Consider the following 288,358-nt stretch of genomic DNA (forward strand, 5'->3'; position numbering starts at 1 on the left):
AACTCACATTTACCTTCCTTATTTAATTTAATTCCCTTTCAGTACATTACCCCTTAACTTTTCCAGTCCTGAAATGAAAATCTCTTTTCCCCCATTTATATTTCAAGCTTCCACGACTTTTACGTGACTTTTATAGCAACTGTCTTTGAATCTGCTGGCTAGGACTTCTCTAAACTTAACTTCTAAGAGTCTAGCTGAACACAGACTTAGTTGTCTTTTCTAAACTCAGAGACATGCTCTTCAGTAAAAAAGTGATGCTGGGCAGTGACCTAGACAGTTCCTAGATACTACTGATGTCCCGCTCTTCTCTGTCTCCAAACAGAAAAATTAAGCAATGAAATATTCTCTTGGTTCATTTTTTAACAAAGAGAGATGATAGAACTCCTCTCTCCTTCAAAAACAATGGAATCCACCAGGTTTTGAATTAATCTTTTGAATATAGATTATATTTTCTTTTTTTAGTTGCTTAAACTGAATACCTCCCAACCATTCTAGTTTCTAAGAAGAAGCTCACGAGATACATTGAAGTCACTTTTATTCATTTTTAAAAGTAACTATTACATGTATTGGTCTAGTTGTTCATGTCCATTTCTACAGAAAGTTATAAATGTGTGTATACACATGCATGTATGTAGGTATATAAATGCATATTCTAAATAGGCATTTGTGTGTTTGAGATTCTGTTTTGCAATTCCGAGATTATTCAAGGAAGATGAAATATGAGCTTCCGTTGCAACCTGTAATAAAATACATTGTTAGCTTTAGATGATGTAGATTTCATTATTAGTCCAAAGTGGGGTTGGTGAACTGTTTTGCTCTTGGGCAGACAAAACACAAAAAAATAAAAAGAGTTTATAAGAAAAGATAAAAGTATCTATGGAACAATAGGGCATTCTATCTCAAACAACTTAAAATGCATCTTCTCTCACTAATCTTAGCCTTGAAATGGCCAGCTAGAAATATTACGTCTGCAAACGCTGACAGAGAAAACCAGAAAATATCTGTCTCAGGATGCTACTTACACTGTCCTGTTTAAATTTTGATACGTGCAAAAGTACCACATTTGATATTTATACAAATGTCCTTAATTTAAAGACTGCTACACTAACTGTGATCAATTTTGTTTCTGGATTTATAAACAACTTTCTCATGATAGCGTCTATAGTTGTTTCTTCTTTGTCTGGGAATTCAATGCCAGACTGCAATATGCTTATCCTGAAGCCTTTGACAGAATTCCAAATCATTTCAGAAAAACATCAGAGTTCCTTTCAGCAGAAGATGATATGGGGAAAAAAACATTGCTTTCAGAATTTACCCTTGATGTAGTGGCAAGTGATACAAGGATAAAACACTACATGGAACTTAGAGCTCTGGTTTTTCTTATGAACCAAGGATTGGAAAGTAAATGAAAATTTGCTGTTAGTGGTTTTTTTCCCACTAACAAGAATATTGCAAAATTGATAAAACGGTGACATATAAAATCACAATACTTATTTAAATCACAGAATATGCTGAGTTGGAAGGGATTCATTAGGATCATCGAGTCCAAGTCTTATCCCTGCATAGGACCATCCCCGTGAGTCACACCATGTGCCTGAGAGTATCATCCAGACACCTCTTCAACTCTGCCAGGTTTGGTGCTGTGACCACTTCCCTGCAGAGCCTGTTCCAGTGCCCAACTACCCTCTGGGTGAAGAATCTTTTTCTAATATCCAACCGAAATCTCCCCGGACACAACTTCAGGCCATTGCCTTGGGTCCAGTCACCGGTCATCATAAAGAAGAGATCAGTGCCTGCCCCTCCTCTTCCCCTCACAAGGAAGTTGTAGACTGCAATGAGATCTCTCCTCAGTCTCCTGTTCTCCAAGCTGAACAGATCAAGTGACCTCAGCCAATCCTCACACAGCTTCCCCTCAAGGCCCTTCACCATCTTTGGACACTCTCTAAGAGCTTAATATCTTTCCTATATTGTGGCGCCCAAAACTGCACACAATATTCAAGGTGAGGCCGCACCAGTGCAGAGCAGAGAGGGACAATCCCCTCCCTCGACTGGCTGGCGATGCTTTGCCTGATGCCCCCCAGGACACGGTTGGCCCTCCTGGCTACCAAGGCACTGCTGACTCACATTCAACTTGCTGTCAAAGAGGATTCCCAGGTCCCTTTCCATGGCACTGCTTTCCAGCATCTCATTCCCCAGTCCGTATATATATCCAGGGTTGCCCCATCTCAGGGGCAGAATCCAGCACTTCTCCTTTTTGAACTTCATATGGTTGGTGATTGCCCAGTCCTCTGATTTGTCAAGGTCTCTCTGCAGGGTCTTCCTGCCTTCCAAGGAGTCAGCAGCTTCTCCCAGTTTTGTATAATCTACAAACTTGCTTAGTATCCCTTCCAGTTCTGCATCCAAATGATTTATGAAGATGTGGAAGAGCACAGGGCCCAAGATAGAGCCCTGTGGAACCCCACTAGGGACAGGTCACCAGTCTGATGTTGCCCCATTCACTGTTACCCTCTGTGCTCCACCCATGAGCCAATTGTTCACCCACTGCATTATGTGTTTATCCATTGTCCATTCTGGACATTTTATCCAGAAGGATCCTGTGAGGGACAGTATTGAAAGTTTTCCTGAAATCCAAAAGGATTACATCAACTGGTTTCCCTTGAACAACTAGGTGGGTTACCTTGTCATAAAAGAAAATCAGGTTGGATAAGCAGGACTCTCCTCTCATGAAGTTGTGCTGGCTGTGATCAATGACTGCGTTGTCTTTCAGATGTTTTTCAACACCTCCCACAATAATCTTCTCCATAACTTTATAAGGCACTGAAGTGAGACTGATGAGTATGTAGATTCTGGGGTCCTCCATCCTGTCCTTCTTGAAAACTGGGACAATGTTCACCAGCTTCCAGTCAGCTGGATTCCCAAGACCACTCTAAAACCACCAAGAGAGGTTGTGTGATGACATCAGTCAGCTCTTTGAGGATTCTGGGATGAATCCCATCAGGCCCCACAGATTTGTAGGGATGCAGCTGGAGCAGCAGATCCTGCACAATTTCAAGGTTGACTGGGAGTTGATCATTCTCACAGTCATGGTCCTGGAGCTCAGGGCACTGAGACCCCCTTGGTCCATCATCCAAGTTGAAGACAGAGGCAAAGAATGCATTAAACACCCCTGTCTTGCCTCTGTCCCTGTTTGTGAGGTGATCATCTCCATCCTGTAACAGGCTGATGATATTTCTACACTGCCTATTGCCATTAATGTACTTGAAAAACCTCTTTTTATTGTTCCCCACAGTTCTGGCAGCTTCAACTCTAGCTGGGCTTTGGCAGCACAAATTTTCTCCCTACAGCAGAAAGCAGAATCTCTGAATTCTTCCCATGTCACTTGACCTTGTTTCCACTGGGCATGCACCTTCCGTTTTTGCCATATTTCCAAGAGAAGATCCCTGTTCAGCCAAGCCAGCCTTCTGCCTTGCCTGCTTCACTTCCAGCATTTCGGAACTGACGATTCCTGTGCCCTTAGGAGGTGATGTTTGAAAAGTTACCATCACTGATGGACCCCAGCATCTGCAAAAACACTTTACCAGGGGACCTTACTTACTAATTCTCTGAGCAGCCTGAAGTCTGCTCTCCTCACATCAAGAGTTGTGGTTTTGCTTGAAAGAATTTTATATATATACATATATATATATATATATGCTGTTAAATTTCTGCTTAGCTGGAGACTGCCCATCCCAAGCTTCCTTCTCTGACATCCACTGAAACTTCTGCTGGTGCTCACTATTAATATTGTTAATATTCTCATTTTTTATCCACTGGAGCCAAATGATAAGGAAAGAGCTAAAAGTAGGAGATTTTTTCCCTTCGTTGAAAGGCAATACATGGTATACTTTTCTCTGAATAGTTTAACTTTGGAAACTGAGTCCAGGAAGAGTAGACACTCTGTCTTTGAATCAGCCAAATCTCAAGGTTCTATAAACTCATGAACCATAGTTGTTCCAGGTTTTCTCAGTTGGCTGCTGTAGAGTGACAAACTGAAAGTCTTGGAAACACAAGCTGCGTCATATAAAAATTGGAGGCTAGCAGGATATCTTGGGAGTCTGTCTTTTAAAAAAAAAAAAAAATATCACAAGTTTAGAAACCAAGTCCCAAGCTGCCAGTTCATGGTTAGCATGTCAGCTGAACGAACAAAGCATGGGCCTGGAAACTGCTTGGAAACCAGATACCTGCTTGCAGAGTGGACTTTTATCTTCAACTTGAGTTCAGATACATTTTCGTTGTATGTTTTTTGTTTGTTTTGAGGTTCATTGTTTCAGACTCTGAGGTTGGATCTGAAATGATGTTGAGCTTTCATATGTTATATAATATGCTATTTAAAAATATGATCCTAGCTTTAGGTACCCAAAATCAGTGGAAAATATTGTTAATTTATTCAATTTCTATATTTTAATGGCATATTGTGAAATTAAACCCTTATGTTTAGAGACTACTTGGTATTGTAGAATCATAGAATCAGCTGGGTTGGAAAAGACCTCCGAGATCATCAAGTCCAACCCTTGATGCAACACCGCCAATAGTTACTAGACCGTTGCACTAAGTGCCACATCCAGTCTCATCCTGAAAACCTCCAGGGATGGTGAATTCACCACCTCCCCGGGCAGCCCATTCCAATGCCTCATTACTCTCTCTGTAAAGAATTTATTCCTAATATCCAACCTAAACCTCCCCTGGCACAGCTTGAGACCATTCCTTCTTATCCTACTGCTGGTTGCCTGGGAGAAGAGACCAATACCCACCTGGCTACAACCTCCTTTCAGGGAGTTGTAGAGAGTGATGAGGTCTCCCCTGATCCTCCTCTTCTCCAGGCTGAACAACCCCAGCTCCCTCAGCCTCTCCTCATAGGACTTGTGCTCAAGTCCCTTCACCAGCCTAGTTGCTCTTCTCTGGACCTGCTCCAGCATCTCAACATCCTTCCCGAACTGAGGGGCCCAGAGCTGGACACCGAACTCCAGGTGTGGCCTCACCAGCACTGAGTACAAGGGAAGAATCACTTGTTGGCCACACTGTTTCTGACACAGGCCAGGATGCCATTGGCCCTCTTGGCCACCTGGGCACACTGCTGGCTCATGTTCAGCTTCCTGGCAATCCAAACTCCCAGGTCCCTTTCTGTCTGGCCCCTCTCCAGCCACTCTGTGCCCAACCTGTAGCGCTGCAGGGGGTTGTTGTGACCAAAGTGCAGGACGCGGCACTTGGCCTTGTTGAACCTTATCCCGTTGGAATCAGACCATCTCTCCAACCTGTCCAGGTCCCTCTGCAGAGCCCTCCTGCCTTCTAGCAGATCAACACTTCCCCCCAACTTGGTGTCATATGCAAATTTGCTAATTGTGCACTCAATCCCCTCATCCAGATCATCAATAAAGATATTAAACAGAACTGGACCCAACACTGATCCTTGGGGGACACCACTAGTGACCAGCCGCCAACTGGATGCAGCACCATTCAACACCACTCTCTGGGCCCGGCCCTCCAGCCAGTTCCTAACCCAGCACAGAATGCCCCTGTCCAAGCCGTGGGCTGCCAGCTTTTTCAGGAGAATGCTGTGGGAGATGGTGTCAAAGGCTTTGCTGAAGTCCAGATAGACAATATCCATAGCCTTCCCCTCATCCACCAGGCGGGTCACCTGATCATAAAAGGAGATCAGGTTGGTCAGACAGGACCTGCCCCTCCTAAACCCATGCTGGCTGGGTCTGATCCCTTGTCCATCCTGTAGGTGCTGTGTGATTGCACATAGATCACTTATGTGATCTGCTCCATAACCTTGCCAGGCACTGAGGTCAGGCTGACAGGCCTGTAGTTTCCCGGGTCCTCCTTGCAGCTCTTTTTGTGGATCAGCGTGACATTCACCAACTTCCAGTCATCTGGGACCTCCCCAGTGAGCCAGGACTATTGGCAGAGGATGGAGTGGTGCTTGGTAAGCTCTTCCGCCAGATCCCTCATCACCCTAGGATGGACCCCATCTGGTCCCATAGGCTTGTGAGGATCCACGTGGCTCAGCAGATCACTGTTTCCTCCTGGATTACAGGGGGGATATTCAGCTTCCTGTCTCTGTCTATCAGTTCTGGAAGCCAGTTGTCTTGAGGACAACCTGTCTTACTGATGAAAACTGAGGCAAAGAAGGTGTTAAGTATCTCAGCCTTTTCCTCATCTTTGGTGACTATGTCCCCCGCCATGTCCAACAAGAAATGGAGGTTTTCCTTGCTCCTACTTTTCTATTGATGTATTTGTAGAAGCATTTCTGGTTATCCCTAACAGAAGTGGCTAGATGGAGTTCAAATTGTGCCTCTGTCTCTCTAATTTTCTTTTTACATGACCTAACTATATTCCTAAACTCTGCATGAGTAGCCACCCCTTTTTTCCATAGTCAGTAAGCTCTCTTTTTTTCCCCTAATTTCCTTTAAAATCTCCCTGTTCAGCCAGGCTGGTCGTCTTCCCCACCGGCTTGCCTTTCGGCAGACTGGGACAGCCTCCTCCTTCGCTTTCAAGACTTCCTTCTTGAAGCATGTCCATCCCTCCCAGACCCTTTTGCTTTCAAGGATTATTTCCCAGGGTACACTCTGAACCAGTCTTCTGAGTAGGCTGAAATCTGCTCTGTGGAAGTCCAGGGTAGAAGTTTTATTGACGGCCCTCTTTGCATCCCTGAGTATTGAAAACTCTACTATTTCATGGTCACTGCCCCAGATGGCCTCCAACCACCACATCTCCCACCAGCCCCTCTCTGTGAATAGCAAGTCTAGTGGGTCCCCATCCCTGGCAGGCTCATTTACCAGCTGGAGCAGGAAATTATCCTCCATACACTCTAGGAATCTCCTAGACTGCCTCTTCTCTGCTGCGTTGAGTTTCCAGCAGACATCTGGCAGGTTAAAGTTGCCCACACGAAAAATAGCTGGCAATCTTGAGACATCTGCCAGCTGCTTGTAGAATAATTCATCACTCCCTTCATCCTGGTTGGGTGGCCTGTAACAGACTCCTACCAGGATGTCAGTCTTGTTGGCCTTCCCCTTCATTCTGATCCACAGGTACTCAACCTTATTGTTACTGACTTCAAGTTCTACAGAGTCAAGAGACTCTCTAACATATAGAGGTGAGTACCACAAAAATATATATATAGGAAAAAATTAATTTTCATCTTCAGATTTTGTACAGAATGCTATAAATGAAGCCTGAAGCTCAATATTAAAACCTTTTAAAAGGCTACATAATGAAAATCTTGAATAACTCTTCCTTGAAGAAAAAGTATTCATTCTCTTTAGAGAGATCACATTACTGTGAAAAAATGTGATTTGTGTAACTAAAGAATATATTATTATGCAGTAATGCTAGTCAGCTGAACCGAGAAGGCAGAGGTTGAATTTCTTGACTTCAACATAGGCCGAATAAGCTTTAATAAATTTAAGCAAATGTTGTGCTATGGATGTATGTGGGAAGAAAGATAATCTACCGGTAACCAGGTTTAGAAAGTCATGCTTTTAGATGCTATCTAAAGCAATGTTCCATTAAATATTTTACTGAAAAAGATGCCCTTCTGCTCAGCAAACACATAGCAACATCAGACCTACTTGCTGAATATAAAGTTGCACTAAAGCAACAGAAAACAAAAAGTGTTTTCCCAGATAATTTGACTTTTCCAAGAGCACAATACAACATAAACTGAGTGTAAAAACTGTGACCCTGACAGATTATAAGAAAAAGTGCTTATGGAATTGTCAAGATGTCAGAATAAATATAAGAGCCTCAAATAAGAACTACACGATGTAGTAGTATCAGTAGCAACTTGTATTTGCAGAACATACAAATTAATATGTGGGTTGTTTTCCCTAGATTTAGTGCTAAGTGTACCCTTAATGGGAATTAGAGAGTTTCCAGAAATTTCTCGTAACTTAAATAAGCGCAGAATAGTAATGGAAAAATAGTCTAGGTGGTACTGAGTGACTCCCATAGGCTTAAACTGGAGGGCTGAACAGTTTGCCAGCAGATCAAAAATGACTAATTCTTTTGGCAATTTTAGGAAAACTGAGGGAGATGTGGTTATGGAATTCTTTCCTCAAGTGTTGAGACTGTGAAGTACTTTAATTCTTCTAAAACTTTCAGCCTGGGGAAAAAAAATATTGTAAAAAGGGAAACAGCTTATCAATGGAATAAAATAGCAATGTTTTAAAGCACTAGAGATTCCAGTTAGAATTTTTTTGTACTCAGGAAATCTGAGTGAATTTTAGAGAAGAACTCATATTGCTGGAAATATTGGTAAGGCTACTATTTCTCCTCTTTTTTTCCCACAGATATTTCCATACCTTTTAATATTGGTTGCTATGTCACTACTTCTGTTCACCCATTTCAAATTCTTTCCTGTATAAATAATGCATCGCCTTCTTACAACAAATGCTTTCCATGAACCATCATGTTTTTATCATTTTGCTACATTTTGAAGAACATACCATCACGTTTCCTGTTTATGCAGTAGTGCTTCAGGTGGCAGCAATTTTAGATAAGATGGGTTTACAGTCTTTATGCTAACTGAAGTTGCTTTGGCTTTTAGGTAAGACTAAACAGTACACGTAGCAGTCATTGAAGTCACATACAAGGATTTTGTTTGAGTGGCCATTGACTAAGACATGTAATGTTTACTTGTGTAGTATATCTTTAAGTAAAGAGGATAATGTAAAAAGTAGCAGTGTTGGACCAATTACAAGATCAAACTTAATTTCTAACTACCAGGTCTGTGTCATTATTACCTACTCTCTTTTCATCATTTATAAGATATTTCCAGATATGCTAACAGTCACTTTCAATTGCTTCATAACAAGCCTTAATTACAGGATACTTCCTTATAAATTTAGATCATGTTTTCTAGACATTGTGCTGTATTTAAATATCATACTTGCCAAGGTTGTTATATCCACATTTTTTATATATTTAATGGCACAAAAATGTTCATTTACATTTTAAAGCACTGGTTTCTGATCACTCTAATACTTCTATTGATTTGCTTCAAGGATAGCTTACAGATTTTATTGGCATTATGAAATCTTTCTCACTAATCCAGCCCTTGCTCAGAATGTTAATCTGAGAGTTTATGCTGCTAGCTGAAAACAAGACTATGATTAAATGCTCACCACTGACAGCCTGTAGCATTAGAAACTTTAAATGCGGTACCTCACAGTTATAACTGAGTACAGCATCATACTGACACACTTCCATACAGCAAAACTGGCAGCATAGCTGGCAAAACACCTGGTTTAGTAAACCAGTACCTTCCCTTCACAACTGAATGGTAGGAGTGAAATGAGTCTTTGATTCTAGAATATAAGACATCACATGAAATAAGGCAATGGGCTAGTAAATGAAGACAGCAAAATGAGAAGCCTAAGCATAATATTCAATACAATATATTTTATTTTCCCACTAAGAACTTCTTCCTTAGAAAGGCATTTTGTTGGGCCTCTGTTTGTCTCATTATTGTTTCCATGCATAAAATAGTATCTTAATTACAAATATTAAAGCTAGATTTGCTTCATACACCACGAACATTTTTGTCCTGAATGTTGTTCCATTAGCACCAATATTTCACTTGTAAAACATCATAAACAACTACAAAATCAAGGAGTGAAGGCTGTTTTCGTGAGTATCTAATACATATTCAATAAAATCTCCTTGTTCATATATCCAGAGACAGAGTTTAACACTACTCAGTGTTCCTTCTCCCTGGGACATTAACCAGTTATGATGTTTCAAGGAAAAGAAGACCACTCCATAATTTTTCTAGCATTAAATTAATATTGGAAAGTTGCTGTACCCGGCAGCACAGTTTGGGATTCCACAGAGATCATGTTCAACAAAAACTGTTAAATTAAAACACCTGTAAGTGGGGTCATCGCCCACTGTTTCTTAGGTAAAATTCCAAAGTCAAGTAAGGTTACTTAGACAAATAAGTGTGCAGACAGTCCCAGCTTCACTGGAGAAAGATTTGAAATGTCTAAGAAGCTAACAGTCCTTGCAGCTCAGCATCAAAATGGCACAAAACAGCTGAGCAAAAATATGGGAATAAATATTACATAAGCTCCAGTTACTCCTGGGAGCTTCATTCACTTTACAGATAATAATATCAACTCCCCTAGATCTGAAAAAGTCTATTTTTAAACTAAAGGCACTATTTATAAACCTGTCCTGAATCAAGAAGTCCACGTGTGCATTAAATTTGAATAGCGTGATGGGCCTGTGGGTTTTGCTTCTCATTAGCAAGTTTAACCTTATGTTGCAGACGGTGATGCAAAGAAATGGGAAGGGATTAAAGCCCACATTCAACCTTTTAGCTTTAAGCATATGTAGGAAAACCTCTCTCTTTCCTTTTAAGCTGATAAAAGACCTTGTATTACTTTGTTGTTTTCATAAAACCTCATTCAAGTGTACACTTCTGTCATATTATAGAAGGATTTTTCAGACCTTCTATCACCTCGTTTGGTCACTAATGAAACCAGCAGTGTAATTACAGATATGCCAACTGCCTACAGCTTTAATGATGTCAGGCAGACAACTTGTTAGCACTGAGGAGAGTATTAAATATTTGTGGTTTAAACTCATTTACAATCTTACTAAGGTAGAAATTCTTAATGTCATAGACAAGTTAAGATACTGAAATGAACCTAAGTAACCTCAACTTTTAATTGCAGTTAATAGAAATTCAGGGAGATGGATCTTATAAGGCTGGACAGCTGGAGAACTGCATAACAGTATATTTGAGAGATATTGAAGAATAGATTTGTTAAAGGGCATAATATCAGAATAATCCATATTGTAACACTTTATTTCACTGTGCTGAAAGTTGAAGAAAATTTTACATAATCAGCACGGCACAAATGAAAGATTACTGATGCACTCAGAAAACAAAATATTATACTGTATTTAGAATAATTATCACACAGAGTCTTACAGTGAAGCTGCAGCAACAATTAAACTTGAAATGCCTATGCCACCTTCTGGCCAAGAAAATCAGATGCATGAATGAGTAATTGGCAGAAAATGGCAGCGACAAATTATATAGTATTCAGGATAAAGGAATGGTTGGGTATCAGGTCTGAGTTGACTGTAACCAAACCGTATGCAGATGTGATGAAGTAGTTTTGCAGGTATGCCAAACAACATACAGTTTTCTGTATGTTGTGACTTTATCACCCACCATTTTTTCCTGCAGTCCCATGACACATGTGAGTGAAACAGCTATTGCTCTCCTTACAGTCTAAAAATAGTTGTCGGTGCTATTCTTGGTGGTTCAGTCATGAGAGGAAAGTGATGCAAGTTTACTGTCAGGCAGAGAAGGGAATTGAATCCATACCCTGGATGAGTGCTACAGACTTGGGGATGTACCTTGCCTGTGGCAGTTTTGTATGACATGCCAAGGCTGCTTTGAAAATGTCTCTTATATTGGACCTCTCACTTGATAGGAGTACTTAGTTTGTACTAGGCAGTGGATTTAATGGGTGCATGGGATATTGAATATCTCAATACTGGCAAGACTGAGGCGTTCCTCGGTATGCCAATAAGGATAGTGCTATCTGCTGGATGAATTTATGTGACATTAAATACAAAGCACCTGAGGCTTGTAGAGGTGAAAAGGCCTGGTGTACCATTGCCCACTTAGGCACCTAACGTAGGAGCAGACTGGAGTTGACTGAAGATCTTTTGTGAACCTGAACTTAAAAAATCTAGAGGGTGTCAAGGTCTGGGTCTTTTTTAATGACTTCTAAAAAAATGTCATTTTAAAAAGTACTTTAAATAGATCTCAGAGCTACAGTGCATCTCAGGATACACTCATCTTTCTGTTACGTTATGCAGTGGCAGGAAATATTTTGCTAGGAGATTCTACATAGTAGGTTCATGTCCAAGATATTTTGCTTTAGAATCAGCAGTAAACTGAACAAAACTTCTGTTCTTTAACAGAAATGTCTAAAATTTTATCACAGTAATATCTAGCTAATACATACTTACCTTGGAAGCAAGATTGTATTAAACTGGCACTGTCAAACAGTTTTATAGTTTAAAAACATAGAAATAAAAGATGAAAGTGACTCTTGTCAGCCAGCCAAGAGTGAACTAAGACACAACATAAAATATCATGAAGGCTTATAATGACATTGAAGTGAATCAACAAACCCTGCTGTCTTGCAGGTGAAAGTTAGAAACCAGGGCAGGCAGACGTACTGGTGGATATCTCGTTCTGTGACCCTGTTTTTGGCTCTGGTATCTTCCTGGACTGATCTTTCTACAGTTCACTGGGCAGGTGTGTTTTCAAGGTCAGGACATCTATCCCCTTTGAACATCAGCCTCTTCTCCCATAATGACAATATTTCAGAGATCAAATAGATTTGCCTGAATAACTTATCCACTTTTACAGAAGGGAATTATATTACCACTTCTGATTTGATCTTTTCTATCTCTAATTTCTATGATTCATTTGGGAGGAAAAAAAAAAGTCTGTGGACAACCTGTTCTCTAACAAGGTGTTGCCTAGATGTTACAGAACACTGAGGTTCAGCAAGCTGTATGAAACCGATTAGAATAACAATACTGCTGATGTCAGAGGATCATGCTACTAAACTGCATCACAGCAGAATCAGTGCAAGAGTACTTTCCCCCCTTCAACTGTATTTGCATTAGAGACTGGAAATAAATGGAAAGACAAAAATGATACTATCGCAGTAATATAAGAGCTCAGATAAATAAAACTAATAATACAGTTGAGAGACTAAAACAAATGAAAGGGAAAAAGCATAAAAAGGCAGAGAGGGATGCTTGTGAAATATAATTATGTTTTATATCTGTACAAAATCTCACAGATCTGTCAGGACTGGTGCCAGAAAATGTGAGGATACAGTATATTGCCTTTCAAGTTCTAATATATATTTTGAGAAAACAAGTAGGAGAAAACAGGAGAGTGGAGGTACAACCGCATTACTGACAGGAGATTTCTATACTAGTATAAAACATTGCAAACACAAAATTGCTTTCCTGAATGTCTTTGAAATTCACACTTTTATGTAACAGGATTTTGTGCCTGATTTGTCCATAGAATTATTCATGGGATGAAAAAGAAGTTAAAAAAATTCTCAAGAGGACAAAATAATCCATTTTCTTTCTGTTATGAGTAATAACAGTATAGGTGGTCATTTAGCCAATGTATTTAACTACAGAGTTCACAGTAGACAGCGAAGATAATGACATGAGTTCATAAAACAGTTTGCCCAGTTCTTTCTCCTAAAATCAGCAATGGTAGGATATCTGCCAAAACAATGGAAAATAGCACTACCAAAAATATCACTTATATATAGTTAAACGTGTTTACTCTCCCTTCCTCTATCCATTCTCTATTTTGCTATTCCTTTTCTTCCTTTTTTGTATATTCCATCTTTTCTCTCCGTAGTGCTTTACAACACAAAATCTTTTACGTTTCTGACAGAAGCCTTTTTTCTCCTTGCTTTCCCCTCCTTTTCTCTCTTCTTTTTTTGCCCCAAGTACCTTAAAAAAGGTGAGAAGACACAGATGAATATCATACTACACTCCCATCTTATCAGTTTGATGATTTTTAGAGTGTATTCCACTGCGTCATTATCAAAGAGCCAGGTGCCTACAGTTCTTCCCCCCTCCCTTTCAGATCTTCATTTCCTTTATTGCGCTACAGCAAAAATCAAGTTGAATGTTCCCAGACCAGAGGGGAGAAAGAGAAATGGGATTAAGTATCATGGAATTCACTAGAATTAATACTATTTTAATTCCAGTATTAGTGGGGTTTGTTTATAAAAGTAACTGATGGTATGGAGAATTCTTGCTCTTCTATAGCATCAGAAATGTATAGCACTGGAAACTAAAAGCAGGGCAAATAGGTGGAACTTCTATATGCATGGCAGCAGGGTGAAGGATCTTAATACCCATCTTCTCTACTATCTGTCTTTTCCTTGTTATGAGGAACAGAGAATTGAATTCAGGAAACAGGATATGGGAAAAACATATGGATTAAAAGAGAGTGAAGACCCCATGATGTGTAGATCTTTTCCTCCATAAAAAGGTTTAAAAACCTTGTGAAATTTGCTATTGGACCAAAATAGACTGTTCCAGTCCAACAGCAGAACACCTACACTATCTGCCTGTGTCTGTGTATATCCACAGCCTGCCAGGAGAATCCCTTTCTTAGCATATACTTTTGTAATTTGGTGGGCACCCACATCATCTGCAGGATTCTACACCTTCCACGCTGAGGTAAAAATATGGTAAGAAATACAAATTAAACCTAAACTGGTTACACTGAGTGTCAAGCAAATTCAAAATATGACAAAACAACAAATAAGGTTTCAGACAATTTTCTTAGAGCAGATTATCTGGATTGTTGCAGCAAGCAATTAAAATTATATAGCCCTGAAAATTTAAGTGTGTCAAAAGCTTAGAGGTATTAGTATATTTTCTCCCCTTATATTATTGAAAACAAAACTGATTTAGATATAGGATACTTTTATAAGAAATTAAGGAAGTAGGTAGTTTATTCTTTATTGCCCCAATTCATACAGGTAATAAACTATAAATTTTTAGCACCTGTATACTATAATTGACTCAGAAACAATGTTTGCTTATATTAGATGTGTATTTTAAAATAGTTTGTGGATAAAACCTACAATTGAAATGTTATATTAGACAAGAAAGAATGAAGACATTGCTCTACCTTAAGTAAAATCTGTATTTTAATTTGTATAAAAAAAGTTGCAGGAAATATGTACTTTATCTGCACCTAAACTCTTTTTTTTTCCTCTAAAGATCCTGAAATGAATGTTGACAAATAAAATTTTCAGTTTTCTAATGTTATCGTCATTGTTAGTAGCAATAGTTTATAGAGAACTTAAGACAAAATTTAACATTTGTGGCATTTGAATGACCACAAAAATATTTTCATTTATTTTAAGGCTTCCTAGGATTTTTATCTTTGTACAATTTAGTTTCGTCATTACAAAATCAATTGTCAATAAAAATAAAACAACAAGGACAAACTGCCTATAAAGAATTCATAGAACTTTAAAAAATATTCTTAACTCATCATTCCTTTAATTCTTCAGACAAATAAAGACATGACTTTTTTTTTTCCCAATATTTCTTCTGAACAGCCTAAAATAAACACTGTGACTTCACTGCAGGCAAAAAATTAAGGTATCCTAAATTTTTGCCAATACCTTTACAGTATACAATGATATGAGAAGTACTGATGCACATGTATATCATCTAGTTAATCCGCAACAGGATATACTATTATACTTGTAGATAATTAACATACCTCCACTAAAATTTTAACTGAATTATCTATTTTTTTGCTATCTGAATGATAAAACTTGCACAGATGTTGGCTCTGGTTTGACCAGGCTCTAGAAGTTATAATGAGAAGGAGAATTGATTTATTGCTTGTTGTTTCTTTCTTTTTTTTCCCCTGCATAATGGGATTTTTCATAGAGTACAGAATAAAATTTTCCAGCAGTAATTATTTCAGAGGAACTAGAAAAAGAAATAGTCAGGTATGATTGCCCTTTGACATCACAGAAGATTTCAGGTATTTCCACACTGTACCTCACAAAAGTGGGGTCAACCTCTTGAAGGATTTTTCTTCTCTTTAGCAACTACTGACATACAGCTCCAAATTTTTTCAATATCCTCTTGATTAGTTAATTAGAAAATTCATTACTTTTAAATTTAATGCTTGTTAGAAATAAAATGGGGTTTGGATTTGTGCCTTTTATCTTAGCAGTATTAAATGAAGATTTTACTAAGAGTTACCTTACATGGAGATGTAATTTAGCATACACATGAATTTGCCATGCAATTGTATCCTTAGAAGTGGGCTTTTGACTAGAAAAAGTTGGCTAAAATACTGACTTAGCTAACTCCACTGACAAGTTGAAGCAGTGTAAGTAAGCAAATAAGTGGCTCTGCATATTGAATATAACTCATAATTATATTTTTGAATTGTTACTCATCCTCATCTTGTTTTAGTTACTTGCCTGTTCTCGGGGTTTTACTTTCATAAAGAGTGGTGTGGAATTTTTCAGAAAGCATTTATTTTCTATTGCTTAAGACTGAACTGTTTGTTTATTACTGACTGTAGTCAAAGGACATGAGACTATGGCACTAGCTAATAGGAAAGAAATATATATACAAATGATGTTGATTTCAGTACCTACATAGGTCTTCAGATCTTATCACTCAGTGTTCTTACCTAACCTGTAGCACTAGACTGTCCAGTACAACGAAAGAAACTGCTGAAACCTACACTTGCTGTCAAAAGTATTGGATTTTGTATTATAGTAATTTCAGTGTGGTAGCATTTAAAAGCTCTGTTATGATATCTCATCTGAAGGATTTGTACCCATTGATTTTTGTTATGACTCAGAAATATCGTAACTGCTTACTTTGAGAAACCAAACACAATTTGTAAAATTAAGTTCAATACCTCCAGTGTAAAAAATATGAACCCTGTAACTGTGTGAAAACCAAACAGATTTGCAAAACTATATCATTATAATCTGAGTCTCACAATGTTATGTATATAATACCTTGGCTGTTGGAGCTCCTTTGCTTTTTTAGTGCCAATTTTTTCCTCTTATACTGCTTTTTATCTTTGTTTTAATGCTAGGGAAAATCTTACCAAAAAAAAAAAAAAGCTTTTAAGAAAGCTGAAAAGTTATATATAGATAGCTAAAGATAGTATCCTTTTAAATATTTAGTAAAAACTTTTCCAGTTCTCCCTCTGAACCTTCCTGCTCAGTTCTTCATCTTTTTTTAGGAACAGGGTTTTAGTGTGCCAACATACTTCATTATTTAACAAAACTTAACAAACCAGAAGTCAACACTACTACTTATGAAACTAAAAATAAAGAAGGCACCCAAAGAAAGGTGGTATAATTATCTCAATGAATATTAAAAAAAATGTATTTCTGTGTTGAAAGGATGCCAAAAAGAAGAGGTTCTGTACAATCAGTGGATGTCAAAGATGTTGTGTATTTATATTGTGTTACAAAACCTGACTTGAAGCTTATTGTGAAGAGGAATGAGCGGTAAGGAAGCCTTAGCTTCAGACTGAACAGTAATTTTGCATTTCTTTACTTTGTTCAATTAGGGAATAATCCTCTCATTTTTTAAACAATATCCTTGTAAAATATTCTACAGGTAATTGAATGCTGAAAAAAAAGTGTAGGGAGTGCGGGAAAAGTGTCTTTCACATCTCAGCTAAAACCTCCTGGATTTTCTTACTTTAGTTTCATAAAGATCTCTATTTAGCTTTGTATGTGAAAAGTTTCTTCAACATTTTTGAAAGACAGCTTGAGTTCCTCAGAGAGCCACTTTAGTTCTTTCCACGTATGAGCACAAAAACGTCCATTTCAGCACATTAGTGTATTTTTTAAAGTAACAGTAGAAGAGCTTCCCCTAAGATCTGAAAATTCTTCACTCAAGACTAACAGCCTTCATTTGTGTGGAGTAAAAATGGTCAGTTCACAATGCAGAAGTTAACTATTTTGGTAATACATAAAAAACCTCCTTCTAACTCTTTTATTGAAGTTGTGTGTGTCAGTTGCAATCATCGATGGGCAATAGCAGAATTTGTTGGCATTATAGTAATTTCCTGATAGACTTGAATTCATATTTTAGGGAAGTCCACGGGGATTTTTTGTTTATAAATTCCAATATCTGGAATAGTACAGTGCCAGTTCTTTACAGGATTTCTAGGTATATTTTATTAACAAGCTTGCTTCCTGTAAATTTTGTGTGGAAGATGTTGACCTGGTCAGAGCTTTCAAATAGATCAGTCAACCTTCTTACAGTGAGCTCAATCAATGAAGAAAATCATGTAAGACAGAGAACAATAAAAATAAACCAGTTTCTCCCTGCTTTGTACTTCAAGGCATATCCTTTCTTCCAGGACTGATTTCAGTCAGTTCAAGGACTATGATGGTCTCCTGTGGTCCTCTTTTCATTTCTTAGGCCTGATCTGTTTTCTGCTCTTCTTGGCCATCTCAGCTCCTGCTGTAGCTGCAAGCTTTCTTCTTCTTTATGCCTTCCTCTGCCTTGTCTTCCAGTTGGCTGGTACTTGCTTTTATTGACCCTGAGAGAGAGTCATTTCCCCTTTCTTCTGGGAGATAAATCTCACCCACATATGCCTTTACTAACAAAGTGTGGCATGCAGAGTGAGGAGAAAGGTAACAAATACCTTTAGTCAGACTTAAAGGAGAAAAGAATAGTACTTAAACTTTTCATCTTCAAGACAGCTCCTGAAAATCTTTCTTTTAAGTCTGCAAGGAATTAAAACCTATGCCAAACTACTAAGTACAACAAATGAACAAACACATCCAGCCTTTTTCTTCTAGAATAAGAAATTACTTAGTTATACTTACTTAGACAGTACTTAGAGATTCTCAGTAGAGGTATAAAGTCAGAAGAGGTACAAAGCAGAAGCAGTACCAAAGGATCAAAACAAGTATTGTTTAGCTTTTCCATCAGTGATTTGTACAAAGGGTACCTCCTTAGCCCTTGTGAGGCTGCATCTGGAGTGCTGTGTCCAGTTCTGGGCTCTTAAATACAAGCGAGACATGGAGCTCCTGAAGCAGGTCCAGTAAAGGCCAACAAAGTTGATTAAGGGACTGGATATCTCACTTATGAGGAAAGGCTGAGGGATCTGGGCTTGTTCAGCCTTGAGAAGAGACAACTCAGAGGGGACCTTATCAATGTCTGTAAATATCTGAAGACAGGGTTTCAAGAGGATGGATCCAGGCTCTTCTTGGTGGTGCCAAGCAATAGGACAAGAGGCAATGGGCAGAAACTAAGCCCCAGGAAGTTCCATCTGAATTGGAGGAAGAACTTCTTTACTGTGCAGGTGATTGAGCACTGGAACAGGTTGTCCAGAGAGGTCGTGGAGTCTCCCTCACTGGAGATATTCAAGAACCATCTGGACCCAATCTGTGCCATGTGCCCTAGGATGATCCTTATTGAGCAGGGAGGTTGGAGCGGATGACCCCACAGTGGTCCCTTCCAACTTTACACAATCTGTGATTCTGTGAAAATATCTACCTCAGCTTGGTCACAAAAGGTTTTCTCTGATGATGAATTACCTGAACATCAGGACGACCTAGTCAATATCACTGACAAGCAAGCACTGCTCAGAATAGGAACTTGCTAATCACCTAGGAATGATAAAATTCTGTCATCCTTAACAGACATAAAAATTATATTTCTCTGTTTATGGTAAAAATCAGGATTGCAATACTATTTAGTTGCATGAACATTCGTTCAACAACTGGTTCACTGTTGAGAAATGCTACAATCCAAGCATTAGAAGCTACAGTGAACCTAGCTGCTCTCATGTTTCACCTGTGAAGGGACTTTTTTTTTGGAAAATGAAGTTTCCTGGGGCAGAAGGGAAGTGGAGCAGGTCTCTCCCCATCCTCCTACTACAAATGGATCCAGGAGATAAAGCTCAGCATGGTTTAAAGTGTTTAACATGTTAAAATGATTGTTTTCTGTGAACCTGCACACACAGATTTAGATCTATATGTCTAGCTTGTATCAGTGGGCTTCCTAATGAATTGACAAACAATAATTGATATAGCTGAACAGATATATTCACATGTGATGAACAAATGTACTGAACAAATATGGGCCATATAAGGCTAGAAATAATGTTAACTATAGGTGGGAAAAAAGTAGGGACTGACATGCATTTGTGTCCCTATAAATAGGGAAGATTATTTGAAATCCCTGCTGCCTCTAGTTCATCATGAAAATTTAAATGTTGATGTAAATTTGATTACAGTCCATACAAGATTTAAGATTTAAAAATCATGCTATACATGAGTTCAAATTACAAACCAACCTCACATCTACTTCAGTTTATTGTACAAATATAGAGTATTGGGACTATGGTTTGTAGTATTAAATGACTGCATTAGTATTTTTTAATTTATAAGCCTATTGTTCATACATAAAACAATTCAGTGAAATGAGTTGTTATTATTATGGTGATTTTTTTAGTGTTCCCAACAGAACCTTGCTTATTAAGATTATTAATCTTCACAGAAACAAGGAGTCCCAATCCCCAAAAGAGTCAATGACAGAAGCCTAGTGAAATTCTCAAACCATCATGAATACATCCTGTATTTTACATTTCTCACTCATTATTATTGCACACAATCAAGCCCTTCAAGGAACACACCTGGATATTTACATTAGCAGTAATTACTGCATTTTATATAAGCAAATATGTAGATGATACAAAACTGGGAGAAGCTGTTGACTCCTTCGAGGGCACAGAGACCCTGCAGAGAGACCTCGACAAATCGGAGGACTGGGCAATCACCAACCGTATGAAGTTCAAAAAGAGGAAGTGCCGGATTCTGCCCCTGGGATGGGGCAACCCTGGATGTACGTACAGACTGGGGAATGAGATGCTGGAAAGAAGTGCTGTGGAAAGGGACCTTGTTGATGGCAAGCTGAATAGGAGTCAGCAGTGTCTCGGCAGCCGGGAGGCCCAACCGTGTCCTGGGGGCATCAGGCAAATCATCACCAGCCGGTCGAGGGAGGGGATTGTCCCGCTCTGCTCTGCACTGGGGCGGCCGCACCTTGAATATTGTGTGCAGTTTTGGGCACCACAATATAGGAAAGATATTAAGCTATTAGAGAGTGTCCAAAGGAGAGCAACAAAGATGGTGAAGGGCTTTGAGGGGAAGCTGTGTGAGGATCGGCTGAGGTCACTTGGTCTGTTCAGCCTGGAGAAGAGGAGAGTTGCAGTCTACAACTTCCTCACGAGGGGAAGAAACAGCACAGGCATTGATCTCTTCTCTGTGGTGAGCAGTGACAGGACCAAAGGCAATGGCCTGAAGTTGTATCCAGGAAGATTTAGGTTGGATATTAGAAAAAGATTCTTCCCCCAGAGCGTGGTTGGGCACCACAGGGAAGTGGTTACAGCACCAAGGCTGGCAGAGTTCAAGAGGTATCTGGATGATACTCTCAGGCACATGGTGTGACTCATGGGGATGGTCCTGTGCAGAGCTAAGGGTTGGACTCGATGATCCTTGTGGGCCCCTTCCACCTCAGCATATCCTGTGATTTTATTATTTTAGTCACTTCACCCCAAGAAAACATAACTAGAGTGTAGTGATTCCAAAGCAATGCTTTTCTAGAAGGAAATTCTGAGAAGCAATAGAATTAAAATACCTGCTGTTGGATATTTAAAATGTCATTATAGTCAAAGCTTCAGAATTATTTTTTTTTAAATCAAATTCAGAAAAAGTATTGACTTTAATAGCTCCGTTTTTTCTATTTCAACATAGTATCTTTTTACATTTCAATATATTAATTCATTATGATGCAGTTTCCAAAACAAAAAGATCAGGCATATCTTATTTCCTTGTAAAGTCAAATATTCTGAAAATTGAATTAATTTATTTGCATTCAAGTGTGTTTAAGAATAAATAAAAGTGCCAAAATTGATTCACCCACCTAACCTTCTGAACAAACTTTTAAAGTAATTCAAGGGTAAAAACCAGGTACCTCAAAGTTTTGTTTTTCATGACAAAGATAAAAGAAAATAAAATAACATTTTTTACAGAAAGCAGAAATATTTCCCTTTCTGAGCTGAGCTTTGTGTGCAGAAATACATTGAAATTCCGTGTAGAAAACACTTGTAAAGAACACCAGAGACATTTATGATGGAGACCTGTCCCTCACTCTGGAAGACATGTTTCATAAAAAAAATTGTTAATTAAGTGCTTATTTCAAACGTACTTTAGACACTATATACTGTTTGCTGATGGATGATGCTTTGTCTTGCTATACTGTATGATCAATGCTTGCTGTAGAACTTCACCTAGTTGTCACAGTTCATTTTCTGGGGAAAGGGATTATTTTTTTTAAAAAATCTCATTATTATGAGGCTGGATCAAAAGTTTAATTTAAAAAAACCTTAACATTTAGCCCAGCCAACTCTGTGTATTACGGATTTTGCTAAAAGATCTATTTTAAAAAGCATGGCTGCATTCATTAGGAAAAGGCCATAACAACTTCTGGGCTTACAATAATTTTAAGAGCTTCAGTGTGGTCATGCCTAGCCTGACCTGAGCCAGCAGAAGATATTGAAGATACGTCACTTCTACAGACAATAAATTGATGGATTGCATCCAAAATGATACTGGCTTTTTTTATTATTATTCTGTTTCATTCTCTGTTCTTTGATTTTTTTCCTCCCCTTCTTCAGGCAGTTTAAGGCCCAAGTAGCGGAGGATATGCTAGCACTAAATAATAAGCTCTGCTTCCAGAGCATGGATGCTCCAAAACCAAAAGGAATGAGGCATTTGGAGATACTTTAATCACATTAGGACCTACCCTTTTGCTTATTTTCTTATTAATAAAGATAAATTGATGTTGGATGGCATATGAGGAAAGACAGCATCTGAAGAAAAATAGTAGATATATGTCAGGATAGTCTAGTACATACATGAAAGGATATCTCAGTGTCCATCACTAAGAAATGGACAGCTTTTTGTCCTGAAGTTTTCATGCCATGAACTTAATAAAAAATTGGTGCCTTTGCCAATGGCATGTGTCAAACTGAAGTGAATTTGAATGTATTTCTCATACAGCTGCTGGAAATCTTCAGAAATTATAATATAAATACCCTATCCTGGTGACATTGACATTATAAACACATGGCAATGTCTCAAGGTTATACTAGAATTTCTAAAAAAATTTTTTATACTTATTATAATAATTAACTATTTGAAAGAGTGAAAAAAAAATCCATGTGTCCTCTAGCAAAACTTTACTATTAAACCTACTTGTAATCTTTTGGGGATTTTTTATTCTAACTGGCAAATACTTTTTATGTCATTAAATGTTGGTGCAGTCACTGAAGTTAACAAATCTGTCAAGTCTGACATTTTCACTTGCAAAGTTAACTGTTCTGGGAATATAATTGTTTTATTTTCCCTCAGTTGTGTTTAAGAATGAATACAAGTTACACAGGAGATTTAGTAGCCTGAGTGAATCTTCCAGTTATAGCCCTGTATTCCCTTGGCACAGGGCAGCTATAAAACAACAAGTGAAATAGCCAGTGCTTGTGCTAATATACATTCATCTTACCATTTCTAAAAAGGGCTCCATGCTAGAGAGGAATTGTAACTGTGATGATCATTGCAGGAAAAGTACTGCTATTGGATATGTATTCACCTTCTGTACATGGAAGACAAAGAGAAATGACTGTTACACGCCATTTCTGTGTATTTTCTTGCAATTGTATTGGAGGAAAACTTTCAGGTCCAAATATGTTTGCTTGAGTTAATCAACATAACTTTGAGGAAACCATACAGGGTTATAGGCATTGAAAATAGATGTGCTACCATTTTATTATATTGAAATCTATCCAATTATTTCAGCATAATGCCTTGGTAAAAATAAAAACTCTTACTAAAAATGATGTACATATTCTTGACAAGTTTATGGTTTTTTTTATTTAATGAACAAAATGAGCTTTAATATCAAACAGCAGGAATATTTTTAGATCTGTGCATGTCAGATATTAAGAAAGTGAAGAGAATATAAATAATCCACTGGTTCTATGTCCTGTTTCTCATCAGTATTGTTCTTTGTATGTGCATACACTAGGTGAGAACGTTCTTTAAATCACCTCATGCATCATGATACAAGATGTCCACATTTCTGGCATCTTGGCCATTAAGGAACAATATGGACAAACAAAAAAGAACTAAAAAATGAAGTATGTGTAATTCTCAATTCATAATGACAAGGCTACCTACTGTAATAAGTATAACCTCAGAAGTTACAGTGTTTCACCACAGGAACAACTTTCTATTCTATAACCTGAACAGATGTTCATTTTATGAAACATTGAGTTTTTAGAGGTCTATTTATTTCTGGAACTCACAAATCCCAAGCTATTGGAAGCTACAGCATTCAACATACATGAGATTTCTGGCTGGTTGTTTGAGCTACAGGTCTGTGAAATAATAATTTTTAATTATTTCCTACATATATAAAAATACTACAGTATTCCAGAGGATATTGTAATTGTCACCAGTTGGAAACATGTTCATTAGCAACATTTTATTGGCTCAGATCTTACTCTGTATATTTAAGTTAAAATAATTTTTCAAAAGACAGAGATAGTTTATAATGTAGGAAAAATCTTTTTTTCTTAGCTATTATTGTTAATCCTCAATACTTTTCTTGGTATATGACTGTGAACTCGAACAGAGTTAAACACTGAAAATAACAGTCCTTGTAGTCAGCTAAGTCAGAAGCACTCAGTGTAAGGAGCTCTGCATGGAAGGAAGAGGTAAGTCGTTTAGAGTCCTCAAAGCATGCCCAATATTTGATATAGACAGGGATAAAGGCTGGAGGAAATTTACTTAAGTTCCTAAACACTTTCCTTCTCCATTAAGATAGAAAGTGTACAGATAAAAGCTTTGATTCAGTCCAGATTTTATATATATGCAAAATATGACTCTGGAATTAGTCATATCCAAGGGAGACTAACTCTTCAGGATCCTCAGTTAGTTTTTCTAAGACAAAATTATCAAATCAATCTGAATTTGCATATTTGACAGCAAAATTCTGCCCACTGATTTTTTGAGAGCTACAATCATCCTACTTGTGAGAAACCCTGCAAAGAGCCAGCCAGAGACATCATTAGAAACATTTGTTTAATTCAAGGATGCCATTAATCCAGTGAATAATGTTACCAGAGAGAAGATTTCTCTTGTTTCATGAAGTTTAAATTTACATTTGAAATATGTTTTAAAAAATATTTTAGATAGCTTTCAAGTGTGGATTAAAATATAATGGGAAAACATTATTCTAGGCACTTCTTTTTTCATGCAATAACTTACACTTAGTATTTACGTGTCTGTCAAGCTCCACTAATTTCAAATGAGACTATTAATTATTCAATGTTCAAAGCAAATTCAATTATAAAGCAGTGATGACATGTCTAAAAAAAATTTCTTTTGAAAAACAGATGGGTGCCCAAGTTGAAGTCAAGAACCCTTTCTCAGCCAACAATCTGTAAATTTAGCATTTCATATGCATCCATGAATTAGTCCACAAAAAATACTTTAGTAAAGTATAACTTAATGACTTGAACACAGTGCAGCTCTCTCGTAATGCTTGCGTCTTTAGTTTAAATGCATTTCATCTTCAGAAGTTACTAAGTACTAGATGGACAATTATAATTGTTGCTTAGCTTCTGTTAGTTTAAAGTCTGGTGGACACCAGGCTCAATATGAGCAAACAGTTTGCTGCTGCAGTAGCGAAAGCCAACAGGAGGATGGGTCGCATCAGCGAGGGATACAGAAATCATTATCCCACTCTACTCAGTGCTTGTCAGGCCACACCTGGGATAGTGAGTTCAGTTTTGTCCCCACCGTGCAAAAAAAGATGTGGACAGGCTGGAGAGGGTCCAGGGAAGTGTCACGAAGATGACTAAAGCACTGGAAAGCCTGCTATGTGAGGAAAAGCTGAGGATTGGGTTTGTTTAGCCTTCAGAGAAGGCGGCTTAGGAGAAACCTTATCACTATGTTCCAGTACTTAAAGGATGGCTAAGACGAAGACGGAAACTCCCTTTTTACAAGGAATCACATGGAGAAGATATGTGATGGGTACAAGCTACTCCTGAGGAGATTCCAATTGGGCACAAGAGGAAGACTTTTGACAATGAGAACAATCTGCCACTGGAATAATTGGGATTCATCAACATTGGACAGTTTTTAAGATTCAGCTGTACAGGGTATTTAGACATCCTTGCCTAGTTTTATATGCTCTTGCTGAAAAAGGTTGGTCCAAATGATCCCTGAGGTCCCTTCCAACCTGGTATCTATGGAAAGATTGCAGTTGAGATGACTTGTGAATATGCAGAAGTAAGTAAATGGATGTTTTTGATTTCTTAGAAGAGGAATTATATCCTGGATATGAGTTGTTCAAGTAGTCACTAGTCTTCCCTTCCAAAAAAACCCAAAACCTTATGTACACCGTGCTTTTTAAAAAAAAAAAAAATCAATTACTATGGAAAACTCTTTAGTAATATTCCAAAACTGACCAAATAGGTTATACAAATCAGCAACCCAGTGTATGGCAGCACTGAATCTTTATTGTAACTTTTTTAAACTAAGGTATTATGAAAACTGCCTGTAATATTTTATAGAGGTCTGTTCTAAGGAGAAAGTAAATATGCCTCCTACCCTGTGAGCTGCAGTGGAAAGATGGTTGTACACATACAAAAGAAGTACTTCCCAACCTATTTTCTAGTCAGGACACAGACACCACTATGATTCTTACTGCTCTGTGGGGAACCAGCAGACCAGAGTCTGCAGTCAATTTAGCTGCATTTGAAATGGCCCTAACATACAACATAGACTTCAGAAAGGACCATCCAGCTGTGCTAGGAATATGCATAATGTATAGGCTTTAATTTTGTTCATACAGAACCAGTTGTGTAAGCTGGCTACACAGACAGTGCATGCCATTTGCAGAGTGGGTTTAATAATGATTTCACAGCACAGACAACAGGGATAAGAAGTTGCAGTAGATTCAGTCATAGCCTTTTTTAATACTTTTAGTTCAGGTGAAAGCTGCATATAATGTTTTGACTCACACTGTTTGTCAATTTTAAATGGAATTAGTACATTGGCCATGTAGTAGCTTGAAGTGGCTTTACAAATATTACCCACCAATTACTATTTTAATCTGCCAGTGGTTTGTGTCAAAATGTTCCAGTTGTTGTATTAGACACTATCCTGTATTTGCTGGGTTAGAACTAAAATGACAGTACACGAAAGAATAGAGGACAAAATATTTTCCCATTTGCATGAAGAATGGAAAATAGAACATTTCTGGATTTTTTTTTTTTCCTATTTTATACCTACCGATAATCTTTTGCCACACATACTGTGATGAAAAAACAAGATGAGGTAAAATTCATTGACAAATACATCTCCCAGCAGAAGGATCAATCTTGGGTTCAAGAAAAATGCTTTAAAGTCACTTCTAACTGGACGTACTCTTTTCCAGTGTTTGAAACTTTTCAATCAAATTTGAAAGAGGTTCTCTAGGACACTGCTGCAAATTTTCTACAAGTTGTGTGAAAAATTGTAGCTGGCTAAAGGAATGGGGTAGGCAAGCCAAGGGTCTGAGGTGATCGGAACAGAAGGGACACAGCAACCAACAAAGCAACAGAGTTAAGGGTAAACATTTTTATTATAGCCTGGTGAGGAAAGGTCTCAAGCATGTACTGGAAAATTAGCACACTTGGTTGCCTCTCTGAAATGCCTCTGTGCTGATGCACATAGCATGAAGAACAAACAGGGGGAGTGACCTTGTTGAGGTATTGTGACATGACAGGATCACGTGGTTGGAGTGCTGCAGTGGAGGTACACAGACTCTTTAGGAAAGGCAGGCTTGGAAGGCAAGGTGAGGAAGTTGACCTTTACGTGACAGCAAGCAGCTGGAATGCACAGAGCTCTGCCTTGAGATGAGTCAGGTGTCAGTTGAGAGCTTATGTTTAAGACTAGTGGGCAGACCAACGTGGTCTGCTGTTGTAGTCAGTATGCCACAGACCTACCTGTCAGGAAGGAGTAGGTGAGGTTTTGTTCAAATTAGGTGAGGTCTTCAGAGAATTGAAAGAAGCCTCACATTCACAGGACTTAGTTCTCATGGAAATCTTCAACCACTCTGATATCCACCAGACGGACAATATGGAAAGGCTTGAACAACATAGGTTTCTTGAGAGCAACTTCCTGGCACAGGCAGTTGAGGACCCAACAAGAAAGATGCTATACTGGACCTGGTACTTAGGAACAAGGAAGAACTTGAAAGGCGGAGGCAGCCCTGGCTGCAGTGAACTGCCATGGTGGAGTTCAGGATCCTAAGAGAAGTAGTTAAGCAAAAAGCAGGATCACAGCCCTACATTTCAACCTTTTAAGAGGATATGGCCCTTGAGAGCAGAGTGGCCCAGGAGAGTTGGCTGACATTTGAGGACCATGTCTTCCAAGCTCAAGAAAGTTATGTCCTGAGAATTAGGAAATCAAACAATGGTGACAGAGACCTGCACAGATAAGCAATGAACAACTATCTCAACCCAGAAATAAGAGGTAAACAAGATGTGGGAGCAGGGGCAGGTCATCCCGAATGACTATAAAGTTGCTGTCTGGTCATGGAGGGATAGGATTAGAAAAGCCAACTGAAGTTGAATCTGGATGTGAATGGCAACTAGGAATGTGAAAGGCAACTACAAAGTATCCTAGAAGTATATAAACAGTAAAAGGAAGGCCAGAAAAAACATGGGCCTGCTGGTATACTTCAGGTAGCACCGAGGTTTAAGTACCTTATTTGTAAGTGTCTTAAGAAAGTAAGATGAACATCCAAAAAAAAGATAAGGAGAAGAAAAATTAATAATATATAGAAGGGAAAGAAATCTTTCTTTGTTATGTTCTTAATTGTCAAAAATTCTGAGACAGCTTAAAGAATTATTTCTAAAAAATACTGGAAAAATACGCAAGAACTTCTAGGATCTTGGCAACTAAGTAGATTTGTGCCATGTCTACTCAAAGGTGAAACTTCCTTGGAAAAATGAGACGGACTAGGCTCAAAATAAACTTTCCCAAAATATCAAGAAACTGAAAAATTGACAGAGAAGAAATTGACATTTCTATATGTTACATTGTTGCATCAGAAAATAAAAGAACTCTGTAGAGGAAACCTGAAGAAACTAAGACTATGCCAGATCTTTCATTTCTGCTTTTATACTAATTCTCAGATACTGTACTGCTAATTTACTCTGTAACATTTTGTACCATTAAGGATTACCCGTAGTACTATGAAACAGGAGGCTTAATACTGAGTACAGCGGGCTAATTCAGCTTGAATTGCACTTAATGTTTATTAGTAGATTAGCAAAATATGTTTTCCTGTTTCTTCTAGATTACACATAATTGTTTGTAGAGATTAGGAACTGACACAGTTTAGAGCTCAATAACAACAGCTTTATTGGTTATGATTTCAATACTGGAAAAATACTGCATTTTCAGTTGCCAAAATCTCTAGGAAATAGGTGGAGACAAAAAAATAAAAATCACAACGCAAAATGAAGTTTTTTTCTGAATATATACAGTCTTTTTCCATAGGGACCCCTCTTTGTTCCCTTCTAGGCTAATGATTTTACAACTTCTATGTATAGTTATGCAATTGCAGGAGAAAAATCTAGTCTGTAATTATATACATATACAAAATAATGTTTATATACACATATATTGTATTATATACAGGTACATGATGCCAAATTGTCTCTAGTATAAATATAGAACAAGAGATAAAATGCAGGTAGCTGTGACAGATATGTCTGGAATATCAGAGAAGTTGAATTTCACATCAAGTTTATGGCAGAAGCCTGACTCTATTACAAACCAGGTTGAATTCTGTTAATTTTTTAGGTGCATTTATTTGATCACAACTCATAGTATAACCAAAGTTGTTGAATAATAATATTAGAAAACAATTTGATAGAATAGTACAAAATTAAACTATTTAACGTAATCAGAAATTTCAGTAACAAGTCTCATTCATTAGGGATATATTTTCCCCTTGTTGAACATACATCAGTTTAATTAATATTAGAAGGAGTAATTTAAACTTTTTTAAAACTGAAGATGACATTAATAACTGCATCACCAATTGCATGGACGTGTGTTCAGATAATCCAACTACTAATTTTTGGAAATCATTGTCTGGAAATTTTTTCAGCCTTGCTAAGAAGTCACATTTGCTACACATTACATATGAAGCTGTACAAAACATATGAAGCTGTACAATACATATGAAGTGCTCCCTTTTGTACATCAGTCCATTATAGATGTATCACTTTTACATATGTGTTGCTTTGGTTTATCAAATTAATTGCACATTTTGATTAATAATCAAGCCCTTTGCAAGAGGCACTGGAATTCTATTGCTAAGAGCACTTTCATAAAAATCTCTATAAAGTTATATTTGTAAAAGGATAAATAAAAGTATTAAATCTTCCCAGTTATTTAAATTAACTGTAGAGAATCTTCTGTGTTTGGCTGTCTCTATATAGAAAGATCTACTTCCAGATGACTAAACCAACTGATCTGTTTGTAGAGCTCTTTTCCATCATGTTTGGATATATTTAAACTTTAGAATATAACCTCATAAAAAATTTGGGGACTTCTAAAAAACAACAAACAAATCAAATACTTTTGGAGAAAGGTGTCAGTCTTTCATTTGTTATGATCATCTTCTTCTACCTCCTTGGCCCTCAAATGTACTTGCAGCCTTGTCTTCTCACCTACCAAATGAGTATCAAATAGAAGTTCATATTATTCTTTACTTGTCAATTCATCTTTTATCACCTAGTAGAACTAGCACAGCATCATTTCTCACTGTACTGTAGCACTCAGACAAGGGGTAAGCAATTATGTTGAGCAATTCTCCTGGCCGACATTTCTATTTGTCTTTCCTCCCTTTTACTCTGTTTCCTGCATCTATCAATATGAAAACAGATTAACATGCATCTCTGCCCTAGATAGAGTATTCCTACACCTTCTCCTGAAACTAACCCACTGGGATTCAGCAAACTAAGCAAAGAAATAAGGTCAGAGATGTCTTCATTGGAGAACACTCAGCTGAGGTTCTAAAATGAGCCTCAGGGACTTGGATGCCCAGACTTCACTCAAATTCAGTGGGAACCAGAAATCTAGGTTTTTTTGGGGCTTCTCTGAGAATCTCAATTACATTTGTCAGCAGTACAAACAGCAGGTTGTATTATAGAGTTGTAACAGAAACAACCTTAGAAAAAGAAAGCAGATAAACAACCCTCTGCTTTTAACACTGTCCTATAATGCCATATGCCTTGTAGTATTACAGACATTCCAATATCTAGGTTAGAATGTTTTTTGGCTTAGACTGAGGAGTGCACCTGCATGCAGCTGCTGTGCTACCTATTACCCATCCCTGTTACGCACTTCTGCTTTGTGTGCCTCTCTGGGAGAAAACACCACTGAATTTTCTAAAATCTGCCGATAATTTCAAGTAAAATGAATTTTCATATGTATTTAGATATTTATTCTCAAAGTATTTGGATTTTGAAAAGGTCTAAGTATGCCGAATTTCCATTTCTTTTTCTTTTTTTGGTGTGTGGAAAAGTAGACCATAGAGAGTATGGAGTTCAAGAAAAAAGCTGTTGGATTTGCTTTCAGAAAGACGATCACAAATATAAAAGAATTTATTGTGTTTGTGAAAATTAGGATATATTTCATAGCAAAGAAAACTGCATTTTCTGTGAACAAACATGCACCTATAAAATGTCCATGAGAACTTATCTGTAGATAGGAATTAAATGAACCAGATACCATCACCTGGACAAAGCCGTTTTTAATAGATTTTCAGATTCTGTAAGTATTAAATAATCAGAGTGTATCATATCTTGACACCAGCTAGCTGTTTAGTAAAGAGTACTGTTATGAATTCCATGTTCTCTCAGATCTGAGTTCTAATTCAATGAATCAATAGCAATATGAATACAGTATAATTAATCACTTCTTGCTACAACTAGAAAATCTATAACATATGTATTATAAGATAGTGTGTTCATATTCTGAGAAGTGATGCATAAAATAGAATACAGTATAGTTTGGTTTGCATCTTAACGGTCTAAAGACATGGAACATTTTTCCCCTCTAGTGTCTGGTAGTCAAAATGACAGTAAGTTGAAGACAATTTTTTTAATAATTACAATATTTTATTTAATTTATATATTTTTTCTTTCTTTTTTTTTAAATTATGAACATGTTAAAGTCTAAGTTAGTCATAATGGGTTATTTTGAAATTATTTTCTAATGAAGAATTAGTGTCAGACCCAACTCATAATAAAATCAAAGGAAGTTTTCCTGTTGATGTCAATGGGCTTTAAATTCCTTATTGAAATGAGAAAGTGGGGAAAAGATACATCATCAGAAATTTCAGATCAGTTAAAGTCACATCATAGTACTCAGTTAAAAGCAATTATAGCAAACATAGATTGAACTTTACTGATAATGTGGATCTTTAACTTTTGGAAAAGCTCTACATCTTCAGATGTATCAATATAATCTTTGCTACAAAGCAAAGGTTTCTGGGAATAGCAAACATCTGTCAACTTGCAATCAGAGCCTGATCTAACCCACCCAAGTTTGCCTCTATAGGCTTTATATATTTAATATTGTGGGACCAAAGAATGATCCTGGCACTTACTAGAGCAGCTAAATTCAAGAGATCAGAAGAGCAATTCAAGGTGACTGCTACCTGTACCATCATATGTGAGTCCTATAGAGTCAACAGAGAAAAGCAGGCATGTAGTCTAGGAATTTATAGTAGATGTTTTGCATGTGGCCTTTTCCTGTCTGTGTGGGGTGCTTTGGAGAACAGACAGTCAGAACTATTAATTGTTGCTTTGAATGTCACTATAGTGACCAGATTTTCTCATAGCCCTGAGTCTGTTCTCTGAACACACCCAGTAAGTGGTAAATATTAAATCAGACTAAATGATGGAATGTTTCTTATCTTCTGCATGGAGCACACATTCCTAGAGTTTACAATCTATTGTATAGTTATATTAAAATGAAAGTCTTTGAGTGTAAATGGGACTTAGCTGGAATTTGCTGCTTTTTGTCAGCTCTCACTAGAGGAGTCTACAATTGGAAGTTTGTCTGTTTTCTCCAGACATTATTTTAGTGAAATTTATTATCTCTGCACAAATTTGAACTCAGATAGCTAAATTTCTGTAACTTCTCCAAATTGTTTTTGATGGCATATTTTGAATATTGTTTCTTTTATTGAGTTTGTTGGAGTTTGGTTTGGGGTTTTTTTGGTTGGTTGGTTGGTTTCAATTTTTTTCTTAAAGATTTGCTGACTGTCAGAGAGAGCAAGCTCACTTTTGCATACCCAGACTACTCTCCAACTGACCTTTCTCAAGAAAGCAAAAGAAGAAACTTTAATGTTCATTTGTTCACAGAACCTGAGTACATATACCCCATTTCTTCCCTCTTCCCATTCTCAGGCTGGCAAATAGCATCTTTTTTGTCTATGCAGTAGTAAGCTAAAATGATGTGCAGGAGTTTGCACTCTTCCTTGATGAACTTCTGAGGCTCTGCCAATCTGCTTCTCTAGCTAGATTATCAAGAAACATGATTTTCTCTTATTGCTTCTCTCATTTTACTCTTCTGCTTTTAAGCAGAGGAAAAAATCACTATAAAATATAACTGATCATCAGTAAGGAGCAAAAAAAAAATGTAATCATATCATTTAAGAAGAAGTAATATTTATTTCATGTTATTTGAGAGGAACCTTGCCAGAACCAAAGTTTTATTTAAAAATATATATTCTATATATTTTATATTCTATATATTTTATTTAAAAATATATGTTTCTTTATAATGAAAGGCTTTGAAAATTCTTTATCCTGGACTCTAAAGTTTGCACCCAAAATTCCAGGCATGAAAAATAAGAATGACAGCTTCAATTATTTTATTTTTTAATCAATTAAAGGAAATAAAAAAGAGGTAAAGAGAAAAAAGAAGTTGTGTCTTTCTCTCCATTGTCCCTCTGTACGTCTGCTTCAATTTGTACAGATGTACATTCATTGTTAGACATACATTTGTTGTCTTGTCTTCTGGTGTCTTCATAATGATGTTCCATATTGCCATATATTTATTGAGAAAAATGAAACTTCATACCTTTCAATGAAACCTCTCACCTTCCTCCTTCTCTGTCACAATTAATAGGCCTTTGTCTTCCTCTCAGTGATTTAGGCACGCTGCATGTTTGTAATGAGTAGTAATCCCAGTAACAAAACTGAAAATCAGAAATAGTTACTAGGGGAATGGAGCAAATAGCAGCCAGATGTTCATTTAATGAGAAAATTATGGCTCTCAGAAAGTCATAATAGTGCTCATTCTTATCAACCATCTGTATGGCACTCTTATGAACCTTTGAAACTGTGCAAAAACATGATGGGGCATTCTGTCTCAGCTGCCCAGCTTTCTTGAGGAGTTTCCTGTGATTTTATAGATGCCTCTCATACTGTACTCCTAATTGAGGTACTTAGGTTGGTATTTTACAGCAGAAGACTTGAATGACACTCAAAAAAAGAGAGCAACTATGATTTAAAACATAAATATGTGAATATAAGAATGTCTAATACTACCTCATTTTTTTAAGAAGCAGAGCTATAACTTTTAAATTAATAATAAGCAAGCAAACAAACAAAACCAGTAAATAGAGTCTAAGATAAGATTTCTACACTGCTGTTTAATCTCCCAAACTTATTTTTCAAATTTCAAAAGTTTACAGCTGACGCAAATCTGTAGACTTTTTGATGTCTAGTCCTTTGATACAACTCTGTATTTTCCCTGATACAACACTGTATTTTCCCTGTTCAGGCAATTGTCGAAGTATTTTTGGCCTAGAAAATATTCATTGAGGTAGATACTCTCAGGAGAAAGAACTCCCGCATATGGCAAATTGCTTTATTATGACACTACTGTGAAGGCAACAAGAAAAGGTGAACAAATTTTAGAGGAATTTTATTCATAAACTTAAACACAATACTGAGGTCCATTGTCTTTTAAAGTGTTTAGCATTCAAGTATAAGAATGAAATCAAATAGCTCATTTTCAGTTAAAGAAGATGCTGGTAATCTTCATGGAGACATTCTTACAAAAGTACATTAGGCTTAACAAAAATGAAGAAACTATATTCCAAGAGAAAAAAGTTTCAATGCTCTGTAGCAATCTCAGAAAAATACTCTTTATGTGCATCAAGTAATTAATGTCCCTTATGGAACTTGCAAACTGAAAGATGCTGCAACTTATTACTTTTAGCGTACTTCAATGAAGATAATCTCCCATCAGGGAAAAAAAAAATCTAAAAACTTGATGCAATAACATGCAAGATTTTTATTGTAGTATCTACACACTGCCAAAATCATTGCTAACAAATTACTTTACTAGCAAAATCTCAAGAAGAAAAAGGTCTTACCAAGCTTGGGTGAGCTGTAAAAATCCAACATTTGTTGAACCTTTGGCTAAATAGTGCCAAAGGAAGTATAAATCAAATACTTTGCCTAAAATGGCTCTTTAACAAAATTCTTCAGAGTTTTCTGTAGATGAATTAACATGCCATTGGTTGCAGAGGGAGTTCTCTGTAGATGACAAGCTAATGAATTCTGACAGGTTGAATGGTGCAAAGATAATGGGCTGAGCTGTCCACTGACTGTAAAGCAGAAGCTGATTAAGGTTAAGACTTCAGGAAAACACCCCTAAAAAACTGGATCAAAAGGAGCAATTTATTTGATTTAGGGGTTGAACTGCAGAGGTTCAGTTTCTTTACTAACAATTGATGTGTTAGTCCAATTCAAGCATCTGAAGTTTTACACTGGTATCATGACTTGCTGCATAATTCATGATTTTTCTTATAATGTCATTCACTTTCTTTTCCAGATATGAAGGGTCAACCAACATTTACTCCATCATCTTAATATTGCCTTTGAAATAAATTCATATTCAATTAGACATAAAGAGTTATTATTTTATAATTTGTTAGAAAACTTTTTCAAAACAGAATACTTGCAGTCAGATTTCAGAATACGAAAACAAGATTAAATAATAGTAAGAGATATCTACCAAAGAACTGTTAAACAGTTTTTCTTCCAGAAGAACTGTCATTAAAATCATGACTGATGAAATGAGGACTTTATATAAGAAAGGTGACAAGACATATGCGAAAAATTAGATGACTTTTGTCAAGTCTAGAATCAGAAAAGAAATATGTAGGACTTGTTAGGTAAAAAAGAAAATTTTGCTTCTAGAGATATTAATTTGTTTAACTTGGGCATAAAACAGATTAATTAAATCTCTGAGAAATCAGCAACAGAAGAAACAACATTTTCTCTTTGTATCATCAGCAGAATGAAAAACAATTAAAGTATTTTTTTTCCCTTTTTTTCTGTTATTTTTTCAGATGTTGTCTGCAAAAAGTACACTGAACTGTTCTAAACAGTGACTTGTGTAATCATCCAAGGCTGGATCCTCTTATCAGTACTCAAGTATCAACAGACAAAGGTACTTTTCTTGGACATCGGTACATAGACTAAAAAAAATTCTACAAACCTAAACCAGGAAAAAGGAAACAGAATCTGAATCTGAAAGTGATTTTGGCAAGATATCAAACTTACTGAGCTTTTATAATTAGGCTATGAAAATTCTGATAGAGTAATGGATCATTAATATCAGTAGGGTGCTGGAAACAACTTTCAAGAGAAAAACCCCTCAAAACTTCAGCAAGACTTTTTTCAATGGACAAGTATGGAAACTCCAGGTTAAGCCATATTTTGCTGCTCTCAGACTGCAGAAAAGAAAACTTACTTTTTTTAAAAAAAAAAGATGTAATAATATTAAAGTATTTTTTCTTTTTTTTTGGCAAAATGTTAATCTATTTTGAAGCACAAAAATATAAAATGAAATTAACCATTTTGCCTTTAAAATCTGTAACATTCCAATATACGCAGGCATTTTTTGTCATAAAACTCAATAAGATGATTCACAGAACCCAAAGTAGCTTTCTAATTGGTCAAACACTTTTGAGAATTTTCTTTGTAAAGTCTTGGGTAAATGATAAAGGGCAAGTGATTATTTCTCATATTATGTTATTGGAAAAAGGATTATGTATTTTTAATTTTTTTACATGACAAAGATGGGCTCCTCAGAGATGGATGCTGATACTTTTGAGCTTTCTTCATCAATTCCACATGTCATTAGAAGAAGGAAGAGGAACAAAAAGAGAATGAGAAAGTAGTTACTATATGCATAGGTGTAAAGTCAGTTTTCCCTCCATAATTTTACTGCACAGAAATAAGATGGAAGATTCTGAAATCCAGTAATGAATTAGCCTAGGAGATGCTTTTTCAGGGTCATGTTGGTAGAGCTGATCCTGTGCTAGGCAGGATGAGGTACACTGGATGACTCCTTGAAATTTTTACAACAGCTATTTGCTCTCATCCCTATGGAATTTGACATATCCAGTATTTTCAGAGATACTAATGCTTCATTCTGAGTTCCCCAAAGACTTAAGTAGTTGAAGGGAGATAGAGTGGAACAGACCAAAATTTCCAACTACAAAAAGAAGTGTTGATATATATATTGTAAGTACCCGACCACCTTAAATTATCTTTTTAAGGTCATGTTTATGCATTCCATTCAGTATTCAAGAGCCATTATAATGTCATGGATCATTTTTTAGCCAGTGCTATCTGCCAGGCAGAAATCAGACAGCAATCACTGTGGCTATGTAGTTTCCAAACTGTTGGAAATACTGCTGTGAGACATTTTTCCATTCTGGATAACTACAATACAGATGGAGTCTAAAGAGACTTTCTGCTTTGTGCAGGTGTTAATGATATTGTTCACAAAGCATATACATCAGGCAGATTTGGCTTGACAGTCCATGAGGTAGTAACCTCATCTCATTTCTGAAGAGAAATGATGTTCCCTTATAACAGTCACGCTTTTAGAAATTTTGGGAGAAAAAAGTCTGCGAAAACTGTCATTTAGCTTAAAAGATATAATTAGGGAAAGGAATCACTGACACAAAACAGTCAAGTCATTTGCTTGCTGGAAATGGTCAAATTTGTCATTTGCAAACCATCCATTTGCCTTCAGAAACCAGAAAAACCCCTGGCTGCTTAACAACACTCGTAAGAGCTCTCATGAAAAACATTGAAAGATGGAGTAAAACAGGTACTAAAGATGTGGAATAAAACCACTTAGAAATCAACTTTAAAACAACAGACAAATAAACCCCATAAAATTTAGCTGACAGGTGAAAGTTCCTTCTGAACTTTGGATTGTGATTCATGTGCAGAGCTTTGGCCTGTCAGTACTCAAAAAACAGCACCAGAAAACTTATTTTGATGAAAAGCAGCTGCCTTTATTAATATGAGTTTTGTGACAATTCAAGCAGCTACGGATAAGCCAAAGGGGAATGCAGTGTGTTGGAACTGATTTTGATTTTAGATAAATCCATGTATTTGAGTGACTGGAACACTGGCATACTAGGCACGTAGACACAGTGACATAAGACATCTTCCAGTCACTATTGCTAAAAAACATGTCTTGGGAACTTCATTTTGAATACTTTGTTTACCAGAAGAAGAGTCGAGTCATTTGAGTAGAAAATGCCTTGAGTATCTGGACAGAAAATAAAATACATCTGCCTCTTCCTCTCAAGTATAACTGACATTGAACCTATTTTTCCCCCCCAAGATGTTTAGTACACCAATCATGCTCTGCTTTTGTGGACTTTTTGCAATAAGATGAAGAACTATCTCACGTAACCATTCTTGGGACTTGTTACAAATTTAGTGGCAGCACTCTGTGTATTTACATTTCAATCTTAAATTCAGTTTAAACATGAAAAATAAAAAGGAAGACAAAAACATGTTTATGTTTCTTTTCCATACATTCTTTCACTTCCAGACATTCCAATAGTGGGCCCCAGATCTGCAAAGCATTTCAACATTAGTCAGCTTCAGGGATAAGCAGTGTTTGACTGGGGCATTCATATCCTTAAAATGTTTGTGTTGAAATGCAACTGCACTGAAAAAGAACACTGTCTGAAAAAAAAAAAAACCCAACCAAAAAACCCATCAGTGACCACCTTCCCCCTTTTTCACTTTACAAAAACAGTCACATAAAAAAGAATAAGGAACTTCATCTGAGTCCTTTGTGAGGTGACTGTATTTGAAAGACAGTGGGAACTGAATTTTTAAAAAGGGTCCTTAGCAAAATGTAAAGCCTCGCCTACCCATCCAGGTTTTCCCAAAGTGGACAGAACAGGTTGCTCCCCAGCCAGTAATTCCCAAAATACAACAAACCCCTCCATCTCAAGGAGAGAAAAAGAAGACACTAATAATTACAGATCTTCAGAATTCTATGCATGCCCATAACAGTACAGGAGATAACACTGTTCACTCTTCAGCTGGGAAGCTTATCTCAAGAATGTTCTTGTGTGCCCAACTTTTCTCCTGTTCTCTCTAGTCCACAGTTGAGGTAGAGAAGCTGATACTCACTTTCCACCTCTCAGTTCTTCTGAACTGCAGAGTCTTGGTTTGTCAAGAACTTTGACCTGGGGAGAAGCACTTGGGGCTGTTGGCTGATAACAAGCTCAACATGAGTCAGCAATGTGCACTCACAGCCCAGAAAGCCAATTGCAGCTTGGGCTGCATCAAATGAATCGCAGCCAGCAGGTCTAGGGAGGTGATTCTGCCCCTCTGCTCTGGTGAGACCCCACCTACAGTGCTGCATCCAGCTCTGAGGTCCCCAACATAAGAAAAATGAGGACCTGTTGGAACAGGTCCAGAGCAGGGCCACAAAGCTGGTCAGGGGTCTAGAGTCCCTCTCCTATGCAGACAGGCCGAGAGAGTTGGGGTTGTTCAGCATGGAGAATGCTCTGGGGAGACCTTATAGCAGCATTCCAGTGCCCAAAGGGGGCCAACAAGAACGCTGGAGAGGGCATGTAGTGATGGGACAAGGTGGAATGGCTTTAAACTGAAAGAGAGTAGGTTTAGATCACATATTAGGAAGCAATTCTTTACTGGGAGAGTGGTGAAACAATGGAACAAGCTAGCCAGGGAAGCTATGGATGCCCCATCCCTGGACGTGTTCAAGGGCAGGTTGGATGGGGCTTTGAGCAATCTGTTCTAGTAGAAGACATCCCTGCCCACAGCAGAGGTGTTGGAATTAGATGATCTTTAAGATCCCTTTCAACACAAATTATTCTTTGATGAAATGATTCTTGACTTGAAATTGAATTTAATTGGGCAAAAATCATTACAGGAGGTGTGTAATATCAGCTGCACTGACTGCCACAGATGTAGAAGTTAAGAACATTAACAGCAGTTAAGGATGTGTTTGCTGGATTTAAAGCAAATTAAGAGGAAAACTACCAAACTCTGTAGTGGCACAGAGACCCCACTTTCATTCAACAAAATGTGGACAATACCACTGTTGTTAAAATCCACTCTGAAAATCTCAATTCAATGTAAAAAATCTACATAACTGAATTCAATGGGGTAAATGGCTTGATTTTCATTCAGTAGATGAAATATGTCACCAACGTGAAAAGAACAGTTTGAGATAGTCCATTTGAAATCAGGTTTGAAGTCAAATCTATCGGTAGATGTATTTTCACATACTGAGAGGGCAGAAAATCTGCAGCCAAAGGTATGCAGGTGTTATTTAAGAATTAAATTATTACTGTAAGGGGTGCTGCCCTTGGCAATAAATGAGATGTCATGTACAAGGGATTATATTTCCCATAATATATATGCATAGCAAATAAACACCAAACAGTCTTTCAGTCTGTCATGTCTTGCCCAGTTGTAATAAAAGTTATAGCTCCGGCACACATCTGGAATGAACGATCAGCAGAGAACACCAGCATACTGATTTAATCAGACTTCAAACAACAATTGCACAAACCCAATTCCCAATTACTTGATTGCCGTCCCTTTAATAAGGACCTCTTTTTTGGTGCGTTTGCAGTTTTTACTACATAGAAGCTCAATCCATGGTAGGCAATATAGAAAAGCATGAAATTGGTAATATTATTCCTATTGATATGTAATTTAATTTCTGTTTTCATAAACATAAGTCTGTTTCATATTTTTCGTATGATTTAAAAAAATACTTTTTCAAAATTGTAGATAAGGCTTGTGGAAATGAAAACAAGACCGTTTCCAAATTTGTGCTTTCCCCTTTCACTGGTCATGATAGTTTCAATATTTAATCACTGCATTATCAACAGATGAACGACTCCAGTGCTTTTCAGAAATCTCTGTTTACAATTTACAGCTGTGTTAACAAATCTCTGAGTTATGCTAGCAGCTTGATTTGTGGTTTACTCTGCGACCTCAGCTTTGCTATTTATTTTCTTCAGGGACATGATTTTTCAGGAGTCTTTCTGATTTACTGTAGCTTTTATGAGAGAGAGTATTTGGCTGCTAGTCCCAGACTAATGTTTTAATGGAAAAGCTTGTTAATTCTATTATGACAATACTTCTAAGCAAAGTCACTCATTATCTCTTAAGATTAACATTAATGTGATAAACATCAGCATCAGCAAAAAAGAAACTTTCTAGAAAGTTCTGATGTCCACAGTTTAAGTAGCAAAGACCATAGCTGTAGTAGTAAAGAATATTACCTGTTCTTGTAGTGATTTTAAAGCTATGCCACGCCTGTATTTCTGACTACTCTGTCTGTAGAACTTTCACACATGCATAGTACTGTTGACTGTTATTTCAACTTGTTTACAAGGACATGAACAATTTTATTAGAAGTTTAAAAATTCACAAGCTAAAGGAGACCTGTAAAACTTACTGTAAATCTGTTCACAGATAACCTGCAGTCTTCTCAACATGGTCATTAGACATGCTGGTCTAAGGAGAAAACAGGCAAAGCTGTCTGTAAATAACCAGCACTATAAGCTTTCCCAGCAAGTATAGTAGAGTGTGGTTTGGACAAACACTATAAAACAATGTTAGCAATCTAACAAGGAGAAAAATGCAACTCAAGGCCATCTCCCACTTTCAGCAGAGTCCAGTATCTTCTGCGAAGTTTCTGATTTCAACAGTATGGAAAGTTATAGAAGTGTGGTGGAAGAGATGACAACACTTACTTCACCATTTTACTTCACCTGGTAAAATGAAGATTTTAGGTCCAGCTCTGTGAAAAACATCACAGAATTTAGGTACTGATGCAAAAACTGAGAAAAAATGCATTCTAGGACATATTAGACCTTATTTGAACTATCATTTGAGTGAAAGCATCCAAAAGCTCTATTTTCACTGAGGCTAGGCAATATGAAGCAGAAAAGTCAATTAAACAGCATGACTAAAGGGGCTGATAGAAAGCTAAAAGAATTCACACAAGCTTTTGAACTTTGTATCACGAGGGAATTATCTTCATGATGTACCTAGATCAAAAGAGAGGTAAATTTAGATAAGAGTTTTAAACAGCATTATAGGAAGACCCAGGAAATAAAGACTTTTTAAAGGGAGGCCACTCAATCTACCCCATAGTATCCAATAGCTGTAATCCAGTAACAAATGTTTAGTTAACAGCTGTACTGAAAATACCATCCTGTAGTTGAACCAAGCCGATCAGCTGAATCACAGTCTCATGAAATCCACTAGCTTTGCCATCCAACTGATGCCTTTCAAAATGGTAAGTTTTGGAATATTCCCAGAGAAAAATAATGCAAACATCCTCTAATGTTTATCTTCATTGTGTCACCTCATCATAAAACAGCTGTGCAACTTGAGTAGGAAATTGCGTCAGTACAAGAACATCTAATTACACAGTTCATTTCAAGGTAATTTGTTGAAGGTGTATTGGACGTATTCTTTGGGTAAAACACTTTTGTGAACAAAAGGAATTTATAATAAAGGATATTTGGAGAAAAGTGTTTTAAAGTGATTCATGCATCATGCAAGGCACATTTTCAGATTTTACATGCTGCATAGAAATGGTTTTAAAAATGTTTGGGAAGATCAAGACTGACAGACTCACAGACAACTCACAAAAGACCAGGGAGAGTACAACACGTGAAAGTCAAAAATTAATATAAGTTTGTCATATTCAAAATACTTACCCAAAATATAAATTCAAAAATTTCTGCCTCAGCTCTGAAATACTACAGAATAAATAACATATAAAGCTTGGAATTCAGAGAAATTTAGTATGCATTGTATTTAGAGAATCTCTCAAGATTTTTAGAGGGACTGAAGTCAATATATTGCATTATTATAGATACCCCCTCTATAGAGATAATAGGTCTCACTCAGACAAGGTAGTCCAACATCATGCTTTAAGATGTGAAAGGATCCAAAAAGCCCAAGATGAAGTGACTGTACTGGTAGCAACAGTTCAGAATAAGGGTATTTCTTAATATTTTCTCTTGGAAACTTTCAGTGCCATTGAAGCTGAAAAGCTTTCTTTTTACTAAGCCTAAATATGCCAAAGTAGGTATCGTCTGAACAAATGCATCCATCATTGAAATAAATATAATTGCGCAGCATCTGAAATTCTTTGAGGGGCTACAGGCATTCCTGAGCATTGTACATTTGTCATGATTCATGTAAATCCTTTAAAATGACAGTGCTAAGGCACCCTCCCAACTACAATTTGTAGTGATCTGAGTTCAGATTTTTCTAATACTGGAATTTTGAAAAATGTAATATACTTGAATTTTTTGTTCCATACTTAGAAAGGCCTTATTCTTATTATTTTATTATGTACTTCTGTCACTGTTTTTTGTGTCAGTTTGCATAACGTATACACTATTACTGCTCAAAGGGCTTTACAGTGTATCAGAGAAAACAGTTAAGACCCAAATAATAGTTAGTTGTATCAGTAAAAGTCATTAGTCATTACTGACAGAAAAATCATGCAGCGATTTTTTTTTCCCACACAACTAGCAAATGGGAATTTCAAGTTCTTGTGAATATCAGGTTCAAAATTATTCTACCAGTTTCTCCACTTCACTGAAACTAGTACACCATGAAATTTTGAAGGCCTTGATGATTCATTAAAATATGCCATCTGTCTGGACAATTAATAAAGCACTGGGTACTGCTTTAAACAGCTTAACTCCAAGCAGACTGTTTTGTCCAGTGGCCATAATCCAAACAAGGACTTGAACAGCAAGAAGCCAAAAACATTTGTTAGTAACACTTTCTAAGACATTTGCAGAGTAATGCTACATTTTTTTCTCTACTTACTATAAAATTCTTATCTTTTGAAATTGCTTTACCTGAAGTTACGTCCTTGCTGCACTTTCTTCCAGATACTACTAGCAGTAGTTAGTAACTGGAATGCTATCAAGACTATCTATTTATGCAGAAAAGACTTCACAGCTGAATATTCCTGGTATTTCTCAATGATTTGTAAACTAAAGGGATATGATGTAGAGGCAGAATAAAGTGCTGAAGTGCAATTTTTCAAGTAATTGTTTCCTAAGCATAGTCATAGTTTAAAATGAAGCAGGGTTTCACTAAGAACACATGTGTAGAAAAAATTGCCTAGGGACTGCAAAAGCAGTAGAAGCCAATGGATTTAGCTATTGTCTACACTGATAGCCTTAAAGTCATGACATAAAGCAAGATCTATGAGAGGATCAAATGAAATGTAATGAATTATAAGCTTCGTCTGGGAACAAATATAGAAGGAAATTCATGACAGATAGGACAAAAATAGAAAAGGACAGTCCTAAAAGCAAAAGTCTCAAGGAGAACAAGAAATAGAGGTCACATTTATGCAAGTGCTCAAAAATTCAGTATTATGAATATGGACACAGATTGACAAAAAAGGTCACATCAGAATTCTGAGTATGGATATGGAGTCAATGAAGTCTACAGAGGGCTGGGAAGATGGTTCTGGAAGACAACAAGGAAAAGGGCAACTGATGCCCTTTCATTAGAACTTCAATAGAAGATTTTTAAGTCTGCTCTTCTGAAGAAGCAAAAATAGCAGCATTGGAGAGATTGCTGCCATTTGTTTTTGAAGAGCTGGAAAAACAACCTAAAGCTGCTTGAAACCCCAGAGAAATAAAGGGCAAGAGAAAGTGACAAAATTAACTATGCCCACTTGCATTTATTATTCAGTACTTTAGAGCATGCTGGATAACACGCTCTTTTTAGTTATGAGCAACAAAATGTTTCATTATCCTTGTCAGATAATGAACAGGTACAAGAACTGAATCAAATGCATTCCCTTAATAGAGCAATCTAAAATGATCAGAAACCTGGTGGAAATAAGATGTCCTGAACAAAAGAGAAGGCCCTTCCGGAAAGCCTCTTTGTAACAAGGCTTATGATGTGGTCTAGTACCATGTATATCCATCTCATGGATGGTGCAGAGGTATTCTTGAAGCAGATGTACCATTCTGCATGGCAGCTGAGGAGTCTTCCAAGTTGGAGCTAAAAACTAAATCGAATAATTAATTTCAGGGCAAATAAGACAGAGTACTTAGCAAAATCATATACTTATCAAATGACACTAACTGCAAAAAAAAACTCTACCTGAAATATTCTGGGCTCTGAAGGGTCCAATTTCTTTTCCAGAAGCAAGAGAAATTAAAGGAAGCAAGAAAGTGTGACAAAGAACAGCATTGTTTTGAGGCTGCTAACTGAATGACACTGAACTAAAATCACCTTGAATGAATGAAAGTTTGCACAAAGGCCCTTTCTGTCCACCATGAGTACAGTGACTGCTGCAGCTGTAATCACTGGGTGAAGGGTGAAGCTTTTAATCCTGAGAGCGGTCTCAGGTAGGACAGACAGACCCTAACCCTAAGTAGTTATGCAAGTACACATGCAAAGAAAGCAGTAGCTTACTTGTAACAACTAACTCCATACTTACACCTGTGAGATGAAGGTTGGTTTTAGGATTACAGACCAATTAGTGACCTACTTTAGATGAAATATTAACCTAATTTTTACAGTTATGCTGCATTCCTAATTTGTCAGCTAATCTGACCCTTTCCTCACTTTGGTAGAGGCTGAGATTTTCTTAATATAGAAGACACAACATAATTTTAATTTACAGATGAACATTAGACAATCCTTTATGTCCAGTGTACTAAAAATGTCAATTTTTTGTGTTTCTAGAAAAAGTATTTAGTCACATACATTTTTACTTATCACATGAATACACAGAAGTGTTCCTACAAAATAAAGCCTTAAAATAATGTTAGTAAATGTCTTCAGAATGGGTTTTGGCTTAAATGAAACATATACTGGAGGTGGCCCATAGTGTTACTACTGGACATTTCATTTACTTCATTATAATACCTGTATAAGAGTAGACCAAAAAATTACATAAGCAAATTCATGATTTGGAGATTTATTTGCAAGACAAGCAAGTTTCATGTTTTTGAGTAAAATAAGCAAACATTCTGTCTAGTCATCACAAAGAATGGTCAGCAATAACAAAGCCAGAAACAGATGAAATCTCTGTGAAAATTGAATCTGATCAAGAAAGTTTTGTGAGTAAATATGGGGACAGGAGATAATACGAATACCTGAATATAAGCAAAAGATCTTAGAAATCAATTTACTGCTTTGGTGCTAGTCTATGAAGTTACATCTCCACTAGAAAGATGTGCTCAGGCATGTATACTGCAGGAAGAATTCTGGCAGCAAAGCCCTATCACTGCAATAGCTTGAGAAAAGTAAAAGAGAAAACCCATTTGAAAAGCTTGCAATGAAGGAATGCATCACTATTGTGACAAACAGGATACCCCAGTACAAAACAAGCACCAATAACAAGCAGATTGCAAATTCTACGCCCATTAGGTTGCTTAAACTTATCTTGTTGCTTCATTTTTTTTCCATTTGTATTTCTGCATGTACATGCTTTTCACATTCAGTCACATCTTTAGGTCACATTGCAGATAATGTTTGCTGCAAGTAGTATTAACAAGGTGTAAGTGCAAGCTTTGCACAATTGTATAATTTCACCTAGATTGTTACCAAGTACACATTAGAAATTCTTACCAGGAATAATTACAAAAGCAGCAATCAATCTCCTTTTAAAATGCTAGTGTTCATAATGGCCCTAAGAACAGTGCAGCATCTCAGCATTAGCAAGTGAATAAAAAAACAGTCTTCACAGAATGTGCAATGGATCCAATAAGGGAGAGACCCAAGTCAATAACAACTCTTAAACGAGAGCCTTTTAGACAAAACCTGACAGATGTAGATGGAACATCTACATTTCCACCCTCAGTGGAAAAATTTAAGGAAAAAACCAAACCAAACCAAACCAAAAAATTCAGCAACAAACAATTTAGAAAGGATAGTGCAAAGTTACTGTTCAATACAGGAGTGGTCATCTTCATGCCATCATGCCCAATGGGTATGGATTGTCCAAAGGAAAAGAAAAATTATAGGATGAGCAGAAGCCCAACAAATTCCTAGAAACATCCAAAAAAGTATTTGAAGAAAAGTGGGTATGTTATGTAAATAAGAGTGTCTATGAACAAGACAAGTATTATGCCATAAAAAACATGAAAATCAAGGCAGTTTTCCACCAACCAACAAAACGTTCATAGCTGACAGTATTACCAGGCACTGCAGACATTCCCAGTAGTGGCATGCACCAAATGGACAAGAGAAAAAGGAATCAGAAGAGCTGCAAAAACCAGGAGTAGTATGTAGACAAAAACCTTTGCTGCAAGTGCAAGAAAATCTGACTGCATTTTGAGCTCTACATTAGGTATTTAATATATGCTGTGACACAAGTGCTGTCTTCTCCATACTTACCAATATATAGAGGACATGAAAAGCTCTTTTACCCTGCTTGATGAAGATTACTATGTTATCTCTGTAGTCCTGAACACTTGCATCCTAAATAGTTAGAATGAGTTTGGCCAATGAAAATTATGTTTACATGACATCGATACAAAGATCCCTCTGGCAGTTGTCTCATAAGCACGGGTTACAAAACCACTGAAACTGTTCTAATTTAGCCTAAGAACTAAAGCCACCACCTCTGCGTAGGTGGAGGAAAGGTAGGGAAAGCTTACTGTACTTCCTTCCCATCAGGCATGCTGAATATTGTTCTCCTCCAGATGAGAGATCCTAATTTCAAGAGAATGTGTATATTCACAATCAATATACAAAAGTATGAGTTACAAGTGCCAGTGGATGCTGTATTAGAAGAAAAAAAGTTAAATGAAAAGGTGTAATCTGCAAAAATACACAGAGGAAATGTTTCTGGATGTATCTGTATCTGTAAATTCATGAAACCAAACTATATACAAATGAAACAACCTTTGGTTTGAATAATTTCTGCAACATGGTAAAAACCAGTAGGATTTACACATGCTTTAATATAAACTGTTTCTGTACATATTCAAAACAAGACACAGCCAGTGCTAAGAAAATCCTTAGCAACAGGTGTTGGAATGTGGTACATCATCAGGAATGGAGAATAAGATGGATTTATAAGCACTGCAGTGATTCTCAACAGTACAGTTCTTTAGACAAGAAAAAAAGAAAAAACAAACAACAAAAGGAGAGTTGAAAAATTAGAAAAATCCAACAGATAGCCAGATTGATAAGAGAAATTTCCAAAGGAAATTCATACATATATATGATCATGTAATTTGCAATAGAACCACCAGACAATCTGTACAATGAGGCTACAGCAGCAAAACCCCAATTCTGATTTTTTTCTTTTTTGCTTAATGGACATATTAAAGAACTGCGAGTTCCTAGAAAGAAGAAGAGGACAAAATTACCAAAGATATATTTATGTGATCTGACCAAACAACTCTAGTACAAGCAAACTGTCCTTGACCTAAGTAACATAATTTTCATTTGTAACCCCGGAAAGGACAGCATTGCAGTAACAATCATCGATGGTCTCCTGTGTTTTCTTTATTCCCAGGTGTGTTCTTGAAGCAATTTTCAGAAGAAATAGCTTGCATACCTCCTACACATGAAATTCTAAGTGGCTTCTCATGATGCACCCATCTCACGATATACAGGTCAGGCATTTATGATCCTGATCTGTAATCAGCTTTATTGCAAGGATATCAGTGATTCAACAAAAATCCTGTCCTGTCTCCAGAGTTATGGTAGATTTCTCTACTTACCACACTTTGGGTTTAAGGCTGTTAGCAGTAGAGCAGCCTTCTTACTCAGTGGCAAGTACTGAAGGCAGAAAAAGTGAAGGGAGATAGGCACTGACCTTGGTAAGAGATTTGCTATTGATTTCAGTAAAACCACAATTTTGCTTTTAGGGAAGATGTTTCCAGAGATCAAGCATACTTCTGGACGTGGTTGTTCTTTTGCAAAAGGGGAAAGGTTATTGCGTAAAAAGACTAACAGATTTTGCTGTCAACCTTTCTTTGACTAGGAAAACGATGACCAAGAGGTGATGTTTTTATTCTCATTACAAGAACAGAGAGCTGTTAAGTAATGCTATGTAATATTGGTACAACAGCAAACGCACATAAAACTGACAGAAAATACATTTAGGCAATGAGAACCATAGCATAGTTTGAGTTGGAAGGGACCTTAAAGCTCACCTAGTTCCAACCCCCTCCCATGGGCACGGACACCTTCCACTACACCAGGTTGTTCAAAGCCCCATCCAACTCAACCTTGAACACTTCCAGAGATGGGCCATCCACAACCTTGCTGAGCAGCCTGTTCCAGTGTCTCAACAATCTTATTCAGTTGGAATAAAGAGAAAGGCAATTCTGAAAGGATTTCTACGACACCTACAACACCTAGATATTCAATTTAATGACTGAAAAGGTCCTTTTCAATCCTGTGTTCTAAGTTAGAATTAATTCAGTGACAGACATTTAGGGAAGGTTCAGAGATGTAATATGGAATAATGGGAATTTGGGGAAGAACCTAAGTTTTGAAAAGTAACTTAAAATTATGTGAACCGGCATGTTAGTCACAGGCATTACAGTACATTGCAATACTCAAATTACAGAATGTAGACCTCAGCATTACACAGTCAGAAATAATCTGGAGACATATCTTTAATGCAAATAATTACTATAATTAAGGCAGAGCACATTAATGTAAAATACACAAACATTTTTTTTTATTTAGAGACCATTAATTCTTTATCCAAAATGAAACAAAAACACAATTGGAAGTAAATGATTCATTTGCCTTTATGGAAGCTGATTCTTTGCAATATCCAAATCCCATATTTTCAACAATATCCAATCTCAAAATAAGACTGTGGATGATGTTACCTAAAAAATACCTGAAGAGTGCTGAAGGAGAATAAAAAGGCATTGCAATTCTTCATTTTATAAGTGATTTTGTGATGTTTAATTGAAGCGGCAAATAGTGGCTGTTAACGAGGAAAATTCATGTAAAATTCCCTTCAGTAACCCTAACACAAAAATGTCACACCCTAACTGTATCGGCCTAAGAATACTCTTTCGCCTACAAAAATGAAAACATTTCTTTTGTCCCAAACACAGACCAGGAGATGAGTGCATCCTTAAAAATCAAGTAAGACTGAGGAGTAGAAAACTGTTTATCACTTAGTCTGAAAAACAGAAACATAAAATAAGTCCTATAGCCACTATTGAGGGAAAAGGATATTCATGATTTTTCTCCAGAACACAGACAAAGATAGGTACCTGGTTGTAAGTTCTGCATGCTGTGATTGGGTACCAATTTTCAAAGCTGATCCCTGTACTTGTGCCCGTTCCATCACTTTGGTCCAATGCTATGGAGTTGGCAATCTTGGCTGGCTAAATAACATAGCGTAGTTCTGACAGCTGTACTATAACCGCAGTAGGTTCATACTTGAGTGCAGCTGAAATGGCTGACTAAAAAAGTAGTGTTACTGATTCACCTCAAACAATACCAAGCATGGAGCTGACCTCTCAGAGTACCTCTGCTTGGTAACCTCTCCATTTTGCTAACCTTGCATCTGCATCCCAAAAAAAAAAAAAAAAAAGTACACATTCTGCTCAACTTCCACAACAAAGGTACTAAACAGGCAGTTTAAGGTGTGGCCACATAAAATATGATTAGTCTGAAATGATTCCAGCTGCTTAGTACATATTTCAATAGAGAATTTCAGTGCTTGGTCACACAGAAGGGTTTGAAATCAGCTGCTTGTTTTCTCTCTTATTTTAGAGAATAGGGGTCCTTAGGAGTTAAGGTAGAGAAGTGAAGCATTGAAGGACGTTCTTGGAACACGAGCATTGGAAAAAATAAGAAGTCCTCCACAATCAAGAAAACCCAACCCATCACCCTGCCCAAAAGCCAGGCAACCGAGTTCAAGTCCCAAACTCAAGGACAGACTCTGAGATAACCTAGAGTTGCAGTTTTATGATCATCAGTAATCTGATACCTCTTCTCCAAAAACCATATATAACTATATGACCTGCTACTATACTAGATCATTTGTAAAATGAAAAGAATGAGTTGAGTCTTTTACTTCTGGTGCAAGGAAGGGGTATAAGTTTGCCTCCTCTTTACAGATAAATGTCATTAAAAAAAGAACTGCAGAATATGAAACTTTTTACACATAGTGGTCAGTTATCACCACAAAGCTATTTAGAAGTTACTATCTAAATGTTGTAAATAGATTTATTGATTACCCTCAGTTTCTGCTCTACTTGAAAAAAGAAGACAGTAAGAAGGTTGCAGCATGTTTGTCATCTGAATTTAAGGGCACTTGTAAGGTTTTCTTTGTATGTTTGATCCAATCTTAAAAAGATAAGATAATCAGACCTTTATTCTGTCATTTAGGTATGAACCTTGATTATCCTACTGAACTGTAATATTGTCCATCTGTGTGACTTCAGGAGGGCTAGATTTCTAAAGAACACTTGTTTAGTAGTAGCATTTGTATTACAGTCCCAAGCATTACTTAACTACTAACATGTTAAATACATGTTTATTTGTTCATTGAGTAAGCTTTGTTAAAAAATTGTGTTCTCTTGTCCTGAAGAATTTGAGTTATCCTTGTCCTTCTGAAACAGAGGTTGGTAATTTTTTCTCAGGAGTGGAAAATGTGGGATTTAAGGCAGCATACAGATGTGACTAGAAGAAAAACTGCCAACAGCAAGGGTGACAAGTTACTATTGAGGTTGCAAAACTAAACTGTGATGCATAGCATTGAATTGACACTGCAATGTTTTTATTGCCCTAGGAAAGCAAGCCTTACTGTAGAAAGAGAACAGACATTGTCACATCAGCACTGGATGCCTATTCTTGGTAGTATTTTCCATCACTAACCTAGACTTGCTGATGATGTCTTACCCTAGAAAGACATGAAGTATCTATATTATAACATGACAGAAAAGTGGATAGTGTAAAAAGAAATAGAAAAAGGAGGTAAGAGTAGAAGCAGATCAGAAACTGCTAATGAAAAGATTAAAGATGCAAAAAAAACTTAATGAGAAAAGGGAGAGCCCCTCAAAAACATAACCTAAAAGAGACAGCAAATAGCAGAACATATCAGTACCACTGCCCACTGGCAGCAGACAACTAGAAAAAGCAATGCCTCTAAATACTTCAAAATGCAGAAAGAATCAATATCTGAGTTTGACAGACACATTAGTAAGAACAAATTATTAATTATTTGAAATACTCATCTCTACATTTGCTCACCAGCACAGCACCATTTACAAAGTCTTTGAAGTAAACCTTTGATTCAGTAAAGTATTCAATCAAAACCAATCTGTGGAATGACTTTATTGAAACTGTACTTTTATGCTCAGTTCTTTTCAACAATGGGCAAAGTTCAGCATCTCCACTAGACATTTTCCCTTCTCCCAAACAGCTTACCATTTTTAATACTGGAAGTTATTAATTTCTGAAATAATGTTCATTGCCATCAACATCTCAGTTTTTATCAGAACCCTGAATTTGTGCTACCGCTTGATCTTCTACAAGTTCTTCTCCTTGAGTCAAGTATTTGTCGGGCTACCCAGTCTCTCAGGGCACAAAAATGAAGTCCAAGGATCACCTGTGACAAAAAGAATGACTCCATTAGTCTGAATTCACAACAGGAGTTTTATTTATTAGATAAAACAATCTTTACTACAGCATTTAACATTATAATTTTAAAATTAAAAAACAAAACGTCATCAAGAACAACACTTTTCTGAAAAGGCTTATGATATCTCCAATCTGACTATCAAAAGATAGTTCCAATTTACATTCTAGAAAGTGCACTAAGAGAGGAACACTCTTCAACTAGATTCTTACACTGCTCAAACTGAAACCCAGGACCTGTTTGAAAAGCCTCCAAAATGGAATTCTTACTGATAGATTCTCATCCTCAATTCTGCAATGACTGTTTTATTTAGCAAAGACTGAATTAAAAAAAAAAAATTGTAAGTAGCTGTGTTCCTTAGTTCTTTCAAAAGTAACTTCACTGATCTTGGAGATTACTCTTGAGTTTATTATTCTTGTTTGCACTCATAGAGCTGTCTTCACAGAACTCTTGGACCTAAAAGAGGTGAGCATACAAACATTGGGGTTTTTCCCTTTTTCATTGCCATCTCATTCAGAAAAGTAGTTACCACACATACGTAGGTTTAAGCATGTGTGCAGTCCTAGTGAAGTTAACTGCATCTTGCTGCTCCAGGGGCCTGAGGCCTCAGCAATATCGAGCTTCCTCTCTGCTTTCCTTACTATCAACAAAACAAAGAGCTTTAGCAACAAAACATTTGGGCCAAGGACATGGAGAACTGGGAAAAAGTATAGAACCCCAAATACACCTAGCACAGAACAGAGATAGGTGAGAAGGGTGAATGCAGCTTTCTGCCCTGATGTGGTAGGTGCTAGTTACCAGCTTGGCACCAGTCCCTGTATTATCCCAACCCCTGTCAGATGTTAGCAGATAGAACAGGCAAAGAAGAGCAAGGGTGAGACTGCTGGGACTCTTCTTGCCTGCTGGAGGCTCCCTTCTCACACAGGGCTCTGTTGGAGGGGTACTCAGGGAACCTCTGGACCTCAACACATAAAGTGCCCAGGAAAAAGCAACCCACCAGGCCAAGATAACAGTTTCAAAAGGAAGAGAAAGAAGAGCAAGAGGTGTGATAGGACTCAAGAAAGCTTTTTTCATTGACCTTAAGAATGGTCCAGTTCTGCAATCATTACCCAAATCCACCATCACCAAAATGACAGGTGCATTCTAACTGACATTTTAATGTCACAACTCATAAACTAATCTCCATAGTCAAAGACAGAACTGCTCCCTCACCTTGTTCTTGATGCATTGTTTTTCTTGCTGTGGGTAACAAAAAAGGCATAAGGATACCAGCAATCACCAAATTTGTGTGTATCACATAAATCACTTTATATGATCTCTTTGGTTTTCTGAGGTGCTTTAATTAAATGTAGATAGTTTCAAGTAAAAACTACACTTATTGCTAAAAGTACCAGCAGTTCTTTAATCCACCTTCCCTAATGCTAGTTACTGCATCATTTCAGGGTGAAAATGTTGAATGACCTTATTTCTGATGTATGAATATTAGTAATGGAAAACAAGACACCTTAGGATGATTTACGCAAAACTTTTTTAAAGTGAGCTATTCTCATTCTTTTAAGAAATTAATTATTAAAGAAAGCACATCAGTTTAAAGTTCAAGATGTATGAATGTGCTATCAAGATATAGTCATTAAAATCCTTATGCCTTGAATGTTTCCCTCGAACTTTGTGCCAAAGTTAAAAGATCACAGACATCATAAACCAAATTCAGTCTTTGTGTAGGTCAGCATTAAATTGCAGCTGTTCCCATTAGGACTGAATTGGTGTCAGGCACCTCTTAGATTACAAAGCCACCATAAAATTAAAAACAGACCAGAACTATGCAACTTATTACAAGTCAAGTACATTAAATAAAAGAGGATCCTACCAGTTGCATCATCAGCTTCTGTGTCTAGAAGAGCATCTACTGAAGCCATGCTTGTGCCTATGAAGGAGTCTGTAGTATCAGACACTCCTCGCTTGCTGAGACAAACTTCGAGTTACTGACTTCTCTGCTTTGATCAGTGTCTTTTACTAACCTTCTGACTGTCAGGAAGGTTACATCACTTGTTGAGAAGGTTTTTCTAGGCCTTCCTACTATTCCCCAATGCACTTTTAAAATCATAAGTCCACAGGTTCAATTTGCAGTTATCTTCCAAAAAATATTTATATAATAGAGAGTAGGACAGAGATGCAAGATGTTTTCCCCCACCAAATCCACCTTTTAGGTAAAGTGTTAAAATACTCTTTATTTCTGTTAGTCCTCTCTTGCAAAGAGGGAAGAAAATCTTCAGTGAGATACATTTTCTTCAGGAGGCATCTTCTGTTCCTCCCTGACCTTTTTCCGCTGGAATTTTCATCCTGTGTCCTTTTTCCTCAATAAATATGCCAGCCATACTTATTAATATAAGTTGTTGCAAAACCAGAATTTCCTTTCTTATTACATCTCTCTAGAAAGTCATAACTGTCTTTGACATCACCAAGTTACAAGCTAGTTGTATGTATAAAGCAGATTATTTTCAATATAATCCCTTCCTGAATAATCTGAATTAGTGTAAACAAGATTTAGGAGACTTTAGTCTTCAGATTTACAAATATTAGGCCAGAGTTTTCTAAACACTTATCCCCTGTCTTAAGTTTACTTGCTTGAGTAATCCTTTCTTAACTGAAGGTCAAATTTAATAGTGGTGCTCACATAAGTAAAGTTATGTCCAGGCATAGGACTTTGCAGGATTAATCAAAAACAATTAGCACACCTTTTTGAATCTTATCAATTATGTTATTTCCAAAGTTTCCCTTTATCCATGTACTAAAACGCCCATATTTTAAAGAAAGAAAAACCTACAAAAAACTTAACAATAAAAGCTTGCTATTTTTTTGTTAAAAAGAACTATAAACTATCTACCATATAGCACAAAGTATCTACTTGTTTTTATTAATCCTTAATTTCAGAGGGTAAATCATTATCTAGTTCACGTTCCAGTCTCAAATAGTTTATGTTCAGAAGAATGCTCTATTCCCCTGGCTGTAGGAGATTACTGTTGCCAGTTTGCTGCAGTTCTTAACAGCCACTATGACAGAAAAGGCAAGAACAAGAAATGCAGTAAGAGTGAGCAAGTGAGCACGTGTTGAGTTTCAAGAGGGATTACATGAGATGTACAGCAGAGAGTATGCACACACATAGAGCCCAATGATTCAGTTGTTTCCAAAAAACAGGCACCACGTTTATTTCAGACTTACTACCAGACACGTTTGTATTGCAACTCCCCACAGAAGTGTTGAATAGATAGTAAATCGATTTACTAATTGAGGAGGAGAAGAATATCACCCTTTCCCCTGGTGTAGCCCCAGTAATATGCCTGACTCAACCCTCTCTTCCCCCCATCTGAAAATATCCCAGGGAACAAGAGTAGTCAAGTGCTGACTTGGACTTCCGGAGTTTGAGTCTCCTCTCAATTACACACTATTGCAGTGTGTAACCCTGCCAGCTCCAGTGAATGAGATTTCTGTGAATGAAAGCAGGAAGCAAATATAGCTTTTAGAATTTACATCAGCGGCAACCACAGGGAGAAAAAAAATAAAATTTGTTACTCTTCGTTTTGATCTTGTGTGTGGCATTCCACTGTGGCTGAATAAAACTGAAATGTACAATACATTTGAATTACCTGAATTAACCTTAGAAAGTTTAGCATGCCACTGTTTGCCAGAGTCCAATAGCTATAGCTATCTTAGGCTAGCTCACAGCAAAGCCTGGGCTCAAGTTCCACCTCAGATGAATTTTAAACCACTAGGTAATGAACTTAGTGGAGTAATAATAAAGACCCTGAGAGCTGAGTTGTGAAAAAAATAAAAGCAGCTTCCCAGTTGTCAGGGAGTGAAATTCTGCTTTCATTAACAGTGTGGCTCTCTTCCCAAGCTCCCGTATTTTTTCAATGAAAGATGCACAGGATTTAGAGTGCACAGATTTGGTACACGTGCGCAGCAGCTGGTCTGACATGATAAAGCAGAATGAATCTGAAGAAGTTCCTGCCTGTCTGACCAATAATCCACGAACTAAGAGGGATTTACTCAATAGGCCAGCACGGATTCTATCCTGTCAAAATTAGAGTTTTACTTTTTTAAAAAACGTGCCTAAAGCTGTTTTCTGTTAGATGTTTCCCATTCCCCAAAGACCTAGACAGCAAGTAGGAGGTGAACAAAGCAGGGTGAGGGAATTGCCTGAATCCTGCAACGTTTATAATTTCGTATTTCCTTAATTTGAAGCTCCAACCATAGCATTTGTTACTGGAGACATTTCTGTAACTCAAAGAAAATCAATCAGAAGAATAGCATCCAGCATGCACAGACACACACTGTATGCCACAGCAGCATCCCCAGTATGGTGACTACATTTCATTCTTAAGTACGGCTTACTTGCTTACTTGTCTTTTGCTAGGTGGGAACTGCCGAGAGCTAAAAATAGCACCACGACTCGGTGGCGGGAGCTAAAAATACCCTTTCCCGCTCGATTACCGACTCGACAAGGAAGACGAAGCCCTTAGCATCTGTCACAGCCTATAACCGCCAGCTGAGGATGCGAGCAGAGCCCAGCCCTGGAGTTGCGCGCCCGGGGAAAGTTTTACGGACAGACGAAGCGGCCACAGCTCCGCGACCCGGGACCGCGGACCTCCCCCACCCCAGCCCGGGCGGCGCCCCCGGGCCTTCCCATCGCCCCTTACCCGCGTTTCGCAGCTTCTTATTGCGGTAGACCGAAAGAACGACCAGGAGGTTGCCCAGCAGGTCTACCACGATGGTGAAGATGAGGATGGCGGCCAAAGTGGAGGTCACCCAGGGCTGGCGGCGCGGGGCACCCTCGGCCGGCGGGTCCCGCGGGAGGACAGAGCTGTTCAGCTCGCTCCCGTTTAGTCTCATCCTGCCGCTGCCCCCCAGGGCAAAGCCGAGTACGGGTGAAGCGGGGTCGCTCGCTGGCGCTGCTCCCCGGTAGGGCAAGTCGAGGCGGGGGGCCCGGCCACAGCCGCCCTCCGCCGCGGGGCTGCCCGCCCTAAGGCGGAGCGGGGCTGGCGGGAGCGCCTCCCATGGCCACCGCCGCCACTCGAGCTGGGAAGTTTCCCCAAAGTGTACATGTGCCGCGGCGGGACACTTTTATAGGCTCCCCCGCCCGCCGCCCCGCCCCGCCCGCCGCCACCGCTGCCGCCAGGTGACACCGACCGCCCCCGCGCCGGCACGTGCGCCGCCGGGGGCTCCGGCTGCGCCCGCGGCCCCGCAGCGCCCCCGCCCGGCCCCGCCCCGCCACCGCCGGCGCCGCTCCCCATTCATGCTCCCGGCCGCTCCATTCAGCGCCGGCCGCTCCATTCAGCGGCGGAGGCGCGAGAGGGACCGACGGGGGTTGCTGTCTGCGGTTGGGTGGTTTGCAGCGCTCGCCGCTATTTTTAGCCCTCCTGGTTAACGCCGGCGCTTAATTAGGCGCTCGCTGGACTCCCTTCCCCTCCTCCCCCTCCTTCGTTTAACATCGCACCCGCACGGTAACGTGAGCGCGGCGAGAAACCTCCCATCGGGGAGCGTGTCGGGGCTGCTATAAAAAGCTCCTCGCGAAGCCGAGCTGGCTGGGCGGAGGGGGGATGGGGGGCGTTTGAGGACCCGCGTCCCAGGAGCACCACGTGCTGTTACAGCAAGCGGGGCGGCGGGGGGGACACACACCCCCGCACCCCCTCCTTCCTTCCCTGTAGCGCTTTCTCCCCTGTCCCTTCGGCCTTCGGCAGCGGGGACGAGTTGCACCGGGAAGACAGAGAGCAAGGTAGCGGGGATGCCCTTTGCCACCCCTACGAGCCCGGTGAGGTCTGGCTCCACTGTTCCCCAAAAGCAGCGCGGAGGGAACAGGGAACCATTGCCCAGCCGTGACGAGTACCCAGTTCAGTGAATGGAGTATCCCTTCATCTCCTCGTGCGGTGGGCGCTGCGGTAAAAAAAATAAAATAAAATAAAATTAAGGCATTTGCTTGTGGCCGATTCTTCTCGCTTACGTGGTATAGAGCTATTGAAAATCTCTGAGCAAGCTGGGCGTGGGAATTACTCTCCCATTCAGGATAATGGGCTGCGAGCACGGATGGCAGTGCGCGCTGTCCTCCGCGGAGTGCAGGCTTGGGAGCGGCGCTGGCGGCCAGGGGCGACCCCGCGCACCGCCATCCCGGACAGAGCGCTTATGGGGGGGCTGCGACTGGGAGTACCCTGAACCGCGGAGGGAAAGGAGGGAGTCCGCGGCAAGAAAGGGGGGAGAACGCAGCGGGAAATGGGGGAGTCTGTTGTGGGAGCGCGGGGCTCCTCCTGAGGCGGCGCAGCCTCCACGGGGTGCTGCACAGGCAGTGTCCCTGCGGGATCTGCGCGGGGCAGGAGGGGCCCCTGCGGCCGCAGCCTGCGCTCAGCCGCCCAGCGGTCACGGTGCTGTATCCAGCGGCAGTCCGAGGTTAGGGATAACCAAAGTGTGACCAATAGTTACGTAAGGGCGGCGGGTGTGGCAAGCAGCCGCGGGAGCAGCCGGTCCGCAGCCGCGGAGAGGCGCGGAAAAGGCAGGGCGGCGGCAGCAGCAGCAGCAGAAGCAGAGACGCTCCCGCCCCGGCAGGCGCCGCAGTCCCGGCCCACACGGCTGGGCTGCGCTGGGCTGCGGAGGTGGTGGGTGGCAGGGAAACCCCGAGCTTCCCATTCATCCAGGGTTTTCTTTCACCACCGTGGGCGGTGGAGCACGGAAACAGCGGCTCAGACTCCCGCTGGCGAACGAGACCGGTTTTGTTCCGTGGAGGAGCGATGATTATTTGATCACTTACTGACTTATTAAGTGCTCAATATTCCGGTAGCGTTTTTTCCCCCCGCCCCGATAAACAGCGGATTCGGGGAGATGTGTCAGCACTGCAGAGCATTCCTTCCAACTGCTTCCCGAGGAGAGCAGAGCCCATCACTGGAGATGGACAGCAGCAGCCCGAGTACAGGGGAGGTTGCAGGAGGAAACCCCCCACGCCCCCCCCCCGCCCCCAGCGCGGTGCCGCAGCTCTTGGGCAGAGGGTGATTGAGCACACCCTGACACCTACATCCACCTGCCGCCCCCCCACAACCCCCTCTTGCAGGTCGGCGCATGTGTCCGTGTGGGTGCATAACAAGTAAGTTATCAAGCTGTGGGAGAAGATTACATATACGAAGAGCCAGTATCAGGGTGCCATCAGATCAAGGGCAGGCACACGTGGAGATAGGCAGAACTGTCTGGTCCTCAGTAAACCTCAGCAGGTGTTTTGCTGGACAGGGAGGGGCTGGCTGCCCGGGGAGAACTGTGAAGTTTCACAAGGTCAGGTATTTTTAACCAGAATTTAGAGCAATGATGAGGATCAGCCTGGGATTTTGCTTCAGAAAAAAAAAGGATTCTGGTCCTCACAGGGACTGCTGTCATTTGTCTCATTCCTGAGATGTTCAATGACATGTTTGCAACTTAGGCCCACAGGGGACTGGAGACTTCACTCCATCTATCCCATCTTAGGCCCACAGGGGACTGGAGACATCACTCTGTCTATCCCATTTTAGTCTTGTGACAAAACCAAAGAAAGGTTACTTGTGCTGGTGAGAGCAATGCTCAGGGAGGGGAATGCCTCCTGAAAAGGGAACTGAAGAGGTTCTGTCAGAAAACCTATCAGAGCTAAGGCTGACCCAAGCACCAACAAGGGCCATGATACATTGAGAAGTCTTGCGCTATTGCTCCATGTGCTGACTTCTTTTCCTGGAGAGTGGGAGATGAGCATCAGAATGTGGGTCAGGCTCCAGCAAGAACCACCTTCCCATTCCCATCAGGGAATGGGACAACCTTCTCTTTCCTCCCTCTCACCTTGACAGAGACACCTCATGCTAGAAAATGCTGACCTTTAAGGTTTTACAATTGTTTACTCACATTTTGGAGAGTTAGAGACTTTTAGATGCCACTCAAAACAAGCTGTGAAAACTGCAGAGGAGCAGATCTAAAAACATCAGTCTATTTCACACCAATCAACATTCAGAGTCAGTCAGACAGTCTTAGAGGCAGTTTGGTACTGTCTGTTACATCCTCTGGGGATGGTCTCTCTGCTCTCACATTTTCTACACTTTTTCTACATATTTATTTTTAAAGTATAACTAACTGAAAGCAGTGTAAGATAAGATCAAGGCATAAGAACAAACAAATCATTAGGGCCAGTCACCCCATATTATAATTATTTAAATCAGGATTGAATTCACTGTAATCAGAAAAGTTAGTAGAGATCTTATTACATGCAGACACACAGAACTTGTCTGATCTGTCATAGAAGAGGCCTCATTTGTCGTTGTTTGAATTAGGTTTGAAGTGTGACTGCTACCTGTTTTGTCTCCAGCCAAGTTTCCTGAAAGACCTTGAACTGATGTTGTAGTCTTGGTTTTGGTCCTGTTTCCTGCTAATGCATCCTGGGCTCTCTGGTTGGGTGCTGGGCCTGAGTCTTCTTTTTGTTCTATCTAGGGCTGTCAACTGAGCCTGCTGTCAGCATCTGGCTCTGCCTGCTGCTCTTAGGTCTTGTGAGACTGTACTCTGGTTGGTGTGGACAATGCCTGGGCTATGATTTTCCTTGGCTCCAGGTTTGCCTTTCCTGTGGAGAAGCTCTTACCCAGCAAGGGATATTAGATGAGCACCATCTGTCTGAAAAAGTAAGTGAAAATGTAGAAAGCGTGAGAAGAAATTATCAATTCAGCTGGTTCTCTGAATAAGAGAATGGCAGGTGGGACTGAAATGGTCAGTAACGAGAGCAAGTACTGAGAGCATGCTGGTAGTGGTGTGTGGCAGAGAAGGGAATATAAGGGTAAAAGATATAACACTTAACTCCATCTGAAGAAGTTCTTACCATGGTACTGTGTAGTTTTCATCCATCAGACAGAATAGCTGTAGAAGCTGATGACAGATAGTGTATCTTGGAGGGGGTTGACTTGGATACAGATATGGGAGTACTGGAACAAGGAAATAGGTAAGTTCTGGTGCCTGTGGCAGTGAAGCAGGAGCTTTTGATATCTTTTATGCTCTGGTGCCTTTCTTTCCTTCAGAGAAGCCGAGGAGCTGCATGAATACATAAATGCAGACTTTATTCTGCTCAATCACAATAGGTATTTCTGTAGTGACAATATGAAACTATCTTAAGAGTTAAGGTGGAAAGGCATGAGGTAAATGAAGTGGCAGTGTGTTTCTGTGGCAAGCAGTAACGTGGAGAGTAGAAGCAGCTGCTCATTTGAATGCTCATCATTAAATTAGGTGGGTGTGGATTCTCTCTGATGCTGTTCATTATTTTGAGTTCTTCATTACTTAAGAGTTCCCCTGTTATGCTGAAGAACAGTTACTATGCTGACGGTTCTTGGGCACTCTAGGAGAGACGGGAAACTTATAGCTCCTCTTCAGTGCTCTGAGACATTTTCACCATTACATGTCAGCCTCGGGCTGCTCTCTCAGCACACTGACAGAGTCATTTGGCTTTCCCCACCAACTTGCCTTGACAGCTGATGTTTAGTACACAACTCTTGCTGATACACCGATGGTGCAATTCCACATCCTCAAAAGTAAAACTGGTGTGGCAGCAGGTTTGTTGCAGCTCATTCCACGGTAGAAGATATCTGCTCTTCATTACATCAGACCACTGGTTGTGATGCTGCTCTACATATGAACTTGGCTGTTGGTAAATTTTTTGTCAGTGCTACTGATGCCTCAAGAATCGCTAAGAAAGTTCACTACGTAGCACTGAGCTCTCTTAGTGTAGGGACTGCCAGATCTTTTGATATTTAAAATTTTATAAAGAGTAAACCAAAGAAACAGTGGAAACAGAGTTGTAATTTGAATGAGTGACTCATAAAATCCTTGGCACAGTTTTGGATTCTTTTATTGATGTTGCCTGTTGTGTGATTACAGATATATTGAGAGTAACAGAAAATAAAATGCAGTTCACAGTGTTTTTTCTTATTTCATTGATTTTTGTCATCTATAATTTTTTTCAAATAAAAATTCCTTTCCAAATTTAGCTGTCACTCTTTCAGTTGTTAGTAGAATTGTTTTCAGGTGTGTCTCTCCCATTGTCATGCTTTTCCTTACAGACAGATAAAACTGTGGGCAGTAGCAGAAGGAGAACATTTTTCTTTAAATATTCTTGAATCTGGAAGCCTGAGTTAAGTGTAATCTGTTTCCAACCTAGTGAAGTCTGCATGCAAAATAGCAACAAATCTGATGGAATTGATCACTACATCACAGTAATGGGGCTAAAACATGGGTGGCTCTTAAGGGAGAGAGCAGAGACATTTTCCCCCACCATGTTCTTCCCCATATGGTTTTTGCAGCAGTGGCAATCACTAATGTAAGGTGCATTTCTACCATGCAGCACAGGAACAGGAAATGGAAAACTCTTGAGAAAACAATGAGGGCAAAATTGTTAGACTTTCCTCACAGGCATACCTGCTACTGGTGAGCCCAGAGGGAGTCTGTGCCTTATATCTCTCTGTGCATAGAAGAGACAACCTAGATTTAGAGCACTGCGTAGCAAAGTCATGAGTATATTTTTCCAGTATTGTTAGGCATGTTCCAATGTGTGATCAAATTCCATGCTTGAAAATAAGTTTTTGTCTTGTTTTGTTTTGTTTCATTTTGGGTTTTTTTGGTTTTGTTTTGGCTTGTTTTTTGTTTGTTTGTTTGTGTTTGTTGTTGTTTTTTTTTTTAATTGAGTCGCCAGCTGTTTAAAGTCTCTTTTCTGTGTGATTTTGTTCAGTTCAGCCTATATGTGCATGACCATGTCGGCATATATGTGGAATTGCCTTTAATGAGCATGCACTGTGAGCTGTAGTTGCACAACACTGGCCTATTTCAGAGACAAATTGGAGGAAGCAACCCAGAAAATATGTTGTCATTGAAGTGCAAGGTGGACTTCAGTACAGTGGAATCAAAATGCATAATGAGGGTGATAATACATATTTCCAGTCTCTTGAAAAAATAAGGAATACATACATATTGTCTGCAATGGAAATTACAAAAGGCCAGGGGAGGAAGAGATTTTTATTGTTTTGTGTATGTTTGCTTTCTCCAAACTCCATTCTGAATTTAGACAATAAGAACACAGTGTGCAACTGAGATTTGGATGTATATGTAGACTAGCAAGCAGAAGGGAACCCTGGCCTTGTGCAGAGCAGGGTGTAGACCCTGGTGTAGTTCAGAGATCAGAGTAAGAGGAGTTACTGACCCCTGCAGATACAACAAGCTTGCATCAAGCACAGACAACACAGAGACCCTGCGCTGCCAGGTCATTGTAAAGCCTGGTGCCTTCCCCTGTTAATAGGGAAAATTTTGTTTATGGAGCTTCATAGGGGAGCTGTAGGATTGCATGGGAACTCTGAGACCCTGAACTCCACAACCATATCCTGGCTGTGTTAGGTGACACAGAGCCCACATTGAAGCAAAATTTGGCATCCCTATCCTAGGAAAGAACATCTGAGTTCAGTGTCAAAGTTTCTTGAGGAATGCATGTTTTGTTCTTAAGTGAAATTTTGGGTGAAAGTAAAGAACATGTATTTCTAGATGCTTTGCTTGTGCTTCTAGGCAAGGTCTGTTCTAGATCGAGATGGCAGAGCCTGGGAGTTTTGCTTGAGTCTTCTCATTTTTCTGTATGGAGTTGGGGGACATGAGAAATAGCCCTATCAAGGTAAGTTGACCTTTTAAGATCCTTTCTGCTTGTCTGAAGTCTGTTGGGAATGACAGGTTGAAAAATATGGAAAAGCTTCCTTCTCACGTCTGTCCCATTGTCATATGTCTTGTGTTTACATTTGAAATCACTTTGACATATAATAATTTTCTTTCGAGAAACAAATACTCTTTTCAAAGGGGTATGGAAAGGATGGTGCTCAATAATATAATAAAAACTTCTTTGTCATTGGTTGGAAAAGATCCAGCTCTTTCTTCCTTTCCTCTTTTACCCCTTTCTGACTACTGCAGCCTCTTCAGATTTGCCAGTTGTGGTGCATGTTCCTGTTTTGTTTGAATGAGTGTAAAGCTATACTCAGTAAAGGCCAGTACAAACAAAAAAAGAAAAAGTAAGATGGCTTAGGTGACTGGACTTTAGGGTGACTTTCCTGTGAACACTACTACTCTAAAGGGACAGGAGGCAGATCTGCTCTCAAAATGTGGAATTCCTGTCATGCTCTAAGGCGTAAGATCTTCTTGGACCGGAAAGGTGTCAGAGACACTGGCACAGCTCCATCAGGAGATCAGTTGTCCTGAAGTCAGTACTGCAAGGGAAGTCATGCGGTGAGGTAGAAGAGGAAAGATAAGTCCTGGATAGATGTCATGTCCTCTTTGATCTTTCTACCTTTTCTGTTGTATTATTCCTAACACCTGTCCTGCTGCTTTAGCTAGTAGCAGATGAAGTAATGGTGCAATTAATAGCTAATCTGTGTGGTAATTCGTGGCTTTAATAGAAATAAAATGTTCTTGTTACTGGTCTGAGAGAGTTGTTATGGCTCTTCCTTAGTAAGCTAGTTATGTTCTGATTTTGACTATAATGAAGGATTTTTGAAATGGAATTTAAATATGTGGCATTTCGATACACTGGGAACATGGATCTTACAATCCTCTCCTCTAAACTCCCTCTTGCACCCTGGGAACTGAAAAACAAAGAGGTAGATAGCTGAGTTGGAAAACAAAAACCTATGCAGTGTGAGAGGCAGTTTAAATAACAGAGACATTTATGCATCTCACTTTGGACAGCTATTGTATTGATGAATTTTTTAAGTAAGAGAAACAACTAGATGAATCAAGGAAAATTGCTTTCTGCTTAAACCAAGTAAACAGCTGAACCAGGGAGATAAACCCTAGTATAAAAATATATTTAATGATTAAGAAAGGCATTTTCCATCTCTTTATTACCCTGTATGTTATTAGCTTTGCATTTTCCTCCAGGGCTCTGGAAGAAATTTCAAAGTACACCAGATGAACCTTGAAGCTTGGATCAATACGCAAAACAGAACGCTTAAGAGAAATCTTTAAACTAAGCCTTAACCTTGTTATGACATGTACTAGAGGACATTCTGCTTCTGTTGGAGAGGTTGTTTATGTACTTGTCTTGAACCTTTTTTTGTGTAATATGGTGTATGCTGCTATAGGCTGCCTGTTAACATGCATACTTAGAGGTCATGTGTGTATTATCGAAATGGACTAGACCAGTACATTTTATTTGCAGTTTGCTTCCAGAACAAATGCACTTTGAACATTTATGAGTGGCAGCTTGTAGTTATAAGTGTTCATATAGACAAATAACATGCATCACCTTATTTTTTTTCTATCCTATTATCAAGGAAATAAGGTTTTATTCTCTGCTAAATACACTTGCTACATAATAATTAGTTCTCAGAAAAAAAACCCCACACCATAAATATTTATAGAACATTATGAAATATTTAATTTATTTTGTAAAACACAAATTTTCCTCTGATGCTTTTCAGAACTCGTAGCTCACTGCAAAGCAAATGTAAGCCAATGTGAATTCTCAATGAGAGGTGTTAATGTGCAGATAGCAAGTGATAGTGAGACTTAATTGGGAAGGGTATCCAGGTTAAGTGCCTCTCTGTGAGGAGTGTCAAATGCAGTAAATACACACCAGAACCATCTTGGGTTGATGCTGTTATTGTATACAGGTTACGTCCAGAGTGGCATAATGTCTTACTATAGTTAAATTTCTGTGTTAATGGGGCCTCCTGTCATAGGACAGGCACCTATTATCTTGCAAAGGGCAGGTACAGTCTGATTTGACTATGGTGAAGCAAGTTGTTTGCAGACGTGTTTAAGGAGAAAGATATCTTCCTCCACAGTAGAAGAATGTGACCTCTCACGAGTTAAAAGTTAGGAGAAATGAGTGCTTGAAATAAGATAGATGTGGGGTGGAGAAGAGAATATATCTTTTCTGATCACATACTTGTGAAAGGTAGGAAAACACAAAATGCTTCACTGCTTTAGTAGAGAGTGCTACAAACACAATATTGTTCCTCATAAGGAAAAATGGGAATTAACTTTTTGCTGTCTAATCACCCTTGTTCTTTTAGCTCTGTCTGTTCTTCCACAGATAAGTAGCAAACTGTCTTGGGAAATGGAGACTTGCTTTTGGTCAGTAAGTTAATCACTATCTCACATGGACTCCTTGGTTTGGTTCATTGCAATTCTGCAGGCCGTACAAGCACAAGGCAGCGGAGTGCTGGGGAGCTGGATTCATCAGTGGGAGGTGGGGGAACGGGCAAGCCAGTGCTTGCTGAGACTGACTGTGGTACTCCAGCATAGTGCACTGAGTATATTTGGTGGCAGGAGGTCTCTCATGTTCTTGATTACATTGTCTGGCCACATCCAGAGCTGTATTTTTCTTTTGTTTGTTGGGTTTTTTTTGTTTGTTTGATTTTGGGTTTTATTTCTGTGTGGTTCTTGTGGGTTTGCTTGTTTGTTTGTTGTTTTTTTTTTGTCAGTTATAGGATTTTTTTAGCATTGAGGTATCCCTGAAAATGTAGCATCCATGAATTTTGCAAGACTGTCTCCTAGCATTGCTCTGTATCCTTTCTTATAGAGTAAGCCAGTTGGGCACAACTCAACTGTAAAGTTACATAATAGCCAAAAGCTTGAAAAAACTTATGTTTTTCCCTGCATGATGTAGTTGTCCCTTGCAACTACATGTTAGCAAGTGTTGGTACTCTAGAAACTTGACCCATTTTTCTGTCCTTCTCTATTGATTTAACTTTCTTTTTAGTGGACTGTCTTTTATTACTGTAGCCTTTCCTCCACCTCCGTATTTGTATTTGCTTTTCAAAGTAATTTTCTCTCTCTCTCTAAATACGTATTCACGGTGCACCCTTAAGGGTGCTGTTACAATACAGTAAACAGATGCCTTTCATGGTGGAATAGAGTATTAGCAATTACAGCAATTACAGCAAAGAGCCAAAGAAAACCTGAGGTACCTCTCACTGAGCAATGCAGCATGTTTAAAAAATAATATAGACAAACAAACTATTTACAGACCAAAGAAATGTCATCATACAGCCCCCCCAAAAATATGCAAGGGGAAGAAAAAACTTCTAGAAATATTTTTGTGTAATATTTTGTCTTCTAAATAAAGGAACAGCTTCAGAACATACTATACAAATACTATGTTGTTTACGACTATCAGTTTGCTATTTCAGGAAAACTGTTCTGCATTTGGCATCATGTGCAACTGTACAACATATCTGGTGTGAAAGCAAATGTCCTGTTAAAACCAATGAACTGTATGTTTTAGAAGCTGAATTGGTCACAAGAGAATTGATGTTAAGATTTTAGAGGTTTATTTGCTGGCTGAAAGAATTGGAAAATTGTGAACTTTCAACCTGATTGTAAGAGTCAGTATGTATGGTGATGAGTAAACAAAGACAAAGGTGAACAATTTAAGAAAGGGAACTCTAAACAAAAAAATATGTTCATTAAAAAATGTTGTTATTGCTGACACAAATTTATCTGAAGTAAATATAGGAAGAGAATTTCTTTAACAAGCTAGATGAAGGAGATTTACCGGGGGGTAAAAATCTTCAAGGATAATGTGGTTTTGCTTATTGTTCTGTGAAGACTGCAAATACAGAGTGGCAAGAAAGAAGTGTTCAAGCTGGAGATTAGCCAGGGTGTGAATTTGAACAGTGGGGTTGTGGTTGAAGGAAATGCATGGAGGCCTTATGCAAGTTGCAGTGTATATATTTGGAAGGGAATTAGTTTATGTCATTCCGACATCAGCTTCTCTCTGTTTAGATGACTTATAAAGCAAAGGGCTACACTTTTAGCTTACAGTTGCTTCTGAGCTGCTTGTGCACAATCTTAATGGTTTAGGATTGGCCTGGTATTTCTTTCCTTTGTAATTGAAACCACAACCCCCTGAAATCCTGTTTGCCTTTCCTGGCACTCCCCACCCCCCATCCAGATTGTCATGCGGATTTTCTTCAGATCCTTGCTGAAAACTTACTCTTATGAAGCTTTGCATTAAATACTGTGTGTTAATATGAAGGGGTTAATAAGAGTGTATGTCCTCAGTGCCCTGCATTCCACCTGAGGTATGGGTAGGATTAAGGCTGGGAGATGGGAACGTTGGCACAGCCTTCATTTGGGAACAGGCAGAGGGGAGAATGTTTGCTGGGAGTAATGCCTCCAGCAGAAGTGAGCTGCAAGAGGGCTGCTTGTCTGGCTGGAGCTGTGTGGGAATAGGGAATCCTGCAAGAGCTGAGCTGCTTTGGGGGCTGACTTGAATGGAGGTGAGCCTGAATGAGAGGCCAGACTGACCAAGGAGTAAAATCTCTATGTTCTAATTGAGTTTTCTGAAATGGAAATGGAGAAGATGTGTGTAAGCATGATGAAGGAATGGATATTAGTCCACGTCTCTCTGTGATTTCCTTATGTTGGTTTTATTACCGTCCTGGAGAAGTTATGTCATCAAGTTTTTCAATATTGTTTGATGAAGCAGAAGCTGGACTGACTATTTCTCCTTCTAATGCCCACCTCCAGTCAGTTTGAACAGCAGTCAGGACTCTGTGGGGCAATTTTATGACAAGTCTTTATTAATTTGCTTTTCAGTTTAGATCCTTGTTACCTTGGAGGAATAATGTGGTCACTTTTTTCAGCCTTACTGATGCCTGATTCTCTAAAATGGGAGGAGGGAACCCTCTCTGCAGCTGTACCAGAATTTATTGGTATGTGAACAGCAACATGCATTGAAGTTCAAACTGAACAATGTTCTGTAATCCTAGTTCTTGTGAGTACTTTCTTGCGTATTTCTTCTACCCAAGTAACACTGAGCACCAGACATGTAGACCAAAAGGCTGGGTGCAGGCTCCTTCAGCCTGAGAAGCTGACAATTCATTTGGGGAAGTTCCGAAGCTGATCATAAAACCAGAATTAGTAGAGATGTCTTTGAACTAATCCTTGAACTAGGCTGGTGTTGTGACCACAAGTTAAAAAGAAATTGTGGTAATTTTGAAATTCATTTATATTTTAAATTCTTACTAGGAAAAATACTTTTTAGATGCTTCCAACTGCAATTCACTTACTATCTTGCTGTTTTGATAATAAAAATAAACATGAAGCTACCTTTAGCATTGCTCTAGGTGTGTCAGACCAGAGGATGAGCTCTCAGCTGTGCAGTCTGATGCCATGCTTAGATCTGAAGTACAGTGGTGCCTTGGGTGTCTTTCATCTGTCCAGTGTCATTCAGCATCAGATCCTGTGTTTTGGCTATAACTGCAGCTTGCACACACATTACCTTTAAGTCTTTATGCGCTTGTTTTTCCCAGGGAATAGTTTTCCCCAGGGAATAGTTTTCCCTGATAATTTGTATACTGGGCTACCATGACAATATCCAGTTTCACTAATTCAGGCTGGCATGCCATCTACACTATCTAAAGGGCAGTTCAAGTGTTACTTGTAATTCTATGGCTTCTTAATAAGCAGCACAGTAGTGATACTGGTTCTATTCCCTGAAAACAGTAGCAATAATCCGAATCCTGTAACAACAAACAAACCAAACCACAAATAAAAACAAAACCAAAAAAAACCCAAGCCATCTGGATCCCTTTCCCCACCCACAACGTGGGGGAGCCCAGTTCTAGTTCCATCTCCATCTGAAGAACCATTCCGACGTCTTGAGGGATGGGGAAAGGGAACTCCAGAAACAGGGTTTTTCAGGCCCCGAGCCTGGAGGGGAGAGGTGCCCCCCTCCCCCCACGCACGTGGTCCCATGGCAGGCACAGAGACAGCACACCGTCGTGGAGAGGAGGCAAGAGAGTGTTTATTGTTGGGGATGTTACATTTATACGGTTTAGGAGGATTCACAGAGTAACCAATTAGAAGTCTCAAGGGGCTTACAGGAACACCCAATCACAGGATGGGGTTAACAAGGACCAATGGGGACACCTCAGGACACCTTTCCCAGGACATTCCTACATGGGAGATAACAGTTGTCGTGGGGGGTGTTGGGAAGAAGAAACATGTGTTTGCAAAGAGACCACAAAGAGCCATTTTAAGACATGTTTAAACAACAGTTTTTCCCATATAATGCAGGTTTAGTGCCACAAAGCCAAACAAAAAAAAAATACCATCTCTGCCTGGAAGAAACCTCTATGTCTTCTAGCTCAGGAGAGGCTCATGCATTTCTGAACACTCAATTTAATTGCTCTGAGAACAGTTAACAGCTAACAGCGGCCTCTTGTGACTATAAGAAGAGTTTTTGGCACTCAGGGTCTCCCTATAGGCAGCGCTGGCTAAACAGGCTCCCAAGCTGCAGCAGGATAAACTCTGGGAGATGGCTTTTCTTACTACCTTCAAGGTCCACAGCTGCGTTAGGGGCAGCAGCGTGAGTCAGAGGGAACAGCATACGGAAAGAAAGAACGATAGAGGGAATCTCAGAAATATGTCTGGCTGCAATGCCAGACCACTGACTGCTCCTGCCGTGCTGAGCTCCTGCCAAGACGTAGTCTGGGCAAGAGCCTTGAGGTAGAGTTAGGGAAGTAAAGCACCTAAATGAGAAACAGAACTGGAGTTCGGGAAGGAAGAAATGTGAGCAGAAGTATCATAGAACGTTTGTTTTGAAAGTGACCTTAAAGATCATCTACTTTTAACCTCCCTGCCATAGGCAGGAACACCTTCCACTAGACCAGTTTCCACAGAGCCCCACCCAGCCTGTTCTTGAACATCTCCAGGGAACACTCTGGGCAACATGTTCCAGTGCCTCACCACACTTACAGTAAAGACTTTCTTCCTAATATCTAATCTAAACTGACCGTCCTTCAGATTCACCTCCTAACGTTATCTAGTCTCATAAAGAGAAATGTTTTGGAATACAGTGACTGGCCAGCAGCAAGTGCTGCTTTGGGGCTCTGACCCTTCCAAGAGTGTGCACAGTTAGTGTCACAACTAGAACTGAACCCTTGAAAAATCTCCAAGATTCCTCTTGGGTTTGTTGGGGTTGTTTTTTTTTTGGTAGTTTTACTGGTCCAGTAGTGTACTTTGAAGGAGGGCCACATTGTAGTGCTTTCTTATCAAAGGAAGATGATACTGGGGAAGCGTTGCATCTTACCAAGTGTAATAAGTATTTCTCCACATACTGTGAATGTTGTCAACTCCACAACCTGTGTGTTTTGTGCTGTATGAGATGCTTCTGAAATTTTCAGGAGGAAGCAGTAGCAACAATCATGAAATAACTGGAATTTGGAAAGTTAGGAGGGTCTTTGAGCTTGAGTGCCAATGTCAGAGTTGCTAGTGGTTTCCAGACCTGTAGTGTCAGTACTGCTGCATTGCCCTGTGCAGCTGTTGGGTGTTGGTCTGTATTTATCACATTGTTCCTTTGATTGAACATGAAGCTGAAATATAAAAATGTTGTTGGATAAAATCTTATTGGGTCATAAGTGAATCTAACATACTAGTTATTTATTATTAGCTGAATAGAAGGTAGGTTAGAGTTTTTGTAAATCCCAGTGAAAAGACACTTCACAGAGTTTGGATGATTTCTATTATGCAGAAATACAAGTACTTATAAGAAATATTAGGAGGAAGAAAACAGTTCTTTTCATCTATCATGTTCCCTGAAAGGGGAAACAAACATAATTCAGTTTTATTTTACGCATTCTCATAGTCTATCTGCTTTTGAGAGACTGCATTACTAACTTCAGGCCGTGGAGTTTGATATCAACTTTACCTGTTTTATTGGCCTTCTTAATGTTTTGTATTTAAAGTTAGATGAAAGAGGGATAACAGAAAGGATGATTAGAACTAATACCTGAAGTAGTAGCAGAGGTTTTAAATTACAGCTAATACTTTGCTGCTTGCGACTTCCTTTTAGGGTTTGACACTGCAAATCAACATATTGACAAAACAATGCAAGACTGCTCCTGTAGCAGTTATTTCTGCAAAGTTTGCTTCTTCTGGATTAAATAACGTTTCTTCAGTGTTGTGTTGCCTTAGAAAAGTGTAGAAGGAACTTTATTGTATGACACAGCTGACAGCATTGCCATACAGTAACAGAGATGAAAAGCAATTTCAGAAACAGGGCAGTAAAAATAACTTCTTTTTTCAGACACCAAACTGAAAACTTGATTCAGTACAGCTGTATGAAAGTGCCTGTATCTTGCTGAAATGAACACTGAAAAAAACCAACCCAAAACACCATTGGGTCAAATGAACTTTTAGTCCCTCTTGAAAGCATCTTGTTTAGTTTATTTAACAAAACAGTGGAGTAGAAATAATTCACAAAAATTGGGAGAAGGCACTAATACAACTCCCCTACACCTTTATTTAGTGCTCCAAACAGCTAAACCAGTTTTTCTTTTTGTGAGAAACTTTGGTAAAAACTCTGCTTTATATAAAAGAGACTTTTTTTTTTCCTTTCCTTTTTTTTCCCAGTTTTTCACTTTCAAAGTCAGAGCTGACTCCTATGTAAACCCGTCTTTCAGAAAATACTCTACTGGTTATGTTCAGGTAGTAATTTAAACCTAATGTTTTTACTTGAACCTGAATTTCTTTCCCTGTTCCATAGCTGTCTGGTTGACAGCAGAAATGTGTAGCTTTTGTCCTTTGTTGATTATATCCCTAATGTCACAGGAGATCTGTTTTTGTTAGATAAGACCAAGCTGTTTGGATGAATGTTTTTGATAATGGTCACGTTGGTGGATGCTCTTCTGCCTTTTATGTGTTGGAATAAAGAAAACATGAAAAGATTGTACGGAGAATCCATGAATGCCCAAACTGGTGCCATGTGATTTGATTCAGTTCTCATTTTACAAGCAGTGGACCAGATTGTTGAACCTCAAATCTAAATTTGTCCATTTTCTGCTGCTTCTGCTATTAGTGTTTGCATTCTTTCTTAAATGCTGCATCCGTGAGAAGCTGGTACCTGGTTCATCTTGCTGGTATCCTGTCTCCATCAGTGGTTTTAGCTGGCTATGCCCCAGAAGACCTGGGCCTCTGACTCTTTAGTGATCTAAAATTGTTGAGCCAATGCCATATTGTCTTTGATACTCTTTATTCTCATTCACTTATATCCTATTATTGTATGATTTTCATGTTAAAGCATTGAAAAGCAGTGAAACATCTCAACTTTTCTCACAGAGGACACGGATGCAGCAGGAAGAACATCTATTAGTGTGGAATTCCCTGAAGTTCCTGTTAGACCTTGATCTTCCACTAGTTTTATATTTATAGTTTCTCTGGCAGAACTTTCTGCCTTTAATGTATTTTAAAATAAACTTTCATTTTTGATGTCTGCAAATTGGTCCTCAAACACTTCTGGATAAACTTACTCTGCACTGTACTTGCCAGAGTTTGTTCCTTCTTTTTCTCACATTTGTATGATTTCAACCTCCTGGAGTTCATAGCCTTCCTTGCTTTCCTGTTGTAGTGAGCCATTCTTCTTTTTGTCTTTCAAATCTTGCTGAAATAAATGCTACAGGCTTGCCAATATGATATCTCTGTACAATCTGTGCTCCATTCTAAGAATTGCCTTTTGAGCTGCCTTTCTTTGCTCTCTTTAAAAAGCTGTTCACTTCTGTGTTGTTTGGATGGTTTTGATCATGGCAGTTAGTAGTTTTGGCTTTTGATGCTCCTACAAAGCTTCATTTTCAAACTCTTTTGTTAAATACTATGCCTTCAGCAGGATTGGTACTCATTGGGTACTGTGTACAGCAAAGGACAAGTAGAAGAGCTGATTTGGCTCTTAGGGACTCATGGCATGTTTTATGCAGTGAAGGAGTCACTGACAGGGCCGAGGCTGAAAGATGTTGTACATCTCATGGGTGTGCATGAAATACCCACGCAAGTGGGAACTGGAGAGAAGATAATTACCTCACTGATCTTGAGGCAAGGTACTGTAGTACATTGCTTGTGGTAAAAGAACACTACATGGGAAACATGGAGAAATTTAATCATTAATTATGAATTACCCTGAAATGATCTGTTCAGAGGATTCCTTCTTAACCTTTCTCACTTTCTTTGAGACTTTGCAGGTATTTGCTATCAATGGATGTCAATGTATCTAGCTATTCTTAATGGCAAAGCCTACTTAAACACAGTATAGGAATTAAATGTTTTTCAACCTTGTACTCTAGTCCCTGGACGTGGATGGAACTGTTCAATATACGCTCCATACTTAAAGCACCTTTTTCTACTAACTCTGTAGAGAGATAGAAAAAACTTGTTTGTAACAAACTTTCCTTAAGACTTTAACTCTGTTGTGAGAGGTTAGCCAAGCTGGACACTCGTGAATCTTTTACTTGAAGACCATTCTTTTCTGTATAGGATCCTAAAATGGTTTGAGTTGAACAAATTTTTGGCAGAGTGGTTAAATCAAAATGAATATGGTGGAAGATATTTCTACCTCTTCTCAAGAAAATGGACTAGTTATAGCCAAAAAAAACCCTCAAACAAAACCACCAAAAAAAGCCAACAAAAAATCCCAAACAAACACCCTAAAGATCAGGGGTACTTAAAATAACACTCTTCGCTCCAGATACAGGGAAATAATCTCTGGCATTTAAAGTATAGCATAACTGTACATTTTCCTGTTTAAGAGGTGGCTCGATAATATCTGACTTCAGATACAGTCAGAGCTGAATGTCAGTCCCTTAATGCAAGACTTTTTCTCCAGGGCAAAGTGGCTCTAGACTGTTCAACAGGACTTTGGCAATGGGATTTATTAACCTCAACTGGAACTGAAGAAGTGATAGAGAAATGACCTGCTGCCCCATGAGACTGAGGAGGCTTGATTTTGAGTCTGCCTCATCCCTTCATAGTGTTAAAATATTGATTGTGGTATTTTTAGGGTGGCCAATAGAAAAGTCATGGCAGCAATAATGATGCATGTGGATTCTAGTAGCCCTGTTAAGAAGGAAAATATTTTCCTCTTAGGAAGGCTATTGAGGATAGCCTATGAAGGCTCACTATCTTCCAAATGAGATGGGACTTTAACTTGAGGAACACAGCTCCACATCTAGCTCTCAGAAAAGCTTCCACATTGAGCAAGAATAAGCCCAACTAAATCAAAGGAAGCCTATAGGCTATGAATTTAAGTGTCTAAAATACTTAAGACACAGCCTACTAAAAGACTTTGATACTGTTATTAGGATATAATTTCTTGAGCTTAAAGCAAAACCTCTCTGCCTCAACCACTCTCTACTTTTAGTAGCCATCTTCCTCTGCTTTTCGAAATTCCTCACTTTTTGCACAGTTTGCTTCTATGCATGTCTGGCTCTGAGCTGATAAGTTGCTGTTGTTGTGGGTTGTGTGTTTCTGTGGTTTCAGTGTGGTTTTGGTTTCTTTTTTTCTGTAGTTGTTTTGTTGCTCTTGTTTTCATGGGACACCAGGTGCATCTTTTGTCTTTATCTTTTCCTGTTGCCCAGGTTAGATGGCTTTCTGGCTTCCTCAGCCTTCTCCAGCTCTTGAGGTGGGCAATCAGTGAAAGATGTGGATTTAAACACTTTAAGTGTCTAATACGACTCAGACAAAGTGAACTTTGTTCTCTTGATTTCTCAGTGTTTATGAACACCTAAACTGAATTTTTGGAGGTGAGTTCTCTGAAATTTTAGGGGGCAAAACAGTGTCTGGCTTTAAAACAAAAAAAGCTTAATACATACACAGGCTCCAGTTGTCAGGTTAATTATGTTGTTAGCCTTTTTCTCTGTGAGTTGAGGTATTTTGTCCCCCATTGAAACTCAAAGCAGAAGTTCTGGTTATCTATATGGCCATTGTGAGGTATTGGTTGTTTAAACAGGAGGCCTTTCAACTTTCATGTTATAAATTACTGTCAGTGCTTCAAGTTCTCTAGAAAAAGATGAAATTAGAAAATGAACTTTTTGATGCAGCAGCACCACAATCTTTCTCTATGTATTTCTTCAAAGTTAAATGCAACCTCTGAAAGCAATTCATCTTGCTTAGCATGTTTTCCAATTGGGACCCTGGGGATTAACGATAGAATGACTCATTCACATAATTGGGCTTCTCAGTGCTTTTCCTCACATTGAAAGTTTCAACTCCAAGCATATAAGAAAATAAGAAACTGAGAAATGACCATCTGCAGTAAAAAGTCTAGAAAGGCATGTGGCTCAGCTTTGATAATGCTAAATGAGACTATTTGCTCTTGTTCTAATGGTAACAATGTCATGTTCTTGCTGATAGCCTTGACTCCTGGGTGACTGCTTCCAATGTCTAACTTGTTTGTGTGTGAAATTTTAGATGTCTGTTATGATCAGAATGCTTCTGTGGGTCAGATTTAGCAATGGATGTTGGGCATTGGTAATTAATAACTTTTGATTATCATCAATCTTCCCCTTTACATGAAAAGAAATAATTCTAATTATCTTTCTATTAAGCTTTTCCCCTAAGATCAAAGCAAAGATCTCATTTTACTGCTTTGCAGCTGTACTGGATATTGCACTGTGCTTCTCTGATTTTTATTCTCCCCCACGGCAGCTGTGGAAGAATGAGTTATGCTGTCAAAATTTATGTCTGCTTCAGCATGCTTGGTTTAATGGGGCCTTCATCTTTTTAGTATTTTTATGGAGGCTTGTGTAGGCTTGAAAGCTGTTTAATGATAAAAATTGTCAAGAGCTATGAAAAGAAATCAAGACAGTCTCCTCTTCGTTGTCTGACTTTTGTGTGGGGAATGTGTGCAGGGCTTTCAGTGAAATGAGAAGACTCCTTGTGTGGAGGCTGCAGGTACCTTGGTGTGGCAGTTCACAGCTACTGTTGGTGTGCAGAGCTGTGAACTAGACAGAACTTATGAATCATATGGTTTGAGCTGGAAGGACCTTAAAGATCATCTAGTTCCAATCCTACTGCCCTTGGCAGGGGTACCTTTCGCCAGACCAGGTTGCTCAGAGCTCCATTGAGCCTGGCCTTGAACACTTCCAGAGGTGGGGCATTGTAATGGTTTTAAGGACAGGCATCCACAACTTCTTTGGCCAGTTGTTCCAGTGCCTCACCACCCTGACAGTAAAGGATTTCTTCCTAATATTCAATCTAAACCTACTCTCTTTCATTTTGAAGCCATTCCCCCTTGACCTGTTGCTACATGTTCTTGAAAATAGTCTCTCTCCATCTGTCTAGTAGGCTCCTCAGGTACTGAAAGCCACAGTGAGGTCACCCTAAAGCCTTCTTTTTTCCAGGCTGAACAATCCCAACTCTCTCAGTTTTTCCTCATAGGAGAGGTGCTGCATCCCTGTAATTAATCATCTTGGTGACCCTCCTCTGGACTCACTCTAACAGGCTGATGATGTCCTTCCTATGCTGAGGGTGTGAGAGCTGGATGCAGTACTCCAAGTGGGGTCTCAGAAAAGAGGAGTAGAGCAGCAGAATTGCCTCCCCCAGCCTGCTGGCTGTACTGCTTTTGAGGGAGCCCAGGACACAATTGGCTTTTTGGGCTGTGAGTGCACATTGCTGGCTCATGTCCAGCCTCTTGTACTCGAGCACCCCCAAGGTCATGGCAGTCAGGTGAAGTCTCAGGTGACTGGAAAAAGGGAAACCCTTTGAAAAGGGTAGGAGGGAGGACGGTGAGAACTACCAACCTGTCAGCCTCACCTCTGTGCCTGGGAGTGTCATAGAACAGGTCCTCCTGGAAGCTATGCTTAAGGCACAGGAAGGACAGGAAAGTGATTCAAGACATTTAGCATGGTTTCTCCAAGGGGAAGGCTGAGCTGGGAGTTGTCCGAGGCACTTTGGTGAACTGCACTTATTCAGCACTGGTCTCTTCTGCAGACAGGTGTCAGCCATGATCCCTGACAGAACATAGACTAATCCCTGCAGCTGTCTTCCTTCAAGAGTTTTACAGACAGATACAGGATGGGAGTAGTGTATTCCTTCTTACCCTTTTACTTCAATAAAAAGTGGATCTTGTGGTTAAGCGACTGATTTCATACCTTCTTTGGCTTGAGTGGATTCAGATTTTTATCTTCTGGGCAGTGCAGGAACTCTCCTTAGATGTGGTTGCTTGGGACAGTACTTGTTTCAGGGAGGCAATGGGTAGAACAGGGAACAATGGAAAAACATTCTAAGTAAATATCCTTGGAGGAGAAGTCAAAACCTGGTAGCCTAGTCATGTTCCTTCTTCTAAGTGTATATACCTCAATCCCAGAGTTCTCAGCCCAGGCATGGGTGTTAAATATTGACTGAATGAAATTTTATAGGATTGTCTGTCGTTGTTTCTGCCTCAATTACTCCTAATCAGGTGGAATTGCAGTTTTTTCTCTGCTTCAAGGCAAAGTGACATTTCATACACTCCAAATAAAATACAGAATGGGCAAAACAGCAATGAACTTGACTCAAATCTGTTCAATAAAGCTTTAAATTCTACTAGCTCAGAAGTATTTTAAAATAGAAAAAATTACTTCAACAGGACAGTTAACTACAGCAAAGGGCCAGTAGGATGATAAAGAGACTGGAGCCTCTTTCATATGAGAGGCTGAGAGAACTGACTGTTCAGTCTGGGCATAAAAGAAGCCTCAGTGGGGAACTTATTACGTTTATAAATACCTGATGTGAGGATGTAGACAGAGATGGGCTCTTGTCAGTGGTGCCCTATGGCAGGATAAGAAGCAATGGGCACAAGCTGAAACACATGAAACTACATCTGAACATAAACCTCTTGCTGTGAGGAGAGATGAACACTGGAACAGTGGATGTGTAAATTCACTGAAATTCCCTATGTTAAAATGTTTGACTTATAAATTAAATCACCTGGCCACTGCTTTTGAATGTCTTGGATTACTAGAGTCAAACAGCAATGCTCTGCTGTATCAGTTTGAATTGGGTTTAAAATGTCACCAGCTTGGTTTGGTGTATTGCTGTAGGTCTGTGTGGGAAAACAGGTTTAATCACACTTACTGGACCTGAATTAGGTGATAAAATCTCCCTACAAAGGGCGCATTTGTCTAACATGGTCTTGCTTTACTCACCAACTGCAAAGCTGTTCTGGAGTTGAAAATACCTGCTATTTCTGTAAGCAACTCTTATGATGCCGCTTTGTCTTCTGCTGTGGAGTATAACCTGGGTGTTGCATGTTGCCTAGCAGCACAGTTCTTGTGAAGATGAAAAAAAAAAGGATATTCTGATACTTTCAACAAAATGTTTCCTTATGCTGACTTGGAATTTCATTATACAGTAATGAGACATTGTTCTTTTTCAGCATGATCTAAGTTAGCCTTCAGTTCACAGTACTATGAATAAAAGTACATTTAAGTACTGATATTGCTGTCCTTCACACTTATAAATTTTAAAAATCTGTTTTCAGGCTTTTTTTCTGTAAATGAGTAACTTTAGAAAATGTATATGTAAGGCAGGCTTTCATCTTTACTGAGAAACCTTATCAATTGAGAAATGACGAAAATCTGTGCAGTATTTTCCTCTTGCTGACTTCCTAAGGCTCATTCCTACTGGGAAGTAGGTATTAAGGAATCTTGAGCAGAACTGCCACTAAGCTTAACCTTCATAGCTTAAGAAGTGATCTGAATTACTAGTGTGTGATACCCTCTATTCACAGTTCTATAAGATTCTTCTAAAGCTATTCAATAAGAAAATACTAACACTCAAACCGATGTACAAAGAGATCTTATCAGGATGAATATTGCAGCACAAAGCCAGAATGTGTTTTCAATTTTTAACCCGTTGATTTTTTAGCCTTTTTACATAAATAATGAGACTGTTATCTGCATATAGGCAAGTTACCACTGAGGAATGTCTGTGCCGGGCTCTTTGGCTCTGTCCTATAATCCATCCATTTCCATTATACAGCTGCCAAGCTGAGAGTTGTTCCATTTTGTACATAAATAGCATTCCAAATACAAATCCAGTACCCTGTTCTGCTAGATGGTGGAAGGCTGAGGCTTAGCTCTCAGGACTGAGAGAATCTAATATTGTACCTTTCAGGCTACAGAATGTTATGATAAAATGGAGATGGGGCTGAAAGGATTCCAGGCTATATTAAAAATGTACTAATGTGCCAGGAAATCTATTTGAACTTAAAAAGCATCCCTCAAGCACGAGGCAGAGGACACAGCTATTATTACTTTAGCTTACCATCAGGGCAAATTTATGCCAGAGAACTCTATTAAAGGCTTTGTTCTTTTCTAGTCAGAAAAGCAGCAGGATACAGGCAAACCATATCCTGTCTTGACTTCTTCAAGGTAAATTTCTAGCTTCATGTAAGAAACTGCAATTGAAATACAATTGCATAAAAACACCACTGTATTTAGAACAAAAGACATTGGCACAGACATTTCAGCATGCAGGTGCACAGTCAAGGGACAACTAGTCATGACAATAACTATTCAGGTGATAAAGCAGGGGAGAAACTGATTTAAAGAGCTTCTGGAATTTTTTGTAAATGTTTGGGACTTCATAAAAAATACTCAGTAATTTACATAGTTGATATTATGTATTTAAAGAAAAATGCAAACTACCGAGAAGGCTACTGCAGGTTGATACCCATCAATCTTTATTCAGACTGGCCCGATTACTTTTAAAAACACCATTAAGCAGACACACACTGCCATCTCGTGAGCATCTCTAACACAGCTGCAGGCTGATTTCAGAGGAAAGGAAAGCGAGTTGCTTGGAGCAAGTAACTTAATACAGTACAAAACATATACAGATTTAAAAAATGCTGCACTGAATGCTTTGTCAATGGTATATTATATAACAGAGATACACAGAGAAAAGCTAAAGTATTTCATTAATAATTTATTGTCAGTAAGAAAGACTGGCTAATGGTAATTTTCAGTAAAAACCTTTACAAGACCATTGGATCACAAATATACAGACACTATAAAAACTGTGTCATGGTGGTTTTGGTTCTAAACTGGTATGTAGAGGGTCCCCAACACACTTTCCAAGAAGGGAAAAAAATGTTTACAGTTCTAAAATACAGCAACCCATTTAAGACATTTCCATATAGCTGACCCAGAAAAATATCAGACCTAACATATGTACAAATGAAATTGTGTGAATATGTTGAATGTTTTAGAATGAAATGTCAAACCTTGTGTTTTGGGGGAATACATAGAGTGATGCCCTGATTATAAGTCAGGGTGCTCATTTTTAATGGCACACTAACACCACTAGTTTCAGTGGAAAACAAATTCACAAAATATCTACAAAATCTAGTTAAAACTATTAAAATCAAAACTGTACATAAAATTTACAAAAAGTAGGAGAAAATTAATTGCATTAGAACTATATAAATATATGCATCATGCTAACATGGAGAAATGGTATGTGATTTTTTTAAACGTACACAATTGAAGTACAAAAAGGATGTTCAGAAATGGCACAGCCAATGGAAATCTTGGGACTGTCCAATTATAATAGGTTAGGAAATTGAAAGAGGCTGATTTAGTGAAATGAATTGCATGATCCAATGCTGCCATGCCAGTTTAGCTCGCTGAAACAAAAGCATTCACTGTGGTTGGGAAAAAACCAGAAAAATAAAAAAGCTCTTGAAAATTGTTCTGGATTTGATAAAGTTTGTTAAAGTCCAGGCACTTTTGTTGGGTGTGTCAGACTTCTGTATGTTGCTGGGAATCAAGTGGAGGAATTTTCACATCTTCAAAATGACTGTCATCTCCACTCTCATAGTCACTCATCATGACTTCAGACTCCATTTCACAGCATGCTGACACATCCGAGCAGGAAGCTGTGGAAGCATACACAGACATGGACATGTTGTCTACAGTGGGTGCTTCAAAGTCTCGATTGTACCCTAATGTGTAAGGAGCGTAAGGTTCTCTGTAACTGCCACTGATGCCACTGGTTGTGGTCTGAGGTTCTGACATGTCTGCAGGGTAGTGATGGGGAAGGTACTGATTAAGGTTAAACCTCTGCCTGCTTCTCGTAGAAGAACCCGAGCTACCTACGGCTGGCATGTCTCTGGGTGGCTGTATTGACTCAAATTGGTCGCTGTATTCAGGTGGTAACGGTGGAAGCTCATCAGGTGCAGGGAAGTCATCAGGTGGAGGCGGGAAATCACTTTCTATGTCATAACCACCAGGGTAATAGTCTGTATCGATGGCATTTGGATCTGTGTAGAGGGGAGCTGACTCCTCAACCACTTCATAATTTGGATACTCTTGGATACCTGGCAACTGAACACTTGGCATCCAGTCTGATGTATCCCAGTGGTAACCTGAAAAGTTAATTTAGAAAAAAGAAAACTAGTATTACTATCTTGTATTCCAGTCAGTCTGAACTGAGAATACACTGAATACATGTATTAAGACAAGGCAACCAGTGTGATTAGGACACTACTTGTTAATCAGAGAGCAGTTTGCCCTGGTTCCACAAAAAACATTCAACACAACACAACTTTATATTATGCCATGCATTAGACAGTGCATCATTCACACTTGAACTTTTACATTTTCTCAGACATTGCACCTAACATGGGAAGAGCTGCAGTCATCTATGGAATGTGCTGTCACAATGGTTCACTGGATAGCAAAGAATCAACAGCCTCCCTACTGCAGCTAAATTCTTTATCAATTGTTGAGTAATTAGTTAGGGTGAAAACAACAGCCTGTTTTTCTTAGGAATATATTTGGTATATATAACCCATGATATTTTTAAATAAAAGAAGTAATTTCTAATTAGTAAACTATTCAGACCATTAAAACTGACTTTACCTCTTGAGTGAATTATATAGTTAATTTTACAAAATGCTGTTAGCTCTACAGCAACTGTTACACCTCTGATAAAAATCTCTTACTATTAGTAAAGACATTCCACATTCAAATACAAGAACAAAATAGGAAAATCAAGCTTAATCATGCATAAATGACTGAACTTGATCCTCTCTTGCAAACTGCCCTTGAATAAGTTTGTATTCGTCTACTGGAAACTAGATGTAAGCCTAATCTCATAAAAAACCAATCATTTCTCTCATCTGAACACCAGCAAAGAAAATAATACACAATTGTAATATAGTGCAAATCTAGTAAAGAGTAATCACTGCGGACAAATGCACAGCAAGCAACTGATAGTAAGTCTGTGTTAAAATCAAATATTAAAAGAAATATTTTGGTGAACATCAATGAACTGCATGCAGAAGTCACCTCTTGAATTGCTGAGGTCAGGAACAGCAAAAGATTCTTTAGAATGAGAAGAAAAAGGAGAAAACATCTGTAGTTAGGAATCAAATAGTAGAACCAATATGAATGACAAACAATGACTGTCACTATAATGTTCATGCTGGTTTTGTCCAGTTTACTTAGCAAAACTAAAGTTGGCTTTTGTTTTTTCCTCCTGGACTCCTTATTTAAGACTTGAACTGCAGGACAGCTACTGAGTTCATGTACAGCCCAGCTGGGACACGGCTGTGTGGTGGCAAAATGTGCAGTCTGTAGTTTGCTGAAATCCTCATATCAGTAGAATTAGGACTCCTACTACAAAGGGTAACAAGCCTTGATCTGATTTTTTTCTTCCCTTGTATCACCCTTGTTTTTTGATACAGGGCTGCATCGAAGGACTTATACTTGCAAGTATCTCATGCAAAGAAAGTAACTCTCCCATTAGTGTCTAGCTTCCATACACAAAGCACTGGGAAACCTGCCTCCCTTTGTACAACAATTCCAACAATTCATGCTCAGCAGAGAACTGTCCTGTGTTATCTGACGAATTTTAAACCTTTCTCTCTTCAGGAATCTTTATTTCCTATTCAAATCTGTAAGGATGAGCAATGCCTATCCTAATAGCAGAATCTTCTCCTAAGAATTCATACTTTCATCTGTTCTTGGAAGACATCTATTCTTGGACAGAGGTTGACTCTTCAGTGGGGAGTTCCTCTTTTTTTAAGCTTGCCTAGCCCAGACTAATGGAGATATCAGTCTGAAATCTGAGACTCTTAAAGCATCTTCAGCCTCATCTCCAGGAGAAGGTTCTGACCACTAGTCTCCTTAGAAGACTAGAAGACTCCTTTATTTTTCCAGGAAAACTGACTGCAAAACTAAACCCATGTGGTGGTTTGGAAAAAATCTTTCCCCCTGGGGCTGGTGATAGTCTGCCCCAGAGGTGGTGTTTTTGATACTGAACCAATTAAAAACTTAGTGCGCCCTGTGGAAATTACATACTCACAGAACGGGAAGAGAAGAGGTTAATTTTAATTGCATAGCTAGAAGCAGAAGCAGCCATGCCTTGAAATGCCACATGTTATAGGGGGGCTGGGGGGCCTTTGCCCCCCCCGGCGAGGAGCAGCACAGCCACTGAGTGAAGCCCCCTTTCCCTGAAGCTGGTGACCAAGGAGGACCCCGAAAAATTGGGAAGACCCCCTGGGTTGCATTTTCTTCCCCACATCACAGTGGGGGGAAAGAAAAGCAGTGGCAAAAGTAGCACAACAGAGAGCTGTGGCCGTGAGCCAAGATGAGCTCCTGGCCAAAAGACTGTGCAAAGGAATTACAGGAGCAAGAGAAAGTAGCAGACAAGCAGCAAATATAGCATGGACCAGACCGAGAGATGCAGGGACGTTCGACGGAAAGACAGAGAGAGTGAGTCGGTTGGAATCAGTTCTAGGGTAAGGACTAAACTAAAAGCCCTTAGAACTCTTTGACCCCGGAGAGGAGGGGTGGAAATCCCCAAAGAAGTCTCCTGAGAGCTCATCCCCCAGGGGCCAGAACCTTCACCCAGAACCTTCACGGAGCAAGAGCAGGGGATAAAGACTTTAAACTTTAACCCCTTGCACTTCGTGCTGCAGACGTGGTGACACGGGTGTTCCCTTGAAATCCACAGTAATACCCTCAGACAAGGTGGCCGAGGAGTGAGAAGTGGGGGCAGACCCCCCTTCCCCCCTTAGAAGAAAGAAGAAGTCTAGCTATGACAAATGAAAACTGCTGCTTTAAAGATAAGAGACACTTCCAAGCACCGCAGAAATTAATTTGGAAGAGCTGTGGCCTGAAAGCGAAAAGAAGACCTCTTCTTTATTTCTGGACTTTTTTTGAAGGAAAGGAGAGAAGGTATATATATTGTTTCACCATAGAAGAGATAGTTAAAATTGTTATATATATGTATATATATCTATTATAGTATTTATTGTGTAAGTAACAAATTGTAATATAATTCCCTTCCCCCACACTGAGTTGTGCCTGTCTGAAAACTTCTCTACACACATTAGAACAAATTGTAGAAAAACTTTTGAAATTAGCTTTTTGAAATTTTTTTTTCCAAACCACCACAACCCAATAGGCACACTTTGGTCTTAGGATTTAAAGCACTTTTACCAAGAATGGGGAGCTCTTGGTTTTCCTCTTCTTATAAACAAGATATTGATGTGCCCTTCTTTCTAGGTAACAATCTGCTAGACTAGAGCTATATTTTCTCTTGCACTCCGTATTGCTAATTTGCATTGAGCTACAGTCTGAGGAGCAGTGCAGAGAATGCCAGCCTAAAACTATTCTAGGATGAGATTCATGCTTCCAGGATACCTCTTGGACAGAAACACTCGGGGAGACTAAAGGTAAAGACCATCTGCCCCAGAACTTGACCTTGCTGAAGGCTTGAGCAAGGATCTTTGCTGCTCGAACCGGCACCCTCCTGAGGGTGCTCAAAAGCAGAACTCTTTACCTAAGATACTTTAAAAGAAGAAATGCTTATTAAAAGTAGAAACTTTAAAGTGTTAAGAAGCAGCTGAGCAGGATATATTTAATGTCTCTATGACTACAATGCATAAAGCCTTCGTATTTATCTTACAGTGATGCTAAACCACCAAGTAGTACTTTCAACTTTGATTTGAAAATCCAGAATTTTTAATTTTTACCAATTAAAATCTTGAAGAAAATCTGAATAAATTATTAAATATTTCCACTGATAGATTTTGCCTCTTCTAGTCTTGGAGTTTTTCCTTTCCCAAGTACTGTGCATTGCAATTTTTTAGCACTGAGGACTACAGCCTATAGGTAAACAGTAATGAAATACTCTCATGTAATTAGAAGTCTTTGCATTTGTCTACTTTTTTGTGTTTCTGCATAAATTAAATGTAGGATGTACTTCAGATAACAAACCAAAGAGAATCTTTAGCTACTACAATCAATTTTATGTTCTTAAAATGGCTTCATTTTAAATAGGACTTAGTAACAAATGTTAGGTTTCCTAGTCTGTATCAAGAAATAGGAAGCACACACTGTAGATGTTATTCAGAAGTAACCTCTGCAAACTCATGGTCACGGAGTGAATTACTTGCCTATCACTGGAACTTAAACTATTATATGTCAATTAAGTCAATAGTTAGCATTTGTACAGACTCACTAGTACTTCTATTACTACTATTATTTTGTGAAGAGTTTGTGTTTTCCAGAATGGTTAGTTCTTAGCAGAAATGAAATAAAAGTCCATTGAAAATGTCTGCTTTGCCTGTTTCTAACTTCGAAATGCATACTACACACACACAAATAAATGCATGTGTACATACATACACCCAAACATACCTTTTAGGTACTGTTGTAAGGCTGGATAGTAACAAAGTACTTAAACTGACAGGGATGTGCATGCCTATATAAACCAGCTGCATACTAGAAATCAACGTTTTCTGCTTAAGAGACAGATTGATCTGAAGACCAGGGAAGTAAGTACTGATACCAGACTACTCCGATTCTGCTCAGCTGGACAAGGTAACAACAGATGTGGGTGGGAGAAGAAAAGGAAGAGAAGGCTGCTGCTTTTTCATCTACAGTACTGTATGTATTTGCCTTCGATGCTGTCTCAATTCTGCTGGGAGACTTAGCGTGAATATTTTCAAAAGAGAGTAAGCACCAAGATCTTTTTATGTCAATACTTTTTTTTGCAAGAAATCACACCTTGAAACCGTTTCACAGGGCAGCTGCAGCATACACAAGAAAATACTAACAGATATACAATATAAATATATTACATGCTAAAACTTATCAGAAAGTCTAAGTATTTATAATTCACATCTGCTAGGGGTACTTTACTAGAAGACAAACGTGCATTATTCTGCCAAAGCAGTAAATAAATATGAAAACATATATATACCTTCTTTTTCCACCGAGTCAACAACAGCATTGACAAGGTGTATTACAGTCACTATGGAAGCTTGTAAAAGGTATAAAAGGAGCAAATTAAAACAAACCTAGAGTTAATATCACTTTAAACAGCATACAGATACACAAATAACACACTGAAAATTGCAGTCCATTACTATTTTAGAAAGCACGATTATCTAGAAAGCAGTTGCATATAATAAATAAAATACATCTCTAAATCTCCATTTTGTTCTTGCTAAACATGCAGAAGCACTTGTAACTACTTCTGAAGCAAACTTTGCATAGGCAAAGCTGCTTTGCAAAGTTGCTTTAGTTGTGTTAGAATTTCTGAAATGTTGCCTAAACATATTTGTTTGCGTAATACTTCATCTACATAGCAACAAACTAGACTTTTCTAAAGGCTTGAGTTGGGTAAATTAAGGAGTATTGCATTAGACTTCCCCTTTAAAAATGAAAATTACATTCCCTTCCCCCACAATGAAAGTTAAAGGAAAGAAATTTTCACTGAAATGAATTAAAAGTTGAGAATATGAAAAATATCTACTCAAAATTTCTGTTGCTGACCTTAAGTTGTGTGTGAACTGTGATATCACAGTAGGAATACCAAATTCAGGGTGCTACATTGTTATTTAAAAACAACAAAAATGAATGTATTTTTATGTCTTCCCTTTCCCAAGATATTTTTGGTAGGGAAAAGGATTTACTGTTACAGGATAGGATGAAGTAAGCACATGCAATTTGTTTGCATGGCTCAGGAATTAAATTTGAAGCTAATAAATTCTGAATCTACCAAAACAGAAGGAAGCAACAGTATCTATGATGCTACAGCTATTTCTCTTAAAATGATGTATTAATGAGTAATCAATACATGACAAGAAATGGGAGCAAGAATATATGAAATATATGTGATGGAGAGGAGTGGAAAAGAACATGTACAATACAACACTTAAAACCACAGGAAAAAGGTTGAAAGTTGGTATCAGGTCTATTGATAAAATGATGAGGACTGTAAGCATACCATTTTACTTTCACCAATCATTAACACAGATTTTTTTTATGCTGTAAATAACAAATCACTCTACTTCACTGAGAAGCAGAATGTTCTTTATTCCTAAGCTAAAAGAATTTCAAGTTCTTTTTACCACACAGAGACAAAAGCAGAAATTGGAATAAAGAGTCAAAACGCCTTAACTTAGTGAATTAAGTTATGAGACAACTGTGGCTTTGTCCAATCAGCATGAAGTGTTTCTGAATACATAGATGCATTCATATCAACTGTAAAAGCATCTGTCATCACAATTGAAAAATAAAAGACTTCCAATTAATAATAATCAAACCCACAAATATGTATGTTGATTATATTTTGATGGACTGGAGTTGTGATCAAAATAATTTTATTTTTATATTGGCTTATTTATTGTATGAAATGTTTTTGTTCATTCATTTTAATCATGGTGAAAGCCAAATATACTGTTCTATTATAACAAAATTCCTTTTTGTGCAGCTTCCTTCATTACTAAAGTAATCAAACTTACAAGTAGTCCCTTAAACTCTGCTCTCACTCAGAACTGATCTGATCCATATGGGAGCTGAGGTCGCAGCAAGAAAAAGAGAAGGAAACAGATGAAACTGTAACACCAGAAAGCTTTTTACTGAGAGCTGAACGGCAAAGCGAAAGTTATATTTGTGCAAAGGCCATTGTTTAAATTCACTGTATTCTTGCATAAGGTGATAACTAATGATAACCTAGAAGAGTTTCTCAAATTTTACCACCTTTTAAACACAAGGCTCTGAACACCCTGGGCTGCATTTTCACTGTAATATTCCAACAACAGAATGATTATATATAATTTTAAGGTAAAATACTTAACACAAAGTGTAAGAGAGGTAAAATACTTCAAAAAAATTAACAAATCTGGGTATTAACATAAGTAAATACAGATATATATTAAATAAGCTACTATTTAATATATATTCAATATATGTAAGTCTTATTGACACTAAGAGATATAGATGCAAAGACAGAACAAATGAACTTAAGTGGCAGTACAGAATGATTGCATTTTACGTACCATTGTCATCACACGATTCAGACTGGAAGGAGCTGAGAGACTGGACCTCAGACATGCTTTCTCTAGCACTGTAAGGATGGGAGTTCTTTTCATCCAGAGGCTTTTTAGAAAGGCAGGGGTCAAGATCTACTACTTTAGCTGAAAGAAAAAAGTTTCAAGTGAGACAATTAATAGATTGTAGACTAAAGAGTCAATAAAATTTAACGCTGAGATCTACGCATTTTTAGAAAACTTAATAGAACATGAAGCCTGATCACATTCATAACCCAGTAAAGTCATAATGTTTTCATACCCTAACAGACACAGACAGTGTTTGCACTAATATTAAAATTATACCAGCACATGCATTTAGCAGAAAAGAAAAAATAAAAACATTTCTTACTATCATAGTCAAAATCCCAGCTGGGTTTCTGTATTGAATCACTGTCTGAAGGCGAGTTGGAGGGAGGTGGAGGTGGCAAATTTGGTGCTACACTGCAAACAGCTACAGCTTTTCGGTGACCATGTACAGAATCTGGGTTAAAAGTACTAAACTCTGGGTGCTCAGGGATAGCAGACCCCTCAAAAGAATTCCTGTCAAGGTTGTTCCTGGAGTCGCTTGGAATGCTTGGAGTGTATGAAATGGGACGAACAGGAACCTGTGGTGGGATGTCAGAATAGATGTTCTTATTCAATTTTGCATCAAAATACGGTCGTTGCAAGAAGGCTGTTGTAGCTCCCAGTTGCTTGTCTTCAGGTTCTGGCTGGTGCTTCTTCTTTCTACTAACTACTTTGCGGCAAACAACAAAAATCACAACTAACAAGAAGATTCCTGCGATGAAAACAATAATCCCAATCACTTCAGCTAAGCTAATGTTCCAAGATGTTGAAACGTATTTATTAAGAACTATGTCTGTGCAGTGTTTTCCTCCAAATCCATGACTACAGTTGCAGTGATATGAACCGTAAGTATTCTCACAAAGGGCACCATTAAGACATGGGTTTTCTATGCATTCATCAACATCAGTCAGGCACCTATTGGAAACAGAGAAGAACAATGATGTTTGGTTTACATCAGCAGTCTTTGTTGTAATCTCCTTGTTCTCAACAATTCTGGATATATGTAATATAGAGTACTGTGCACTATCAGGCAACATCTGAGATTTCAACCAGTTTGAACTGTTATGTAATGCTATTAAAACTCAGAATGTGGAACACTACCTACCTTTCTCCACGAAAGCCTGCTTCACACTCACAAACAGGTCCATCCAAACTGTCAATACATTTGCCACTGTTTTTACATGGATTGTCTTTGCAATATGGACCCAGCTGGCACCTGCAAAGCCAAAACAAACAAACAAAAGTGCATGAATGAACCATTACCTTACTGCAAGTGAGTATATAGTGTGGGATTCAGGCTGTAATATACGAGCTATCATTAACTTCAACTAACTCCAGGGGGTCTCAACGTCTCAACTTTCAGTAGGAAACAGATAAAAAAGGAAACAGAAACAGTGTTACATTTGTAGCCTGTTCTCTAAGGGGTTCATTGATACAAAAAAACCATACAAACATACCTTTGACCTGTGTATTGTCCTCGGCACTGGCAGATAAAATCATCACTGACCGGGATGCAAGTCCCACCATAAAGGCAGGGGTTGGAAGAACATGGGTTGACACTTACATCGCAGTGAGTTCCCATAAACAAAGGTAAACACTTGCAGTAGTAACCTGAAATCAAATACAGTCTTTTTGAAAGACGCACATGGCTTTACTGAATTTGAGATAAAATCCTCCCTGCCCACCTACCTGTTCAAAGAAATAGAGGATGGGAAAAAATAGAAATATTTTTTTTGAAAGATGAAGGAAAGTCTAACAGTAAGGTTTATCTTGAACATGATAGATGGACAACTTTCATTTCTCTCACAAAACTCAAGTTGTCACAATTATTTCAGAATTTTTAAAGGAAGACTCTAAAGTAGGCAGTTAAAAGGACGGACATCAGGTCATGATACCGAAGATTAAATCTCCACTTTTCCAGATGGACTTTGTTTACTTCATATCCCAAGGAATTGAATTTAGAACACAGGCAGACAAGAGCCTTCCTAGCTGCTCAACAATCAGCTTTCTACGTCTCTCTGGGAAAGCATGAATTATGCATAAAGTTGTTTTGTCCTTCAAAGCAGGGAAGCTGAAAAGCAGTTTTGAAAACTAAAAGCAGAAGAATATAGCACAGCTTACCTCCATTTGACAGTGCATTGCAGATGCCTCCATTCTGACATGGGCTGCTTGAACAACCATCTGTGGTAGTCAGTAAGCATCCAGGAGTGACATCTACAGATTCTTCCATGTGTGCATAATTTCGTGGCTTGCTGTTTAGGGGCAGCTCTTGTCCATTAAGTACAACAGAGTCCATACAGCCTCTGAAACCATTGCTAACCTGAGGACTTCTACCGTGTCTTGTACCTTGCTGACGAATATGACCGCCAAAAAACACATGATTATCTAGGTTTAGAGTCCTAAGCGTACCAGGAGCAGTACCAGATGCAGTATGCACCCTATCCAGAACAAGTCGTGCATAGTTTCCGTCCACTTCAAGAGATACTGAATGCCACTGGCCATCATTTATCTGAATGCTCTGAACAGAGACAATCCCAGGTCCGCTGCCACAATCAAATTTATATTGCAGTCTTCCATGGTGAATCTACAGAGGAAAGCCACAACATCAATAAATGGTCTGCATACTTAAGAGTATAGAATATTGATGCCTATAAAATTTATGTTTGTTGAAAAGACAGGATGATAGTGGTATTCATAAAAGGCAACTTAATAACATTGTTTTCCAAACAGTCACAGCAACTGTGATTCATTCAATATAGTTTTTAATTAAAACCTACACTTGGTACATTTTTTTCCTCTAGTAAAGAAGTCACAGATCATAATGAAAAAATTACAATACTTCAATATCTTTCATCTTATGCCTTAAGTGACTTATTTTGTATGGACTTCAGTATTATAAGCAAAAAGTTTAAAGTTGTTGCTTAAAAAAGGTGATTAGTGAAGATTTTTTTGTTTGTTTTACTTTTAAAACATTAAAGAAAACAAATTCCTTTTACTCATTTACAAAATTCTGTACAAGTTTATCACCTAGATGTATAACACACCCTACCTTCAAGACAATTACCAATTATAACAATTCTACAGAGATATTATGACTCAATTTTTTAATCTGGCACAAAAAATGGTAAGAAGAAAAGAGGAAATATGCACTAGGAGATTTTAGCATACCTCTAAGATACTGTAGTCTGTTCCTCGAGCATACATAACAACTGCATGAGCAGAGTAAGTTCTAAGTCTCATTGTCAGCTTCATTTCCTCTTTGTTCTCAGTTTCCATGAGACGGTATTTTACATAGCTGCTCCCAGTAAATGTCACAGCAGAGCCAGCTGGTGCTTAGCAATACAGAAAAGTGTAAAATGTATTAGCACTTGACTGGAATCAAATTTATATTTGGAAAATAATACAGGTTTTTTAGAGTTAATTCCTTACCAGGACACTGTCTAGCTTTGCTGTCTTGGCAAACACAGGTGTATTTTCCTTCCTTTGGATCTCCTAAACATTCAGTACCTTCAGGGCATGGGTTTCCTTCACACACACTATTCACCAGGGGGCACTTCCCTTCTGTAAAACAAAATCCATTATTTCTTTTCTGTTGGTGGTAATACTGTTTTGTGAAAAGGGACTCTTAAGTACAGTAGCTGAAAGTAACCCAAATAATATTCCTAACTATCAGACGTGAAAGTGAAGTAACAGTTACAGGACACGACTGGCACAGATTAGACAAATGGCATATAGAATGGCTGATGTTCATCCTTATCTTGACTACTCAATTTAATTGGTAAAAGTGGGAAACTGGTGTTGTGGTTTAAGGTTTACCATTACTGTCATTCACCATAAAACCCAACATGTCGATATTAAACATGGACAGAGTGAGTTGGGGGGAGCAGGAGAAAAGCATGTCTGTATTTGAGACAGAAGAGGAATGGGCTTTAAATATTTACTTCATATGTGCAAGTTCACCCAGCAACGTTAAGTCTTGATTTTAAAAAGCAATGTTGTTTTCATCTTAGCTAAAGACAAATGATTATTCTGCTATAAATCTGTATGCTTATATGTATTTTAGTAAATATTAATTTCCCACATCACCCTGTCATTCCCAGCCAAGTTTGGAAGCTGTGTGGGTCACTTCCCTAAGCAGAAACAAGGAAGTATTCAAGGAACTTTTCAAGAACTTACCTCTGTGCGCACAAGACTGAAAATGGCCATCAATATAGAATAGGGAACAACAAAAAAATTAACTTCTATCATAAAATGGAAAACAAAGGTGTAGCCATAAAAAAAATAAAAATCCACTCCCATAAGCTTATATTATGTAAGCTCTTAAAATGAGGTAATGAAATAAGAATTACTCTTTACTCTTAAAAAAATTAGGCAAATGTTGCGGCAAGGATTACAGAACATTTTTAATCTTGTCCTGTAATGTAAATTTCCACCCGTGGATTATAGCTTTTTAAAACCAGAATAATCTTTTCAAGGATATGGTTCTCCTTACCTTTACAAAGACAAACTGCTGTTCTGTGATGTCGGGGAGTGACAAAACTCAACCTGGCTGTGCTGTGCGTTGACATGATGTTCTCATCCACTGTTACTTTTTCTTCACAAAATTTCAAAGGACAATCTAGGCCTGCGCAGAGCTTATGAAACACATCAATTATCCGGACACCTAAAATCTCCTCTAGGTCAGGCACAGAAGAGTTTATCTTGTGGAGCAAAATTCTCGTTGGGTGGTGAGAGCTACCAGATTTTTCAATATTCAGGAGGACATCAAGATTTGAAGGAGGATCAGAAGGCTGCAAACTAACAATCTGGATGTCATTTCTCCTCACGCCCAAGATGTTTCTTAATGCTCTCTGGAAATTGCGCCAGTAATCGCCAATAAATTCTTCAGGGGACAGGTTTGCAAAGCGTATTGCAATACTGTGATTTAGTAAATCTTGTGTGATTTGTCTGATGTGTACAGTAATATCAGCTGCAGTTGTAAATTTTCCATCTGTAACAGTGACATTTAGGAGGTACTGTCCTACATCTAACCTTTTATGTGCTATTAGTTTGCCACCAGTACTGGAGACGGAGAACAAGGATTCCATTTTGGGGTCCAGACTGTATGTCAAAGTATCGTAAACATCTTGGTCGGTTGCATGAATTTTTCCAATGACACCACCTGAATACTCTTCCCCAAAGGCTGTGATAAAGATTTCTAGAGGTAGAATTGCTGGAGAGTAAATGCTTTCCTCAATAACTCTAATATCAATGTAAGTCAAAGATGACAGTGGTGGTTTTCCATTATCTGCCACCTAAAGGAAAAATGAGGACAGATTGACATTTTTGCTTTATCTCAAATTCTACTGTAGATATTAGAGCTGTATTTTTCTATCAAAAAAAAATAATACTGCAAATTTAAAAAGCTTATATAAACAGGCACAGACAAACATGTTTTCACTTCTCCGAAGATTAAAAGGCTACAGTGCTCTTATTACCTAAAAACGCCAGGAAGCTACTAACGCTAGTAGGAAATACAGAGGAAATGTACAGTAGCTGATTTCAGACAGCAGATGGTGCTTGAAGCTTTTTTATATCAAGCATGGAAACACTACAAACTTGAAATGAGTCATGCACTAGAAATGTACAGCATGCTTCATCACAGTTAGGAGGTGGTCTGGAAGACAAACTAAATGTGGTATGCCAAACAATACTTCAAAAGGAAAACAATACATGCAGAAAGTTACAACTAATTATGTTGTCTTTCATGATTTTTGATCATGGAGAGGGAAAAAACCCACCCGTAGTGCTTTTTGCTTCAGACAATTAAAGTAATTATCTTTAACAGAATCAGCCTAATTCAATTTTAAAGCCTTTTTGAATACCCTATTCTCCACCCCTTTTGGACAAAAATATACACTGTTGTTTTATAAAGATGAGACAAAAAAAGAGTAGAAAAGTGAGAAAAGAGCATTTCTTTGGGTTCACTTGCTTTCTGTTTCTCAGCTCTTGTTTCCAATCTACCTTTTTTCCCAGAGTTTTTTCCCACTTATTGAAAGCGACACAGAAGAAATAGGTAAAGAAGAACTGGAGAGATGTGAAAGTACAGTGGGGATACACAGGGCTCAGAAGGTAGAAGATATTCTGCATTGTTCAAAAGATTTTGCAATAATTTTATGGAGACTACACGTACACTTTGAAGATCTATGCAGAGAAGCTGCTTTTGATTTTTCATACAGATTTAAGCAAAAAAGGAGTAACTCCAGGCACAAGATTATCTGTGGATGTGTACATAATCATGGCATTTCTAAAAGGTAATGCATATATCAGAAAACTACACGTCTTCATCTGTTAACTCCAAAAGACAGGCATGGCTAGAAACTTGCTCTCTTAGTTACTGAAACATAAATAACGAGAGAAAGAGAGGGAGAGAGAGAGAGAGCACTCAAGTTGGCAAAGTTTTGTTCTGCCTAGATTTCTGCCTGGAAACAAGACAAGGCAGGCAGTTTAGCTACAGGAGAAATGCCCAAGGGAAACAAGAAAAGGCTCAAAACAAACAGACAAGCAAAATTATAACAAATGGACAGCAAATAGGAAAGAAGAACCCCAGGAGAAATGATTTTTCAACAGTGCAGATATTTAAAAAACTGTTTTGATTGTAAACTAAAGACTTCAGAGTGTGGCACAAAGGACTGCATGACTCATAGCTGAAGATTTCGCACACTAGCGCTGTGAGACATTTGTTAATGGATAATCTATTTCCTTTGGAGAGAGGGCAGGCAAATGTGAGTGGCATGCACATGTAAGTTGACCGTTGGGGAAAAAAAACCCTCAACCTTATTTCTATTAAAACCACAAAAGTAAAGTAATGCTCATATTAAGTAAAGTCTTCTGAAGGTACTGGGTGTGTAGAGTGCATATGGGAGGAGTTGTTTGTGGTTTTATTGTTTTTTTTTTTCATTTGTTTGGAGTTTTTTTCTAATTAATTACATGCCTGTAACTTAAGACCATCACTGCCTCAACAATCCATTCAGAAAGCAACTAAGGTGATAGATGTCAATACTGGAAAGCGGTGAAGGTCAGCTAAAAAATGAAAAAAGGGTATCAAGAGATCATAAACAGCTATTAACTTGTGATCTGTAAGATGAAAGTGCAGAAATTAAATAGAGTGCAAACTTGAGAAAATGCTTCCTACAACCTTTGAAAAATCTTTGTTTTAAACGAACAGGGGAAGAATATTTTCCCACAAAAGTCATGACTCTGGTTTTGTGTGTATCATTGGAACTGAAGTCTTGTGATATGGAAATGCTAGTTCTAGTCTTAGATACCTTCATACTCATTTTTCATAGGATAATAGCAGATAATAGCAGCGTTTCCATTGAAAAAAAGGTAGCATAGTGTGAAATGACAAACGGCAATTAAAAGATGGTGACATCCTGCCAGAATCCAGTTGGGAAACTTGTAAATCAACAGATTAGACAAGTCCAAAATACTGAGATGGAATAGTACAGCACACAAAAAATGCACATTAGTACAGTCTGCTCTAATGATTTACAGTCTCTGAGAAGTCTTTGTTCTAAATGAGTACACTTGTTTTAAGACACTTTTTTAGCTGCTGGATGCCATTAAAATAGCCCTTATTCATTCCTTAATAAAAAGGCACTTTTCAAGTGCTGTGCTAAAGACAAGATAGCTGAAGTACTGACAGGCTGTTTGCAAGCAGCCTAGAGTCCAGGAAGTAGCTTAGAAATGAAAGAATTGCATGATTCCACCCAGAGGAAGATGTTAGATAGGCATCTCACATTTAAGAAAAGCCAGGAACATTAGGAAGGGCCAAAGGTGCAGTTAAATCATGAAAAGTGACAAAGTCAGTAAAACAGTCTACATAGAACAGGCATAACTGCCTATGAGTGCATTTATAAGGATATGTTTTAGAGGTGAAATAAATAGAAATTAGTTACTGCTTAGAGAAGATTTAAAATGAAACATATGAATCTTGTTCTACACTAATTCCACATATAGGAAAAACATTGCTGGTTCTTCTTCCATAAACAAAAAGGTGCCTTTGAGGGAATAGGCATATCACTACTGAGGAAAAAATGGCTAACAGAGGAATGATACACCTGCCCCCTTTTGCATCTCAACTCTTAAACTTTAAATGAAATTATATCAGTTCTTATACCGATGGCTCCAGGTAACATATTTTAGTGACTCAACCAGCAAATTACAGTATCTGTGGGAATTTCTTCTTCTTTCCCCAAAGAAAACAGACTATGTATAAATATGTCACAATTATCCCAATGTGGACAGAATTTAGTATACACTGTTGCTTTAAAACTCTGCAAGTGCATGTTTACTCAGAAATTATCTGTAATAGTATGTATAGGAATAATTTGGAGATTGAAAGAAATTCTTCATGTAAAAATAAAGGTAAGAATTTTTATTAAAATATGATTCTGGAAACGAAGTTTAAGAACTAAGACTAGCTATTTTTAGCCTGCCAATTTTAAGTCCTCTGTTCACAGCTGCTTAACTTATAACTGAATTAAAAAGATTAAAAATTGGTTTGAACTTTTCTTACATTAGGTTACAAAAAGCATTTGAGAGAACTTCGCTAGGTTAATGTAACCTTGTACGTGGTCTGGTCTTTTTGCACAACAGTGGCAAATGTAGTACATAGTATATATAGCATTTCAGGTAATTTTTTGGGGTTTATGCTGTGTTTTCCACTGCAAGATCCTTAGATCTCAAACTACTGCAAGTTTCAATGCTATGACAAAGGTGCACTGACTTGCTTTTCCAAACTTAAAAAAACATGTTTTCAATTGCCATTGGAAAAAGAATGTGGCACTACAGAAAAATTTGTTATATTGTGCAACTTTCAATATCCCTGTTTCTGTCATATGAGTGTAGTCCAGCACACAGCTTCCAGGGTCAAAGCGACAGTGGCAAGAGGAATTCTGCAGTCAATAGTGGGTGGCTGTAGGGATCTGTTCCCTGCTGGCTTTTCCAGCATCTGAATCCCGGAAGGCAGAGGGCTTATCAAGACCACTTACCCAGTTAATATCTTACTTACAACTTACTCCTACTGTTAGTTTAATTAAACTTCCTGTGTAGATTTCCATTTAAACCAACAAACTTTGTCTCTGAAGAAGTTACCTCAAGGGATATGCCTCAAATGACTACTTGGCACGTCAGTATCTTGTAACAGAAAGACAAGTAGTGGACTGGGAACGAGTGGGAAAAGTTTACTAAATGCTTACAACACAAAACAGCTAGAGGAGGCACATCCTACCTTAACATGAAGTAAATAGTGATCCCTCACTTTGCGATTCAGTGTAGCACTTGTGGTCAGAATTCCCTGCTGGTTAATCTGAAAAGTGTTCTCTTCATTTCCACTCAGGATGGTAAAGAGAAACGGAGGGCCGTTGTGAGAAGAATCCTTGTCTGTCACCACTAGTTGCAGCACACTAAACCCAATAGGCTTATTTTCCTATAAATACATAATACACATTGCTTTTGTTAAATTGAGGATATAGTCTGACGCTGATTTCTTCTTCATAACAGAAAAAAACCCCAAATTATTGTCAAACCAGTTAATTGGTATTACGAGAAATCAGAATGACCACACTGTTTAAGAAAAACTACTACCCTCTAAGAATAAAAATAAAAAACAGTAAAAGGAGAAAGGCAGTACATTTTTAAACTTCGTATTATATTTTTAAAGGTAGTTCTGCCTTGATACTTTACATTTCCCACTTCTGGTCTGAATTAATATTACTGTAGCCTAATTATCAAGTCATCAAAGATTTCAAATTTAGCTAAAACACCTGTTAAGAATAATCCAATGCCTTTGCTGAGAGGATTAAAAAAATACACTCCTCCATCTGACCCCTTGTGCCCCTAATTAGTGTTCTGACTATAACTGAGGCTGCTACAGCCACAGTCCAACTAAAATATGAAATCCTGGCTTTAAAATTTGCATCATAAAACCCCTTCAAGTTTTCATCATGTGGAGGCCTGAGGTTTCACAGACACTTATCACAGGCTTATCATATATCTTACACACACATACAACCTTATCTAACACTTTTAACACCTCTTCCAGAATACTCGTGCTATACAGTATTGACTAGATTTTTAAATATAATACATATTTTAAAAGCAAAAAAAAGGAGAGACATTATTTTGAAGTACAACAATAACAAAATGCTATTCTTTCACTGTTGTCAAAACTTCTAATGACAAGCATACTCTTTGTTCCTGAAAGAATAAGTCAATTTAGTTATCAGACATTGCAGCTGAAGTTTTTTTTGCCTTTCATCAAAACAGACAAGGACTACCATTTTAAAATACAAATATTTACATTTGGACATCTAAAGCAATTTGATTTTATTAATAGCTAAGCACATTTCTAACTGTGTCCAAATATATCCATCTTCGATACATTAGGAAATGCACACCAGCATTCTTGGGCAACTCCTTCAGCTTCTTCCGTGCTACCTTCATACTAGGACAGGCTTATATGACTGAACTATAAAACAAGAGGTCATCCTTTTAAATTGAGTAAGGGAAATATTACAAAGAGTGGCTACATAATCTGCAGTTTTAGGAGATACATTAATTAACATTTATTTCAAGGAAGACTAACTGGGGAAAAGAAAATCCATTTGACAGCACATAAACATACAAATCTTGAGGGGTTTATGTTGTTTTGGGTTGGTTTTCTTTTGTTTTGTTTTGGGATTTTTGGTTGGTTGGTTTGTTCTTTGTTGTTGTTGTTAGTTTGTTTTTTAAAGCAAGATCCAGGACATCTTACTTGCTACTCTATGTATATTGGATAGAAATTAATCACTTTGTCTTATTTCAGAAAGCTACCTTTACAGATCATGTACATCATCTCAAACAGAACTGGTATGTTAGGATGACACAGTGCACCAGAGAACATTGCCTGATCCTCACTGATCTATTGTACTAGACCAGGCACCAGCAACAGCAAAAGGACCCAAAGGATTGAGCTCATTTACAGTAGATAAAGGTCTTAATATAATTCCTTTGTTGCCTTTCATTTATTCTCTATTGAATTCAGGAAGACAAGAAGTACAGACACTGCCCCTCGCTGTCTTTGCTTTAGTAGAGTTTTTTGAATCAGACAAGTACACGCCAGACACTTGAGAATATGGCCCACTGCTACCCTCCTAAGATGCAAAATTAGTCAAAGGATTGGTATGCAGCATTATGCAATACTACTCCTGTTCTAAATGCTTCTGATCCCAGAGACGGCCAACAGAAATTGTCTTAACCTATGTACCATAGTGCACAACATTAGCTTCACAGTAATAGGTACCTAAAAGATCTTTTTTGTAAGAAGTAACTCTTAAGATTAAAAAGAAATAGTGAAATAATTACATATTTTAATATCCCTGTATGATGCTAAGAATGTTATAAACATAAATGCTATGTATAATAGGTACATATACAAGGAATATGAAAAAGTACCCAGAAAGGTTGTAGTCTCCCTCACTGGGGATGTTCAAGAACATCTGGATGCAATTCTCTGCAGTGTACTCTAGGATGGCCCTGATTGAGCAGGGAGGTTGGACCACATGACCCACTGGTCCCTTCCAACCTGACCCACTCTGTGATTCTGCGAACTTGCAGTGCAAGTTTCTAAATAATCTGCACAATAGGAACTTTGTAATCCTTAACACTTATTTGGTAAGCAGTCTCACTGGCGACCTTAAATAATTAAAAATACAGAAAAATAGAACTAAAGCATTAGATTTATTGTATCTTGCAACATTTTTCAAGTCACAATAGTTCAATAATATTATGATTTGACTACTTCATTATCTGTATTTACCTGGATGATAACGCTATAGTTTCCTTTTGAGAATACTGGAGGATTATCATTTACATCAGAAACATCAATATTAACTGTGGTTGTATTAAGTCTAGGTGGACTTCCATTATCTGAAGCTTGAACTGTCAAGGTATATCCTGATATCTAAAAAACAATTAAAAAAAATTTCAAACATTCACTAAAGAGAAAAACATAACAAACTCAGCTTTTGTTTTATATCGTTAAATTAATCTCAATAGCTCAAAAAGCATGAACAATTTACCTTTTCTCTGTCTAGAAGCTTAGTCACTTTTATTTCACCCCTGGTAGGGTCAATTGTAAAAGGATTTCCTTGATTGCCATCTATAATTGTGTAGTGAATGCGGTTGTTAGAAGATCCATCAGCATCATCTGCCATAACCTAAGGGACATTATAGTTTCATTTAAAACAGGTTGAAATAGACTCTAGCATCTTTCAAGCGAACTCATCCTGAAGATGAGCTGTTTTGGTTTTAACACATTTCATGGTTTTAAGAGAAATATCATCCAAATAGAACATACCAACATCACTTAATTTCCTGAATTTCTTCTGAAAATGAAGTCATATTCTCATGAGGAGAACATAAATATATCACAAAACATCATCTACTTTCCCACAGCATCTGAAGTCCCTGGTTCTGAAACTTTTTCAAAGTAAATTTTCAATTCACTCAGTGGCAAACATCTGTTCATTTATGTTCACCTTCAAATCAACACTTATTCCTTTAAGATGGAAGCACGATCATCATGACAGAGTATTTTTCAGAAAAACAATACGTACTGTAATAACTGATTGTTCAAGCACAGCGTCTTCACTGATTACTGCAGTGTAAGTGTCTTGGCTAAACACTGGAGTGTTGTCATTGATATCTGTGACATTAATATTCACTGTTACAACATCACTTAATGAAGGTGTGCCTCCATCTGTAGCTTCCACTGTCAAGTAGTACTCATGAGAACTTTCATAATCCAAGCTCTCAATGATAAAAATAGCTCCTAGGGAAGAAGAAGACAAAGAAAGCCTCACACAAACTCTGCTATTGCTGTAGTATCATGTATTGCAACTTTTTATTTTGGCCTGACAAATACTCAGTTTTTTCAGGGCTTGGATTTGTCACTGTGGAGTTACACAGTGAAATGATCACACTTTACATGTGTAAGTAAAAAGATAAGTTCCTGCCATTACCACAAAAGACTCACACTTTAAAAACACCTGGCTTACATTTTGTAATGTGAGTTTTTAACTGACTAGTTAAGATAGTGGAGTCCCTAACATACACATTGATTTGCTTCTGGAAGAGTTTTTCCTACTTTCAAATATATGAAGTTTATCTGGCAAAGTACTTCTATACTATAGTACCAGCATGCACACTGAGAAAAGCAGCTGGAAGAATTATAATTTCAATTACAGTAATACAATTAACTACTACGAACTTCTGGGTAAAAATCTTATTAAAAACAAACAAACAAACCCAACAAACTTTACCAGAAATTAGCTGTAGAAAAATAACTGTATAAGAAAACAAAACTAGAACTGAGGTGTATATTGATTTTTAACAAAGAATTGTCATTAATAAGCAAAAATTCTCTACAGAACCTAAATAGTTTCTGAGATTAAATCTAACTATCATGCAAGCCTAAAATCTCTACTGTCATAGAGTATGGGTATATGGTTGAACAGAATATTCCAACCTCTTTAATGTTTTTTCAAACTTCTTTAAGATTACTGTCTTTGTGGACCAATAACTAGTTTTCCCAATCAATTTAATTTCTGATCGCTCTTTTACCAAGTCTGGCCATTCATTCTGATTATATGATTATATTTTCTTTTGTGAAAAGACTATTATACTTCTATCACTACAGATCTATGTTTTTTCACCCCCTCTGCCCCCAGGGTGGGGGGTATTCCAGTTAGGAAACCCTTACTCCTGCCACATAAATGAATCTTATCCAAGCAGCAAAAAATCAAGTTCCTATTCTCTATTCTATGGTACTCCTCTAGTAAGCATACTGGCAAAATGGTGAAAAGACAGTAGCAGCGACTTTACAGCCAGGATGATGTACACAAATTATACATAACCTATTTGGTTGAACTAATGCAGAACACAGTATTGTGCTTGATTAGCCTAAAGTATATTCACAGTTGTAATCTGTTACCTGTTGTTGAATCGATGCTGAATTTTCCATGTTCATTCCCACTGACTATCGAGTATGTGATTTCAGCATTGGCTTCAATGTCCCTGCTTGCAGCGTAAATCTGGAGAACTTCAGTTCCAACCAAAATGTCCTCTGATACACTTGCACTATATTCCCTATGCTCAAATACAGGTGGATTATCATTTATATCCAAAACAGAAACTATAAGACTACTTGTTGAAGACAGTCTTCTAGGTAAACCTTCATCTGTAGCCTTTAAAGTTAGCGTGTACACAGCCTGTAATTCCCGATCCAAAGGCTTCTCCAAATGAATGATTCCAGAGAATTCATCAATAGAGAACTGCCCCTCTGCCGAGTTCACCAGTGAATAAAGGATTTTACGGTTCAACCCTGCATTTTGAAAACAATTTTCAAGTACAAAGCAGCTGTTAAAATATACCAGCATAATAATTGTTCTGATAGCTATAGAAATAAAAACATGCATGCTAAATATTATCATTCATGTTAAAAGTAAATTTTAGCAAGAGTTAAAGGCTCTTGTGAAGGGTAGAATAATTCCCCCCCCCAAAAATTAAGCTAACACTTCATTGCACTGATTTTCTGTCATAGAGAAAACATGAAGCATGGTTATGCTTCAGTCACAGTACTAGCTACTATGAAACAATTACTAATATAAATCTAATTATAACTTAGAACAACAGCATCTGCTTAGCAGGCTTGAAATAACAGAGGAGGATATGGGAGAGTTAGATTGCATCAAATAACTAGACTCAATACCAGTAAGTTTATCTAAGAACCATGCCCCAAAATTACCAGGAACATAATTTCTGGCAACCTTTCTGTATAAAACAAACAAACAAGCAAATTATAGGTTTTGGGACAAAGTATTTCAGTCCTCCTGAAAGCCTCAAAGACTAGTAAAGTGTGAAAACATCTGCCTGTTACCTTCCAAATGAGCAATGTAGCTTTATCATAGCTCAAAGCAAGTTGGTTGTTTCATAGGACTGAGGCAACTATTCATTAACATCACTTGATTAATAAACTGATGATATATGGAAGTCATACACTGGTAAAAATATTTTATGCTGTTGTATTCCTTACAAGAAAGCCTATGAACAAACTCTATAATGTCGTTTTCAGTTCATGTTCACTTAAATACTTGTAACTGAACAATGAAGATAAAGAGACAGCAAAAATCTTAAAACAGTGTCATACACAGAAAGCTACAACTGACCAGGGTTCTCTTTATGGTGTGATTGTCAATGGCTAGCCAGAGAAGTACACATTGAAAAATCTATGAATGCATATTTACATGAACAGACTTGATAGTCCTTTTACTTACATCAGGAGAAAAAGGATGAACCTAATCCATCATAATATTAATATATTACCACACTAAAAATATCTTAAATTTTGTCTCTCTCCCCTCTCCTCTTTTTTGCAGACACACAAAAGGGATGTCTTCCAAGCTACTCACACATGGAAGTCAGGTGCTACATGATTTAGTAGACCTAAATATATCTTTCAGGAGTCTAATTATGAGTGGTATTGAACATCTGTCAGTTCTACTGAAATACTTGACACATCTCAGGATAAGACTAAATAAACATTACTATAACTTTGAGACCATGACAAAAGTATCGGTCAAAGAATGCATACCTGCATCTGCATCTGTTGCCTGGACTCTTGTCAAAAGGGTTTTAGGCTCTGTGTTTTCAAATACTGTAATGGAGTACGTATCAGTTGTAAACTCTGGGGCATTATCATTCACATCTTCCAGAGTCAGAATAATATTAGCTTGGCAGAATCTTCCTCCTCCATCTGTGGCTTTCACTAGAAGATGATAAACTGCTTGCTGCTCACGATCAAGTGCCATTAATGTTTTCAGTTCACCTATAAACAGAAAAACACATGTAAGTTGAAGTAAGTTGCAAGACTTCAAGTATCTCTAACATGTTTTTCCCTACAATCAGAAAAATGAAACAACAATTTTCTTCTTTACAGTAATTTCATCAGTGCCTAAGTCAATAGCTGTACTGCACTAATGAGCTCCACTTTGGCCAAAGCATGTAAGTGCTTTTCAATTTGAAAAGATTAAACACTAAAATTCTCTTTTTTCTTTATCCCCAATGCTGCTCTTGAAACAAAAATTAGCTAAAGTAAAACTATCTGATGGTGCAAAAAGAGAAAAATGTTTATGCACGCACAAATCCACATGTATTTGTGCAACGACAATGAAAATATTAAAACTCTGTCTTTAAAAAGTGCAAGGTTAAATCCATGCCTGGTTTTTCTGGGTTATTTAGTTGTATTCCTTCCACAGCTATTGATGTTTCCTCCTCTGACATTCACTGAATAAACAGAGCTATTCACACTATCAGATATAACCTGCTACTACAGACAAACATGTAGAAGTCTTAACACATACTTTCTTTCCAAAGTGACAGAAAAAAATGAGAAGCACTATGTGTAGTCATTGTCTCCTTTTAACCAATTCAAAAAAGTATTATGAAATACTGTTTAAGAGTATTCTAGCCCTATTAATTCTGAATTTATGTAACAATATACTAGCACATCACACAAGTGACATTTAAAGTAAAAAAAAATACCAAACCCACAAAGTAAGGTCCTTCTCTTTATTTTGTCACTGAAGTATTCTAATCTCTGTATTTCCATTACATGTTTGTATTTATCTTATTTCATTTTTTCTATATTGTTTACTACTCCCTTCCTACTGCTTGTCTCCTGCAGGCCGCACAGCACAGGATTTTGGCTTTAGCTGTGACCTATACTATAATCCAGAACACACAAATGCCATGAAAACCAAAATCAAGCAAGTTAAAAGTTAATTTTATTTATATAATGCTTCCAATAAAACTGGAGGTGCTTTTGGTGTTTACTATGAAAAGAAAATTTGTTGCTCCTCAAATTTAATATATCTCATCCCATTTAATATACCAAAACAATTGATGGCAAAGATATTTTCAGTAATAAACCATTATTACTACTACTGCTACGATGAATATAAAAAGAACAAACTTTATAGCCTACTTTTACTCCAGTCACTTCAGCATGGAAATTTCTGGCTTCGAGGCAATTACCCTGTTTACTCTTTAGTTTCTCATCTATTAAAATACTTGCCTTTTGCTTGACTTCTATTCAATATGTTATTAGTATTTGTGTAGTAGAAACTCACATTTTAAACAGTTGTACAATAAAGCAACTCTTAGAAGAAAGTTTAAGTACTGACATTTATGTATGTCTTACTGTAATAGTAAAACATTTTATAAAATGAGGTGATGACTGGCATCTTGTATAGTGTATAAAGTATTATTACCTGTGTCTGGAGTGAGTCTGAATTTTTCTGCTCCTGTGCCATGCAGTGTGTAAGTAATTTCTGCATTGGAACGAATATCTGCATCTGTAGCAGATACCTGCATTATCAGTTTGCCAGGAAGGGCGTCCTCAGGAACGGAATCAGTGTATAAAGTCTGCAAGATTTAAAGTTACATTGAAAGATTAAACACATGCAGCAAGCAGAGCTTGGAAAGGTGAGGGGAAGAAGAAATGACAGAGGAAATAATATTCTGTTTGAATGTTTGGTAACATATGAAGTGAATCAGAGGATGAAATAGCTGAAAATTAAAAGAACTTATGATTTTCTAATTAATTAATTCCCATTTATTAGATTATTCAGAAAGGTATTTAATACTGCAACTAGAGGGACTCTTGAACATCACTGCATTGCTAAGAACACTTGTAAATGACTAACTAATAATCAAATGTATTCCCAAAATAGCAGTTATAAATTTTTCTTAATTTCATTTTTTCCTCTTTTGGTGGATCATCTTTTCTAGGCCTGTCTCAATCTGCAAGAAATTGATATCTACCTTTCTAATGACACAAAAGCTTATACATAAAATAAAAAAATAGGAAAAAGGATTTAGAATTTAAAGGCACCAAGCACCCCTGCAGCTCAACCATCTCATGAATGTATGTTAAATTAGAAGTACTGAATCTTATAACACCAATATTAACAAAGGGAAAAAGAAGAAAAAAAAGCTAAAAACCCTGACTTGGCAGTCTGTATATAACCAACATAAACATCAACTAAGAAAAGAAACATAATGTTGGTTCTATACTTGCCCTTCCTAGTCCAAGGTAAGATTTCCACCTGGTAATATCAAATATGTGTTCAACTATGAAAAGTCCAAATGTGCTAAAGCAAACAAACAAACAAACAAACACAACCCCCCCCCCAAAAAGCTAGGTTTCCTCATAAGGCAATTACACATCTTGCAAGGGCTACCTTTCTGGATTTTTCCATTTCTAATTTTTCATGTCCATTTTTGCAGACTATCAAATCTGGTAAGATAGACAGCTTTGAAACAAGAAAATATTTATGGATTACAGATTTTTGGTGCTGCTGAATGCAACTGCAAGATAATCTTCCAGTTTCTTCAGCTCTTATCACAGGAAATACACACATGTATCAACTAAGTGATGTTATACAGCCTTCTTTGAGACCTTGCCTCTTTCATAAAATAAAGCATATAAACTATCATGGTTGCATCTTAAAACAATTCCTTCTGGGAAAGCATGCATTAACAGAGAAGAAATGTACTACAATTTTCCTTATATTCTTCAAATACCCATTGAGTGTCAAAATTCCATCAATTGGAATTTGGATGTTTAAAAAACATGCCCATGAAGTATCTTTTTTTTGACGGCATTCTATCTTAATAGTTCAACTTTTTGTTACTGGTTTAAAAGGAATAGCTATTTGTCAGTCTCCTGAGAAGCAATTTCAGAGGAAATGTAGATTTTATGTATGAAAACAGTTGGACACAGAAGGCAAGACTCTGCCTACCTTTTCACAAACAGGGCTATTATCATTAGCATCAAGGACTTTAACCTCCACTACAGCTTTTGTTGCAAAGGTCCCATCAGTAGCTGTGATATTTAGAAGATAATTATCCTTTTCTTCCCTGTCCAGAGGCTTTTTGACATAGACCTTCCATTCATTCTGTATATTTTCAATAGCAAACTGTCCCAAAGGATCACCTCCTGAAATATGAAAAGAAATATTTATTGCTACTGTAACATTATCAAAATTAAGGTATAGTCAAAAAGAAAAAAAAGTAAATGCAAATAAGCACCCACTCTCTATGGTTTTACAAGAGAAATAGCTTCATTTCCCAGATAAAAATTGTCAGTAGATGCTCATACAACAAATTTAACTATGGCCAACAGAATCCATAAAAATCAATATAGAAATTCATGTAGCATTATAGAAAACATCATATCAAGACAATAAAATGCTCCATTGGAAATTAATAGCCTATTATTTTGTGAAAATTCTTTCATTTGTTCTTTAACTACATCACTAGTCTAAGTACATTTTTAAAATAAAATTTGAGATATAAGCAAACAATAAACATAGGAAAGCATTTTAAGCAAGGCATACATGAAACAAAGCCGAGACCTGCTTTCTAAACCTAATTTTTCCAATGAAGTTTTTAATATGCGTACTAAGACAAACATTCCCCCTTTGCAGCTCTATGGTTTCAAACACTTGCAAATCATTTCAAAGATTAAGTTATATCACACATCATTCCAAGACCACTCAAATGATTGTTCTGACATTACCCCAAAAGATTTACCTGTAATGTAATAAAAGACTTGTCTATTGGTTTCTTCTGTGTCAGCGTCAGTTGTACTCAGTATGGCAATTACCCCACCAGGAGGGTCATCCTCACTGACTGTTCCTTTATATATCTCTGCAGTAAATCGTGGAGGATTGTCATTCACATCTGTAACAGTAACTTCAACTACAGCCATCGAAGACAGTTGAATTTTTTCACCCCGGTCAGATGCAACCACTGTGATTTTGTATTTGTCTCGTATCTCATGATCGAGTTCTTTAAGAGTGGTAATCCAGCCAGTCTCCATGTTTATGGCAAAAGACTCTATAATGTCTACCTCTTGAGAAGGGTCCAAGCTGTAAGTAACCTGCCCATTGAGTCCTGAATCTAAGTCAGTTCCTTTAACCTGTATGACTCTTGTTCCAGCTGGTGCGTTTTCTACGATGAATGCTTCATATGGATTGGACTCCAAAATGGGTTTGTTATCATTTGCATCTTTTATCTGAATGCTTACCTCTACTGAGGAAACAACATTATAATCTTCATTTGGATACTGTGCTCGAACTGAGAACTGGTACCATTTAGTTGTTTCATGATCAAGATTCTTCTCAAGTTTCAACTCTCCAGTCTGTCGGTCAATCACAAAAAAGTCATCTCTGTTGCTTTCAGGAGTGTTCCCTTTAATCAGACTATACACTAAAGTCTGATTATGCTCTGCTTTGATAACATCTATCACAGTCCCAATTGGAATGTCTTCAGAAACTGCATAAGAATAAAATGGTTCTGAAAATTTTGGAGGAGGCACTTCTGGTGGGAGTATTCTAGCATAGACAGGAACAACTGACTCTCTCTGGGGGGATCCACCATCAATTGCTCTCACAAGGAAAGTAAGAAACTCATTTTCCAAACCAATTAAGCTTTCTTTTGTAGTAATTATACCAGACAATGAATCGATTTCTAAATTCTCCCTTACATTTTCAGACTCTGCTTCAATACCGTATGTGATGTCTGCATTTGTACCCTCATCAGCATCAGATGCCCAGACTTTAATGACAGAAGTACCTCGTGGAACATCAGACCCAATATTTACTTTATACTCTGTGGCTCGGAATTGAGGAGCATTATCATTGTCATCTGTAAGTATTACGTTAACAGTACAGAAAGCAACTTTTCCTCCTGAATCTTTGGCCATTAAACTAATGGCAATTACTTTTTCCGCTTGTGTTTCACGGTCAAGCTTTTCAGAGGTAAATATCTGCCCTCTCTGATTTGTATAAAATCTGTCTTTGGCAAAGTCATTCACAATGTGGTAAGTGATGTGGCCATGTGTACCAGAATCTTCATCTGTTGCTTTAACTTCAGTCACCAAAGTATGCAATGGAGCATTTTCAGCTAGTTCAACCTCATATTCATTCTGGCTGAAAACAGGACTGTGCATATTGGCACTGGTTACAGTTATATGGACTTGGGCTGAGCTTCTGAAGACCCCATCAGAAACAGACGCATTAAGATTATAATGTGACTTTAGTGTCTGTCTGCGTAGGTTTGAGATGGTGATAATGCCAGTTTTACTATTAATTACAAAATTCTTCTCATCGTTGCCTGTCAGAATGGAGTACTCCAGTTTGTCAACATCTGAACTATCTGCATCTGAGGCTTGCACACATGTCACAAAATGCCCTCGAGGAGCCAGTTCACTAATTTTAGCTTCATAAACCAATTGGCTAAAAAGAGGGGGGTTATCATTGAGATCGATTACATCAACAGTTACCATGACATCAGTACTCAAGGGCAGCATGCCACCATCTATGGCCCTTATTAGTAACTTGTGTTGTTTGAGTTGTTCATAATCCAAAGTTCTTGCTGTAAGAATGAGTCCAGTGCTGCTGTCTATGTGAAAGTAGTCATGACTTTCACTATTATCCTCAACCAAGTGATAGGAAATCCCCCTATTGTTTCCAGAATCGGCGTCTGTAGCGCTCACTTTTACAACAGATGTTCCAACAACAGATGCTTCAGAAAGTGCTGCAGTGTAAGACTGCTCCGTAAACACAGGAGGGTTATCATTGATGTCTTCCAGTATTATGTCTACAAACACATCAGCATGTGCTCCAGTTAGGGAGTCTGTTGCTCGAACACTCAGTTTATAGGCTGGATGAGACTCAAAATCAAGTGGGGCAACAACATTTATAACTCCAGTGTTGAAGTTGATAGTGAACTGACTGAAAGGATCTCCACCTGTGATGCTGTAAAACACCTTAAGTCCTTCTGGGCTGTTCGCTTGTACATGTACCACAGGACTATGGAGCTGAATGTTTTCTGGTATCTCTGCACTGTAGAAAGGCTTTTCAAACACTGGCATAGCTTTACTCATAACTGTAATTGGGACTATAACTTCAGCAGAGAAAGCAGGCTCTCCTCCATCTTTTGCCACTACTGTGACCAGATACTCTTTATTTAGTGTGTCTGGTTCAAACTTCTTCTTCAGTGAGATTTCACCAGCGGGATCAATTTGGAAATGTTCATGATGTTCTTTGAGATAGTAATGCACCTCTCCATTTCTGCCTGTATCTTTATCTACTGCAGTGACACGTTGAATAACATGGCCTGCTTCAGAATCTACTTTAACAACAGCATAATACGGAAGATTGACAAAAAATGGAGCGTTATCATTTACATCTTCCACTGTGACTTTGACTACAATGTGTGCAACAACTGATGGTTTATTTTCCCCTGTCACTTCTATGACCACATCAAAAGATTCTTGCTGTTCACGATCAAATGGTATTCCTGTTGTTGAAAGGACTCCTGAAGTTGGGCTTACTTTAAATCTGCTGTCTGGATTTAGAATATGGTAAAACAAAGGCTCATTTATTTGATTCCCTATAGCAGTAACAACAGCTATTGTTTTTGCCTCTGTGGAATTCTCCTGCACTGTTGCAGAGTAAGAACTCTGTGTGAACTTCAGCTGGCTTGCTTTGCTTTCTTTCACATTAATTTTTACAGATGCAGTGCTTGCAAATCTGCCATCAGATGCTCTCGCTGTTAATTCATATCTGCTTCTTAACTGAGTTGTATTTTGTACTGTTATATCTCCAGTCTTAGGGTTTATTGAAAATTTTTCTCCAATGTTGCCTTCAATAATGGAATAAATTAATTGTGAAAAAATGCCTGAATCAGCATCAGTGGCATTTACACTGATGACTTTCACGCCTTTATAGGTTGGAACCAGAATGGATGTCTCATATAACTCTCTCGAAAACACAGGAGGGCAATCATTGATGTCAATTACATAAATAGTAACATTAGCTGCATATTCTGCATATAGACGTGGTGTCCCCATATCATGTACTTGCACTGAGAAGTGGAAAATATTTGTCTCCTCATAGTCCAGACTCATTACTGTCCGAATGGCACCAGTGCTGGAATCAATGGCAAAATACTTGCGGACAGATGGTTCAACAATTTGATAAACAAGCAAAGCATTAGATTCTTTATCAGCATCTGTAGCTTGAATTACTAATGGGATATTCTTGTCAGTCAGAACTACACTGTTAATTGAAGCTGATTCACTGATGAGTCCTGTATATTCAACTTGCATAAAAATTGGTGCATTGTCATTCTCATCCTGAAGATGTATCAAAACCGTTGCATTAGTGGACAAGCCAGCCATGTTTGTTCCTTGCACAGTTAGAGCGTAAAAAGGCAAAGTTTCAAAATCAAGTATCTTCTGAGAAACAATGACACCTGAGTTCGGGTTGATAGCAAAGGCATCATCTGTATTACCATCTTTTATTTCATAAACTACAGAAGACTGACTGTATGCTGTAACCATTCCAACAAAACTACCAATGCTGGCACTTTCACTGATTTCTGTAGAATATTCTTTGGCTGTAAATTTTGGAGAGGCGTTATCAGAAACCGTAACAAAGATGTGCACAGAGGTTACTTCACTCATTGGAGGATCTCCTCTGTCTGTAGCTTTTACCATCAGGTTGTATTCTTCCTGGTTACTACGATCTAATTCCTTTGCAATTTTAATCATGCCGAAAATGGGATCAATAAGGAAGGAATTTCCAATATTCCCTGTGAAGAAAGAGAAAAGCAATTAAGAAAGAGGTGTACAGAATTTAAAGGATGACTTTTTATTTAGCTCTATAGCTCAAAGAGACACAGATAGAACATAGAGTTTTTTGGACAAACATTTGTTAGCCTCTCTGGAAAGTTTTCTGTAATTGAGAGTTAGCAGTAATTCTAAGTTTACTTGTGGAAATATTGCATAAAATATAGTTAGCAAAGCCTTGAAAATAAATGCTAAAATTTTGGTTTAGCTATCTTAAGTATCTACTGTAGCTGAAAGAAACTTCCATTCAGAAGTTAACATCAGTGGAATAAAAGTTACATTTTATAATCTAAAACTATACTGTTTTGAAAAAAAAAAGAAGGGTTTTAATGAATAAACACTTGTGAATCTTAATTGTTTATGCAAGTATTGTTTAAATCACTACTTCAAAAATAATCTTTTTGAATTGGACCGATAGTTATCTCTCAACTTGCTATTGATACACAGCCAACTTATTTGCTGTGATAGTATTAGAAGAAAAATAATACCTGCTGAGAAAAACTAGCTGCCATTTGATATACACTTGTTTGCTTCATATTTTCAAATATATAGATGAACTGCATATAATAATTGGCTCATGTACTAAATATGACAAGATTTAACATTTTACTTTCCTAAAAAATCACATTACTAAAGCCACTTTCTCAGCATAGAAAAAATTCATTAAGAACTTCTGAGTTATGCACATGAGTAGGCAAGAGGGATTTTTTGTGGTTTTTTGTTTTTTTAGTGGAGACTCTTAAACACAGTGGCATTCTTAGAATATCCCATTACAAATCTAGGCAGCTATTACAAGCATTTAAGGAATGCTCCTTCCATATGCTTAGAACATAGTAAATGTCATATTTCTAGAAATAACAGAAAACAAACATGTATTTTAAGCAACTTATGAGACACTTAAATACATTTAACAGAGCTTTCTTTTAATACAATGTTAAAGTATGTTTTCATACCAAAACAACACTTTGGGGAAGAAAAGGAAAATATTTACACTAAACAATTCCTATCCTTTACAAAGCATTTGTGCATATCACTTTGCATGCAACAGTAACTGAATAACTTTTTACCTATTCTCTTTTATATACAGTTTCTTATGCTTGTTACTGGGATTTTTATTTTAAATTACTTTTTACCTTTAAAGTAGTACCGCACACACACGTAATGAAATATAAATTTTTTCCCAGTCATAGTGTCTACATAGCTCAGGACCTTGGCAATGGCAAACTTGTATCCAGATTTAATGGACTGAACCAAAACACACTTCCCTCTGGTAAGTGAACTCAATGAATGTCAATCCTGTTTTCATATTATTCAAAATTGCCATCATTTGAATCACATTGTTCTAGACAAGTTCAGGAAGATACTCTGAGGTTAAAAATAAGCAGCCATACCTAATGCTCTTTTCTGGCCTGCAATAAAGGAGTCTTAATGCCAAATTGACCAGAATAGCAGTCCCATTACCTAAAATCAGCCAGTGGGAACCATGGAAAGCAACCCCTTCCTTGATACATGTACCAGAAAGATTAATTTAAAACCTGGCATTATCTAGGGATTAATTATATGGATATTTTAAAGTTATTTTTGAGCTCCTTACTTTCACATTATACTAAACATAAAAGCACTTGTCTTAGGCTCTTACTCTTTTCATCAAATCCTTCCTTTGCCTATGTCACAAAGAATATGACTTAACATTAGCAAAATAGAATGCATTTTTTAGACCTGAATTTAATGCTTCTGTCATTTCTAAAGACCACACCCCTTTTAAGGGTTAAAAGATACCTTTTTCTTCTCCTACTACTACAATGTTCCAAATACATCTACGGGGTAACATAAAGAGCTAAGGGATTGAGATGAATATTTGTAGTTTTCTTTTAAATGCTCTGAGGCTGTATTTTCAATAAATTTCTCAGAATATGACACTTAAACCTGCACTATCCCCTTTTTTTTTTTACAGCCATGTTTTTAGGTGTCTACCGTTGAAACAAAGTATCAGCAGGCACTGTTTCAAAATAAACTGAAGATGTAAGAAAGTCAATATACCTGATTCAATAGAGTATATAATTTCTGCATTTTTCCCTTTGTCCTTATCTAATGCTGTAACCTGGAGTACTGCTGATCCAACAGCTGCTGACTCATACACCCGTCCTTCATAGGCAGAGCTGGTGAACCATGGAGCGTGATCATTTGTATCACTAACATTAATGACGATCCTGGCGTAGTTGCGCTTCACAGGAACATCTTGATCTCGAACCTGCAACAGTTAGCATATTACTAGTAATTGGTACTGTTATTTCAGTAGTTCATTAAATATGAGTAACAATTCAAGGTTCAATCTGTTCCAGTCACAGGGTCAAAGGCTGCATACAAATTAAACGTACCAATAAATGTTTGAATTATGGGGACAAAAGACATTAAAAAGTATCTCTTTGTCATTGACAACAGAAGAAATCTTGTGTTTATTTACCATTATTGTAAGAATATGCTGGTTCATGGTCTCATGATCCAGTTTTTCTGATGTATAAAGAGAGCCAGTTGCAGGGTCCAGACGAAACTTTTTAAGACTGACGGGATCAGTGCTGCCCTGCATCGTATAAATCAGTTTATTCTTCTCATCTCTGTCTGTGGCACTGACTTGCAGAATTTCTGTCTCTGGTATGGTATCTTCAGGTATAACAACTTCATATTTTGAAGCAGAAAACTGAGGCCTGTGATTATTCGTGTCTATAACTTTAATGTACACCTGAAATAATATAATGGGAAGGGGAAAGCATATATGGTAAACAGAGATGAAAGGAGGATACTTCATTAAAAATCAGACCATAATTATGAAATAATTCTACCACAAGACAATTTTATTTTTCTGGGAGCAGGAAAGATCCAAGAGGTATAGAGAAGACTCTTACTAAATCCAAATCTGCCTCACTTTCCCCAAAGCCAAACCAGAAAACTCTACGACCAGAAATGTCCTAGGTTAGATACGTTTAAGGGAATGATTTTAATCTAAAGCAAGACAAAAAGCAATTCCTTGGTAACTTTGGCATTAAAAAAAGTTAAAAATTCTCAATATAAATCCTAGAGTGGGTAAAAATCCTTTTTTTGGTGCAAATTTAGAATTTTAAGCAACATATTTTCAAGGCAGTGGATGCATAATACTCCTCCTTGCCCTCATGCAAAAACAATCCTCTTTCAGCTCCTTACATTTCCAAGCCTAGGCAAGAACAGAAAAGTGGTGGAATTCCCACAAAAGTATCTTATTTCAAAGAACTGCAGGTATTGCTTACTCTTCTCCAGCAATGGAGCACAATCTCAGCATAGCTCACTGATCATCAACAAAATTTCCCTGAAGGTACAGTTAAATTAGCTTGGATGCTTTAAATTGCTTTTTTCTGCAGAAGTTTAGCTGGCTTCACCTATGTGCAATGCTGGCAACACTTTCTTTGTCTGAATAATAATGTTCAACCAACACAAGATGCCTGCACACCCATTTGCCTTTCACAGCATCAAATTTTTGTATAAAAAGGGTAAGACAGTCAGCCACCATCCTGTTCCTTTAACAGTGATAACATCAGATGAATAACTGATGTAATGCAGAGGAGTGGGAAAGTAGACAGCAAAGCTCCAACAACACACAGCGAAATCCCAGTTCTTTATGTGCTGCATATACAGCCATGCTTTTAACCATCCAGAGGTTAGGTGTCTTGTATAAATTTATTAAGGACTATCAACAGGTATTTATGATATCATAAGTGGGTTAAATTTGTCTTTGAAGATACTTATTGCTTTCCATTGGTAACTGGTGGAGTCTACAGATGTAATTTAGACAAGGTACCAAACTGCATGCAGTAGAAAACTAGATGAGATGAATCCTTATGGTGGTAAATAATTAGGAAAAGCCATACCTCTTGCTATAGGAAGAGGAAACTATACCCTTATAAAACTGGTGTCTTATATTAAAACTTGTACTAAGAAAAAACAGGTGTTAAGATTATCAACAGGAGTCATACAAATTCCTAAAATATTTATTTCAGATGTGGGGCTATTAGCTCAGGTTGTAACTACTACTCTAAGCTCCAAAACAACAAGTTTGTCCTAATGGTGAATTTTAATACAGGCTGAAAACATTTAAATAACTTCCAGAGAGGCATAGGCAGTCCTTGAATATATCCTACAAATCCTACCAACAATAGAGGAAACTGTTGGAAGGATTTAATTCTAAGTAACAACAAAAAGACTTCTGCAACTAAGTAATGAAGTCCTGTATCACCAGGCAGACTGATTAATGGAAGTGAGAGTCAAGAAACACAACGGGATGTGAAATTCTTCAGATAACTTTGTATTATAAGATAGGAAAGTCCTTCCAAAAACTGGGATTTGCCAACTCTGATAGCTGAAGAAAATGTCACCAGAAAGACTGTTTTCACTGAGAATTTCACTTGGATAATAAAAAAAGAACAAACAAGCATATAGAAGGGAATAGAAATGAAGATGGCAAAGGTGGAATCTCAAGAGTCAGAAGCCAGATATGGAATAAGGCAGGTAAGGAATAATAAGAGCTTTAAATTTATTTGAAACTGTCAAACAATCTGTGGGTAAGCAAGACCATAAGGAAATATAAAGAACAATGAAGGAGGAGGAGAGCCTGTTCCAGATTACAATTTTGCCTCAGTCTTATTCATCAAGAACAATAGGGTGCATGACACTGCATGAAATAAAATAAAAAATGAGACTCTGGCAAAGCAGTGGTGCTGCAATAAGCTACTACATAGAAACAAGTCACCAAGACAAGATGGAAATCACCCTCATGTTCTGCTTGAAAGACAGAGAGGTGATAATACTCCTAATGTGAGACTTGCTGTTAATAATACAGGGCTCCACCTCCAGACCACGAGTCAGGGTGGAGAAGGGGGCATGCGCGTGTACGTGCATCCATAGTCTTTAAAAGCTTTTTAGTAGATGTAGCGTAAGGTTACTATGCATAATCCACAAAACAGTACATTTAGGGAAACATTCATAAACATAGGTAGTTTTTCAGTGTTTTAAGCAGCCTGTTAGGATAAATACAGACTATCACCACACAGGAAAATAATGCCTCCCACAATCTACTAGATTTCTCAGAAAACTGAAGAAGTACGAAAAAAACAAATCATTTGGCAGAGTGATAAAATCCCTTGCAAGATGTTGCTATGGAGACTAAGGAGTTTGTTTTTGTCATGAAATAGATATCAATTAAAGAAAGGAAACAAAGAGCTGGAATAGATATTGACTTTCAGTGGGGGAAAAAAAATAATGGTAGGTGACCCAGGATGCATATTAGGACAAGTTTTTAAATACATTTACTACCAAATTCAACTGGACAATGAAAAGCAAGAATGAATATTATCTTTAAAATGTGATCTTTTTATATTGTCATGATTAGAGAGGAGCAATAAAGCAACACAAGCACAATTGTTGGTTTATTTTTAAGTTTTGTATAAATAAAATAGATTTTAATGCCTCTTGGAAGAAGTAAGACAGAAGGGTCCAACACAGTCACTTACAAAGCATTTGAGTAAAAGCACCTGCTCACTGAACATCGGTGGCTCAGGAAAATGAAAAATGACAACAATGAAGATGACCAACAAATTAAAAAACAAACAAACAAACCAGCAGAAAAACCTGACACCAAATACAAATCAAACTATAAAAGTATTTTTTATAAGTAAAAGGTTTAAAGGCCATATACAATTACAACACTTCATTAATGGATATTATGTTTTCAAAATGAACTCAAAGCAATTTTTTTATTAAACTACCACCCCCAAGCGATTAAGTTCAAACCCAGAAAAACAGCAAGTGAAAGGACAGAGTATAAAATTTATGAATTTAAATTAAAATTTCTATTTAAATTCATGTCTATTTTCACCCCCAGATTAGGAAATACAGAAACTTAGGTCAAAATTGGAGGTGAGAGGGTATGTAACTCCAGAGCAACTGCGTTAGATCAATCTTCTGCTCTGAAGACATGTCCACCTGTGCTGCTGGTACTACACAAAATGAAAACAGTAAAACAGCATTTCTAGAATGGAGCACCACAAAAAACATGCAAAGTACTAAGTTAAATGCCAGGAACGTAGTGACTGTGAAACCAGCATTAGTACCTGTGGGACTAACCACATATCCAACGAAATAGCTTAACTGAAAAGTGATCTGTTGATCATAACATCACGATTTAGCATCAACTCTCTCTGATATTAGCTAGTGAAGCAGTTAAAATGACCCATAAGGAGACACTCTCCAAAAAGGTACTGTTGGACTGAACAGATTAGGAGATAGCTCCTAAAAATGTACAGCACTATTAAATATGAATGATTAATAAAAATATTTTTGCTAAGGAATAAACATGACAGTCACTACAAATGGTTTGCTCAGGTATTCTATCACTTCTCAAATTACTTGCTGAGGCATGCAGTTTTTCTCCACACTGGTAAACACAACTAGAAATATGCAATTTGTTATATAAATGCAATAATTTTAAATATACCCAAAACCTTAGATTCAAGTGAAAGGTGTTTAAGTTACTTTACGATTGATTTCTCACTCACTAATGTTACTTTATGCCACTGCACAGATTCCAGTGGACAAGCATAACGTGAGCTGATGGGCAACCTTTGGGTAACTTCTCTAACTGCACGCTGGACTGCTTTAATAAGGGGAGCAGCAGATAGGGGAAAAGAAAGTACCCCCTTCTATTTGACACTCACTGGTGGGAATGTAGATCCACTAGAGTTTTAGGCCCTGCAATTCAAGAGAGATCTTGACAAAATGAAACTAATCCGCTGAAAGGCCATTAAAATCATGGGGATCGAAAAGCTCTCAGTTCCCTGTGTAAAGGGAAGGCTGCAGGAAAGAGAGCAAGACTCTTCTCAGAGAGGTATAGTAAAAGGACAGGAGGTGACACTCACAAGCTCCAATAAGAGGAACTACGATTAGATATAAGAAAAAAATTTTCAAGCAGAGTTGTTAAACACCAATATAAAAGCAAGTCCAAAGAAGTGAGACACTGGATTGTTATATTAATTATTGGCTTGGACCAATTCAGTGGTGTGTGTATGTGGAGAGAAAGGGACAGGTCGAATTTCACCCAGGTGAGGTAATGTCCTGTCCCATACCCCACCCTCTGTGAGTCTCCCTGGGTAACCGCGGGGCACTGTCAGTCAAAAGCAGCCTGGGAGCACTGCCCCACACCACACCTTGGAGCCCCTGAGTCAGTCCCAAATTGGCTGGCACACCAGAAGTCCCTCCCAGGGGTTGTGGGTGTGGCCCTGGGGGGCCAAAGCAAATAAAAGCAACATGTGCTCTCCATGTTTGTTGACCCTGCCATCTTTCTGGACTCCGGTAGGTGGTTGCATGCCGGATCTAGGGGTGGTAGCTATAATTCCCTCTTTTTCTCTCTCTTTCTTCACTCCTTCTTCCCCTAATCTCCTTTCTTTTGGGTAGCTTGAGACTGGATGGGTTGGATTTTGCTAAGTTGTATGGGCTAGCATGTGCTAAATCAATGCTTTGTTGAATGCTTCGATTTGGTTGAATGTTGCCCTTCAAACTTTCGCCAAGTTCCCTTATTTACTAAAAGTTTACCAGTAAAAGTACCTCCCAAGAAAACGTGCAGCTTTTCTCCTTTGCACTCTCTCTTATGGTTTTAAAAGAGCTGAAGGCTCTTCTAATAAAATTTTGTGAAGCCTTGTATATTTTTAAAGTATAAGCCCTTTAGTGAGCTTGTAGCTTGGAGCCTGGGGTCTTACACCCTGTCATCTCAGGCACTTAGAATCTGATGAGTCCCTGAACAACTTCATCAACTTTACAGCTTGCTCTGCTTTGAGCAGGACTTCTAACTACATGAACTCCAGCGGCTCCTTCCAGTCTAAACTACTGAAAAAAATTACTAAGGAAACCCTACTTTCAAGTCAGGAATTTTTACTGAGGCTAAGTGACAGGTACTAGATGTGCAGTTTCCTTTTAAATGTAAAAGGACAAAATTTTCATGTAAACTGTTAAGGCCTTCAAATTAAATGAAAAGCAATTGAAGTAATAATTGGGAGTGCAATTTTAAAGACCCACACAGAAAAATATGGTTTAGGGTGCCTGAGAACAAAACACATTAATAACTTGTGTTATTCTTATAATAACATGCATAATAAAAGCACCTATGGGACATTTCTCAATGAAATTATAAGATTAAATTCAAATGAAATATGCTAATATTATCTCTTTAGAAAGTGTTGCTCATTTAAGATGCACAGTATAGAAAAAACTAGACATTAACAGACCATAATGTGATCGTTGAAATAAAATGCTCTGGAACTAAAGAAACTTCACTCATTTTGCAAGGATATACAAGGGCTGTGTTGCACAACTGCCCCTCTGCTCACAGTTCTCACTGAGAGCAACGCACACTGGTCATACAGAGAACTAAGCAGCCCAGGATTACTTTGAGGAAGGACTTCAAATCTATTAATAATTTGGCAGGTGAAACCTAAATCTGCAAAGAAATGCATTTATTACTAGTAATATGCAGAGGAGATATGTGCCATTGACAAAACATACTCAGTTAGCAATATTTAAACACAATGTTCCTTTGGATCGTTTTAATATTTTTTATGTATTGATTCTATATAGAGTTTAAATTCTACTCCTCTCCCATAATTACATTATAGTTACACTGACATGTTTATAATAAATTTATAAACAAAAAGTTTTATTATCCAGAGATAATATAACTGCATTCCAGTTCTCAAATGTCTCTGTGGAGCAGAATGGTGATTGCAAGCAAAAATGCATATTTAATAAATGAAGAATATTCTATACTTCATTCCCAAAGTATAATATCAATATAAATTTTGCATAAAGCAAGATTAATATTCTGAAATAGCACAGCAATAGGTAAAATGCTCCAATTGGCTTTAAACCATCTTAAGTATTACTTTCAGTGAAAAAAAAATGATAGACAGCTATGACTACAAGTGGCAATAGCTAGAAATAGGATTTTTTTTCTTTCTCTTTTCCCCCCAAACAAATTCAGTAGTTCATATATTGCTACTTACAGCTTGTGAATAACCTGTTCTATTTCAGCACGTAAGTACGTTGTGTTTTTTAATTATTTAATTTTTGTATTTTTTAATTATTGTTTTATTTTTAATGATATTTTTTCCTAGTGTGACACTAGTCGTCTCTAACACCACTAGGTGTTGTAGGCCTGGAATTTGTTTGTCCTTGTTTTGCATCATGCATTTGGCATTTTAGATGCATGCAAAATTCTAATAGCCTCCCCGCCTACTACTGATTTTTCGCAAAAGCTATTTAACTCAAGTCCTGAAAGAGTAAAATGCGCTACAGATGTTAATGGCCTGAGGCCAGCAAATGCCTTCCAGTTTAAAGTCAGATACAATACACTGCTTTTACACAATAAGATTTTCATTTCTTGTGCCCCTCTTCAATTTCTTGCAAATGTCATTTTCAAATCAAATGTAAAATGACTTAATCTGCTGTTAATCAAGGTCTGTTAAATTGTTTACTGTACATGCAGTGTTTACAGCAATTACTTTGTAAGCTAAAAGCTGTGTGCAGCATATTGTCATTCCTCATGTATGCACTCAGAATTCAGAACTTCTTTTGCCTGTCACTCCATTTTAACTGTTAATCAGCTCTTAGAAGAATCCAACAGCATGTCAACACTCAACCTTTAATCACCATTATTTCAGCAATGAGTAAGGGAATTTACACACTGGCAGCCATAAATCATACCTTCAACTTTGATTTCATATCAACATTTCATATCTGAAATGTATCCTTTGAATGATAGTCCTGAGGGTTATCTTTACAGATTAGTCCATTTGGGTGGGCCAGGAGTTATGGGGGAGATAAGAGAATCAGTTAAAATCAGGAATCTGTTCATGCAGCAACAGTTGCAGAGTTTGAACCAGTCTGCACTCGTCAATCTGTACACCACAGTAATGTGAGACTCCAGCAGCAACAGCAAAGCTTGTGCTTATCCCACAAGCAGGACAAATGCAAGACAATGCAAAGGAAGCCTTTGTGCTTGTTTGTAAGAGAAACCACAATCTCTGATCCTGCCAACTCTAACAGAGAGGAAAGATATGAAAGAAAATCATAGAAAAAGCCTTCACAGAGATGACAAATTTAAGACTACTACTCCAGTTCTTCTGGAGAAGAGTGCTGTGGTAAATTTTCATTATGCTCACTCAGCTTTACAAAATGCTAAAATAACAAATGAATTTAAAGAAATTGGACAAAAGTTACACTGTGCATTTCCAAGAAGAACTGAATGAATCACATAACCCAGAGGAAGAGAAGGGGTGAGGGTTAAAGTACTTTTATGACCTTCCAGTCCTTGGTTGTTCTAAAAGACAAAGCAGATTATGGTTCAACTGTGACAGCTGAGGATGTCTGCATAAATTCAGCTACATAAGCATCAGCAGTGGAGAGAATATCTGCAGTCATCAAGACCACATAGTAAGCCTTTAGTAGTCCCCAGACTACCCCAACACATTGCATAGCAGCATTTTTGACTGCATTTTTGGTAGAGGGGGAAGAGTGTGTGGAAAGCCTCTTGCTGTCTTTTTGACTTTTCTGGCAAAAGGAATTATCTTTTAGCTGGATTTGTGTTTCTTCTATTTTTTTTTTCCAAAGTAATTCATGCCTTCTATCCAGCATTCTGTAATCACAAGTGAATTTGCTCAATATTTTTACTACAAGTAGGCAATAAATTTATAGCAGGATTCTTCAAACCTCTTATGGTGTTCATCAGCACCAGAAGCAGCAGCACCATAGCTATGATAGCAGCAAGTTCCTACTGGGGAACATGTTGCTGTGTTTGAAGATTCATGGTCTAGAATCACTCTAGTATCACTCACAATTGTCATCATTAAAGGAAAAGGCAGTTCTCATAGGAAACTGCTAAACTTCCAATTTTCTCCTATTGAATTTAGTCTATTTGAACTATTGAGCCTCCAGACATGCAGTCTGCTCAATAAAGATTGTGTTTAAAATCCAAAACATTGACAAGAAACATCTTTTCCTCTGGCTAAAAGTAGGAAGACAACATTTAAGACATTAGAAAAGATAACAGAAAAACATATGTGCTGCATAGAAGGTGAACAACAAAAAATTGCATTTGTGAGACAGATTTCTATTTACAGAAAAGACAGCAGCAACCCACTTATTGCTCTTTGAGCTCCTGAGGGGTAGGTCAATGATAGGGATATGTAACACAGACACATTACTGTCCCAATCCAACAGTCTTTATCTTGTAAATAAATCCTTTCCCTTCTATTTGGAAGAAAAGTGGAGCTCCTCTATGTTAATGGCTCTATTCACAGCAACCTCAGCTAGACTTTACTTTCAAATATATTCAGGTTCTGGGCTGGGGAAAGAAACTAGATGGGAAAAACAGAAGGGATATACATTATAACCTACTTTACTATGAGTTATTTCCAGTAGTGCCACAAAAGGCTTCTGTACCTTAAAGTGAATTTAGTAGTCCAACTGCAAAGAATTGCCACCATCATAGAGCCTTAGTAGAGAGGTAATTTTAAAAAAATGGTTTGTCTGAGATTGCCAAACAATCTCCAAAAAGCAGCAATCTCTACCTCCACCAAAGCTAAAATAAAGTACTTAGGAAGATACGAAGAGATGTTATCATCTAAACCTTGTTTCTATATGTACACTATGCAGAAGGAGCAGTTCAGTTTCATAAAACATTACTTGGATGCTGTACAACTGGTCATCCACATCTTGCAGGGGGATTGTAACCACAAAACTTTACAATGGTTGTCTCTAAATTTCAAGTACAGTAATCAAATTAGTGATTTTGGGGGAGCTGGAGGAGTAACTCATATAAGTAGTATTAATCCTTTTCTTGAGAGAAGATTATGCATGCAAGAGCTTAGTTTCTGTTTTCATTTATTTAGCTGTAGGAACATGATATAACTTAAAAGTTGTTGGTTCAAACTACAGCAGCATAACATACAACCTTCCACCTAAACCACCAAACAACATGGCTATATGAATATCAGAATCCACTTCTCTTTTAGACAGAGTCCCTAATTTAGATAAACCATGGTCATTGTCCAGGATGAAAAAAAGGGTAAAACACAACACTCTCCCCACCCTCCAGCTACACATTCCTTCTTCTATAAATGCTTAATTAGAAAGTCCATTACCTGAGTGCTGATAGATCTGTTTCCATCTGTTGCCTCTACTGTCAAGTTGTAATTTGATTTCTGTTCTGCATCAAGAGGCCTTGCGACAATGATAGTTCCAGTGCCCTTATCCACATCAAAGCGACTGTCATAGTTGCCACCTTGTTCAGGAAATTAGGAGAGGGATAAATTAATAAAATGCATTATTGTTTCATTATTTTCATGTATGATCATGTTCTGTCTTCAGATGCTTAATGAAGGTGAAACTGTATATACACAGACTGATACATACATTTATTTTAAACGCTTTGGGTTTTTTTCCTGGCAGTGTGATATACTGCTACTTGTACATATTTAAAACTGAGTAGTTTTGGACAAAGCTGATTTGTCTGGCTCATGGAAAGTCTGCAGGTAAATTCTTATTTGCAGGATTCTCTACTCTTTTTTTTTTTTTTAAAAGGAATTTAATGATTCCAGATAGGAGGAAATTGAGAATTACTGGATAAAATGTGACAGTTAATTTTGTGCAGATTGGGCTAATTAGTGAAAAAGATACTTTGTATCAAAATACAATAAAATTCTTAATCAGACATAAGTCAAATTTGTGTCTTTTGAAGCAGAGTACAAATTACTATATTCGTATACAACTATAGGTAAGGTAGAAAAAGCAACGGTACCTCTGAAGAGTCCTCATCTCAGTATTGACTATCTAAAGAATTCACTATCTCACGCATTCTGAGATAGGCAGGATTCAGATGAGTGTTAAATGTTTAAATGCCCAATGTTTAAATATGGCCAAGTTCCTTCTCTGAAGCAAATTATCTTAATTTCCCTTGTGAAGCATTCAGATTACTCTTTGAGCTGTAGTTAAATGACTGTGTAGATCAATAGCTACACTCAGTCATTTAAACATTTAATTGATCATCATCATCATGCCACCCAGAGCAGACTGTCCTGAGAGTACAATGTCCATTAGGTCTAAATATTGTTAGCAATAATAAATACTGCCATTTAACTACAATTGCTTTAGCCCTCTCAATGAACTGCCTAAAACAGAAGAATCAATTTTTATTTTGGTCAAGCAAGTGTGGAATATGGTGAACCAATTTCTCCTAATTACGTGCATGTGTTTTTCTAATTATATTTTACAAAGATAGCAGATAGCATTCAGATATCATCTGAGTGCCTTTTTTTTTCCTTTAACAAGTTTTTACATGCTAAGCTTTGTAGATCACTAAATGCCTTTTATAAAAAGCCAAGGCTAGAACTGAGAGGGTAAAGTTTCAAAGATTGCAAATTTGTACTTAATCCAAGAAAAAAACAGGAAATACTGAAATGAGCCCCCATTCACATGTAAAAAGGATTTCACCTTTAGAAGGTTCCATTGTATGACAAACATACCAGTTTAGGAAAGATGGGCTGGATTCTGCTTCACCGGATTTGAGATATTTGATAATGGCCAACATTATGTAATTTTTCAAGTTTAACTGAAAGACAGCTCCTCTTACTGGCCCAGCAGCAGTTTCTGATTTACTCAAATAGACAGAAACTGGACAGCATGAAAGGCAGCAGCTTTTTCTTTTCTTAACAGGTGTACATTATCTTTTTAATGGGCTTTGTGCAATATGTCAGCTTTAGAAAGTGAATCTAGCTTTTCCTTTTATAATTGGCAGGCAAAACCATTTTCTCGGATGTCTCAATGAAGTCATCTACATTTTAAGGGAAGAATAGAGCGAATGGGTATGAGTCTGCTTAACCACTTTTCTTGACAAAAAGACAGGATCTCTAATCAAGTTTTTTTCCTTCCTTATCAAGAGAATCACAAAGGCCTTGCCTAACTTTTGTAGTAGTGGTGATATTTGGTGATCTGCTGAAGCAGAACTCAACCCAAACTTCTGCACCTGGTACACTGAACGTGTAACAGCAACAGTTTTAGCCAAAGCCAAAACTGGATGCTCAGAATTGACGCTGTATAAATGTAATGATGACAAAACAAAACAAAAACGAACCTGTCACAAATGCAACCGTGAGCACTTTGATTTCCGAAGGGTTAATAAAATAAATAGTTTATAAATGTACGCTTTCATTTCAGATCTCATAATCTGGTAATAAATTATGTGATCTCAGCAGATACCTTCTGCTGTACAGTTCAGGTCACAAGCCATCTGAAAGATGTAAAATACTTCACTAGCAAGCTTGTCTCCTGGCTCAGCCAAAAAGAAAGAAAGCATGGAAAGCAAGCACAGAACACAAAGGAAAGCTGTCAATCAAATTCATTCATGCTATTAGAAACAGTAAAAGAGGGCAGTAAAGTGACCACCTGTAAGAGCAGCTGATAACTTCACAACATAATCACATATCAGACTTTCCAGTACACTTTTACTAAGAACATAGTCAAAATAAAAGGGTTTATTTTGGAACATTCAGACAAGTTCTGCTCTTTCCCCTTGAAGTTTTCTGTATATGTCTTTCTAAAAAGAGCAGGAAAAGATCATCTATTTTCTGCATTAAGCATACAATAAAAAATATGTAAATGTCCAAACTGTGCTGCATGCTTAGAAGGAGCAAATCAAAACAGTGCTATCATCAGAATTCCATTCAGACGTACACACTGTTCAGAGGCCATAGCAGTTGACGCACACAAAGAACAACAATAGAAAAGTACTTCCCCAACCTAATTAACAAATTTTGCTAATAAAAGACACCAGAAAACATCACTGCTGTACTAAACTGAAACTCCCAAAACCTCTGAGGCCTCTTCTATCTACTCGCACCCCCATGAACTGCTCACTTTTTTCTGGGAATGTCACTTTCTTAACCCTTCCTTTAATGGATGCCCATTGGTCTATAGACGTTTCTGTTTGCTGTTGACTGGATAACCCTAATTTGAATACACAAAACCTTCTCATCTTTCCTGCTCACTTATTTTCATATTTTCTGCTTGCTTTTCTACTCCCATGTCTATGTGCTTGTATGTGTTTGGGAGAAAAATGAAAGAGCCACCTCAGTCCCAAAATACCTCTAATGCAGAAAGCTTTTCCCCTATGAGAATGCAAGCAAGCATCCTGAACTCTTTACTACCTCTACACAGTTGTACAGATCCATAAGCCCTTGGTTTGTCTAAACACAAACATTTTTTATTCAACTATGAGCTATTTGGACAGGAACTTTGCCCCCATCCTCCCAAGAACACATTTAAAAGAATTATTTAAAAAATTCTATGTAAATATTTAATGAATTAGCAATGATTATCAATATGATCACAGGCTGTTCACACATGAAGCATGATTTTAGGAGCGAATTGTGTATGTTCTCATGTGCTTGAAAATTTTTTGAGGACACCCTCAAATATTTGACATTTATATATTCCTGCTACATGTGCCTATTTCAGAAACTTTACTTTTAACCAATGCTGTTTTCAGAATTCCTTGGAAATACATACCAGCAAAACAGACATTCAAAATACTTAAACATTTAAGAAAGAATTAAAAATATGCTCTCCCTAACAACTTAACACCATAATCATGGCTCAAATTTTCAGTAGTAACCAAGGTGAAAAAGATCCTTCTCTCTCTCTTTTATGAACGTGGTGGAAAAAGCAGTCTGATAGGGTTACCTTAAGACCAGAGACAGTTTGTTACAGTTCAGCATCTCTCCTGAAATAAGGCTATGCCATTCTCCTCGATTCCAAAGCACTTAACACACAACAGAACTTGGTTTTACTACCAGCCATACAGTGAATACTCTGTGTATTACTGGTGCTCATAGGTCTAATGACTAAATCTAAACTTTAAAAGTACTATTCATTTTGTCACCATGACATCAACATATTATGTCATATTACTAGTTAGAATTCCCCTTTCAATGGTAGAAGCTAAGTTATGATATAGTAGAAAGAATATGTACAGGAAGAAGTTTGCTGGGGTTAGGAACATTGCATGCTTTCCTTTTAATACTGAATCAAGGGACAGCAAACTGAAAAGCAGCCCAGGAGAAAAAAATCAACATGAACAGTACAATCGCTCTTTGAGTGTACTATCCAGATTTGCAGAAAACTAGCATTTTATTTCTTTTCCTATCCTACAGTCTGTGAGATTAATTATTATTTGATTAGTTTTCAGTGACACAATATTAAGTCATTTTCAAAACTGCAACACAACAGATATTTTGCAACTTAATTTTAATCTTATAGAGTGTCATTGATAAAAATTAAATAATTTTGATTTACAACAAAATAAGGGGGAAAATCCACATCTGCAGCTAAAAAATTCCAAACCCTCGCATTACTTAGAAGAGCGATTAAAACCAAGCTGTAATGAGCCCTCCAGTATCTCAGACTCCATGCACTTGTTTCTAATAATAAAGGCCCTTAAGGCATCCTTACCCGTTATGTCAAACCAAAGTGGTGTTCTAGGAGGTTCAACAGCTATTACACCAATCATGTGAGCAACTGGGTCACTTTCCATCACCGTAAAAGAAAAAAATGACTCCTCAAAATAAATAGGCTCTGTGGGTGGGTCGGGCTTTGGAATCCATTCTATGTGAAGCCGTGTAGTTGAAGATTTTTGTGGACGACCATTATCTACAGCTTTAATCTGTGAAACAGACACACAGGATCACATAAATCATTATGTCACATAAACAGAAAGTAGTAATAAGCTCCAAGCATATTTGCTTGTGTGAGATATATCCGAAAAGGTTAAGTGTCTCTCAAAGTGCCACTTGCCCTTCATTATCTGGGCAGCAAATGGAGAAAAAGTGTGCAGCACCTGATAGCAGCACAAACTGTTACCATAAATTCACTTTTATTTTGCTTTTCTCCTGAAGGTGAGTCAAACTGATTGTTCATGTTCCCTCATCACATACATTACCTGTCAAGTTCTGGAAAAGAACAGAAGTTTCTTGATTAACAATACAAACATCTGAAATCATCCTTTAACAAAAAGCAAACCAAAAAACCAAAGAAACCCACAAAACAATGCTTCTGGATTTGTTGAAGCTTTCTTCCTTCAGATACTGCACTCATCTGCCAGCTGCGGAATAAGAAATGAACAGATAAAAGAACACTTTACATATTCATGATATACGAGACTTTGACTCACTGAAAGGATATCGTAGTCCCTTGCTGCAGAAACTTTCTTTGATGAAACCACTCCAGTTTTCGGTTCAATAAAGAACTTGCCATGTTCATCACCATCTTCAATGCTGTAGGAGATCTCTGCATTGGGGCCTTCATCTTTATCTGCAGCAATAACTCGATAGATTGGCTCTCTCCTAGCAGTTCTCTCTCGCTCTGGCTTACCACGCACTGGAAGCTGAATTTTGTAGAACTTTTGCAAGAATTGAGGCTTATTGTCATTCTCATCTAAGACCTTCACAATCACTCGTGCAATTGTTGATTTTGCAGGAGTACCATTGTCTGTCACTGTTACCTGTTTTTATTAAAAAGGATACAGTTAGTGCTCAATTCAAACATAGTCCTTCCAACAATGCTCTTCCTAAATCAGATTTTCCTACAACTGCCTATGACAACTGTAAAGTTCTCCCTTAACTTCAGTTAAAGACAATTGCATAAAGCTATTAGTTGAATATTTACAAAAGGCACTAAAAAAGCTTATTCAGCTACTATCTTAATATTTTGACACATGAAATGCAAATATTCATGCTCATCTCTAACAGATGGCATGATTTCCACATAAATGAGTATCTTTTCCCTTTAGTGCTTGTAATGGAACACCAGTACATACCTTTCAGTTCACAAAAAAACCCAACCAAGCTCAACCAAAAAAACAAAGCACATTCCAAATAAGGAAATCAAAAGGGGTATGCAATAACATGTCCGTTAACATAAAATTAGCACTGCCCTGAGCCAAGCAGAAGACAAATGCAAATTGAGAAAAATCTCTTTGAATTGAAGGCAACATCAGTTTTGAAGGCATTACTGACATTAACAAAGAGAACACTAAGACATGAGAAAACAACTTGAAGGTAGTCTAAAATAACTGCATAAGAAAGTGCCAATTGGCACTCGGAAAACAGTTACAAATTGGGAATAAAAAAATGGGGCATATTAGTTACTATTATGTAAGCAGAACTGCAGTCAAGGATCAAATTCAATAGCAAACAAGGAATAAACCCACCAATCCATCTGGTCAACATTTCAATGCTCAATTAATTAGCCAGATGCTCAGCACTTGGCTCATAATACTGCCCACCATTCTGTGCATTTCTAGGTTTCTTTTCAACCTATTTTCAAAGTTGTAAGCATAAAACTAACACATGGGAAAACTGCTACTTTGGGCCATGCTATCTGTCAGTATTGCTCTGTACTCAAGAGTTCTTCCATCAGATATTTCACATATTTTTAGTTAAAACTTAACAACCAGCTGGAATTCAAAATGCAGAAAGAATGAAGGATTATAAATTACACCAACAGGCAATAACCCATGTTCCAAACTAAAGAGCAACCAGCTTAAATTGCTATTTTATAGGGAATGATGAAACCAAGAGGATCTATGTACCATTACATGACATTGCAATCTTAAACTTTCTGAGTTCTGTACATGTTCCCTTGAGGTTATAAACTTAAGGTTAAATCAGCACGACTGCTATCAGACAACTGCCCATAACATTATACTGTGAGTGGGATCTCTGGCACCAGTTTTGGCCCAGAACAAGTAGCACAAAAACACACTGTCTGGCTGCAGCCTGAGAATTCACACAATTCAGACACCATTCTCAACAGGCAACTTGAACATGGTCAACCTGTTCCAGGGATAAGATGTAAGCAATCAAAGCCATACTGTGCCAGGTGGTTTCAGGGTCAGAAAATAATCCACAGCTCATTTTATTTACTGTATAAATCTAATACAAAAGTCAGTATAATATGTGTAGAGGTAAAAGTCATGATATACCAATTTTACAACCAATATACATAGCAGTGGTCAAGAAATAAGATAAAACTGACATGAAGTGCTTTGGGAAACTGATGCAACCAGATTTAATGAGACAATCTGAAAAGACAATAATATAATGACTTTACAATTTACAGAAATAACGTGCCTAGTACTAAATCAGATTTGCAATTAACTTTGTTACTATTACTACTACAAACTCACTGCAGAGGATATTCTGCCTTATTGCTACTTAGGTGTAAAGAGTTCTTTTCAAAGCTGATATAGAAACAAAAATAATGATAAAAAATTGGTCCAACAGCTGCATTAATCCAGCTTGCAATGCACCAAAGGGATATAAATGGTCCAGGAAGACTGCATGTATACTGCAATTGGGCAAAAGGATAGTTTGTGCTAACAGGGAATACATTCATCTCCAAGTCTATGCAGTCATTGCATTCCTACTAGAACAGCTTTCTAAGGATTTCACAAGTTTTGAATAAGTCTAGACTTGCTTCTCTGGCTTTAATGTTAGTTTTGCCAACTCCAGTTGCAGCCAACTCCTTTTATCTATCATCCAGGAGGAAAGGCATAATAAAGGTTCCAGATAAATCTTAGTACATAAGGATCACTGTGAATATTAATTCTTCATTACAAGTGAAGTACCATGCTGTTACACTGCTTGACAACATTGTGAAACTGGATGACTTAAATCTGTCTTCTTTTCATGTTGTTTGACAGAGAATGAAAAAGCTATTACATAAATTCAAGGCAATCAATTAAATGTAGCTAAATAAAAGCATTATGTCACAAATGTCGCGCTCTTGGACTCTGGTTTTATAATGCATGTTTTGCAACTCGTGCGATTGGTAAACATGTTACACAGAAAATAGGGCTACTCACATATAATCAGTTTGTATCCTCAGTGTTAGAAAAAACATTCTGCACTTCTTTTCCAGAAGCCTATATTCAGTGAAAGTTAGGCTGAAATAGCTATTCCAATAATTACACAGGAAAATTTAAAAAGGAATCACACTCGTTTTAACAACTGTGCCTTTGTACTGTTTGAAAGAAAATCCTGGTTTACAGATAGAAAACCAAAAAATTGCATTCAATTTGTGCCTTTACTCTTTTCTTATGAGAAAGCCCCAAGACACTGTTTTTATAAGTAGTTTTATGGTAGTTCTCTGCATTGTAAAATAATGAACATAGAAGGAAGTTGCTTCTAAAATCCAGTTCTTTAAATTCTTCATATAATAATCAAGCCTGGTAAAGTTAACTCTGTAAAAGACCAATGAACTTATAGTCACTGTTTTTCAGAGAACTAAAGAAATTATTTACCTCCAGTATGTGTTCTCCCTGCTGCTCTCGATCTAGTTTTCTGGATGTGGTTGTAATTAGCCCTGTAAATATAAGAGAATAATTAATCAAATCCTTCAAGAAAATAATTGAATGAAAGTTAGGTTTAATCAGCAGTTACTGATATCCTCAATCTCAATTTCTTCTTAGGCAGTCTCCTATTTTTACAGAATTTACGCTTTCATTAAGGGAAGGGATGAGGGGTTTCCAATCCTTAAAAGCCATGAAAATATTCTTTGCAATCTGAAAACTAAACTGTTATAACCCTGACAACAAACACATTTCAGTGTTCCAGCACATCCGTGCCTGTTATGTTTCTGACAGAAGTAATGTATGTAATTCTCTTCACGAAGTCTTGTTTTCAGAGGGTGTTCATATGCCTTTTTCAAAGGGTGCTTACAGATATTTGCTGAATAATTTCCAATCTCTTCAAGAGAAACATCTATTTGTATTTTTAGTGATAATGACCAAAAAAGGATGACTTGAAGAGATGCAGTAGTGGTGGAAACCAGAGCAATCTGTCTGTGTTGGCTTGATTTGGCAATGACAAGGAGTCAAACGGTTGCTGTTGACAATAGCAGCGAATGACCACAAGTTTAAGAATGTGATATGCCCTTGACGCAAGATTAGAAAGGTGTGATGGGTTTTGCTTTAACTGATGAAAGTCGAACAGTCAGAGGTGAAAAAAGACAGTGAAAATTAAATACAAAATAACCTCATTTGAATTAATTCTTCCTAACAGTGAGTTCAAAATTTTAACTATTGAGTTTAATGAAAAGTCAACTTGGTCAACTCTCAGTTAGAGTGGAATGGCTTGCTATGGTGTGTCATGGATGCAGACGCAAGAGATAACTCAGTTTCTTTGCTGCATGAAAGCCATTAATCTGTTCGCAGGTACAACTTGGCCCCACAAACACCACTGCTTTGTTCACATGGCACCGAACCTATGCTAGTATATCCTGCTAGATTCAACTTGGCTTTTCATGAACCAAACACCAAGACTTGTATTTGCCTGGCTTAAGCCACTAGCATCCCATACTGTCTGAAGCAGGAATCCAGCATACGTTAACTACAGAGAACACTGCAACGTCGTGAAATATTTTATCCAACTATCCCAGCTTTTTACAGTGACAGGGAAGCATTGCCATCTTGATCCTTAATTGTCAAACTGAAAAACAGGGAAGCAATTACCCAATTAAGGATAAAATAAGAGATCAAGACACAGGCAGTATACTTCACATTCCTTTTTCCAACTGTAGTGTAAACTTTTTATTAATAAGACCTCATATAAGCAAAATTAAAAGTTTTATAGAAACTTATAAAGTTTTCAACATTGGTCTGCTCCAGTAAAAAAAGCCTTCAATTTTGTCTCACAGCTGGTAAAAAGCAGAGCATGTAAGAAAAGCAATAAAGATTTCAATTTCACTTAAAAGAGAAAGGCCAACAGAAACAGAATTGTGTACCACAGATGCATACCTACTCAATGCTTCTGTCAAAATACAGCTGTAGTCTACATATACCAACAAAATAGACAGCCTGTACTAAATAATATGAACAAAACCTATATAAGGCAATATTAAAGCTGTCAAATGTTCAAGCAACTATTCTCCAAAAGCACAGACAGTGCAAATAATGGTTGTTTCAATTATGGTCAAATCTTCCCTTGTTTTTCCAGCAATTTGGTTTTCCATCGTATCAAATCCATCATACATCTAGTATTCTAGACAATGATGTATCATCTTATCCTGCTTTATAATTTTATGCTTTTACAGGCCATAGAAGATATGTATACTATTGTTAAGATACATCAGTTCGTAAGTTAGAAAGAATGGAGGGATGAAAATTAAAACAAACAAAAAACCCAAACTGAAAACAAATAGCAAGGAAAAAAGTCACATTATTACTGTGAATTTGGGAAGGGGGGGAAGAGAGAGAAAAAAAAGGATGTGACAATTCTCTATTAACCTTCTTTGCATGGAGATTACAGAGCTGTGAACAATGACAGTTGAAAATATTTATTGTCACATATTCTAAACAAAGCTTTAATTTCCCAGCTAAGTCTGGTCAAGCCACACATTTTCTTTTCACAGGCTCTACTGGAAACAGCACAGGACTATTAATTGGACGTGAATAAGTGGCAGAGTTGATGCCTCATCTGCTTCCCTCCAGCAAAGGGCCTTGTAGTGCCTTAAAGAAACAGAAGTTCTCCTAAATACCACTTTCTATTGAGTACCTCCAGAGAAAGCCAGCACTAGCCCTCCTCTGAAGCATTTAATCTCAAGACTCACCAGAGTCGCAAGGAAAAAGGGTAGATTTTAGCATAGTCACTGAAGGAGTTGGCTGTTGAATGGCTGGGTTGAGGATGGAGAAAATCTCAAAAAGCATAGGAAAAATACAGTAATCCTAGCAGAAATATCTCATGATGCTTGCATTTCTCTGAATATTCTGAATATTTTTTCTGAATAGTCTGCATCCTCTGACAAGAGTCCATCTCTCACAGCAGCATCAATTACATGTAAGAGCAGAAAGACTGCACCTTTCAACAGTTTCCTATCCACTTTTTCCTCATGAAGAGCCATTAAGACTGGAGTCACCACTAGTAAATGACAATTAACACTGGAGAAAAAAGAAAACAAAAAAAACCAAAAACAAACAAACAAAAAAACCTCAAAAGTTTTTGCTGCAAGCAGTCAAGACAAAATTCTATCATATACCACTACTCTACATAAGTTTGTTAAAGAAAGTCTAATTCCAGATAAAATTCCTATTAATGAAGTTGGTCAATACAACTAAAATAGGTAAGCAGAAAAATATCCAGTAAGAACAAAATATATATGCCTTGATCTGTTAAAACCTCCACTCTTTTCAACCAAGCATGCCACACTTCTGTTAAAACACTTCAGACCACTAACAGAAGGGCTTAGTCTTCACCATATATATCCTGTATGTTCAGCAGAAACTAATGCCAACAAAGGAAATGTAACACTTCTGGATTTAGAATCACATACACATGCATGACATTCTTTTTATTTAACTCTTTACTGCTAGACACTTTCCTAAGTGCAAATTTAGCTTCAGAGAAGTGTTTCACTTCAGCTTAAGATCGTAAAAGGTTTGGTTATGGTATCACTACAACTTTCCCTTTTTCCCAGTTTTTTTATATTATAAAATGTTTAATGCTGCACCGACAGATTTCATCCATTGTTGAACAGCTTTTCTGAACTATGGCCATAATAATAATGTCGAGTATTCCTATGCAGTGTGGCTTTTAGGACTCCCTGTTAAGAGGGTTGGGGAGAATCTTTGGACCTAATATAAGTCAGCTCTGCAAAAAGAGCCACCACTCTGCTCTTTCTACTGAAAACAAAAGTTTTCACGTTTTTTAGATTGAGCTCCTTCTCCTTTCTGTGACACTTTGGAGATCTCCTTGCTGTGCCCCTCCCTCTAGACAAATAAATGCATGACTACACTTTTGCATACAGCACATCCCCACAGGAGTGGCAAGTAAAAGATGATTTCACTTAAGCTCTGAAGAAGTCTGTAAAACAATCAGTTTTGAAATCCTCATTATGAGATGGGGAGAATTTGTTTATTGCTGAATGAAATGACAGCATGTGTGAGAAACCTGTCACTGTGACAAACCATTCAATTTTGAAGCAAAACTGACTCAGAGCAACTACAACACTTTTTATCAGTAACTTCAACAGATACAAGACATAAACTAAATATAAGGAAGGCTGTATTTGGTCACTGAGGTTTTTGTCCTCTGTGCTAAATGCAAACCATAACCAGTCAGCAGAAATGGTTTCTCTGGACTGCATCAGTCAATTCCCATTTAAGCTCTCATCAGTCATGATTACTGCAACTCAGTCAATTATTATTTAAGCTCTTGTTCCCCCACTGGAATCTCAAAACTGAAAAATTACAAATGAATTTTTAAGGGTTTTTTTTAACATTTTGTTATATATTAAGATCTGTTTAAAAGTCTTAATATATAAACCAGTCTAAGAGTTGAAGGACGTATGGATTTTAAATTCAGATGTGGCTGTAATGAAAATCTAGTTTAACTAATGCATAACACAACCCAAAAGTACTGAGCAAATTATAGCACACATTCTGTAAGTTGAAGACCAATTATGTCTCCAAGTGATCAACATAGTGTCTCACCTCAAGGCAGGATTTCCTTCATTCTCATTTAAGAAATGGTGTATTATATACAATTCAAGACAGCTTTTGCTTCTAGACAGAGAAATATATCTTTCTTTTGTGTGATCGGCTAAGAAGTCCATTGGAATCAGCAGTTTCCTCCTCATGCAAGTACTAGGTGTGATCAAGTCATGTCTTAGACATCTCTCATAATACAGTGAGCATCAAGTGTCACTGTCTGAAAGTTCTCTTATGACATTTTTTAAATTGCTTCCAATATCTCAATACTTCCTGAAATATGGACAGAGTGGCTGGTAACATAATAATCTATGACTGTTTCATCACTGCCACTGAAAGACAACAATTTTGTTTTCATTCTTCTTTCAGCTGGTTTCAAGTTGACAATGTTTTACACCTAACTTACCTTACAATCAATGACCATCAGAAAAGGCCCACATTTCCTTTCTAAAGGTGTTCATATAAGGTTTTTGGCAAGATTGTACTCAAATCTTGTCTTCTATGTAAGCCAAAACAAGGCTACTCAACCAAAATAAATAAACAGGTTAATAAAAACAGGTCAATGAAAATTAACAGCAGAGGGATTAAAGAACAGATTTCAGCTCTCCAGCTGCCAAAAAATAAATTCCATGTCTTACTAGCCACGTACAGATGATGACTGTAAGCTAGACAGCATGCCACTGTAATATATCACCATGAAGGCAGGCTGCTGAGTTAAAAAAGAAAAAAATAGTCCTAACAAGCTATCATACTGGAGTAAGCATATCGAAAAAGAACTGAACAGCTTGGTTCACATGGTCCTAAAGATAGTTTCTCAGCAATTTCACTTGCTTTTCATTCCTAATTCTTCCTGGTTCTAAGCACCTTAATAACTCTCAATAAAACCAGCAACAGAATTGTCACCAGTAATTTTCAAGTGCTGAAATATAATTGTAAATATAAAGTCCCCAAAAGAATTAGCAATATAATTTACAAGCACATTAAATGGCTGCAAATACCTCTTCTGCTCAAGTCCAACACTTAAAAGCAATAATTATTGTTCTTTCATTTAAGACTGCAAAACTGGTACTACTTTTCAAGAGAAATTGAGTGCCCAGGTTCTTCTTTCAACTCTCCTATCCGTATACTCTCTCCATTGGTTATGCTGTTGCTTGCTTGTTCTCTCTGGCCTCTTGAATTTCACTTTTTTTTTTGCTATACAGTTGTTTAGGTAGAACAAAGACTGATTCTGCCTAGCACAGCTCATAGTCTGTGGCTTAACAGACTTTTCTGGGTAGTTTAAATCCACATTTGGGGCTAAAGGAGTCATTTTCCACTTCATATATAAACTTAATGATCAGGGTAATTTACACAAATGAGATACACTACCCTTTAGATAGTTTTAGAAAAATTTAAATGGAGACCTACTGCAGCACACTGTGTTGAAATCATTGTCCCCTTTTTTTTAGTATAGCATGATTGTACTCAACTAGTGCACGCTTTCACAGTTTTGGTGTCTTTCCCCCTTCAATTCCCATATGCAGCAGTTCAAGCAAAAGCGAATAGAACATTCCCATAGCATACAATAAACTCCTGGCTGAAAGGTCTAAAATACATTTAAGAACTACACACTCTATTTGCTCTTCAGATCATCTTTTCTTAGGCACTTCCTAATTTGTCTTTCAGATGCTGGTGCATATGCTTTAGATTTCATCCACAAAAAAACTCTGTTGGTACGTTTGTTCCAAATGAATACGTCTTGCCCTTTGAATGGTACTCCATGAAAAGTCAAGCAATAATTGAGATCTGAGTCCTACCCAAGTCAGGATTGCATCAAACAAGGGATAACACCCTGTCCATAAGGGCGTATTTGTGTAGCATATTTATTGAGGTACAGTAATATCAGTGTTTATTAGTTTGTTTCTTGTTACCAAGACAGACTTTAAGCCTTGTATATAGGATCAAAAAGTAGGTTACTTATTCCTATGGCTAATATTTCATACCAACAGGCGCCAGGTTTATCTTTAACCAGGCAATTTAACTACTCAGTTTTACTACTACCCAATAAAAGTGCAAGGTGTATATCTGAAGCTGAGTCACTTTCCTAAACTATTTCAACAGCATCCTGGAATTTGCTGATTATTAGTAATTTTTGTGATTTTAGAATGGAGTCGACAAGCTCCATTAATAATCCCACCAAGGATTATTAATGTACAGCATAAGGAGGAAAATATACTTTACATACTAAGTCATCCAATTCAACAAACATTGTAGAGCTTCAATTTCACTTAGATTTCAAATGAAGTATAAAATCTGTGTTTAGTGATCATATAATGACAGAAAACTGTATCCAACAAAAGCTAACCATGTAGTTTTGTATACTCTAATTAGTCACTGAGTACATTATTTTTAGTCTGGATTTACTAAGACAGCAGCATTAATTTCTGCAGTAATTTTTTTACGAGTAGAATTAATTTGGGAAATAATGAAAATAACGATATAAATAATCACAAACACCCAAATAGCTATATTAGAAAACTAAATCTATGATCCTGCATTCTGAGTGCTTGAAAACATTTTGGATGTGTCTAGTTTCATCGTCAATCATATTCTTTTGGTAGTTCGTTTCTCTTATACAAAAGATAAAAACTGCAAGTGTATGTCATAAGCAGTATAAGATGAAATCACAAAAAATTATACTTAATAAATAATAAAAAGTAGCTAAAATAATTTTGAATGAAAAATAAAATAAAACAAAATCCAAGCATGATTATTGAAAAGAAACCAGGAAGTGACAATAAATTTCCTCTAAAATGAACTTTGATCTTACTATCAACAGAACACTATAAATTTTTCTCTTTACTTACTTTGTGAAAATACTCTTGCCTTCAAAAACCACATCAATTCAAAGTTCGAATGCCTTCAGTAATTAAGCTACCTGATCTTCATTTTTATAATCTCATTTTGAGATACACTATCTTTGATACTTAAGGACAGAATGATTACCATAAAATCACACATCATCTTGAAACATCTTTTCAAACCTGACATAATCTTACTGTATTTATAGTGCTTCAACAGAGAAACAAACACCACACTCCTTTCCAAATTTGCCTTTTGTTTGTTTGGGCTTTTTTCCCCCTAAACAAAAGAAAGAAAATGCATTTTCCAGCTTATAGTAGTCAGCACTGAGGAATCTAAAGGTTTTTTTTTTAAATCATTATCAGTTGAAAGAAGTAATTAAGAACAGAGAAAGTTGTTCAAATGACACTAAGAATATAAGGATATTTCCAGCACCATTACAGGCTTTCTTTAGAGGCCCCCAAGCTCCCTATACATCTAAACCCTAAAATATTAGTTTCTAAGTAAAAATTTGGAGATTTGGCTTTAATTGCATGTTATTTCCTACATTTACAACACAGAATGTACTAAAATAAGTCTGGAATAGACTGCAGGCCTAGCTACTGATTTAAAGTGAACTGCTTTTGTAACTGACCCATATACATAAAGAACTCCATGCAACACTCGTAACAGAGATGATAATGTAAAGTGCTGTCAAAGGTCTTGTTTCAGCTCTCAGGAAAACTGAGGAACAATTTTACAGGTCACTTCTAGTTAGCCTTTGAACTGTGACTCCACTGTGAATTTTTCAGATAGAAAAATAATATTACTTCATATAGAATTAAATTTTTGCTGGGGTTGAGCTTTTATTTTCATTTATTTAAAAAAATAAAAAAATCATGCCAAGCTAGATGTGAAGCAGGGCATTACTTCTGAGTAATCTTCTCTTAATAGGAAATTAATCAATACTAATGTTACAGTGTTGTTATATACACAAACTTCTTTAAGTTATACTATTCCGAGAGCCTACCAAGGAACAACTGATATTCTTGAAAGAATGTGTGAAGGTGGTACTTGGCTCATAACAGTATCTGATCACTGTCTCTTCCATGGCTAGAATTATAATTTTGCACATTATATACTCCAGCTCAAAAGAACATACGATATAGAGGCAGTCTGGCTCCACCCTCAGCAAGCCTGCAGATGACATGAAGCTGAGCGGCGTAGATGACACAAGAGAAAGATGGGGTCTTATCCACAGAGACCTGGACAAACCTGAGAGGTAGACCCACAAGAACCTCATGAAGTTCAGCAAGTCCAAGTGCAAGGTGCTACACCTGGTTTGGGGCACATCCAGACTAAGATGAACTCATTGGGAGCAGCCCTGCAGAGAAAGACTTGCATGTTCTTATGGATGAAGCCTGGACATGAGCCAACACTGTCCACCTGCAGCCCAAAAGGCCAGCCACATCCTGGACTGCATCAAAAGCAGCATGGCCAGCAGGTCAAGGGATTCTGATTCTACCCTTCTACTCTGCTCTTGTGAGACCCCATCTGGAGTACTTTGTTCAGCTCTGGGGATGGTCGTCAGCACAAGAAAGACATGGACCTGTTAGAGCTGGTCCAGAGGAAGGCCAAAAGAATCATCAGAGAGCTGGAGCATCTTATAGGAAAACTAGTTGAGAGAATTGGATTGCTCAGCGTGAAGAAGGAGAAGGTTCTGGGAAGCAGAGCCTTCCAGTACCTAAAGGGGGATTATAAAAGAGGAGATCGACTTTTACACAGGCAGGTAGTGACAGGACAAAGGGAAATGGTTTTAAATTAAAAGAGGAGAGATTTAGATTAGATGTTAAGAAGAAATTCTGTCAGAGGGGGGTGAGGCACTGGTACAGGCTGCCCACAGAAGCTGTGGATGCCCCATCCCTGGGAGTGTTCAAGGCCACACTGAATGGGGCCCTGAGCAATCTGATCTAGTGGGTGGCATCCCAGCCCATGGCAGGGGGGTTGGAACCAGATGAGCTTTAAGGTCTCTTTCAACTCAAGGTTTTCTATGATTTCATGAGTGCTGCATCAGAATATGGTAAAATTGAAAGAAAACCTCACTTTCTTTCAAACTCTTGGTTTATAACACAGATCATGCTGAGCATGACCTGCAGTTTTTATGTATTTCTAGGGACAAGTAAAGCAGAAGGAAAGGATGGCTGTGCTTCTCACTTATTTTCCCAGCTCCTACCATTTCTCTTTTTCCAAAAAGATGTAAGAGAACAAATAAAATAAATTTTTAAAAGCTCCAATTCCACCACCTAAAATTTAAAAGTGATCTCTACATAAATGCTTGCAAGTAACTTTTAAAATAGTTGCCTCTATTATAGGAAAAATTCTGTCTTTTCAAATGCAAAATCCCTAAATATTGTAGTGAGCGGATACAAAGATATTGCTAGAAATTTCACAGATACGAACTTGTTTTACCAGTTACAAAAAAAGACCAGGTTGAAAACCACTACTCTAGTAGCACTTCAGTGCTTTAAACAATATTTAAAAATAAAAATAGCTTTTTGCAGAATTAAACTCTCCAATTGTATGTATATATACACTTTCATCTACTCATGTAGCAGTCTGTGGCTGCAGGAGTTTAAAAAACATTTGGATTAATTTTGGTCACATTTTCAGTAAAGCTAAAGAAAAAAAATCTGTTTTAGAGACAGTGTAATCAAATACTTCACTTTCTCTGCATGTGAGAGGTAAACAGCTGGGCACATGGAAGCTGCTACATATGCTTTGAGCTGTGTGACATGAGTGAACAATAATTGAGCCTGGCATTGTTTGCCAGCTACAGAAGTTACAAGAACAATTTCAGCATTTGGAACTTTATTTAACTTTAAATCACATAAGCTTGCAATGTAGTAATACTGGTTTTATTCAAGTTCCAAAATATTACGTCAGTTGGGATTAAAACCCACAAGTAGTTAAACAACAAAGATTTCCTTTGTTAAAATGAAGCCAATACTACTGTGTGGTCACTGGCCCTTCATTTCCTTACTAAGTAATTCTCCAGTGTTAACGGAAACCCGTGGAAGTTGTTTGCAGCTGTGCCCATTTCCTATTTCACTTCAGTCTCCAAATCAGACAGATACACACACACACAGAGACACACACAGATGCTGCTTTAAAGGTTACTGAGCAAAATGCACAAGATAGAGTTATGTACTGACATGCGCTATCACTCAAAGCTTCTGCTGAAATGCCCTATTCTAACATCCTTATCTAAATGGACTAACTCCTATACCACAGGAATGTCAAAGGAATGTCCATAGCATTCTCATAATACCAAAGTGCTTCATATACAAATTAAGGCATCTTTACAGCACTCCCAAGCAATTAGATCATGCAATTATTTCTGGCTTACACCTGCAAAGCCTAAGTATGGGAAAATTAACAACTCAAAATTCATTTTGCTGCTCTCCTGTCCAGGTTGTGAACCCAAGCCTAGTTTTCAGAAGGACACATCATTTTCATTCCAAGTTTCATTAAAAGCATAGAAAGCATATGCAACAAGCATTTCTGCAAAGCTGACTCAAAATTGTTATATGGAGCAATACCAAGTACCTCCCTTCCTCACTTGCTATTATTGTTTTAAATTTCTAAAATAAGGCATGACTTCTCGAGCAAGTGTTTTTTACTATCCAACCCTGATTCCCTTGCCAAGCCAAATCTGATTGGTACAATAAATATAACAGAAGTCCTGGGGAAGTAGAAAGAAGCATACCAATTAGGCAAAAAGATGAAATTATTTCTAGCCCAAATATATGGGCAAGGCAATCCAAAAAGAGTACAAGGGTCTTCCCCGGCCCTGTATGAATACCTGTTTAGGATTCCATTTTCTTGCTCAGTAAGAATAACGAGAGCTGGAACTCTGCACTATACAAGTGCAGATTTTCCCATTCCAATGCTCACACTGCCATTTGCAAGTCAGTATAAGCTTCTTTCAGCCATCTTAACTCAGCAATCTTTGAGATATTAATCATACAAAGCCTGTATCTTTAAGTAGCAGCCATACTTTAAAAACATGGCATGGCAAAACTATTACATCCATATGGACACTGATACAGAGTCTCGGGGAATTGCTGTCCTTTTGTTTAGAGAGAGTTCAGCCTAATGGCTCTAGTTCTGCAGCAATGTTCTATTTCCATGTTTTATGACTTTATATGACTTGTTGAGTTGTTATTGTTGGTCAGTTAAAGGTGAATACCTTTCCTTTAATTTCACATGATGTTTTCGCCATGATCTATAGAATAAAGATAGAAGAAAAGTACAGAACAGAAAACAATGATAGGAAAAGAATTTGGTTGACAATGTCATTCTGGAGAATTTTAAGTATACATTTTAAATTGGGGAGCTAGTTTGCATACTACTCTTACAGTTCTTACTGGGTGAACAAAAACCTCATATTTAACGCGTGCCCCACTCTCCTGTCTCAGACAGAGAGATTACATGTTTTGATTAGAAGCTTTTAGTAAAAGGAATACAATAACTGCCTCTTAAATTGACACGAACAGATCCATTTCTAAATGGTTAATCCAAATAGATTAGAAATTATATAATTATAATTCATAAACTCATAAATGTACACTTATATACAATGGTATTATCAGCTATTACCAGTAAGGACCTGTTACACTTTCTCAAAGAATTACTGCAATCCTGCTGTCAACTGTCATGCTTCCAATACTCCTCAAAAGCAAAAAAGCAAATTAAGATATTATATAATATGAAAGAATAAAAGGTGGGAAAAAAATAAATTTGTCTACTTAGTATGACTGTGTACATGTAAAACAGAAATATTCAGTACTTTAATCTAAACATTATCATATTCAATTGTATTTTGTAAAGACAACCATGGAATTTACACCAGTGATATGTAAAACTTTTCAGTCCCACAATTAGATTGGAGTTGAATCAGTAACTTTTAAGTGAAACAGCTCATTACTTGTTCCTTAAAGCATGCATTTTTTTTGTTCATTTCATTGCTTTCTCAGACAAAATATATCCAAATGCATCCAATGAACTATGGAAACTAGCAACTATGAGTATTTTGATAATTAAGATTCAGTGTCTTTGATCATGTTACAAGGTAATTACAAAAGAAAAATACCGTAATAGCTCACAAGCAAATAAACCACACCCACAAGCAACAGAAATACTACTACTTTCTATTACATGTACCAGAAAAAGCACTGTACACTGTGAGCTCCAAATCACAAAACCCAGAACTTGTTTACTGTTATATAAACCTTTGCTTTACATGAGTGTTGCTAAATTTGCAATCCTTTTCTGAGCCTCAGTGAAATAGCTCTAGTGTTAAGTGCTGGGATTAACCACAGAGTCCCAGGATACGTTCAGAATAGCTGTCCAATTGTGTTCATCTCCTTCTACCTAAACATATCAACATGAATTGAAACTTTTCTGTTTTGTCAATTACTTCTGTATTTAATTACAATCTATTTGGCAAGAAGTTATACACATATAAAGTAGTTACCATAATTTAAATGTTTGTCTACAGTTGGGTTTAGATAGAGCATGAAAGTTGTGTGATCAGTCTTTGTTCTAATTCTTTCCTGCAAACAATATAATAACTGTTTTAATTCTACCTGAACAGCTCATATGTACAGTCATTTCTTTTCACTACATGGAAACTCCAAACCTAAAGTAAATGGTATTTCATTTGCTTTAATGAAAGGTCGAGTATATGTGAAAAGATTACAAAATGTCCTGTGATGTACTGTGTTATATATCCTGCTCGAAGAAGTGAAACACCATGCAAAGAAAAACTAGCAGTGTTTCTTGAACTAAGTTATTTTATAATTATTTAAAATATAAAAGATGTTTTGAAGTGTCATTGAAGATTTACTGAAGGTGATACTTGGAAACTGATTGCTGTAAGAAGCACGCAGATACTACTTCAGCTTAAAAATTCAGTATTATTGTACAAAGTATTATTGTACACACACATCTTAGTTTGGAGACTATAAAATTCTAGAATGAATTAGCTACTTCAGGAGAACAGAATGCAGTGTTTCACTTGACACACGTTACATGTATGTTGTTGCTATTTATAATCTGTATTACTACTATGAGTAGGTTCCAGCCATGGACCATTACTTTAAACTTTATAAAGAGAAAGAAAATGATGGATCCTTGAGATGGAGAAGAGACAATAACACATTACCATCTAATACATATTTTTAACATTCACCACATATTTTAACACTACCTTTTACTTGACTCAGATGCCATTTCAGTGGCAATTTGCCTTTGGGGATGCACAGCAACACATGCTTTTAAATCTTACTGCCACGTTCAATGTTACAATGGGATACAGTGAAAGACTTGATTCATATTCCAGCCCTATCTCCCCCGGGGTTGGAAGGGAAATCTGGGGCCATGTGAAGGTTTCTCTTCCTTTTACAAACACCTTACAATACAATAACCTCACAAGGTCCAACAATGGTAACATACTCACATAAGCAAACAAGAAGGAATTTGATCTCTCCAATTCTAGTCAAATGTACTCTTCAGCTGAGCTCTATTTTAATTAATCAAGGGAGATAAAATACATAACTACAGTGATAACTAGTGTCTTTTAAAGTGTTTTTTTCAACTCCTTAACTTGTCAATCCTAGTGAAAGCACTTTCACTCCAAAAAAGACCTATTCAGGTTAAATGTATTTTATTTCCAATAGACAGAAGAGAGACTTGAGAAGTTACAAACCTGATAACGTCAGTCAAAACTCATCTTAACCACTATGTTAGTGCCCACTGCAGACTGACAGTTGCAAACTGAGCATGTACAGCAAAAACAGCCCATTAGACTGCACAAAATTCCGGGTCCTATTTAATGGGAAGACTATTTATTGAACTTATTTGACTGCACTCTGGGAATACAACAGAAGCCACTCAAAGAGGATTCCCTTCTCTGCACTGCCCATCTTTTCTCTTTCCCTCCTGCCTATGTTTAATATCTCTATCTAGCATTACAACTGTAGCTGTAGTAGACACCAATGAAGGGTGGCAATGAAGGGTAATATGAATGGCGCATGATAGGTGAATACCTGCCCCTGTGACTTTAATTATATTGGGGAGGGGAAATTCGACAGCTGAATATAAATCAGAGGGAGATTCTTTTCTTCTCAGTGCTTGTGTCCCGAAATATAATTAGTTCATTATTTTCAGTTATCCTTTTTTGGTTTTAATACTGAGCTGAGAAGGACTGCTCGCTTCTACGGTATGCATGCTACAACAAAGTCAGGTAAGAAACTCTTGACAGAAAATCTTTATTACTTTTCTATTAAGTGTTCCTTTTCACGTCACCTTCTAGTGTGTTGGGCTCCCTCAAGGTCCCTTTCTATCATAAATGAGATTGGCAGTAAGCTACTGACATGGAAAACTACAAACTCTGTCTGAAGACAAGTCACAATCTCCCAATGCCCTAATTCTTCCATCCATTAAATAGGAATAAAGATGTTTCTTTATCTCAAAACTTCAGCAAGGGAGGCACGCAAGTGCCTTTTTCCAAATCACATTTTGGAAAATGCTGCATAATGATACAGAAAGCTGAAAAGGATAGGAAAGAACCAGAAAAAAAGAAGATGATAAAACGAGCTACAGGAAAATTAAGGACAGAGCAACCAAAAATAGCTGGCCAATTATATACAATAAAGAATAAATGAATGTAGGTAGTGTTTATGTTCACTTGCAATTTGAATACTGCAGTCACTTAGTTCTTCCCAGGCAACTCAAAGGCAATTTTATTCCTATCTTTATCAGTATTAGCAATGGAGACAACAAGAAAGATCAAAGTAGCAGACAAAAAATCTTTACAAAATCCTTTCAAAATCAGACATGGTGAGGAAGTAGACAGAAAAGATTTTTTTTTTTCCTTTTACATCATGTAAAATGAGAGAAAACAGAGATACAGAGAAAAACAAATAAAAAATAAAGCACACAGTTTAGACTGCAGTTGAATTTTTATCGTTTTATTTCTCCGGCTGCCTTTTTCATAAAACCAACACTCTGTCAGTTTAGTATTTAGATTCAGGCTTTAACTATGCTAAAGATCTTCTGTTGCTATAGCCATTTCATATGTCTCTCTTGGCAGTACCTTCACAAGTAGATGCAGCACATGTTGACAAAGAAGTTATTGTCAGAAATAACCCAAATAACATACCTGTGTTTGCCCTCAGAGCTTTGCTGACACAGCAATTACAGCTGATAGAGCACATAAGTCTCTCATACCCTGAGTCGACATAACTACGAAACAGAATGAAGGCCATAATGTCAACCCACCAGCCTTCAAAACATACTTTTCACTCTATTTTTGCTCCTTTGAATCCCCCTAAGTTCCCTCCATGAAAGAGCAAGAGTTAAATTAATACGGCTCCCTTTTACTTACTGGGTTTATTACAGATTAAGGTCACTCTCTACACCTTTACAGCACCTCTAATCTAAAAATCTCTGAATTGCGAGAAAAAAAATCTGGCTGAGTGAATCAGAAGCATCTCTCATAATTTTTTCTGTGAAATAATACCTAAACACAACATATGAAAAGCTAAGCTGTGCCCAAATCAGCAAAATATTATTCAAATAAAACAAAGCTCTTCCTTACTCTTAAAAAAGATCTGTGGGAAAATCATCCAGTATATGTATTACTTTTTCTACACTCATTCAGAAGCAAGGGATTGTAGGAAACTCTTACAATGTTTTCAAAATTGCTGTGTAGCTTCAGTTAAGACTGATTATTTTATTTGTTTCCTGTATCTCTCCGCTACACACATTTCATTATTCACAATTCAGGTACTAAAAGGTTATTTAGTTCTTATATTTGTACTCTCCTGTTAAAACCTCGGTGTGTTTTTTCTGAAGCTTTCCAAACAACCACTAAACCACTCTTTCTTTTCATTACATAACAACCACTTCTGAAAATTATCTTACAGATTTTGATTTTCTTACACCAGCAACAGTTTCTTAAGAAGTAAGTCCCTTTTGACTGTGGGACAAGTGAGTTTGATGCTAATAAATGGCTTATTTTGCTTAGACTAAGACTACCTCACCCCCACCAAAAAAAAAAGAAAAAAAGCCTGACAAAAAAACTCTACATGAAGCTTTGAAAACTGAGACTGCTAAAACCAATGTGGATGAAACTAAGCTAAAATATGTATTTTTACTGTATATTTACTGCACTACAAAAGCAAATGGACATTGACCAGTCTAGAGTGGAGCTACTCGGAACCAAGCCTTCACAAAACATGCATGATGTTGATGTCAAGTACTTTGAACCAAGTGCTTCACCCTCAAATCCTCTTCCACATGTTTGTATAACTTACTAATATTGGCACAGCCCAAGATACCAGGTTAACTCTAACTATTGTGAAAGCTTGTTTACAATGTTAAATCAAAGATCTCGATTTTATCTGATTTATGTATTTATGCAAATACACTAATTTATTAATACATAAAATAAAACACTGTATTGTACTTACCAGTTTTGGGGTTTATTGAGAAGAATCCTTGTGGATTTCCACTTGTAATCTTGTAGGTTAATTTTTCACTTGAGCTAGAATCTGGATCAAATGCTTCAATCTGAATAACAGATACATCTTTAGGGGAATTTTCCATGACTTCTGGGTAATAAACTGGCTCTGTGGTCTGTGGAGCATTATCATTAACATCCCCAACTTCTATGTAGACTTCAATGAAAGATGATAAAGGCACAACACCTTGGTCTGTTGCATAAACAGTTAACCAGTAATGTGAAGTAGTCTCACGATCCAGGCGATCTGCAGTCTCAATAATACCTGTTTAATAGGAAGAAAGAGAAGTAGAAAATGCCCAATAAATATGCAGAAATGTATAAAAATAGAGTAAGCAACAAGTTTAAATAAATGAATAAATAAAAATGAATACAAGTTCAAAATAACCACCATTGATTCTAAAATATGTGTTAATATACACAGACAAACACACTAAGGCTAACCCAAAGCTAAAAGAAATAAAATATCAATTCTCAGCAATTATGCATTACATATTAAATCAATAAATTACTTGATTTCCTTTCCAAAATCCTTTGAAATTTATCAGACTAGTTAACACTATTCATAAAAGTTATTTTGCCTAAAAGATTAAATCTAATGTGTAATTCACAACCTTTTGGGACCTGAATGACCCTCTTTACTCATCAGTGAATATAGTAAATTTTGTATCATATTAAACTACCTGATTTAGATGCCAAATTCTTGAACTGTTTACCATTATACATATTAATGAGCAAATACTTAAATGTGAAAAATTATTATGTATGTGCGCAAGTGAATTATTCAACTGAACCTTCTTAGTGTGTTGATTTACGTTCACTCAAACTTCACAGAAAAGAAAATAAAAATTAACCTTTGTAGCATTAGGACTAACCAATGGCTGCCATTACTTTGGCAATGGAAAGCAGCAAAAAAGAGCAAAAATCTGCTCAATCTTACACACATAAAATTAACTACAAATTAAGGAACAGCTACACAATTCACAAACCTAATAAAAAATCTGTCTGCTGAGCCTATAGAATCACAGAATCATAGAATCAGCTGGGTTGGAAGGGACCTCTGAGATCATCAAGTCCAACCCTTGATCCAACATTGCTGCGTTTGCTAGACCATGGAACTAAGTGCCACATCCAGTCTCATCTTAAAAACCTCCAGGGACGGAGAATCCACTACTTCCCTGGGCAGCCCATTCCAATGTCTGATTACCCTCTCTGTAAAGAAATTCTTTCTAATATCTAACCTAAACCACCCCTGGCACAGTTTAAGACTACGCCCTCTTGTCCTACTGATAGCTGCCTGGGAGAAGAAACCAACCCCCACCTGGCTACAACCTCCTTTCAGGGAGTTGTAGAGAGGGATGAGGTCTCCCCTCAGCCTCCTCTTCTGCAGGCTGAACAGCCCTAGCTCCCTCAGCCTCTCTTCATAGGACTTGTGCTTGAGTCCCTTCACCAGCCTAGTTGCTCTCCTCTGGACCTGCTCCAGGACCTCAATATCCTCCCCTAACTGAGGGGCCCAGAACTGGACACAGTACTCCAGGTGTGGCCTCACCAGTGCTGAGTACAGGAGATTATCTAAGCCAGAACTCACTGAAGAATTTATCCACTGTGAGGAAATACAACTTTATTTTTATAAGCAGCTTACTCTACAGGTACAGCCATAACATGCACATGTCAAAAAGGTACATAACGTGGTGTAATTGCTATGATGGGGGGGAAGAATGGATTCATTGAGCTATGGCACAAAAAACTGATCCAGTCTCTTCTACAGGTTGTCTTGGTTTAAGATATTTTTTAAACAGAACTTAAAAGCAACCTGATACATGCCAGGATGAGGAACAGAGCAAGCCCTTGCAATCACTTCAGTGGAAATTTCGAAGGGCTTTGTCACGGCTCTTACTGTTTGTTATACTGACATACAGGCCTAATCGGGATTGTAGCCAAGATGAGTCAAACTATCACCATGACAGCCAGTTCTGGACTCTGGATAAAGCCACATAAAGTGACTATGCATGATGTGGCACTTCTTCTGAGCTCATTTACTTCACACAGATATCTATCTATATATATATATGTATACTCCCCTTCAGTAAAACAGGACCTCAACAAAACTATGCCACTGTGTTTCCATAGGAGTTCTTCAGGAGAGGAATTAACTAAGTATTGTGTTCTTCACATACTACAGACATGTTTTTTTAATGCATTATACTGGCTGAGCAAACTATTAAGCAATTACTCATTTATTCATTACTTTTTTGCCTTGTGGGAAGCTGCATAAAGATCTGATAAGGATAGTTTAAAATTTTAAGATGTCAATAAGATCACTTTAGAAGGGCTGGAGGGAATAGAATCTAATGCTTAGACCTGCAAAATACTCATATATAGCATTTCAAGCAAGATAGCATTACAGAACTACCACCAGATGTCAGTGTGGAAATTGGTTTAATATAGTATCAAAGGCTACAGAACTGGAATAAAAAGGAGGGGCAAAGCATTTTCAAAATATACATGCATTACATGCAGTCTACAAAGTTTTCCTGAAAGCAAACTAGCAGCTTTGTAATTTCCATTTTTATTTTTTGCAGAACAACATCAGCAGCAACTAAGCTCTGGTTAATATTGATATTTTACATTTCCAGTCTCTCTGCCTCGGTATGTATATTTTGTTTGATGGCAGTTTTACTATTAAAACAAACAAACAAACAAATCCTATCCAGTAGTCACTGGATTTGTGCTGTGGTTACCTGCACAGTTTCTGCATAAATTTGCCCTTAAAAATGGACACTCAGCCTTGAGCACCCAGTTACCTGGATTCTACTTTTGTAACTCATGTTACACCTTTTGCACCTTTCTAGTTCAGCCAAGAGACTTGCTTAAGAGTAAATAAATTTGTTACTTACTGTGGCCTCACTTCTAAACCTAAATGCTGGATGTGGCATACAAGTAGTTCATCTTAAATCTGGGTGGATTCCATGCATGCCTTGGAAAATTCTGTAAAACCTTCATGTCCTACCAAACACAAGACTAGACTGTAATTACCTTTTAGCAAGGCTGCCAGCAATGCTGCTCTATTGCTTGTGCAGAAAAGAGTGGGCAGGCTTATGTGCCAAACAGAGCAACTGTTTTCATTTTACACGTCCTGCTTTCTTAACAGTAGCAGCATCAGAAGTGGCAGATTAATTTTAAGATAGCCCTGACTGATTTTAAAGAAAGATAAAAAGAGACTCTTGTGGAAATGAAGCTCTCCTCCTGCAATCGGCTCACCTAACATTTACAAATTCTACCTCCTTAGTTATCAAAGCCTATCTCAAGGAAAAAGAAGTCTGAAGCTATTTTGCTTTTGTAGAGTGTAAGTTCTCAAGTGTCCATTCTCTTAAGTCACATACTTCAAAAGGGATAAAGGGGGAAAAAGTACCATACCAAAAATAACGGTATCTCAGAAAGAAATATCTGAAAAGACTATAGGGATAGTGACTAACAGCATGATACAGCACACATGAGCAACTTTATCTTCTGGTTTCTTTTTAATTTTAAATTAGATCTGCATATATAATGTTATTTCTGTATATTTTAAATTGGCTTTTGCAGGAATGTCCAATGAAATGGTCTGACGGACCAATGAATGGTCTGATCATCTGACCACTGAAAAAATTACGCAACACAACTCTTTATCCAGCTTTGGTTTTCAGAATGTCTCAGATTTTCTACAGGGTCATTCACACTTTAAGCATGCATTAGTCAAAGTAACATGAAATCTCATTATTTTTTCATTTTTCTCACATCTCTCACCCAACAGGTCCTGAACTGTTGGATGAAAATTTTTACTCGATGTGCTCTTTATAATTCCAAACTGAAATAGAAAGCATCCAGGAGAACAATTTTATGATCAGTCAGCTATGCAAAAATGTCTACCTAACAAACTGTTTAACACTAATCAACAGATTAATTCTTGAATGAACTTTTCTTAGAGGCATAAAGGGTACTTAAAAAAACAGTTTAAAATAGATGGAAGTAGACAGGTATGTGTATGCAAGTTTGGAAACTCATATTTGTGGACGGCCCTTCCCTGGCCATCAAGTCTGGCTTTCTTTGAGCAACCCGATGTAGCAGAAGGTGCCCCTGCCCATGGGTGGGGTGTGGAAGTAGATGATCATTAAGGTTCCTTCCAACTCAAACCATTCTATAATTCTATCACAGATAAGTGGATTACTTAGACAATATCAAAAATGGAGACTCAAAATAGCATTCCTGAATTATAAAAGCTATGCAAAGGGAATGGGAAGATAGGGAGAAAAAGCTTGCCTTCACCCCTCACACACTGAGGGGGGTGGAGGAGAGGCCACCACACCTAGTTCTCCTTCATCGCTCAAAGCTGCAGGAATGGCGAGGGAAGTCATGAATGGTCTATTAATATGACTCAGCTTTCTTCCTGTTGTTTCCACCCAGCAATAAAATGGAATAGATAACAATCCAGTACATGCATCTAGGGGTGGGGGAAAGCTCTGACTACCAAAACTCGAATTTCTTCTGGTTCTACATCAGCATTTATGTTACAAAACACAATCAAAACTAAATGCACATAACTGTATGGAGTACTTAGGAGTACTGTCCCCTTTAGTGCTACTTTACAACCTGACCTTACATCAGTAATTACAAAATATCATCCTATTGTCATTACTCTAGTTGAAATTGCTCCTGCTTCTGCAAGTTTAACACTAAATTTTTCCTAATTTTCCTTATGAGAACACTAATAACTTCATCTTTAAATTCTATGCAACAGTAATGAATATAAATGCATGGAAACTTCAGTTGTCTACTATACCTTCTAAGGAACATAATCTCAGAATGTAACTGATTCCTTTTTTTTTTTAAACAAAGATAATGATCATTCTCCTACCAAACCACAAGTCTAGAACCAGTCATTGCTTGGTGTGTCAATTTTCTGCTTTTGCAAATGCTGACTATAGTGGCCTATTTTACATGTATGCGCAGTGTAAGACTGTACGCTGTCTGAAAGCCAGCACTCAGCGCTCACGGAGTTTATAAATTCGAACAAAAATAACAGAACAGTTTTAAGTAAGAGTTAATTTGTTTTAATCTTGCAGTCATCTAGATCCATTAAAATGTTGATCCATATCATCAGTTTCAACAACATATTTTGGCCCCTAGAAAACATTTTCTTGTTTTTCTTCCAGTGGCGCAAAGCACATTCAGGGAGTACAGCTTAAATGCCTCTATTATATCTTCTATGCTGTAAAAGCTCAGTTTCTGCTCCAATTCTTCACCCATTCACAGAAAATTTTTAATCATCCAATTTCCCATCCATGCCCTAACACTGAAGCAATCTGGTAATTTTAACTTTTACAAACCATTTGCTTTTTATGAGGCAAGATAAGTAGAGAAATCTTATACCAGAGAATCTTTAGCATGTATGGTAATCCCAAAGACTTGTAAAAATTATTGTTCAAAAAATACAGTGAAGTGAGGATTTCAAAAACATTCTTCACTTGACTGGATATGCAATCTTGAAGCCCTTCAGGTAGTCAGGATAAAAAGAAATTCAAATTCAGTCGCTAACCGCCAGAGGGGAGTGCAAAAGTTGCAATGTTTCTGAGTCATCTGCAAGGGGTCATCAGAGCTGATTTCATAATATTCATGTCTGACATTTTAGGCTACATATTGTTTCCTCTAGATGCAATAAGACTTTTCTACCAATCTCATTAAAAAGAAGGCAAAATTTCTAAGTGAACACTATAGAATAGAATTTGGACAGAACTTAATGTGGAGGAACAGGATGGTTTTTGAATACAGAAAATGAGGAAAAAATCAAAACATTAACCCCACTGTCAAAAAGAATCAACATTTCTTCCAATTTAAATTGACAACCCAAGTCACTACAACCAAAATCACTCTTAAAAACAGAAATAAAACACAAAAATCCACCTCAAATCTGACAGTCTTATGTATGCCAATTCTATCTAATTAACAAATGCTCAAACTATAATACTCCCAATTCCCAGGGATGATCCTCCTTAAGTGTGATTATCCATGAGAACTCTAATTAACAATATTAATGATTCTGTAATGGAAATCAAAATCAGCAATCATTTCTCAGCAAAGCATGAAAATGCACTTTAGCAGAATTTGCCCTGAGAGTGACATTTGAAACAAACTAAAAGAAATCCCTGGTCTGGAACATGATGCTTGAAATCTGATTACAAAGTCAATTAATCTAACTTTTAATAAGCTTGGCAAATCAAAAAGCTTCTTCAGCTGCTTTAAAAGCAATTGGGGGAGAAGGAAAGGCAGTATTTTAAGAATTTCATGAACAAAAGTTTTGATCAAATATGACCTTCAATGAACAACCAATTCAAATCAAAGTTCTAAAAGCCAGTGGATTAAACCTGTTATAAACACAGAGGTCTGTTGTCCCTCAATGGCATAAGTCTGCCAACACACCAATCCAGACTGCAACTTTGTCCTGAATTCTAAACAAACAGTAAGTCTCTGCAGGGTAAACTATCACTAAGGCCTCCACAACCTTTTGAATTAAAGATAAAATTGGGGGAAATGCTCAGCACACACTGCAGTTTACTACGAGAATCTCTGCTACCTCTAGATAAGCAGCATGTATTTTCCATGAAGTTCTTAATATTTATGAAATTATCTTTTTATGTGAACAAGGGCCAAAGAACCCCAGCTCCCAGAAGTTTACAGTTCTTCTAGACAAATTTCTGCTTTACATTTTGTGAACCTTTCCTTAGTTGTTGTTAAAACAAGGAAAGAATCACATCAGCCTTGTTGATTAGAGGTTTGGCTGTTTGCTTTTTTAAGTAAATTCTTATTTAACATAATACTGTCATACTTTGGCTTCTAATGTTAAACAAGTCAGAACAGACAGTTTTCAGGTTGTTACTAAAATCTCCACACTTGCACAGCCAGAATAGGCCAGAAAAACAAAGACTATTTACAAAGCTAGTGTTTTCCACTTCATTTTTATTTCTGCTCATCTTATTTAAAATAGTATCTATTCTAACCAATACTTTGCCTCTTAGTGCAAGTTAGTGACAGTGCATTTCTTCAGCACTATCCAGATCAAACACAGATGAACACAGAGGACTTCCTTGGCGGACTTCTTGTTCCTATTCATCTCTTCTTATATGCTCTGTTTTTCTTAGATTTTTTTCTTAGATTACTACCTACCATGACATGATAAGTATTTTTCTGAGCTGTATGAATACAGAGGCTATAGTGGACCTGACAGGATTAAAAAAAACAAAAACACCACTCAAAAAACCCCAACAAACCAGGAAAGAGCATCTAGCATAGGAAAAGATGCAGTGCTTGTCTGCTTCTCAGCAGTCCTCAAAGGCCTTAAACACAAACATATCCATACTCTTTTGTCCTCCTTTTCCCCCTGAGTAACTTCTAGAGGCACAGTCAAATCAGGACAGTTGGCAAGTGCAACACACTGTGTTCCTGTGTGTTACGCATGGGGTTTCGGGGCGTTTTTTCTCCACTTTATAATTCTTGTCAGAAATGCTAAGAAAAAGCAATGTAACTTGAAAAAAAGAGTTAATTTATTAATAATTATGGCATCCAGACTCACAACATAAAACAGACTACAGCAGACTGGAGTGCACTATTTACAAGTACTACACCGATCTGTAGTACTAGTAAAAACTGTGATTCTAGTACTAATTGTGGCTGGTATCATAGCTCAGATTTCTTCCACTTTTACAGCAACTGAAAAAAAATATTTCTATCTGTGTTTCTGTTAACTTCTCAACTTTCTGATAACTTCTAGCTATCACTATAGTCTTGAAGCAGCAGCCAAGTACAGTTACAATCCTACATGCCTTTTTATAAATTGAAGGTTTTGAAACATGTAACTCTATGGAACTTTGAAGAAAAAAATTACTTTTCCCCTGAGGCTGCTGAGCTACTGTAACTCAGGCCTCTACCAAACACCAGCGTGTACAAGACAACTAAGCCTTAAGCTCACTGTTCTTCTAAAGTAGCATCCCATGCTAATGTCAACAAAATTTAATATTATTTGATCAGTCAGGTAATAACCACTTAGTAAAACCAAAATGAAGACAGCACAATATCACACCAGACTTAATTCTACACAAAACAACTATTCTTAAGCACTGAAAATTTCATGTATGTCCTGCCACAGAGACAATGAACTATTCAGTACTTAAATTATTGGTGGAAAAGACCAAAATCTCCATCCTGTGAACTCCTTGAAACAAACTCCTAAAGAAGGAATGGAATTCCTTTTGCAGAAGCGATATGTCAGCTTGTCCATTCTATAAACATGTCAGAATGCCAAGAGAAGCACTGCACTCTTAAAATACTAAAGACATGTGGCAGGCAGTGTGAACTTTTAAAAAGCACATACAATCTCTTTTTTAAGAAAAGCAATATTTTTGACAAATAAACTGAGCTGGAAAAGTGCTAGCCGCACTTTGAACAGGAAGCATTATGTGATTATGACTCTGGAACAAAGTGAAAAAGCCAGCCAGAGAAATATGATTTGCTCTTCAGCTGCATAGCAACTTAAAGCTTATCACTGACAATGCAAGCTACTCACATATCAGACTTCTCATATCTCAAGATTCACAGACTAAACTATACTGTTTCAGAATATAAATAATCCTTGGTTGCAGCCCTGAAGGAGAGCAGAAAGTTTTAGCAACTATTGCTTGCCACTTAATCATACATGAACAAGAGGTGTTCACCGCTTTGCTCTCTCTCCTCTTCTCCAGGAGCATTAATTAGGCACAGCTAGAAAGACTGTAACCGGGCAACAAACCATTGATATTGTGCTTTGCATACCTCAAAGAATTCGGGTGACTTGTTTGCAAACATGTCTGAGGAATATGAATGAATCAGTTATGCACAATTTAGTTTGAAATAGTTTCATTTTTTCTTTTTAACCATTCAGTGATTCTTCTGTTTTGCCTAATCTGAATCTTGAATTAACACATTCTGATTTATTTTTTAAATAATTTGGTGGCTTTACCTTTTACATGCATCCTGGTTAACTGTACTTTAATATTAGAAACAAAACAAACAAACAAAAATAAACTAAACCACACCCCATACAAACCAGCCTTGAAAGAGTCAGTAACAAATTATATTTGCGGCTACAGAGTTAAGATTTTCATATACACCCCAAGAGTCTTTCAGTAATATCATCTAAAATATGTCATCAATATAAATGTTCCTTCTAATAGTTACAGCGAGTCACATATATTTTACAGCTTTTACACATTTAACATTCAGTAAGCTTCTACACAGTGCTTTTAATGCACATATATATATATATACATATATATATATATACATAACATTTTTTCTTTATAACAAAGGCAATGAAAAGCTTAATCTTTACAATTTTGGGTTCACAGAATGCACAGGAAAAATTTAACTCAGGAAAAGCTATAAAAAAAAGTACTTAAAATAAGCCAAAAGGCAGATTCTGGAAAATTTAAATAAATTTTATTTATAGCACTTTGAAATAGAAAGCTACACACATTTCAAGTTGTGTCTTGTACTACCAGCTGAGAAATCATACTTAGCTGGGGCTGTTAAATAGAAAGCAACTCTTGTTGCTATTTCAAGGACAAATTGCTCCTTTTCTAACAAGTCAAGGCTTAGAAAGTTTCAAGTAAAATCATTATCAGTATCAGCAAGTTGATGAAACTGTAGCAGTTGCAAGACCTTCAAACATGTAAAGTCCATCATTGCTTGCCCTCTTTTCAGGGACCAGTTCTGGGAGGGGGAAGGGAAAGAACATCGCTGCAGACCATATCCGGTTTCTAGAGCACATAGAAACCACCCTTAACAGAGTATAGGAACCATCATCAGCAAAACAGATTTGAAATTTTAACTAAACAAAACCAAACTGAACAAAGCAAAACCTCAATAATAATAAAATAATTACGTGTTTTATTTGTCAAATTTAACTTCACTGAACTGTCTGGATGTAGTGAAGTATATAGCCAAATCTGATTTTGCAGCAATATCTAAGTAAATCTGATATTAGCACAAGCTTTCAAAACTTCCCAAATTCCATTTAAAAACCTACTGTACTTCAATTTAAGCAATTTCTGTATATGACACCAATGGAACAACCACACAAGTAGTTAGTGAAACAATCAGATACTAGCAGTGTCCAGTCAAATCTGTCTCACTTCTGTAAATGCACAGAAAGTTATTGATGCATTTTCTGTAAAACACTTTTTGGGGACAAAAACTTGGGATCCAGAGAGCCCAGCATGTGTTCAAATCCAAACTTTGACATGCATCACTTCCGTGCTATGAACATACGGCAGTAATTTGAATTATGTTCAAGTGGAGGGAGAGAGGGTCACTATTGATCTCTGCTACATGCAGTTTATATGCCAGGTAGGTACAGAGAGATTTGAAGAAATACAGAATATTCAACAGTTAAGAGTAGTTTTGCCTTAAATAAACGTCTAGAGATAGCACAAAGACTTAGAAGCAAAGACATGCATAGTTAAAGCTCTACACCAAAGACTGTATTTTAAAAAACTGAGAAAACACCTTCTTCACATCTTAGTTAAAAGGGGGAAGTAGAATAAAAAATGAGGGGAAAAAAAAGAATTGTAAATAATTAGATGCAGTAACACTTCAACTTCCAGTTGCTACCACATTGCTTTCTGCACATTTGTAAAAAAAAAAAAAAAAAAAGCACATTTGTAAAAAAAAAAAAAAAAAGTCAAGTGAATAGAAAACACAATATTTAGACCATATATAAAATGAAAAAGTTCTGAAAATGTGTTCTTAAAATTGTCTACATAAAATATTATGTCCAGAAATTATGATTCAGTACTAGATAGTCTAGGCTACAAGCAATAAATCTGCTGAGGTCCACAAACATTGTTAACTTCCTTTCAGGAAGCCGAGGGGTTGGCAAGGGGGAATTTTCCCAATTAGAAGATCCCTGATGGGGTTACCTTAGAATGCAACTGATTACTTCCAGTTCAAAAAATCTTTTGGGACAATGGCAGAGAGCTCCCATTGTCAGCCTCATTTATGGTTATTTTAATCGCTCCAGCTTATTTTTGTCAGCTAGGCTGCTTGTATGTCAAGCTTTTGGACAGGCAATATAATTGCTATACAGAGGAACAGTACCATGTTGCTAAAACTCAGGATGGAGACATAAAAACCCCCTGATGAGTACACATTAGAGAAATGAAATGTTAACTCCTATGCCAATATGAAAAATTATTGTAATACAACCACATATGATCTATGTTTCTTTGAAGAGAGAGCAAGTAAAGCAAGCTTTGCTGTTAACGTGAGCAGTCATTCATGATTTGAGAGAAAGCTTGCTAAAAAAAACATGACTGAACTACTACATCAACACTACAGCAGGTTTATAAAATATTAGTGAAAATGGAACAAACTGCCAGCAGGTTCTCAGCTAAGCATGTGGGATCTCAGTACCCACAAAAGCTTCTCTTACTGTGTTACATGAGCAAGGTTTGCAGGATCTGATGCAAGTCATTGCTCTGGTCACTCATCTCCCTTATTCAGGACAGATTTTGTCTTCAGGTAAAGACAAAACGGGTTACTATGTCCCAAGAAACACAATTACACGGTATTATAAAATCAAAATAAGAAACCATGTTTAAGCAAAATACTTTGGGATAATAATGTTATGCTATTCAGTTACCTTCATGACCAACAGAGAATTACTACTGAAATGTAAGTAATTCAGTAACAAGTGAATTCTACAGGTCTACTGTTTGTTTACTTATGAACATCAAAGACAAAGAAAAATGTATTTAATCAAATTTTTAGAATGAATGCGTACTTGCTTCTGCATAAGAAAGGCAAAGGATCAATTTCTATGTTCTTTGGTAAAGTTTATAAGCATTTCTTACATAAATACACAAACACACACATATATGCTCTTCGGAACTCTGGCTTCACCCTGCAAAATCCCTTCACTATCAGTCTTCTTAACACTGAGTAACTGTTGACAATGAATGTGGTAATATTACCACTCCAACAATTTAACTGGGAAATGGGGAGGAAATTCCTGAAGGGGAAATTCCTCTGCAAATGGCCCCAGGAATTTCAAAACTAACTGGAGTTGACAGATTAACCTAGGAACCCCTTAGGCAGAAGAAGAGGCTACAAGGAAAATAATGAGACGCATGGGAAGCCAATTATGCACAAGAGCAACACATTTAATTGTTCAGAAACTGGTTTGTTGATCCAGAAGGATCAAGCTGTTTAGACCTCTGTAAACTATTAAAAGCTGGACAGTTCTGCAACAAGTATACTTTTTAAACCTTACAGTTCATAGGTTTTGTCTGTAAATTTCAAGGTTTAATAACCATCTTAAATAAGGAAAATTGCTCCATGTACCCCAAGAATTTTTTTCCTGCATTCACAGGATGTCTCTCAGATTCCCTTTTCGATGGCAATTTGAATAACTGCAGCTTACCTTGAATTACTCCCACAAAAGTGGCACTGAAGGCCCAGCGAGTCCAACACAGCAGTCCTACCCTGCAGTAAGAAGCAGTTACAGCTGTGTTCCACAGCAACACTGGCTCACGACTAACCAATATGCAAAAAATTATCATTTAGCACAGGTGTGTTATTTACTCCTGTTTGTGCTTTGCAGTGCTGCAATTTTGCTTCCAGCTTTCAGTCTTCAAACAATTTTCAGCCGCAGAAACTGCTGGTTAACAATGAGAATTTCCAGACCAGCTCTGAGCAAGAAAAGATACTGATACTTATCAAAAGGCAGGTAGCGTGTTGAGCAACAGTGGAAATCAAGCTATCACTGCCGTTCACGTTACTACACCAGGTAGCTATATACACAATGGTACTTAATTCCTGTCAACAGAAATGCTGCTTCCAAGCAGATTTTTGTGTACAAAGAGGAGATGGTATACCTGTGGGCATGCAAGCAAATCAACAAAGTCATGAGATTAAAGCATCTGGGATCCAGTGCCATCAAAAGACATTTTCATCCTTGTTCTGACAAAGATTTATTAACTTACAAAGTATTCATTTATTTATTCAGACTTTACTTCTACTCACATATCCAGAGGGGATTCTACACTGAGCAGTACCTATCATATTAATTTTTTTATTTGCCTTATTTGCCTTTACATATGAATCAAATTAAACACAAGGCCATACACAGAAATATTTCTGAACCTATCTGGTTTTGAGTAAAAAGTTCAAGGTAGGGGAATCGTGAAATCAAATAATTTTGGTATTATAAAATTATGTGCATTCTCTTTAGTTATGATTATTGTATCAAGTAAATGAGAAATCCTCCATTTGTAACCAAATTCTTGCATGCACACTGAAGAATCCATACCCAACATCTAAAAAGGAAACTTGTAACTAGAAAACTGGAAATGACTTAGCAGATGCCAAAGTATATTTATTTGTAAGGGCCTTGGATGCTTGTTGGGAAATCTGTTCAGTCTTTGTCACAGAAATAATGGATAACTGCCTGCACAGTTTTAATCAACACTCTCCAGAAAAAAAAAAAATTACTAAAGGTAGCAGAAATGAATGCAAGTTAACAGTTAAAAAAAATAAAACTCTGTAAATTTAATTCATTTTATATTTATTGCTTACTAGTAGAACCTGCAAGCATTTGGACAAACAGACCACGGAGTCTCTCTGATAGAATTTCCATTGGAAAAGCTCTTAATTAATCTCCACAGAAACATTTTTTGCTGAAGATAACTGCACCCTTCGTAACAATACCAAGGAGAATGAGTGATGAAATAACTCTCCATACAACAATCATTTGTTATAGAGCCATAATAAATGTAGATGAACTCTGTCTACACTAGTACACTTAGTGTAAATGAAAGAACAATACTATATTGTAGGTAAGTAGTAGACCATTTAGGCACAAAATGCAAATTGCTCCCAAACCACTTAAGATTTTTCCCTTGTTTAAGAAATTCACAGAATCTGCAGTGAATCTCCATATCTGTGCACAACTGATGTCAACAAAATATTTTCAAATGCTGGCCATTCTTGTGTTTGACTAGACTGAATGACTCCGTTTCCAAAGGATTTTTATCACCTCTTGAATTACAGACTTGGCATGGCATGTATTTCTTACTCCATTTCCTCCTATCATCACATGCTGGATCAATATTCACTGAAACATTTAATCCACATAATCTGCAGTAATCTTGCTGTCACTCTAATCATCACTCCCTTACCTTTTTATTAAACAATGCACATCAAAACTGATGTGTCACTTGAGTCAATGACAACTTGACAACTCATATTTCACTAACAGTTTTGAACCTTCTCACGCTTACCTGCTCTACCTGATCTGTATCTGGAAAGACTAAAGTCAGTCCAAAATTTCACCACAAAATTTCATCATGCGGTATGAACATTTTTAAGCAAGCAAAAAGGTAATTGAGAGATTTTTTTTTTTTAATATTTGCAAGCACAGTTCCTCATCTGTGGGTTTCTGTACTTTAAAGACAAGTCTCCATTCAGAAGTCTGATCAGGAACGGTGTGAAATAGTTGGGATTATGAACTGCTTAGATTTTTATCCCTTTTTTTCCTGAGCTATGTTTTGCCTATATCCATATACAAAGTGATCCATTTATTAACAAATTACTATCTCCTCTTGCATCTTTTTTTACATTAAAATGCTCTGGACAAACACAGGCAACCTAAATATTACTGTACTAGCCAGGAGCACAGGTAAAAAGCACATTCATATAATCAAACATCAAAGAAAGGCACAGGCCATTTTTCCATTTCTGATAAATCTGCTAAAATTGGTACTGTAATATTCAAACTACCTTCAAAGTGAACTATCATACCAGACTTCTTATGCAAAGGCATAGTCATCTTTCCTTCCCCCCTCCCAAAGTAATTAACATTCCTTGCACAGGCAGCTGGACATTTGTTAATCATTAACTGTTTGTGAAATAAAGACAGGGAGAGAAACTCTCATCCATTCCTCACAAGGCTACACAAAGAAATTCTGTTAGAAAGAAGATACAGCGAATACTGTAAAATTCCTCACAGTAACAAAAAGATGTTGTATTATCATAGCACAATCAATATGTTGCTGACAATATTTGTTTTTGTAAGCAAGACTTTCCAGGTTTAAACCTAAGTAATTAACTCAGGAATTTAAGCACTAAAAAACGAGCACTTTCAACCAAAACAGAAGGAAGGAGGTATCTTTTAAGATGATGAACTATGCTGTTAATCTCTTGGATAGTAAAATAACACATACAACCAGAATCGCAACAGCAAATATAATAGAGGCATAACCAACGCACACATTCCAATCTTATCTAGAATCACTTTGATTCCCTCTACCTTGCTTTCATTACAGGAAGGGCACAGCAAGGGCACTCCTCTCAGATCAAACAGAAAATTCCACAGACAGAAGTTTCCACATGTCTGATTCGTTGCAGATTAAACCCTTATCATTAGACAGCAATCTCTGATTTTCATAAAGACAGGATATACCCTGTCATGACAAATCTACAGGCAAAGGGGGGAGAGGGATTAAAAAATATAAATATAAAACCCCTGTAGAATGAAGATGTTTTCCCTAGGAAAGAGCTACGGGTGTCACTCTCACAGCTTTGGAGAAATGGAGGGGACAAGGCATCAACCAACATGAAAGATCACATACATAATTCCATAATCCATAATTCCATTATAAACTTCTTTGCACTGAAAGTCTTTCAAGCTGAACTACCAAACTCCCTCTCCCTCATAAATACAACGAGGACTACAGGCAATGTGTATGAGAAGTCTGTATTCATTTTTATCACCTTATTCATTCCCTCTGTATTCATTTTTAGCACAGTATGTTACATATCTTCATGTTTTTTAACCACATGACTGAAGTGGTTCTGTAATGCTCATGTACATTACCAGTACCACTAAAATCAGAAGACTATTCTGTAATTACACTTCTTGCATTTTGAAATTTTAACATAATAATCTTTTCATCCTTAAGTCCCGTACAAAATACAAATAAGCGTGCTATGATCAGCAACTTCAAAACCAAAATGCAGGATCACTTTCTTGTGTATAGAGGTCATTTCAAGCTCTTTGCATCAGCAAAACAGAAAATTGCCTTTTGTATAAACACCCAAAATGATTGATTTAAGAAACATGCAGATTTTGGAAGCAAATCATGTCAGTGGGGATTCTTCTAGGCAGAAGATTAGGCAACAGGTAGAAGAAAAGCAATTACTGAATTTTCTGTATGTAACCTTCCCCATCATATAGGCAGATATTCAGTTCTGGTATCAGTGATACCACCACAGACAAGTCTGCAAAGACACAGAACTCTGAGCTGAAAGAGCTATTAACGACCACTTATAAGAACCATGAAGATAGTGATTGTCCTTTACTACAAATACTTTAAAATTAAATTGAAGCAGCTATTAGAAGCATGGATAGAACACAAGAAATTTGGGGAAACCTCATTTCTGAATAAAGAAATTATCTGTTGCAGTTGTGTTGCTAGGTTCTTCAGACAGTTCTGTTTTCAAAAAAATTCCTCTCTGATGGCACCAGAATGCTAGAGATTTTCTTTTCTTGAGCCAAATGGAGAGTGATGAATTGAAAATTCATTTTTGGTCACGTTCAGATGTCCAGCATAATAAAGTCACAGATGTAATAAGAATGATACACAGATTATAAAATGGACCTGCAAAACATAGTTTCAGCAAAGCCCAAAGTATTTTTAAATCCAAGTTCTAAAGCTGCAACTACTGCATGTAATAAATTGTGGAAGTTTGCCAAATACTCATGTAGGTTTGTCCTCTGTTAAATATGTCCAAACGCTGTATGAATAAAGTCTAAAATCTTCAAAGAAAAGAATAAACATTATGCAATCATTTCAAGCGCCCCTCCTTTGACCTTAATATGTACTTCAAAAGCTCAGCAGATGCTTAGTAGGAAATAAATCCCCAATTCAACAGATGTACCAACAGTGATATAGCAAGATGCACCTTCCAAAGCTTTTGGCAACCCTTCCCTTTTATTATTCCTCTGCTCACAAGTACTTTTCAAGTCAAAGAGAGACCCAAGCAAGTTAATAGGCCCTTAATACGTATTCCATTGCCTGAACTGATTGCTGTTTATAAGGTAATCTTTCAGACCGCATGTGGCTCAGCTCAGTTCATTTCCTACAGAGACACAACCCCCAGGCAGCTCCGTTTTCATCAAACCAAGTTGTAACCCAATCAACACCTTTCACAACAAAACAATCCCCTACTTTCAGCATGCCTGCAACAGAGGAGAGGAGCCCCAGCTTTTGAATGGCATCTCTACTTGGCAGCTAAGGTGATGCTTTACTCAGCAGGATACCTAAGAAAACTCTAAAACTACTTTGGAAGATCCCCCTGCCAACAGAAAACATAAGATGATGTTTGTCTAAAACTAATTCACCTTTTTTTCAAAAGACACATTCTAAAAGCTACATTAACAACCTAATAGCACTTTGGAAGTTACCACCATCACAAATGCAAATTACATAGTTTCCTTCTAGCCTAAGAAAGAAAAATAATTCCCTAGCTCCAGGCTGCTCAGGACCTTGGTCCAAACCCAGGCCTCCTTAACCTCTGCCAAACTGAAACCCAACATTAGTTCTAAATGCCAGGCTTAGTTTGATGCACCCGAAAAGAAACATGAATGTAACAGCATCATACCACAGGTTAAGCCAGTGGCACCATTAATTCCAGACCTCGGACTGAATATAATCACGCTCTCAGTACAGTAGTACAAAGCTGCAAACTGCAGTCAAGACCAGATGGTCCCTGCCAGGTTAACCAGGTAACCTCTTCTGAACTCAAGTACTCACATGCACTTGACTAAATTCAGGTAATGGTACCAGCAATCAAGCAAAATAACTCACACCCAAAAGTTAGTTATTTCCTAGGAAAATGCTTTCTGGATTGCTTTCTGTGGATAGCAGCAAATTTAGGACTTGTCCTCAGTCAGATGGATAGTGGGTGCCTGGCTCTGCCTTCATTTCTTTAAACAGACACAACTTGTGCTAAACTGGGTCTATAATGCTTAAAAAAAAAAGTTTTTAAACCTCTCCTAATACTACAGAAGATCTAGGAAAATAAGAGTCATTATTAGTATGCTGCTATTACAACTATTTGTACTGTCTCCTAAAAGAGAGCCTATGTGCCAAATGCCTCATTTTTAAAACCATAACAAATTGGTGGAAAATATATTTTAGTTGCATGAAATTTTACACAAATGTTTTTTAAACCCAAAATACTACTCCATTTAGGCACAGTTACTTTTTTTAAAACATAACTAATTTTTTATTGCACAATGGCATGAGTTTGCCTTTATGCCACTGAAGAAAATCACCATAAAACCAGAATGAAACCATAGAGATCATCATCTCAGTCAACTTCACTCTGCTTTTCAACGTCATACTGAACACATGGAAACCCACTGGATACCCTTAACTAGAAAGCAGAAAATAATATCCTATTTTACAAATAGTCTACTCAAGGTTTTTAATATCTGTAATTAACAACCACAAATATGCCTCCTCAATGTGATAAACAAAGTCTCGAGTTTCTATAAGTTTTGAATAATAGTTTATTATATGGTAAAAGCAAGCAGCCGGCTGGGTGACAGAAATAGGACCAGTTTCCCAAATCTGCACACCTCTACTACAGGGGGGTATTTATCTTAGCTACTTCATGCATATTCATTATATCATATACATATACTTTCTACAGGTTTTTGCTAAGTATTTAATATATGGGTTTTCTTACAGCTAAAGCTAAAAGGGTTATCTCTACAACCAGTTATAATTCACGTATTCTTGGACGAACAGGCGCCTAAAGATTTAAAGTTCTACTATATTTTATTCTTAGGATAGTAAGGAGGTTTTAGGCCTAGTAAGGGTCTGTTTTATTTCTTTATGAGGGTGTAATTAAGTTTTACAATCAGTTTGTTTTATTTTGATGTAACCACCCATTTGTTTCACGAATCACAGTTATTTATATATCACACTCAATTTAAGTGTCCCACACAGATACAGCTTTCTTTTCCATCTTGCAGACTAAGCTAGTATTTCAGCTGTGCTCCACGTATTGCATGCTTGACTATCACTGAAAATTATGGTTGGGAAGAGAAGTCATAAAAACACGGGATAAATGCTTTAAAAAACAGGTTACTGCGTTTGGTTGGACATGGTACTGTAAGTGGCTTCACTATTTATTGTCTCAACAAAACCTTTCTTCTGGTGGCACTGGAGAAGCTTGATAAGGACTCTTCCCCAAAGGTTTCACAAGAGTGTCAGTGGGAGAGTTGAAATGTGTAGATCTTATCTCCCAGTCAAGTGAAGTTGTTCTCATGCTGCTCACCTTTCTCAATTCAACACCCAAAGGAGGGAATGCCCAGGCAAAGTACAAAATAAATATACCACCAGAAAAAATACTTAACATATATCAGCATTAAAATATCTTTCCAGAGCACCTAACTACCTAAGTAATCTTTACTTGTCCCTCCACCTCCTTTTTTTTAAATACTGTATTATTTTCACTAAGCTCTTCTCACAGAAAAAGCTAGGGGAATAATACTTCTTCTGCATCTCTGACCTAAAATACTTCATGTTTCCAGAATAAAAACAGCTGTATTTTTTAATATTATTTAGCACAGATAACTAAAATTTCTTGAACAGATATGTTTCCAACATTTCTTAAAACACACAAAAAACCCCCCACCCCAACATACACTTTTATCCTGATACACACAAAAAAATGCCTCTCAAACTTGGAAAGCATTACTTCAATTTTTTCAAGAGCTTGAATTATACAACATGCAAACAAATAGCCCCTGTATTATTTCCCAAAGAAATAGTGAGTTTAACAGTTTGTGTTTGAATTCCAGGTTTTGACCTGAAATTCTATTCCAGATGTCTGTGTATCAGTGTGACAACTGACCAGACAATGCCAGAATCCCAAAATAATCTGCGTAAGTCCTTTGGTTAAGAAAAAACTGTCTGCTGACTAGAACGTCATTCAAATCTCCAGCATATATTAGAATCAGGTTTTAGCTCTCAACTGCTAACTGAACTACTGACACAATCCCTCATTTAAACGATTAACCTTCCAAATTAACATTTACAGGCTTAAGAATTTAACTCCAACTTGGAATTTATAGAACGTAACAATCCTTGTGAGGGCTTTTATTTTCATTTTGGATTTTTTGCTCAGGTTCTTTTTTTTGTTTTGAGATTGCTAATTTTGGGGGGGGGGTTTTGGTTTTATGGGTTTTGTTTTGGTTTGTTTGTTTGTTTGTTTTTTTAGTTTGGGTTGGGGTTTTTTGGTTTGTTTTTTTTTCAAACCATATCAGAATAATCTTAAATTCTTACTCTAGCACTTTTATGCTTCAGCCACTGAAAGAAGTTAGCTGCTATAGCTATATGGCAAATCATTAACTTCAGTACAATGTAATGCAGCAGTACAGAATTCAGGGTAGGATGAAAAAAATCTTGCCTGAAAAGCTAATTAGACACCTGGAAGATTAGTCTGTGCTCTGATCTTCACTCATGACTGTACCTGAACTAGCTAGGGAAAAAAATTATTGTGCAAAAAGCAGCAACCATTTAGTATTCTGCAGAAATAGAGAACCTCCTAATCCATCTCTCTCTTTTCAAAAGTAGTGGGAAGGACTACTGTGTTTTGCAAGAATAAAATCCTATGAGAAGACCCTGTTCTATGAAGGTTTTCTTCCTATTTACTTCTCATTTTTAATTGGTCAAAATACCCAAATAAAGAATTTTAATTGCAAAACCTACATGGCAATGTGACTGCATCTCTAGACAGAAGCCAAGCAGGAAATGTCATTGTCACGACTTCTGTAAACAACCTTAGATGCTGACGTGAAGGTACTCTAAGATTTAATCAATCATATTAAACCCACCTGGAATATTCTTTCCTGACTACCTGATTACAGTTTTTAATTTAATGTTTAATAGCTTTCTTACAAAAAGATTTGCTCAACATTTCCTTTCTGTTAATAGTTTTCAGTGACCTATAACCTATCTGATGGATCTGCAAGGACTCAGAATATACACAGCACTAAGTCAACATGTAACATGGACACTGTATAGGAGTAAAACAGAAATTATTAAGAACTTCTTGGTGGTTTTTTTCTTTTTTTTTTTTTTTTTATTTTAAACTGAGAGAAACTAAGTTTTTTTATACTCTGGTGTTTATATCCATGACTTATATAAAAAGGCTAACAAAGTATATGGAAGGAGCAACTTTAAGATGCATCATTCACTGAAAAAGTGTAAAGAAAGTCCCATATTTGTAGGCTGCTTAACTACAATTAACTTAAAACCAAATCATACTCATTTCAGTTTTGATTAAAAATGCCTCCCCTATCTTCAAGTGGTTTATGACTGTATCTGTACAACAAACAGAGAGACAGAAAACGTTCCTGGGCATTGGAACTTGATTCTGTATACTGTTAAACTGCTTTTGGCTCGTGCCAGCAACCACTTTTTCAAAGAACACCGGGGCACAGGTAGGAGTCAAATTGCAGCAGACAGCATTCCCAACAATCTTGGTGCTGCCACCCTGCCTAAAGGTATGAGGCTTTTTGGCAGAGATGCAGGCCAGTTAGTTTCTGTTCCAGACAACAGTGCTGGTTTTATAGCTATCCAGTTAAATGTTCTACTCCACTGACAATTATAGTATTTAAACTTTGCTGATGCCTGTCTTCATATTAAAACTCAAGAACTCCGAGTGGTGGAATGATTTGAAAAGCTCAAAAGCCAAAGGTCACTGAAGAAACAGAACCTGAACCTATCACTCATATGTTAATCATATCCTGCGTTTAAATTAATGTAATTACACGAACACTACAAAGAAATGTTAACATACTTATTTTATGTTAGCCATGCTCTGTTCCTCTTAAGAGTATAATTCAGTACTTTGCTTTATATAGTTAAAATCCTATTCATTCTCCTTAATGAATTACTATCTTCCCAGTTGGAAATAGTTCTGATAACATTAAAAATAGCACCTTATAGCCATTAAGTTTTATTGACAGTATTTTATGCACACAGAGATAGTGCAATAAAATTAATTTTCTTCCACATGCCTCCATTAACATTTTTTACATGCTCCTTTAACATTCTTTACCAAAACAAATCATCTTTCCTTATCACAGTAGCAAGGTTACACTTGAAAATTACGTTTCAAGGGGAGACTACACAAGAAAGATAAATGTGCTAAATGTTACAAACCTCATGCGACTCAAAAACTCCCCAAACAGAAAATAACCAGAAACTGAGAAAGTGTTAGAAGGAAGTATGTGTGTACCCTGCCTATGCTACTGGAGACAGCATATCAGTCTAGACAGATCTTTTGTTGTAATAAAAGTATAGTCATACTTAGATTTTTTAAGTCAGCAAATTAATTACCTTAAACTTTGTTCTTATTATTAAAGCAGAATTAGTGTTATTCTGTAACACTTATGGCCTAATAACTTTAACTAAGGTTAATGAACAAACAGTAAGGTTCCTGGTAACGGATAACTATATTACTGAATTAAACACAAGTAAAAAGGTTATCATGCATGAGGTTCAGACTGCCACATCATTCTTAACACCATTCTGGAACTAGTTTATGTGCTGGGAAATATCCTCAATTGCAGAATTTTAGAAAACACCTGCTGGTAGCCTTCCAAGTTGAACTAGCTGTTAAGTCTCTGATAACTGATAATACATTTATAAAATTCACTGTGCTTTGAAACCTTATTGGGCCTGGCCTACATGTAACACCCAGCATCTGCATGTACAAGGGTTTTAAATGTAACTGCTCTAGTACCCAGCTGGCTAGACACAACAGGACACCATGGAATTCATTACTTAAACTTTCCTTCATTTATGAACATCAGCTTCCAGGATGGACCCCCATCTTCAATCAACAAGACCTTTCTTAGACTAAATGACGCATCTACACACCCAGAGTCTGCTGTCTCCCTCAGCTATCTAAATTTTGAGCATTAGAAAGAAAACCAAAACCAGAAGAAAACATCCTTGAAAAAAGATAAAAATGACGTCTCAATAATAAGCTAGAAGTCCTGACACCTCAAGGAATAGAACAATCTGCTTGGCAAAAATTCTTCAGAGAAGGCCAGATACTGAGCACAACTAGTAGCAGTTCTTATTTGTACAGCTGAAAATTAGCATGGAAATTTGCTAACAACACACTGCTGCTCCCATGATAGTGTCACATCCAGCCAGCGACACTGTTCAGCCCACCTATACAACTGGAAGAAGTACTATGAGTTCTTTCCAATACCGTTTTTACAGACTAGAGCTTCCATCTTTCTTTCAACCTTTGAGGAGTTAAATATTTAATGGAAATACTCCATCCTCATATTTGTCAATCAAAACTTAAACAGGAAGACATTCTTTTTTTCCCTTCTTGCCCTCTGGAATGAAAACTAGGACAAGGAAGGAAGTTTCAATACTGCCTTAGTCGCACAAAGCTTCTCCTTTAGGTTCTCCTCCAGGTTCTCCTCCATCAATTGCTTCTCATTCCTTGGAGTTTTTCTAAATGGAAGTAGCAGCATGGTACTGACGTGATTTATCTCACTTTTATTGCTCAGTAGTAATGGGATTTAGATGGTGCATGAGGTTTTTTTGTGGCACACTGGGATCTGCATCAATATAATGCATTATATTATTAATACATACCAATCTGCTCAACTCCTTATCAAATTCTTTGAGAAAATATTTTACAGCCGCTTTAGTAGGCAATTTATATAGCCAAGAGATCATCTCAGTTTACAGACTTCAGTCTAGCTCACACATAAAAGCTATCTTAAATTCCAAGTTCTCCTGAACACATACTAAAGGATAAACAATTGCTTTGTTGTATAAATTCACAACACAGAAATCTCATTTTAACATTTTTCCTCTCATACTGTTATAATACTCCCAAAATCTCTATTTATTATGTGATTTTAATTTTATCTCTGTACAGTACCAGTCACAATGCGCTGTTATACTTCTGAATCATATATTGAGTGCTGACCTCTGATCTTCTCTCCCTTACCCACTTGGGTTCCAGTTAACAATTTATAAGCTGGAGATAGCATGAGGTTGAACTTCAAAATAATCTCATTAGTACCATTTATTTTCTTTAGTCACACTTTCAGTCTCTATAACATCCTAAGGAAATTAGTTTCATGACTTTATTACACTTTTAGCTTAGGAAAGGAAAAATACTTCCCTTAAAACCTGGTAGCCGTGGGTGCCCTATTTCTTGCATTGCAAAAAACAGACAGTGATATAGGTGGTACAGAAACTACTGCCATTTTATAGAGTTCTATCATCCTGCTCTCCTCCTTTCCTGACCATTTCAAGCTAAAGAATACTTACATGAAAGCTAAAATAAAACTGACTACCAAACTCACCCCAATACACTTTTTTGTGTGTCTTCTTGAAAAGCATCAGAGCAGACAGGAAACTAAGTAATCAAAGCAACTCCTGAGTTTGGGAGTATTAGTGTTTTGGGCTCCTTGTTAAGAGATTTACTTTGAATAGTTTGGACACAACTGCAGAAAACAGAACTTATGAAAAGCCACTGACCTAAAACACAGGTAAGTCTCAGAAAACAGTACTCAAGACTTAGAGGCAAAGATACATTAAATTCTCTTGTGAAAATTCCAGAATTATAAGTACAAATATCAAACACTAATATAATTTCCTACCTTTTGAACTGTAAATTTTTTAAAAAAAATTAACATGGAAAAGACAATTTGAAAGTCAACAAAAGTTCAATGCATGGAACTAGCTATTTGATGCTTCTATCACCATGATCACCTAGTCTTTCTGTAAATGGGATTGTTTTCGTTAATTTCCTATAAGCAAGGGATAAAAGGATTCCCCTTAGCTACTGAATACTTCAGTGTTGACTCAAAATAACTTCTTAAATCTAGTTTATCCATCTTTGAACTGAAAGTGTAGTATGATGCTTTTCAAAGAGAGCAGGATGAGACATAGCTCAAGGTTAAAGTCAGAAGAGGCCTACAGCAAGCTGAAAAAGTCAGCAAGTTGCTTGACAGATCTCCTCTTTCACAAATTCTTTAATGCGCTTTCTTGGCTAATTATCAGTCTGCTCCCTGTATCAATGCCAGTCCATTTTGAAAAACATGACAAATACTCAGACACTGCAGTATAAAGAGTGCCTTCAGGGAAAATTTTGGTGGCTTTAAAAAAAAAAAAAAAACAAAAAAATGTGTCAGTACAAAATTCAAGCTACACTGTTACAATGTCGATACTCTATGTTCTTTCCCATGCTCCTTTAGATCACCATTTGATGGAAAAGACACATGTACCAAATATAAATACACACTCTTCCCCACTCCAATGTCATAAGTGGAATTTGTTCACTAAGATTAAAAACTAGCAACACAGCAGATAAAAAGCAACTTAAACTCACACCAATTCGTCAGTCAAGCAAACTACCCTTGTGCCAAAAGAGTAGAGGCACACGCGCAGACAACTAATTCTGCCATGGTAGTAGCATCACAAAAATACACATACCTGTCCACATACCCATAAATAGATACAAATCAGATCAGAGTCAAAATAAAAATATTTCTTTACTTTTTCATTCTCAGTACTATTGTCTATCACTTGGACAATAAATTGCCAAACTCTGACTCACTCTATAGGACAACTAGTCACTTCTAAGATACTATAACACACAGTGAACTGGAATATACCTTTGTCAAAAGAAAAGCACAATGATACACAAATTAATATTCTGCACACATACTAGATGCCTAAAAGTGAAACGACTAAGTCCTGGAAAATATTAAATTCTCCAGTTTTAGAAAATTCGTTCCACGATCTTAACTATGAGCTTTGTTAAAAACAAAGCTAAGAGAAGCAATGCTACATTTCAACCTCTAGAACTGTTTTTTTAGCCATACGAAAAAGAAGTCTTGTCATTAACAACAGTTTGTTCACCTAAACCCTGAAGACTAAAGTGACTCCCTGAATTTGTATTACCCACATTCACAATTATGGGAAGCATACGGAACACACAGAATGGCTATTGGATGAATCCTATATGATTGCCATCTTTTACTCTCAGTTACAAGTCTTTTTTTCTGTAAGACATCAATCACATGTGTCATCATTTACCTACATGTAACCTGTAGCCAAATTTTGCACCAGATTCCTCCTCAATTTATTTCAAGAATCTTAGATAACAGCACAATATCAATGTTCTATCTTTATCAAAGATATAAATGAATGGGTAGCTACACAGATGTCCAACCAAAATGTTCAAAGTCAGCACTAGAATTTTATTGAAAACGAAATTATGATTTTCTGAATACATGACACTGGAAAAATTCTTGCAGTTGCTCATCAATTTATGCATTATTACTGAATTAAACCAACAGTTCAGTCTGCTTCACTTATATGAGGTATTTTTCAGGCTGCATCTATGCTTTCCTTGGCAGAAGCCTTTTGGTGAAGAAGGCACTGCTTACTAACTTCTAGCTGGGCACCTATAACAACTCTGAAAGATACCTAACAAAACCAGTATGCATGGTAATATCACACCCTCAGGTAAATGAAGCAAAAGATATGTCACTTAAGATTAAAAAGCAGTCATATGATCCACAAGACAATAGCGTCCGCAATGAGGCAAACCTTCATTTTATATCAATAGTATTCTTACTTTTGCTAGGTAGCATACATTTTAAGACCTAAGTGTGGCTTTAGGTAGGCTGGATGGAAATGAGGACAGTGGAAAAATCACCTATTAAATGTATAAATATAATTTCACTAAAGTAGCAGACAGAACTATACACAGTTTTGGTGACATCTTTTTGTCCCAACAAGAACACATATGTCAACTGTGACAATGCTGTTTTTCTTATCTCTTTCCTAGCATACAATTTTATTTAGCACATAAAATAACAGTCATCTTACCTTTTTCTTCATCTATTCGAAAAACTCCTAAACCAGATCCATCTCTGATGGAATATCTTATCTCCCCATCTCGTCCTGCATCTTCATCATAAGCAGATACGGTCATTACTGAGGAGCCAATAGGGGCATCTTCTTTTATAAAGCCTTTATCTGCAAATATGGAGAACTGTGGAGGGTGCAAGTTTTCATTCACATCAACTATCTCAACCTCAACGTAACAGGTAGAGGACAATGAAATGGGTTTTCCTTTGTCCTTGGCCCGCACAGTCAAATTGTACAGTTGTGTCTTTTCATAATCCAGTCTTTGTACAATACGTATTGCTCCACTTAGTTTGTCAACATCAAAGGTGCCATCTCCACTGTCCAAAAGACTGTATCGTACTTGACTTGACTGGCCTAAATCAGGATCGTAGGCTTCTAGCCATGTAATAATAGTTCCCTCAGGAAGATCTTCTCGAATTTTAACATGATAATTTGAAGGAATAAACTTAGGAGGATTGTCATTAACATCTTCTACAGACACTTTCAAAATAACTGTTGAAAATAATTGAGGTTCTTCAGTAGGTTGGTCCCTGGCCTCTATTTTCAAGAAATAGACGTGCTGTTCCTCTCGATCCAGAACACCTACAACTTTCACAACTCCTGTCACAGCATTAATAGTAAACTTGTCTGTATCTGTAAGAAGAGAATATTTCACTTCTCCATTAGCCCCCAAATCTTTATCAGTAGCTTCGATTTGAATTATTTCACTGTTTAGCTCTTTGTTTTCACTTACTTCAACAAAATAACTGTCTTGAAGGAACTCTGGTGGGTTGTCATTAGCATCCAAAATTTTTATATTTAAAAGGGCCCAGGCAGACTTCTGTGGTATTCCAAGATCATAGACAGTAATATTGAGAGTATATTGATTTTTTACTTCTCGATCAAGGGGAGATAAAATTTTCAGCACTCCTCTTTCCATGTCAACAATGAAACTACTGTCTTCATTACCTCCAGAAATAACATACACTAGCTTTCCATTGAAGCCAGTATCAAGATCAGTAGCATTCATAAGTATTACGCTGGAGCCCACAGGTTGGTCTTCTCTTATCTCAATGCTACTAGGGAGAGTACTTCTAAACTGAGGTGCATGCAGATTGACAGAGTGAGTATCAAAGAAAACATCCTCAACTTCTCCACGACTGTGCAATTTATTTGCTTGTAAGAGCTTCTCTGCAAGCATTTTGGCAACACCAGTTTCTTCACATTGCAAGTTGACTGGTTTGCGGCTATTAGCTACAGTTATGTTGATATACAATGGTTTTGCAAAGTTCTCTCCATCTGTAGCTGTAATTTTCAAACTGTAAAAAGACATTTTAGCACCTATGCCATCTATTAGTGACTGTTTGAGTGAAAGTACTCCAGAATTTGGATTTAGGCTAAATATATCCAGTTCATTTCCAGATTCAATTTGGTATCTCACCAACTGGAGCTCATCAGCATCAATAGCAGATACAGTTGTTATTTGTTCTCCAACACCAAGATCCCTGGGGATTACTCCCTCACAATTTATTTTCTCAAAGAGAGGTATATTGTCATTCAAGTTATTTAAAATAATAGTAACAGGAACTTCAACTTCTCGACGATATGGTATACCCCAGTCGGAAGCTCGAATCCTTAAACTGTAAACCCTTGGCATCAATTCATAATCCAAGTCTTCTGAAGTACTAATAATCCCGCTGAAATGGTTAATCACAAATGGCAAAGGATTTAGGTTTGCAATGCTATAGGTCACATAACCATTTTCCCCCTCATCAGGGTCTTTTGCACTTACTCTCATGACACTTGTACCTATTGGCACATTTTCATCAAAGGAGGCTTTATAGGATGTCTGAGTAAATTCGGGAGGATTGCTATTCATGCCTAGTACCTTAATCAATACTTTTGCAGAAGCTCTTCTGTCACTTGTCACAACTTCAAGTTCAAAATGGGATGCATATTGTGCTTTTATGGGTTCTAACGTGGTAATAAGACCAGTGTGAGTGTTTAAATTGAATTTTACTTTTCCCAGTGTGTTTTTAAACACATATCTTAAGTGTGGGTAACTAGGTACAGCTTTCACCATTATCACAGGTGTGTTTGGAGGGGCAAATTCACTTATTTCAGCTCTATATATCTCTTTTTCAAATCTGACAGGACCAGACTTAAATTGTGGTGATGTCACATGAACAACTTTTACAGAAGAAAACTGTGGGGGATTCCCTTTATCTTTAGCTTGAAGGGTAAGGTTATATCCAAAAGGTTGACTCTCCCAGTCAATGTGACCAATGGCTTTTATTCTGTATTCTTTACCTCCTGGAACAGACCTCACTGTTTTGAACTGTTGGAGTGCATCTCCTGCAACAATATTTAATGATGCTATTTCCCCATTTGAACCCTGATCATTGTCCTCTACAGTTACAATTGCATACGTTGGATCTTTGTCCGATTCTGATGGAGTCAGTGTAACAGCTGTAATAACAGGGGCGTATTCGTTTGCTTGCTCCACATGAACAGTTAGCTTTGCCATACTGCTTATGCCACTGCTACCATACAGCTTCAGCCCACGGTCCACTGCAAGAATTTCCATCTCATAACGTTTAGTGTCCGAGTAGTCAAGTCTACCAGTTAGAACTACCACTCCACTAGTTGGATGTATAGCAAACACATCTGTTCTTTCTTTAAAGCTATAGTAGAACTCTCCATTTGTTCCTATATCTGCATCTGTTGCACTGACTCTTGCGATGCTGGTCCTTATTGCTGTGTTTTCAGGCAACGAAACACTGTAAGACGTTGGAGAAAACAAAGGCCGCAAGTCATTTGTATCCAGTACCTGTATCCTGACCTTCGTGCGCGTTTCAGCATTTGTATTTTTTTCAACTGCTTTAACAGTCAGCATATAATGGTCTCTCACCTCTCTGTTAAGGATAGCTGTGTTTCCTCCCTTGGTCCGTATTCTCAAAAAACAAAAGTTTCCAAGAACATATTCTTCAGCTTTGAACAAGTTCTCATTGTCGCCAGAAATAATTTTGTATCTTAGGTCCCATAATGGATTTGTAATGTAAATGCCCATTTTTACTGGATGCCCAACATAAGTCTTGGCTGCAGAATTCTCATACACAGTGGCATTATACTCTACTTGGGTAAATTGCATTGGTGAAGCATGATGCGGCCTTTGATTTCCTTCACAGTTTTCAAAATGCTGCACCAGCAGCATCAGCAGCAACAGCATAGTCAAGTATCTTCCCATGGCAGCAATTAAAAAGAAACCCTGAAACAAGAAAGAGATGTGGTAAGACTTATGACTGTTCAAATATCAAATAAATGATGCTTAGTTCAGAATTCATGCTTGAAAGAAAACTAGAAGCTACACATCTAGATAATATACAGAAAGTTTCAAAATTATTTACAGTAATAGAAATGCAGATAAATTAAAACTCCTAAAAAATGCCAAGAATCCATGAGATCAAAAGTCTAACATGACACAAGGGTTAAGAGTTAAGTTCAAATAAACAACTCCACGAAGCAACATGCTAGAAATATGCCAATGCAGTCAGCTATAAGCGAGCAAACTAGATATGAACTAATCTGGAGCGGTGAACATTCACTCTGGTTCTCTACTTCCTACATGACATTGACTTCTAATAGAAAATTCTCCTCCCTCCTTTCACTTAGACTGTAAAATTGCTGATGTCCAACTACATGGAAGTAAACTAAAAAAGTTGGCTTGAAATTACCATGAATTCTTTACGATATCCTATGTGCACCTGTTCCAAGAATTATAAAAATTGTAAACAGAGAATAATTCTATATTGTATTCCCTCCAGCTCTGAGCACCCTTGTAAGACCAGTGCCTATAATTGAAAAAAAAAAATTATCAAGCACCACAAAGTTGCAAAGCCAATAAAGAATGAGAGATATTCCTTTATCCTCCTCTGTTCAGAACAGATCTGAAACAAATTAGTATCAAGAGCTACGAGAACAGGAAACTATCAAAATAACTAGAGGAACATTTAAATCATGTTTCTCCAACACACTCCAGAAATGACAGGGAAAGAGCCTAGAACAGCAAGACAGACTGGGAGGTATACCCTCATTGGCTTTCCCTTTTGACAAAGTCAGTGTAACACTTCCACTACCTAAATCCAGGCAAGATTACCGCAGGAAGAAAGGCAGAAGCCTCAGGAACAAAACATCTGGAACCACTTTTCTCATCTTAGTCAAGAGGCGTTTGGATGATACTCTCAGGCACATCGTGTGACTTTTGGGGATGGTCCTGTGTGGGGCCAGAAGTCAGACTTGATGATCTTTGTGGGTCCCTTCCAACTCAGCATATTCTGTGATTCACTCCCCAAAGTCTCTCAAGATAACAAATCAATAAGCCCTCAATAAGCCCAAGCTTTCAACAAGATCCTAGGGGCAAAATTTCTTTCCAGCAAATAGAAAGCAATCTAACAGTGGCTTGACTACTTTGATTAAGTAGTACAAATTCATTTTTTTCACCTTTCCCTATTTATCCTAAATATTTTTCCCTTATCTCTCCTTTTGAATTTTCTTCTCTGGCCAGTCTGCTATACAAGTCATACTAATTACTCACTTTACCCTTTCTTTCTTTGTTCCTGACATTTCTTTCCCCCACACTTTAGCCCTTGTTTGCCCTTACTCTATTCTTTGCCTGTCAACCTCTCCTCAGTGCCTATCCTCACACTAATTCTGTTCATCTCAGCTAAAATAGTATCACATTATGTTGTTTCCTTCCTTCACTCACATTTTCTCTTAGAGGAATTTCTCCTTTCCCTACTTCCTACCTACTCAGGTAGATACATGAAAGATCACATTGGCTGACATTCCTTGGACTGCCTCCACCCACTAGAAAACATTAAAGCGAATTAATCTACTTGTGTCAACCATTCACTCCAAAACCTCAGAAGAAGGAATTCAGTCACAGCCATTACTAAGTAAATGATTTTGAGAACAATTTAAGACTCAGATCCACACAAACTATAGAAAGTATTGGAGAGGAGTAATGAAAAGGAGGATCCTTTTGGAAAGAGAAAAAAAAATGCGTCTGTTTTCCAAATCTAGCAATGAAGTCACAGAATTTAATCTATAAATACAGAAAACAATAAAAGCAAATAAGCAAATAATAAAAAGCATAAAAGCTTTTAAAAGCAAGTCACTAGCTGGAACCAACATTTACAAGGTCTTAACACTAGATGAAGGAAAGGTTTAGAGGGCAAATGAGTGTGAGATTGGAACAATAACCACTTCAATGGGTTAACAATATTATTCCTCCCCTATCTAATTTTCTTCCCAGGCTATGATATGTCCTGGGAATACAGAGACACTTGGTTCTCCAGGGCTTCATCCCCTAACATACTGCCAAGTTAACAAATATTTGCTTAAAACCAAAATAACCCCAAACAAAACAAACTCTCATACACAAACTCTAAGCAATTTAAGCTGTCTTTAGACTAGGCTAAAAGTCTAACTGGTCATGTTAAGAAATTGTTACATCATTTTTAAGCAATCAACAAAACCAGGTTTTTTTCCTCCATCTTGCTGGAATTTTTGAAGTTGTCTATTATCAAAGTCTACTCAATGATCAGCCCTTATGCTGATCTGATCAGATCTTTCCCTCTTTTCTACACTAGCACTTATTATTATTACTACTACTACTACAACTAATAATAATAATGAGTTATGCTGAAGTCCAAAACACCTTTCTTTCTGATGTTATGGCACCTGCTAAGTCATTGCCTATACTTATGTTTGGCAACAGGCTGTCTGAAGTGGTATATTTATTATGTGAAACATTGTATCTATTTGTACCTTTTATCATCTGCTCCTCACATCTCAGGCACATTAGACACAGGTGAACCATAGGAAGATACATTAGACTTCTTTAAGGTATCCAAACTTTTCATTAATATTCAAAGTTGAACACATGTGTAGGTTTTACTATGATTGTAAATATTTTTTGTGCAATACCTTGAGCACTTTTTGCTGCTCTTTTGTAACAGCTTCGAGTGGAGTCTGCTCAGAACTGGCAACATGCAGCTTATTACAAACAGTGACGCAACAACCAGTAAGAGAATCCATTCCTCAGCAGCAACTCCCAAGACTTGCTGAATCACAATCAATGCTTAAAAGCATCTCTCAACTGAACAGTTAACCACGGTAGGTAAAAACAAGTTAGTCATTTATCTTATGTGACACTGTTTCCATCTTGTTATAATTTACAAAGCTACTAGAAACTAAACAGTGTTGATCTAGGATTACTCAAAAGTCAACATGATATAGTCTTGGTAAATATCTAAAGTATTAAACAATGCCAGTTGTAAGGACAGCTAACTACTAGAAGAAAGTTTGAAAGTGTTAAGATAAAGTGATAATGTGTTAGATATAAACTCAGATTGCTCATTACAGGGTGCCAGAATGACTGAATTTCAGAAACATTTTAGTCAAAGGCTACACTTTAAACTCCTAAATTTGGAGTATGACCAGTTTAGGATTTTCTGATTCCATTTTCAACACGAAAGGCAACCGTTTGCTTAACAAAACATCATAGCTCTAAGTTATACAAAGTGCACACTGTATTATTCTGAAAATCTACTTTCAGACAAACTTTGATTTCCTATTTGGAAATTATTATTCAGCTATTTTTATGTATATACATACGTAGGTCATTTTTATTTATATGCATATTTGACACTGGGATACATAAGAGTTTTAATACTTCGTTACAATGTTAACATAATTATTAACACATCAAAACAATAACATATTTGTACCTAGGAAAAATTACTAATACAGCTTACAAGTACAATGTATCTTCACATTAAAGGAATAAGAATAAATATCATCTTGGGCCTAGCAGAGCTCCAACTGATAACTTACAAATTAAGATGACTGGATAAGATAGCAGTCATCTAAAAGACTGCTTATCCTAGCAAGAACATTACAGTATCTAGACTTAAAAGTTTATAGTTTGAGATTTGAAAGTTTTAGGCATAAAATAAAGAATTTAGTAAACAGCAATTTCAATGCCAAGCAAGCAAAAAAAAAAAAAAAGACCAAACCAAGCTTCTCTTCTACATAATGTGTCAATGGGGAGCATACATTGGGAGATTTATTCCCCAGCAATTAAACAAAAGAAGAAAAAGAACCTAAATCGGACCACACACCCCAATGAGTCTTAGTCCCTTTGCTATCGTTTTTCTACATGCAAGATTACTAGTTCAGTCCAGAAGAGCCTACTGTAAGACTAAGCTACATAATTTTCATTATAAGAATGAGACTCTGTGAGCATGGCCTATTACACCACTCTAGGGACACTCGAGGACATTCTGAGGACTAAAAGAGGTTCTTTAGTGCTGTTTCCACTGCACTTATTTACTGAAATCTTTCAGTAACTTTTAACAAATGTAGTGGGGGTTTCACCCCATACATGCATTAGCTTCTTTGATTTGTAAAGTTATTGACACTGTCTCCACTAAGCAAAACATCAACTATTTACTTTAACAGTCATTTTTAATCAGCATACCCAACTAATGCCATTTGACAGAAATGCATTATGAAAAGTTATTTTGGCAGTAACTAAACCATCATGACAGGATTCCTGCCGTAGCAGTCTATAAGAGATCAGGTGACTCTGTGAGCTGCACTAACTGTGGTTACACTACTTTTTCAATTGTTTAAAAGCTATTATTTATGTAGTCTGACCAAAAAAAAAAAAAAAAGACAAATCACCAGGTTTAGCTGTTTCAACATGATTAACTTTCCAATCAAAAGAATTAACAGTGCATTTTGCATTTCTGAGAGGGAGGGTGTCTGTCTGTTTTGGAATTCAGAAAATTAACACATGATGAGAGTGTATGGTAACATTACTTTAGCAAAGCTGGTAAGTAATTCAAAAAATGTACATTGTCGCAGAGATTAACATAACAATTTCAACTTGTGACTGAAGTCCAGTGAGTTTTATGTTTGTATTCCCCGCATTGTGAGTTAATCTCACAAGATACTTTGATTTATGCTTTCCAGATCTTTGTTGTTAAAAGGAAAATACAGCAGCTGTATTCAGACAGCAGGTAAAGATTCTGAAACCAGAATGAAACAAAGATTCACACAGAGAATTTCGACTATTTATGTGTAGTCAGTTACTCAGTAGTGTATCTAATACTGAACTCACTAGCTATGCAAGGAAAAGCAGACCTCCAATCTCTGTGAATGAGAGTTTGATCGAAATTTAGCATGACATCTTAAAATTTGTGATGACAAAAATAGTTTTACTGATCTTGAATTCATTTTTAAACTTAAAAAAATTAATCTAAATCTAAAATTAATCTAAATCTTTGAGAGTTTAAAAGCATTTACACTTGTTTACTTGCACTGACAGCAGGGTTAACTTAGCCATATAAAGTTCTTTAGCATGCCGAGTTAAAAAAACCGACTATCCTACCACTGGTGTGACTACTAAAGTTCACCTTCCAGTCTCCTAAAAGCAAGATTTTCGGATTTCACACAGAACAAATCAAAAACTTAAAAATTAAATAGTTTACAGCGTTAAAGTAAGGTATTTTACTCACTATATAGCTGAGTAGTTCCGCATGGTTAGAAAAGCAAACGGGAAATACACAGCATTCTTTTCTTTTACAAAGAGACAGCAGAAGTGGTAAAATAATAAAGGTATATTTCCTATGGAACTGCCTAGAACAACTTGTATGTATTTAAACTGTAGGAAAACCTGCTGCTAGAAGGCAGCACTTTTTTTAACTCATTAATGCGTTTCCAAAAAAAAAGTTTACAACAGGGGGATACTACGGCGTCACTTACTGACACAAGAGACTAAAAAGCGCATCTTTCAAACATAGCTTTGTTCTGTTTCAGCTGCCCTAAAGAGAAAGAAAAGTAGCAGAAGCCGACTGAAGGGTCGAGCCAGGACCTCCCGGAGAGCCGCTGCCAAACGCCGCGTCCCAGCGGGCGCTGCCCTTTACCTTTCGGAGAATTCCGGCGAGGAACGCGGTGTGGAAGTGTGAACAAAGGAAGAAACTCACCCCAAGGTACTTCTCGCTCGCCGCGAACCGCCCCTGCCGGCTCACCCGGGTATGAAGTTTGCAATGGCCCATCAGACGCATTCGCAGACACCTTGCCTCAGGGGAAAGCACCGTTTTCCTCTGCCCAACTTAAGCGCAACCTGCCCGCTACGCTCCTGCTGGCTCTCAGAGGAGCGTGGCCCCGCTCCAGCCCGGCCGGCCGCCGCCAGCGGCGGGGGGGCAACGACGCGGCGGGGCCCACGACCCCCGGCGGCCACCCCGGCCCGGCGGGGGCAGGGGGAGGGGGCCGGCGCCGCTCCGCAGCCGCCTCCAGCCGGCCCCGCAGCACGGGGCGGCCGCTCGCACAGCACCTCCGGGCGGCCCCGCTGCCGTCCCGCCCTCGCCTCCCAGCCGCAACTTCCCGAAGGGTCCGTGCCGCACGGTCGGCCCCTCTCCGCGCCAGCGCTGCCCGCCCGTCCTTCCCCACGGCCAAAACTTCTCCCAACTTTCCCAGCGCCTCACCTCTCTGCGGCTCGCTGCCTGCGGGGCGGGGGCGGGGGCGCGGACCGGGGCCAGCCCCGCACGGTGCCCGCCGCGCCACTCCCCCCTCTCTTCGCCGGCCACCAGCGCCCCGCCGGTGCCTCCCCGCCCCCAGCGGGCCGCGGCGCCCCCCGCCGCCAGATTCCTCCGCGGCGCTGGACGGCTGCCTCTCCGGAACTCGTTTCTGCGGCGCTCCGCGACAGCAGCCTCCGCACCCCGGCCCCGCCGTGGACGGACCAAACGCGAAGGAGAGCGGGAGAAGGGCGAACCACAGCCCAAGCTGTTCCTCCTGGTGGCCCGGGGTTGGGGGGAACTCCTAAACCTCAGCCGCGCTCGCCCCGCTTCAGCCCGACGGGGCGGCAGGGAGGCGGGTGCCGGTCCAGGGACGCAGGCGGCTTCGTGGGGGGCGAAATCTTCCCCTGGAGAGGCTACTCAGAAACTTCGGAAAGCTGCTGTCGGGGATGTCTTACGGGGATGGCGAGGGAGGCCGTCAGAGCCCGCGGGAACACTCTGTCCTCTGCCGTCCGAGGAGCAGCGAGTGCCCGGGACAGTCCCGCGGTCCCCGCCCGCATCGATGGCAGCAAGGAGCGCCCAGCAGCGACCGCAGCGCCTCGGTGGCCGCTCCCCTTCCCTCAAGCAGCCGGGCTGCCGCCCCCGGGGCGCGCCGGCGGGATTGGACTCACGCCTCACCGCCTCGGACCCTGGGGCTGGGCTGGGCGAGCCGCCGCTAAACGGCTGGGCGGAGGGAAGGAGGTCTCTCAGCAGAAGCCAAAAGCGAGTGGCGGTACCCCGGCACCGCTATAAAGAGCGGCGCCCTGCTCTGGCGTCGGGAAAAACAGCGGCGAGGAGAGCGAGTGCGGGGCCGGTACAGCTGGGGGAGCGCGGCGGCGACCGCTCCCCGGCCCGCGAAGGGGGTACAGGCTACCTCGGGCGGAAAAGCGCCCTGCCGGAGTCATGCTGAAGGGTCTGTCAACCTGCCAGCCCCGAGTTAAAGATTAATACCGAAAGAGTCCTCGAAGGATTCCCCGCTCATTAATAAGTGATCACACTTAATAATGATCAAACGTTTGCCTGGGAAATCCCGTCCCAACGGGCTCACGGCGAAGTCGGGTTGCAGACAGGTGACGCCGGCGGGGGCGCATTTGCCGCGCATTAGCCCCGCCACGTCTTTTACTAGCCACAGAAATAAATACAACCAGCGGCTCAAGGGGCCCCTCTGCAGCCACAGCCTCACTCTCCCGGGGCTGCAGGTCAGAGGGAACCGACCCCGTCGGAAAGCGCGGGCTCTCAGGGTCACTAGCCCGCAACCGTAGCTCCCGCGCTCTCTCCCCGGGCGGCGGCGGCAGCCCCCGGCCCGGGTACGGGGCACCGGCCGCCCGGCGGCGGCGGCAGCGCAGTTCTGCGACGGGCGGGCAGGGGGCGCCGCGTCACAGCGCACGGCGGCCGGGCACGGCGCGGCTCCCAGTCCCGGATCTCAGACGCGGCAGCCGGCTCCGGCTCCCCCGAACGGAGCAGAGCAGAGCCGAGCCCGTAGCCACGCGGCGATGAGCCCTGTTCCGGCTGCAGGGCTTCGGGTCCGGAAACCTGAGCGTCGCTCTCCCCGTGAAGGGCGGTATAGCTGGGGGTGCTCTCAGCTCCAGGTACACGTAGCTTTGAATACAGTCGGTATGTAGGTATATATACATATTGATATATACATAAACATACACACTCTATACAGTTACGAACTACAGGTTGAATCGAAGAACACGACTGTTTTCCGTAACGCAACGAAATAGAGCACCAGAACTCTCACGGGAATCATCCCTCTCAGCACCCTGCTGATAATAAACTCATTAAACAAAGAACTCACCAGACCAGCTGGACTCGGCACTCTTCTCACAAAGTCTGCTCCAGCTCAGTTCATCTCTGCACTCTTCCTCCCCCCTTTTCCTTTTTGTCCTTTGGAGACGTCGCGAGCCCCCGATGCCCACACGCCTCTAGAGCGTGAGCCCCGCGGCGGCCCTGGCGCTCAGCGCGGCCCCGGTGCGCAGCCAGCGCGGCGCCCGGCCCCACCGCCACAGCGCGGCATGTCGGCTCCGACCCATCCGCCTCTCCAAACTTCCAGGCTGGGAAGGAAAAATAAACGGGGAGAAGGAAAAGAAGAAGAAAAATAAAAATAAAAAAACCCCTCACACACAAAAAAGGGAAGAAACAAAGAAGGCTAAAGGAAGGGAGAGATCCAACTTTCTTAAGACATGTCCAGGCAAAGAACGGGCAGAGTTGAGGAGTTGCAGCAGCGGAGAGAGTGGGGACGCTGCGCCGGATCGCCGATTCCTTCCCTCCCTCTTTCCTTCCCCCGCCTCCCTCCCTCCTTCTCTCTTTCCCTCCCTCCCCCTCTCTCTCTCCGTCTTCTCTCGCACTCTGTCTGTCCCCCTAGGACCCTGCTCGCAGCAGCACCACCTCCTCCCTCCCTTGGCCGCTGCAGTCGAGCGCGGCGGCGAGAGCAGCGCGCACCTCTCCGCGCCGCCACGGCTTCGCCGCGTACCGGGGCCACGGCCGCCAGCCCGCAGGCGAGCCGAGGAGCCCGGCACAGCCCCGCCGCCCCAGCCCCGCTCCGCGCCGAGCCGACTCTCCCCTGCCGCCGGCGCTTGGAGGCCCCGCTGGCTCCGCCGCCGCAAGGCCGCTCGGCTCGGCGGGACGGCGCTTCCCCGCCGCCCGCACGGCTGCGGGCGCCCCACAGCAGCGCCTCTCGGCTCCTGGGCGGCAGGGCACAACCGCTGGGAGAACCGGGTGGCTCCAAGGGGGCTGAGCACGGGAATCTTTCACTCTCTCTCGGCTACGTTAAGACTAGAATAGTTTTCCCTTCCTCTCCTCTCCTTTTTGTGTTCTTCTTTTCACTTTTTCTCTTTCCTTTTTTTTTTTTTCATGTTTTCTTTTTCTTTTTCTTTTTTTTTTTCTTCTTTTCCTTCATTTTCGTCTTCCTCTTATTTTTTCTTTTTCTTTGCTTTCTTTTTTTCTTCGGGGGAGGTGTATTTTTCAGAGCACAGCCAAAAAAAACCCCCAAAAACCCACCCAACAAAAATGACTGTTCCTTCTCAAAAATAGTAAACCATAACCAACCAAGACATACTTATAATGTGGTTCTCCCTCATTCAAAGTAAGCCCCAACCAATCATTCCTGCTTAACAAAGTCCAGGAGATGTGGCACTGCTAAGTGGCAGGGATCAGCTGAAAGCAGGGGCCTGAGTAGGTCCTGAATGGTGAGGTTTATAAAATTTTGGGAAAACTACAGAAAAAAGTTATTTGCCTGAGAGAGATAGTGTAACAGTAAATTTTTAAAGCACTCTGAGATTCTCAGAAGGTAAAATATTCTTTTACTAAACAATTTATCTCTAAGGAAGTTAAAGTCATGGCCTTCCTCCAAAAGTCAAATCGACTTCTGAAGACATTGGATCATTATCTCCTGTAAGATACACCACTAAAATCTATCAGCCAAATGAGCGTGCAGCGTTCTATGTTAGGAAGAGCAAATAAAACATTTCAGTATATAAATCCTAAGTACATTTCCAAATAGTGCATACAGGCCATTTCAGCCTGAGAATGTTCACTTTGACCAAACCTGTCTGGAAAGTTTAATGTCAGAATTCTCTGGCCTTATGGATTTCCACAACTGACACAGCTGATTGATTTAGTTAGCATCTCATCTTCTTTCTGAACCCCAAATAGAATTATACTGAGTCCTTATCCAAGTGCCACTGGGCCAAATGAACTGTCCTTCTGTGAAAAATGCTTCAAAGTGAGCTGCATAAAGTAAATTGCATTAAAAACAGCATTTCTGGATAGGGCTAAAAGGGGAACACTTTAAGGGAATTATAGTTAAGGGCTAGAAACAAAATAAACTACACTTCTGCTCTGTACAGTTGCAAATATTTCTTATTTTTGAAGTATGAAATTTCCTACCTTTCAGATTCATGACCATATTGTGGTTGATTGCTGGGTTTAGTAACAAAAGGTAAGGGCAGCAGGTTGCTTAAACTTTTGTCTGAACTGTAATTTTTAATGCCTGGAGAAATGTAGTGCTAGTTAATTGCAATAACCTCTTTTAAGTTGGACAGGAGCATCACTCAAAAGTATCTGGTAAAGATAACAAAAATAGAGGCTTCTGATTTGGATCTCCTGCTACACCCATGCTATACTGACAGTAAGTACTTTAGATGAAGAATAAAGGGATATGCCGTCACTCTCCAACAGTGGGTAATGGTGATTAGCACTTCAGATAAAGTGTTGGAGCCAAAAGTTCCAGCCAAGTGTATCCATAAGTCTTCTCAATATGTATAGGTTTACCTTCTAAAAAAGGTTTCTGACATCACAAATAATATTGACAGAGTCATTCTGATAGTAACTGAACATTCCATTTTTATTCCGTGTTTTCTCTGACCTTTAATTTTTTTCTTTGAAATAATGTCAATAAAGCTGTTATAATCATTGTTTACTTTCACATTTAAAGATTAATCTCCCAAGGGTATTTTTTGATATGTTATCCTAAAGAAAATTCATATATTCTTTTACTATACAGGAAAGGTACAAAGGAGAATACTTGTAATCACACTTGAGTGTCTAAGGCACCATCCACATCTCTGAAAATCTTCCAGTCTTATAACCATTGTAGCAAAATATGTTTGGTTCTCCCTATCATCTATTGACATATCTCTGTCCTTATCAAACTACCTAAGATGAAACAAGTTTTAGCTCAGCTGTCAATAACAAAAAAAAAAAAAATTATCTGGATTAGACAGTTTTCTTTTAAGAGAAGCATGGGTCCTTCAACTTTGAATTTTTTCCCAGAAATTGAAATGGAAATTACATTTCCACAAAATCATTATGGCACTAACACTCTTCTCACTAATCTACCTCCAAAGCTAGCATCATAGATTTCCATACTTGTTTGCTATATATTTAACAAACAGGAGCTGATAGTTAACTGGTTAAGATCGGAAGTAAATACCAAAGTCAAGTGTCCTCCAGAGATATTTTCCTGCTCCCAGCCCTAGGTATGCACTTGGGGAATGATATCTCAAGTACTTTGGACAGATTTCTCAGCTCCCATTTAGTAAAAGAGAGGGTAATTTCAAATTGTTGTGACTTAGCTGCATAAAACTTTAAAGATCAAAAACAGCCCTTTGAATTGCACTGGCTCAGAAATGGCAAAGGCGAGGATAATTATGGCTTGGTGTCTATGAGGGTAAACTAGTCGCAATTGCTACACCAAGTGCAGCTTCAAAAAAAGCACTTTTGAACACAATAGCAGCCTGTGACTCAGGCAATCAAGGGCCCATAAACATTGAGCCTCTGTGGCAGAGGGCAAATACATCTTCTCAGTAATGGGGTCAGATACAATTTCAAGAGAGTTCTCCGTCAGTTAAATATGAACTGACTTGACATTGGCTTTACAGTAAGAAATAAATTCTCTACAGTACAAAAAGCTAGCACAAAACCTGTACTCTATTTGAATCATATTTACACAGAGAAAAGGAGGCTGCTTAGTAGCAGCTCTGCTCTGTTCGTCCTCCTTTTCTTCATCTGGTCTTAGGAAGAACTCCCCAGCACCTCAATTAGTTGTAGCCTTTGGAAGGAAAAACAAAACAGTGCAACTCCTCAAAACTTGGTAATCATCCTGTCCCTGTCCTGCAGTCAGGTGTGTATATTCCTTTAGCACTCTTGTTTGTTTCCTGTCTGGTAAATGGAGATTTGGGCAGTAAAAAACAATTCTGCTTTTCTGGCTGTTCTTGCCTACTCTCTACAAGCTTGAGTTGAACCACAAGTGTCCACTTCCCTCCCCTCACCCCTACCTTCCCTCCTCTGCCCCTTACAGGGTTTTCCCCTGGGAAACAGGGGGGCAAAATTATTTTTATTCACTTTCTTTTACCCTAGAGAGTTATTACTGTGTAAAATATCACTGACTATTTGCTTAGGTATTCTTTCACAGTGGTTTTCAAGACTTCCAAAGCAACAATGTCAAAATAATAGTCATATATCAGCTTCCTTATAATGAAATGCTAAACAATCTCAGCTACTTGACAATCTACTGTGTGCCCTGTGAACCTAAAAAGGAGTTTACTGAGGCAACTGAATCATTAAACTTAGGAGCTACAGCTATTTGTGGTTATATGTTAAATACACATGTATGCAATAGTTAAAACCTAGATCAATGCTAGAGAGGAAAAAATTAAAACTTACTTAAAAGATTATGTTTCTAGGTCCTAGTTCCTCAGGTACTAATGGAGTGAGGACATCCAGATATCTGAGCAGTTATTTTCTGAGCCTTTAAATTGGTAAAGACAGCTGGAGAAGAGTGATTTTTAAATTTATTTTTTTTTGAACAGCAGGGAGGAGAAATACATTCTCTAAACAGGTGTGAGCTAGGCAGCCTCATATTTTCAATATTTTGATCTTACAGATTACCTCTGTGTATGTCAACTCTTGAGAAACATTTTAACATCACTTCAGAAACAAGAAACTTTTCCACATCACACTTTTCTTTACCAATTTGTCTTCATAAATAATTAAAAAAAAAATCACTTAAGGTAAGTTTGTTTTATGGCATTTATCCTACTCTGCCATACTGGCACCTGGAACAGAAACAGAGCTGTTACGGACAGTGTGGGAAATAAATAAGACGGTTTTATTACAAGCAGGGATTTCCATGGTTACCTCGTGTTGAGACACCTGGAGGTCATTTTGTTTGGAGAGATTGAAGAGCCATTTTGTGGTCAGGAGCTGGTGGATTGCTTGTTGTTCTGTTGTTTGCTTACTGTTCTTGTTGTTACCTACTGCTGCTTACTGTTTTGCTTACTTTTCTCCTTGTTCTTACTGTTTTGCTTACTGTTGTGCTTACTGTTATAGTATGGAGGCGGATCAGAAAGCATGTAAGGCAGTAAGACCAATTTGGGCTCCCTGCCAAGGGACCATGCGGCCGAGGGCAGGGAAACAACCTGATAGGTGGATGGGAACAACCAATGAACTGCACCAAAAGGCAAAGATCACCTTTTAAGGAAGAAAAGAGTGAGGCCTGGCATGGGAGGTGCGAGGGAGTGTGTATGTGTGTATGGCCAGTCTTTGCGAGCGAAGATTTGGGAAAGGTCATTACCCTTCGAGCCTGCGCAATGGATTTTTTTAGGTGAGACCCAGTGTGCGCTGAACTGAGCCCACCCTTTAATCCTGAGGTTCATCTGCCGGGGCCGAGCAAGCTTGGACAGTGGCAGTGAGGTCCTCAGAACGTAGGTTTGTTTAGAGTGACCTTCTCTTAGATGGATGGCCTTACAGGGCTGACGAGCTCCATCTGCCCGGGGGAGTTTTTTCCCTGACCGGGAATCGAACCCAGGCCGCAGCGGTGAGAGTGCTGCATCCTAACCACTAGACCACACACAGGGGCCCCTGGTGGTCTAGTGGTTAGGGTGCAGCACTCTCACCGCTGCAACCCGGGTTCGATTCCCAGCCCCCGGGCAGATGGAGCTCGTCAGCCTTGTAAGGCAATCCATCTAAGAGAAGGTCACTCTAAACAAACCTACGTCCTGAGACCCTCACTGCCACTGTCCAAGCTTGCTCGGCCCCGGCAGATGAACCTCAGGATTAAAGGGTGGGCTCAGTTCAGCGCACACTGTGTCTCACCTAAAAAATCCACTGCGCAGGCTCGAAGGGTTAATGACCTTTCCCAAATCTTCGCTCGCGAAGACTGGCCATACATACACATACAGCGAGGGAGTAGCTATGTTGTAAATCGAGAGACCTTAAAAAGGCTCGTCCCTCTCATTCAGGTGTACTCGAATCTGGTCACGATTCGATGCACCCAGCGCGCTGTTAATAAAGTTCTTTGTTTCATTTTATTTGGCCGTCTCCGAAATTTTAATTAGAGATATTTCTCACAGACAGTACTGGTATTCTGATTAAAGGTTTGGATTGAAGTTAGGGTAGTGGTTATGCTATGGATGCTAGTGCATCCCAAACAAAAGTGAAACATTCCACCTATCTTCAATATTTCCTAGGATGGAATGACGATGGAGTTCTGGAGGAATTTTTGTGTTGTCTGGCTCAGCAAGGTAGGATAAATCTGCATCTCCATTAGGTGTTGTTATCTTCCTACTGAGCCGTGCTTGGACTGCTTGGAACTATCAAGTTCAAATCCATAGAGCTCAAGGCAGAAATGCATTGGTTCACGGTCTCATGCTTATAACATGAGTAAATACTGAGTTTAGATTTAAGTAATTATATGACAATTACAGTGTTTGAAAAAGTCAAAAAGGGCCTAGGCTATAACGGCCTTTTTAAAAGCTATGTAGGCTGGTATTTTGGTTTTGTCAAGCACAAGGTTTAACATTAGAGTTAGGAATGTGATTTTCAGACTCGCAGTTCCAAAACCAGCATGACTTTGGCACTTACTAGGACAAAAAGAAGTAAAAGAAATCTGCTCTCCACTAATTCTTAAACCTCCTGTTTTCTTGAGCTGGATGTTTAGCTCTTTTAAGGCTTTCAGAACCAAAAATGTTTGAGTCTAGATGGTGCTTATATGATGTAGCGCTAAAAGATAGTGATAACTTGGCTTCTTTGGTTTTGAGTAGTTTGAATTAGTTGTCCAGGTTCCATTAATCCCACAGCTGGTGTGAGATCACAAAATTGAAGTTTTAAGAGCTCAAGTGACATTAGTATTACATAGGGCTGAATGAAGTAAAAGAAGGACTGGTATTCAAGTGCTGTGTTCTGTTTTGTAATAAGGTACTGGTCATTTTGAGTCTAAAAGTGGTCCTAAATCTAGAATTACGGTTTGAAGAACTGTGGAGAATTGTAGAGAGCCCCAGTGACTGTGGTACTCATGAACATCAGAAATAAGTTTGGTCTCTACAAAAGCAGTGGATTTGCCTCTGGGTTCATAGGTTGGTAGACCAGTTTTAATTTAGTGTAGGATGATTAATGTTGGGATATAATACTTCGAATGTCTTCAAAATTTTCAGGTCATAAAGAACTAGGAAAGACATAGGTCTCTACTAAGTCATTATGTCTCTTTTATCTTGGTCATAGATCCTTTTATGTAGACTAGGTTTAGACTTACAGCTTATAATTCTATAGCATTAAAATATATATAGCTAATAAGTCTAGAATCCAACTGACTTCAGTGTACTGTGTGTCTCAAAGAGATTTTATTTGAGCTGGTGTCTACAATGTCATAAGCTTCATGTTTGTTTAAGAGGTATAGCTTATTCCTCCAGAATTAGTTAATCTTAGGTTATTGTTTGGATTAGGATATGCAAATCCAAATAGTTAAAAACCTAGATGACTTCAGAATTTTGAAAAACTGATAGATAGAAAGGAAGATGTTTTCTATCATCACTAAGGTTCAACATTTTATCCATAGTTTGGAATATTATACCTGGTCCTTTTTCTGCAATTAACTGGATTTACGGCTTAGTTTAGGCTTCTAAAAAATAAATAATTGAGAACCCAGTGCTTGTCTCTATGCTGTAGAGCTCATAAAGATTTAGTGTCTCTTGTGTGTGAAATATTATATCCTCTTTTATTGTGGCCTCGGAGCCCTTGGATTTCATCAAGATGAAGATTCTTTGTCTTTACTGGTGTTTTTTATCCCATTTTGCTAATATTAGGATTAATTTCTGATTAAACTTTGTGTACACACATCCAGCTTCTAGAGTTCAATATATTTGTGAATATTATCTTATCTAGTGGAAGAGAGGACTCTCCTGACTACACATTCCCATCCCAAGTGATATCTTATCTACTGTAAACTGAGTTGTCAGATCCAGAAAGAGTACATATGTGGAAAAATCCTTTCTTCCGTTGCTTTCATGGTGTTCTTCTCTATGTTATTAATCAAAATACAACCTAAATCAATGAAAAGAATCTGAGTTCAATGAATGCCTGTTGGATCTTGCAAGTATGAATGCCCAAGTAACAAGCAAAAAGTGCTCAGCATGACAAGTCCCCTTTCCTTTTAGCTGCCTAGTTCAAGCACAGTATCATAGCAAGGAAATGAGAGTCTCTGCTTAAAGGACAGTTTATCAGAAGGATACAGAATTATCTGTCAGGGGTCATGGAAACAATAATGGCTTCATGAGTACTAGGGGGCAATTCTTTACTTAACAAAACATTACTCATCCAACTGAACTTAATCCGGCATGTGAAACAAGAACCTCTCCTGCAAGGGCACAGTGGGCAGAGAGAGAATCTTTTATGAACTCTTTTTATTTGTTTTCTGTCTTACCTAGTCACCATGAAGTCAAGTCTTCTACTTTAAAGGCTAATAAAATCTACTTTTCCTGTATTTGAAAGTAATTTGCTATCCTTTCTTGATCACTTGGTGTAAAATAAAGGTCTTGGTCTACCCACTCTACCTGATTTGGCTTTCCATCACAGTTCTTGTCATACAGCAGTGACATTTCTTTTCTGGTATATGCAAAGAAATAGTGTTACCAAACTAAAATTTCCAAAGAAAAGGATATTTATATATACATATGTATTTATATATATATTCAGTATAAAACTAATCTATTATCCCATGTGTTGTGTTATTGAATAAGACTCAACAACCTGTTTTTTCTCTTATATTTCAGCACACACTAAACTTCTGTCTCTCATTATAAACAAAGAGAATATGATTTGCTGCCTTCTTTACTTCTATTTTTTTGCAAAGTTCTGCATTTTAAATAACTAAATCATTAAAAGCCTCACAGAATGTCCAAGATCAATATAACATATAATCTTCCATAATAAAGTTGTGTCATATTTAAGCTCTAGTCTCTATATTATCTCTAGTACTCTATACCATCTTTAGTACTGTTCTGGCATGTCAGATAGGGTTATTACTATGTAAATTAGCAAAATAATGAACACTGTAGAGGTGTTCATTCAGCCCAATATTGTATTACTCTGAATGTGTGGAAAAATTTCCTTGTATAAATGGGATCACATAAAGGTCAATGTCTGTAAAATAAAAGCACATATCAAAATAGGATATAAGTAAGAATCAATATCAATGTATCCCATTTTCACATCATAAGCATAATTAAATGTGTCAGTCACAAGAAATACATTGTGTCCTTTTCTGTTTGTAACTGCAACATCCTTGCTAGCTACAGCGAGTTATAAAGCATCCCTTCAGGCATGAATTGCCCTTAAAATAAAATTCTACTCTACTATTATTTTATATTGACAATCTTTATAAAGCTAGTGTCTTGGAAGCTGAAGCTGTGTAATAAAACTTGCACGCCACCTAAACTCAACTCCTAACCAGTTTCTTTAAGTTCAGAAAAGATGACCCTTGTTCTAGTTCAAACTAAATAGAAAGATGTATCTACCGAGAAGGTCTTACACAGGGAGCAGAAAGAAGAAAGAGAAAGTGGATTGGTGAGGTAGACCGGGTAGGGTTCAATACATGAGTTTCACGATAGAGAAAAAGAGAAATATTTTCACTTTCAGAAGAGATAGGGTAGGGGCTACAGAGGTGGCATTCAGTTAAGATGTTTAAACTTACCATTGTATCAGGGAATTTTTGTAGGTTTCATGCAGACTTTTTCAACTAGCCACTGTAGTTAGATCAGTTTGTACCTTGAAAGCAGATGTAATAAAATACTTGTGCTGATTCATTCATCTATATACATCTTGCACAGATGGAATTTTTCAGACCTATGCAAAGAATGTTAGCTATGTTATTCAAGGCTGATGAGTTGAATACTCTACCAGGCCTATTACAATGTTCTGAATAAATGACAGTGCTGCCCAAAATCTGGAATAAATAATATTTCAATATGTATTTTATACAACGCAAAATGATTAATTAATATACACTGGGAAAAGTATTTCAGTTAATCAAGAGTAGTCTAGTAAAACAGGGCAATGAGGAAAAATATTGCTTTAAATTTGACATTTGGCATTTTCAAAGTATTGTATCAAATGAAATAATTTTGAAGAAAAATCGTACCTAATCCTGCTTTTCCCTGCTTGGAATTTTCTTTCTATTTTTTCTTTTACCTTCTACTTCCCTCTTTCTCCTTTTAACAGGTTTTAAGGATATTTCTGATAACACTGTCTGTCTCACAACTTTTCTTGTACTTACTATCCCATGACTGTAATAGAAATCTGAGTACATGACAGAAGGCTTTGATGCTAACTGTTTCTCTGCTCTCAAGTTATTGACTTTTCTCCCTGCTTAGTTTTCTCTCCTACTACTGTTACCAACATAAGTGTTTAGGAATGGGCCAGTCCACTGAACTTTCATTTAAACTGTTGCTGAATATCTACCCATGATCAGCAAAATATCTTATCGAGTTTCCTCAATATAAATAAGAGGCCTTTCTGTTTCAAGAGGTCTTGATTTTGAAACTTTCTTCCCACAAATGCAGTGAAATTCAGATTATTTTTTTAGTATTTTTGTGCTGTAAAACCCATCATCCCCTTCTTTTTTTAATATATTATCAAGATTATTCAAATGAAAAAATTCTAAGGAATGCAAGTCTTGAGCTAGAAACATTTTTACAGTAGCACTTTAATTGACGACCCAAAGAAAACCATATAAAATAAACGCAAGAACTTAGCATCTGTACTTTCCTGTTAGGGTGGAAGTGTGTCAGGAAATCAAAAGGACCTGAGTGATTATTTCTCATGAAATAACTACCACAATGTTCTCATAGTCCTTTGCAAAATGAAAGTAAAATGAAGACTGTTACTACTTTCACAGCAATGGAATAAGTTTGTATATTCAGTGAGTAACTATGTTTGAGCTGGCAGGGGGTAAGTTTTTTGCTCAATGACTTGAAATATTCTGGCTATCTCCTTATTTCATTACTGGAGGCAGCAGGCAGAAACTACATTATGTGAAACCGAATTGCTGTATCCAAGTCTTCTCATCTTGCTTGATTTGAACAGTGAAATACATTGTTAAAGTGCCTAGTCCAAATGGTGACAAGGTCTGAGCAACTATTTAGGTGCATAAATAAAAGTACTTATTAAAATGATTTTGTTTACTTCTGGCCTTCATTCTGATGGAGACGAGTGTTTTCAATCAGGAAGGCTCATCAAAAAAAGATTCTACATAATTAAATTACAGTGGATATAGCAGAGCACTTCTTGACTGTATTAGTTAAATGTATTTGTAAAATGTGTTACAAAGATTTTGTCCTTTTTTAATATTTGGCAACACTGACTTCTGTCTTCAGTTTTGATGAAAATGTTTTTCTAAAGTATCTTCACACACAGTGGGCTGTATTTCTTATTTTGTATTTACTCCAGTTGTGTTCTAATTACAAACATCACTGCGCAGAAGAATAAAAGCTCTGAACATGAAAGGGTTTTCTGCATTTTGATGAAATATCAAATATAGAAGTTAAATTGTCTGTATCTTACCAAGCATCATACAGCATTTTAGAGTTTAGTGGAAATAAATAATTACAGAGTAAAAAGGCTACCTGAGATTGTGGATGCTCCTGGGAGTGAGAATAAATTTTTCACTGCCAAGTCACTGGCTTGAATGTGGCCCATTTCGGTGGAGACTGAATGTAGTTATGTCATAGGTTTGAAAAGAGATGTTGGAATTTTTTCCCCAATGTTCACTCCCCCTCGCCCCCATCCGTTTCTTTTGGGATGGGGGGGTGCGGAGCGAAGCCGCACGCGCTGGGCAGCGCGGGAGCAGGGGGAGTGGGAGCGCTCTCGGGAACGCCGTGGTTGCGGGGACGGCCGGGAGTCTGTTGTTCGGGGGGTTTTTGGGGGGTTTGGTCCGCGGACTGGACAGAGCGAGGTGCCTGGTTTTGGCCGCCTCCTTTTGTTTTCCTGAGAGGAAGCTTGTTTTTCCCCCACGGGACACCTCGCGGAGAACGACTGAGAGAGGGAGATCGGCCCATCTCAGAGCGAGGTATTCTGCCTTCGGGACTGCCTGTGGGGAAAAGGACTTCTTTTCAGTGCTGGCTGCGAGCAGCTGTTGAACTGTCGGGGCAATCCTGCCTTCCCCCCCTGCTCCTCCTCTCCGGGTTGCCGCTGGTTTCTCGCCCCCCAGATGGGGAGTTGGGACTTTGTTTTGCTTCTTCTGCAAATTTTTGATTGCACCATTTGTTGTTTATTCATATTTTGTTGATAAAAAGCTGTTTCTTTTCCCGTTCCACACTTCCACCTGAAGTTTCTTAATTTCTAAGTTGTAATCTTTTTAAACAGAAACAAGTTACCTTCTGATAACTCATCACTGGTTGTAAGAAATTTTTTTGTGAATTAATCTAGTTCTCTGTAGATGTGTGTTTAGGATGCAGAAGAAGGTGTTATACACACTTAAAATTTCAGAAGATGAAAAGGATACTTCTAGAGACTTTATCAAAAGACCAACATTTTTACGGAAAATGCAAATAAGTGGATAACAGCAATAGATCGAAGCCTGTACTGCCATGCCTCTGTTTGCTGTGGGCATCAAGGACTTGAGTTTCTCAGATTATTCACAGATTACTACAGACAATAATTCTTTCTAAGAGATATCTGGTTAAATGTAAGGAGAAATTCTGTAACTACTACTGGACAAAACTGCTTCCACAAGCAAAATCCAGTCTAAGCAACTGTTGCAGAATTGGACCCTAAACAAAATACAAGATCAAAAAAATAATTACCATAGTCTTGAATAATAGAAAAATCCATACTGGTTTGTTTTGATTAAAGTAAATTCAGTAAAAATTTCACACATAACCACAAGGAAAATTTTCTCATGACTTATTTGTCAAGACATCTTTCAATTTTCTATTTGTGAATTATTTAAAAGGAACACAGTTAGTCAATGAGTGGTCTTTTTTAACTTTCTTTTCCAATTGGTTAAGATCTTGAAATATTTCTTCAAGATGGTCTGTGTAATATGGTCTAGTCTCAGTGAGACCTCCATAGTTTATTTATGTGTGCATTTCATTCTCTTATTAAATAAATATTTTGTTTGGCTTCTTAATACCATGATGATCCTTTTACTAGTTAGTACATATTCTGAAACAGACATAATAGTAGAAAGACACACACAAGTATGCTCCCCCTTACAGTGGAAGTGTCAGGAATGAATTTAAAAAAAAACAAAACAAAACAAACCCTTGCTTTCTTTGATTATTTCCCCCCTGCCCCAGAAACCACAAAAGAGACGACTGTCCTTTGAAATAATTTTCAATGTGTTGTGCTGCTTTGCATTTCCAGATGGCAATATGAGAGGCGTTGTAAAAGCAACAATATATTAGAATTTGCAATTGATCCTCTATCCTAAATCACTAGAAAAGGATCCTTCCATGATTTGCTCCATGTTTCTGCCATCAAGGTGTAGAAATGACTTACGAGGGAGAAACTGAGAGGAAGAACAACACCAGAGTGCTGGTGAGGAAAGCTTTGCAGCTGCTTGCAGAATACAAATGTTTTTTCTTCATGCTAAGGAACATGCAGGAAACAAGGACAAGTATTCATTTCTATGGCTGTGTAGGGTAAAACATACACAGATATTCTTCCCAAGAATGCCAAGGCAGTGTAAGGATTAAAAAAGATGTCTTTCAAATGCAAGGACCATTTCTTAATGATGTTGCACAATGGACCCCAGGGGAAAAAGGCAATGCCCTGCCTTCTCAGGACCTCTGTTTCTCCCTGGCCTTCCCAAGGCCTCTGTACATGTGGCTATCTCTCTCCTCTCACATATGAGAGAGAGAGGCTGAGAACTTTTCTTGCTATGTGGGATGGGGAGGGTCGGGGGGCTGGAGGAAGCATTGAAACTGCCTTTGAGAAAGAGTTACCATTTAGGCAGAAAGCCTTCCTAGTGAAAACTGAGTTCCTAGCTTTCTGTCACAAATTCTTCCCAAACTGTACCTATCCCTACAGTCTGTAATGCTCAGTGGCCTCGTAAGAAAAGTAGTTATTCGTAAAGCTTAACTGGTCGGCCTGTGTCTATTGGCTTAAGGACTTGATGTTTTGCTCTGTGTAAGCAGTTTTCATTTGGTTCTTCTAATTACATCTGGGTTGATATGTTCTCTTTACTTTGATAAGATTTTTATTTTATATGACCAACCTGAAAACAAGACCCTCAATTTATTGAGAAGCCTGGTTCCAACTGGTTTATTTAATTTGTTCTCATGACATTGTTCTTTCTAGAGCTGGGCCATGAAACACACTTCTTCATTGCTGTCAGAATACAGATGAATCAACTCTCTGGGTATGCCTAAGACTCCTGAATGTTTTTAGGGAATATGTAGTAGGTTGCCTGGGACAAGGAAACTTACAATTTGGGTATTTCCTTTATCTGAGTGTAAACATCAAGATTTAAGAATGGAAATTTTAAATTTATTTGTTAATTAGGTAAAATAAATGCAGTTCAGTAGCATACTGTTTGATGTTATTGGCATTTTAGTGTCGTTTCCTTTGCAGAAGAAAAGTAAAAAATGTATCAAAGCTACTCTTCTAGTAAAAGATAAGTCATTTTAGCATGGAGCTGTCATAAACCATTGATCTATCTCCAAATTCAGTGCAAAAAGTCCATGAAAATACCATCTTACATTGTCATATAACTGCTGTTTACTCCACAACTTCAGTGTGTTTCTTTCTGTAATAACACTTTGTGGTTGGAAAGTTTTTGTGTATTCATTTTGTACCCAAGGAAGAGAAATACAAAGACCTTTTATTAACATACCCACGCATTTTTTAATTACTTCGATGCCAAAATCTCACTAAGTACTAGCGATATTCAAGCATCTAAGGGCCTTATTTTAAATTATTAGTTGTGAAATATTGAGGCATCAAAATTGAGTCAAGGAAATCAGAACAACAATAATTAACATTTATATGAAACAATATCAGAACCAAACTGCATGTTTCTATAATTTCTTTATGAAAGAGTGAACCTGGCGAATGGCTTCAAATCAAGATTTTTTATCTCATGCCTTGGGAAAGCATACAATCATTGTTCAGGAAGGTGATGTGCTATTGCAGTGTAATAACATGCTCACAGTTTATGGTTTGGGGACTGAAGACTTAAAGGGTGACATAATTCAAAAAAGTAAAGAATGAAGAGCAAAAAGCAAACACCATCTGCCATCTGAGCACCTGTATCTCAAGATGAGGCTATTGAAGACTTATTCTGTATTAATTGCTATGTAATTTTATGGATCCCATGAAATTTGTCTGGAAATGAGAACATTTGTGTGAAAAAAATTTACAATCTTGCAGGTTGATAAAGTTTAGCTGCACTATAAGAGACTCTGAAGAGATTTAGTAGATTAAGTGTTTTTAACACAAATTTAGGCAGCAACTAAACCAGGCTACATCAGCAAGCAAGTGCAATTTCCTATGTGACTTCTAGCATGCTCTTATCTAAGATATTAGGAATTGATGTCCAAAAGTGTCATAGTACGTTAAATATTTACCTTGCTCAAAAAGTTAATGCAAATGGCGGATTGCCCCTGAGCTCATCTATTCACATCTGTAGATCATATTAGACCCTAAAAACATTTACAGATTGCAGGGATAATATTAAAAATATTAGACTGAAATTAATCAATGGTTCTTGTGAGTCTGCAGACAGGGTGAAATTATTGCCTTTTCAGAGTGTTAACTATTTAATTGTTGTTTGAATGGTGAAAGAAAGAAATAGAGAACAATTTAATAGGAAAATATGAAATTTATGACTTTTCTGTTAAATATCAAAACATCACTTCTGGAAGAAATTCCCAAGACAGAGTGTTCAGGAGAAATATATGCTTACCTTATATTAATACTCTTCCCAAGGCATTTCTGTTGTCACAAGATCACACAGAGTCTCTGAGTGGTTGCAGGGCGTGTGAGACCACCTAATCTAACCCACCTGCTCAGGCAGGGTCAGCTACAGCTGGTTATCCAGGACTCTGTGCAGTTGTGTTTTGAAAAGCTACAAGTATGGAGACTCCATGACCTCTCTGTGCAGCCTGACAGTGTTTGACGATTCTCACAGTAAAAAAATGTTGTGTTCAGAGGGCACTTCAGGTGTTTTAATTTGTGCCCACTGTCTTTTGACCTGTCACTGAGCACCACTGAGAAGAGTTGGGCTGCCTTGTCTTTCCCTCTTGTATGATATTTATTATCACATTGATAAGATCCCCCCTCAGCCTTCTCTTCTCCAGGCAGAGCAGTCCCAGCTCTCAATCTCTTCTCACCTGAGGAATGACCAGGTCATTAATGAATGTGTTAAAGAGCACTGGCACCAGTATCAACCTCTGGGATATACACTGTCTTGCCTCCAGCTGGACTTTGTACCATTGATCACAACTCTTTGGGCCCACCTGTTCATCTGTTGCCTGATATTAATATTCTTCCCTAGACATCCCTGTTGTTCACAGGATACTGGGCCAGATGGATCCATTTCAATCATTCTTATATTCTTCTGTTAGCCACTCAGGTAGAAGGAGATAATTCTGAAGTCATATAGTCCCAGGATTGTTTGCCCTTCCAAACACTCCCTAAGGCCTGCAAGGCAATAACTGCCATGAAGGATTTTCTGTAATCATATTCCAAGCATATAATGAGAACCACTTGGACAAATGTGCCCTTTCCTTGATATTAAAAAGATGGGAAAGTAACAAAGCTGTGATGTTTTAGATTCTGCGGGGGGAAAAAAAAAAAGGAAACCAACGAACCAAAAAACTCCCCAAACAAAACAATAAAAAACCCCAAATCCCAAAAATCTCTACAGAGATTTCATGAATATCTAATTGTTTATTTAATTTTTATGCTGAGCACCTTTGTCCTTTAAATGTACTTGACAATCATAACCCATGAGTTAAGTCCATAGAAATAAATGTATGTCCTTCTGAATGGTCTTCTTTACCAGAATTTCCTGTAAATTACATATGGAATAAATTAGTACAAAATTTTTTGTTTAGCTTTACCTCTGCATGTGTTGTATTGACTTAGTGTGAACATCTATGATCATGTCACATGCCACTCTATTATTCTTTGATGACATAAAAAGACAGAACATTTAAAAATATATTATAAAACGAATACATCAGAGGGAACAATCAGCTTTGATCCTCACATCTAACCAATCACACATTGGATAGATTTAGCTCATACAAATGTGGGATAGTTACTTCATTGTAAATGATTAATAACAATAGATGAACAGTTGTTTGTTTTTTCTTGATTCCTTCCAAATGCAAACCCACAGACACCTACAGCTCAAGCATCAGGAAAGAGGCTGAAGCATACTATATCTGACCTCTTCATAGTTATTTATGCTATGTAAGGTCTGAGAAGCACTCTTTCAAGGGCTTTTCAGTAATTCAGCTCATAAGCAGGTAGAACATGTATGCATTTCCCTGAGCATCATTTGTAAGTCAGTATAGATGCTCTCATACCAATCAGTAAAACATGCAGAGCAATAATTTATAATAGCTGGCTGGTACACCAAGATCCATTTATTATACTTTACACCTATACAGCAATTGATGTATGTTGCCAATTCCCTTGGGATATGTGAAGACCTTGGGGACAGACATAATATTATTTAGAATCATGAGGCACATCACAAGCTTCTTTGATCTAGGTATAAAAGGAAGCATAAAATAAACCCACTTTCCAAAAGAAAATTTTAATGTAACCACCCAATACTTGTTCCTCTGTGCCCAAAATGCTGTGGTTCAGAACTAAATCTTTAAAGATACCTTTCACAATATAGTCTGTGATGTTTACAATACCATTCATGCATAATACACAACCTTATATACAATCCTTTTTTTCCCAGTTACTCTTTTACAAAATCCTGCCAAACACAATAGGTATTAATCATCCATGATGAGTGAAATTTACCTTCAGTTGCACAGCAGTAACTCATTGATTTAGCAGAGTATGATTTCACAGTGAATAAATCACTGTAAGTGCCAGCTGATTTATGCTCTCAGTATGTTGAGTATGTGTGCATGTACGCATAGTACACACAATTCCTTTGCGGCTGCAGGTACTTTGCAATTTCTCTGGACAGCAGACATTGAGAAAGGGAAAGGTGTGTATTTTCCCAGCAGGGATCAAAGAGAAAAATAGTACAACTTAGATAACCTTTCTGCCAGGCTCCCTCCAGGGTGGATTTCCCATTTAAAACATCTTTCCCAGAGCTGCATCTCCTCCCTCTCTGTGCTTTATTCTTTCTACACCAATGGCTGTAAGTAGGAGGTGTAGTGAAAGGTGAAACCAAGCTGTTTTGATGCTGGGGACTTTGATCCTTCCTGCTCTTTTAGTATCCCTTATATCTGAAGCCTTCAATCAGGTTCTGAGGAACTTCTGGGAGGAAGGATAGTCTTAAAGAGTTTTTCATTCCTTTTTTTGTTTCTGCAGTTTTTCCCACAGAAGGGCGTATTCAGATTCCTAAAGAAGGCTTTGAAAAAGATCCAAAGAGGCAATCACATGCATGTGCTACTATTTTTTCACCAGGCAAGAATATATGGAATGTGAATGGGGTTTCATCATAGCTCTGCGAATGTGAGTATCAGCTGAAACTGGGTAGGCAAATTCCATTAAGTTCTAGGTAAATTAATGTGCATATAGCCAGTGAATTACTAACTTCATATAATTGAAAGCAGGAAAACCTGTCTGCATTCAGTTGTTAATATAAAGTATAATTAGAAGGAAGATCTTTAAGGGTGAATAGTGTCGCTGAGCAGCACAGACTTCATAGTATCTTGAGAACATGATTCTACAAAGTATGGGATTTCTGAAGGGGAAAATGAATGTTAGTCATGCTTTTCTTGTACAAATGGTAAGACTTTCCATCTATAGTTTAATTCTAAGTAGGAATAAATATTTCCCAAAGACTAGACAATATATTCTTTCTCCTCAGGTAAGAAGGTGTAATTGGAAGCCACGTAAATGATTAAGTCTTCAAAATACAAATTAGTTCAAACATATCTGATTTTTACATTTAAAATAACTAGTAAGTACAACAGCATTTGCTCTTAATTATTGACTGTTGTTTATTCTTATCCTCCTGTTTAAAATAAACTCAAACTATCCAGCAAGACAAAAAAAAAAAAAAGTGCTGTGTGACCTAAGTGACTATTGTGAATAATATGAGAAGACTGACCAAGCAGGCTCTCAAACAGCATTTCGCTTATGTCAACCAATTTCAAGCTACAGATCCACACAGTGTGCTTCTGAATAAGGGATACAATTGCAGAAGTTAGGTTTGATTATTGGATAACATAGAAGCAAAATAACAATACATTCATCAGATACATCCCTTGCTGTGAAAAAACAACTATTTGTAGCAATTATGTACTGCTTGCACAGTTGTTTTAAGATAAGAAGTCCCAAAAGTTATCTTCTGTAATTTTTTATATTTTAATTTTGTTTCCATCTTTACTTTCTATGACTGCCCTGTATGCCTGCGTTTGCGACCTATGTGGAATGGCATAATCCTTTTAGAAATTTGACTAATTACTCCTCTTTAATTGAATTTAATTTTGAAACAGAGCTTTCATACTGCATAGAAATCATATAGATAGAGAAAAAAAAACTCCCAAGAGAAAAAGCATTCCCCATTTATATGCCTCTGTCTAAAGAAAATACATACATTGAGCATTTAGAAAAGTAGATTATGTTACTGTTGTTCAGAGGACGTTCACTGGGTGCAGTTTATAGGACTGTAAGTGGAGCATGACCCATTTGTGTTTGCTTGACTTTTCTCAGTATACTGTGACCCAACATTGTTGGGTTTGTTGTATCTTTATTTAAACTTTGTTCCTCTGTGAGGAGCTGTGGCTTCTGTATTTTTCAGCATCACTGGACCCCATGGGTGACATTTCCTTTGATCCTTAAAATGCTGTATTTCAGATGTTATATCACACCTCAGAAGAGTAACTTGCTGAGGAAAATATAGCTGTATTTTCCTGAAGGAACTGAAGCTACATCAGGTGGGATTTCACCCAGTAGGTTATTTAAGCACAGTATGATGTTATACAAACTGAAAACAGAGGGTGAATTCCTGTCTGTTACTGAAGAGATGTCATTGAGGGGGGAGAAAAAGAAAAGCAAATAACTACCATTCCTTTCCACTGATGTCTTAAAGGCAAAGATTTAATCGTGCTGAACTGTAGAATAAAATTAATTTCCAAGAAGAGTGACATACCAATAATTTGGCCCTTGCTTTGTAGCTCATGATTATAAAATCAAGAGTTTACAGTCTCTTGGTCTCATCTTGTTTACGGAAGTTTGAATATGGGAATTTCTTTTTGCTAATTTAATTTGTTTTGTTTTCTTTTTTCCTGACTTCAAGCAATTTTAGATGACCTTTCTCTACTTTTTCATTAGGTTCAGACATTTAAACTCTGGGACAATCTGGCTTTACATTTGGGATTTTTATAAACATTTTTTTTTATTTAATGGTTATTTTGTAAAGTCTGTGTATCACCTGGGTCTATCTTCCATTCTTTTTATCTGCACTTTTTCCAGTGCTCAAGATCTCCCACATTGCGACAGTGATCTCCTCAAACTGCGGTGAGTAAGCAAGGGATCATTGTGTGGTAGCAGCACTTCAAAGATAATGTCTCTCCACAATTCATCTGAGTGAGAATCTGCTTCCTCATGCCAAAGCTGGCTGGGGACATCATAAAAGAAAAAACATAGAACTACAAGAAAACTGGAGAAGGACATCTTAATCCTATTTCATATCCTTCAGCATCTGAGCTGAGTGAAAAGCCATAGAGATCCTGAAGGGGAACATTTTCCACTACTGAGATCTGTATGAAGCTGAATAGGTCAGGTCCTTCAAAACTTGGATGAATGCCCATTCCCTTGCCCGTCTTTGAAACACCCACCCAATCTACAGTCTTTGCTTTCCAGTATAGTTCCACCATTTCTCTGTTATTATCAAACCATGCTGTTACTCAGTATAAGTGCAGAGAGTGATCTGCTTTGTACCTTTTAGTTGTATCTCCTCCTTCAGTTGATATTTGATTACCAGAAATGCTTTATGCATATCTTTTACTATATAAATATATTTTTATATATATCTGTATATTTAAGCAAAGAGTTATACAGATATATAAATCTTTGTATATTTCTTTATGTTCCAAAAGTGAAGACTAGTGAAATTCCTTACAAGAAATAAAGTGCATCATGATGGAAAAGTGTCAGGTATGTTCTTTATATTTCCAGACAGAGAGCTCTCTAAAAATGGAATACAAGTTTAGTTAAAAAAGAGAGGCAATCCAAGAATTGGAGTCTGTGCTTTATAGCAACATTGGTTACAGAAGAAGTTAGCAAAACCAGAGAAGTCCAGGAGTTGTAAGTCTGCTTAACCTGTAAGTATGGCTATAGCTGGTTAATTACTAGTCAGGTGTAAAATGACAGATATCTCCTTTTCATCAGCTGCTTTTTCTGGGGAAGAACATTTTCTTCAACATTTCTTAGCTATTTTTTAAGTTTTCAAATTCCCTGCTATTTTTCTGCTTCCCTTTCTAAGAGAGTAGGTTGTATGAGTATGCACCCTCATCTGCATCTTACTATTTCAAAAGCAGCTCTTTCCCACTATGAAGCACTGTGACATATTGAAAAAAATTGCAAATTTTTCTCTCTTGTTTTTGTAGCTATATTTGGCCATCAAAATGCAATCTTCCATTTGTTCCTGTCAAAAACTGTGCCCTGAGCATGTACAACCACAGAATGAAGGACTGTCCTAACAAATGCTTTTAGACACTACTCAGGATCATTTTTCACAGTAGCTTTTTAATTCAGTTATAAAGTTGCATCTTCCAGGTAGCAAGAAAAATATGTGATTTGTCTGATGGTGATAGTACAGTCCAAAAGCCTTTTAGAAACTGCAGAAAGGAATTGAAATAATTCTTCTGTTTTGAGCAGCAACAACATGTAATTTAGTGCTGAATTTGTAACTGATTAATGTTTTTACTGGGCTTGTCCTTTCCATCTCTCAACATTTTCCTATTTATTGTAAGGAGGAATTGATACAACACAGTTATTTTATATGTTTAGAATATGAGTGCTGTATGCCAAGCTTTCAGACATCTCTTTCTGTCTCAACAAACTTTGAACCCTTCCCTTTTTCTTCTCCTTTAATGTCTGTGTTCATCATTTTAGCTTATGCATATAGTTTGTATTTAAATAGAACAATGAAAGCAACTTCTTTCTCGGTTCATATCTTCACTTCCCCCACTAACCTTTCATATATTGTTAAGTCTGTTCTCATTAAGTCTTTTGTCCAATCTAACATATCTCATCTATTTTAGATGAGGCCTAAACAAAGTATTGCAAAATGGGATTATTACCTTTCAAGATTTAAATCTTAAGTTAATTCACATCCTGCAACAGCATGTAATGCCAAGCATCGGTGAATAGGTAAAGAGAAGGTTGGGCAGATAGGCAGACCAAAGATAATAAAAACATAGATTATGGGAAAAAGAATAGGAAAGACTACTTCCCCCCCAAAAAAAACCCCAAACAAAACAAAACCGAACAAACAAAAAACCAAAAAGCAAAATTCAAACCCCCATCCAAAAAAAAAGCCAACAAAAAACCCCACCGAAATCTGAACAAAAAAACCCCAACCAATCAAACCAAAACCAAACATACTTCAGGGGAAAATCAAGGTAGCTCTTAAGTTAATGTTGCCCCACTGATATCCACAACTGAGGATCTGGGCCTGTATCAACCATATATGCAATGATATAACACTACCTGTTTTGAAACTCATTGTGTATTTATTTTGCTTAACTTTTTGTGACTCTTGACAGTGAAAAGACCTATGGTACAACATGCTTCAGAACACCAGCAGTGACAACTCCAGCAGTTGACAACTTCCCCTTCTGCTGATTTCCAGCAGGATATTTCTACACTACATTGTGCCGTTCTATATCAAAGATGTCTCAGTTAACTTCACACAGTGAAGAGCCACACATAGTCAGGTTAAGATGCTACACTAAGTACTTGGAGATCATAGAACAGAATCATAGAATCATTAAGGCTGGAAAAGATCCTTAAGTCCAACCTTTGACCAATCTGTACCTTGTCAACTTGACCATAGCACTAAGTGCCACATCCAGCTGTGTTTCTGAAGATGTGTGGACTATATTGGATGAGCTGCTATGCATTTCATGAGAAATTTATCCACCTCTGGATTCTAATAGACAAGCAAGCACCTAAAAATGAAAAATTGCCCAAATAAAGTTGAGTCTTTTGTATAGAGCCAGCACTGATTGCTATTGATTTCAATGTGAATGGGACAATTAACTTAGGAACTTTTCAGAATGTAACCCACTTAATTAGAATCCTAGAACTTTAGATGATTCTTCAGAGATACTCAAATGATTTGAAAAAGTAGAATCTCAGTTTTGCTTAGAAATGTGTTTTTTAGAAATTCTGCTCATGCTTTATTTCTGCTGTTCTGCAACATCAGATGCAATCAAAACTGGACAAGTTATTTGTTCCTACAAAATAGTTGGATTTGTGCTTGCATATATTTGTATACCTCTTCATTTTGTCTGTAAAAATTACTTTCTGCCATATTAAGATTTATTGCATGGCTTTTTAAAATGTCTTTTTGAAACTTAGCCCTGACTGTCCTTCTTAACATATAAGAAGAGATTAAGCTCCATATATCGGCTTCTTTCTCTTTAAAGCTTATTAGGATCTAATCAAGATTACATCGGTGTTCAGACTTCTGGGGGAGGTATATCAACACACAATAACATGTGGAATACAGTACAAAGTGTTTCATATCGGTTCATCCTAATTAAAGTGACAGAAAGGCTATATGACTGCTGGAAAGTAAAATTTTTATGAAAACCCCAAAGAAAGTTCTTTCCATGAGTCTGTCATTCATTCAGAGTTTCTGATTTTATTTTACTTTTTCTTCAGGAAGTCAATCCATCAAATAGAGGAGGAAAACATGGGGGTTTTTTGTAATAGTACGATTTACTTTAGAAAGTAGTGATTATTATTCTACAATGTTAAGTAATTATATCTTTCGTATTAGGTTTTTATTACAGAATGGTTTATTAAACTGTTGATACAAAGTAAACCCTAGTAGAATTATAATAGTCAAATATCTGATATTTACCAAAACACCTTTCTGACCTAGTAAAGCTGCCATAAAACATTTAAAATTAATTCAATTTGATTTAGTTTAAAAATAAAAGTATCCTAAGTTCCTTCTATAGAAACATAAAATTTCCTGAACTAGATTTTCCTCCATTAAATCAGAGGGGCTTATTTCATCTACTGATTTCAGGAGGAGCAAGAACAAATCCTTACTTCACTACCACTTTCCTTAAACATCTTTTTGCATAACCACTTAAAAATAAAACTTTCCTATGTATTGTGTTAGTATATAATTCTCTTTCCTACCAGAATCCATATATTCCCATTGACAGGGGCTAACCACAAAGCCTTTCTTCAGTGACTGTCATCTGTAAGGAATGTGCATATAAACATTGCATTCTTCTTTAGGAGCTTTCTTTATAAACTATAATATCCTTAACCAAAAATAACATCTATTCAGCTTCCTTTCTCTCTTTTTTTAATTCTTTCATTGCTTTCGTAATTCTGTGTATTGACAGAGTTGAAATGTTGGCTCTAAAAGAAAAGCATTCAGTTCTGTAAATCTGCAATTTTATCTAGCAGGGAGAAAAAAAATTCTTACCTGCTTTTTATCTGCTAACCTGCTAGGCCAGAATCAACATAAAAGAAACAGTGGTTTTGGGGTTGTTTTTTTCAATTGCTTATGTTTTTAAAATATATTTCCCATATTTCAAGATAGCTAATTCTACCATCGGAAAAAATCTTAAATACAAAATCTTACATTATTATTAACACAAAATTCCTCTTAAAATTTATTTTAACATGTGAAAAAAGCTAAAATTACTTATTGATTTGTATTATATATGCACTACATCACCTACAGTGATACAGTGATCCACCTAAACTTGTAAAAATAATTGAAGAAAGATCACAAACATATATTCACTCGCACTTTGTGCAAAAATAAAAACTGTGATAATTCTTCAGTGTTATAATTTTTAGTATCATTACACTGTTACCAAGGGTGAGTCGCATAACTTATGTGAAAGAAATGTCATGGTTGTCAATTACTGATCAAGACACAAATCTTAAGTTCTCCCAGATAGATGAATACATGATATGAAGAATAACTACAAATGACCTAATAAATAAACCTTTATACAACTTGGATTCCTGTTACTACATATGAAGATAACATGGATTAAATGATATGTAAATTATGCAAAACCAAATAAAACCTAGAGTAATCTCAGCAAATATTTTCTGAGAGACATACTGTCTACGCATTTTCTTAACTGCCCATGACAAATCTTTTCATGAACTTAGTTTAAGAAGAATATTTATTCCAATTAGGCTTGTATAATCTGTGTTGAAAGTGGAGCAAAATAATTCTCCTATCACTTCTGCTCCCCATGACAATACACATTCTGATATTTCTTGAAACAGTAGGGTAGTATTCTGTGTAATTTAGGAAATTGAATTGAGCTTTAAGGCATACATTTTACTTAATTCTCTGGAGGCTATTAATTTCTTTAACATTGGCAGGAAACAAGTTTAATGGAGATAAAAACATTTGGAGACAGGAAAAACAGGCATAGATATGTTTGAACAGTATCAGAATTTAAAGCATTTATGTATTTTCTGTATTTTGTTTTTTTTCCTCACTTTGGGGTCTTTTAGGTGAAGACGCTAGTGCAGAGTTAAAGCTGGTTTGAAAGAAGTTCCAGCTTGCAAAATATGTCTTAATAGGTGCACAGAACAGTGGAATAAAGTGTTTGTTTTAAATCATGTACTTTAATAATGATTTATTTTACAATTTCTCTCTGAGTATCAGAAATGTGTTACGTAAAATTAGATCTGTTGCTGTAATCTTGTCAGTGGTTTGTCTGAAAATAATAAACACCATTATTACAGAAGCAATGGAATACATCTCTAAAGATAAGGGTTTCATTTTCAACAGTGTCTCCAAATAAAAGTGGTGTAAAAGAAAAATAAGGTCCAATAGCAAAATCCATAGCCTGGATAATAAGTTATCTGGTGCAGTATGTTATCTAAGACAGTCACTTTTCAGGACTATTAGCAAAGAGTGGAGTTAGCCTTGTGCTGAAAAAAGTTTTTATTCTCAGCATCTTTTTGCATATGTTCATCTTAATGTCAGGTAACATCAACATGGCATTTCCCAGTAACTCTGATTTAGACTCAGCCTTAGAGTTTTATAATTTATCATTGTGTCCTTTGAAATTTTCCCAGATTATAGGAGAAAAGACAGCAAAATTCAGCTGGACTCTGGGTCAGTAATTGTGGCATACAAATGTCTTAGTTTTAAAAAGATGTTCTATAAAAGACTTCTCATATACTTATTTATAACTAAAGACTGTACATCATGGCAATTTAACTTCCACCAAAAAAGAATGAAAGACAATTTTACCTGAAATACCAAGAATCTGAGGTATAATATAGTGTCTCTCTCTCTCTTCTTCGGTATAATATAACACCTCTCTTACTCCTTCACCTCTCATCTATAAGGAATCATAAGAAAGAGGGCTCTTTGGAAACAAAGCAATGATCAGATATTGATTACAGAAAGAGATATGTCATTACTAAGATATTACCAATGTTGCTGCTCTTTGTTATTGCCAGTATGCTGGAAAGTTGAAGAGTTCACATAATCATCTCACATCATCTTCCACGTAAAGATAGCTGAGTTAATTTAAATACTGTTTCTCATGCAAGATTAACTGGACTGACTTTGAAAAGAAATAGAAGAGCTAATAAAATAATTTCAGATTGAGCATTTCTGATGTCTTTTTTCTTATTCTATTCAAGTTGTTCTATTGTTTATAGGACTCCAGTCAATTTTCAACCTGAATAATAGACAAATGTATATTATTTAATGAAGTTGTAGGTAACAGTTTTATTAATTAAAATAGTATGAACAGTGTTTCACAAGACCAAAATAAATCTTAGAAGAGCTTAGTACTGCAACTGTCAAGCAGTTTCCTTCATAATATTTACAATTTTATTGATCTAATTCATACTCTGTTCTGTTAAGTTTCACCACTAAGATCCAGTGAGCATCAGAATATTCATTAAATTATCCACATTCATGCCTATGGAATTACAATGCATTAAATGACAAAGATGCTAATTCCTTCATGAAAACTGTGGACAACTGAAGTAAGAAATAATAGCAAGCACCTAGCACAATGTGAAGTCAAATCATTGGGAGAAAAAAATCCCCAAAGCATGTATTTCTTTTCACATGTACTTTTTGCAACCAGAGAGAGTATTTCATACACTCTTAGGAATTAACTGAAGTCCATTTTATATGACATTAACATATTTGATAGCTGGGTTATTTGAAACAATAGCAGTAAGCATCATATCAAAAATTTACAATATCAAAATCATATACATATTGCTCTGTTTTATTTAAAAACTAGAATATATGTATTGAATAGGCTCTCTGTTTTTCTAGGAAGCATTTATTTATGGCTTCCTAGGTGTATTCTAAAGTATCTCAGCATAGTTCCCAATATTGTCACTGTTTCTGAATTCTCATGATTTCAAATCTGTGATTTCCCCATAATCTTCTCAATGAACCAAAAAAATAAATAATCTTTTTCAAATTCAACTTTCCTAATCAATAACAGTTTGCAGAAGTGAGCATTTAGTTTAATAAAATTCTGGAAAACAATGGCTAGTGACTAATTTCCCCTTCAGGAATCCTAATTAAAATTTCTTAGGAAATGTAGAATCATAGAATGGAGTTTGTGGCAAGGTGGGGGATTGGCCTCTTCTCCCAGACAACTAGTGATAGGATAAAGGAAAACAACCTCAAATTGAGCCAGAGGGTTTCAGCTTGGGTATTAGGAAAAATTTCTTTACTGAAAGAGTAGTTGAGCATTGGAACAGCTCCCTGGGATAGTGGAGTCACTATCACTGGAAGTGTTCAAAAAACAAGTAGAAGTGGCACTTTGTGATATGGTTTAGTGGACATGGTGTTTTTTGGACAAATGTTGAACTAGATGATTTTGGAGGTCTTTTCTAACCTTCTGAACAGTTTAAAATGGACGATTGTTTTGCTCTGGTTGTTAGTTTGGGGTGGGTGTTAGTCTGGGGTGTTGAAGGGGGATTACAAATATAGGATCAGACTATGATGCTTTTTCTGCAGTTGTTATTTGCCAGAGCACCACTAAAATTGTTCACTGTTCTTCATGAGTAGGAGGACCCCAATAAATGTGAAGTATAAGCATGATTGTATACATATATACACAGCAACCATGAGCTGCAAGCTTTCTTAATGGGAACAAACAAAGCTCACAAGAGCGCCCACATGTGCAATCTGCAGCCTGAGAAAAACAAACTTTTGCCCATTTGTTTAACTTACTACCTGGATATTTGTTTGCTAATTTTAGGAAATAGAATAAGATGCCTACTTATTACTAGTCAGGCAAGTGAACGAATTTTTAGTTATCAAAGGAGTCTATGTCCTAACTCCTTTACCCTGTAATATTTAACAAGGGAAGATATGATTGCATCCCTTTCTCACAGATGTATTTGTAACATTTAGGTATATCGTATTTACATTTTACCTTAAAACTCTACTAAGTGAAAAATTATTCAATCATATTTGTTGAATATTTTTAGTAGATAATAGTGGGTTTTAAGATGTCAATTTGAAGAGGTTAGCAGTAAAAACGAACATATTTTACCTTTTTTTTTACATGCATGCAAATAATTCTTAATGACCCTCTTGCATACTCTCATACTTTATTGGAATTGCACCCTACGTATCAGAAAGGATTGTGACAAGAGAACTTCTTTATACCTGATATAAATCAATGATTGCTGACTTACTTTAAAAGCTGAGTGATGATAAGATTCTGTGACTCAATAAATTCGAGCTTCTAGTGCTATGCAGAAGAACATAAAACTTGTTTGTGCATTATAATGCAGCTATAATATATCCATTCCTAATCACTGGCATACCTATCTTTTCTAGCTTGCCTATAGCATGCATAATAAAAAGTTTGAAAAATATGAAGAAATTCTAAATCTCACATACCTGCATTATGAATCCCTGCAGCTATTACAAAAAATACTAAAATTCTTAAACTATGAGGATAAAATACAATTTACAGAGTACATTTTCTTATTATTACCTTTGAAGATAGCATCAGTTGTCTACACAGACCTATAAAATGTTTTTAGGGTTGACAGATACACCTTAATGCACTTATCTTTCCTTTCTTAATAAAAGATAAAGCAACAACAACACTATGAATAATAAACAAACAAAAGCAAGCAGTACGTTACAGCTTGCCTAAGTTGACCTTGAGTTTAAGAATCAAGGATTGCTTTTCTTTGGCTCTGGCATTAGCTAAACTAAATCCCAAAGCATATTCTTAGGTGGTGTGAGGTTGGTCTAATTGTATTCAAGTGAAGTGACGCTGATTTGCACTAGCTGCAGATCAGGCCCCTTGCAGGACTAACCACCTGCCCATGTTTCAGAATTAACTAGGGATAAGACCGATTGTTTTCTAAGTGTTTGGTAGAGGACTGTCTACCATTTAGTTCTTTTTGACTTTGTCTCTTTAACCTTGTGCAGATATCTCAGTGGGAGAAGCTACTGGAATGGAGAAGGTGGAACAGGTTGATAAGAAAGCTGTGATGTTTTGTAAAGCAAGAAATTAATCGTTTCATATACATTCAATGTGAACTTTGTGATCTGTGGGTGATGTATGAATGTTTCTTTCAGCTTTTCAGAAATACAATCCCCTCAAGCTTATAGATCAGCCGGATAAAGAAGAGAAGTTACAGAATATTGTAACGTATCAAAGACAAGGGTGAGAGGGAGGGGAGTATTTTTTTCCAATATTGGAATCACTTCACAAAGAATATTTTTGAGGGGTTTCTTCAGTATAAATTCTGCCACTCTAGTTCAAAGCAACAAATTCAAACAAACTTGCAAAATACACAAACTAGTAAGTTCATGATACTAATTTAGATATGATTGTTTACATTCTCACCCCATTTTGCTAAGTGTGAAATGTTGAAAGCACTTGTACAAACCACAAGCATTAGCGTCCTGGCTTTAAGTAAAAGAAACAGTGCAAATAGGGAGCTATTACCCAACTTAAAAAAAGTTTTTGCAATACTTGCATTTTCTTTTGAACAGAAGTTTTATACATTAAAAAAATGTTTATTGGTGAAATATATTATTAAAATCTATTTTTTTAAGCATTAGAGGGGAATAAAGAACCTCATAAATGTATTTACAGCTAGTGTTTACAAAATCTGCTAAGGATCTAACTCGTAGAGGCTAGATTATAGAATGTATTTTGCATCAGGTTTATGCCCAAAGCAGCCATTTTACAAGGAGTCCCTGATAAATGTTAATTTTTACTTTTGGATCTGCAGCTCTCTAATGAAGATAACAAGTATTATGCTGGGGAATGAAACTTTCACTGGGTGCATTTACATGTACTCTCTTTTGTTTGTAGTTATTTTCTTTTTATTGTTATTCTGTGAATCTTCTTTACACATGCACATTTCAGTTACCAAAAAAAGAAAAAGATTATGAAGATTTCAAGCTTAAGTAACATAAATCTCTTAAAAAAGTCCTACTTTCCATTGATGTGTGATCCTAAAAAGTTAAACTGTATTTGCATAGTGAGGCACTCTTCCACCTTTAAAAACTGATTGTGAGCTAGAGCTAGTCAAATTTTAGATCGACTGCATAGACAAATAATCCCTTTATTTTTAGTGTAGCAAAACTGAACAAAATCACTCAGGTGAAGTGTTCAAGACTGATATTTGTATGATGCCATCAATGGGAAAGAAATTAGAAAGTATTTTAGAGCAGGTTTATTCAGAGACTGCAGGGCCCAGCACTGTTACTGTTCAAGCCAGTGAAAAACTTCCAGTTAATTATACTTAAGAGAAGATCAGGTACAGAACAGCTAACCCCTGTTAGACATTATTGCTCATTTGGGATGTTTATGATACACACTAACTTTCCATTACCTCCTGGGTAAGTATTTGCAGCACTCACCCTTAATGAATAGTACAAGCAATCAAGGACTAGGGTCTCTGAATCTCCCTAACTGTGGCTCTGCTGTAAAAGGTTCTGCACCTTTGTATGCTGATTTACAAGGCATCCTTCTGAACATGTCAGCAGTGCAAAAGTGGAGAAAATAAGTTCCCAAGCAGAGAGAAAGATGCCTTGTGCTCTGACTCTTCTCCCATCTCAATATTGTCTGTCAGTTTTACGGAAACACAAATAAATCTTGAGGACCTAATTCGAACTTCATAAAATTGAAGACTAAACTCTGGAGCTCAATTTAAGAAAAGACTTTGACACTTCATATTGTGGAGACCTAACCTTGTTAGAAAGAGGGAGATTACTAGATTTTGATGTCTAATAGTAATTATATTAACTATAAAAATTATTAATTAAAATATAACATTTTCAGTAATAGACAGGTTGGAAGGAAGTCCCAGTCTGAAATCTAATGCAAAGATAGAAACAGCAGAATCTTTCTTCCATTAACCCAAGAATCCTGGTCATTTGTTGATTTTGGTGTTTTCATGTTGCTATCAAAAAAATTATATGTCTATTACAAGTAAACCCATAAAATAACTAAACTCGTTGATTTGTTTGGCACTACTGACAAGCTAGGCATCTCTTGGAAAAGTTTCTTTTTAATTTTAGACAAAATTAAATAAGTAATCTAAAAATTTCAGTTTTTAAAAATTCTGCATCCCTTCCTGTGTCTATCCATAGATTTTTATCTATGAAAGTAAATAAATACTAGCATTTTTTTACAGTTACTCATTATACATTTCTCATATACCTTTTACTAATTATAAAGTAAATAGGTCTTTTTAGAACAGATTTCCCATTCACCAGATTACCATCCTTCAGGTACTTTAAAATCACTGCATTCAAAAGTAAATATTTATTTTACTTTTCTCTGATTCTTTATTTCTCAAAATATTGTAACAGGTCTTGCAGAATAAGGTGGTTTTTCAAAGGGAAGTATGAATATAAGTATTATGCATACAGAATGAAGTCAGTTTAAACCTGCAGAAGACAAAGGTAATGGAATTAGAAAGAATCCACCTGGGATGAAAAATTATTTACATTGATAGTGGGAAGAAAAAAAGTTCTGATTGGATTTTTAAGACACATTTCCTATGTTTACTTTCTGAGAAAATTTGGGGATAAAGTGTTATAAGTATGGCTAGCAGTGTCCTAGGAAGCAAATATATACTGTATTCATCTTCACCAATTTGCCTCAGTTTTCTCTCTTATGATACTGCTCACATGGAAGTTTTTTCTTATATTAATTCAAAATTTGAGCCAACCTTGATGACAGTTTGCTTGTCCCTCTCACCACCCACAGTCAGTTTGTGTCAAAAGTTAAAGAAGGAACATTAAAGAAATATGTAAAAAAAAAGAGTAATGTTTAATTGTTGATTTTAATAACTATTGAGAAGAAAACATGGAATGATTCATATGAAGCTTGTTTCTTACTGAAGAATAGTGAAATGCCACAAAACATAAGTCTTTTAACTTCTGTTAACTGCTATGTACTTTTCTTGGATGCTGGATGCAGCCCAATGTGTAGTTATGGGCAAGTATATATATGTTCCTAACAAACACTTTACATGAGAAAATGAAATGCTAGATAATGAACACTGAAAGTTTGAGGAAGATTGGAAGAGGGAGGAAAATCTGCAAATTCCAACAGTAAATATGTACAGGGGAGTTTACACAATATCATAGCGTATCTATATATCCTTTATGCCAACTTCAATAGATAACTGTAGATTTTAGAGTATAATAAAGGCCCATAAACACAAATCTACATTTATGCTCAGTGCTAAACTTTTCTTTCTTATAATAATACCAACCATTCTCTGAGGGACTCCTTTACCACAGAAAATCTAACAAGACATATTTTTACAGGATGAGTCATGGATTTATCTTCTTCTATTTAACTTTATTTCTTGTGTGGAATCTGCACAGCAATTATCTGTTGAGGTTTCTGATTGTTTTCTCTTTCAAGTTGTCCTTTTGAGGATTCACTTCAGCCGTAGTGGGATTTAATGTATTTTTGTGGCCCTGAAGATATGAAGACTTAACATTATCATAGTATGTCCTGTCTTCCTTATTGCACTAAGTAAAATCCAAGCATGTACGTGAAAATAAACTCAGCATCATCAGTGATATAGCAGGTTGGTTTGGCCTTATATAAGTATTTTTTCAAACACAAGAATGTAGATGTCCAGATATACTTATGCATCCCTAAATGCACATCCACAGTCAACAATTAGGGGTCATACTGCTGAAATCACTGCAAGATGATTTTAGTTATTTCAGTGTGATATTACAGTGGAGATGTGGCTGTTAAGTCGTATTTTTTCTAAAGGTGTTAACTTAAAAAACGTGCAGCTTTTAAAATCTACTGAATGTTCACAGTTCTGACAAGTTCAGTCTATATATTCCATCAGAAAATGATGCCAAATATTCATTCACACTGAGATGACAATTAAGCTTCTTTAAAACATTTTGGAGAAAAATGTTACAGTGTTACTATTTACATGTTACTATATACTATTGAAGAGGTTGAGTTTACCGCATATTCCCCAGTACAAGTGTGTCCTGTTTAAAGAAAAGAGGTGATGGGGCATGGGAATAGCACACCTTGGTTTGTGAGTAGTAAGTCCAGCAACGCCTCGTTCCTGGTTGGCACATCTGACATCAGTATGTAGTGTTCTACACACTCTGGGAACTTGATGGATGCAGTGTGAGTTGCTGTATTGTTCTTCTAACAAAAGTCTGTGTAGTTGAAGTCACCCATCAGAACCACATTCTGTTGACCTGAATCTTGCTTAAGTGAACCAAATATGGCCTTGTTGACCTTATCATCTTGGTTTGGAGGTTAGTAGCGGATGCCTGCTGTAAGATCCTATTTGGAGACAACCCCTCTGATCTTGACCCAGAGGCATTCAACAGGACTTCCAAAATTGCTGTAGTCCATCTCTATACATTCAATTTCTCCTTAACACAGAGCATGAATCTTCCTCCACTTATTCCCTTCCTGTCTTTATGAAATAGCCTCAAGCCATCCATCGTGATGCTTCTGCCATGTGAGTCATTCCACTATTTCAGTTTTTCCTATGATTTTGTAATTTTCTGACTGGGTGCAGAGCTCTGTTTCCTCCTGTTTGTGACCAGGTCATGTGCACTGTATTCATACAGTTGAGGTGGTTCGTTTTCTGGTTCAAATCTTGGAAGGCAGCTAAAGAACATTTGTTGCTTCTCTGGTTGGCCTGACTTAATCTTCATTTGATTGCAATGGTGCAAATGCTACCACTTTGAGTCCAAAGTGCCCCCCAGATCCTTTGCTTTAAAGCTCGCCTCAATAGGTTGGCCAGCCTGCTGCCAAAGATTTCCTGGCCTCTTCGAGATGGGTGGATCCCATCCCTCCCTAACAGGCTGTAGTCATCGATATAGTCATCATTGTAAAATAGAAGAAAAAATAATTTGGACACCGATACCTTTTGCTTGCCCTCACAGGCCTTTGTAGTCTTCCTCAAGTCTGTCCAGATTGTGGATTGTGGTGTCACTCTTGCCCACATGAAAGAGCAGCAGAGGATCTCTGCTCTTGACAAGCTGTGGCACCCTGCCAGCAACACCTCGGACCTCAGCTCCTGGGCAGCCTCACACCCCTCATAAGTCCCCCTCAGGCTGGCAGATGGGAGCCTCAGTGCCCCTTCATAGAGAGTCACCCAAGCACTCCACATTGATTTTTGTGGTATCCACTGTGAGCTCCTGGTAGAGTTTCTCCTTGCAGACTTTGCGTGTGGGTGTCTACAGTGGTTAAAGCTTCAGATCTGATTTTGGTTGCTATGTTGGAGGGTGAGTAGGGAAGTAGAGTCCTGCTTTTGTGGATCACCAGGGTCCAAGGTGTCTTATTCTCTCTGGTGGCTGCCACAGGGCATGATTCTGAAACCCTTTACCTATCTCTGTCTCAGCATCTCTAATACTACATAGCGTTTTAACTGTTTCTTGCAACTTTCAAGACGCATTACTAATATTTCCATTTACATGGAGTTATAAAACATACAAAACTATATCAGAATGGCAAAGTCAATTTTCATTGCATATTTCTGATGGTTTTGGAGTCCAGGGGATTTTTTTTTTTATCACAGTACTGGTGTTTGATCCATACAGGGAAAAAATAGGGAGAGTAATATACTCTTAAACTAACAAGCATATATATGTTCCAAGTCATATTTTTTTGAGAAATTGTATTGTGTTGGCAGATAAAGGGATAACTCCATGCTTAATTTCTCAGTAGGAGTTTTCAGGAACCTCAGTAAAGTCAAGTCTCAGGTAAATATGGTTGGGACTATGATGAAGCAGACAGAATGCACCAGATGGAGAAGCAGCTGTTTTTTTTGCAGTAGGAGAAAGGTGTTTTGTTTTTCTGCTTGTTTTAAACTCTTTTCTTTTGTGTGTCTATGTGTATTACTAAATATTCAAGAATGTGCACTGAATAATAAATGTTTCAGAAGATACACTTCTTAATGAAAGAGGCTTGTTTTGTTGGTAGACAATACGAAGCAGTTTAAACTGTCTACATGCCCCTAAGTGCTTCCTGTGGATCTGTGCCCAACACATACCTTAATTATTCCTGATACCTCCAAGTGTTCAACAGTACTGAAAATAGAAAATATTTGCAAGGATGGATGTATTTGGCAGCCATTTTTGGGTCACAGGATATAATCAGATGGAAATGTCCATTTTCTCCCTGCTTATGGACTCTGAATTTAGATTATTTACTCCTGCCCCTTTTCCCATCTTCAGAAAAACTGAGGACATCATCATGATAAACTATACGTGATATGCCATATATGAATCATAGCAATATAGATATCCATAGATCTGAACATATGAACCTATAAATAGAATGGATGTAACAATCTGCTGAGTCAATGCAATATCTGCAGCAGGAAGAAAATAGAGAGAGAATGATTAGTAATAAAGTGGTAAAAACTGAGGATGTGATTTACTCTTTACATAAATGCAATTGTCATGATCTAATTATAAGAGGTTGGCAAGACAAAACCTTCCGGAGTTGCTGTATTAAATACCCTAGAGTTTGCAGCTCTGTGTGACTGACCTACATCATTAATGTGAGTGAGTACCACAATGTAACACTGCCCTAGGTACAGGGGCTGGGACCAGTTTATCAGTGTGTGGGTTTAACCAAAACTGTGTATTCTACACTGTCTAAGTCATTTCTTATGGGCTGTTAATAAATGGATTGTTTGCAGCAGCTGCTCAGGGCACCTGACACCTCAGGCTACAATCTGGCTGTTAAAGAAACCCTGCAAGGCAGGGGAGTATTCTTTTGTTTTCACACCAATGAGTCAGCTGTGATAACTCCCCTCTGGAAAGGCATTAACACCTTCACACCCAGCCTGAGGGGTCTCATTGCTAATGGGCCATACTGGACTGGCATAATAGGCAGCTGCAACACCTAGACCATTAAATATTCCAAAAATATCCTGTGACTCACAGAGTTAAGTCACCCATTGTGAAACTCCCCATCCTGGGGGAGGTACTGAGCATTCCCACCTGAACTTGAGCATATACAAACTTGGTGGTTTTGGACTTCTGGTACCACTTGTTGGATTGAGAGGAGGACCAGAACTCCAACAGGACTGCAACTGCCACTCTTGACAGGATTGCGATCATTACTTCAACAGAACTGCCACCATCATCGGCACCAACAGATTTTCCTTTCCTTTTACTTTGCACCCAAGGGGGCCACGTGTTGCTCAGCACAGGGGCTAAAAAATGCTGTTCTGTTCTTGTCCCAGGTTGGGGGTTCTTGCTGGGTTATACATTCATCTTTGGGGGTTAAAATCAGTTTTCTCTGTATCATTGTATTTATTGTAATATTCTTAGTAAATTGTAACTCTGATTTGTAATCTCTCAAGTTAGGTTCGTTTTTCCCGCTAGTTTACTTTTAAACCAGCACAAACACTTAAGGAAATGTGCCAGAAAAGTAGGCATCTGGGTCTGATATTGCCAGGGAAAGAAGACTGCCTGCTTAGCTATAGTATACTTAACATTGCAAGACAAAGTTGTTCATGATCTTGCAGATTGGAGGCCATCTGGAAAAGGCCGGTGCGTGAACATACAATTAATCAAATTGAGAAATATTTCCACTTTATGGAAGCCATTGTCCTTTGCAATGAAATCTAGTTCCATCACAGGTGGGAACAAATATAAATGTACACTGAAAAATTAATATGGAAATGTGGAGCCAAGCACGTTTGCTGGGGAGTGAAGAACTGAAATCCTGGCGATCAGCTTTAGCAGGCATGGGCTGCAAAGGCAGGCATCATTTGTCATGAAACTACAAACAGCATTGCGTTTATAAGGTGACTGAGCCCTCTGCTTGGAAAAAAACCAGTTGCTTTATTTAAAGAAATTAATGTTTTTTATCTGTCTACCTGCCCCTCAGTGACTCATTCCCACTTCCTAAGCAGGGGGAGTAGAAATGAACACTGAGCCAACTCTAAAAACATGGTACATGGTTTCCTGCGAAGAGAGAGGGCTGGCAGCAACAAAATGAGTGTGGTCTGCAGCTGTGTCTGGAAAGCCCATCTGGCTGCTGATGCTACTCTGGAGGCAGCGATGGTGTGGCATGATGCCCTGGTTTATGCTGTTAGGAGATGATGGCAGAAACCTTTGCTTCCAGAAGGAGTTGTCAGCATCAGCTGCTGCAGTGAGTAGCTGTGCTTCTCTACTATGTTTTAGTAGTTTCCTCTCTCAGCTGCTTCTTCTCCCTTCTCATCTTCCAACACAGAAGTGAGTCAATGGTAGCCAAGCCCTTGTCACTGTGGCAATAAAGTTCATCTTTGCGCTCCCTGACCAGAGAACTTAGCACCATTTCCAAGTGAGTTAGTAAGTGCCTTGCAGTGATTAGCACTTCGGTATTTTCTGTTATACTTTCAACTAAGATTTCCATTGGAGAAATGAGCTGAGCTGTGATATTGCAACCCATTGTATTTTGCAAGAAAGCAGCTGTTGGACCGAAATATCTAAATAGGCCACAATGCCTTTGTTGAATATGTTAGATCACATAAGCTGATAAAAAAGGTCCAAATAAATTGCATATTTGACAATCCTAAGATCCTTACTGTAAGCATCACCTTTTTTCTTTTGTATGCTAAGATACTTAGAAGCTGAATATTAGTATTTTAAAATATATATATTTGAAATTTCTCTTTGAGCTGTTTTTCTATTAATGAAATTAATTTTTATTTTAAAATCATACTTAAGTATCAAAACAAGCAATTCTTTCCTTGTGCCATAGAACTTTTTTGAATTTTCAGTTTACATTTTACTTTTGTTCTGGGATGGTGCTTTTTCTTTGAGTTTTTTTTTTTAATTTCAGAATAGCTACTAAACTAGAAAATCAATTTCCTCTCCTAATGGAGGACACTGAAGGAATAAAGAGGAAGATGACATTTGTTGACTTCTTAAACTGTCTTCTAGCTTGAGCTAGAGTGCTCTCAAAACTGGCACAGAAGTCATGGACGCCGTTGATTTTCATGCTTCCCTCAGCTTTTAATGTGAGAGTAAACAAGCAAATGTGAGAGCAGTAAAACACACAAAAATCATTGAAAGTGTCCTATTTAAGTCTGATGTTTCAAAGGAAGTTAAGAAAGCTATCAGGAATGGTGGGTAATGCAAAAGACCTCATGTCTAGTACATTTACCCTTTAGGAATCATCTCTATTAAAATGCCAGGTTTTGGTTATATATGAAGAAAATGTCCTCTGGGATCTCCCTTGTTTCACACTGAGTGGGGAAATGGAACATGTGGTCATCTTATTGATTATAAGCAGGCAACCAAACAGATCATTTTACACACAGAGAAATGCCTGTAGCTTTTGACATTTTCTGTGCTGTGCTTCCATGTTTACCATCTTTTCCTGAGGGAATATTTATCTTAGAAACCACCGCAGAAAATCACAGGCCTCAAAAATCAAAGGAAAGGACATCGATATGAGAAACCAAAGTTACAGTGATATATATAAAAAAAGCAACTAAAAGTAAGTGAAGTTAAAAGAGCATTTCATTGCTAATTAAAAAACTTCCACATTTAAATGCCAAGTAATGGAATCTCCACTGATGAGGAAATGTGTATGTAAGAACAGCTGCAAAGAAAGTAATTATATGTCTTGTTATATTTCATCTAATTAGGAATCACGGTCACTTTAAGGTATGCTTTTAGGAAGAAATATGGCAAAAAAAGTATGTGCTCTGACCAGTGAATTAGATTCAGGTCAAATGGAAGCTTTTCAGTGGCTCTTGTGTAAATTAGCTTGCAAAGACACAAGAGACTTGAACACAGTTTTTTCTTTGTGCAAGCATAACTTACAAAAAGTAAGCTGCTGAAATATATATTTACACAGAACAAACAAGATATAGTATAAGGTTTCAGTTAAAGAGAAACACTATTGTAAAAGATATTATCTCCTATTATAAAAAAAAATCAGGATGTCATTCACTCTACAGAAAGAGTAAATATTAGTGTTGGCATCTTTAAACACTTTCTTTTATAATGATAACATTTTTTACTTCATTAATTAAATCTGTATCTGTGGGGCAGTGCTAACAGAGAAAGTGCGATGAAAAGGGTAGTGCTTGGGTGGCCAGTGTTACATTCACTGTACATTCTCTGCAGTTACAGAAGACTCTGGCCATCTGAGTTTAGTCAGGTTGCTAGAGCAAAATGGGTGCAGCTTAGGAGTTAACCAAGATTAATGACTAACAGCGTACAAGAGCAGATTTTTTTGTGAGTGTTTTGTTTATATGGTTGGTACTTTTTCTCTCGATTGCGTTTTAAATTGATTTAAGAATTCTTTTATCTAGGACAGCCAAATTTTCTCAAAGGATAACATTTAAATTCAGTGTGCTTCAAAAGTCTTCCATTTTAGACTGGAAAAAGAGCCGAACCTTAAGAGATCCTTTCTTTTACTCACTTATGCTTTCATCATCTCCCTAGAAATACTATTGTATCAGTGATAATGCTGCTTATGACGTCTGCTACAGAAATGCATAGCATGGTTTCCTAAGAAGTGGCCAGTCAGTTGTGAAGTGTGCTATAGAAAGGTCAGAGCAGAATTAAAGTTCTAGTGTTTTTTCATTAGTATGGTATAGAGCCAAAGTGTTTTTGAAAACTACTTCTTTCTACTAAAACTGTATGTGGTCCCTGTAGAAGGGGTTTGAATAGGCCTAATCTTCCCAGCAACTCATCCCCTGCAGAAAGTAGTGGCTGTTATGGCAAAGAGACGTGTTTGTGGGACAGATGTACTATGCTCTGGGAGCTCAGGTACCTGGTTTGTGTCCCAGTGTTAACACAAGTGACAAGTTTTGTAGCACGTTATAAATTGTTCATGCTTTAACATCCCCATCCCTTTCAGGAATGTTAAGGTACATAGAAGCACACCTTGCTTCCAGCCAATACTAGAAATTTACCTTTATAATTAGTGATAATTGTGGGGTGATACAGCAGTAGCACTACAGAGTTTAGATATGAGCACATGTGCAAGGGGGTTTGTGTGTGCGTCTGTCTGCATGTGTGTGTACAGATGCAAGGAATTTTCACAGCCTTGGAACAACCTGAGCATACAATAAGGAAACAGATTCCTCTTACATTCACTAACCACCTTTAGATTCAGTTTGAGTGTGTGTTTACTGCCATGAAACACTAGTCCTTGTTTCTCTAATAGAGTCAAAGTGATTTTTTTTACTATTGAAAATAAAATATTAAAGAAACACTTAATATAAACAGGCAAGCTTGCTTTTGCACTATCAATGAAAGATAACTTTCTCTTGCTGTTGAACACATATCTTGATAGTGAAAATGGAAAAATATTTAGGACCTTCTTAATGAAAAAATTAATTGCCTGATAACATTTCTGCATAGCTGCAGTGGAGAAGTACAAAATGTACCATTTCTGTGTTTATCAAACTGCCTTCTGACCTGTATATAATAAAATTTTACCACTGTTATGAATACAAAAATAAATAAAAAAAGTCTGTGAGTTAGTTTATAGGTAAAACCAAATAGAGTTCTGATAAATTTTTATTAATCTGGAATCCTTTCCTGTAAGTATGGTTTTTTTAGTTAGTGGAGTTATGTGAGGGTGTAGGTATATAACTTTCAGTTATGGGCTGCACTGTATGATGTGTTTGATGTACGCTATGAAGATGAAATGCATTATTCTTTGTCAGACTTCAATACAACAGTATTATGTGCTATATTGGATGTATAGTATAGGTATGGTGTATAATGCAGTGTTGAGTGCAAAAGGAAGATTAGAGTTCCTATTACAAACAACTCTTACTGAGTTTTATCACCAGCATCTTGGTTGGTGATGTGTGTCAGCAAGGACAATGTATTCAAATAAAAAGTAAAATACACTTTGGATGTTTACAAAGCTTTAAGAAATAATAGGTGTGAATAAAAAACTGCATCTGAAATTAACAAGTGAAGATCCTCTGTGGTCTATCTCAGCTAAATCCATTTGTTCACAATATGTGACTAAGGAAAATTTTGCATATAAGTATTTCCTACATGCTTACAAAATCAAAATAGATAAAATCATTACATGCCGGGAATGAATAATTCTTTTGGATTTTTTGTATACAGCTTGAAAACATAAACAAAATATAGGGACCCTTGCCCCTATGAGAATAGTTAGATTAAAGATAGAGGTGGTTAATAAAACAACAAAGGCATTTTTAGTCATGCCACAGCACTGGCTAGATGCTCAAGAGGTCTTTATGTACTACAAATGCGTGCTATTGAGGCTCTCTTGAGGACATGGGCTCCCTGTCTGCAACATTTCACTTCTCACATGATTCCCAAAACTACTGATGCTACCTGGGCTCTGCAATAGTTCATGAATGTTTAGCTGTGCTGGATTTACAATGTACTCTCCAAAGCTTCTGTCACTTGAGAGAACACATTCAGATTTTCTAAGAGACTTTAACCATAATCACCCTTTACTTTAAATAGCACAGAAAATAGCTGTAGCCAAAATAATAAACATATAATTCTGCTTGGCTTTACCTGTTAGGAAATTCATCAACTTTTAGGAAGTGAGTCAAAGTCCTCTAGGAGTCTTTTGTGTCTAATATACCATTTCTCCCCTGAATCACAGAACCAGAGATTCTTGTCTAGTCATTGATTACCGCTTTATGTTTTTGTCTAAACACCCACAGGGCAAAGGACACTTTATTTTATAACTTTTACATATACCTTTAAAAGGTCTACTCTTTATATGGATCTGAATCACGGGTCATCTACCGCCACCACCTGCGTCTCCTAGAACGCTTCCATCAACGCTGCCTTCTTACAATCCTAAGCATCCACTGGTCAGATTATGTGACCAATACATCTGTTCTGGAACAAGCAGCAGTCACAAGTATTGAGGCCATGTTGCTGAGAACACAGCTGCGCTGGGCAGGGCATGTCTCAAGGATGAAGGACTAAGATCTTGCTTTATGGTGAACTTGCCACCGGCTGCCACAAGAGAGGAACCCCGAAGAGAAGATACAAGGACTCCCTAAAACAACATCTCAACCTTGGCCATATTGATCAACATAACTGGTCTACTCTGGCCTCCAATTGGGAGGTCTGGAGACACACCATCTATAATGCTGCTGATGCTTTTGAGAAAACACGCAGGATCACCCTTGAGGAGAAAAGACAACGCAGAAAGAATCGTGTCTTGTTGATACCACCTAAGGAGTCTTTCTGCTGTGCCTTTTGCAACCGGATGTGTCTATCTCGTATTGGCCTTTTTAGCCACCAGTGCGCTTGTAACAAACATGGGTAGAGCCCTTCCCAAATCTTCATTTGCGAAGCCTAGCCATGATGACATATACGTTTGTCTTAAGTTCCTTTAGTCAGCCTTTTCAAGTAATTAAGTTACTTCCTTATATGCTGGCTACCAGCCCGCAAGGCATAATAAGATTGATTGACCTACAGAACTGCACAGTTAAATCTATTCAAAATTCATTGAGCCCAGACAGTTCACCGTTCCAACCTAGAACTGCTCACACAATGTGAGTGTGCCTCACATTCGTCCATTGACTGCCTCTTCCTCAATCTCAGAGAGCATCTTCAAAAGGAAGTTAATCCCTTGAAGTCAGTTAAGCAACCAGCATCACACAGTTACAGTGACACTTAATATTTCATAAAAATACTGCAAAAAAAATCCCCCGTGGTCTCCAAACATTGACATTTATTGGAATAATTTATGCCAAGGCTTCTAAAGGCATTCAGTGGGGAGAGGTCTGTCACATGAGATTTTGAACATATTTTGTCTAATTCAGACATCTTTAAACATTCCTCAGAGGCTCCAGGTTTGCATGTGAGTCCATAATTTCTGCACGATTTGGGTGTCCAGTGGTAAGTAATGAGTTATTACAGTATATTCAGCAGTGAGAAGTGTAGTTTTAGCCTTATTCTTCTCATCATGCTTATGTTGTAAGGAACTGTAAACTAACTTATATTTCCAGGTCTTTCTGGTTTTGTGTTTTTGATGAAGTTCTACTTGGTTTTTAAGTATTAATATTCCTTCTTTCCCCTTGCATCCCTTTCCCCAGTGCTTATTTCAACTCTTGATGAGACACATCAAGCAGCCAACTTGCTGTGGCTAGAGGTTTATTAAATGTGAAAGACCTCTCTCAAAATGGCATAGAAGCTCTGAGAAGAGTAGATTGGTGGCTGTAGGCTTTTAAGGATTTGGGTGACCAAATGGTTCACCCATTTGGGTGAACCTTCTCTCTTCATAAGCCTCTCTGCCGTAAAGTGTGATGAGTTTAGAAAGTATAGACTGTTTGACACAATCTCGATGACTTAAAATCATAAATGCTCTGGACATTGGACATGTGTTCCTGTTACAGAAATTGTCCCATAATGTGGAATTTTGCTCAGAAGTGATTCAAAATGCTGAGTAGGACCTATTGAGTGAATAGATCCCTTATTGTAGCACCTGAACATTATGAGGTTGTCTGTTCTAACATATCCGCAACCCAATTTTATTTGGTTTGAAATTTTGGGAAGCAGTAGGATCATGTGATTCTGGTGTGTGTATGAGGAATCATGAAAAAGAAAACACACAGTCAGTGTTTTAATCTTTGGAAGGAATCCTGGCTTCATTAAAATTAACAATAATATTTCTGTTGGCATCAATGATGCTAGATTTCTTTTCTTTCACTTTTTAGCAGAAGATATGGTGTTTAGATGTATTTGGGGTCTTGTTGCATAATATCCTGCTTGCACAGAAGTTCCATTTTTAATTTTAAAAACTCTATCTATAAGGACATCAAAAGTACACATGGAACAAAGTGAGAGTATTTATCTGGATATTTTTCTACTCTGTTGACTTTGAGCATATTGTGGAAAGTGGAAGTGATAAATACAAAGAGGGCTTGATTTAAGTTACATCTAACTTTGATTTTGTAATATCTAGATGTTAGACACTGAATTTTTGCAAAGCTAAAACTAGTCTTGTTCCATACTTAGAACAAAATTACATAAATAAGGTTAAATGATTCTGGCCATTTGTATAAGGAAAGTTAAAATTTTTGAGTAATGGGAGTAATGCTTTATTATGTTTTCAAGGTTTCATTTAATGAAATGATATAACAGAGAAGAAATACCAGATTTGGAACACCTACTGTCTTTGGCTACTGAGCCAAAGGAGATCAGTAGCAAAGTTTAGCTCTAGTTTTTCTGATGCAATTGTATGCGGAAAACCCCCCACATTTTTATGTTTTCATCTCACCCACTTTCTTCTTCTCACAGTGGTCAGGCTGTTTTATCTCATCCTCAGTAGATCTTGAAGAGAATCCAGGGCCATTCTTAGGTTATTTTGAACTCAAGACAAAACCAACTTATTTTCCTCACAAAGAAACAACATTTTCTAAAACTGGAATTTATTGTTTCATTATTTAGAAATCAAGAACTCTAAATGGGAAATTCTGAAAAGATAAAGCCAAGACAGGAAGAAATACTGTGTTGCTACTCATGAATTTGATTTCAAAAAGGGAAAATAGAACCAGTCAGTGTTTAGGAGAATTGTGTAGGACTCGCAGCCTTAGCAGAAAGCCTCTCCATGCATTTATAACAGGGGCAAAGGATCTAAAAAAAGAGGAAGAAGAAAATTATATTTTAACTTCCTTATGCAAGGCTCCAGGAGGGTAAAGTCTCCTGAAACTTGTGGGGAAAAAAAAACCTAGAGGTACTATATAGATACAATTCATAGATTGAAGAATATCCTCCATGAATAACCACATGGCATTTTTTTTCTTGTCCATTAAATAAAGAAACAAAGAGGCAATTCTAGTGAAAGGAGAAAGTAGTACTGAAGGGAAAATGGGTAGGAGTAAAGGTAAGAAGGAAAATCTGACATATATTCTGACATATCCAGCAACAGCATATTGCCAAGTAGTAAGGTTACATAGAGTATAAACACGAATATGCTAAAAATATACGTGTGTTTTTCTTGTTGCTTATTCTTGTCACTCTTAGTTCAAGACTAGAATTTAAAAGAATGAAAACTCCATAGCTCAGTGCAGGTAGCATTTTCCTGCAAACCAATGTACTTATCATGCGGTATGCTGATGTTGATCTACATTTATGTCTTGCTTGGTTGGTTTACAAACCAACTAACACAAACAAAAAGAATGTGAAAGCCAGTATAATTTATAGACAATATTTTCTTTTAAGAAATGTAGAGGTAGAGGTGATTTGCAGCGCAGGGTACCCAGCTACTGCACAAAACTTTTTGTGAGTGGATGTAATGTACACTGGTTGCATAATCACCTACACATAATGTATAGAGCACTGCCTGCTCTTCTTTTAAGACTTAGCTTTTAATCTGGAATGGTAACAGAAATATCTTGGAATAAAAGGCAATCTCACCCTGAAGCCCTATCAATGTGCAACACCACTGCCCAAGTATGGATTGCTTGTTGATGTGGATAGGCCTCTGTGTGAACCTTTGATACTGACCCTTAAACCTTCAAACCTTATCTCACTTTTTCTTGCATTTAAGTCAGCTTCTAACATTGTTGTTGCACTGGGTACCGAACCAGGGGCTTTCACAGGTGAAGGTGCCAGCAGGCCAAACGAATAGCTGGATCTACTTACATTCATTCAGCAATCTGAGCAAAAAATTCAGATATATTCTATATCCTGTCAGGTTATACACCTGCCCTTGGCAGGGAAGATTTTTTGCTAACGCCTGGCAATGAGAACCACTATTTGGCAGGAAGCTGAATGTGGCTGGTCTTCCTCTGAGGGGTTGGTTCATGTCTGAGACAAGGCTAAAAGCTGATCTTGGACCCTCCTGAGATGATTTTGGGGACATAATGCTATGCAAGACAGGCCAGGAGCAGCACACAGGACACAAATGCTGAGAAGCAACCTGAGGACCAGGCCATCAGCTGGTGCAAGGTGGTGTTGCTCCATTAACTTAATGGAGCTCTTCAGATTCATGAATTTGGAGTTAATTTTAAATCCTGCTATATACTGAATAGTGCAATGGGGGATGGAAAGAGGTCCAATCCATGGGTGTTTGGACCTCAGAGTAAACTTGCAGGGGTAGATGAAACAGCCAAAGGAGTCTTACAGTAGCAAATCCAGGAAAAGAGAATCCTCTTGCTCAGGCGCAGCCACTTGACAGCCAATTTAGGGAAAATGCTGTACCTGACTTGAGTTCAAATCTTTATGTTTAATTCAGATCTTTCCATTGAAACCTGAGCCAAGCTAACAGAAAGGTACGAGGAACAAACTGGAAGTTACAACATTATATTCATCTTAATTCACACAGTACATCTGCTAAATGATTAATACATCGATACTTTAAACATATTTGATTAATTAATTGGACTAATTAATTGGTCTACTGTTTCTTATAAGTCTAACTTTGTTTCAGAGCTAATAGAAAAGGAGCAGAGAACTGAGACACTGTCTCACATCTTGGCTATAATACAGAACAGTTACAAGTGCAACATGCAACTCAGACCCATACAGATGATTTATAATTATGCAAGCAAGCATTTCTAATTGTATAATGATACATAAATTACCGAGGTACTGACATTCACTTGTTATGCTCAAGGATACAAGTAACAAAGAAATTATGTCAAAATATATAATTTTAGTGTACAACTGGACATAGAGCTGAAATAGAGTTAATAAGTCCTTAATTAGTATCAAACTGAGCTGAGTTATTGCTTCTGGTCATTAAAAATTGAACACTTACACTTATTTGTTCTCACAAACACAAACATTTATCTGTCATTACTTTTCTTTCTGCTCACTTCAAAGCTGGTAGTCTACAGAGTGGTTTAAATGTAATTATTATTACATAGTAGAACTCAAACACCTATTACTCTTACTCTATTTTATTTTTGACCAAAAATTGTGTTTCATTTTACCTCCTGCTTGTGTTCGCTTTTCTGTTATGCTTTCAAATAATATAATTTCTCATCTAGCAGTATCCTCTTTTCTGTGATATCTATGACAACAGCAACAGTCCCTGTACCAACAACATATTGTTGAAAGAAAATGACAGTGATGCCCCAAACACTGAGCATTTGTCACATACATTTTTTCTTAAGTTACATGATAGTACCTTTCTTCCTATAATTTTGTTGTAAGCCAAAAAATAAGTTTCTCACTGAGAAACCTCAGTGGTCTAAAGCCTCTGAATGTGTAGGCAAATTTGGCTATGATTATTGAAGAAGATCAGATTAAAAAAAAAAAAGGGCAGCAGTATATTATCATTACAGCAAACAATTTATTTTGGAAAATAAATTCTGGGAATGGAAAGTGCTAACAATGACAGAAAAATAATACAAAACTAAAATCTTTTGACTACTGTGAAAACTCTTGTGACGGAAAATCTGAATATTGCCTTTTAAGATTTTTATATTAACTTTTTCCATCTGATCTGCAAATAAACCTAAATTTTTCAGTATTCTCTTGCAGATCACCCTACTGGGAAAGGTCCTGTGTCCTGACTGGGAGGAAATAATTGTTAACTGCACAGAACAAAACAACTCCTCCATTGCAACTGTTCTAATTAGAAGCGATCAGGTAATGAATTAGATGTAGAAGCAAACAGGCTGTGGAGAATTCAAATGAGCTGTTTTCTCAACTGAATTCAAAGTCATCAACAGCTGAATGAAAATGTGTTATCCCAAACCAGGTGCATAGGCATGGAGCCCTTATCATATAAAACCATATCTGGGGGATAGTTATTTAGTGTTTCAAGTCATCTGTCCCCTCTTGAGCCAGAAGTCTTGCTGTCATCTGCATAGTTGGATGGTGCTGGCTTAGTGGCTATGGGTCTGTAGAGGGAGGAAGGGGATGAAATAAAGGGGTATATTGATTAAAAATATCTTCTATTTGTCCATTTCTGCCAGATTTGCTATAAATCCCTGCAAATGGTGAAGGTTGTCTGGCCAGCACATAACTTAAGAGCATCCAGCAATATCAACTGGATTCATCTGACCATGAAGGTAAACTGTGTCCTGCCTTCTCTCAGGATTGAATAGCATTTACCTGATGCCAAGTGACACTGTTTGTACTTGACAAGGTGTTTGATGGCTAAGGAGAAGGAACAGATAAACAGAATGCACCAGATCATTTTCCTATGGAGAGTCACTGTCACACATAGGCTGATTGTTCTTTAGTCAAAACAAAGTGCTGGTATCAGTGGGATCACTCAAAGAGTAAGTTGCTTTGTGAAAGGAATCATCATCTAGCTCTGTTCTAACTAACATAACCCATAAAGAAATGTCTGTCATGAAATGAACATGCTCAGAAAACTGCAGCCAAATTCTGGTCAGACCTCTGCAACTCTATTAACTTCACCAGAGCTATATGGGAATAAGTGAGTGAAAATTAACTCTGAGTCTTTGCTGCAAGCAGTTCAGATACTTGGGTGGAATTATGGATAAGTTTAGCTCTAGCTTAAGTGGCATGCAATTTCTCTACATAAAGCAGAAAAGAGTTCAGCCTTTTGTTATTAAATAGCTGCATGTGAATACCCTCTGTTACTACTGAACTCTAGACACAACTGTGTTTTGTTGATGTTTTAATTCACGGGTACTGCTGTAATGCACAACAGCAGTCCCCTCCAAATTGTTACTATAATTAATGAGAAGACTGCTATTGCTTTATGTTTGAATTGGGAATCTGCTATTTGAATGATAGTACCAACTGATTTGGAGACAGTAATATTGTCTGATGCTGTGCATGAGCATCATGGCCAGCTGGAGAAGCTTTGAAGCAGTCTGAGTAGGAGAGTGAAGTAGTATAATTAGTCTGGAAAATAAAGACAGTCTGAGTCAAAGATGCTATCACACTTAATAATTTCTGTTGTATTTTGATTATGTATCATTAAAATCTGGAGGAAAGCAAATACAGGTATTCCCTGAGGGACAGATGCTGCTGTTGTTCTTGATACAAAGCCTCTATAGATTTTTTAGGCATTTCCAGTTAAAAGAAATGACAGGATAGGAATTTGCTCCATCTCTGCTCTGTTCATGGTGATAGGCAACAGAAGAGTTAACACCAGAAACATCTTACAAAGGAAATAATGCTAATTCAGCCACATCATTTTTGAATTATCAAGAAATAACTTAATGATGTCAAAATCACACATGATGTTTTGTTCTTGCCACAAAGCAGTAGCGACCACCCAATTCAGCATTTCGCTTGGATTGAATGTATGGATATTGGAAAGGAGTCATGAAATGATTTAACATGAAATGCATTTCAGAACACATGTTTCTGTGATAATGACGCTTTAGAACTGTGTGTAATGGAATAATATGAGTGGGTGAGAAGCTGCTTTTGGAAATATACACTCTTATGAAGAGGTAAGTCTGATGTGCTGGCCTATCAAATCCAGAAAATTATTAAAACTTTTTGGGCCATATACTGAAACTGACTGCTATGAATAGAAGCTGATGAGGATGATAGGGAGTGAGGAGATCACAACAGCAGAAGATGACGTGAAAAGCACAACTTTACAAAAAACTTCGCTGCATTATAAACAATGATAGATAGTACACGGTTAATAAAAGAACAGTCAAAACAAAGACATAAATCAGACTTTCCACTTACCATACAATTCATGTGTATATTTTAAGTGTCTCTCACTAATAAAATCCAAAATCATTCAGTGTTGGAAAATATAAGAAAAATGTGAAAATAAAAGAACAGAATGTAAAATTCAGAAGGAGCACTGTAACTGTAACTAATTGAAGAACCACTAGACCATTTAAAAGTGGTAAAAGCCTTGGATATTTAGGACTTTTTTTGGACTGCAAGTGTGAAAGTGAGAATAATGCTACAGAACAAAAAACTGCTAAAAACTGTTCAGATTGTAAATTCAAATTTCTATAACCATTCAAAATCTTAGAGAAAACATAGGGAGACATTTTCCTTAAGATGATTCAGAACTGTGGTAGGAAGCTGCCCTTGACATTTAGAGAGGCTACTGCTGTTTCAGCAATGAAGATGAGCTACCACGGGAATTTGGCTTGGACAATACTGAGAACTAGTCATCACTGTGCACTAAAGGATTGAAAAAAGATCCTCAGATGAAAGGAGGATCTTATTCATATCAACAATGTTATAATAGTGTAGTTTTAGCTGCTACAGACTGATGATAATTTAGCTTACCAGCTCGTCCCCCTTGCTACAGCTATATCAGATTTGTCTAAGAAATGTACTACTTTTCTTGACAAACTTTGCATGCTCTAGATAAGACATGCAGCAATTTCCTAATGTTTGCAAATACTAGCTGTATTTAATCATGCAAGACAGACTAATTCCCTGCTACTCTGGGATAGCTATATACATCTTAACTTTTGTGAGTTATGTGCTTGCTGTAACATTTTTCATATCCTCTCTCTCAATCAGTTTGTACTTTAATGGCCACACAGGCTGCTCTTTATGTACATCTTCCTTCTCAAGGAGTCTGTGGGGAGACTTTGTAGTTCCACATCTGTTTTTACATATTCTTCTCTTTCATATCCAAAGAACATATTCATTGGAAAAAAAAAAAAAAAAAAAAAGAAAATAAATCACTTTGTGTCTCTGTCTCTCCCTCTTCTAACCTCCCCCCTCCATTTTATTAACATTTAGAATTGCTACCATTCAAATGACCTGACTATAAATAGTCATATTCTGGTATTTTTGTATACAGAACTCTCATGGATTCACTCTCACGTCTTGCTTAGATTTTGTAAATAGACCAAACACTTGTTTCTGCAGGAAATGGTGATGTTGTTGAAGATGATTTTACCTATAACACATAGAATAAGATTTACCTGAGATGTAGTGGACTTCTGCCTCATGAACCCACCTTTAACGATGGGCATGAGTTCAGGACAGCAAGCATTCAGGCAACGTGATGGCATGTTGTTATGACACAATTGATTTTTCCTTAGTGACATTATAGATGTGCCAAATCCTATCTACTGTCTGCAATAACTTCTAGCTGAAATCTCAGTGACATTTTTGTTTTCATTACAGGGCTTTCTGATTTCTCCTGTAGCCTCAAAATAAATAGTTTCCTTTCTCTTAAAAATTATTGTTTTCTAATAAGAAAATCCCAATCATATCTATTTATGGGCATCAGCATACATCTGTAGTTTATGAGAGTGACTTTAAATCCATTAAAAACAACGAATACTGTAGAGCTTTTTTTGTTGCACAGGCTCCTACTTCATCAGTGGTAGTGTATGCAAGAGAGATATGTCTCTCTGGATCTAACTATATTTGTGAAAAGTGAAAGATTTTTACCCAACCTTTCTCTTCACCGCTTTCTACAAGCAATTATGGAACAACATCCAACAACCTGTGAATGTCATTCTTTGGCGGAACACACAACTCTCATCATGGACATACGCATATTTCTTCATTAAGCAGAATATGTCTCAAATCTAAGCATTACCATACTTGGTTGCCTAGGATTTAGCTAGAAAGGACTTAATAACATGATACATATCAAGTCAGTGTTGGAAAAAACCCTCCAAACATAAGGTATTTCTGCATTTTTACAATGTGCTTTCCATAATGATAGTCTTTCAATTATATGCTAAGCATTTATTAATAAAACCATTTTTCCTGCCTCTTGATTCTTTAAGGACATTTAATCATGTATTTGTGTCTGTCTATCCATAAAGTCGATAGTAATGTTGTTTGATGGTGAAAAGTTCTTGAATTGGCAAAGCAAAGATGAAAACAATGACTCTTGACTGAAGAGTAGTTTTGGGAAATATGATAATATAACTGAGTTTACTCTTGGATAATGGAGAGAAAAGTATTTGGAAGAGAAAGAAACTAAGATGTTGGTTTTTTTCCATTGATATGAAAATGTAAATGAATAGGTATATATAAATATAATAGGTAAATATATTACACCAGCACCCTATCCCACTCCCCCATTCTTGACTTGACATGACAATTTAGTCAAAACAGAGATGTTTATGTAATTTCAGTACTGGAATCTGAACAAATGAAAATGAAGAATTGAAATGTAACTTGAAAGAAACTGTGTGCATCTTTCTTCACAGTGCTCTTACACGAATAGACTTTCACTGACTAAAAAGCTTTCCTGAGAAATTGTGTGCCAAGCATAAAAGAGAAAAACCAGAATTACTATTCCTTAGAGACACCTTTGTCTGTTCTTGTTAATAGGAATGGTATTCAAGTAATTTTGTCACTTTCATTGAAGAAAAAGAAATGGTAACAATTTTTTATCAAAATTAAATTGTGCAGCTCTCAAAATCACAATTGCCATTTTACATGGCCCCTTCAGTGATAACAATGTAAATTACATTTTTGCTATCAAGCTCACCTATGCTCTCTGAATTTAGATTTTAACAAAAGGTTGAAAAATCAGCAAAGAGGTGCAAATATTTTGGCACACAGTTATCTTTCTAACAGTAAGATCTGAGGCCAATTATTTTTTTTAAGCAATATTGGTACAGCCCACTTTTTTAGTGAAATCTTACTATATAGGATTTCTGTGAACAATCTGTTATGATTCTCAGCCAACAACCAGATTTAAAGTCATATGAATATTTAGGTGGCTAGTTTGAAAAGAAGAGGGCCATTTAGGTCTCCCAAGAAACACTTGAAGGAGGAAGGCTTGTAAACGGAACATACGTTACTTGTAGGGTGGCCAAGTATGTCACTATAGCTCTGGTTTACATTACGGTACCCTAACTATGGCTTGTGGGCTAGTGCAGATTTAAGTACCTCCACCCGCAGCCCTCAAACTTCACCAAACTTAATCTAGGCAAAACCAAGACCTAATATGAGCAGAAGGAAGACAGGGTAAAAAGTTAGGTATTTCCCCAGGAAGCTGGTATTTTATGTACATTTATTAGTGAAATTTTAAAATATTTCTCCTTCATCTACAGAATCCCACTGTCCCTACACTGCCTGTAGAAGTAAATCAAGCCCATTAGAAGAAAAAATCAGAGTTAATCCAAAGGTCGAGTGGTTTCTCCACTGAGCTTTGACATTTTTGATTCAGTCCTTAAATTTGATCTGGCAGCAGTTCATATGAGCCTTTAGGCTGTCTACATATATATATATATATATATATGCACATATACAGGTTTGTAAATAGAGAAAATATGATTAGAATATTGTCTGTGATGGTTTATGTTTGAGGGGATAAAGTGTAGAAAGACTTTTTTACTTTGGTGAATAATTTTTAATCTGTTGATCATGTATCCTATGACATGTAGAGATTTACCTTGGGGTTCATGTACCCTTACACTCCAAGTGTGTACAAATATGCATACTTGTTATTTAAAATAGCAAACATGTATATTTGTTTAAATACATATATTTGTGTAATATATACTATATATAAGAATTTAAATCTATTTTATTATATACTTATATTTTTTGATTTGAAAAGTCTGCAAACAAGAAATTATTCCTGGTATTTAAAACAAAACCAGTACTCATTAAGACCAATAACTGAAAACACAGTGTAGAGACTAGAAAATGGTGATGATCTCCTGTAAAGAATCAAGAGAAATACAAAGTCTTGGAAAAAAAATAGATTACATGCAGAGAAAAGAAGATAATTCTCTGACATCATTAGGAATGAATGCTACACAGAATGGAGCACAGAACTATGACACAGATAATCCATGGTTCCCACAGCCAGTTGTGGGGAGCTTGTAAGCCATGGCTTACAAGCAGCAGGGCAGCAAGGCTGGTGGATGTGCCTGAAGTAGTGCCAATCCTGGATAGATACAAGATCTGAGGTATGGGATAATATGGTCTAAGTGTCATAGAGGTCACACACTGAATTTGTTTCCACTAATTAACATGCTTTTAAGCATCCCATTAAACACAATAACTTGCACTCCATATATTCTTAGCTTATTTTGAATCCAATAAATATCCTAGCTTAGATCTAAATTGATGTTAAGTACCTGTTATTCCATGGAAATTTGTCTTTATATGCAAGTATCTTCTGTTCTTCCATGAAATCATATGCATGTTCATATTCACTAGATACACTGCTAAGGGTTCGAGAAAAATAAATATGAAACAAGGGAATCTCATGTACTTACAGTATTAATTCTGTGTTTTATAATCAGAAAACATGTTCCTCTTTGCTTAAGGGAAGTACTGCAATTACAGGTCCTGATTTAATCACAAAATAGTATTTAACCATTTCCAAGCTTGGTATACTATTTCCTCTAAGCTTGAAAAAACATTAGGAAATTACAACTATTGTGGCTGGGCTGGAAAATTATCATGAGAAAAGGGATTTTTCCAAGAGATGTCACAAAACCTTACCAAACTCCAGTAGCCAGAAGGTCTTTTTTGCAGGCTACATGATGGCTAACTGTTTCAAAAAGATGGACATGAATTCCTGCAAGGCACTTACAGCTTTTGTTTTATACTTAAGTATTATGAATGAGGGAAAGTGTCACTGAAACCAGCTGTGCCATGAAGAAATTTAAGATAGATATTACTGCCTGTGGTGTTTGTGCTCAAAACAGTTCAAACACTGAAATTACTGTTTTTAGAGGTAAAAATTGCAGGCCTCATTTGGTCAAGTAGCACTTTAATTCAGTCTGTCACTTTCTCAGTTTTTTTACAGTACTACCTTTATTATTAACCATGAATTCATTTATTTCTTAGGTTTATTCTATTTGAGTATATATATTTAGATAATATATATATAAATATATGAAAATATATATATTATATATATTTCTACACATAATGTGTCCAGACAATTTTACACAGAATATAAAGAGACTAATAGGAATAATAAAATTTTTTAGGTCACTAATAATGGTTTCTTTTCTTATTGTCTCTTTTTTTCTCCCAGAAATAGATGAACTCTCCTACTTAAAACAGACTTTGAGAAACACAAACCAAAAAAAGTAAAGGCCATTTACAAAACTTGAAATGCATAATGACGTAGATCACAGGCTTCAGTTTAATTGCATCTGTATCTACTATTTGTAATGTCAGTGGAAATATGGAAAAATCTGAGATGTTCAACTTCACAGGAACAGAAAATCCTCCGATATACTATTCAGGTGCTTACACCATAGAAATTTTCAAGACAGTGGTGCATGAGCTATGGGAATAATACAAAATAAGAAAGGAATCCTTTCCCCCTCTTTCCATAAATCATGTTTTTACAGGTCAGAAGAAATTATAAATAAATGTAGTAGGAAAGAAATGGTGTCAAACTTTTGTTCAGATGGCATATTGCCTGAGAAGAACTGGGAATTACATAACATTTTAATGCAGAGAGTGGGATTTTTTTGCATTCATTTCTTTCCCCACTCAAGTGCTAGATTGCTCAGAACCAGCAGCTTGTTCAGTTGTGACTAGGAGAAATGAAAAAGTCCTTTTCAAGCATTGTTCTTCACACTTGATGGATGAGCAGAAGAACCACTGCCCAATGGTCCTTCTCATGTTTTCTGATTATTGTTTGAAAAAACATCTGGTTGGAAGTCCTAATACTTCCTGGAGCACAGAAGACCCTAGGCTGCACAAAATGGGGGCTCATCTCTGAAAAGGATGCCTGTAAGTGCCTACAGGGTAGGACTGGGAATGGAACACTTGGCGTTTGGGGATCCTGCTGCTAAACGAAACTTAGAAATCAGTGTGCTGGTACAAAGTACAATTATTATTTTATGTGCTATGTAGTGAATGTATTTTTGGTTTTGTTGTTTTTTGTTTTGTTTTGTTTTTTGCCAAGGTCCAGTCTTACATTGTTTGTATAAATTTCTGTCCTCTTTACTTGTGTGGTAGATTAGAATGGCCAGGAAAATGGAACTATTGCAAATCATTAAGAGAGTATGGGAAAACATTACTTCAATTATGACTACAATATTTAAATGGTTATACAGGGATAATGATGCGATAGCTTACAATATTCTATTTCCTTATTAGAAGAATTTAGCTATTTAGTATATTCCGAAGGAAAAGTTGTTTTTTTTTCTTTTAATAAAAGAAGTATTTTTATGAAATTACATTTATATTTAAATATTTAGAGACAATACCCAGTTACTATGTGCTACTAAGTTGCTGCCAGTAACAGTTTCCATATAGGAATATTATTGTTTGTTTTCACACTTGCTTAAAATATACTGAAGAGATGATATTCATACTTAGCTTTGACATAATCTTTTTCTGTTTAAATATCTTTGGAGTTTTACCTTCAATGATTCACATATGTTATACTCAGTGACTAAATTCTGCTCAGTGCTTTGCTAATCACTGTCATACAATCTGTTGACTTTATCAGTTTCAATTTGCTAAAAATCTAATTGGAGAGCTTGTGATAGTATTATGTTACTGAGATGACAATTTTAATTAAGAAGCTTTTTCTAAGGCTTTGCAGTTCTAGTTCCTGACATGAGGATAGTTTTTTACTTCTGAAAAGAAATTTGAATCCTCTTACATCTGTTGAACAATGAGGAGATAATTTAGTCCTTTAAGACATGTTAAGATGCATGGGAAAACACCTCTTTTAGAAGAAGTATACCTTGTGAAATGACACAGAGCAAAGCCAGAGGAACTGGGCTCTCCATCCCATATATGTTTCATGTCTGTATTATATTATATAGACATAAACAAATCCAGAAATATTACTCATTGTGAGGATATGTGGACTGGTTCTTTCAAAATTTAAAAAGAAACTGTGAAAAGACACTGAAAAGGAATTCAAGTCAGACAAAAGAGAAATAACTTCTTTATTATTAAGTGAAATGTTAATGAAGAAAAATTACGGTAAAAGAGTTTGCTTTTAATTTACATTCTGTTCATTTTTTATGATTTGTGCTTGTTTCACATAAGAAGTGTAAAATAAGAAACAGGAAGCCACGCTCTGTATAAGAGAAGAAAGAGGTTTTTACTTGTAATGAACTCATCCAACACATTTGAAATATTTTTACTCAGAAATTCAGGCAATAATAAAAGCAGAAATAATGTTATACTTACAGAGTACAATAATCTGGTGATTTTGTCTGAAACTTTCACATTGTGATTGGTTCAACTGCTCCTTCTTTGTATGTTGGGATGTAGAGTGAGCCAAGATTTCCTACCGCTGCATTTTTGGTTTTGTTTGTTTTGGTTTTTTTTTGCTACGTGTTTCATGGGTATCCCAGACCACAGTCAACTGTGAATCATTAATGTGATTCATTCACATGAGAATACAATGAAGAATGAATTGGCTTCAGTTTAAGAAAAAAGAATTGGAGTCCTATGTGTTATTTACAGAATAAAACAACTTAGTACCTTTCAACAGATTCTCCCTTGCTGAGCTGGAGAATTAAGGTCTGGGGCAGGGGAATATAGGTCTCTTTAGAGCAAGGAATCACTCAGAGTGATCAAAATTTTGGCGGGGATCTTCCCACACGCTGAAGAATTTTGAAGGGATCTGGGTGGAGCTTTTCAAAACTGTGAAACATGAAGACCTTTAATTCCTACAAAGTATCCCCATAGAAATTTCTGGGATATGAATTTTCAGCAGAATCAAGTGTGGGACAGATACACATCAGATACAGAGGTATAATCAAATCTTTTATGAATTTTCATTGTATTGACTTACAATTTGGCTTTGATGTAGACTGACTTCCACTTCAGCCCTGTGAAACAAGTAATACTCAAATCTATGCAGAAGGAACTCCAGTGGCTCCAGTCCCTTTCTTTCATTATTTCCAGTCCCTTTCTTCCTCAACTTCCCTAAACTGTTGGGAGTACTTTTTTTTGAGGAAACCTTCTGATTTGTCACCTTTTTATTCAGAAGTAGGAGTTTGAAGGCTGCAGAAATACTGCAAAGAAAAATGTTCAAAACTTGTAACGTAATATGGAGGATGAAATGAAAACAGTCTGGTTCTCACCAACAGGAAAGGCTGATAAGACTAACAAAGTACTCTTAAGCCATTAAGTAAACAAACATTGCATGGGTAGCTCTCCCACTGTTATAGTTGTAATGCCACAAGGTCACTAAGATTTCAAAGTTTCACTTATAGCAAAAGGTATCTCAGTAACTGATACAGTAGAAAGCAGAAGTAATGAAATATATCTAATTAGATAGTGTTTGATAGCAGGAATACTGGGGTAGTCTGATAAGAAATAGGCCTAAAATAGCTTTTTGCATAGACAAACTCTTTCATTCTTCTTCAGAAGTGATAAAAATATTAATATAAACAAAATAATCATTATTATAATCCAAAATATTATGCACATAGAAGTATGTAGACTTAAGAAATTCCACAACAGTGAGGAAAAAGCAATTTGCAGCAAGGCTGGAGCCCTTGTGCTTCATCCAGAGGGAATAAGTTTTGAGTGTTCTTGACTGTGGTATCCCCTTTAAGATGCTAACACAACAGAGGTTTGAAGAATCCTGAGCCACTGATTTCATTACTGCTGTATCCATTTCATTGTCAGTTGTATTATGGTGGAAGTATTTTATACTAGAGTCATGTGTTTTCCAATTTTACATTGGAGAATTATGTTTGCAGAACTACCAGGATAGCTCATATCAACTTCCACGGGTCACATATATTATACTAAAATGAATAATGAATATGACAGTTTTCAGATGAAGACTATAGATAAGAAAACTGCATTCTTTCCAGAGCAACCACTGGGACAATATACAACCTGTTTTAAAAAGGAAATTCTTTGGTAAGATTATAATATTGCTGAAAATATTTAAATACATTGTGGATGATCCATACAATCTTCTACTGCTGCAGAAAGCCTGGCATGCAACCTTCTCAGAACAGCACTAAGGAAACTCAACAGTTACTAAGAAAATAACACTAAATTAATATTAGCAAAGAAAGTGAATTACAAGTTATTTTGCAAACAATGGAGGATCAAAGTCATGAGTATTAAAAGATAATTCAGATAAATGCAGTTCTTGGTTCTATTACTCTTCTGGCCTTCTTCACAAGCAAGAATTCTATATTACAAACCTAAGTTCCCAGGCAATTCTTAGGTAAAGTAAGAGTGACATTTAGAATAACATGCTGTGTGTGTAGGTGCTGAATGTTAAACAACTGGGTGGGTGTCTGAGTTATTAATCCTGTCCCTGAGTCAAGCTAACTGACACCTCTCCTGAAGACAGGTGCCTGAGTCTTAAAGAAATACAGTTCTATGACGAGCATTTTGCCTAGAAATACAGAAATCTTGGTTTAATATTTCCTTATTAACTCAAAGAATTCAAACCCACACCACTTATTAAAAATATTTCCAGACATTATTATGAGTCTGAGACAGAACATGATGCTATAACCTAGTAGTCTGGACACTAGAATAGAAAAGCAAATGATTTGGATGCAGCAATGACTGACTGCTTAAAGGACTTAAAACCTGTTTAGGGAGGAAGGCCTCTTCAGAAACTAAAGGCACTAAATTGCTCCAGCTTATGTGTTTTTTTCCATAATTTCCTATTCCATTTCTAGACATATTCATATGAAGAGAAAAAACCCCACAACTTTGAAACTGGAAAAGGAAGCGACTATGTTAGAATTTCACAGCTCTTCATAGTGAAGAAAGGTTCACGTTTTAAAAGATGTAGTTACTTGCCAAGATGAACTTGAAAGCTGAATGTGTAGTAGATATGTTCTGATGATGTCTCTCAGGTTGAGTTCCTTGGAGAACATATGTAGGAAATGACATAATTTTGTATCCTAATCTAGCTGCATAAGCAAGGTGTGAGCCAAGCATTGTGAACTACTCAGCTATGTCAAGTGTATGCATCTCTGGAATTTAGTTTTGAAATGTGAGTCAGTTGGTATTTTGTATGCCAGCACAGTGAGGATTTTTCCGAGTGCTGTTTGGACTTGATTTTTAAACTACATTGCAACCTGGATACCTCACTCCTTTGATGCTTTTGAACTGTTGTAGGATTGTTTTCAGAGACAGTACTGCATAGGATGGAGTGTAGGTTTATGTTGTAAAATAAGTGTAAACATTGAAGTGGATTCAGTTTTGTAGAAACACACTTTACATGGCAAATTTTCTCTTTGGATTTTAAGGTATCTAGATAGCAGGAAGTTTTTTTTTCTAATTCAGATTAAAAGTTTACTGTGCTTTTGTATACACAGCAGGAAAATACTGTAGGCAGAACAAAGAGGGCATTGTTTCTAGGCTATTTTTCATTGTTTTGTTAGAGCACGTTTCAAGATAATTTTCTTCCTTCCAATTACAAATCTGGCATGTTTCAGAGATATGGAATGTACAATAACTATAATGATCAATTAGTGGAGTATTTGAATGTGTGCCTAAAATGTATGAGTAATTGGTATAAAATGTACAAATATTTAACTAAATGCCCTGAGACATTTTTCTTTGCATCTTAAAGACAAAATTACACTATCAAGACTTCATGCAAATAACACCTGGTGTGATATGCTTTGCTCATATCTATTATATAGTTACATTTACATAATTCACTAAGTTTCCTCAAAGTAAATGCTTTTCAAGCTTTAGCAATACAAACTAACATAAGAACCTAAATTTGTACTGCACATGTCAATTTATTGCTCAATTTATTTATGCTGATGATCTATATTATGCTCTTAGAGCTGTGAGAATACCATGTTTGTGAGGGGCTTATCAAACAAACCATCTGGCCCTAGTTGACCTTTAGTTTTTCCATTAATCATCATATGGTCCTTTAGCTTAATTATCACCTACTTTGCAAAATCCATGTTTTGAGATTACTCAGTTTATCACATCTAGCAATTATTCAATTTGAGAGTTAATTGACTATTCTGAATAATCTTGTTGTCTGGGTCCTGCCATTGTAATCTGCCCTTAGGAGAAGGACAGAGAAGAGAAGATAGAACTAAGGAATTCCCTAAAACCAGAGAGAAGGGTGAAAAAACTTCAGGTGTATAATTTTCTGATTCTGAATCTTTCCAAGAAGTACTTTCCAAACACTTTAAGTTTTATCAGAATGGTTGGGTAATTCCTGCAACATAACACTGAAAAGTTCTGTTTCCTTTATGTAAATATCATCTTAACTGTGTTCCCTCCAAAAATAAAGATTCGTGAGGGAGAATTTCGCTGAGGAACACTGTAATAATTGCATAGAAAGTGCCTTGTGTTTTCTGAAGCTGTGCTGAGGTTTTATGAGAAATTATGAGTTACATTTTTTCTTAAATTACTCTTATTTCTAATCCTAGAACTGTAAAATGAAATCACATTTCCCAAATGATGCAAGAAGTTGTAACTCTTTCTTTGTGCCTTTTTGCATGGTGGATTTTTTTGTATGGGACTGATAGCCACCTCTCTACTTCCCCATTCTTTCCTGACCATACTGTACACAGTTCACTATCTATGCTTGCTTTTTTCCTCCCAGGGCATTCTGATGTTTGTAAATGAAAAGGAGAAAGGTTTTGTGCTAATGCAAACACAGCATGACTATTCAGGAGCCTGTAGCACAGTCTCATTTTGAACTTGCCATCTAACAGAATAATTCTATCAGGTTAAAAGAAGTAATCTGTGATCTATCAAAGCGAACATGACATCAAATTCAGCCTGCTCTGAAAGCTGAATCCTGCAAGACCTTGATATTGAATCCTATGATGGTATAGTGACAAATTACTATTCTATCATGAGGACACCTATCTCTATGAGATGATAGAAAAACCTGTGAATAAAAAACCCAATAAATGTCACTCTAGTTGTGATCAGATAAGACCACATCTAAAGCAAACACTGAAAATGGTACACAGATTACTGGTTATTTGTCTGCCTTGAGGCCTATTTCAGTCCACAGAAAGCAAGAAGCATATAGTCAAAATGAAGAGGAAAACACAAGAGGTTCAATATCCTGTAAATGGAGACAATTGAGTAAAGAAACAGATATATAAAAATTAAGTGGTCAGATTACATTCAGTGGGGGATAGAAGTTTTTAAGGGTAGGATTGAAGTGATAACAGACAGCAGCAGAGACAGATAGGCGATAGAACTGAATGGTCGAAATAGGATTAAGAGAGATATAAATAAATAAAAACTGAAACCTTACTATGCTTCTGCCATGTAATTATATAGTTATTTTATTTATCATAAAGTTCAGAAAATTGCAGCCATTTTCAACAAGCCATGTGTGTTTGAAAAAAAAAAAACCAAAAATGTGCCAAATAAGCACATGCATGTACAAAGGGAATATATTTTTGCAGTTCTCTTGGCCTTCCTTGAAGAATTTTCTTTTCTACTAAAAGCCTCCCTGTGTCAACTAGAGGAAGCAGCTATTCTGGGAAAGACATCACATTGTGCTGCTCAAACATGTTTTATAGCATGAAAATTCCCTGGAGAAAACTGACTTGTCCAAGAGGCCTTTTGCTGGCTTATAGCAGAGGTTTTTTTTTTTTTTTTTTGCAAATCAGCTATGAGGAATCTATCCATCAAATGTGTAATATTTATATATATATATATTCTGTCTTCATGATATAGTGGTTGCAGTAGAATCCAATAGCACATTCTAGTTTTGAGGTTAATCTCAACTAATCTATACCTCAAGTGGGTAACAATTAAATATATTCTGTATTTGTGATCTAGTAGTTCATCTCAAATAATTGTACATAATTAAATAAGCATGTAGTGAAAGCCGGTGTCATGTTATAAGCCACTGGAGAGAGACTGGTGCCTCCAAAGCGCACTTCATTTGCTCATTCCCACAAGGAAGGAATTAAGTCAATTATTTTTTAAATGCCTGAAGTTAAGCGAGAGGAATATCACAAAGTGCCCCAGAAAGACTAAGTGAAATAACTTAGATATCTACTGTTATCAGTGGAATTATTTATTAACACAGATTCTTGATGGTTTAATTTCAGGATACAAACTTACATTTTTATCTGTGGCCTCTGATCTTTAGGAATTATAAATTTGTTGTGGAGGGTGCTGGAGAAGCTAAATGCCATCGTAGCTGCATGAAAATAGGCTAAATTGGGAGAAAAAGGAGTAAATTAGTAATAAATTCTGCTTGTGATGTCTGTCTTTTGTTAATAACAGGTGTGAATTGATGCAGCTGTGAGGAAAATGTTTACCTGATAGTCAGCCCCAGAGTCATCTACAGCCTGGGAAATGTGGCCTCAGGGGTTGCCTATTGATCACTAGAAGCGCTTAATCTGATTTGTGCTATCAAACATCCATACAGAGGTCTGTGGCCAATAAGTTCACTTTCTTGTCATATTTTTATGAGTCAGGCACCATCATAGGCATGGAGTGGGATGCATTGGCCAGCCATGAGAAAAGCATAGTGGCAAGGATTTCAGTAAGTTATCACACATTTTGTCAAGCCAAGCTCTAGCGGCCTTTTCTATTATTGCTTATTTCATCCTTCCTAAAACTTTTATTTTTTCCACACCCATTTGTGGTACTCAGTTAACTAGAAAATACCATGAATAATTATGATATCTGAGAAACTAAGTTGCGATAGTCTTTAAATAAAATGTAAAAATTGCATAAATCATAGAGGATTTGATATTTCTTCAAAGTTTAGCAATATTCTGATCTGAAGCTCAAATAATTTATTAGTATGTCACTAGGCTTTTAAGAAGGCCTTAATAACTATCAAATGCTATGATAACAAGTTTAGTTTTCCCCTGAAAAGATAGTCAGAGATAGTTGCAAATTTTCTATTGGATCAATTAGGGTCATTGCTTTGGCATTTAAATCCAGCTTGCTATTGGATATATTGTATTTTATTTGCTTATTACAGAAAAAAGATATTTAAACCATCCAAAGAAAAGTCTGGATTGCTATTCCAATACATGTTACATCCTTCTAATAAAACAAGTTCAGAGTTTTATCTATTTGACTGGGAGGAAAAAAACCTACTAAGCCAAAGATTTTAAGTCTGAATTAAGGAGAGTGATATTACATAGGAACATTGATTTGTTATGAGGAATAGGTAGTAAAAGATTACATTCTAAACTCATATTTTGTGAATTAAGAGGGCAAAATACATCAGATATTGATCTCTGCACAGAGGTAAACAGCAGTTGCAAATACAAATTGCTATTTCACAGCACCATTCATGCAATGTGTCCCAAGAAGCTTTACTTGCTATCAACAAAAAACCAACAAAACTGCTACTGAGCTAGATAAGCCTTAGAAAACAGATGTCTTTTAAGTAGTATTAAAGTCAGAAAGCCAGCTGCTTGGGCACAGCCAAAAGCTGATGCAGGATTTGAGAAAGGGAAAAGCATCTCTCTTTAAGTCACAGTCTTATCTGAGATTGGCAAAGGTCGGGTAATGGCTTGCTGCCAGTAAACCTACTCCACTGAGATGGGGAATGGGACAGATGGAACAAATCTCTCAGATTCTCCCATACTTCTCCAGACTGCTACCAAACAGTTAGAATCATTAGCACAAGGGTTGAAGAGTCCCACCCTAAAACAAATGTTGGAGGAAACAGAAGTACCTATTCAAGGCCCAAGTGTGGAGCAAAACAAATTCCTTGACAGGCTATACCAGGTCCCAAAACTGTGCTGCATCCTCTTAGCATTGGCTGGCAATATGTTGTTTGTACTAGAAAAGAGTTTTAACAGCCCTGCTCCCAGGCTGCTGCTGTTTAAGTATTCTGTTGCAAGCTTGTATGGGTTTGTGTAATCTATCAAGCCAAGAAGGAAAGTGCATATGTACATAAAGGATTCTGTTTGACTGAATGGAGGACTTCCTGCATCAAATGAAATAGTACTATGTGTGAAAATGCACCACATCTCTGGGAATCAGTATTGGCTGTCTTTTCATTATTCTGCCTGGTCATAGAGTGAGTGGTAATTTGTCCTACCCTGTTCCCCACCTTACATCTGTCACTTTTCTCTTTGCCTTCTCTGTTCACTTCCCTTTGCTCATGTTTCTTTGCACTTAAGTTATTTTTTCTTAAGTAAACCTCAATTCTTACAAATGAATGCATACATGTGTATACACCCTATATGGACCAAATTGAAACTAGAAGTGTGACGGCTGGTCTATTTGTATGTCGCACTTTTTTTTCATGTTTATCTTACCAGTCAGATGAAAGCTACTGAGAACAGGGACTGTCTGTGATGATGTTTTTGCACTTTGGTGAGCACTACTATTCAGTTTGTCCCTGAAACTATGTATTACATTTATTATAGTGTCTAATGGTGTGTCTAATATAATTAATAATTCTAAGCTTAGAAAACTACAAAGATCACATTAAAAATGCAAAGTATGAAAAAGATAAGAAGATATGAGGCTGTAGTATTTAAAAATAAAAAAGCAATAAAGAACTATCTGGATATAGAAAAGTGAATGATTTTTCAGGAAGGAAGATGTTTTCAGGCAGTCACAGCAAATAATTTATTTGTCAAACCACACATTTTAGTAAAATGTATGCATGTGAAATACTGTATAGAAACCAAGCCTTTTCAAAATGCTTTTTTATGAAGAAAAGCAACTAAACAGTAGTCAAATGTCAATGACAGAAATAATACCTATTATTAAGATGTTTCAAGAAAATAAAAATCCAGTTGAATATCTTTATTAGCAAAAATATGTATCGCATACAAGCTTTCCTAAACGCAGTGGAGAGCTATGGTGTTTACTTGAGGAAGATCAAACAATAAGCAGAAAAGAGGGCTCTTGAGAGAAGGCAAACCCGTTGGTGATTTGCAGTAGGACCCATTCCACAGCTAATGGCCATACAGCCTTTAGGATGTTATGCACACCATAGCTGCCACAGTAGGAGCTTGGATAACTGTTTAAAAGAGTTATGCCTGTGAATTGTTTCCACTGAGTTGTGATCAATCATCACACAGCGATATGTGCCAAATATCACCACCAGTTTATTTAATTGTAAATTTGTGATAGGTTACCGAGGTAGGCAGTAAAATACAACCAAATAGAAAATTAGTGTCAGCATCTCTTGGTATGTTGTTGGCTGATAAATCTGCATAACTGCTTAACCTAATGAGAACTGCACCTAATGCTTATTTGGGTCTTGTATCTTTTTGCAGAAAAGTATGCTATATTAAAGTTACTTGTCAATTATTGACCCGGGAGATACATTTAACCTTGATTTTTCCAGTTGTAGATGGTTATTTAGTTTAAGTTTTAGGAATTGGAATCTAAAGAGAGAAGCAGATATCACAAATCTTGAATTCCAAGGCTATTCTATCATTTTTCAACAAAAAAAGAAATCTCCCCTTCTGGAAAACCTGCAGTATGATTTTATTTTTAGACAAAGAAAAAAACAGCAATCAAAATTTGTGCATAAAATTAAGTTGTATGTAACTTTAAACAAAATTAAAAGAAGAAAGTATTCGTAAAGTAACCTGCTACCTGGTGTATAATGTATACAATTCCTTCATTACTGATACAGATACATTTCTTTGCCAGAAGGCAGAAGGTTTTTTTGAGAAGACATGTTTAGGCGCTGTCTTTGCTTTAAAGAGACCTTTTGAAATCTTAAGAAGCAGTTTTACATTAGCTGCAGTATTATCTTTGCTGTGAAATGCAGTAATAGTGTAATTTTAATTGGACTTTGAAAATGGTAGTTTTCAAATGGTAATCTACAAGAGGGCTTAAAATCCTTAAAAAATGAGGGTCGATGTTTTAATTATAATGTCGTCTTACTTGAAGAATTGATACAAACTAAGTGTTTCTCTAATTAGTGTGATTAAGCAATCAGAAAATGGCCCCTCTTACAGTTTGCATTTTATGAGGCAATCATGCATATTCTAAGAGCCAGTGAAAGTGGACACATAGAAGCAAACAACAAGAAAAACCTTTCTTTTCATTGCTAATATCTATCAGCCTGTTCTATGATATGAAGAACTTCAACAATGATAGCCAACAAATAGAAACTTTTCCTTGTAATTGCTTCTAGTTCCAGTATGAACTGTGTGTGATTAAGTTCTGCAAGCTATAAAGAGGGGAAAGAATTTTTAGAGATCTGGACAAGATAAACCACAAGAATTGTGTTTTTTTTCCTCAGTGGAACTACAGAAGTCTGAGAAATGTTTCATAAATGTATGAAACACAGTTTAGAAAAAAAGTCACTCCTTAGATGCACAATATTACTGAGTTGCAATAATCGAATTATCTAAAACTGGGAAAAGTTGTTTTGCCAGAATGAATGAGTGTTGAATAAAATCTTGTATATTTTTCAGAGCTGAAAAGAATTCACAGCCTCATATTTTAGCTGAAAGAAATGAAAATAGAAAAAAAAGATGCTCTGTGAAACTCCAACACAGTGCAGTTTTCACCACACTGATAGCTTTAGTGCCTTTAAACAGGTAAAAACCCAACCTTTTTTAGTGCAAGAAACAAAAACTATTCCATCCATAAATAAATGGGAGATTTATTTTTTTATTAATTTTAGAAATTAAATGTAAATTTTATTTAATTCAAATAGCTATTAGAAGGATTCATCTGTATCTATACAAAGTATAATCTCCTCACAACTAAAACCTCTTAAGAGATATTACTGGGTAGAATTGAGTTCAAAGGGACTTCTCTTAAATAAAAAATTGGTGGATAATATATAAAAAAATCCCTCTATAAACACAAATGTAGTGGATATCAGACCAGACAGGACTTTTCTTAAAAGCATTGCCATCTGTAGTATTCAGCCAGGATAACGCCACAAGAAAAAGCTTTTTTTTTTTTAGAGATTCTATCTTTTATTGTGCTTTATTTTTTTAATATTTTTGGCATTCTCGTTAGCATTTCAAGTGTTAAACCCCGAACCCAAGGTTATACTTCTTTTTAAGGTATAAAAATGATCTTACTTTTTTTAGTTGCATGCTATTCATTTTCTGTGGAAGTTGGCAATTTTAAAGTTATTGATTTAAATAGCAGCATTTAAAGGCAGTGCAATTTGCAAACATTTCCAGTAGCTAAGTTAGAACTTGGAAAGAATGTTGCAAGCTATAATGAAAATTCCAGTTTCTCTCACTTCTTACCATGCTGTCACATTCTGCATTCTTGATGTAGACTGAAAATCATGCAGATATTATGATATAGCCACTATCTTGCCGGGAAGTATAGTTCCATCATTTTAACAGCAGAACTTTTATACTGTACTAGAGTTACTTTTTTTCAGTAAGGATTTACAAACATTCCAAACTGCATATTAGAACAAGGTATAACTCTAACACACACTTTCCAAATAAAAGCAAAATAAAAGGCAGGCTGAGCAACAGCTAAAAGTACCTGTCTCATGCAAAGAGAAAAAAACCAGTTAACACTTGCATGCTGGAAGGTGCTGGGGCACGTAATTTTCTGCTTTTTTAGTTCAGTGGTAGAGAATGGCATACTGAGCTGAAACCTTAGAAAGAAATCTGTTTTAGGCTAGTGCTTATTCCTATTTGATGAAAGACAGAAAAGCAATAGGACCAAATCTCATTCAGGTGGGCTCAGAGTCAAAATTCTTTACAGACCACCAACTTCATGAATAGTAAACCCTTGCAGAAGCAGATAGCCCCACTCACACTCAAAAAATGTGTAATTGGTATCATCTGGCAAATAGCACAAAACCTGAAATGAGCATCCTTTCCTCTTTCTATACAGTTGCTTTTCATTGCTGTTTGCCCAAGCTGGGTATTTTAAAACTAATGCACTAGACCTGCTGACTCTCACGTTACATAGTAACTCAACTTCAGTGATTTAAAAGAAATATTTGTAGGCATATCTTTGCTGTGGAATCAACCAGGTAACTCAACACATGGGTTAGCCCCAAGGAAGAATGGAAATACTGGAAGCTACGCTTGAATCACCATCTCCTGATGTGAGTGACCTTGGCTCTATAGGTTACTGGGACTTTTGGGGTCATATTCTTTGTTCCATAACTTTGAGGTCATATCTTTTTTTTTCCATATCTTTGGGACCGTACATTTTGCTTTGACGTGTGCAACACAAGTCTGAACCTTGCTGGGAGAATGCGACTCACCTTTGAGGGCGGAGAGGAGGGAGTTTTGGGAAGGCAGTAAAGGATAGTGAACATACGAATATTTTACTCAACGTACTGCTTCTGTAGAAGCCAATGACAGTGAAAATACAGCCCATGCTCTCAGTCTGACTAGGTCACCTGGATTCAAAAAAGCATTCTGTTTGAGCCTAGTGCTTCAGACAGGAGAAGCAGTATTTTCATCTATCACAAAATAGAAATGAAGTTTTCTGCAGATGTGTAGAAAAATATTCAGTAAATGCATTAAAGAATGAACTACTTTGGGTGAATAGTTACTTCTTTAGCAGAAAATTCAGTTAGGAAAACACGAATTATTTTCCCCAAACAAATCAAGGAGTTTGAGTGCATACATCTAAACCAAGGCAGATGCTTTTTTCCCTACTGATTGGCTAACACTCATTTCTCATAGTCCTACATACGTAGACACTTGAAAATTGTTGTACAACCTTAGTAGCTGCTAAATCCAAGATAAGCTCAATCTTTCAAATGGAACTTCATGCATCTCACTGAATCACAACAGTTTTGGTTTTGAGCTGAACATTGGTGGAAGGTTGGGGGAAAGCAAGCTCAAGATCAGAGACAGTATTGAGTCCTACTTGTTACCTTCCTAAGTAATTATACAAGGCATGTCTGTCTCTTCTTTGTAAGGGTGGTTCTGGAATTCATTTCTCATGGAGTCTCAGTATATGTACAACAGTGTTCGTCAATAGTGCAGGTCAGTTTTGACAGGCAAAGTGAAAGCAGGTGTAATGACTGGTAATTCCATTATTGGTCACAACATACAGTGAACCCCACCAAGTATTTGCACCCTGATCTAGAGTTACACGGGCCTCTATCTAGTGCCTGAGAGATATGGATCGTGCAAAATTCTTTGAACTATGCTTGATGGCTAACTATATCTGACAGATCCTTTATCCAAACACTGGATAGTATCATAGTGTTTGGAGACTAGTACTGTAGCCTGGCAGCAGCAGTGTGTTTGGAAGAGTAGGAGGATTATTTTTTCATATAGAGAAAAGAATTTCTGTCGTCCCCCCCCCCCCGATGAGAGGGAAAACACCCCAAAAAGAAAGAATTAAGTAATTATTACTTTAATTACTCTGCTCCTACTAGGCAGAGAAGAAATTAAAAGTGACTCAGTAATGCTCTCTATGAAGACTGAAACAGATAATGGTAGGTACTCTATCAGATAATTCCTCAACAAAAGGAATTCCTTAGTATAGCAATTCCTCAGATTGCAGGAACCTGTGAATCACAGCAAATGGATAGCAAGTCTTCTGTTCATATATGTGAGAAAAGAAAGAGGATGAGAAACCTTAGCAGGCTGGAATGGAGTACTTTGCGTTTCCCTAGATCAAGGTTTGCTAGAATCCGAACTTGATGATGGTCGACAATATGCATGTAAACCCACTCAAGTGGAAGTTATTCAGTGTGCAGACTGACCCTATTTCATACATTTAGTGTACTTTATCAGCCTTTTCCTGCCCACGACCTCATTTTCATTTTTTATTTCTTTAGCCAAAAATTAAAACTGAAGGGCTATATGAGAACAACGTTAGATTCCAGAGAAACCAGTGAGTCTTGCTTCCTCACCTAAAATATGGAAAAAAGCTTTTAAATTTGCTTAATAATACCAGGTCTTTTGCTTTCCATGCACACCCTCTATATGGAACAGACAAATGAAAGGTAATCTTTGGAGTTTGGATCGTTAGTGCCTGTCTTCACCAAAAGACGGCTTGCAAAATGTCATGCAGCTTTTCTCTCCTTACTTTGCAGAGTAATGCAATCCACAGTGGCTATTCCACTGCTGGGCAAACTCCCCTCTTGACCCCTGTGCTTACCAGCCTCCACCCTCAGATCTGTAAACTGACTGTATCTGTACTGAATGGCTGATTCAAGCCCTCACAGCACGGGTGGAATGTGATTAACAACTCATGAAAGCAGATCATCAACCTGGTTTTACTGGAGGGGCAAATTTGTTGAATATTCATGGAGCATAACTTGAGCTGATTGTTCAGAAGCTCCAGTATACAAGCCTCTAGAAGACTGTAAAAGGAAAATGGCTGTCTCAGACTGAGAAAGGTCCCTCGAAAAAAAAATATTTAGCAATTTCTTCTTTAAAAAAATACAACTATGCTCCAGTTCCTACAGCTGCAAACAACACCAGAAATAGTTCAGGCAGACCACTGTATAGAGTGAAATCATAGGCCACAAAAATTTCTTATGTTTTATATCCTGAGGGTAACAGCATAAACACAGTAATGCTTTGCAATTATGCAATGCCTTTGAGCTGAGGAGCCCAAAATATTTTACAAAAGTGGGTAAGAACTATGCTTTTGAAAGACTTACAAACAGTGGCAAGGAGTTTTCCATGTGGAGCTATGTGATAAACTTATTTTTTTCTCTATGGTTCTCTGGCTAAAATAATAAAAAAAAAAGGAACCAAAATGTCCGTTTGTGTCAACAGAAGACAAATTTTTTGTTTTCTTGGTAAAGATGAAGGTCACACAAATTCTTTTTTTCATGTAAAATGAAACATTCTCTTATTTTGCAAGTTGATCTCTTTTTCTAATATATCTTTTATTAAAAATGTTTCACTAACAAATCAATAATGTTTTATTTTTTGAAATAGTGACATGATGGCATTTTTATCTCTAGCTCAGGTCTCATGATTTAGATACAAATTCATTTAATATTTCTGTTTTTCTTATTTCTAATTAATGTGACTCTGTTCCACTGTGCTCCCATATATGTAATTAGTACTTCTACATCCTGCATTTGCACCAGTAACTGGTCCTACTGTGTAACTACTGATGGAACAATTTAATCTGAAAGCAGTGTCATGATGCTTGAAATGCACTTAGTTGTATTGCAAGCCAAGCCAAACAGGGGATGGATGGAGTTTCAAGGCAAGCAGTAACTCCAGTTATTAAGAAGATGTGAAAAATGCTGATAGTAAAGGCTATTTATATTTAATGTTAAATTAAGTATCTGAAATAATCCTTGTCAATCTTCTAGAAGTCTAAGACAATTGCATTAAACAGAATAAAAGACAAAAAAGAAGCCATGAAAAATTTGACTGAAATGTGTTTGATTAATATTTTGAAATTTCCAGGGGTTTTTTTTATACTAGCTGTGAGTAGATGGGAAACTGGAAAAAGAAAATTAAAAGAAAAAAGTGAAAATAAACTCTTTAGTTCTCCAGGAAAGCATTGCTGTTGGCCTAGAAAAGCCTCAAGCATGTAAGCTCAAGGCTCAAGACCATTCTTCTATTGTACTCTGGGAGTATGGCATGTGCCCAGCTCTGGCTTTAGCTTTCTCCACTTATGGAAACTTTAATGACAAGGGCCCTGGAAATGAGTATGGCACCTAACATTTGTGAGCTGAAGTTCTTAATTTTAATCAAGTCTCTCCTAATTCTAAATAAATTGACAATCTCTAGGACATAGCTTGTGGTGGCTTATGCTCATATAAGGTATTTGATCATATAGTGTTGTCCTCAAGTTATCCTCTCCAGACTTGAGCTTGGAAACAATTAAAGACATTAGTGTTAGGGAATCAATCACAGCTTTTACTAGGGTGTAGTGCCAGATGTAAGACATGAGGAGTTTATTCTGGACAGAAATTATAGCTAAGGACTTGGCAGTGGTGAGTGTTAAACACAGTAAAGAGCTCAAAACATGAAGAAAGGAGAGACCCTTAACAAAGGAGCCATCTGAAACACGAAAAGCTTTCTACTTTGGTTGTCGGTAATACGTGAACTAACACATGTGCAGATGTAACTATACATACAGATGTACACTCTATTTTCACCCTGATTAGATTTTTCTTATGTGTACAGAGATATCAAAAAAATTTCTCCAAACTAAGCACCTTTTAGTGCACAGAGACGAAACAGCAAAAAATACAGGCTGTCATACAAAGGATCAACTTCTCAGACATCCTTGCAAACAATTTTCTTGCCATCTAAATGTCACAAAGTCAAGGCAAGTCTAATGACTATGAACACACACTCGGTCACTGAATCCTGTCAGCTGTTCTTATTCTTCAGAGTCTGACAAAGTGAAGACAGAAGGTTTTCCATAGTATTTCTGACTTCCCTTGTCTAATCACATCTAAAAATGAATAGACAGAGAAAATAATTTTAACTCTAAGAATCCCTTTAATATTTGAATTTGGGTCAGAAGTCTTGCAAGATTGTTTTCATTGTGCAGATCTTTTTCTCATTATGAATTTTTGATATAAGAGCAATCTGATTTTTCCTTTTCCTCAGGCTGGTTGGTAAGTCTCCCTTGTGAAAATTCATCTCTGTGAAGCATACTGGAGAATTTATTATTTGTGACTACATGTATAAATATGAAAGATCAGAATATGTTTTGCTACTTATATTCATGTTTCAAAGAGTAGATCCATTCAAGATGCACTGCCTTACTATTCTTTTTTGCAGGAAAGTATAATGTGCTTGTGGTTAAATATTCTCAGAAGATTCCTCCTCTTCTTCTTTTTTTATAGCTTTGTTTCATATTTCCCACAGCCATGAAAGACCACACAAATAAAATACTCCTGTAAAAATGAATAACTCAGTATCACAGAAATTATCTTAGTCAATTTAAGCACAGAACAGTTGTCAAATATGGTATTAATTTTTAATGTAAGATACTCAGTGTCTCTTTTTCTCTTGTCTTGAGGAAGAAAAGGAGATGATGCTTTGTTTAAAAAATTAAAGAGGACATGCCAGTAAACAGTTTGTATTGCTCTGTATGGAACTAAAGTTATTGTGTAACACAGGATTAAAAAGGTAGTTATTTACCTAGGGAAAAAAGAGCCTTTCCACCAAACTCGTATTGCCTGGTGATTTATAAAGCAGGATAAATACTGTAAAAAACCTCAACTATATTTGTAATTTTTTTAAAGTACCAAAGCTGTGATAACATTCTTTTTATATTCTGTTTCCAAAAATACTCCAGTAACATTTTTTTTCCTGGAAGAAACATGTAAAAAAATAGAAAACTGGTAGCATAACTATTTCAGAATGTGTGTGGAAAGAAGCTTTTTGTTTAATTTTGCAAGCTTTTTTATATAGAATACATTTCTCAGGTTCAATAAAATACTTAGGTAGATGCTTAAGTCTCATTATTTTTATAATTTATACTAAAATACTCTCCTATGGAGTTGAGAAATAACTATGATATTACTCTAAGTTTCATTAAATTATTGGAAAGATTAATTCCATATCTGTAGATAAAACCAGAACACAGATGGTACTGTAGTGGAAGGGATAAAATATGGAAACCAGGTGTCACATGATATTTTTGCCTTTCATTCAAGATTGATTTAATTCTGAAAGTCTAAGTCTCACAATGGACTTGTAAGAAAGCCACAAATTAAGGTTTCTTAAATAGAAATTACTCATTAGTTAAGTTTGAAAACCACAAATTGTGATATGTTCAGAATTTTCAAGCAGGCAAAAAACCAATATATAAATTATTTATGATAATTTCTTTCATCTAATAGTTAGAAAATTATCCACTTACAAGGAACAGAGGATTTTTTCCAATGAAGCATATAGTACTGCTGATTTTAAAATGTATGTGAAATTAATTCCAAGGTTTTTTTCTTTGGTAGTGATGAGTCAAATTTCTTTTTAATGACAACTGCTGTTCTTTAAATTCCTGATTAGTTATAACCAGATTTTTTATATTTGTGGCATTTTTATTACTGTAGGTTTTTTCTGCTTTAAACAAAATTGTTCTGTTTGTTGGCAGATTAATTCTGGTAACAGTCAGTGATGACCAGGGCCAGCTCAGGTGAAGACTGCAAGTATATAACAGAATTTGTCTGGGGCCTTGTCAGTACCTGCTCAAGTCATTAGTTCATCCAATAGTTCTTAAAAGTCAACAGAAAATCTTCCAATAGACTTTGGCTGCATCCCTGAGAAAGGAGAATCTGTATTTTTATGGAAATCGTGGCTGCATTGAGAACTAAAATGATTGGTGGGCGAGATATCTGCAAGTTCCTTGTTCTCTGAAGTCACCACATTCCTTAACTGAGACTCACTTCCTGATAAACTCATTACTCTTCTTGGTAGATTATTCTGTTTTTATCACAAGCAAACAGTATTTAAAAATATTTTCTAAAAGTCACAGAAGTGGCTAAACTATCTACTTGTTAATGTTTTGTTGTACAGTCCATATTCGTGTCAGACTTCAGTTCTTACATTCTCAAACAAAAACTATTAACGTGTACAGTCTGACAGGAATTATCACCCTCTCGGGGCAACTCAGTTCAGTAATTCTCATGCTTTCTGGGTATATTTAAGTGTGGGTACTATACAGATTTCTCTCTATTACTGTTTTTAGTTTTTTCTTTTTATCCTTCTTTTTTGATTTCTCTTTCTATTTTTGTCCTACCTTCCTTCCTTCTTTCCTTCCTTCCTTCCTTCTTTCATTCCTCCTTCTCTTTCCCTCTTCCTCTTGATTTAAGAAGAAAAAGTATAGACAATTTTTACTTATAGTTTTTGTGCAGCAATGACAATTATCTCTTGATGTCATTCTCTTATTTTGGTACTGATATGATGTTAGTCTTGGATATTCAATTGGTTCTACAGATCTCAAAAACTGAAGGACTCAAAATAACTAAAAATAAATCCCTAGTGTTTAGTTAACCACCAAAGTAAGGAAAACACTGGGCAGGTTGTTTAAAGAAAAACGAGCACACTAATCATGGCCTTTCGGATATTCTCCCATGATTTGGTTGTACTGGAATTTTCAAGTTGAAACTCAAAAGCTGAGAATATCTTTTCTTGTTTCCTGCTGCTCAGAGTAGAATAATAGCTTCCCATGTAAGCATTCTCAATAAGCAAAAATATCTATAACTCTGTATAGTTGCTACCATGTTGTAGAGTTCCGTGGAGTTATGTTTTTTTTCAAACCTTGTTTTAATGTTTTAGATTCTGAACAGTCCTAAATGGTTTCAGCCATCATATAATTTAACACTGAGTCATTGTACATTCCTAAAAGAAGCCTTCTCTTATGCATGATTACATATTGTGAAAATGGATAGGTTAATTTTGCAACATGAATTTTCCATGGTAGCTGTTCTGCTACTATTTTAGTCTGTTTTTAATGATATACTCACTACAACAGTCCTCTTATATACAGTTACAATTTTGAAAAGTGACTAACTTTGGTTGCAGCTATATACATCATCTCAGACTCTCTCCTATGGAATGGAAGAGTGTGCATGAACATTTTTGTGTGTTTCTAGACCCAAAAGAAGTTGGTTGATAGAATGTGCCACATTACAGGTATTGCCATTAGGTAGAGATGAAAATTAAAGGTTTTGAAAGTTTCTCAACAGTCCAATGTTTTTTTCACATTTTGTCACTTGTTTCACTTTCTAAGCCGATGTGCAGCAAAATAGAGTGGAGTTGCTTTATATATATAAATATGATTTATATAAGACAATGCCTTGGTCCAGGAGGTTCATTTGCCCCACAGAAGCAAAGAATCTGCTTTTATTTTTGCATACTTAATGAAAAAAAAAATGCTCTTGCTGTCAAATTTTAAAAAAATTTAAAATAAAATTTAACTTAAACTTGTTCTCTGTTTTTATTCAAACCTGAGTAGAGAGAATTTATGCTAGGTAGCCATCTTTTGTCTGCTCAGCAAAATGGAAGGCTAAATTGGCAGAGACTGAAATACTGAAACACTGAAACCAGTCATTTAATCTGAAATTAATGGAGCTAGAAGATGCTGTACAACATCCCACTTTAAGTTTCAGTGAGAATTATAAAGGTACTTAAAGAAGAGAGTCTATTATTCTCAAATTTGCCAATAAGTCAAAACAAAACTGTTATACAGTGAGGACCAGTAACTGTGAGAGGTTAGGCAGACAAGAGAAGCACAAAAAGCTTCTGTGTTGGAACTTCTTTTCATTCTACAAAGAAACAGCTTTGGATCGTCCCCATGTGGAGGATGATAGAGATAAGAAGTTCTCTGGTGGTAAGCATCTGGAATGGGAGGGAAGATCATAGGATATTGTGGGTTTCTCTTTGTTTCTTTCTCTAACTGTGTATGTCTTTGCTGGTTTTTGAAGCTTTTCCAAACCCCAAGGCTTCTGAGGTTCTTGCATCACTCATTTGAATGGGTTTGTTTTTTGGAATTTTTTTTTATATAACAATGTCAGAGCAATGTGTGTATATGTTAACATAGGAGAATATGTGCTGGGCCCCTAATTAGATTCATATTCGTACTGAAATTTTAAAAAGTCCCCAGCACAAATGAGTTACTGCAATGATTACTTCTCTCCTGATGGGAAAAGATAGCAGTTGTTCCGCTATGTACTAGTCCTGAGCCAAGGATATCCACAGATTCAAGTTTAACTGAAGTTCAGATAGATTGTGACATAATGAACTTGATTCATCAGTGCTGCCTTGAATAACCAAGGTCCCTCCACTAAGTTTCAGACTGTCTTGGAAGATCCCTGCAAACTCACTGTATGTGTGGTAGTGTTGTTTGAAATCAATTAATAGTCTTCAGAGTCTTTAGTACCAAAAGATGTTGTACTTTACTGGAGAATGACCAAGTAAATATTGGAGTGCTGCCATCCAAGTCAAAAGAGAAAGAAACCTGCTAATGGAGCCAATTTGCTGTAGGGAACTACTTTAGGGGGTGGGAGGAAAGAGTTTAGGGCACAAGGGAACAAACCCAAACATGCCTTATATTTATTCAGCATTCTGTAGGTCATCTCCAGTGGATTTACCTTTAATGATGAACATTTAATTTTTTTTTGTAGACAAAAAAAGAGCTCAGTAAATATTCTATTTTCAAGATCTCTGTTCTCCCTATTCATCATGTATTCCTTGATCAGTGGGAAACTGAGGTAAAGGCAATGCTATAGGGACTGACCTAGAAAGCTAGATAATTTTATTTACATGAATAGAAATAGACAAATCTATGCTAAGAAATAGGGACTGTACACGGACATGTTTAAAAGATAACTTAGGAAGTGTTAACTTGTCTGTACATGAAGGTTATTTGGACAACTATTTTTGCTAATAAGGAGACAAAAGAAACCTGTAAAATAGTAAATTAATTATCACTATGGGTGGAAAAGGAATCACACATTTGACATCTGATTTACAGCCAATTGATATAGCAATTTGTTGAAAACTGTGTTGAAGAATACTATTTTCTTTTAGTATCTTTAACGTTTCATTGACTTCTATCCAGAGAATAGGATTTGAAATTGGAAATCAAAATCCCGTGATTTTTTTCACTTGTTTCCATAAGAAATCAGGTCTTTCTCAGTCAGTAGGTCTGACTTCCTGTCTGTTAAAATTGCAGTTACCGAAAACATGATTTTTTACCCTCTGAGACTTCAAAGGGGCTATAATTTCTCAAAAAGCCTAATTAAGTGTGAAATTTTGAAATATGTTGGACTATTTCTCCAACTTAATTTTGTATTGAGATGTGCATGTATAATATATCTTCATAAAGTTTAGACAAAAGTTGATAGATTGAATACAAAAGTGACTTAGAATGTCTCATCAATCATGGAAAACCCATGGCAAAATCTTGCTAGTTTATTAAACCAAAGTTTTGTACAGGAATTCACTTGTATGGACAATTATGTTCATAAAACCTGCTTTTACTTGATTGTGATGAACAAAAGGTTTACAAGATTAAGGTACTTTGGTGGTCGCAGTTTGAGTTAAATGTTGGAATTAAGCTTAGAAACATATTTCTGTGGCCTATGCTTTATATATTATCAAATCAGTTGAACATTGTTAGATCCCAACTGTTCTCCATTACCACTTTCTGCTGGCTTACCTGCATTTTCAATGACCCTACCATATACCAGGAGTTGCTTTTCTACCTGTACAGGTTGGTTTCACTGTCTAAAGACTATAATTACTTTGTTCATGTCTGGAGTAGCATAAATAAGATTCCAATGCTGCAACTTATTCAGGGTACAGCTTTGGGGTTTTTTTTTTAGTCCAGTATCAGCAGCTACAAGTTTTTTTGAGTCATAACTCGCACAAATTTTCTCACTATCGTTGCCTATTACATCCGCATTGAGTGCAGCTGTAATCACTGGTCATTTGCCACATACAGTGACAGGATTGACTAAATATCAAAGTGGTCTTTCAAGATTTAAAGCTATATGCAATGAAATTATAAACCATATAAATTCAAACTGATTATGCATACCTACAAATGAATGTGATTTACAAGTGCATAGGTCATAATGGGTGGTAGAAAATATCAAAAGATTAATAAAATATTGTAAATTAAATGTGAGATTAAATATAGAAAATCTGACAGTATCCATGTATGCTTGTTAGAGGTTTTTTTCTGCTGTTTTTCTACTTTTTTTTTCAGTCCTCTGTCAATTACATAATTTTACATGCTAATTTCTAATTTGGATGAATTTGGCAGCAGACGCAGAGCATAAACAGACTCTACCGTGATATTTTTGTTTGGAAGTGCTGAATATTGACAGAAACTGTAGTTATTTGCTTATTCATTGTCACCGTTATAGTAAATACATCTCTGTATGGATCCCTGAAATGTTTTAACCCCCTTTTTTTTCCTGATAACCAGACTTTTTCAAATGTAATTTGTAAGAAAAGCATGGTGAAAAATTCATTTTTTTAGAATATTTTTGTGATTTCTCTTACGTCAAGAGCACTATACACTTTTTTTTCCCTGAAAAATAGCCAATGTCCCTTGGTCAGGATCTTTACCAAAACATCAGTAGAGCCTAAAATGAGAAACATTTTGACAACTGGACATAAATAAGTTTAAGAATTCCAAAGCCATATTTTATCTTGGCTGCTGCCTTGATTAATTTCATTGGAAAATGCTTTAAGTTATGTGAGTGAGAAAGAAGACTATGACTCTGGACTGTATGAAGGTTTTGGATTTGTGATTGCCTTATTTTCCCCCCCTCCACTGTTGGGCTCGGGACTTGTCAGGGCACTTACACAAACTCCTTTTGTGAAATGCCTTAATATTTTAGGAGGAGTATATACACACAGAGGAACGTGGATTCAGCTACCAAAAGAAACTTTTTGTTCTAATAAACACTTTGATTTGCTTAATGTGTAACCTACAGGGGAATACCATTCAGTGGGTTGTCAGAGTTCACATGATTCTGTATGTAATTACCTTGGTATTATAATTGCCTGTAACTGCCTATGCTGGAAGTGAAGTAAGTTTCTGACCAGGGGGGATGTTTTTACATTATTGCATTATTCATGTTTAAAGCAAGTTGGTGAGGAGTATAATTGTAAAGAGAGAAAACAAGGAATTTAGATTAAATCCCTTTATAGTAAAAGAATTTGGGTTTGTAAAATTTATTTTTGTATGGCAGGATTGTTGTGAGACAGATTAACACATTTCCTATCCTATGGAATCATTATTTCTTCTCAGAAAAAAGATTAAAATTTAATAATTGGGAAGATTTTGGAAAGACTCTTGACCTTAAAAACAATTCCTGAAAATAATGTGTTTTTAGAGTCTACAGATTTATGTACTACATTGAAAAATAAAAATAATTCAGAGAATGATATTATAACACTAATCAGCATACAATGCAACTTAATGTGATTTCAGTGCACTTGCAGACTGATTTTCTCTGTTTTTCTGAAGAAGGGAAATCCGTTTCTTGAAAGTTCAAAGGAAAGGCCATAAAATCAGATAAGATTTAAAACCTAGCGAGTTCTACATGTGTGTTAGCAGAATTCCCTGTTTTAATTACTTTCAAGTAATAATATAATTTAAATTAACAGTAACTCTGACTTTTCATCACATTTTCTGTTAAAGTTCAGATCGAGAATAAAAAAAACTTCTGAACTATCAGCAAATGTTTCAATAGGCAATAATTAACCACTGTAGAACAAGTGAATGGGTTGGTTCTCATTTGAAACAATACTATCTCATATTTTCTTCTGTTGTGACCTCAATTTTATGTACCACATACGACTTTTGTCAGATACATAATTCTAAAATCTATCATTCAAATTCTGGAGTGAATTAACAATTTACAGCAATTTTAAAACACTCAGACAATGAATTCTGAGAATGTTAAGGTGGGTTTTTTTAATTCTAACTTACCACCTTCCTGATGTTTCACCTTTCACCTTTCTATATAACCTCAGTAACACACAGATATTTAATGTTAATTAAAGATAGAATGCATTTTTGAAGTTTATGTCTTTGTGAAGAATATACCCCATTAACTGCTTTAGCAGTTACAGCAAAGAATTCAAGAATTGAGAGGAAAAAAGAGGTATGTTTCCTTATAAATTAATGGTCCTCTCATTTATACATAAAATATTTATTCTAAAATAAAACTGCTGTTATTATTTCCCACTTGCCATATGTCCCCAGAGACTCAATTGTCTTTACTAACAATATTTATTCTTACAAAAGTTTATTTTATGACTTTACTATGAACAGTATCTTATACTGAGCACCTGACCTGTGTGAAGTAATTAGGATTGGTCAAAATTATGCTTTGAGCATGTACAAAACAATCACGATCCCTCCCCGAGTCCCTCAAGAAGAGGTAGTAACTTAAGGGGAAAAAAAAATCATGGAATTTTATAATAGTTTTAGTGCTTTGAGACTTGGCTACACCATCTTAGCCCACAGCATCATTCCTGAATATATTAAGCTACTGAAAGATTTAATGACTGAGATTTTAGATTAAATTGCATTTTATCACATTCATGTGTGTAATTGTGTGAGCACGCACAGAATTTGTTGCAAAGAAATGCTGCAAACCATGATTGAGTCATCAAATGCCTTTGTATTAGGACTCTGGTAAGGAGTTTTGAAAAGAACAGCGTCTTATTCCACACGTTTGTCAATATACTTTTTTGTTTCTCTCATTCTCTCCAGTTTGTATTGTCTTGCATTTTGTAAAAGCATTAGCAATGCTGTTCCAAACTGATCAGCAGAAAACTCTTCAAATGCAAAATTAGAAAATAAGTTTAAAGTAAGAAAAGAAAGTTCAACAGCTTTTTATTATTATTATTTATTTTCTTTTCATTTTTAAAGAGTACTAGCTTTAACTTGTGCAGCAACCTTTGTAAACTGGTTCCATACCTGCATCTCCAAGACTTAGAACAGTGTCCACCACCTGCACTAACTGTTGACATAAAACAACAACATGCTTCTGCTTGGTCTGAACTGTAAAATGCGTGCTCACATTCTTGCCTGGCTTATTTTGTTACTTCAGCAGATATGATCTTTGGAGGAAACCTTGTCTTTGGTTTTACCTGTGACTATATATACTATTACTTATGAGAATTAAATGACAGTGAATAATGAAACATGATTGTAAGCCTGATTTTTTTTTTTTGGATCAAGCAACTGAAGGTTTTGGGATCCAGTGGCAAATCTCTGCTTCTTGTAAATAACTACAGTCACTCTGTACCCACAGTAAATACAAATAGCCTCTGTGCCTGGTAGCTTCAGTTTGCTACAGAAAATATACCACAAAAGAATTCCAGGAGATGTCTGTTTTCCTGGCCTGTGATGCACTGAGTATGGCATTATAGTTTAGTAGAGGCATCAGAATGAATTACACTCAGTACACTGCTGCTATTTTCTCTCATTTGTACACTGCTTAAGAGGTGAAAAAGAGCAAAGAACAGATGAGAATCTGGCCTTGTCTTTCTCTTTTTTCTTTTTTTTTTTTTTGTCTTTTGATAATAGTTCTTGTGAAGAAAAGTTACTTATGAACACTTGAATATTCGTGAATTGAATGGTGGATGAATACAAAAGTACGCTGAGCATGACTGAAGGCAAATTGAAAGAGCCAAAGATACAGTCTTGGTGTTATTCTCCTAATTCAACACATGCTCATTTACTTATTGGAAAAGTGATGAAGATGGAATGTTCTAAGCTATTTTCTCTGCAGAGATTCCAGAATTCAATTTAGGACTTCAGTAATACACCTTAAAATAGAAAGCCAAGCAAATGTGCCTGTGATTGTTTTTCTTTATTCATAAAAAGGAAAACTAATTATGAAAATATCTGATGTTTTATTCATGAGCTAAATTTTATAAATTGGTTGCTATAATAATACAGTTATATACCTTTCTGTTTGGTTCCAACAGTTTCTTCTATTTATAGCCATGAAAGCTAAAATATAATGATGCAAACAGGGATGAGTGATTAGCATAATGGATGTACGGATCAAACAATTTCTTCAGAAATTTTCTCTCTCTGTTTTCAATAACTATAATTATTTTTTTTGTTCAAAGTAAATTGCAGCAGGAGAAAGTACATCCCTTTGGTGGCTTTTGAGTTCTGTTTCAAGTGAAATGCCTGACAATATGCTTCCTTTTGTTCTTCCTCATTAAATACAAGTGAGTTTTCACATTTGCAATATTTCAGAGTAATTCAAATAATAATCTTTAAGTTGTTAGGAAAAGTAAAGATTTTTACTAATAATTTATTTTCATGTATAATACAAAACCTTATTTTCATAATGAAGTCTTATGGTTAATAGACAGCAAAGATTTTTCTTTAATCAGAAGCACTTTTTGGTTTTTCAGAATTGATTAAACAAATAATGAGATTATAAAATAGAAAGATAGCAAAAAAGTAATGTTTTTTCAAAATTAACTTATAACATTAAAACGTTGTACAGTTACTGATTTTTTCCCATGTTGAATTAGGAAAAATTGTTTTTGTCTGCTTACACTGATGGAATCTGAATCCAGTCCTACTCATAAACAAAATGAGGAAATAAGGATGAACAAAATATTACTCTGAAATCATCCTTTAAACCTAACAACTGATAAAATGCAATTCAAGAGAAAAAAAAAAAAAAAAAGAAGAAAACCCCCTGGAAAATAGTTTGCTATTCATAAAATCATGGAATCATTTAGGTTGGAAAAGACCTCCAAGATCATCCAGTCCAATCTTTGATCAATTACCACCTTTTCAACCATTGTGGATTTCACTTCCTAATTGTTGCATAGGGCCACCTCCATACCTGATTTGTTGCATTTGAAATGATGCTTATGGAATTCAAAAATGAGAGTACAAGAGAGAAAGTGACATTATTCCCACTGTGGCTTAATTAAGAGGAAAGGCTTTTGATTTCTACAGTTTGCTTTTAATAACCCCCTTGTTGGTACAATACAGTTACTGAACATAAGTTACATGTAATTTTTCCTGTATCAGTCATGAATAAGGTAACCAAAAAACGTGGTAAGCTGGAGGTAGGGAACCGTAACAGCATATGAAAAGGAGGATGAAATACTTTTTGAGGCAGACTTTCTATTCAAGCATCTTCCAGATTCTGCAGGATCAGATCTATAGGCCCTTAATGTGAGCTCAATATTAATAACTTTGTACGAAGTTGTGCCTTATATTATATGAACTTCTTCTAAGGGAACGAAATTGCTTTCATATGCCATAAAATTTACCAGTAGAAGGAGTTTAAATATTTTAAAATCTGGCAGTTTATCCATTTACCCTAAGGTCTTATGGGTTGGTATTAACTAGCATCTAATCTTTGCAAGTCGATCTATGAAGCAGATTATAAAATTCTGAATTTAACATTTCTGCAAAAGAGTTTTTAATTTTTTATTTTGTTTTTCAAAGATAAAATGTTCATGATCATGTTTCAGGTTCTGAATCTCGGATGAAGACAAATCCTTTTGGAAAAGTTAGTTGGCAACAAACTTCTTCACAACATAGTTTCTCTTCTGTCCTCCATTTCTAAAATTTAATCTGGCTTAAATTCAAGTATCTTCTCCATTTAGCTCCCTTGGGCATCCTGTCTTTGCAGGTTAGGAAAGCTGTTTATGTTCTGCCAAGCAGTATGAACAGTCAGAACAGGAATATTACCATCTTTGTAATGCTCATGTACCAAAAGACTAGGAAGAATTCCCAGGATATTAATTACTCCTAAATGAATTGTGAATGAAATTCATAATTAGTTAAGCTCTTCAGTTTTCTGAAAACCTTTACTAATCCTACAGTAATGTTAACCAAAAAGCATAGAGTAGTAGTATTGACTGGAGTTCCATAGGACTTTCTTTTTACTAAAAGTTCTTCTTACCCAATGAGGATCTTCATTTAAACAGATAATATTAAAATACCTATGTGGTTAAGTAGTGCCTGCTGCATTCAGTATAGTCCAACAGCTAAGGGAGAGAGACCCAGAAGAGCTAGATGTTTTTCTTAGATTGGACTTGGGCCCACAGGGTGACTTTTAGCTATTTACTTTTCTTCTCTGAGCTATTTGTCTATTTACCTCTCATCTTTCTCACCTACTGAAATTTATGAGGTGTCCTTTTGTGAAATAGTAATTACTAATCAATAAGGAAAAGGTATTATGTAAATTAAAATTATCTACTTAACAGTATTATACAGTGGTTACAGAACCATACTTCAAATTTCATCTTTGTAGTCCAGCTCCTATCAAACTCCTGTTCATTTTCCAATCATATATACAAGATAGGTGATCTGGAGGTGATTCTCATAAATCACAAACATGTCTGCTGCAGTATTTCTCACATTAGTTGTGACACTTTTCCCAATGAAAACCACACAAAATCATGGTAAGGAAGAAAGGAGAAAGGGGAATAATACCCTGATGAATCATAATCTGTATGGAGTCTCCTTCGTGGTGGAAAGTCTACAGAACTTCTCCATGTTTTCAGGACTACTAATTGCATGAAAGCTTAATTGCATTAATGGTGTCTTTATTTTCTGAGTTAAAGCTTGGTATCTGTAACTATGTTTGTATACACATGGGCACACACACAAGTACCTTGATGACATATTTCCTTAAAATCAGAATTATCTTTCAGATAGTAAGAAGTGTTGAGTTTTTCCTTCATAGTAGAATCCAAACTCTTAAGGTGGAATTAATTCAGGAGGTTTGGTTCTTAAAGTCCTGGGCAGTGCTCTCTCTCTGTGTATTCAGAGAGTCACACACATCTTTTTTATTTCTTGGAGAAGGGAGGCTGGTGGTTTTTTGTTTTGTGGTTTTGGGTTGGTTTTGTGTTTGCTTTTTTTTTGGGGGTGCTGAGGGAGAGGACTGGGGTATTGTGTGCCTTCTTGTATCTCTTTGTGTCCTTCAACAAAGTGCCCTTAGCTCCCTTATCCTGTTAGAGGAAATGTGGAGGGTCTTCTTTGTACTTACAGGCTGAACACTCAGCACTAAAAACACTGCCAAGCAAAAGACACACCCTTTCACATTTTACACTGGAGTCTTAGCACAGACATGCAGAAGTCTGCTCATTGGTTCTATCTGGAGTGGTATGTGAGAGGAGGTTGCAATTGTTTGGGTGCCTTTTAAACTGGCAAGTAAGCTATTATTAGCTTTTGTTATTAGCTTTTCTTGTGAGAGGCCATAATGGGGATGAAAGAAGGGACATTATTAAATGCTTTGGCACTGATTTAAATATAGTGAGAATTAGAGGCAGTTAGATCATGATATTGCTGGAAGGGAATTCAAGAATTTATTCAGTCATTGTCCATTCACCTACTGCAGGACAGAGTCAATTATATATAGGTAGAGTCTGAGAGACAGCTATACAGCCTAGTCTTAAACACCTCCAGCACTGGAACTAGCATTGCTTTCCCGTAAGGTGTGACCCGGGCTTTACCTTACTGCTCTGTTATTAATATGTTTTTGTTAATATCTTGTTCTTTTAATTTAAGCCAATTTGTGGTTTCCATATTCACATAAATATGATATTGGGTTAATTCCTTCCCCTTTCCTGAAGTGTTTATTTAGGTGAGTACTTATTTTGTTTGTTTTCCCTTTGTATCTCAGTTTCTCTTCTTTAAGTTAAACTCCTCTATCTCTTTATTAAATATTCTGTAATAAATAAAGCTATTTGTGGCTCTCCTCTGGACTCTCTTCCTGTCACTTTTCTTGAAATATATTTTCTCAAGCTGAACAAAAAATTTTTCCACTTTGTCCTTACCAGTGCTGCCTAAATCAAAAGACTATTGCATTTATCTTTTGTTTATATGTGAGAAGATTTAGTTGACTGATTGTAGAAGCATGACTCCATTGACTTATGTTCTGCTGCTTATTAAGATAGCTACAATATACACCTCAGAGTGATTTTTCAGCCAGTCATTTCAGACCGCATATTTATGTAGATAGCCATCCCTTAGTACATTCTCCTTCTCTCTGATAAATAACATTCAATTATTTTTCAGGATATATCTGTAATTTTTCAAGTTCAAATCTGTGTTTCAGCATATTTGTAGTCCCAACTTCAGTTCACCACCCAGTCTCTTACTGAAAATAAGGAATAGGTATGAGGACGCAGAAGCATAAGGAATAGAGCTCTGCAGAAATCCATTTACCATCTAGTTCAGAGGGAAACATTAAAAACCATTCCTGGAACATTGTTTTCCTCATATCTACACCTACAATATTTATCCAGATCATGATTTTAAAGTTTGCCTGTGAGAATGTTATACATAAAACACTCACAAAATATATGACATTTGCTGATTTTTATCTGTCTACAGTGCTAGTTTTTCCATTTTAAAGTAAAATCATGTTGGTTTACTTGATTTATTCCTTATAAATTCCTGTTCATTGCTCATTTATCTCTTCCCCATCCTCCTCCAGTATTAGCTAAATATCCTTTGGGTTCATACCTACTTTTGTCTTCATCCTTTTTTTGATGTGACCTGGCTTCCAGTTTCTGCTAACTTCCTTCTTGTGTTTGAAGTCCAAGAAGAGCTTATTGTTTAGCTCATTTCTAATAGGCTTCTCTTTCCTCCACAGTGGAGAAAACAGCTTATAGCTCTTTCCCAAAGGATGATTTCCTAAAGAGCTGCCTACTCTTTATCCCACACCTCCCTGAGTTGGGCTCCCAATTTTTAATCTGTCAAGATCTATCTGTCTAAGTCAATGCTGTTTTTTTTTTCTCTGCTATTCTACTCTCTTGTTTTAAGAAGTTATTCTTCATTCCACTGTCCCCTAAATAATTTTTCTTCTGGATATTTAACTGTCATTTGACCAGTTAAGAGCAAAATTTCAAATGATCTTTCTGTAGATGGATTCTACTTTTTTTTCTCTGAGAAATCAGATCAAAAAAGAGTTTAAAAAACTTGAAAAAAGTAATGGTATTTTTCTGGGTTCCTTCCTTACCAGTTGTAGTTAGAATCTTCCACTTCCCCAGTCTTGCCTTCTGCATAATTCTCACTGCTGATCACAAAGAAACCTTTACCCACTTCTTCAGACTGAAGGTTTATAGCATAAATATTCTTTTCTTCTACAGACACTATTTCTTTATTGGGTCTGTTTATATCTATAGTTTTAGACAAGGTTTTGAAGGAAAGAAAATAATCTTTTTTCAGTGTAGTTTAATGCCTTTGTATATTTTTTCTGAGTTCCATGCCTTCTCTTGAATCCCATTCTTTTTGCTTAAGAACAGTGTGCCTTCTTAAGTAAATGTGCTTTTTATTCCTTCAGAAATATCTAAGAAAAAAAATATATTAATTTGATCTTGAAGTCTTAACGGTCTAAATGCATTATTTAACTGCTTATTAATTTGAGGAGAATTTTGTATTTTTATCTGCCATTGCTGTACTCACAATTCAGTTTGATGTTCTTTCATTTGAAAAATTGATCAAACGTTAAAAAATTCCAGTGATTTTCATTTTTGTAACATTCAAATAGCCAGGTAACATATTATAAATTTCATAATAACTCAACATGAAATAAGTAGCTCAGGTGTTCACTTCTGAGAAAAAATGAAAGTTTAATTCTAATTACTTCTTTTCTGATAATGAAATTAGGTAATTTCTATATGTACAAAGAGAAGGTTGCAAGGAGGAGTAAAATCTCCAAAAACTTTAATTTGAAGACCCTACTCCAGAAGACAAATGCTTGTTTCAAGAATCATGTATATGAAATGATGCCCTTGATGGAATAGTAGTGCTACAAAGAATAAGCTCTACAGAAAATCTAAGAAAGTACCACATAATTTTTCAATAAAAATGAAACAATATTCCTCCAAGGTATTTCCATTTCTTTTTCAAAAAGAAGTCCAATCTGACTACTACTAGTAGTAATCCAAGAGGAGGAGTGGGGATCACTTGGGAATCTCTTTAAATGGACAAGTATTAAATTAATTGTACATTTATAGTAACTATCATTTTCTGTCACATATCTATGAGCAAGATTTCTTCATCTGCGCATTCAGTGATTACATCAGTTCCACTCTTGGCAGTGGAGGCATTCAGTTCACTCTATACCATCTTGTAATGTTGTTATTTGCATGTTTTCCCATCTATGGGTCTTCCTCCTTCAGTGCTACATTACTCCTCTGATGGTGGCAGGCAACTTGCTGTCTAGTCTAATAATTTCTCAGCCTGAAAATTGTCATGTCTTTTTTTTTTTTTTGAAATGCAGTGTCCGGCTGGGGTGAGCAGAGTGGGGCTGCTCTAAGCAGCTGGGGTTGCTTCTGGGTTCCCCGCCATTACTGGGCATGACCTTGGAGTGGGAAGAGCTGGAACAGCTGGGGAGCAACTGATACTGAAAAAAGGCTTCACCAAAAAGCCTAAAATGGTTGAAATTTGTTGAAAAAGCTGTGGCTTTCCTAAACCCTTTGAACTGGAAAAAACTAAAATGCATCTAAATACTGTGAGAGTTAGCTGCATAATTTTTCTATTATTTCTGTAGTCCACTGGACTTGTCTGCTGACCTGTGTGTCTGATTTCACCATGCTTTCAGCTCCTATGCTTTGTGATGATTACTTTAATCAGAGTCTGGAGTTGGTAGTTTTTTGCATGACTAAAGCTGACAGTGTCACGCATACCTTATATTTGCTTTTTTTGAGATGCACGTATGATTATTTCCTAATTGTCTATCTGGAGAAACAAGAGAAGAGTTGGGACAGAGATGGCACTGATGCAGTAGCCTTCATTTAATTAAGGGCTGAGATCAGGGGAATACCATTTGTTTTCTGGTTAGGGAAGGTCACAGATAGTTGCTGAAAATCCCCAGTTGGCTCAGTAGAGGCTTGACCTTGTGGCACATCCTCCTGCTGGAGCAGCTGATGTGATATGTATGAGATCATGATAGAGGGAAAGGGGCTAAGGGGTATTTTCAAGGGGTATTTTGCCCTCTGTCAGGGTCAGATTTCCTCAAAGTAGCTATTGGTAAAGGTATTTACCACTTTTTGATGTTAGAGAATGACACAATAAGCAAAGTTTTCTTCCTGTTTTTGTGTAGGAGTAAACAGGTTTCTTCTGCTTATTTTATCCCTGCTGTGTGTTAAGGCTATCACAGACACTCCAGTGTATACAGGACATGAGAGATGAACTTAACAACATTTTTTTGAAATATGAGATATTTGTAAGACCTATTTGACACACAAATGTGCCTGAATGTGCACACAGTTTAAATTTTCTTTCTTTTGAAGATGTCAAAGTTGCTTATTATTTCCAGATTTGGAGTTAGGCTAGGAAAACAATCATTTTGAAGTGACTAGTTTTTCAGCCTAGCTTCAGTGAAGTGATCTGCTACAGGTTTACCCTTGATCTCTGGCTACCAGTTGTAGAACTGAGTGTTATAGCACTGCTGAGAGACAGATCCTTGAATCGAATTTACTGCAAGAAGGGGATGCTGGGTAGCCCTTCTTGTGGTAAAATTCTGCCATCTTTCAACAGTGAGGTCAAATCTAGACCTACCAAACAGCTGAAGAGAACCCTCTGACACTAGGGGATGATATGATGGTTTTAGACAGGTGAATTCTTTATAAGTCTGTTATTCCTTGTACCATTGGATAACTAAATTAGAAAGCCTCTACAGTTTTTAATTAGGGAATTAAAAATCTACCAATGGAAGTTGTTGCACTCCTTTTTTGTTTTCCACACTTAAAGTGAGATAATTAGGTTTTCTAGTCAATTTTAATCACAAATAGAGTATTGTATTTCTTGACTTGGTACTATGAATCCATTCAATATGGTATAACATGGATTAATTCTGTTGTAGGTAACTGCAATAACACACATATTTTTATAATAAATATTCTATATTTTTATTCAAAAATTTTAGAATTGAGCTAATAGCCCAATAAAAAAGAATTTTAAAATGCTGAAGATAATTTAAAGAAAGCAAACACAGAGAGTTTAAAACAATGCTTTAAATAGGATTAATTTTGATCTAGAAGCTCCTGGAATACATAATACAATTTTTATACCATCCTATACAATATGATACAATCTTGTTAAACATAATTCCTGCTTGAGACACTTCCACGTTCTAAGTAACACACAACTTCTTTATTGCTATCATTCAATGATGTGGTAGAAACCATTTTATTACTATTTTTCATGACATAAGTTTTAACAGTTATTTTTTCAGTACAATTTAAAGGTCCTCAGACTCACAACTACACAATGTATAATTGCTGTGAATGATTTTACTGACTTAAATTTGAGATTTTATTTAAGACTATGAAGAATATCTTTAGGATTTAGTTTTTCCTTTCTTCTCATCATAGCATGTGTTATGTGACTCTTCTACAAACATATGTTCTACTGCTGTTTCTCATATTTTTTTCATCACCTGAGCTATGAAAAAGCATGACTGCTTTATGTTGTAATCAATAGGAGATATTGCTATCTAATTAAAAATTCATTTTGTGTTTCTGATTTACTGATGTCTCAAACTAAGTAAATAAAAGAGCAACCTTGCATGATATTACTCTATTCTGTCTTCTTTTCTGTTACCATCTCCAGAGTTCACTAAGTCAGCCCAATATCATCATCATGTTGCAGACTTTGTTTTCCTGCTTGCTACAGACTAGCTTGAGTCTGTGTTCTCTGTGTTCAAGTTCCAAGCATTTTTAATGAACACAATAAGATTGAAATTTCCAAGAGAATGTTAGGTTTTAACTTAACTGAAAGCCTGAAGCACTTGCGATGCCTGCCAAGAGTGGCTGAAGTTGACTACAAAAGGAGACCTTTCAGATTGCAAGGATTTGCATTCCTGAGCTATCTTGTTTTGTGCATATCCTTTCTCATCACCAGTTGTATTCAGCCATAGTCTATTTTATAGGGCTACATAAGCATGGAGCTCCTGACTCCCTGCTGTGAGTTACTTGAGATGCTCTTTTCTTACTGAGCTTGCTGAGCTCTCTTGATACCTATAGGGAATAATTATATTCCGAAGAAAGAAATGAAGTAAGAAAAAACCAGTGAATATCAAGAATGAATTGAACCAGACAAGCTATAGCCAAACAGACTAAACCATCAAAAATGGGAACAGAGAAACAGGCTAGATGAAAGCTTGCCAGATAAAAGAGGGGAAAAGAATGGAGGGCTAGTAAAGCATGGCTTGTTTTTACACCTGCCCTGTTCCCCAAACTTTCTCCTTTTACTTTTTATTTTCACATACATTGTAAATTTTTGTCTTGTTCTACATGAAAAAATGGATGTGCCAGCATTCTGAGAGTCATGGTGTTGTGGGTGTCTGTGCGTTTTGTTCTCTTTCCAGTTATGGCAGAAGTACAACACTTAATAGTTGGAGAATAATTTTACAGATTAAAGTGATTAAGTCAAAGCTTTGAGAAGGTTCTGAAATTATTCACTGGAGCCCCATGGACATTTTAGACTGGCTCAGTACTCTATCAAAGTTCCTTGTCTTATTTCCGGTTTGTGCATATTATACATGGATGCAAAAAGATTTATATTCATCTTACACTGCAATATATAAGCCCTAATTCTGTAGGGTGTGTGTGTGTGTTATGTATATATAATTTTAGAAAAGTACCTGAGGGAGTATCTTTTTTGAAATATCCCACCATGGGAAGAGAATGATTTTATTCATAACATTAATTGTCTTTGCAGTTCTGTTGTATTTTCCTTATTTTTGTCAATAATATATTGCTGATTTCATAGTCCGGATTCAGAAAAAGACTAACGAGCCCTTTGAGGGCACTCTCACTTCACAAAAGTGTTAATGCAACCCTTCAGTAGCTGATTACTATTCTATTTGTTTTTCTCCACTTCATCACAGACCAAGAAAAAACCATTTACTTGCTCCTGGACTATTGTGACCTCTCAACTCCAATGTCATGATATGGTGTGTCATGACAAGGATAGGCTTCTTGGACATCTCTATAGAATTTGGCTTTTTTTTTTTTTCTGAATTTTACCTGCTTTCTGTTTCCTTGGACATGATCCCAGATTACTGGCTGCCCCTAGTCTTCCTGTGTTTATTAAAATATCACTAATACAAGATCCTATCTAAGAAACTTCTGAGGCATAGTAACTGTCCTTGAATTTGAAATGTACTGTAATCCTACAAAATATCTGTCTATCTGTAGGTGATGGCCAAATGCAAAGGAAACTGTTCTCTGTGCCGTGTTCACCATTGCCAGGAACGGACAAGAGATGTACGTGGAGAGATGGAAACCCTAAATTGCATATGTCACCTTCAAGTCACTGCAGTGTTTCATGACAGTTAAATGATTTGGGGTTCCATTCTCAAAGTACAAAGCCATCTGTAGAACATCTCAGAAAAATGGGGAATATATTTCAGGTATATCTCAGATACACCTCCACTTCTAAATGTAATTTTAATGTTTGTTTTGAAACCCAGATCTGAATTATGTACAGGCTTTTGATATAGATACTCTAATGTGCTTTGTGTACATGCATGAATATGTGTACACCTGCACATTAGCCTAATACGTTGATGTATCCTTCAGCATAGCTTTTTCTTCAGTGTGTATTGTCAGGATTTTTGACAGATTTTATCATTTTGTTCATGTGTCATGTTCCTGTAGCTATGATGCTGGCTTCCCCCAGAAAGCTCAGCAGTCTTTTCACAGAATGTTCTCTGGTCACACTGGGAGCAGATGCACAAGCCCTGTGAAGAAGATACATTATTCTTAGTAGTTCTGCCAGAAACACTACAGTGACACTCGCTCTTTTTTCAAGTATAAGCTGAGTGCACTGTCGATGGAGAATTCAGTGACAGAACAGAAATCAAAAGTCTAACTTTTTAAAAATAAAACATATATTGAAATAATTTATGTCCAGACCCAAGAACTCAGAAAGATATAATATAAAAATTATAATATGATTAAAACAAAAAAACAATGAAAAAATTGTTTGACTTAAATATTAATTTATTGGTCTGTAAAATGTGATGTAAGGAAGTAAAATAATTTTAGATAAATTAATTTTAATTATTTCCTTATGGGGGTTTGCAATATCTTTGCTTTCAACTCCACTCATTTTCATCATGCACAACTGCTGTAAAATGAAGCCCATACCATCTAATGCAATAACGCAGGGAAGGGACCAGCCAAAGAAATCAGTCAATAGAACAGGCCTTTAGCTAAAGGTCACACAACATTGTAGTAGAAACTTTGGGGATTTTTTCAAGCAACTGCTAAGAGAAGTTGCCTTCTGAGATGATGCTTACTACAGGTTCTATTGTGCCTTCCTTCACAGCCTATGTAAGATTCAGAGATCGCTTAAATTCCAAATGAAAGGTCTTTCCACTTGTATATTTGTAATAATTTTACTCAAAAAAATGGTGAGCTTTTGAGGTGATGAGACCATCGCTGAAGTTGTATGTACTTAAAATAACTTCAGTGGTACAGATTTCTTTGAAAGCCTCTAATACTTTAAAAGCAGTTAATAAAAAATTGGCTTTTTATATCATATTCATTAACTTCATTTTTTCTTTTACACAATAATCTTCCTGTAGACTGATTTTGCACTTGGGTACATCGCATGTAGCTACGTCTTCCTGTGTTTTATAAGCAAAACAACTGAGATTTCAGAACTTCTTTTCAGTCCTCTTCCTCTTCATGAACGAATTCCTTTCTTAATATTTAAGCCATACTCTTCTTGTGTGGAATATTTGTTTAGTGCAGTAGGCTCTACATTTGAATTGGAATTGGAACATATTTCCCTGACTCGATAAATAAGAGAAGAACAGATGGACTAATAACTAGGCTACAAGTAGATGCCTGTGAATCAGATGGTAACAATCTTACTGTAATGACTCTTTTGAGTTTCAGCTCTTTCTGGCATTTGATCACAATAGCTAAATAGCATTTTTTAGCTAAAAACGTCAGCAGTTTAAGGCAAAGCCTTTTCATTAAAGAGTTATTGTGACAAAAATAAAAAAAATAGACTTCAGAAAGGCAATTGCTGCTGCTCACTTGGGATACAAAATTGCCATCATTATCACTGCTTCCTATGCCACTGGAAAATGTTATAATTGGAATATACATTACAGCAGTGTTAAAATCTAGAAAATATACTGAGTTGCTCCTGATCTCACCTGAATACTTCTCTGCCCAACTGAAGCCATGCCAAGTTGACTTGCCATTCATTATGTGCTGTATTTCTCAAAATTTACTTGTAGACAACTTCATATGTATCCTAGCTTTTTGTCCTTTGGTTGTCCTGATTCTACAGCAAGATTATCTCTTTTTCATAAAAACAAATGAGAGAAAGAGAGGAAGGAAACAATATTTCCTGGAACTGTCCACTGAAATGCTAATAATTAGGGCAGATACTATGTACATAATTTCCACTGAAACAAAACCATGAACTAGATTTTTATAGACACATCAGTTTCTTCTGCTTTTAAAACTATGAATATTCTCTTATGTATGATGGGTCATACCTTGTACTGCACTGATGTTTTTGCTCTTCTTTCCAGTTACTATGTACTTGTTGCAATGGTTATAGGGCATGAGAAAGGTGAGGAAAGACTATTTAATAAAATACTACTATGGGCCCAAATTTATTATGTCTACAAGCCTGTTCCTTCCATTCTTACTCAGACAAATCAGAAGCTGACACAAATGGGGCTTTTTTCTGAATATATGGCATAGAGTCAGTCTCCTATGCATACACATTTGGACTCTCAGCCTTTCTATAATTTATATGGTTACTGCAGCTTGTACTTTTCTTCCAATGTGTCTGTACTGGATGGTAAAAAAAGTGGATTGTGGTTCTTTGCCTCTAGACTAATAATTGGAGAAAAAATAATATAAGGCAGGCTTAAAGATATTTTTTTGTGCAAATATCCATAGCTTGGGGGTAATACAATTTTGAAAGGCCCTTTAGGTTGATGATGAATTTAACAATTCTACTATTTATGATTTGTACAATTGTCCCCAAATGAAAACAACCATAAGAACTCATAAACAATTACCAGACAAGCTAATCTTCTTGACTGAGGTGCAGACCAATCTCTAATTGCAATGGCCTACACTATTTTGTCATACAAATGACAAATGACTTAATATTTTATTTATGACCTACTCTTGGCACCAAAAATTATAATTCTACTAGAAAAATATACAAAGTTGATATTCGGACTTCCTTTTAAGCACGTTTTCTACCCCTATCACTCTATTTCATACATCAGCATAGTCTCTGTGCTAAGTTTTGAGACTGTCCTGAGAACAGCATTTCAGATATTCTTTTGGTTTGGTAATCAAAGATGCATATGGGGGTTTTTAAAGCTGCTTTATAGTAATTTTTTCTTTTTTCATGGAGTATACAAGGGCCAAAACAGGTAACAGCAAAATACAGGGGCAGAACAGGGATTAAAATAGAAGATTCGCTCGCAGTCTACTTAAGTCACTAGTGAAAAAATGTCTTTTGGCAGAGCCTGATTTGCAGATAATCTGGTCACTGATTAGGAATTTTTCCCCCTTTCAAGTGAGGTGTGATAGCATTAAGAAAGAAGAAGTTTAGCTTTGTTTCTTGCAAATGGGTTGAACATTTGTTACTGGAGAATGGTGAAAAAATTATTATATTCTCCTGTGCTATTATACTAATAAATATGTTTCTGATGTTCTGTTTACAACTCTATGACATTACCTTACCAGATGATAGTGTTGTATTCAAATAAATAAATATCTAAATATGTCTTTCTAAATACTCATACAAGTCTGTTCACAATAGTATCAGAACAGCTCACAAAAGCTGTTTCAAGTGAAGCTAATTAAGCAGGTAATTATTTTCAGCTTTGTCAAAATAAACTACAATTTGGAATCTGTGTGAGTCTGTTTATTTGGCATTTTTTTCTTTACTCATTGATGTTTGCAGCTAGTGTTGGGCTTGTCTCACCTAATTCAAGGCAAAGCTACCATTAGAGTGAGATTGATGGGCTGTTGAAACCTGTGCATTAATTTCTCTATGGGGTAGTTTAGACCAAAGTCTGAAATGAAGAGCTATATACTGCACCTGATAGAAGTCTGCTCGTCCAACAGATGAAACTATGATAATGAGTGCTTATCAAGGTCAGGTTTTTGCTAGACTTTCATTTTATTGTAAGCCTTTCAGACATGTCAGTCCTTAATCTCAAGTTCTATGAAAGTGTTATGTTGTATGTAAAAAGCATTTAAGCAGGGATATTCAAATCAGTATTGTTAAAATGGTGATGGAGAAGGGCACCAGACTTATTGTGGAAAGTCAGGAAATATAATTTTGCTGGAAGCGGATGGTAATTAGTAATGAGTGTCTTCATCTCAAGGTTAAAGATGTGGGGGGAGTACATCTTATAGCAGTAAATCTTAATGCAGTACAGCGCTGCAATTTTATGGCTAAAAAAACAGACAGTGCAAATTAAGAGTAGCTACACACTCTGAGCTCTTCACTGATGTAACAAGATTTAGTAACCACAATAACACTTATTTGCTCTAAACCAAATACTAAACCAAATATGCCTTAATTACGTTATTTCCTCTACTCCCTCTCTCATTACACTCACTTTTACTATAATGGGGAGAAGAGAGGAAGTGGAAGTACACCTGAAATTTATAGTCTTGCTGGCTGAAATCAATGGTAGTTAAATAATGAGTAACTGGTTTAGTTTTTATTTTGTTTTGGAAGGAGGGAATGTTTCCTCTTCCTAGCAATTAAAAGCAACAATGGCATAAATAGCATCTATTCTTCTGTCCCCCAAACCCTCCACCTGTAACGCATTCTGAAAGGTGAAAAAAAGGGTGGCATCCTTTCCAAACTGAAGAGATCTCTCAAGGAGTGAAGTGGGATACTGGCTTCTTTCCCTATTCTGTAAAGTAACAATCCAAAAGAGGATTTGGTTTGTAAAGATCAGGAATGTTTATGGGCCTCTGCAAATGGCACATTTTTGATTGTTCATAGTAAGCTAATTATCTCTGTGAAAGAGATGTTGTTATGTGTTTTGTCCACTGTCTGTGCAAAGATACTTTTTTCAGGACATGGGCTCACTCATTTTCTCTGTCATTGTTTTATGCTCTAAGAAATGTATTAAAGTTTCAGCTTAAGCTCCTTGCTATCACCACTGAAGCGCAGGTTGCCAG

General features: G+C 37.1%; 2 protein-coding genes across 8 annotated transcripts in view; both read right to left on the reverse strand.

Moving 5' to 3' along the window:
• Positions 1–57,720, reverse strand: part of MTNR1A (melatonin receptor 1A) — a 58,993-nt gene extending 1,273 nt beyond the window's left edge. The window contains exon 1 of the mRNA XM_017836501.1: positions 57,434–57,720. Coding sequence (XP_017691990.1) covers positions 57,434–57,626 — 193 coding nt within the window. The 5' untranslated portion in view covers positions 57,627–57,720. The remainder of the gene's footprint in view (positions 1–57,433) is intronic.
• Positions 57,721–81,211: 23,491 nt separating this feature from the next.
• On the reverse strand, positions 81,212–189,349 carry FAT1 (FAT atypical cadherin 1). Of its 7 annotated transcripts, XR_001878706.1 has the most exons (31): positions 186,857–186,973; positions 177,783–181,071; positions 150,707–151,021; positions 134,169–134,230; positions 131,037–131,366; positions 130,319–130,529; positions 128,069–128,137; positions 125,956–126,095; positions 116,205–116,480; positions 115,781–115,991; positions 109,636–113,703; positions 108,843–109,039; positions 107,310–107,463; positions 105,632–105,865; positions 103,973–104,362; positions 102,597–102,811; positions 102,060–102,197; positions 101,798–101,941; positions 99,230–99,427; positions 94,448–95,249; positions 93,385–93,516; positions 93,124–93,287; positions 92,077–92,539; positions 91,413–91,566; positions 91,061–91,171; positions 90,239–90,870; positions 89,857–89,994; positions 89,320–89,373; positions 87,774–87,833; positions 83,849–83,884; positions 82,912–82,923 (listed from the first exon to the last, which is right to left on the reverse strand). XR_001878706.1 is itself a non-coding variant. In XM_017839263.1 (30 exons), the coding sequence occupies exons 2-30, from the start codon at positions 181,048–181,050 to the stop codon at positions 82,298–82,300; spliced, it is 13,938 nt and encodes a 4,645-aa protein (XP_017694752.1). In that variant the 5' UTR covers positions 181,051–181,071; positions 189,228–189,349; the 3' UTR covers positions 81,212–82,297. The 7 variants fall into 7 exon arrangements, 6 of the variants coding, with proteins under 6 accessions (XP_017694752.1, XP_017694832.1, XP_017694535.1 ...); XM_017839263.1 differs by lacking the exons at positions 89,320–89,373; positions 186,857–186,973 and adding an exon at positions 189,228–189,349 and having other exon boundaries at positions 81,212–82,923; XM_017839343.1 differs by lacking the exons at positions 89,320–89,373; positions 186,857–186,973 and adding an exon at positions 187,358–187,383 and having other exon boundaries at positions 81,212–82,923.
• Between the last annotated feature and the right edge of the window lie 99,009 nt (positions 189,350–288,358).

This window comes from Lepidothrix coronata, unplaced genomic scaffold (assembly GCF_001604755.1).
Source record: "Lepidothrix coronata isolate B3197 unplaced genomic scaffold, Lepidothrix_coronata-1.0 Scaffold0, whole genome shotgun sequence".
Lineage (NCBI taxonomy): Eukaryota > Metazoa > Chordata > Aves > Passeriformes > Pipridae > Lepidothrix > Lepidothrix coronata.

What these genes read in the sequence shown, in the direction of transcription:
- FAT1 (XM_017839046.1), bottom strand. Translation starts at nt 186,937, where the DNA reads ATGCGTCTGATGGGCCATTGCAAACTTCATACCCGGGTGAGCCGGCAG. An exon ending in AGGGAGAACACATACTGGAG is followed by an intron (nt 131,367 to 134,168) that starts GTAAATAATTTC and finishes TAATAAAAACAG; the next exon opens with GTAACAGTGACAGACAATGG. An exon ending in AGCATATTCTTACAATAATG is followed by an intron (nt 115,992 to 116,204) that starts GTAAATAAACAC and finishes TAACTGTTGCAG; the next exon opens with GTTCGAGATCAAGATGTTCC.